This window comes from Phocoena sinus, chromosome 2 (assembly GCF_008692025.1).
Source record: "Phocoena sinus isolate mPhoSin1 chromosome 2, mPhoSin1.pri, whole genome shotgun sequence".
In the NCBI taxonomy this organism is placed as follows: Eukaryota; Metazoa; Chordata; class Mammalia; order Artiodactyla; family Phocoenidae; genus Phocoena; species Phocoena sinus.
Genome location: NC_045764.1, coordinates 78,026,649 through 78,315,006, shown reverse-complemented (window position 1 = coordinate 78,315,006; position 288,358 = coordinate 78,026,649). Strand labels below are relative to the sequence as shown.

General features: G+C 36.6%; 1 protein-coding gene across 8 annotated transcripts; it reads right to left on the bottom strand.

The window, feature by feature from the left end:
* Nucleotides 1-78,515: 78,515 nt before the first annotated feature.
* Nucleotides 78,516-203,521, bottom strand: ZNF280D (zinc finger protein 280D). Of its 8 annotated transcripts, XR_004348283.1 has the most exons (26): nt 203,385-203,499; nt 197,193-197,340; nt 195,877-196,027; nt 182,470-182,685; nt 179,069-179,215; nt 176,621-176,686; nt 176,381-176,520; nt 168,142-168,259; nt 162,936-163,106; nt 162,682-162,791; nt 154,813-155,036; nt 151,752-151,909; nt 150,841-150,941; nt 149,675-149,821; nt 138,240-138,374; nt 136,106-136,413; nt 135,489-135,629; nt 128,475-128,537; nt 122,940-123,058; nt 122,753-122,789; nt 107,222-107,267; nt 89,259-89,314; nt 85,485-86,173; nt 84,138-84,209; nt 81,613-82,744; nt 78,516-79,495 (listed from the first exon to the last, which is right to left on the bottom strand). XR_004348283.1 is itself a non-coding variant. In XM_032621345.1 (22 exons), the coding sequence occupies exons 4-22, from the start codon at nt 179,202-179,204 to the stop codon at nt 85,549-85,551; spliced, it is 2,901 nt and encodes a 966-aa protein (XP_032477236.1). In that variant the 5' UTR covers nt 179,205-179,215; nt 182,470-182,685; nt 195,877-196,027; nt 203,385-203,521; the 3' UTR covers nt 84,232-85,548. The 8 variants fall into 8 exon arrangements, 5 of the variants coding, with proteins under 5 accessions (XP_032477236.1, XP_032477239.1, XP_032477237.1 ...); XR_004348282.1 differs by lacking the exon at nt 78,516-79,495 and having other exon boundaries at nt 80,459-82,710; XM_032621345.1 differs by lacking the exons at nt 78,516-79,495; nt 81,613-82,744; nt 84,138-84,209; nt 197,193-197,340 and having other exon boundaries at nt 84,232-86,173; nt 203,385-203,521.
* Between the last annotated feature and the right edge of the window lie 84,837 nt (nt 203,522-288,358).

Here is a 288,358-nt window from a genome sequence, read left to right as displayed (position 1 = left end):
CTGGAGTTAGCCTGTGGACCATAGTTTGCCCACTCTTGATGTAGGAGACAGATATTAGGTAGGCAATGAGCAAGGTCTCCCATCCTACCCGTCTGTTTTTAAAAATCACTCTCCATTCCCCTTTCCCATCCTGCATTCTAGTTCTTAAACACACCAAGAGAATAGGGATCAGCAAACATGGCATTTCACATTTGGAAGGGGTCCAGCTTCTGGGCTGTTACAAGACTTGGTTTCTAACTCTCTCCTGACACAGGTGTCTGTGATTCTAAGCGAAGTGGAACACAGCTACTTGGTATCTTAGTCATGTCATTTACTCAAGTGCAGGAGGGCCCCACAGCGCCCGAGTCTAGAAGGCACAAGCAAAGTGAAGAAGTGGCTGTCACAAGATGATGAATGGCTGCCCTCTGAAGTTTTGATTTGGATCCTAAGTGACAAAACCGGACCAACCGAGGAAACTTGGTAATTTTCTCTGCTGCAGAGCAGCCACCTGGTTAATATCACTTTGCAACCACCAACACTTGGCAGAGGTTGGAACAGCAGCTATAATTATAAAGAGCAGGGAGGAGACTCTAAAAATCTCTTCTGAGTGGCAAAAATTCTGAAGATCAAGATAATTACAACACTAGCTCATCCTGATTTGCTTGGCTATTTATAGATGAGGAGAAGCTGGTGCACGGAGAGCTTTTTCCTTTTTTTCTTCTTTTCTATTTGCATTAAATCCTGTGTGGCTCCTCTCTGAAATGTGTGCATATGCTGCGTCCATGTGAGATGCCACCACTGGCACTTGTCATAAGAATTAAATCCCTCTCAAGCTTGTTTACAGCTCAGCACTTGTCATACTGCTCCCTTGAGCTTCATGGCTGGTTGGGTTCTTTTTTTCCCCGCCTCTGTGGAAGATTTAATTTCTTTTTTGTTTATGTGTGTACTTACCCTTGCAGGTGCAGGAAAAAAAAAAAAATTGCTGTGCCCAGATGTTTTGAAGCTACAGTAGCATACATACAACTCAGATTAAACAGAAAAATTGCATAAGGCAGACGCTTCAAGTATATTATTCTATAGGGTATTTAATAAACCTATCATGTCTTCTTGACAATAAGACTCTTGACTATAACTTTAGGAACAGAGGAATATTTTAAGGCATCACCAGCTCAATTCATTTATAGATGATTTTACAATGAGATTTGTCGTTTTTGAGTGGGGCGCATTACATTTACCCCATTTTCAACTTAGAAAATATCTTCCTGGAACCAAACAGTCTGGGAATTGGGTGGAAACATTGCCTATCAAGCTGTCTCAGTTCATTACTGGATTAGTTAGACCTCGGGGATCGGAGGCCAGATTTCACCTTAGTTTTGAAACACAGCAAACATAAGCCAAACACAAACAACCCTCTTGCTGCTCGTTGAGCTCTGTACTAATATGCAAAAGCCCTGCCCAAGTTGCAGATGGATAATGCTTCTGTGCCCCTCGGTTTGGATTTTCCTTTCCCCAAGGCGATGGGCTAACCTGCTTTGTACACAGCAACTATCAAACGAGGGAAGGAGTTCAACTCAGAAGAGATAACGCTCAAAATTCTCCAGACTCCACTTCACCAGCCTCCAACAATTGTTTCCCATGACTGCATGGAGGTAGCTCATCCCCTTTGGCAATGAGCATTTTAAATATTCCCTCACAGCCAAAGCCTAGGTGAAGCCCTATATAATAGAGCCAACCCCGCTTTCTGACATCGTCCCCTCGAGGGAGCATCTTACTATTTTTACCTTTCCCGGGGTGGGGGTGGGGGTGGGGGTGTAGAAGAGTTCCCAGCTGACCTGCTTAGGATGTTGGTTTAAAAGAAAACTTCTATCTCCCTTTGCTCATGAAGCTAAAACCCCTCAGTAGAATTAGGAAAAGAGTACTGTAGGCCCTCTGTTCCTTTGTAGGGAAGGAAAGAGGTCGTGTAAAACCGTGAAGTTCTCACATTTTAATTTAAGTGACAGTCTTGGATCCCCAGCTGGCAAAGCCTTTTATAGTCGGTTCCTGGCCCAGCATTCTGCATCTGCAAGATCAGAGCTTATTAGTATCGTCTCTTACTCCCGCCCCCTAACGTTGCCACCAGAGACTGTGAAAGTCTTAGACTATACACACTGCAAGGCAAATGCCTCTTCCTTTACTACCACGGTGCAGTTGTTTGCTCGCCCTGATAGACTTATATTCCCCTATCCATACTGATAATATTAAACACTCTCATCCCAATATCTTCTAGAACCCTCACTTAGGAAATGGAGAATGTAGTAGAAATCTATATCTACTATAATGGGCTGTGTGTCAAAGAAAGAATAGTAGGATCCTGGAAACATCTTTGGTTTCATAGACTATGACAGTGATGCTTCTGCTCCTAGGTCACTGATTGGTTCTGGCAACAAAACCATCATATAATTTACAGTTTTGTCTATTTACGTTTTTTCTCTTTAATTTGTCCAAAGCATCTCATTAAACACCAAGTAGTCTTAAAGCAGGAAGCCTACAGATTCATAACATACGGTGGAACTTTATGAATGAAATCTGTTGTAGTGGTGATGGTTGTTTTGCTAGTGTAAATAATTTATTACATCTTTCGCAGGTAATTTATAATCATAAATATTTTAAACATGTGAACGTTGTACATTGAAGCTGCAATCAACCACCACTGTCCACCACCAGACTATTGGTGACAGGACCACAACCGCACCAGCCAATAAGTGGTTAGATGTGACCAGCTCCTTACTCTCACTGAAATGAATCCAGGTGATGACTTCAGTAGCCCAAAAGGCACCTGCTCCCTCCCTCCCCAAATCTTCACAAACACACATGCATGCACTTGCCAGATCCAAAAATTTATGTAACACATTGAACACTTCTGCTAAGAGTCAGCTATATTGTTTTGAGAAGTGACACAGTGAAGCTACTCTGGTTTTTTTTTGTTTTTTTTTTTTTTGCGGTACGCGGGCCTCTCACCGCCGTGGCCTCTCCCGCTGCGGAGCAACAGGCTCCGGACGCGCAGGCTCAGTGGCCATGGCTCACGGACCCAGCCGCTCCGCGGCATGTGGGATCCTCCCACACCGGGGCACGAACCCGTGTCCCCTGCATCGGCAGGCGGACTCTCAACCACTGCGCCACCAGGGAAGCCCGCTACTCTGTTTTTTAATATGTTTATCAAATTTGTTTGAGCCTGGAGCAAAGCCAGGAGGAAGGGAGTCTCTAGCTGGTCGACTCCATTAGATCACCAGAGTAAAAGAAGCTAGAAAGGAGTCTGGAGACAGAGGGTACTTTTGGGAAGGATGGAGGGGAAGAGGAAGTGGGGGAGACGGACATTCTATATGCACTCTGCTTGCTTCAAAACTTTTGAGAAATGACTGGGCTGGTAGACAACAGGCAAAAGCCAATCTAAGGTCAACTAGAAGCAATCCCCTTATCTCTGAACCCACACGTTTGGAGGGGCTAAAGCTTTTAATGCAATTACTTGTTTCCTCTTTTCTGTACAGTAGTCTCAACCTACCTTTCCAGCTCATCTCCTGCCACTCCAATTCTTACCTAAAACTGGTCACCTCTGTTGAACATTTCATGCAATTCCGTGCCTTCATATCTTGGCTCAGGTTCTTTGGAAAGCTCTTTGCCATCCTCCATTTGAAAACTCCTGCCCATCTTTGGGAACCAAGCTCAAAGGTGCTGTCTGCTGTGACATCGTTCTCAAGCAGATCAGTCAGTCTCTCCACTGTGTTTCCAGTGTATGTCTTACACGTTTATTGTCTTACATTGGGATTCAGTGTTGCCCTCTCATCAAGGTGGAACTCCCAGAAAGGAATGATGGTACTTGCTCACCTCTGCATCCTCAGTGTTTAGCTCACATTAGGCACTTGATATGTGTTTAATGGATGAATGGGGCACTACAATTTTTAAAGAATAATGAAAAGAGTGTGAGGAATTAGCAGGTGAGAAAGTTCCGGATGAGGGTCTAATCAAAACTCCAGCCACATTCTTACAGAAGTTCATCTTTCACTTCCAAACATTTAACTCTCAACACTTCCATCCTTTCCAAATCAGGGCTATAACCAGGATAAGTGTCAAGCCTGAGAAAAACTGAAGAAAAAGTATAGGGATCCTGATAATTTGAAGATGGATTTAAACTTCAGTGAAATACCAACATTGCCTTCTCATGTTATTTCTTTATGCATTTAATAGAGCTCTTACCTCTCAAAACCCGGCTGTGGCTTGATCTTAACATTTTCTTCATACTTGCTTCAACACCTGTTAACCACAACACTGAGGTTGCCGGCCCTGGCTTCACCTTGCTCTCTAGCTGTTGCTACGACGGTGTAACGGCGGCTCTGCAGCTGCTACAATGGCAGCATTGCGGGAACCGGGGCTGGCCTCTGGCCCCTGGGTTACTTTAACAGTCACACAGTTCTAGGTGCATTAGAGGCCTCTTTCCTTCTGGCATTCACAGCCCTTTGCTCATCCTGTCCTTGTAAAGCCCATCACTTCAAGGTAGTAGCTACGCGTATCTATTGCCCTCACTGGACTGCAAATTCTGTGAGGGAAGGATTGTGCCCTACTCATTATCTTTTCTCTGACACTTATCAGGGCCTGGCGTTGGAAGGAAAAAGTGAATAATGAATGAATGATGAATGAATGAATGAGTGAGTGAAAATGTTCTCATTAAAATTCTTTGTTGAAACTTTGTCACTCATCACTCCTATCCGTTATTATTCCTTTTACCAAATGATACTTCTGATTCAGTGTAAGTGGCTGCCTCTTTTCCTTCACCCTGGAAACAAGTAATCTTTCTTGATTATCAACAGCTATGCTGTAATACAAAAATAGAAAAGAAAAATCTAGACATGGTATAAACCTGCTAACAGCTTCCTCTATGAGAGCTATCTTTGTACATCTCTAAATCACATTTAATAATATTTGATTTCCTCACCCTCTCAGGCCAGCTGGACATGGTGTGCCCTGCTTATATAGCTGAGTGCATCTAATTCCATTAGCACCAGTTATAAAGATGCTGCATTTTAAAAATACTACTTATAGGGCTTCCCGGGTGGCGCAGTGGTTGAAAGTCCGCCTGCCGATGCAGGGAAACGCGAGTTTGTGCCCCGGTCCGGGAAGATCCCACATGCCGCGGAGCGGCTGGGCCCGTGAGCCATGGCCGCTGAGCCTGCGCGTCCGGAGCCTGTGCTCCGCAATGGGAGAGGCCACAACAGTGAGAGGCCCGCGTACCGCAAAAAAAAAAAAAAAAAAAAAAACTACTTATAATGTTTTCACTTAAAGAATGGAATGTTTCTGCTTTTGGGGTCTTGAAATGTGTCTCTTTGTTTTTAAAAACTTTTTATTGAAGTATACTTGATGTACAATATTATATATTACAGGTGTACAATATAGTGATTCACAACTTTTAGAGGTTATAATCCATTTATACTTATTATAAAGTATTGGCTCTATTCCCTGTGTTGTACAATATATCCTTGTAGCTTATTTTATACATAATAGTTTGTATGGAGGTGTTTCTTGGGAATCTTTGGGAAATTAGGCAATATGCTGAAACTATTACACCTTCTAGTAAAAAACGATGCCAAACAGATGATTCTTCCCACTTGAATTATGTATCTTGACTCAGCTAAATTTTATATCCATTTTCAAGTCAGAAAGTACTTATGGGTGTGGTGAAATGAGAAATAAGGGCCTGGGCTCAGAGCAGACTGAAGCGGACTGGTCAACTAGGCCACAACTTATCAAACTCCTTTCTCTCCATGTCTATAAAACAAGGATAATAATATTGACTGCACAAGGTCCTTGTGAAAATTGAAAGAAAACCTTGCATGCTTAACAAATTTTGTAATTTGTTAAGTAATTTGTTACGTAGCCAAATTGTGTGAAGGAACATTTTCTCTATTGATGTTAGTACCCTTCCTTCTCTGACCCTCTAGTCTCCACCAGTGCTTCTTTTCCCATCAGGGTGCACTGTAGTGTCAATATACAGATATAACTTCCTGTAGCAGGGGGACATCTGGAGGTGTGTGCTTCATATAGTTATACAGCTGAGACAAACAATTTTAAACTGACAATAAGGCAATTTCACAACGCTTTGATATAAGATTCTGGGAACTTTTGGCGCCTCCCTAGTGATAGTGCCTTTTTTTTCAGTCCAGAGATTTCTCTTCTAGGCTCAGTCTTTGGGATTACTAATCATCCTACTTCACCCACATTCCTTTTCTCGTAACCCTCCAAATCTCAGAGCAGGGTCTTTGCTTCTCCACCAGCCATGCTGGAAGTTGCCTTTGTTCCCACCTCAGCCAAACTCTTCCCTGGGTTTTCCTCAAAGGAAAATGCTACAGTTTCCTAGTCCAGACTCCACTTCTCTGATCTGGGGCCTCCCCAAGGAGCCCATTCCAAGTGCCTTTCCCATCAGCTCTGCCCAAGCAAACACTCCTGTCCTCGGATTTTAAGGCTGTACTACCTGCGTGACGGGGTATTTCTCCAACTTCTCCACTGGGTCATTTTGTTCAGTTCTCTGGACTGTCAGTTATCCTAAAAACACACCTTAGCTCATCACAGTCACTTCCATTCACCATTTTAATCTTAGACTCTTGTGGAAAATCCCTGTCCTGCACAGGGGTAACAGAGTTGACCACAGTCAAAGGCATGTTTACAGCTAAAGAGCACTCTTGACTCTGGAAGTTGTTCCTCATCTTCCTTTACAAAAGTAAAACCAGTTCAGAGTGCATGTTTATGTTTTGTTACATCTATTACTTCCATCTTCAACTAACTAGTTTCCTTTCAACTAATGTCAATTTGGGAGAAAGAAGATTTTTAAACTTAAAATGTTAGTTTTTCTCCTCTTTAAAAAATTTTTATTGTCAAAAATGCAAAAATTACAAATAAACAAAAAGAAAGTACATAAACCAGACCTAACCACTGCCAAATATTTTGTTTTATATATCTTTTGTATCTACTGACATATCTACATCTCTGCTACAAAATCTCCATACAAATTTGTTTTTAAATATCTTTAAGATGGGGAAAATGTCTTGCCTTATGTTCAGCTAAGTTTACTGCATGCTCACCTCTTGTCATAATGATTGCAAGAGGATTCTTTAAATAATGTGATAATGTACGTATAGTGGTTGCTTGACTAATATAATCTCATTCATAATCAAACCAGATTAAGGTTATTTGACTTAATAAAATGGTTTTAATTTTGTTAAAAGTGCAACATCAATGCACTAGATTTGTAGAAATATAAATTCTGCTATTAAGAAGCACTTAACAAAAGTTTCCACTCTTGCTGTTCATAGTGTTTATTTTCATAGCATTTATTCCTAAACTGGCTTATATTCATCAGTGGCTAATGTAGCAGCAAACTGTATTAGTTTAACTATTTCAAGCCTTAGCTTATGAATATACTTACCCTTTTTAAAAACAAAGAGCTTCCCTAAGGAAGTTTCTGTCCCATGTCTTTATTATCTCTTCAAGTGCTCATGCCTTGCTCATGGTCATTTTACTGACAAATACTGATAAGGATTGTCCACACGAGCTTCCTTCACTCCCGTACTCCTGAATCCCCCTTAACCCTGGACGCTCTGGATTCCTCACACACTACTCTACCTACACTGGGCTCCTGTATTTGTTAGGACAGAGGTTCGGCTATTTTAAAGCAGATTGTTTGTTCTTTTTCTATTGAGTTGTATGAGTTCTTTATATATTTTGGTTATTAACCCCTTACTGGATATATAAGTTTCTAATATTTTCTCTTGATTTGTAGATTGCCTTTTCATTTTGTTGATGGTTTCCTTTGCTTTACAGAAGCTTTTAATTTGATGTAATCCAACTTGTTTATTTTTGCTTTTGTTGCCTCTGCTTTTGGTGTCAAATCCAAAAATCACTGCCAAGACCAATGTTAAGGAGCTTATCCCCTATATTTTTTTCTAGATGTTTTATGGCCTCAGGTCTTACATTCAAATCTTTAATCCATTTTGAGTTGATTTTTGTGTATTGTGTACATATGTCCATTTTTAGATATATGATTTGCAAATATTTTCCCCAGACAGTGGTTTGCCTTTTCATTCTTAAGTGGCATCCTTTGAAGGGGAAAACTTTTTAATTTTGGCAAAGGCCAATATATCACTTTTTCATATGAATTGTGCTTTTGGTATCATATATAATAAATCTTTGCCTAACCCAAAGTCACAAAAATTTTTGCCTGTGTATTCTTCTACAAATTTTATGGTTTTAGCTTTTACACTGATGTCTATGACACATTTTGAGCTAGCTGCTGTGTATGGTGTGAGGTAAATAATCATACAAATTGTAAATTTCTTGAAAGATGCATGATGATCCTTCTTATTGATAGATTTTCCCCTCTTAAGTGCTGACTGTCTACCTCCTCGGTGCTCCAAATAAACAAAAAACTGGACACACATGGCAAGTGAAGACATAAAACTCAGGGTATAAAAACTGATTAAAAATCACAGAGCCAGGGAGGAGCTTCAAGATGGCGGAGACGTAAGACGTGGAGATCACCTTCCTCCACACAAATACATCAGAAATACATCTACATGTGGAACAACTCCTACAGAACACCTACTAAACGCTGGCAGAAGACCTCAGACCTCCCAAAAGGCAAGAAACTCCCCCACGTACCTGGGTAGGGCAAAAGAAAAAAGAGAAAACAGAGACAAAAGGATAGGGACGGGACCTGCACCAATGGGAGGGAGCTATGAAGGAGGAAATGTTTCCACACACTAGGAAGGCCCTTCGCGGACGGAGACTGTGGGTGGCGGAGCGGAGAAGCTTCGGAGCCACTGAGGAGAGCGCAGCAACACAGGTGCTGAGGGCAAAGCGGGAGAAGCGGAGAGATTCCCGCACAGAGGATCGGCGCCAACCAGCACTCACCAGCCCAAGAGGCTTGTCTGCTCACCCGCCGGGACGGGTGGGGGATGGAGCTGAGGCTCAAGCTTCGGTCAGATCCCAGGGAGAGGACTGGGGTTGGTGGTGTGAACACAGCCTGAAGGGGGCTAGTGCACCACAGCTAGACGTGAGAGAGTCCCGGAAAAGTCTGGACCTGCCGAAGAGGCAAGAGACTTTTTCTTCCCTCTTTGTTTCCTGGTGCGCGAGGAGAGGAGATTAACAGCGCCGCTTAAAGGAGCTCCAGAGGCGGGCGTGAGCCGTGGCTATCAGCGCGGACCCCAGAGACAGTTATGAGATACTAAGGCTGCTGCTGCCGCCACCAAGAAGCCTGTGTGCAAGCACAGGTCACTCCCCATACCTCCCTTCCGGGGAGCCTGTGCAGCCGGCCACTGCCAGGGTCCCGGGATCCAGGGACAACTTCCCCGGGAGAAAGCACGGCGCGCCTCAGGCTAGTGCAATATCACGCCGGCTGCTGCCGACGCAGGCTCACCCTGCATCCCTACCCCTCCCTCCACCGGCCTGAGTTAGCCAGAGCCCCCGAATCAGCTGCTCCTTTAACCCCGTCCTGTCTGAATGAACAACAGACACCCTCAGGCGACCTACATGCAGCCGTGCGGCCAAATTCAAAGCTGAGCCCCGGGAGCTGTGCGAACAAAGAAGAGGAAGGGAAATCTCTCCCAGCAGCCTCAGGAGCAGCGGATTAAATCTCCACAATCAACTTGATGTACCCTGCATCTGTGGAATACCTGAATAGACAACAATCATCCCAAATTGAGGAGGTGGACTTTGAGAGCAAGATATATTATTTTTTCCCCCGTTCCTCTTTATGTGAGTGTGTATGTGTATGCTTCTGTATGTGATTTTTCTCTGTATAGCTTTGCTTTCACCATTTATCCTAGGGGTCTGTCCATCCATTTTTTTGTTTGTATTTTTACTTTAAAAAATTTCTTTTTCTTAATAATTATTTTTTATTTTAATTATTTTATTTTATATTATCCTCTGTCTTTCTATTTTTTCTCCATTTTATTCTGAGCCGTGTGGATGAAAGGCTCTTGGTGCTGCAGCCAGGAGTCAGTGCTATGCCTCTGAGCTGGGAGAGCCAACTTCAGGACACTGGTCCACAAGAGACCTCCCAGCTCCATGTAATATCAAATGGCGAAAATCTCCCAGAGATCTCCATCTCAACACAAAGACCCAGCTTCACTCAACGACCAGCAAGATACAGTGCTGGACACCCTATGCCAAACAACTAGCAAGACAGGAACACAGCCCCACCCATTAGCAGAGAAGCTGCCTAAAATCATAATAAGGCCACAGACACCCCAAAACACACCACCAGACGTGGACCTGCCCACCAGAAAGACAAGATCTAGCCTGATCCAACAGAGCACAGGCACTAGTCACCTCCACCAGGAAGCCTGCACAACCCACTGAAACAAACTTAGCCACATGGGGACAGACAACAAAAACAATGGGAACTATGAACCTGCAGCCTGCGAAACGGAGACCCCAAACACAGGAAGTTAAGCAAAATGAGAAGACAGGAAAACACACAGCAGATGAAGGAGCAAGGTAAAAACCCACCAGACCTAATAAATGAAGAGGAAATAGGCAGTCTACCTGAAAAAGAATTCAGAATAATGATAGTAAAGATGATCCAAAATCTTGGAAATAGAATAGACAAAATGCAACAAACATTTAACAAGGACCTAAAAGAACTAAAGATGAAACAAGCAACGATGAACAACACAACAAATGAAATTAAAAATACTCTAGATGGGATCAATAGCAGAATAACTGAGGCAGAAGAACGGATAAGTGACCTGGAAGATAAAATAGTGGAAATAACTACTGCAGAGCAAAATAAAGAAAAAAGAATGAAAAGAACTGAGGACAGTCTCAGAGACCTCTGGGACAACATTAAACGCACCAACATTTGAACTATAGGGGTTCCAGAAGAAGAAGAGAAAAGGAAAGGGACTGAGAAAATATTTGAAGAGATTATAGTTGAAAACTTCCCTAATACGGGAAAGGAAATAGTTAATCAAGTCTAGGAAGCACAGAGAGTCCCATACAGGATAAATCCAAGGAAAAACAAGCCAAGACACGTATTAAGCAAACTATCAAAAATTAAATACAAAGTAAACATATTAAAAACAGCAAGGGAAAAACAACAAATAACACACAAGGGAATACCCATAAGGTTAACAGCTGATCTTCCAGAAGAAACTCTGCAAGCCAGAAGGGATTGGCAGGACATATTTGAAGTGATGAAGGAGAAAAACCTACAACCAAGATTACTCTACCCAGCAAGGATCTCATTCAGATTTGATGGAGTAATTAAAACCTTTACAGACAAGCAAAAGCTGAGAGAGTTCAGCACCACCAAAACAGCTTTACAACAAATGCTAAAGGAACTTCTCCAGGCAAGAAACACAAGAGAAGGAAAAGACCTACAATAACAAACCCAAAACAATTAAGAAAATGGGAATAGGAACATACATATGGATAATTACCTTAAATGTAAATGGTTTAAATGCTCCCGCCAAAAGACACAGACTGGCTGAAAGGATACAAAAACAAGACCGGTATATATGCTGTCTACAAGAGACCCACTTCAGACCTAGGGACATACAGACTGCAAGTGAGGGGATAGAAAAAGATATTCCATGCAAATGGAAATCAAAAAAAAATCTGGAGTAGCAATTCTCATATCAGACAAAATAGACTTTAAAATAAAGACTATTACAAGAGACAAAGAAGGACACTACATAATGATCAAGGGATCGATCCAAGAAGATATAACAATTGTAAATATTTATGCACCCAACATAGGAGCACCTCAGTACAAAAGGCAAATACTAACAGCCATAAAAGGGGAAATCGATAGTAACACATTCATAGTAGGGAAATTTAACACACTACTTTCAACAATGTACAGATCATCCAAAATGAAAATAAATAAGGAAACACAAGCTTTAAATGATACATTAAACAAGATGGATTTAACTGATATATTTATAGGACATTCCATCCAAAAACAACAGAATACACATTTTTCTCAAGTGCTCATGGAATATTCTCCAGGATAGATCATATCTTGGGTCACAAATCAAGCCCTGGTAAATTTAAGAAAACTGAAATGGTATCAAGTATCTTTTCGAACCACAAGGCTATGAGACTACATATCAAAAACAGGAAAAGATCTGTAAAAAATACAAACACATTGGAGGCTAAACAATACACTACTTAATAACCAAGTGATCACTGAAGAAATCAAAGAGGAAATCAAAAAATACCTAGAAACAAATAACAATGGAGACATGATGACCCAAAACCTATGGGATGCAGCAAAAGCAATTCTAAGAGAGAAGTTTATAGCAATAAAATCCTACCTTAAGAAACAGGAAACATCTCAAATAAACAACCTAACCTTGCACCTAAAGCAATTAGAGAAAGAAGAACAAAAAAACCCAAAGTTAGCAGAAGGAAAGAAATCATAAAGATCAGATCAGTAATAAATGAAAAAGAAATGAAGGAAACGATAGCAAAGATCAATAAAACTAAAAGCTGGTTCTTTGAGAAGATAAAAAAAATTGATAAACCATTAGCCAGACTCATCAAGAAAAAGGGAGAAGCCTGAAATCAATAGAATTAGAAATGAAAAAGGAGAAGTAACAACTGACACTGCAGAAATACAACGGATCATGAGAGACTACTACAAGCAACTCTATGCCAATAAAATGGACAACCTGGAAGAAATGGACAAATACTTAGAAATGCACAACTGCCAAGACTGAACCAGGAAGAAACAGAAAATATGAACAGACCAATCACAAGCACTGAAATTGAAACTGTGATTAAAAATCTTCCAACGAACAAAAGCCCAGGACCAGATGGTTTCACAGTCGAATTCTAACAAACATTTAGAGAAGGGCTAACACCTATCCTTCTCAAAATCTTCCAAAATATAGCAGAGGGAGGAACACTCCCAAACTCATTCTATGAGGCCACCATCACCCTGATACCAAAACCAGACAAGGATGTCACAAAGAAAGAAAACTACAGGCCAATATCACTGATGAACATAGATGCAAAAATTCTCAACAAAATACTAAGAAAAAGAATCCAACAACATATCAAAAGGATCATACACCATGATCAAGTGGGGTTTATTCCAGGAATGCAAGGATTCTTCAATATATGCAAATCAATCAATGTGATAGACCATATTAACAAATTGAAGGAGAAAAACCTTATGATCATCTCAATCGATGCAGAGAAAACTTCTGACAGAATTCAACACCCATTTATGAGAAAAACCCTGCAGAAAGTAGGCATAGAGGGAACTTTCCTCAACATAATAAAGGCCATATATGACAAACCCACACCCAACATCGTCCTCAATTGTGAAAAACTGATACCATTTCCACGAAGATCAGGAACAAGACAAGGCTGTCCACTCTCACCACTCTTATTCAACATAATTTTGGAAGTTTTGGCCACAGCAATCAGAGAAGAAAAAGAAATAAAAGGAATCCAAATTGGAAAAGAAGAAGTAAAGCTGTAATTGTTTGCAGATGACATGATACTATACATAAAGAATCCGAAAGATGCTACCAGAAAACTACTAGAGCTAATCAATGAATGTGGTAAAGTAGCGGGATACAAAATTAATGCACAGAAATCTCCTGCATTCCTATACACTAATGATGAAAAATATGAAAGTGAAATTAAGAAAACACTCCCATTTACCATTGCAACAAAAAGAATACAATGTCTAGGACAACACCTACCTAAGGAGACAAAAGACATGTATGCAGAAAATTATAAGACACTGATGAAAGAAATTAAAGATGATACAAATAGATGGAGAGATATACCATGTTCTTGGATTGGAAGAATCAACATTGTGAAAATGACTCTACCACCCAAAGCAATCTACAGGTTCAATGCAATCCCTATCAAACTACCACTGGCATTTTTCATAGAACTAGAACAAAAAATTTCACAATTTGTATGGAAACACAAAAGACCCCGAATAGCCAAAGCAATCTTGAGAACGAAAAACAGAGCTGAAGGATTCAGCCTCCCTGATTTTAGACTATACTACAAAGCTACAGTAATCAAGACAGTGTGGTACTGGCAGAAAAATAGATATATTCATCAATGGAACAGGATAGAAAGCCCAGAGATAAACTCACGCACATATAGTCACCTTATCTTTGATAACGGAGGCAAGAATATACAGTAGAGAGAAGACAGCCTCTTCAATAAGTGGTGCTGGGGAAACTGGACAGATACATATAAAAGTATGAAATTAGAACACTCCCTAACACCATACACAAAAATAAGCTCAAAATGGAGTAAAGACTTAAATGTAGGGCAGACACTATCGAACTCTTAGAGGAAAACATAGGCAGAACACTCTATGACATAAATCACAGCAAGATCCTTTTTGACCCACCTCCTAGAGAAATGGAAATAAAAACAAAGATAAACAAATGGGACCTAATGAAACTTAAAAGCTTTTGCACAGCAAAGGCAACCTTAAACAAGACCAAAAGACAACCCTCAGAATGGGAGAAAATATTTGCAAAAGAAGCAACTGACAAAGGATTAATCTCCAAAATTTACAAGCAGGTCATGCAGCTCAATATCAAGATAACAACCCAACCCAAAAATGGGCAGAAGACCTAAATAGAGATTTCTCCAAAGAAGATATACAGATTGCCAAAAAACACATGAAAGAATGCTCAACATCATTAATCATTAGAGAAATGCAAATCAAAACTACAATGAGATATCATCTCACACAGGTCAGAATGGCCATTATCAAAAAATCTAGAAACAATAAATGCCGGAGAGGGAGTTGAGAAAAGGGAACACTCTTGCACTGTTGGTGGGAATGTAAATTGATACAGCCACTATGGAGAACAGTATGGAGGTTCCTTAAAAAACTAAAAATAGAACTATCATACGACCCAGCAATCCCACTACTGGGCATATACACTGAGCAAACCAGAACTCAAAAATAGTCAGGTACCAAAATGTTCATTGCAGCTCTATTTACAATAGCCAGGACATGGAAGCAACCTAAGTGTCCATCGACAGATGAATGGATAAAGAAGATGTGGCACATATGTACAATGGAATATTACTCAGCCATAAAAAGAAACGAAATTGAGTTATTTGTAGTGAGGTGGATGGACCTAGAGTCTGTCATACAGAGTGAAGTAAGTCAGAAAGAGTAAAACAAATACCGTATGCTAACACATATATATGGAATGTAAGAAAAAAAAAAAGGTCATGAAGAACCTAGGGGCAAGACGGGAATAAAGACACAGACCAACTAGGGAATGGAGTTGTGGATATGGGGAGAGGGAAGGGTAAGCTGTGACATAGTGAGAGAGTGGCATGGACATACATACACTACCAAAAGTAAAACAGATAGTGGGAAGCAGCCACACAGCACAGGGAGATCAGCTTGGTGCTTTGTCACCACCTAGAGGGGTGGGATAGGGAGAGTGGGAGGGAGGGAAATGCAAGAGAGAAGAGATATGGGAACATATGTATATGTATAACTGATTCACTTTGTTATAAAGCAGAAACTAACACACCATTTTAAAGCAATTATACTCCAATAAAGATGTTAAAATATATATTAATTCATGACAGATACAACTCTTCAGCTCTATGCAAATTTCACAGAAGAAAAATATGCACATTTTTCATTTTCCTTATCTCGAATTGAAGCTGCACTTGAAAAGGTTAAAAGGGTGCATAATTACACTGTTATTAAATGTCACATGGCCTGATACTGTGTAGGCTAGACTAAGTGGCTTTGTAGCTCAGGGTTAATTATTTGCAACCTGTACGTGGGAGGCACCCAAGGATATTATTACTGAAGTACCAACCCTTCTCCTGACTGCTCTTAGTGTTAGCAAAGCCAGTGAAGTTCTGACATGTCTTTTCTGTTTATTCAGTAGGTATCGTGGTATTTTAGCCATATTCTTGCTTTTCATGGATAATTATATATTTTTGATTTTATATCTCATGTAACATTTTAATAATCCTTTTCATGTGCATAGCTCACTTAAAGTATATAATAGCCAACTTGTTATTAACACTTTTTGGCAGAGAAAAGTTAGTGAGAGCTGAATACTAACAAGCAGAGAAACAAAGCCACCAGGACTCTCAATTATTAATAGAAGTAGAATTTATACCCAAAGACTTTTTGACACAAGATACATGTAGAGAAGGGTCTTATTTCAAAATGGCATGCGATTCTGAGAGCAAAAATGCTCTGAAAATCCCAAGTAAAATGAGGGAAACAAGGGAAAAGAATAATATATATATATATATATATATATATATATATTTAAAATATATTTGGAGAAGTCTGATACTTAACTGCAAGAGACAAACTAATAAAAGTTGTTACACAGTAATTAGAAACCATTGAATTTTTGTCATTTACTTAACTACACTTACATGCTGTAGGCATTAAGTATCTTCAGTAGGATAAGAACAGGAGTGCCGCTTACTATAAAGTATAAGGTAAAGGTTGCCGTTTTACAATCTACAACTTTTTTAGGAGGGTACAAGGGAGCAGCTGAAAAGGAGAAACTGGGCCATTACTGTACAATGAGATACTAGAAATTTTAACACAGCATAAGTATTTCCACTTAGAAACAGCTTTGTGATTGCGGATTTATTGGCCTGGTAATATATATAATTTTAACTCTTCATTGTATCTTAAAACAGAAAACTTATGCTCCAAGTTCCAAAGATATTTTTGTAAACATATTGCTCATGCAGAGAAGCACAACATATTGTAAATTACAAGCATAGCACATTAGGAACATAAATATAAATGATGTATTTTAAATTGATTGAAAAATTAAAAGTAATTTGACAGCATTTTAGAGTTTAGAAGCACTTTGGTAGCATTTGGTGGTCCAAGGATCATTTAAAGTCTGTTAAGATTATGTGTACCAATGCTTTTCTTTTCTTTTGATCAATTTTCCTACAGCAAGAAAAGGTATACAAGATGGTTCCCTTGACCCTAAAGCTATGTTCAAAATTTATATTATAACAGAGGTGTTTTCTTATTAACAAGGCTTTTTAAAGTATCTACTGTCTTTCTGTACCTGCCAAGGGAGAGAGGGCCACTGCCAAGCATTATACATTCTAAATGGTGTGACCGCTGAGAGGCAGCATGCTCTATGTCAGGGAGGTCAGTGGTCTGGGTTGGGGGGTCAAATCTTGGCTCTGTCCCTTATGAACATGTGAGCCTAGGATATTTACTTAATCTCCCTTAGATCCGTTTCATTAGCTTCACTGGGATAACTACACCAAGCTCAGGGAAATGTTATGAGGATTAAACTGGCTATATATATAAATAAGACCTGGCGCCTAATAAGCACTAAATACATGGTAGCTATGTATTAACATTGTTTTTGCTCATCACTCTCTCAGGACTAGGAGATAAAACCTTTGGTGGGAAGAGTGAAGAAATAATGAAAATTTCTTCTGCTCTATTTCTTGCTTGCCCTCTGTCTTCTTTGTATTTCTCTACTGCAGTAAGTATTAGCAAGGGAGAGAGGAGGCTCTGGAATGTTGCGGAGAGCCATAGCCAGACTTTAGGCCTGTCTCAGGATTTCAGAGAAGTGGGTGAATCAGATCATTTTGTTTACTGTCCAGGCCAGCTCACCAGGGTTTTAAAGCAGACAAAGATGGAGTCAGAAGCTTTAGTTAGGAGTGTAGACTATGCATTGGACTGCAGAGTCTTCTGTACTGCATTTCTTAAAGAGTCTGAGAAAAACAATGTGACAAGATGGGTTGCAGGTTCAGAACCCTCAACTTAGACAATACTTGCACCTATTAAATTAGTAAAAGATAATTTTTTTAAATTCTAAAATCGTGTGTGGGTGGGCAAGGGGGATTAAGTACACTCATATGTTTCTGGTAACACTACAAATGAGTAAGCTTTAAGTACAGTAAGTTAAATGAGAGTTAGGGGGAAGAAAACCATAAAACTAATCATATTGGTCAAGACTTCTTTTATATTTAAGCAAAAAAAGCGTTCTTCTATAACTTTGAAGGACTAGAGTTGCTAACATTATTGAAGATTGAGCAGTTGATCATCTGAGGCCTATATCCTACATCTCAAGATCCAAGAGAAAGAGAGGGCTATCTTTCCCTCTGCAACTTGAACACTTACTGGATAGACTTAGGTCACATGCCCTCCCATCAACAAACCAGTCACTTGCCCAGAGGTATACAGGATAATGAGAGACTCACCAGTGAAGGTGGACACCATGAATGACCACACTCTCCAGACTACTCTCCTCCTCATGCATCCCTCAAAGTAAAGATGATGGCCCCAGATGACAGGTATCCTACATAAAATAAAAGTCACCACAATCCAATATTCTAATCATGCCCACTGCTGTGATAATATTATTCCTGAGACCGTATGCCAAGAAGTAAGTTGAAATGGGTTGGGGAAGGTCTGTGTGATTAGTGTGAAAACATATGGTAGCTGTGTATGTTTCAACAGAAAAAAAACAACCTGGAAATGGCCCAAATGTTCAAATGCTGAGGAAAGGTAAAGGTACTTTGGAGTACTGTAATAATAAGCCATCTTATTCAATTCAATTTATTAAAGATTGAGAGTGTACATTGTTCAACAGTTAGATAGTGGACCTAGGGACACATACAGACTAAAAGTGAGGGGATGCAAAAAGATATTCCATACAAATGGAAATCAAAAGAAAAAGGAGAGCAATTCTCATATCACACAAAATAGACTTTAAAACAAAGACTATTACAAGAGACAAAGAAGGACACTACATAATGATCAAGGGATCAATCCAAAAAGAAGATATAACAATTGTAAATACTTATGCACCAAACATAGGAGCACTTCAATACATAAGGCAAATGCCTACAGCTATAAGAGGGGAAATCACAGTAACACAATCAGACTAGGGGACTTTAACACCCCACTTTCACCAATGGACAGATCATCCAAAATAAAAATAAATAAGGAAACACAAGCTTTAAATTATACATTAAACAAGATGGACTTAACTGATATTTATAGGACATTCCATCCAGAAACAACAGAATACACTTTCTTCTCAAGTGCTCATGGAACATTCTCCAGGATAGATCATATCTTTGGTCAAAAATCAAGCCTCTGTAAATTTATGAAAATTGAAATCATATCAAGTATTTTTTCCAACCACAACGCTATGAGACTAGATATCAATTACAGGAAAAAAATCTGTAAAAATACAAACACATGGAGGCTAAACAATACAAGATATCACTGAAGAAATAAAAAAATACCTAGAAACAAATGACAATGAAAACACGACGACCCAAAACCTATGGGATGCAGCAAAAGCAGTTCTAAGAGAAAAGTTTATAGCAATACAATCCTACATCAAGAAGCAAGAAAAATCTCAAATAAACAACCTAACCTTACACTTAGAACAATTAGAGAAAGAAGAACAAAAAAAAACACCAAAGTTAGCAGAAGGAAAGAAATCATAAAGATCAGATCAGTAATAAATGAAAAAGAAATGAAGGAAACGATAGCAAAGATCAATCGCTGGTTCTTTGAGAAAGAAAAGCTGGTTCTTTGAGAAGACAAAGAGAATTGATAAACCATTAGCCAGACTCATCAAGAAAAAAAGGGAGAAGACTCAAATGAATAGAATTAGAAATGGAAAAGGAGAAGTAACAAATGACTCTGAGAAATACAAATGATCATGAGAGATTACTACAAGCAACTACATGCCAATAAAATGGACAAATTCATAGAAAAGCACAACCTTCCGAGACTGAACCAGGAAGAAATAGAAAATATAATTAGACCAATCACAAGCACTGAAATTGAGACTGTGATTAAAAATCTTCCAGCAAACGAAAGCCCAGGACCAAATGGCTTCAGAGTCGAATTGTATCAAACATTAAGAGAAGAGCTAACACCTATCCTTCTCAAACTCTTCCAAAATATAGCAGAGGAACACTCCCAAACTCATTCTATGAGGCCACCATCACCCTGATACCAAAACCAGACAAAGATGTCACAAAGAAAGAAAACTACAGGCCAATATGACGGATAAACATAGGTGCAAAAATCCTGAACAAAATACTAGCAAACAGAATCCAACGGCATATAAAAAGGATCATACACCTTGATCAAGTGGGGTTTATCCCAGGAATGCAAGGATTCTTCAATATACGCAAATCAATCAATGTGATAAACCATATTAACAAACTGAAGGAGAAAAACCATATGATGATCTCAACAGATGCAGAAAAAGCTTTCAACAAAATTCAACACCAATTTATGATAAAAACCATCCAGAAAGTAGGCATAGAGGGAACTTACCTCAACATAATAAAGGCCATATATGACAAACCCACAGCCAACATCTTTCTCAATGGTGAAAAACTGAAACCATATCCTCTAAGATCAGGAACAAGACAAGGTTGTCCATTCTCACCACTATTATTCAACATAGTTTTGGAAGTTTTAGCCACAGCAATCAGAGAAGAAAAAGAAATAAAAGGAATACAAATCAGAAAAGAAGAAGTAAAGCTGTCACTGTAGATGACATGATACCATACATAGAAAATCCTAAAGATGCTACCAGAAAACTACTAGAGCTAGTCAAGAATTTGGTAAAGGAGCAGGATACAAAATTAATGCACAGAAATCTCTTGCATTCTTATACACTAATGATGAAAAATCTGAAAGAGAAATTAAGGAAACACTCCCATTTACCATTGCAACAAAAAGAATAAAATACCTAGGAATAAACCTCCCTAAGGAGACAAAAGACCTACATGCAGAAAACCAAAAGACACTGATGAAAGAAATTAAAGATGATACAAACAGATGGAGAGATATACCATGTTCTTGGGCTGGAAGAATCAATATTGTAAAAATGACTATACTATCCAAAGCAATCTACAGATTCAATGCAATTCCTATCAAATTACCAATGGCATTTTTTACAGAACTAGAACAAAAAATCTTAAAATTTGTTTGGAGACACAAAAGACCCCAAATAGCCAAAACAATCTTGAGAAAGAAAAGCGGAACTGAAGGAATGAGACTCCCTGACTTCAGATTATACCACAAAAGTACAGTAATCAGAGACGTGAGAGCTTCTGGGAAGATGGTGGAAGAGTAAGACGCGATCACCTTCCTCCCCACAGATACACCAGAAATACATCTACACGTGGAACAACTCCTACAGAACACCTACTGAACGCTGACAGAAGACCTCAGACCTCCCAAAAGGCAAGAAACCCCCCACGTACGTGGGTAGGGCAAAACAAAAAAGAATAAACAGAGACAAAAGGATAGGGATGGGGCCGGCACCAGTGGGATGGAGCTGTGAAGGAGGAAAGGTTTCCACACACTAGAAAGTCCCTTCTCGGGCGGAGACTGCGGGTGGCGGAGGGGGAAGCTTCGGAGCTGCGGAGGAGAGCACAGCAACAGGGGTGCGGAGACCAAAGCAGGGAGAGATTCCCGCACAGAGGATCGGTGCCGACCAGCACTCACCAGCCCACGAGGCTTGTGTGCTTACACACCGGGGAGGGAGAGGCTGGGAGTTGAGGCTCGGGATTCATTCGGAGTGCCGGGAGAGGACTGGGGTTGACAGCGTGAACACAGCCTGCAGGGGGTTAGTGCGCCACAGCTAGCCGGGAGGGAGTCCGGGGAAAGTCTGGAGCTGCCGAAGAGGCAAGAGACTTTTTCTTCCCTCTTTGTTTCCCGGTGCGCGAGGAGAGGGGATTAACAGCGCTGCTTAAAGGAGCTCCAGAGATGGGCGCGAGCCGTGGCTGAAAGCACGGACTCCAGAGACGGGCATGAGATGCTAAGGCTGCTGCTGCCACCACCAAGAAGCCTGTGTGCGAGCGCAGGTCACTCACCACACCCCCCTTCTAGGGAGCCTGTGCAGCTCGCCACTGCCACGGTCCCGGGATCCAGGGACAACTTACCTGAGAGAACGCACGGTGTGCCTCAGGCTGGTGTAACGTCACGCCAGCCTCTGCCGCCGTAGGCTCGCCCTGCACTCTGTGCCCCTCCCTCCCCCCGGCCTCAGTGAGCCAGAGCCCCCGAATGAGCTGCTCCTTTAACCGCGTCCTGTCTGAGCGAAGAACAGACGCCCTCCAGCTACCTACACGCAGGCAGCGCCAAATCCAAAGCTGAGCCCCTGGGAGCTGTGAGAACAAAGAAGAGAAAAGGAACTCTCTCCCAGCAGCCTCAGAAGCAGCGGATTAAAGCTCCACAATCAACTTGATGTACTCTGCATCTGTGGAATACATGAATAGACAATGAATCATCCCAAATTGAGAAGGTGGACTTTGAGAGCAAGATTTATGGTTTTTTCCCCTTTTCCTCTTTTTGTGAGTGTGTATGTGTATGCTTCTGTGTGAGATTTTGCCTGTATAGCTTTGCTTCCACCATTTGTCCTAGGGTTCTATCCGTCTGTTTTCTTTTTTGTTTTTAATTTTTTCTTCTTTTTCTTAATAATTATTTTTTATTTTAATAACTTTATTATATTTTATCTTACTTTATTTTACTTTATCTTCTTTCTTTCCTTTTTTCCTTCCTTCCCACCTTCCTTCCTTCCTTCCTCCCTCCCTTCCGCCTGCCCTCCCTCCATTCTTTCTTTCTTTCTTTCTTTCTACTTTTACTAATTCTTTCATACTACTTTTTCTCCCTTTTATTCTGATCCGTGTAGATGAAAGGCTCTTGGTGCTGCAGCCAGGAGTCAGTGCTGTGCCTCGGAGGTGGGAGAGCCAACTTCAGGACACTGGTCCACAACAGACCCCCCAGCTCCACATAATATCAAACAGCAAAAATCTCCCAGAGATCTCCATCTCAACACCAGCACCCAGCTTCACTCAATGACCAGCAAGCTACAGTGCTGGACATCCTATGCCAAACAACTAGCAAGACAGGAACACAACCCCACCCATTAGCAGAGAGGCTGCCTAAAATCATAATAACTCCACAGACACCCCAAAACACACCACCAAACGTGGGCCTGCCCACCAGAAAGACAAAATCCAGCCTCATCCACCAGAACACAGGCACTAGTCCCCTCCACCAGGTAGCTTACACAACCCACTGAACCCACCTTAGGCACTGGGGACAGACAACAAAAACAACGAGAACTACGAACCTGTGGCCTACAAAAAGGAGACCCCAAACACAGTAAGATAAGCAAAATGAGAAGACAGAAAAACAAACAACAGATGAAGGAGCAAGATAAAAACCCACCAGACCTAACAAATGAAGAGGAAATAGGCAGTCTACCTAAAAAAGAATTCAAAATAATGATAGTAAACATGATCAACAATCTTTGAAATAGAATAGACAAAATGCAAGGAATATTTAACAAGGACCTAGAAGAACTAAAGCAGATCAATAGCAGAATAACTGAGGCAAAAGAACGGATAAGTGACCAGGAAGATAAAATAGTGGAAATAACTACTGCAGAGCAAAATAAAGAAATAAGAATGAAAAGAACTGAGGACAGTCTCAGAGACCTCTGGGACAACATTAAACACACCAACATTCGAATTATAGGGGTTCTAGAAGAAGAAGAGAAAAAGAAAGGGACTGAGAAAATATTTGAAGAGATTATAGTTGAAAACTTCCCTAGTATGGGAAAGGAAATAGTCAAGTCCAGGAAGCACAGAGAGTCCCATACAGGATAAATCCAAGGAGAAATATGCCAAGACACATATTAAGCAAACTATCAAAAATTAAATACAAAGAAAACATATTAAAATCAGCAAGGGAAAAACAACAAATAACACACAAGGGATTCCCCATACGGTTAACAGCTGATCTTTCAGCAGAAACTCTGCAAGCCAGAAGAGACTGGCAGGACATATTTAAAGTGATAAAGGAGAAAAACCTGCAACCAAGATTACTCTAGCCAGCAAGGATCTCATTCAGATTTGATGGAGAAATTAAAACCTTTACAGACAAGCAAAAGCTGAGAGAGTTCAGCACCACCAAACCATTTTTACAACAAATGCTAAAAGAATTTCCCTAGGCAAGAAACACAAGAGAAGGAAAAAACCTACAATAACGAACCCAAAACAATTAAGAAAATGGGAATAGGAACATACATATGGATAATTACCTTAAATGTAAATGGTTTAAATGCTCCCACCAAAAGACACAGATTAGCTGAATGGATACAAAAACAAGACCCATATATTTGTTGTGTACAAGAGACCCACTTCAGACCTAGAGACACATACAGACTGAAAGTAAGGAGATGGAAAAAGATATTCCATGCAAATAAAAACCAAAAGAAAGCTGGAGTAGCAATTCTCATATCAGACAAAATAGACTTTAAAATAAAGAATATTAGAAGAGACAAAGGACACTACATAATGAACAATGGATTGATCCAAGAAGAAGATATAACAATTGTATATATTTATGCATCCAACATAGGATTACCTCAGTACATAAGGCAAATACTAACAGCCATAAAAGGGGAAATTGACAGTAACACACTCATAGTAGGGGACTTTAACACCCCACTTTCACCAATGGACAGATCATCCAAAATGAAAATAAATAAGGAAAAACAAGCTTTAAATGATACATTAAACAAAATGGACTTAATTGATATTCATAGGATATTCCATCCAAAAACAACAGAATACAAATTTTTCTCAAGTGCTCATGGAATATTCTCCAGGATAGATCATATCTTGGGTCACAAATCAAGCCTTGGTAAATTTAAGAAAATTGCAATTGTATCAAGTATCTTTTCCAACGACAATGCTGTGAGACTAGATATCAATTACAGGAAAAGATCTGTAAAAAATACAAACACATGGAGGCTAAACAATACACTGCTTAATAACCAAGTGATCACTGAAGAAATCAAAGAGGAAATCAAAAAATACCTAGAAACAAATGACAATGGAGACACGAAGACCCAAAATCTATGGGATGCAGCAAAAGCAGTTCTAAGAGGGAAGATCATAGCAATACAATCCTACTAAGAAACAGGAAACATCTCGAATAAACAACCTAACCTTGCACCTAAAGCAATTAGAGAAAGAAGAACAAAAAAAAAACCCAAAGGTAGCAGAAGGAAAGAAATCATAAAGATCAGAACAGAAATAAATGAAAAAGAAATGAAGGAAACGATAGCAAAGATCAATAAAACTAAAAGCTGGTTCTTTGAGAAGATAAAAAAAATTGATAAACCATTAGCCAGACTCATCAAGAAAAAGGGAGAAGCCTGAAATCAATAGAATTAGAAATGAAAAAGGAGAAGTAACAACTGACACTGCAGAAATACAAAAGATAATGAGAGACTACTGCAAGCAACTCTATGCCAATAAAATGGACAACCTGGAAGAAATGGGAAAATTCTTAGAAATGTACAACCTGCCAAGACTGAATCAGGAAGAAATAGAAAATATGAACAGACCAACAGAAGCACTGAAATTGAAACTGTGATTAAAAATCTTCCGACAAACAAAAGCCCGGGACCAGATGGCTTCACAGGCAAATTCTATCAAACATTTAGGGAAGAGCTAACATCTATCCTTCTCAAACTCTTCCAAAATATAGCAGAGGGAGGAAAACTCCCAAACTCATTCTACGAGGCCACCATCAATCACCTTGATACCAAAACCAGACAAGGATGTCACAAAGAAAGAAAACTACAGGCCAATATCACTGATGAACATAGATGCAAAACTTCTCAACAAAATACTAGCAAACAGAATCCAACAGCACATTAAAAGGATCATACACCATGATCAAGTGGGGTTTATTCCAGAAATGCAAGGATTCTTTAATATACACAAATCAATCAATGTGATAAACCATATTAACAAATTGAAGTAGAAAAACCATATGATCATCTCAATAGATGAAGAGAAAGCTTTTGACAAAATTCAACACCCATTTATGATAAAAACCCTGCAGAATGTAGGCATAGAGGGAACTTACCTCAACATAATAAAGGCCATTTATGACAAACTGACAGCCAACATCGTCCTCAATGTTGAAAAACTGAAACCATTTCCACAAAGATCAGGAACAAGACAAGGTTGCCCACTCTCACCACTATTATTTAACATAATTTTGGAAGTTTTAGCCACAGCAATCAGAGAAGAAAAGGAAATAAAAGGAATCTAAATCGGAAAAGAAGAAGTAAAGCTGTCACTGTTTGCAGATGACATGATACTATACATAGAGAATCCTAAAGATGCTACCAGAAAACTACTAGAGCTAATCAATGAATTTGGTAAAGTAGCAGGATACAAAATTAATGCACAGAAATCTCTGGCATTCCTATACATTAATGGTGAAATATCTGAAAGTGAAATCAAGAAAACACTCCCATTTACCATTGCAACAAAAAGAATAAAATATCTAGGAATAAACCTACGTAAGGAGACAAAAGACCTGTATGCAGAATATTATAAGACACTGATGAAATAAATTAGATACAAAGAGATGGAGAGATATACCACGTTCTTGGATTGGAAGAATCAACATTGTGAAAATGACTCTACTACCCAAAGTAATCTACAGATTCAATGAAATCCCTATCAAACTACCACTGGCATTTTTCACAGAACTAGAACAAAAAATTTCACAATTTGTATGGAAACACAAAAGACCCCAAATAGCCAAAACAATCTTGAGAATGAAAAACGGAGCTGGAGGAATCAGGCTCCCTAACTTCAGACTATACTATAAAGCTACAGTAATCAAGACAGTGTGGTACTGGCACAAAAACAGAAATATAGATCAGTGGCACAGGATAGAAAGCCCAGAGATAAACCCATGCACCTATGGTCACCTAATCTATGACAAAGGAGGCAAGGATATACAATGGAGAAAAGACAGCCTTCAATAAGTTGTGCTGGGAAGACTGGACAGCTACATGTAAAAGAATGAAATTAGAACACTCCCTAACACCATACACAAAAAGAAACTCAAAATGGATTAAAGACCTAAATGTAAGACCGGACACTATAAAACTCTTAGAGGAAAACAGCAAGAACACTTTTTGACATATATCACAGCAAGATCTTTTTTAACTCACCTCCTAGAGTAATGGAAATAAAAACAAAGATAAACAAATGGGACCTAATGAAACTTAAAAGCTTTTGCACAGCAAAGAAAACTATAAACAAGACAAAAAACCCCTCAGAATGGGAGAAAGTGTTTGCAAGTGAATCAATGGACAAAGGATTAATCTCCAAATTATATAAACAGCTCATGCAGCTCAATATTAAAAAAACAAATAATCCAATCCAAAAATGGGCAGAAGACCTAAAGAGACATTTCCACAAAGAAGATATACAGATTGACAACAAACACATGAAAGGATGCTGAACATCACTAATCATTAGAGAAATGCAAATCAAAACTACAATGAGGTATCACCTCACAGCAGTCAGAATGGCCATCATCAAAAAATCTACAAACAATAAATGCTGGAGAGAGTGTGGGGAAAAGGGAACCCTCTTGCACTGTTGTTGGGAATGTAAATTGACACAGTCACTGTGGAGAACAGTATGGAGGTTCTTTAAAGAACTAAAAATACAACTACCGTATGACCCAGCAGTCCCACTACTGGGCATATACCCTGAGAAAAACATAATTCAAAAAGAGTCATGTACCACAATGTTCATTGCAGCACTATTTACAATAACCAGGACATGGAAGCAACCTAAGTGTCCATCAATAGGTGAATGAATAAAGAAGATGTGGCACATATGTACAATGGAATATTACTCAGCCATTAAAAGAAACAAAGTTGAGTTATTTGTAGTGAGGTGGATGGACCTAGATTCTGTCATACAGAGTGAAGTAAGTCAGAAAGAGAAAAACAAATATCATATGCTAACACATATATATGGAGTTTAATAAAAATGTTCTCAAGAACCTAGGGGCAGGGCAGGAATAAAGATGCAGACGTAGAGAATGGACTTGAGGACACGGAAAGGGGCAAGGGTAGGCAGGGACAAAGTGAGGTAGTGGCATGGACTTATATATACTACCAAATGTAAAATAGATAGCTAGTGGGAAGCAGCCGAATTAACACAGGGAGATCAGCTGAGTGCTTTGTGACCTCCTAGAGGGGTGGGATAGGGAGAGTGGGAGGGAGATGCATGAGGGAGGAGGTATGGGGGTATATGTGTATGTATAGCTGATTCACTTTGTTATAAAGCAGAATCTAACACACCATTTTAAAGCAATTATACTCCAATAAAGATGTTTTAAAAACACACAAAACAGGGTTTCCCTGGTGGCGCAGTGGTTGAGAGTCCGCCTGCTGATGCATGGGACACGGGTTCGTGCCCTGATCCGGGAGGATCCCACATGCCACAGAGCGGCTGGGCCCGTGAGCCATGGCCGCTGAGCCTGCGCGTCCGGAGCCTGTGCTCTGCAACGGGAGGGGCCACAACAGTGAGAGGCCCGTGTACCGCAAACACACACACACACACACACACACACACACACAAAACAGATAGTGGGAATACAAGAATGGGTAAGACATGGTCCCTCCTAACCTTTAAATGGTCACTATGTAATGTTATTGATAATAGCACTGGGCATTTTTGAGCACTTACTAGATGCGCAGTGTGTTAAGATCTGCATTTGTACATTCAATCCTCTGAACATTTTGAGATAGGCACTTTTGTTATATCCATTTTATAGATGATGAAATGATTTTAACTTCCCTAATGTTACATGGTTAATAAATGATGAAAATGGGACTCCATCCCAGGCCTCTAACTCCACAGTTCACACGGCAATAGAGATTTTATATAAAATTCTGTAAAAACACAAAGAGAATGACTATTTTTACAGCTTCATTGAATTATATTTTAAAATACAATAAGTTTTATGCACTTAAAAGTGTACAATTTGACAAGCTTTGAAATGCACCTGTAAATTCATCTGATCTCTTTTCTGTCATCGAAGATTAAAGTGCATTTGTAGAATTTTATATTTGTTTGACTCAGCCTAATTATATTAAGATTCATTCATTGTGTTGCATGTACCAAAAGTTCAGTTCTTTTTACTGCTGAGTATTTCATTGTTTGGATATATCACAATATGTTTATCTATTCACCTGTTGAAGGATACTTGAGTTCTCTTCAGTCTTTGGCTATTACAAATAAAGTTTCTCTGAACAGTCTTATACAACTCTTTGTATGGACATAAGCTTTCATTTCTCTTTGGTGAATACCTAGGAATGGAAAGGCTAGATTATATGGTAGGTGTATATTTAACTTTTTAAGTTAAACTTTTTATTTTAAGATAATTGAACATTCAAATGCAGTTGCAAAACATATTGCAAAGGTCCTGAGTACACTCTACCTAGTTTTCCCCCTGTAGTAAATCTTGCAGAACTATACTATAATATCAAAACCAGGATATTGACATTAATAAAGTTAAAATACAGAATGTTTCTGTTACCACAAGGATTCTTCATTTTGTCCTTTTATAGCTACATTCATTTCCCTCCTTAACCAAACATTAATTAATTCTCCATTTCTAGAATTCATTTCAAGAATATTATATAAACAGAATAATACAGTATGTAACCTTTTGAGGTTAGCTTTTTTTACTCAGTATAATTCTCTGGAGATTTATCAAGGCTGTTGCATTTATCAATAGTTCATTTCTTTTTAGTGCTGAGTCATATTCCATGATATGGATTTATCACAATTTGTTTAACCATACACTCACTGAAGTACATCTATGTTGTTTCCAGTTTTTTCCAGGAAAAAGCTGCTATATACACTCATGTATAGATGTTGCTATGAACATACTTCTTAATTTTTCTGGGATAAATGTCTAGGAGTACAATTGCATGGTTATATGGTACTTGCCTGTTCAGTTTATTAAGGCACTACCAAACTGTTTTCCAGAGTGGCTGCACCATGTTACATTCCCACCACAGTGTATGAGTGATCCAGTTTCTTCATGTTGCCAGCACTTGGTGTTATCATTATGTTTTCTTTTAACACATGAAAAGATTCGCAGTATGTCACTAGGAAAATGCAAATTAAAACCACAATAAAATACTACTATAGACCCACTAGAATGGTTAAATTTAAAAGACTGACAATACAAAGTGCTAGTGAGGATATGGAGTAATTAAAATGCTCAAAACATAAAACCACTCTGGAAAACAGTATGGCTGTACCTTATAAGACTAAACATACATCTACCATATAACCCTGTAATCCCTTTCCTGGATATTTACCAATGAAACATGAAAGCATATATCCATGTAATAATTGCTCATGTATATTCATAGAAATTTTATTCATAATGCCTCCAAACTGGGTTCAAATGCCCAAGTTATAAATAGACAAACTGTGGCACATCCATTCAATGGAATAGTATTCAGCAATGAAAAGGAATAAGCTGATACATACAACAACAGTCAAAAGCACTATGATAAATGAAAGAAGCCAGATAAAAAAAGTGATGATATTTTACAAAAGGCAAAACTATATAGGGCCAGAAAGTATATTAATTGTTGCAAAGGCCTAGGGATGAAAAAAAGGGCTTTACTTCAAGGAGGAAGGAGGGAACTTTGGGAATGATGGAAATAGAAATTTTTATAGTAATATATGTGCTTGTCAAAACTCATCAAATCATACACCCTAAAGAATAAAATTGTATGTAATTATATCTCAGTAAATCTGACACAAAATTATGTAGTCAATTTTTGCTATAGCAGTTACAACTAATTTAATTTGCATCCCCACATTATGAGAGCACCTGTACCTCAATATCCTGCTAATGGGGTATTTTTTTTTTTTTTTGCAGTACGTGGGCCTCTCACTGTTGTGGCCTCTTCAGTTGTGGAGCACAGGCTCCGGACGCACAGGCTCAGCGGCCATGGCTCACGGGCCTAGCCACTCCGTGGCATGTGGGATCCTCCCGGACCGGGGCACGAACCCGCATCCCCTGCATCGGCAGGCAGACTCTCAACCACTGCACCACCAGGGAAACCCATAATGGGGTAATGTTAAACAAAGTTTTAAATCTTTGTTAAGCTTATACATTAGAAAATAGTATCCCCTTGCTTTTTTAACTTGCATCTTTTAAAGTATTTGCTCGATGAGCATTTATTTTCACTCAGTATTTTTTATATATGAAATGACTTTTCATATCATTTCCCATGTATCTATTGGTGGTGTTCATCTTTACTTACTGAGTTATAAAAACTCAATGTGGATTTGTGTGTGTGTGTGTGTGTGTGTGTGTGTGTGTGTGTTTGCGGTATGCAGGCCTCTCACTGTTGTGGCCTCTCCCGTTGCGGAGCACAGGCTCCGGACGCGCAGGCTCAGTGGCCATGGCTCACGGGCCCAGCCGCTCCGCGGCATGTGGGATCTTCCCAGACTGGGGCACAGAACCCATGTCCCCTGCATCGGTAGGCGGACTCTCAACCACTGCGCCACCAGGAAAGCCCTCAATGTGGATTTTTAAATGGCACTTTGTAATTTATCTTCAAATTTTTTTGCCAATATGTTGTTTTTAACTTTACTATATAAAGTTTTCATGGAAATGTTACTAATTTTTAAATAGATTTACTTATTCTTTTCCTTTATATGATCCTGGTTTTATATCATACCAAGAAAGGCCATCCATATGCCAAGATTATATATAGCAATCTATGTCTTCTTCTAGTACCTTATGGAGTCATTTTTATCATCAAATTTAGCTTCACGTGGAATATATCTTGGTATAAGTTGTCTGAACATGACTTATTTGAAGAATCTGGCTTTTCTCCACTAATGCCACCTTCGTCATATGACTATTAGACTTCATTTATGGATTCTATTATTCCATTAATCTTTCTAGTCATACATAATATTATTTTTAAGTGTTGATAATATTCACAATCTTGCCCTGAGAAATGAGTGTGCATCTATCTTCTATCCACATCTTATCATGAGAAAGATAAGTAAATGTTCAGCTTAGAATTTTAATAAACTGAATGCAAATTATCAGTCTTTCAGATATACTATGTAATACATATCACTGAGTGTTACGTTTATATTAGATTAAAATAATAACTCTAAAAAGAAAAATGTAATAACAAAGGATACTAGGAAAATTTTAATCTTTTAGCATCAGTGAAATGAACTTAACAGTATTATATTTAGTTACCCTATTTAGACCTCTAACATGACAAAATCATTTTGTAGTTTTATGGTAACCTCCAAGGAATGATTGGTATTATGTTTAGTTCAGCAAACAGTGATTGTCTGATTGCACTGCAGATCTAGTTCATTAGGACTGAGCTAGAATGAGCTGGCACATTTTGAATTAGACTGCAGAAGGGTACAAGTAGTGAATGAACCTTGGCACCATTTCTAGATTGGCATGTGAAAACCCAAAAGACACATTTTGTCCACAGTCATTTCGTCAAATACTGAAGAATTAATAATGCTTCTGTTCTAAATGAGTATGTTAAAATCAGAAGACTGGAGAACTAATCTTTTTTAGTAACAGGGTCAGTAAACATGAATCACCATTTGTCTACAGATCCAGCAGATTATGAGTTTTCCATGGCCTCCCCAGCCTGGGTACAAATGGGGTCATTGTCACAGCAATGACCGCAAGTCCTCATTCTTTCTGTGTCATAATATTTTAGATGAGTTCTTTGTGTAAAACATATAGCTAGATTGTATTTTTTTTTAGATTATATTTTGAAATCGTATTTGACAATCTTTGTGTTTCAAAAGACCAGTTTATTCTATTTTCATTTATCATGATCACTCATATTATTTGGTTTAATTCCTACCATATTGTATTGTGTTTTCTACTTTCCGGGCTTTTTATTTGTTCTTTCTACTTTGCTTACTTACTTTTATGTATTTTTTTTTGATTGATTGAGTTTTCTTTACTCATGTATCCCCCCTCTATGGATGAAAGGGTTATTGATGGTACTTGACTGAAAATCTAAAATTAGTCAATAGTTCTTCCTCCTTAAAATGTAAGGACTCTGATTACAACAAGCACCTACGACCCATGTTAATTTGGATTATTTCTCAGTTTCACCTTCTTTTTTTTTCCAGTCCCATAATAGTGATTCTTCATTTACTTTTTCTTTTTTATATACTCAACTATTAATTTGATTTACCTACATTGTTTTGCTCATATTATTCTTACAGCCCACACTTTACTCTGGTTTAAGTTTCCTAAATTATTTACTCTTATAAATCTTTCTTCAATGATCTGAGTACAATAAACTTATTCTTTGCTTGTTTGGAAGGGGTTTTATTTTTTCTTTATTCTTGAAGATAATTCATCTGGGTATAGATTTATAGACTGAGAGTTATTTTTCCTCAACATTTGAAATTATTATCCTATCATCTTATGACTGTCAATATAACAAGTCTTCAGTCAGTCAGTTGAGGTTTTATTTGCATTATAAATATACTGTCTTTTCCTCTCTGGTGTATTCTAAATTTTTCGTTCTATCTTTGGTATTCTCTACTTTGGTGACAGTGTGTCTACTTCTGCATTTCATTTGATTTATCGAACAGGGGACTTAATGTACCTTCAGTCTGAATATTCATGTCTTTTCTTTTGGTGTGTGTGTCTTTTCTTCAATTCTAGAAAATTTGCAGACATTTTCTCCTCAAATCTTGGTGCAACTCTGTTCTTTCATTGTGGAACTGTTTTGAGACATGTTTGACCTGCTAATTACACTCTTCATGTCTTATAACTTCTTTTGTTTTCTATATTTTTAATCTGTGTTTGTGTAATATCCAGAAATTTATTTTCTATGCCACTAGTTCTCTTTTTCACAATTTAAACATTTACTGAGTTTTAAATTCCAATGACTATAATGACTATATTAATTAATAAAAATATACTTGGTTCTTTTAAATATTTGCCTCTTTTATTTTTTTTTTTTTGCAGTACGCGGACCTCTCACTGTTGTGGTCTCTCCCTTTGCGGAGCACAGGCTCCAGACGCGCAGGCTCAGTGGCCATGGCTTATGGGCCTAGCCGCTCCGTGGCATGTGGGATCTTCCCGGACCAGCACACGAACCCGTGTCCCCTGCATCGGCATGCAGGCTCTCAACCACTGCGCCACCATGGAAGCACTTGCCTCCTTTTTTTTTTTTTCATCACAGTGGCTTGTTCATCAGTGTGATTTCTACTACTTCTTTCATCTCTTTGATCATTTAAACAAATTTGCTTTGTAGACTTTATGAGAATATTCTGTTACCTCAAGTTCTTAGCCTATTAATTCTCTAGTTTGCTGTGTCTGGTGACTCTTCCTCATGCCAGATCATCTCATGCTCATGCTGTCTGTAAATTTTTATTGCTAGCTTAACTTTAATGGGGGTTTGCTTTATATGTGTGAGTTAATGAATTCTGGGGTGTGGAAAGATCTCCATGGAGCAATTTTGTGGTTTCTTTTTTTCCCTGCTGAATGCCCCAAATTATTGTAATAGTTAGGGATAATTTTTAAATTAAGGTCTTACACTATGGGGTAAAATAAATTCAGATCCTCTACATCACACCCACAGTGAGACCACTGATGAAGTGGCCTCAAGGTTTCAATTTCTTAGACTTTGAAGCGCCCCCATGTCACAAAACCAGGCAAATGACCAGCTACTTTGCATCTTTCCAAAACTTCATGGGTGAAGTTTTTCTAGTTTCCTTTTCATAGAAACAAAAAGTGTGATCCCCTTTGGGGGGGGGAATCCTAGTTTTATTCTGGGGGCTTTGTTCCAGTTCTTTATTTGGACTCAAGGCTATAGCCCAAAGTTAGCCAAGTCACTGTAAAAACATTAAAACCCCAATCCCTAATTTAAGCATGATTAGGACTTCCCTTCTTGTGATGATGGACTAGATAATCTGAATCAATCCTCCTGTTAAGACAACTTTAAAAGTGTTAGAATAAAACAATCATATTCTTAAAAGCATCTGAAAAATGTACAAGATATTGAAGAAATATTGGAGCTAGATTCAGAGTAGAGGATAACAATTCAGAGATTTGCTTTTGCCCAGGGAACATTGACTGATTCAGAAAAGGTAGCTGAGAAATATTTCTTTCTCTATCTCAGTTTATTCAGGCCCTCAGTGGATTGGATGAGGACCACCCAAACTGGGGAGGGCAACCTGCTTTACTCAATCTATCCATTAAATGTTAATGTTGTCTAGAAACATCTTCACAGACACACCCAGAAATAACGTTTATCCAAATATCTGGGCATCACAGTCGAGTCAAGGTGACACATAAAATCAACCAATACAATTTGTTCTTACCTGTAGGCAAGGCTGAGAAGCGCTGCTCTGGGTATTGCAAAGAATGAGATTTGAAGTCTGAAGCTTTCTTCAAGGAGTTAACAGTCATCTCAATGGTCAGGTGCTTCTCACAATAAGTAGGAACACAAGTTTAGAGAGCGGTCAGCTATATAGGTCAGCTTGGGATGGAGAAATTAGAGGAAGTGATATTCTAACAAAGGTTTGCTTTATGAAGATCTAGAAACATATTCACTATTTTCCATATCCCCATATAAGAGAAGCAGATTCTAAACACAGGATTTTGATCTATTTAAGCAACGAACTACTTCAAAATTCTAATGCAAGTTTGTTCCACTGAACGAGAAAGATGATTTTAATTTTCTAGCATAATTTGAAAACTTGCCATTCAATTAGTAAATATTTTAAAACTTTTCAGCATGTTCCCTCTTGTATTCTTATAAACCTTTTATGAGTTGGGAAAAAATCAGTGTAGCATTCATGAATAAGCAAGCACAAAGAGTGCATTGGTGCAAATTCAATGCTCATCACTATTTTGTTTTGTTATTTGGTAGCAAGAACAGACTTAACATCTAAACATAATCAGCACTGAATTTGTGATGTTTTATTCTATAGCTCTCAATTTCAAAATACAGAATTTGAATCTGTTTATCCTCTCGTAGTGTATTTGGGCACCAAAGGCAACTGTTGAGTGTGAATCCTGTTTCCTGTTGGCAAAGTGTGGATCTGTTCTCCATTTGATGAAGCATCTTTGTTACAACAACTGGGAAAATGTGCATGAAGAAATGAGAAAACCCAGTGAGGCATTCTTATCTTAATCAAAGGCCAATTTCTGACAACTTTCTGGTTAAAATCAAGCTAAGCTCAGGGCTAACCACCCCTGGCAGGTCAGAAAACAACCTCAGAACAGCTTTAGACCACCTGAGTCCTAAACTCAATTTTCTTATTCTGTATGACTAACTTTGGGAATGTTATCAAAGCTCTCCAAGTCTCTTTTTATTAATTTATACAACAGAAAATGACAATATATACCTCATAGGGTTGTCATAAATATTAAATGACATAACCTATTTAAAATCAATAATACAGCTTTAGAGATGTACTCAATAGGTGCTGGTTCCCATCATCTCTCTTCCAGTTTTCTACCACTTTTCATCTTCCCCAGGTAGAATGTATCTTGGACTTCACTTGTCTAAATCTATAAGTTGGATAATGCCATGTAACAGTATGAGGCCGAGGTTGACCTAAAATGGGAGGAAGAAAATAATCCATGTCAAATTCCAATATTTGATAGAAATGAAACTGGGGGGGTACAGTGATTCCAGATAAATTAGAAGCTCTTGAGAATCACAGTAATGTGAGCATACCAAGATGTCTGTTGTTTGAATTGGATTGTTGCTGTATTTATCAGTCCTAGAGATACTGGAAGAGAGAGAGAGATTTCCTTGATAAATAATTGAAGCTAATTTGCAAATACTCTTAGAGGCTGGAGTCCAACCCCATGAGTGTGTTTAAATTTGACTATTATAACTGCTCCCTGTAGCTTTCTATTGCCATCAGGTTTTCCTGATTTCAGCCTATCCTTCACACATTGGTATTTGAATATTATCTCCTAAAAAAATCAAAAAACAAACAAAAATCTATGCAACAGTTTAAACTTACAATTTTGCTTAACTCCCAAAATTCCATTAAAATTATAGTAAAGGGGTAAAGTGGCAATAAATAGGTATGCCCCTTCCTCATCAAAACCCTATCCTACCTCTCAAAATGTACTTACTGTACAGACTTTTAAAAAATTACGGTAAAGTATATATTACAAAATTTACCACCTTTACCATTTTTAAGTGTACAGTTCAGTAGTGTTATGTATGTTCACCCTGTTGAGTAACCAATCTCCAGAACACATCTCATCTTGCAAAATTGAAACTCTATACCCAGTAAATAATAACTCCTAATTATCTTCTCCCTCCAGTCTCTGGCAACAACCATTCTGCTTTCTGTCTCTTGATTTTGGCTACTCTAAGTAGCTCATACAAGTGGAATCATACAGTATTTGTCTTTTTGTAATCACCTTATTTCTCTTAGCATAATGTCCTCAAGGTTCATCCATGTTGTAGCATGTGCCAGAGTTTCAGTGAGTAATATTCCATTGGATGTGTATACCATATTTTGTTTGTCCATTCACTCATCAATGGACACTTGGTTGCTTCTACCCTTTGGGTATTGTGAATAATGCTGTTATGAACTTGGGTGTACAGATGTCCCTTCCAGACCCTGCCTTCAATTATTTTGGGTATAGGTCTGGATGTGGAATTGCTGGACCATATGGTAATTCTATTTTTAATTTTTTAAGGAAGCACCAAACTGTTTCCCACAGTGGTTGCACCATTTTACATTCCCACCAACAGTCCACAAGTGCTTCAATTTCTCCACAACCTTGTCAATCCTTGCTATTTTTTTTTTTTTTTGGACAGTAGATTTCCCAATGGATGTCAGGTGGTATCTCATTGTGGTTTTGAGTTGCATTTCCCTGATTATTAGTGATGCTGAGCACCTTTTCATGTGCTTCCTGATAATTTTTTATCTTCTTTGAAGAAATGTCTATTCAATTCCTTTGCCCATTTTGAAGTGGGTTTTTTTTGTTGTTGAGTTGTAGGAGTTCTTTATACACTCTTGATATTTATCCTTTATCAGTTATATGATTTGCAAATATTTTCTTCCATTTGGTGGGTTGTCTTTTTACTGTGTTGACAGTGTCTTTTGAGAAACCAAATATCAAAATTGTGAGATAGTCCCATTTGTCTATTTTTTCTTTTGTTGCTTGTGTCTTTGAGGTCATTGATTGATTAATTTTAAACAAGAGAACCAATACTACTCAATGGGAAAAGAAAAGTCACTTCAACAAATGATGCTGGGACAACTTGATATCACACACAAAAGAATGAAGTTGTACCCCTATCTCTCACTACATACAAAAATTAACTCAAAATGGATCAGTATAGGAGCTAAAACTAAAAACTCTTAGAAGAAAATATAGTAAATCTTCAAAACGTTGGATTTGGCAATGGATTCTTAGCTCTCACATCAAAAGCACAGCAAGAAAACAAAAAAATAAAGTGGATTTCATCAAAATATAAAATTTGTGCATCAAAGGACATAATCAAAAAGTGAAAATAAAACATACAGAATAGGTAAGGATATTTACAAATGATATATTGGACAAGGGACAGGATACATAAAAACTCTTACAACTCAACAACAACAAGAAAGACAAACACCCCAATTTTTAAAATGGCAAAGTACTTATATAGACATTTCTCCAAAGAAGATATACAAATGGATAAGAAGTACATGAAAAATGCTCATATCCTTAATTATGAAGGAAATGCAAATCAAAACTACAATGAAGTACCACTTCACATTCACCAGAATGGTGATAATAATAATAAAAACAACAATGGAATATAACAAGTGCTGGTGAGGATGTGGAGAAATTAGAAACTTTGCACATTGTTGGTAATAAAGTAAAATGGTCCAGTCATTGTGGAAAAGAGTTCTGTGGTTCCTCAAAAAGTTGAAAATAGAATTACCATATGACTCCACAATTCCACTCCTAGGTGTGTACCCAAAAGAAATGAAAACACAGTCTTCAACAAGCACATGTATATGCACATTCATAGCAGCACTATTCACAATAGGAAAAAGGTGAAAACACCCCAAATGCCCATCAACAAATGAATGGATAAACAAATTATGATATGTACATACAATGGAATACTATTCAGCAATAAAAAGGAAAGAAGTACTGATACATGCTGTAACATGAATGAAACTCAAAAATGTTATAAAAAGTTAAAGAATCCAGATACAAAAGGTCACATATTATATGATTACATATGTATATTAAATATCTAGAATAGATAAACCCATAGAGATAGAATAGAAATTGATGGAGGATTGGCTAAGATGGTGGAATAGAAAGACCCTGAGCTTGCCTCCTCTCACAGGCAGCCCAAAATCACAACTATTGCAGAATAATCATTGACGAAAAAGATTGGAACCTACTGGAGAAGATTTACAAATAAAGATATAAAGAAGGAACCACAACAAAATGGACAGGAGGGGTAGAGTCGCAATATAATCAAATCCCATACCCCTGGGTGGGCAACTCACAAATGGGATAATAATTACAATTGCAGAGAGTTCTCTCAAAGGAGTCAAAGGTCCAGGCCCCAGGTAGGGCTCCCCATCCCAGGGGTCCTTCATCAGGAAGACAGAATAACATGTTACAAACAAAGGAACAAGATAAAACCCCAGAATAAGAACTAAATGAAGTGGAGATAGGCAATCTACACAAGAAAGAGTTCAGGGTCGTGATTATTAAGATGCTCAAAGAACTCAAGAGAAGAATGGATACACAGAGTCAGAAGTTAGAAGTTTTTAACACAGAGTTAGAAAATATAAAGAACAACCAAACAGAGATAAAGAATACAATAACTGAAATGAAAAATACAGTAGAAGGAATCAGGAGTAGACTAAATGATGCAGAGGAATGGATTGTCAAGCTGGAAAACAGAGTAGTGGAAATCATGGATGCTGAACAGAAAAAAGAAAAAAGAATGAAAAGAAATGAGGACAGTTTAATAGTGAAAGGAAAAAGCTCATCAGGAAAGGCAAACATATAGTAAAGGTAGGAAGTCGTCCATCCACAAAGGTCATAGGAAGGTTAAAATACAAAAGTAGTAAAATCATCTAAATCCACAATAAGCACTTAAGGGGTACACAAAACAAGTAGATGTAAAATATGACATCAAAAACAGTAATCATGAAGGGAGGAAAGTAAAAATGCAGGGTTGTTAAAATGCATTTGAAATTAAGAGATAAGCAATGTTTAAAAATCACATAAATATAGAGATAGATATTGATATATTGCTATATATAAATCTCATGGTAACCACAAAGCAAAAATCTGTAATAGATACAAACATAAAAAAGAATAGGAATCCAAACATAACACTAAAGATAGTCATCAAATCACAAGAGAACAAAAGAAGAAAAAAACACCTTTAAAAACAACCCCAAAACAATTGATAAAATGGCAATAAGAGTATACATATCAATAATTACTTTAAATGTAAATTGACTAAATGCTCCAATCAAAAGACATTGAGTTGCTGAATGGAAAAAAAAAAAAAAAGACCTCTATATATGCTGCCTAAAAGAGACTCACTTCAGATCTAAAGACACACAGAGACTGAAAGTTAGAGGATGAAGAAACATATTCCAGGCAAATGGAAATCAAAAGAAAGCTGGGGTAACAATACTTATATCAGACAAAATAAACTTTAAAATAAAGATGGTGACAAAGAAGGACATTACTTAATGCTCAGGGGATCAATCCAGGAAGAAGATATAACAATTGTAAATATATATGCATTCAAAATAGGAGCACTTAAATATGTAAAGCAAATATTAACAGACATAAAGGGAGAAATTGACAGTAACACAATAATACTAAGGGACATTAACACCCTACTTACATTGATGGACAGATCATCCAAACAGAAAAACAATAAGGAAACACTTCCCTTAAATGACACATTAGACCAGATGAGCTTAATAGATATATATAGAATACTCCATCCGAAAGCAGCAGAATACACATTCTTTTGAAGTGCACATGAAACATTCTCCAGGATAGATCAGATGCTATGCCACAAAACAAGTCTTAGTAAATTTAAGAAAATTGTAATAATATCAAGCATCTTTTCCAACAACAACACAATGAGACTAGAGGTCAATAAAAAGAAAAAAACTGCCAAAAAACTGCAAAAAATAAAAAGAAAAAACTGCAAAAAACACAAACATGTGGAGGCTAACCAATGTGCTATTAAACAACAAATGAATCACTGAAGAAATCAAAGAGGAAATTTTTAAATACCTGGAGACAAAAAAACCAAAAACACAATGATCCAAAATCTAGGGAATGCAGCAAGAGCAGTTCTAAGAGGGAAGTTTATAGCAAAAAAAACTTACCTTAGAAAGCAAGAAAAATCTCAAATAAACAACCTAGCCTTACACCTAAAGGAACCAGAGAAAGAAGAACAAACAAAACCCAAAGTTGTAGAAGGAAAGAAATGACAAAGATTGAGCAGAAATAAATGGAGACAAAAAAAAAAAGAAAAGAAAAGGAAGAAAGAAAAAAAAAAGGTCAATAAAACTAAGAGCTGGTTCTTTGAAAAGAGAAACAAAATTTATCAACATTTAGCCACACTCATCAAATAAAAAAGAGAGAGGGCCTATATTAATAAAATCAGAAATGAAATATAAGTTACAACCAACACCACAGAAATACAAAGGAACATAAGAGACTACTACGAACAGCTATATGCCAATAAAATGGACAACCTAGAAGAAATGGACAAATTCCTAGAAATGTACAATATCGAAGACTGAACCAAAAAAGAAATAGAAAATATAAACAGACCAACTACCAGTAATGATATTGAATCAGTAATAAAACCACTCCCAACAAAAGTTCAGGACCAAATGGCTTCACAGGTGAATTCTATGAAACATTTAAAGAAGAGTTAACACCTAACATCCTCAAACTATTCCCAAAAAGTGCAGAGGAAGGAACACCTCCAAACTCATTCTACAAGGCCAGCATTACACTGATACCAAAACCAGACAAATATATCCCAAAAAAGAAAATTATAGGACAATATCACTGATGAACATAGATGCAAAAATCCTCAACAAAATATTAGCAAACCAAATCCAACAATACATTAAAAGGCTCATACAACATGATCAAGTGGGATTTATCTCAGGGATGCAAGGATTTTTCAGTATCCACAAAGCAATCAATGTGATACACCATGTTAACAAATTGAAGAATAAAAACCATATGATCATCTCAATAGATAAAGAAAAACCTTTTGAAAAAATTTAATATCCATTTAAGATAAAAACTCTCCAGAAAGTGGGCATAGAGGGAACATACCTCAACATAGTAAAGGCCATATATGACAAGCTTGCAGCAAACATCATACTCAATGGTGAAAAGCTGGAAGCATTTTCTCTAAGATAAGGAATAAGACAAGGATGCCCACTCTTGTCACTTTTATTCAACATTGCATTGGAAGTCCTAGCCAAAGCAATAAGAAAGAAAGAAAGAAAAAAAGAAAGAAAGAAAGGAAGGAAGGAAGGAAGAAGAGAGGGAGGGAGGGAGGGAAGGAAGGAAGGAAGGAAGGAAGGAAGGAAGGAAGGGAGAGGGAGGGAGGGAGGGAGGGAGGGAGGGAAGAAGGAAGGAAGGAGGAAAAGGAATCCAAATTGGAAAGGAAGGCCTAAAATTGTCACTGTTTTCAGATGACATGATACTATATATAGAAAATCCTAGACGCCACCAAAAATATACTACAGCTCATCAAAGAATTCAGTAAAGTTGCAGGATGCAAAATTAATATACGAAAATCTGTTTTATGTCTGTACACTAACAACAAACTATCAGAAAGAGAGATTAAGGAAACAATCCAATTTACCATCACATCAAAAAGAATAAAATACCTAGGAGTAAACCTACCTACAGACTTGTACTCAGAAAACTATAAAACACTGATGAAAGAAATTGAAGATGACACAAACAGATGGAAAGATACACTGTGTTCTTGGATTAGAATTAATATTTTTTAAATGACCATACTACCCAAGGCAATCTACAGAGTCAATGCAATCCCTATCAAAATACCAAGGATATTTTTCACAGAACTAGAACAAATAACTTTAAAATTTGTATGGAAACACAAAAGACCCCAAATAGCCAAAACAATCTTGAGAAAGAATAGAGCTGGAGGAATCACATTCCCTGACTTCAGACTACAAAGCTACAGTAAGCAAAATAGCATGGTGGAGGGGGGACCTTGAAGATGGCGGAAGAGTAAGACGCGGAGATCGCCTTCCTCCCCACGGATACACCAGAAATACATCCACACGTGGAACAACTCCTACAGAACTCCTACTGAAGGCTGGCAGAAGACCTCAGACCTCCCAAAAGGCAAGAAACTCCCCACGTAACTGGGTAGGGCAAAAGAAAAAACAGAGACAAAAGAATAAGGACGGCACCTGCACCAGTGGGAGGGAGCTGTGAAGGAGGAAAAGTTTCCACACACTAGGAAGCCCCTCCGCGGGCGGAGACTGCGGGAGGCAGAGGGGGGAGTTTCGGGACCGCGGAGTAGTGCACAGCGACGGGTGCAGAGGGCAAAGCGGGGAGATTCCTGCACAGACGATCGGTGCCGACCAGCACTCACCAACCCGAGAGGCTTGCTGCTCACCCACCGGGGCGGGCGGGGCTGCGAGCTGAGGCTCGGGTTTTGGTTTTGGACGGAGCTCAGGGAGAGGACTGGGGTTGGCGGCTTGAACATAGCCTGAAGCGGTTAGTGCACCACGACTAGACGGGAGGGAGTTCGGGGAAAAGCCTGCACCGGCCGAAGAGGCAAGAGACTTTTTCTTCCCTCTTTGTCTCCTGGTGCGCGAGGAGAGGGGTTTAAGAGCGCTGCTTAAAGGAACTCCAGAGACGGGCGCGAGCCGCGGCTAAAAGCGCGAACCCCAGAGACGGGCGCGAGCCGTGGCTGAGGGCGCGAGCCCCCGAGACGGGCGCGAGCCGCGGCTGAAAGCGCAAACCCCAGAGACGGGCGTGAGCCGCGGCTGAGGGCGCGAGCCCCCGAGATGGGCGCGAGCCGCGGCTGAAAGCGCAAACCCCAGAGACGGGCGCGAGCCGCGGCTAAAACCGCGGACCCCAGAGACGGGCGGGAGACGCTAAGGCTGCTCCTGCCGCCACCGAGGGGCCTGTGTGCGAGCACAGGTCACTCTCCACACCCCTCTTCCGCGGAGCCTGTGCAGCCCGCCACTGCCAGGTTCCCGGGATCCAGGGACAACTTCCCCGGGAGTACGCACGGCGGGTCTCAGGCTGGTGCAACATCACGCCGGCCTCTGCCGCAACGTCACGCCGCCTCTGCCGCCGCAGGCCCGCCCCGCACGCAGTGCCCCTCCTTCCCCCATCCCCCAACCCCCGGCCTGAGTGAGCCGGAGGCCCCGAATCAGCGGCTCCTTTAACCCCGTCCTGTCTGAGCGAAAAAACAGACGCCCTCCAGCGACCTACACGCAGAGGCAGGGCCAAATCCAAAGCTGAGCTCCTGTGAGCTGTGAGAACAAAGAAGAGAAAGGGAAATCTCTCCCAGCAGCCACAGAAGCAGCGGATTAAAGCTCCACAATCAACTTGATATACCCTGCATCTGTGGAATACCTGAATAGACAAGGAATGATCCCAAATTGAAGAGGTGGAATTTAGGAGCGAGATCTATGATTTTTTTCCCTTTTCCTCTTTTTGTGAATGTGTACGTGTATGCTTCTGTGTGAGATCCTGTCTGTATACTCTTGCTTCCACCATTTGTCCTAGGGCTCTATCCGTCCATGACTTCTTTTTAAAAATTCTTTTTCTTAATTAAGTTTAATTGTAATAACTTTATTATACTTTACCTTCGTTCTTTCTTTCTTTCCTTCCTTCCTTCCCTCCTTTAGACAACGAATCACCCCAAATTGAGGAGGTGGTCTCAGGGAGCAGGATTTATGATTTTTCCCCCTTTACCTCTTTTTGTGAAGGTGTATGTGTATGCTTCTGTGTAAGATTTTCTCTGTATAGCTTTGCTTCCAACATTTGTCCTAAGGTTCTATCCGTCCCTTTTTTTTTTTTTTTCTAAATATTTTTTAATTCAATAACTATATTATACTTTATTTTATTTTTACTGTATCATCTTTCTTTCTGTCTTTTTTCCTTCTTTCCCTCCTTCCTTCCTTCCTCCCTCCCTCCCTCCCTCCCTCCTTTCTTTCCTTCTTTGCTTCTTTCTTCCTTCCTTCCTTTCCTCCTTTCCTTCTTTCTTTACTCATACTTCTACTAATTCTCCCTACTTTTTCTCCCTTTTATTCTGAGCTGTGTGGATGAAAGGCTCTTGGTGCTCCAGCCAGGAGTCAGGGCTCTGCCTCTGAGGTAGGAGAGCCAACTTCAGGACACTGGTCAACAAGAGACCTCCCAGCTCCACATAATATTAAACGGTGGAAATCTCCCAGAGACCTCCATCTTAACACCAGCACCCAGCTTCACTCAACGACCAGCAAGCCACAGTGCTGGACAACCTATGCCAAACAACTAGCAAAACAGGAACACAACCCCACCCATTAGCAGAGAGGCTGCCTAAAATCATAATAAGGCCACAGACACCCCAAAACACACCACCAGACGTGAACCTGCCCACTAGAGAGACAAGATCCAGCCTCATCCAGCACAACACAGGCACTAGTCCCCTCCACCAGGAAGCCTACACAACCCACTGAAACAACCTTAGCCACTGGAGACAGACATCAAAAACAACGGGAACTACGAAAGTGCAGCCTGCAAAAAGGAGACCCCAAACACAGTAAGATAAGCAAAATGAGAAGACAGAAAAACACACAGCAGATGAAGGAGCAAGATAAAAACCCACCAGACCTAACAAATGAAGAGGAAATAGGCAATCTACCTGAAAAAGAATTCAGAATAATGATAGTAAGGATGATCCGAAATCTTGGAAGTAGAATGGACAAAATGCAAGAAACAGTTAACAAGGACCTACAAGAACTAAAGATGAAACAAGCAACGATGAACAATGCAATAAATGAAATTAAAATCACTCTAGATAGGATCAATAGCAGAATAACTGAGGCAGAAGAACGGATAAGTGACCTGGAAGATAAAGTAGTGGAAATAACTACTGCAGAGCAGAATAAAGAAAAAAGAATGAAAAGAACTGAGGACAGTCTCAGAGACCTCTGGGACAACATGAAACGCACCAACATTCGAATTATAGGGGTTCCAGAAGAAGAAGAGAAAAAGAAAGGGACTGAGAAAATATTTGAAGAGATTATAGCTGAAAACTTCCCTAATATGGGAAAGGAAATAGTTAATCAAGTCCAGGAAGCACAGAGGGTCCCATACAGGATAAATACAAGGAGAAACACGCCAAGACACATATTAATCAAACTGTCAAAAATTAAATACAAAGAAAGCATATTAAAAGCAGCAAGGGAAAAACAACAAATAACACACAAGGGAATCCCCATAAGGTTAACAGCTGATCTCTCAGCAGAAACCCTACAAGCCAGAAGGGAGTGGCAGGACATACTGAAAGTGATGAAGGAGAATAGCCTGCAACCAAGACTACTCTACCCAGCAAGGATCTCATTCACATTTGATGGAGAAATTAAAACCTTTACAGACAAGCAAAAGCTGAGAGAGTTCAGCACCACCAAACCAGCTTTACAACAAATGCTAAAGGAACTTCTCTAGACATGAAACACAAGAGAAGGAAATGACCTATAGTAGCGAACCCAAAACAATATATAAAATGGAAATAGGAACATACATATCGATAATTACCTTAAATGTAAATGGACTAAATGCTCCCACCAAAAGACACAGATTGGCTGAATGGATACAAAAACAAGACCCGTACATATGCTGTCTACAAGAGACCCACTTCAGAACTAGAGACACATACAGACTGAAAGTAAGGGGATGGAAAAAGATATTCCATGCAAATGGAAACCAAAAGAAAGCTGGAGTAGCAATTCTCATATCAGACAAAATAGACTTTAAAATAAGGACTATTAAAAGGGACAAAGAAGGACACTACATAATGATCAAGGGATCGATCCAAGAAGAAGATATAACAATTGTAAATATTTATGCACCCAACATAGGAGCACCTCAATACATAAGGCAAATACTAACAACCATAAAAGGGGAGATCAACAGTAACACATTCATATTAGGGGACTTTAACACCCCACTTTCACCCATGGACAGATCATCCAAAATGAAAATAAATAAGGAAACACAAGCTTTAAATGATACATTAAACAAGATGGACTTAATTGATATTTATAGGACACTCCATCCAAAAACAACAGAATACACATTTTTCTCAAGTGCTCATGGAACATTCTCCAGGATAGATCATATCTTGGGTCACAAATCAAGCCTTGGTAAATTTAAGAAAACTGAAATTGTATCAAGTATCTTTTCCGACCACAACGCCATGAGACTAGATATCAATTACAGGAAAAGATCTTTAAAAAATACAAACACATGGAGGCTAAACAATACACTACTTAATAATGAAGTGATCACTGAAGAAATCAAAGAGGAAATAAAAAAATACCTAGAAACAAATGACAATGGAGACACAACGACCCAAAACCTATGGGATGCAGCAAAAGCAGTTCTAAGGGGGAAGTTTATAGCAATACAAGCCCACCTTAAGAAGCAGGAAACATCTCGAATAAACAACCTAACCTTGCACCTCAAGCAATTAGAGAAAGAAGAACAAAAAAACCCCAAAGCTAGCAGAAGGAAAGAAATCATAAAAATCAGATCAGAAATAAATGAAAAAGAAATGAAGGAAACAATAGCAAAGATCAATAAAACTAAAAGCTGGTTCTTTGAGAAGATAAACAAAATAGATAAACCACTAGCCAGACTCATCAAGAAAAAAAGGGAGAAGACTCAAATCAATAGAATTAGAAATGAAAAAGGAGAAGTAACAACTGACACTGCAGAAATAAAAAAAATCATGAGAGATTACTACAAGCAACTCTATGCCAATAAAATGGACAATCTGGAAGAAATGGACAAATTCTTAGAAATGCACAACCTGCCAAGACTGAATCAGGAAGAAATAGAAAATATGAACAGACCAATCACAAACACTGAAATTGAAACTGTGATTAAAAACCTTCCAACAAACAAAAGCCCAGGACCAGATGGCTTCACAGGTGAATTCTATCAAACGTTTAGAGAAGAGCTAACACCTATCCTTCTCAAACTCTTCCAAAATATAGCAGAGGGAGGAACACTCCCAAATTCCGTCTACGAAGCCACCATCACCTTGATACCAAAACCAGACAAGGATGTCACAAAGAAAGAAAACTACAGGCCAATATCACTGATGAACATAGATGCAAAAATCCTCAACAAAATACTAGCAAACAGAATCCAACAGCACATTAAAAGGATCATACACCATGATCAAGTGGGGTTTATTCCAGGAATGCAAGGATTCTTCAATATACGCAAATCTATCAATGTGATAAACCATATTAACAAATTGAAGGAGAAAAACCATATGATCATCTCAATAGATGCAGAGAAAGCTTTCGACAAAATTCAACACCCATTTATGATAAAAACCCTCCAGAAAGTAGGCATAGAGGGAACTTTCCTAAACATAATAAAAGCCATATATGACAAGCCCACAGCAAACATCATCCTCAATGGTGAAAAACTGAAAGCATTTCCACTAAGATCAGGAACAAGACAAGGTTGCCCACTCTCACCACTCTTATTCAACATAGTTTTGGAAGTTTTAGCCACAGCAATCAGAGAAGAAAAGGAAATAAAAGGAATCCAAATCGGAAAAGAAGAAGTAAAGCTGTAATTGTTTGCAGATGACATGATACTATACATAGAGAATCCTAAAGATGCTACCAGAAAACTACTAGAGCTAATCAATGAATTTGGTAAAGTAGCAGGATACAAAATTAATGCACAGAAATCTCTGGCATTCCTATATACTAATGATGAAAAATCTGAAAGTGAAATCAAGAAAACACTCCCATTTACCATTGCAACAAAAAGAAAAAAATATCTAGGAATAAACCTACCTAAGGATACGAAAGACCTGTATGCAGAAAATTATAAGACACTGATGAAAGAAATTAAAGATGATACAAATAGATGGAGAGATATACCATGTTCTTGGATGGGAAGAATCAACATTGTGAAAATGACTCTACTACCCAAAGCAATCTACAGATTCAATGCAATCCCTATCAAACTACCACTGGCATTTTTCACAGAACTAGAACAAAAAATTTCGCAATTTGTATGGAAACACAAAAGACCCCGAATAGCCAAAGCAATCTTGAGAACGAAAAAAGGAGCTGGAGGAATAAGGCTCCCTGACTTCAGACTATATTACAAAGCAACAGTAATCAAGACAGTATGGTACTGGCACAAAAACAGAAAGATAGATCAGTGGAACAGGATAGAAAGCCCAGAGATAAACCCACGCACATATGGACACCTTATCTTTGATAAAGGAGGCAGGAATGTACAGTGGAGAAAGGACAGCCTCTTCAATAAATGGTGCTGGGAAAACTGGACAGGTACATGTAAAAGTATGAGATTAGATCACTCCCTAACACCATACACAAAAATAAGCTCAAAATGGATTAAAGACCTAAATGTAAGGCCAGAAACTATCAAACTCTTAGAAGAAAACATAGGAAGAACACTCTATGACATAAATCACAGCAAGATCCTTTCTGACCCACCTCCTAGAGTAATGGAAATAAAAACAAAAATAAACAAATGGGACCTAATGAAACTTCAAAGCTTTTGCACAGCAAAGGAAACCATAACCAAGACCAAAAGACAACCCTCAGAATGGGAGAAAACATTTGCAAATGAAGCAACTGACAAAGGATTAATCTCCAAAATTTACAAGCAGCTCATGCAGCTCAATAACAAAAAAACAAACAACCCCATCCAAAAATGGGCAGAAGACCTAAATAGACATTTCTCCAAAGAAGATATACAGAATGCCAACAAACACATGAAAGAATGCTCAACATCATTAATCATTAGAGAAATGCAAATCAAAACTACAATGAGATATCATCTCACACCAGTCAGAATGGCCATCATCAAAAAATCTAGAAACAATAAATGCTGGAGAGGGTGTGGAGAAAAGGGGACACTCTTGCACTGCTGGTGGGAATGTGAATTGGTTCAGCCACTGTGGAGAACAGTATGGAGGTTCCTTAAAAAACTACAAATAGAATTACCATATGACCCAGCAATCCCACTACTTGGCATATACCCTGAGAAAACCAAAATTCAAAAAGAGTCATGTACCAAAATGTTCATTGCAGCTCTATTTACAATAGCCAGGACATGGAAACAACCTAAGCGCCCATCATCGGATGAATGGATAAAGAAGATGTGGCACATATACACAATGGAATATTACTCAGCCTTAAAAAGAAATGAAATTGAGCTATTTGTAATGAGATGGATAGACCTAGAGTCTGTCATACAGAGTGAAGTAAGTCAGAAAGAAAAAGACAAATACCGTATGCTAACACATATATATGGAATTTAAGGGAAAAAAATGTCATGAAGAACCTAGGGGTAAGATAGGAATAAAGACGCAGACCTACTGGAGAACGGACTTGAGGGTATGGGGAGGGGGAGGGGTGAGTTTTGACAGGGCGAGAGAGAGTCATGGACATATACACACTAACAAACGTAGTAAGGTAGATAGCTGGGGGGAAGCAGCCGCAAGGCACAGGGATATTAGCTCGGTGCTTTGTGACAGCCTGGAAGGGTGGGATGGGGAGAGTGGGAGGGAGGGAGACGCAAGAGGGAAGACATATGGGAACATATGTATATGTATAGCTGATTCACTTTGTTATAAAGCAGAAACTAACACACCATTGTAAAGCAATTATACCCCAATAAAGATGTTTAAAAAAAAAAAAAATAGCATGGTGCTGCCACAAAAACAGACACATAGTTCAGTAGAACAGAATAGAGAGCCCAGAAATAAACCCACATACTTATGGTCAATTAATCTTCAACAAAGGAGGCAAGGATATACAATGGAGAAAAGACAGTCTCTTCAGTAAGTGGTGCTGGGAAAACTGAACAGCTACATGTAAAAGAATGAAATTAGAACATTCACACCATATACATTTTACTACTTTTGTCTTTTAACCTTCCTTCTGGCTTTGCAAGTGGTTGATTTACTAATTTTACTGTATATTTGCCTTTACCAAAGAGATTTTTCCTTTCATAATTTTCATATTTCTAGTTGTAGCCTTTTCCTTTTGCTTAGAGAAGACCCTTTAACATTTCTTGGATAGCTGGTTTCATCGAGCTGAACTCTTTTAGCTATTGCTTGTCTTTAATACTTTTAATCTCTCCTTCAAATCTGAATGATAGCCTTGCTGGGTAGAGTATTCTTGATTGTAGGTTTTTTCCCTTTCATCACTTTAAGTAGAAGTGTAAAAAGATGTGAATGTCCCTAAAAGCGGTGAGCCCTCTTCAGCCACTTTTATTTAAGAATTTGTTTTTTTAGATAGGGGTGTGTGTGTGTGTGTGTGTGTGTGTGTGTGTGTGTGTGGTACACGGGCCTCTCACTGCTGTGGCCTCTCCTGTTGCGGAGCACAGGCTCTGGACGTGCAGGCTCAGCAGCCATGGCTCACGGGCCCAGCCGCTCCGCGGCATGTGGGATCTTCCCAGACCAGGACATGAACCCATGTCCCCTGCATTGGCAGGCGGACTCTTAATCACTGCGCCACCAGGGAAGGCTTTAATTTCGCAGCAAAATTTAGAGGGATGGTAGAGATTTCCCCATATTCTTTCTGCTGAAGAACTTTTTGAAAGCTTCTTTTTAGCATGAAAACTTAGGTTATGTGAAGGAAATTTTGATAAGTAATACTATACTCCTGAAATAATTCTTTTTAGTAGTTATATATGAACATCACAGAATCACTTGATTGAGCCTCATTAACAGTTGTCTGTTGGGATTCTATCTCTGATCTCAAAATAATGACTTTAAATATTTGTATTCAGAGTTTTTAATTGACCTAAACTGGCCACATTTAAACTCCTAATGGTTCCTATATTTATTTACCAGATGAAGCAAAGGATGCAAAAACATTTCCCTGTGAAATGTGTTATCCTCCGGGAGTTTCATCGATTGTCTTTGCCCACCAGCTACAATAAAGCTAATGCATCTACCAACATAAAATAGTGCAGTGGTTTTGTTGAGGTTTATTTACTAGTCTAATGATTATTTCAGTAAACCCAGGGCTCTAAATGACAACCACATAGATAATTGCATTGTAATGTGTTTTCTTTTCACTTTAGTCAGGTTTAATTCTGTATATAGCAGAACTACTGCCTTACAAATGTTGTGGTTGGTGTAATATGAATGAACAACAATTTATTTGTATTATTGTATTTTAAAGTGTTTGAACATATTAGTTCTAATACCATCTATTGTGTACTTTTCAAAGTACTGCTTAATAGTGTTAATAAATATCAACAAGTTATTTATTGCTCATTTGAGAAATTAACATTTATATGTGAGAATGAGCATTATATTTAGTATATATTTTTGTGACTAGAAAGGTAAGATTGTTAGCTCTCTTTTCTGCAAACTTTGAGCTCTGTGATTGCTAATATTTTGAATGGAACTTGATATCTACAAGGGTCACTTAATTGAACTCTTGGTTGTCATGGGATTGGCCATCTAAATTCCAAAGGTTTGTGGCTTGCCTTATTATTCTGTTTGTGTTATCTTTTGATAAATAGAAGATCTTAAGTAAAATTTAGTCAAATTTATCAATCTTCCATTATGGTTAGTGTTTTCTGTATTCTGTTTAAGAAAACTTTCCATACCCCAAAGTCATGAAGTCATTCTTCTACATTATCTCTCAAAGTTTTATCATTTGGTCTTTCACACTTAGATTATAATCCACCTTGAATTGTTTTCATGTATAACGTGAGGTAAGGTCAAATTCATATTTTTCATCCCAATGGGGATTTATTGCTCCTCTGATTTGGAATAGCATCTTTGTCATAAGGGTCCATTATAGCACAACTATAAAGTTATTGCATAGTAAATACAATGATTTGCCATCTAATTTGACAACAAAGTATTCCACACTCCACTGTGCCTTACAAATGTGACATTTAGAGTCTACTTTTACCTGCCTAACTTGTTTTGACATAGTGAGGATGCACTGGTAATAAAAGTAAAATAAAATGTTGCACTTTGGAAGTACACATGACACTTGAAACACGGTTCAGTTATAACTGCATCATTGCAATTTATAGTGGCATCAAACAGCAGTGTGAAGTGATCAGAGTGCTACATACGATCTCTGTTTCAACAACTCAACTCTGTTATTGAGTGTAAAAGCAGCCATTAACAGTATGTAAGCAAATAAGTGAGATTGTTTTCCAATAAAACTTTAAGGTCATGTAAATTTAAATTTCATATAATTTTCATGTATCACAAAACATAATCCTTTTGATTTTTTCCAACCATTAAAAACCATAAAAACTATTCTTAGCTCACAGGCAGTACAAAAACAAGCAGTAAGCCTTATTTGGACATTAGATCATAGTTTGCCAACTCCTAACCTATAAGGTCATTAAAATAGTATTTATTAAAATGTGCTTTGAGGAACTCTACTCCTAGGAAATCTTTCTCAAGAATAAAAAGTCAAATAACATTATAAAAAGCTGCATACTATATTTCTCAGTTGTAGATTCATGCTGTGGATATTTAACCCTCTGAACACTTATGCAATAAAGAAACATCTATCTTTGCCTAATCCAGATGAAACGAACCTTATTTATTTGCCAGAAAACTCTTATTTACACACAACACTCCTATTTGCATGCCGTAGAACAAAGGTGTGGGATATACTTGGAGAAAAGTTGCTATGATCTCACTTATTTTACAAATGAGTGAAATAAAGTAACAAAGTGCTGAGACTAAAAACGTTCTTATTCTTCTAGAAAAGCGTTGACCATTTATTGGCCCTAACAACAGTAACAACCAGAACCAATTAAAAACCCATCCTCATCTATCAATAATAACTTCACACCAGTAATCAGCCAATCAATGACAGCCCCCTCTGAAAGTCAGCCAGTCAACAGCCTCACTCCAGTACACGTGCTACTGAAAGACAGCCAATCAGCAGTAGTATTATTTAAGTAACTATAGTAAATAGCTAAAGGTTAACTAATCCCTGAACACTTCTTTCAAATCTCCAAGCTTATATATAATGAAACAAATATTAAGAGAAAGTTCATAGGAAAGGGTGACTGTGTAGATAAATTCATTAGTTTGAAACAACGAATTTTCCACTAGAATCTACTGTGTTCTATTACCCTTCCAGGTAAAATGCTTGAGGGAAACCAAAGAAGGCTAGTTGAGATAAACTGCCTACTCTCAAATATTGGTGGCTATGCAGTAACAGGTATTTTGAGGAGAAATCACCTTTTCCTCATCCTGAAAACACTTTTAACATTTAAAGTGAAAACAAGTGCTATAGACTGCATATTTGGGTAAAGAAGTTTAATCTCTGGGTCTCACCCTGGATCTTTATCTTTTATTTATTGGCTCTGTATATCTGAAAGTAGCTTTAGAAGCCTAGCTGTTATTCTGGCAATAAAATTTTGGTAGGTGGCTTAACTGCAGCAAATAAAAATGTTCTCACCCTCTGTCCTAGGAGAGGACTGTTTTCTCTGCCCATAGCATCAAGTAACCTCCAGAATCAGATTTTAAACATGTCACAATCTATCACGGACAACTTTGCATTGGCAACCATGCTTCTGAAAGCCAGAACACTCGTCACCAAGCTGATACTTTTATCAAGTCCTTATTGCGTTTCTCAAATTACAAGTTAGTCAATCATTCAGCTCTTTATTGAATGCTTACTATATGCTATGATGCTCTAGGTCACTCAACTTTGGCCAGATACAGATCAACTATAAAGATTTAAAATCATGATGCCTGGGTCCTACTCACAACAATTTCTCTGTCTAGAGCGTAGCTTGAACACTAATTATTTATATATATATATATATATATATTTATTTATTTATTTATTTTTGGCTGTGTTGGGTCTTCGCTGCTGAGCACAGGCTTTCTCTAGTTGCAGCGAGGGGGGGCTACTGTTTGTTGCGGTGCACAGGCTTCTCATTGCAGTGGCTTCTCTTGTTGCAGAGCATGGGCTCTAGGCGCAAGGGCTTCAGTAGTTGTGGCTCACGGGCTTAGTTGCTCCACAGCATGTGGGATCTTCCTGGACCAGGGCTCGAACCCGTGTCCCCTGCACTGGCAGGCAGATTCTTAACCACTGCGCCACCAGGGAAGTCCTGAACACTGAATTTTTTTTCCTTTTTTTAAACATCTTTATTGGAGTATAATTGCTTTACAGTTGTGTGTTAGTTTCTGCTTTATAACAAAGTGAATCAGCTATACATATACATATATCCCCATATCTCCTCCCTCTTGCATCTCCCTCTCACCTTCCCTATCCCACCCCTCTAGGGGGACACAAAGCACCAAGCTGATCTCCCTGTGTTATGCAGCTACTTCCCACTAGCTATCTATTTAACATTTGGCAGTGTATATATGTCCATACAACTCTCTCACTTCGTCCCAGCTTACCTTTACCCCTCCCTGCATCCTCAAGTCCATTCTCTATGTCTGCGTCTTTATTCCTGTCCTGCCCCTAGGTTCTTCAGAATCTGTTTTTTTTTCTTAGATTCCATATATATGTGTTAGCATATGGTATTTGGTTTTCTCTTTCTGACTTACTTCACTCTGTATGACAGACTCTAGGTCCATCCACCTCACTTACAAATAACTCAATTTCATTTCTTTTTATGGCTGAGTAATATTCCATTGTATATATGTGCCACATCTCCTTTATCCATTCATCTGTCGATGGACACTTAGGTTGCTTCCATGTCTTGGCTATTGTAAATAGTGCTGCAGTGAACATTGTGGTACATGCCTCTTTTTGAATTGTGGTTTTCTCAGGGTATACGCCCAGTAGTGGGATTGCTGGGTCATACGGTAGTTCTATTTTTACTTTTTTTTTTTTTTTTTGTGGTACGCGGCCCTCTCACTGCTGTGGCCTCTCCCGTTGCGGAGCACAGGCTCGGGACGCACAGGCTCAGCGGCCATGGCTCATGGGCCCAGCCGTTCTGCAGCATGTGGGATCTTCCCAGACCGGGGCACGAACCCGTGTCCCCTGCATCGGCAGGCGGACTCTCAACCACTGCGCCACCAGGGAAGCCCTATTTTTACTTTTTTAAGGAACCTCCATACTGTTCTCCATAGTGGCTGTATCAATTTACATTCCCACCAACAGTGCAAGAGTGTTCCCTTTTCTTCACACCCTCTCCAGCATTTATTGTTTGTAGATTTTTTGATGATGGCCATTCTGACTAGTGTGAGGTGGTACTTCATAAACAAGAAGAAAAGACAACCCATTGCTCTTTTAGCTTTCATGGGCTTTCCTCCTCTTAGCGCTGGACATGAGGGCAATTATGGTAAGTGTGTTACAGAATGAAGTAAACAAAGCCCCAGCATTATAGATGGAAGATCAAAAGGGAGCCCCAGGAAATTGGGAAGTACTTGGGAGAATAGTTAAAGAGAGAAGCTTTTGATAATTACCTGGTAAGAAAGATTTGACAATTACCTGACAATACTCCTGGTATCACTTCTGATGAATGCACTTATGGTTCTGATCATAAATGACATACCACAGACTGAGAACTGAACTAAGAGAGAGAGACCACTGCCCAGGGCTCAGATTGGCCAGTGAGCAGCATACATATGAGACAGATTTGAATATAAACTGAAGGCTTTGAAAATGGAACTAACATTGAAACTAAAACTTACAGATGGCTGGTTGGAACTTGCAGCCTGAAACCAACCAGGTTCATTGCCTGCTAAAACAAAAATAACAACATTCTCCATAGGACTTAAACAAAACTCAGAGTCTCATAACATAATATTCAAAACATACAGGATACCATCCAGAATTACTCAGCAAATGAAGAACCAGACAGATCTGAACTCACATGAGAAAAAGACAATCAACACATACCAATGCTGATTTTTTAAAGTGAAGTATTGTTGATTTTATTAGTTTCAGGTGTAAAACGTAGTGACTAAATATTTTTATAGATTATACTCCATTTAACGTTATTATTAAACAATGGCTATATTTCCTAGTGCTCTACAATATATCTGTGTTCCTTATCTACTTTATTACCAAAGCTGATTTGACACAGATGTTTCAGTTATCTGACAAAACACTAAAGAAGCTATTATAAGTGTTCCAGCAAGTAAGGGCAACACTCAATGTGAGTGGAAAGATATAAAGTCTCAGCAAAGAAATGAAAGATAAAAAGACAAACCAAATGAGAATTTTACAATTTAAAAATATGACTATATTTTTAAAAATCTCACTCGATGGAACTGAGATGGCAAAAAAAAAGTCAGTTAATTAGCATATAGATCAATAGAAATTACCTTGTCTGAAAACAGAGAGAGAAATATTTCTTAAAAAGTACAGAGCTTGGGACTTCCCTGGTGGTGCAGTGGTTAAGAATCCACCTGCCAATTCAGGGGACACGGATTCGAGCCCTTGTCTGGGAAGATCCCACATGCCATGGAGCAACTAACCCCATGCACCACAACTACTGAGGCCACATGCCACAACTACTGAAGCTCACAAGCCTAGAGCCCATGCTCTGCAACGAGAAGCCACTGCAATGGGAAGCGGGTGCACCACCACCAAGTGTAGCCCCCGCTCGCTGCAACTAGAGAAATCCAGCGCACATCAATGAAGACCCAGCACAGCCAAAAATAAATAAATTAATTAATTAAAAATAAATAAACATTACATTAAAAAGTACATAGCTTAAGGAACCTATGAGGCACTACCAAGAGGTCTAATGTTTGTGTTAACAGAGTTCCAGACAAAGAGAAAGAAATAACAGCTAATACCATTCATTAAAATGACTAGTATCAAAACCCCTGAAAGTATGTTTTGGTGAGGATGTGGAGAAATTGGAACCCTCGTGCATTGCTGATGGTGTTGTAAAATGGTGCAGCCACTGTAGAAAAGTTTGTTAACTTTTCAAAATGTTATATGTAGAATTACAATTCAACTCGGCAATTCCACTCCTAGGTGTACATCCAGAAGAACAGAAAACAAGGACTCAGATACTTGTACTCAAATGTTCAGGGAAGCATTATTCACAGTAGGTACAAAGTGGAAACAACCCTGTTAGGACTCAGCACTATCACTGCTGTGGCCCTGGGTTCAATCCCTGGTTGGGGAACTAAGATCCCACAAGCCACCTGGCTTGGCCAAAAACAAAAAAAAAAACAAAAAAAAACTCCAAAAGACAAAAAAGGAAAGAAAAAGAAAGTGGAAACAACCTAAATGTCCATAAACAGATAAATGAACAAACTGTGATATATACATGCAAGGGAATATTATTCAGTTATAAACAAGAATTATGTTCTGAAATATGCTGTAACATGGAAGAACCTTGAAAACATTATGCTAAGTGAAATAATATAGAAATAAAATAATACAGACACAACAAATATTATATGATTTCACTTATACAAGGCACAGAGACAGAAAGAAGAATAGAAGTTACCAGAGACTAGGGGGAGGAGAAGTGTGGAGTTATGCTGAATGGGCAGAGTTTCTGTTTGAGATAATAAAAAATTCTGGAAATAGATAGCAGTGATGGTTGTACAACATGGTGAATATACTGAATGTCACTGAACTGTACACTTAAAACATTAAAATAGTAAACTTTATGTTATGTATATTTTACCAAAAATTTTTAAAAGGGTTCCCCCTGGCTGAAGACTTCCCAAATTTGGCAAAGGACAGAAACCTACAGATTCAAGAAGTCAGCAAATCCCAAATAGGATAATCCTGAAGAAATTCACACCCAAACATACCACAATCAAATTGCTGAAAACCAAAGAAAATAAGTTGAAAGCAGCCAAAGAAAAACACCACCTTATTATAGAGGAACAGTGAATCAAATGACTACTGATTTCTTACTAGAAACCATGGAGACACAAACAAAATGGTACATTTTTGAAAGTGAAGAAAAAAAACATCTGTCTACCTAAAATGCAATATCCAGTTAAAATATTATTTAGCAGCCAAGGTGAAATAATGGCATACTCAGATGAAGGAAAACTAAGAATCTGTTGCCATTTAGATCTATGCTAAAAAAATTATTAAAGGAAGTTCCTCAGAGGAAAGAGAAATGACACCTAAAGGAGACTTGGTACAACATTAATAAAAGAAGAGCAAAAGAAATGGTAATTTCTAATATAATAAACTATTCTCTCTTTAAGTCTAAAATATATTTGATGTTTAAAATTATAACACTATCTAATGGAGTTTTTAATGAATGTAGATGTAATATACAGGACAATTACAACACAACATAAGGAGGATAAAGGGAAATAGGGTGGTAAGTTTTCTACATTCCACTTTATGAGGTAAAATACTTATCCTAAGTAAAATGTGAAAAGTTAGGTATGCAAACTGTGTAGCTACTCTGGAAAATGGTTTTTTAGATTCTTATAAAGTTGAACATACATTTACAATGTGACCCAGCAATCTTTCTCCTAGGTATTTACCTAAGAGAAATGAAAACTTATGGTCACATAAAAGTATGTACATGAACGTCTATACCAACTCTACTTATAATCACCAAACAAGAAATAACTCATATGTGCTTTAATAGATGAATGCATAACCTTGGTTTATCCATATAATGGATATTCAGCAATAAAAAAGAACAAACTGTTAATATATGGAACAGCTTGTATGAATTTCATACGCATTATACTGACTGAAAGAAGCCAGTCTCAAAAGGTTACATAAGGTATTATTCTATTTATATGACATTCTCAAAAAGACAAAACTGTAGTAACAGAGACTATGTCTGTGGTTGCAATATAGCAAAAAACTGAAGAACTGAAAGGAGTAACATATGAATCAGAGTGAGATTTTAACCAACATTACCCAGTAAGCAATAAAACAAGTAGACAAAATCAATTAGGATGTAAGAGATTTGAATCATAAAAATGAATAAAATTGACCTAGTGGACATATATAAAACATTGTACCCAACAACTGTAGAATATATATACCTTTCAAGTACATATGAAACATTAACCAAAATTGACATTTACTCAACCATGAATACACTTGCAACACATTCCAAAAGTTAATATCATGTAGAGTATATTCTCTGATATACCACTACAATAAACATACTACTACACACCCACTAAAATGGATAAAATTAAAGAGACTGACTATAACAAGTTCTGGTGGCAATTTGGAACAACTGGAACTCTCATATAATGCTGATGAAAATATAAAACAATGTAGCCCCTTTGGAAAAAGAGTATAGCAATTTCCTAAAGAATTAAACATACACTTACTATGTGATTTTGTCATCCCACTCCTAGGTATTTACCAAAGGTAAATGAAAACATGTGTCCATACAAAGACTTGTATACAATGCTCATAGCAGCTTATGATGGCTGAAAACTGAAAACAACCTTTACTCATTTTCTGTGCTGCGTAACAAATTACTATAAATTTAGTGGCTTAAAATAGGTATTTTATTTAATTGATTTTTGAATAGGCAATTCACTAACATAGTTCAAAATGCCAAAGGTATGTAAAAGTATAAAGTGAAAAGTCTTCATCACACCCCAGACCCCCAGGCATCTACTTCCCCTCCCTACTGTACTCCTTGTTTAAAGAGCTTTTACAGAGCTGTTTTGTGCACATAAAAGCAAATCTGTATGTGCCTGTATGTGCATGCATATACGTGTGCATTTATATGTTTATATGAGTGCAAAGAATGGAATGATACACACCAGATTATTATCATTGGTTACTTTGTGTGTGTTGGGTAAGGGGGGGTAAATGAGAAACAAAGAAAATCTATTACATTTTCTTTATACATATTGTATCATTTAACTGGTTGGTATAATTCTACTCAAAAGCTCAGGCTTTTGAGAAACAGACTACCTATTTGATTATCTTTGACAAATTTCTTATTCTTTCTGTGCCTCAGTTTCCTCATTTACAAATGGTACTAATAATTTCTATTTCATAAGATTTGGGGGACAATTATAGCACATAATTGATATAAAGTGCTTTTGGCCTAATGCCTGGCATATAGCAAATGGTTAGTAAATGTTAGCTGTAAAATATAAGCACCTTAAACTAATTTTTAGAAAACAAGAATGATTCAAAAGGATCTAAGTATCCAAATAAAGAAGCTAGAAAGAGGACAACAAAATAAACTTAGAGAAATATGAAAGGGACATTTTAGGTCAAGACTGTGGTAAATTCACACTTTAAACACTCTTCCTGCTCTACATATGTGAATTATAGATTCAATTAACAATAAGAAAAAGCCTGACTCATGCTCAAATACAAAATAAGAATTTCTCTGGGTCATAAGTAGAAGGCAACAAAGTATCAACAGAAAGATGTAGCTAAAGCTATAGCCCTGCAGATTTCTAGGTCCAGGAAGCAGCCAGAAGCCACTGGGAGCGTTTACTACTCTGAGGTGGCAAAATCACTCCATATGTGGCATGGAACCATGGTATGGTTGGGCTCTCTGTGTGAAAATAGTTGGTGATTTCTGCCTGACATAACTGCTTATGTAAACCTGTATAACTTTATTATTGGTAAGAAAAGCAGAGAAAACTGCACAGAGACCCTAGTAAAGCTGCATACCACCTTGGATACAGGGCCAGTGATAGCCCCAAACCGTTCTGGGGCAGGAGTTTTTAGCCATGGAGGCCTAGTTTTGGACTAGGGTCCTGGATGAGTAGAGGGAAGAAACCACAAAATTGCCAAATAGGGAAGGGTGAGCACAGAAAAAAGGAGAGGAGGAGAAAAACTCCCACTGAAAATCTGCAGGTGAAAATTCCAAACCATCTGATGAAAATTAACATTATCAAACAAAGCCAAGAATAGAATTCACTGAAAATAACCCAAAAGTCAGCACAAATATTTTAAAAATCTTCCTAAATGGGTCCATAATCTAGAAAGAAAGAAGGAACACAGGAGAAAACTTATTGAAGGCAGGAATGCAGAAAATTTGAGAATTTGAGTACTGAAGTTGATTTCTGCTTTGAGTCACTTGCTGAACAAGATGAACCTGAGCATCAGTTTTTTCAGCCTTCCCTCTGAAGAAGGAAAAGAAAGTTTATGTCAAATAGGAGACTGTCCTACAAAAATAAGACCACAGAAGTCTACTCTGTAGTGTAAAGGTGAATTAAAAATAACCCCCCCACACTCCCTGAACCACTGGGACTGCAAGAAAAATGATCCGTTTGAGAACTGTGGCATGTTGGGAGTAGGGAAGATTTCCCCTGAGAATTTGTATTCACAAGCTGGCCTTCAAGGAGGTTTGCAGCCTGAATTTGTTATTTCAGTAGTCCATAAAACCTCAAATCATGAATTAAAAGTTGTGATGGACTAGTACTACCATCAGATGCTTGACACAATCTAACCCTCTTTGGAGGAAACTTCATTCATTCCAGGCCTCTAAAAATTACCATGTGAGGAAAATTAACACTTAGATCACAATAAAAATAAAAGCACTAAACATCAAGGACATAAGACCCCATAAGTGAGAATAGCTGAAACAGCAGTGAGCCGAATCAGAGCTGAAAAAACTTCACAGATGAGAATATTCAGACATGAAAATAATTTTGCTTAATATGCTTCAAGGAGTTTGAAAATAATAAGTAAATCACAAGCAGAGTTGAAGAAATACTCAAAGAGAATGTCTACAGTGAAAAATATAATAACTGAAACTTAAAAAATTCAACGGATATAGTTAATGGCAGGTTAGATACAGGGAAAGATATTATTGGAAGAACTGAATGTGTTATGCAGAATGTAGCCCAGAATGAACATGAAAAGAAAACAAAAGGTTAAGAGTAATGAAGTAAAGAGTAAAAAAAGGAAAAGTCTGAGTAAGAAAAGTCTTAGAGTTTTAAAAAGAGAGAATGGAACAGATGCTGAAAATGAACAGACAGTGGCTGAAAAGATTCCAGAAAGTCACCCATGCACAGATTCAAAAACTCTATTAAGAAAGATAATAAACAAAAACCCATACCTAAACATATCATTATGAATCTACAGAGCAAAAAAGACTAAAACACCTTAAAGGTTGCCAGAGAAAAAGGAGCAACAATAGGATGGACAGCTGACTTGTTAGCAACAAACACAGAAGTCAGAAAAAATAAATGGTATTTTAATATGCTGAAAGAAAATTACTCAAATTTACTTAAATTACTCAATTTTTTGATTATATACTCAAAAAATTACTTTCCATAATGAGGATTAAAGTAAAGACATTTCTGATCAGGCAAAAGCTGAGAATCTACAATCTGAAAACTCCCCACTGAAGAGCATAAAGGATGTACTTCAGGCAAAGGAGAGTGAACCCAGATAGAAGTCTGAAATACAAGAAGCAATGAAGAAGAATAAACTAGCAAATATGATGGTAAATCTGAATGAACCTGACTGAAAGGTTAACTTCTGTCATGAGAAATTCCTAGAGGCCTAAAATGAAGGTGGGGTCCTCTAAAGAGAATTAGCTCTGTCAGACATTTGGAGGCACTACTCAAGTGGTTAAAACAAAACAAAGGATTAATGTACATGACAATTCTAGGAGCCTGTATTAGTCAGTGTTATCCAGAGAAACAGAACCAATAGGATATATAGAAAGAGATATATGTAAGAGGAGATTTATTATAGGAATTGGTTCACATGGTATGGAGACCAAGTTCACATGGTATGGAGACCAAGAAGCCCCAGGATCTGCCATATGCAAGCTGGAGGGCCAAGGAAGTCCATGATATAATTCAGTCTGAGTTCCAAGGATTGAGAACTGGGGGGATGATGGTATAGTTCCAATTTGAGTTGGAAATCCTGAGAACCAGGAGTGCCTATGGCAGAAGTCAGGAGAAGATGGATGTCTCATGTTAAGCAGAGAGAGTAAATTCACCCTTCTCTGCCATTCTGCTCTCTTTGAGCTCTGGAGGGATTGTATGATGCCCACCCACACTGGGGAGGGCCATCTGCATTACTCAGCTCACCAATTCAAATGCTAATCTCGGGGACGAGGGGAAGAAGCGGAGATCACCTTCCTCCCCACAGATACACCAGAAATACATCTACACGTGGAACAACTCCTACAGAACACCTACTGAATGCTGGCAGAAGACCTCAGACCACCCAAAAGGCAAGAAAGTCCCCACGTACCTGGGTAGGGCAAAAGAAAAAAGAATAAACAGAGACAAAAGGACAGGGACGGGACCTGCACCAGCGGGAGGGAGCTGTGAAAGAGGAAAGGTTTCCACACACTAGGAAGCCCCTTTCGCGGGCGGAGACTGCGGGTGGCGGAGGAGGGAAGCTTCAGAGCCAGGGAGGAGAGCGCAGCAACAGGGGTGCGGAGAGCAAAGCGGAGAGATTCCCGCACAGAGGATCGGTGCCGACCAGCACTCACCAGACTGAGAGGCTTGTCTGCTAACCTGCCAGGGCAGGCGGAGCTGGGAGCCGAGGCCCAGGCTTCGGTCGGAGCGTAGGGAGAGCACTGGGGCTTGCAGCATGAACACAGCCTGCAGGGGGTTAGTGCACCATGGCTAGCTGGGAGGGAGTCCGGGGAAAAGTCTGGACCTGCTAAAGAGGGAAGAGACTTTTTCTTCCCTCTTTGTTTCCTAGTGCGCGAGGAGAGGGGATTAAGAGTGCTGATTAAAGGAGCTCCAGAGATAGGAGCGAGCCGCGGCTAACAGCATGGACCCCAGAGACACGCATGAGACGCTAAGGCTGCTGCTGCCACCACCAAGAAGCCTGTGTGCAAGCACAGGTCACTATCCACAACCCCCTTCTGGGCAGCCTGTGCAGCCCGCCACTGCCAGGGTCCCGCGATCCAGGGACAACTTACCCGAGAGAATGCACGGTGCACCTCAGGCTGGTGCAACGTCACGCTGGCCTCTGCCGCCGCAGGCTGGCCCTGCACAACGTACCCCTCCCTCCCCACAGCCTGAGTGAGCCAGAGACCCCGAATCAGCGGCTCCTTTAACCCTGTCCTGTCTGAGCGAAGAACAGATGCCCTCCGGCGACCTACACGCAGAGGCGGGGCCAAATAAAAAACTGAGCCCTGGGAGCTGTGAGAACAAAGAAGAGAAAGGGAAATCTCTCCCAGCAGCCTCAGAGCAGGGGATTAAAGCTTCACAATCAACTTGATGTACCCTGCATCTGTGGAATACATGAATAGACAATGAATCATCCCAAATTGAGGAGGTGGACTTTGAGAGCAAGATTTATTATTTTATCCCTTTTTCCTCTTTTTGTGAGTGTGTATGTGTATGCTTCTGTGTGAGATTTTGTCTGTATAGCTTTGCTTCCACCATTTGTCCTAGGGTTCTATCTGTCCATTATTTTTTTTTTTTTTTGCTTTTTCTAAATAATTATTTTTTTATTTTAATAATTTTATTTTATCTTACTTTATTTTATTTCTTTCGTTCCTTCTTTCCCTCCTTCCTCCCTTCTTCCCTCCTTCTTTCTTCTTTCCTTTCTTTCTTTTTCTTTCTTTCTTCCTTCCCTCTCTTTCTTTCTCTTTCTTCCTTTTTCTTTCCTTTCTCTCTCTCTCTCTCTCTCTCTCTTTCTCTCTCTCTTTCTCCTTTTCCTCCCTTTTACTATGAGCCGTGTGGAGTCAGTGCTGTGCCTCTGAGGTGGGAGAGCCAACTTCAGGACACTGGTGCACAAGAGACCTCCCAGCTCCACATAATATCAAACAGTGAAAATCTCCCAGTGATCTCCATCTCAAAACCAGAACCCAGCTTCACTCAACGACCAGCAAACTACAGTGCTGGACAACCTATGCCTAACAACTAGCAAGACAGGAACACAACACTACCCATTAGCAGAGAGGCTGCCTAAAATCATAATAAGTCCACAGACACCCCAAAACACACGACCAGACGTGGACCTGCCCACCAGAAAGACAAGATCCAGCCTCATCCACCAGAACACAGGCACTAGTCCCCCCCACCAGGAAGCCTACACAACCCACTGAACCAAATTTAGCCACTGGGGACAGACATCAAAAACAACGGGAAAGGGCTTCCCTGGTGGCGCAGCGGTTGAGAGTCCGCCTGCCGATGCGGGGGACGTGGGTTGGTGCCCCGGTCCGGGAGGATCCCACATGCCGCGGAGCGGCGGGGCCCGTGAGCCATGGCCGCTGAGCCTGCGCGTCCGGAGCCTGTGCTCCGCGGCGGGAGAGGCCACAACGGTGAGAGGCCCACATACCGCAAAAAAAAAAAAAAAAAAAAAAAACAACGGGAACTACGAACCTGCAGACGACAAAAAGGAGACCCCAAACACAGTAAGATAAGCAAAATGAGAAGACAGAAAAACACACAGCAGATGAAGGAGCAAGATAAAAACCCACCAGACCTAACAATGAAGAGGAACTAGGCAGTTTACCTGAAAAAGAATTCAGAATAATGATAGTAAAGATGATCCAAAATCTTTGAAATAGAATAGACAAAATGCAAGAAACATTTAACAAGGACCTAGAAGAACTAAAGATGAAACAAGCAATGATGAACAACACAATAATTGAAATTAAAAATACTCTAGATGGAATCAATAGCAGAATAACTGAGACAGAAGCACAGATAAGTGACCTGGAAGATAAAATAGTGGAAATAACTACTGCAGAGCAGAATAAAGAAATAAGAATGAAAAGAACTGAGGACAGTCTCAGAGACCTCTGGGACAACAATAAACGCACCAACATTCGAATTATAGGGGTTCCAGAAGAAGAAGAGAAAAAGAAAGGGACTGAGAAAATATTTGAAGAGATTATAGTTGAAAACTTCCCTAATATGGGAAAGGAAATTGTTAATCAAGTCCAGGAAGCACAAAGAGTCCCATACAGGATAAATCCAAGGAAAAATACACCAAGACACATATTAAACTGTCAAAAATTAAATACAAAGAAAACATATTAAAAGCAGCAAGGGAAAAACAGCAAATAACACACAAGAGAATCCCCATAAGGTTAACTGCTGATCTTACAGCAGAAACTCTGCAAGCCAGAAGGGACTGGCAGGACATATTTAAAGTGATGAAGGAGAAAAACCTGCAACCAAGATTACTCTACCCAGCAAGGATCTCATTCAGATTTGATGGAGAAATTAAAACCTTTACAGACAAGCAAAAGCTGAGAGAGAGTACAGCACCACCAAACCAGCTTTACAACAAATGCTAAAGGAACTTCTCTAAGCAAGAAACACAAGAGAAGGAAAAGACCTACAATAACGAACCCAAAACAATTAAGAAAATGGGAATAGGAACATACATATCGATAATTACCTTAAATGTAAATGGATTAAATGCTCTCACCAAAAGACACAGATTGGCTGAATGGATACAAAACAAGACCCATATATATGCTGTCTAAAGAGACCCACTTCAGACCTAGAGACACATACAGACTGAAAGTAAGGGGATGGAAAAAGATATTCCATGCAAATGTAAACCAAAAGAAAGCTGGAGTAGCAATTCTCCTATCAGACAAAATAGACTTTAAAATAAAGACTATTATAAGAGACAAAGAAGGACACTACATAATGATCAAGGGATCGATCCAAAAGAAGATATAACAATTGTAAATATTTATGCACCCAACATAGGAGCACCTCAATACATAAGGCAAATACTAACATCCATAAAAGGGGAAATCGACAGTAACACATTCATAGTAGGGGACTTTAACACCCCACTTTAACCAATGTACAGATCATCCAAAATGAAAATAAATAAGGAAACACAAGCTTTAAATGATACATTAAACAAGATGGATTTAACTGATATATTTATAGGACATTCCATCCAAAAACAACAAAATACACATTTTTCTCAAGTGCTCATGGAACATTCTCCAGGACAGATCATATCTTGGGTCACAAATCAAGCCTCGGTAAATTTAAGAAAATTGAAATTGTATGAAGTATCTTTTCCGACGACAACGCTATGAGACTAGGTATCAATTACAGGAAAAGATCTGTAAAAAGTACAAACACGTGGAGGCTAAACAATACACTACTTAATAACCAAGTGATCACTAAAGAAATCAAAGAGGAAATTAAAAAATACCTAGAAACAAATGACAATGGACACATGATGACCCAAAACCTATGGGATGCAGCAAAAGCAGTTCTAAGAGGGAAGTTTATAGCAATATAATCCTACCTTAAGAAACAGGAAACATCTCGATTAAACAACCTAACCTTGCACCTAAAGCAATTAGAGATAAGAACAAAAAACCCCAAAGTTAGCAGAAGGAAAGAAATCATAAACATCAGATCAGAAACAAATGAGAAGGGAAGAAGGAAATGATGGCAAAGATCAATAAAACTAAAAGCTGGTTCTTTCAGAAGATAAACAAAATTGATAAACCATTAGCCAGACTCATCAAGAAAAACAGGGAGAAGACTCAAATCAAGAGAATTAGAAATGAAAAAGGAGAAGTAACAACTGACACTGCAGAAACACAAAAGATCATGAGAGATTACTAAAAGCAATGCTATGCCAATAAAATGGACAACCTGGAAGAAATGGAGAAATTCTTAGAAATGCACAACCTGCCAAGAATGAATCAGGAAGAAATAGAAAATATGAACAGACCAATCACAAGCAGTGAAATTAAAACTGTGTTTAAAAATCTTCCAACAAACAAAAGCCCAAGACCAGATGGCTTCACAGGCGAATTGTATCAAACATTTAGAGAAGAGCGAACACCTACCTTCTCAAACTCTTCCAAAATATAGCAGAGAGAGGAACACTCCCAAACTTATTCTACGAGGCCACCATCACCCTGACACCAAAACCAGACAAGGATGTCACAAAGAAAGAAAACTACAGCCCAATATCACTGATGAACATAGATGCAAAAATTCTCAACAAAATACTAGCAAACAGAATCCAACAGCACATTAAAAGGATCATACACCATGATCAAGTTGGGTTTATTCCAGGAATGCAAGGATTCTTCAATATACGTAAATCAATCAATGTGATATACCATATTAACAAATTAAGGAGAAAAACCATATAGTCATCTCAATAGATGCAGAGAAAGCTTTTGACAAAATTCAACACCAATTTATGATAAAAACCCTGCAGAAAATAGGCATAGAGGGAACTTACCTCAACATAATAAAGGCCATATATGATAAACCCACAGCCAACATTGTCCTAAATGGTGAAAAACTGAAAGCATTTCCACTAAGATCAGGAAAAATACAAGGTTGCCCACTCTCACCACTCTTATTCAACATAGTTTTGTAAGTTTTAGACACAGCAGAGAAGAAAAGGAAATAAAAGGAATGCAAAAGGGAAAAGAAGAAGTGAAGCTGTCACTGTTTGCAGATGACATGATATTATACAAAGAGAATCCTAAAGATGCTACCAGAAAACTACTAGAGCTAATCAATGAATTTGGTAAAGTAGCGGGATACAAAATTAATGCACAGAAATCTCTGGCATTCCTATACACTAATGATGAAAAATCTGAAAGTGAAATCAAGAAAACACTCCCATTTACCATTGCAACAAAAAGAATAAAATATCTAGGAATAAAATAAAACCTAAGGAGACAAAAGACCTGTATGCAGAAAATTATAAGACACTGAAGAAAGAAATTAAAGATGATACAAATAGATGGAGAGATATATCATGTTCTGGATTGGAAGAATCAACATTGTGAAAATGACTATACTACCCAAAGCAATCTACAGATTCAACGCAATCCCTATCAAACTACCACTGGCATTTTTCACAAAACTAGAACAAAAAAGTTCACAATTTTTATGGAAACACAAAAGACCCCGAATAGCCAAAGCAATCTTGAGAACGAAAAACGGAGCTGGAGGAATCAGGCTCCCTGACTTCAGACTATACTACAAAGCTACAGTAATCAAGATAGTATGGTACTGGCACAGAAACAGAAAGATAGATCAATGGAACAGGATAGAAAGCCCAGAGATAAACCCACACACATATGGTCTCCTTATCTTTGATAAAGGAGGCAGGAGTGTACAGTGGAGAAAGGACAGCCTCTTCAATAAGTGGTGCTGGGAAACTGGACAGGTACATGTAAAAGTATGAGATTAGATCACTCCCTAACACCATACACAAAAATAAGCTCAAAATGGATTAAAGACCTAAATGTAAGGCCAGAAACTATCAAACTCTTAGAGGAAAACATAGGCAGAACACTCTATGACATAAATCACAGCAAGATCTTCTTTGACCCACCTCCAAGAAAAATGGAAATAAAAACAAAAATAAACAAATGGGACCTAATGAAACCTCAAAGTTTTTGCACAGCAAAGGAAACCATAAACAAGACCAAAAGACAACCCTCAGAATGGGAGAAAATATTTGCAAATGAAGCAACTGACAAAGGATTAATCTCCAAAATTTATAAGTAGCTCATGCACCTCAATAAGAAAAAAACAAACAACCCAATCCAAAAATGGGCAGAAGACCTAAATAGACATTTCTCCAAAGAAGGTATACAGATTGCCAACAAACACATGAAAGAATGCTCAACATCATTAATCATTAGAGAAATGTAAATGAAAACTACAATGAGATATCATCTCACACCGGTCAGAATGGTCATAATCAAAAAATCTACAAACAATAAATGCTGGAGAGGGTGTCGAGAAAAGGGAACACTCTTGCACTGCTGGTGGGAATGTGAATTGGTACAGCCACTATGGAGAACAGTATGGAGGTTCCTTAAAAAACTAAAAATAGAACTATCATACGACCCAGCAATCCCACTACTGGGCATATACCCTGAGAAAACCATAATTCAAAAAGAGTCATGTAACAAAATGTTCATTGCAGCTCTATTACAATAGCCCGGAAATGGAAACAACCTAAGTGTCCATAATCAGATGAATGGATAAAGAAGATGTGGCACATATACACAATGGAATATTACTCAGCCATAAAAAGAAATGAAACTGAGCTGTTTGTAATGAGGTGGATGGACCTAGAGTCTGTCATACAGAGTGAAGTAAGTCAGAAAGAGCAAGACAAATACCATATGCTAACACATATATATGGAATTTAAGGGGAAAAAATGTCATGAAGAACCTAGGGGTAAGATGGGAATAAAGACACAGACCTACTAGAGAATGGACTTGAGGATATGGGGAGGGGGAAGGGTAAGCTGTGACAAAGCGAGAGAGTGGCATGGACATATACACACTACCAAACGTAAAATAGATAGCTAGTGGATAGCAGCCGCATAGCACAGGGAGATCAGCTCGGTGCTTTATGATTACCTAGTGGGATGGGATAGGGAAGGTGGGAGGGAGGGAGACGCAAGAGGGAAGAGATATGGGAACATATGTATATGTATAGTGATTCACTTTGTTATAAAGCAGAAACTAACGCACCATTGTAAAGCAATTATACTCCAATAAAGATGTAAAAAAAAAAATATATATATATATATATATAAAGAAACACCAAAAACAAACAAACAAACAAAAAAAACAAATGCTAATCTCTTCTGGAAACACTCTCACAGACACATCCAGAAATAGTGTTTTACCAGCCGTCTGGGCAGCCCTTAGCTCTGTCAACACACAGAATTAACCATCATAGGGCCCAATAAACGTGTATTGAATGAATGAATGAATGAACATTATAATTAGCTCTTTATTAGTTTCTAGCAGAGGCTAAAAACTGGCTGCTTGTCAACCATTTCTGGTTTGCAAAGTTTGTAAACTATTGGCTGACAACACATTGGCCAAGAAAGAACCCCCCAAAACCAAAAAGACAATAACAAAAAACCCCAGGAGATTAAACATCAAGAACTGAGCTTATGTTCCTGGTGGTCATTTGTGGACTGCAACTAACTCACAGCTACCACCTTAGAAGGGGTATGTAGTCTTCCACAGGCAATTGGAATTAAAGTGTTTTTACATCCTTATTTAGGAATAGGTTAAAAATAATTGACTTCATTAATTAGCTAAGGATATATGGTATAATTGGCAAGCAGAGACTACTAGAAGTTTTTATTTCTCTTACCTAACAGGGAAAAAAAGCATGGCACATGTGGTAAGGGACTACAGTTAGGCTTTCTGCATGAAAATAATTGTAACTGCTATTGATTAGAGCCATGATGAAATTTCCTCTTTTGTAGACCCTAGCAGAGGCTTATAACTGAACTGTCAACCTGTTTTTGTTTTGTTTACACATTTTTGGCCAACACTTAAAAATCAAGAGATCTCATATCCCATTCTAAGTCTGCATTTCTGATTGGCAGTAGTGGACTAGAACTGACTGACTAGCAGAGTTTACCGTTAGAAAAGGGTATGTGGTCTCAAGTGGAATTTAAACGTGTTTTTAGTTCCTGTTTGGGGAAAGGGTAAATATAATTAAGTTTAAACTTTAAAAAATTAAGGATATATGGTATAATTCTTGGGTTACCCAATAGAAAGATTTTTTTAAAAAAGAATTTAGAATATATAACTTCCAAAACCAGTAGAATTTAAAAAAAGAGGTGAAAAAGGATACTTCGAAAGAAGACAAGAAATAAGATTAAAAAAATTAAGAAATGGGCTTCCCTGGTGGCGCAGTGGTTGAGAGTCCGCCTGCCAATACAGGGGACATGGGTTCTTACCCCGGTCTGGAAAGATCCCACATGCCGTGGAGCAGCTAGGCCTGTGAGCCATGGCTGCTGAGCCTGCGCGTCCGGAGCCTGTGCTCCACAATGGGAGAGGCCACAACAGTGAGAGGCCTGCATACCGCAAAAATAAAAAAAGAAATGGCAACAGAAATATCTGTTTTCTAGATATAGAAAAATTGATCAGTACCATAAATGCAGTAGACTTAATGCTATAAATAAAAGACAAAGATTATCTGATTGATTTTTAAAATAAATTTATTTATTTAATTCATTTATTTAGGCTGTGTTGGGTCTTCAGTGTTGTGCATGGGCTTTGTCTAGTTGCAGCAAGAGGGGGCTACTCTTGGTTGTGGTGTGCGGGCTTCTCATTGCGGTGGCTTCTCTTTGTTGTGGAGCATGGGCTCTAGGCACGTGGGCTTCAGTATTTGTGGCACGCAGGCTCAGTAGTTGTGGCTTGTGGGCTCTAGAGCACAGGCTCAGTAGGTGTGGCGCACAGGCTTAATTGCTCTGTGGTATGTGGGATCTTCCTGGACCAGGGCTCAAACCTGAGTCCCCTGCATTGGCAGGCAGATTCTTAACCACTGTGCCACCAGGGAAGTCCCTGAATTTTAACAACATAATTTTATACTACAGAAAGTATAAGAGTGGGAAAATAAATATTAAAAACATACGAACCAAAAGAAAGTTTGTATAGCTGTATCAAACAAAATACAGGAACACCTCAGAGTTAGTGCAAGTTCAGTTCAAGATCACTGCAATAAAGTGAGTCACATGAATTTTTTGCTTTCCTAGTGAATATAAAAGTTATGTTTACATTATACCATAGTCTATTAAGTGTGCAATAGCATTATGCCTAAAAAAATGTACATACCTTAATTTAAAAATACTTTATTGCTAAAAAATGCTAACCATCAACTGAGCCTTCAGAGAGGTGTGTAGTAACATCAAAGATCATGGTCACACATCACCATAACAATGTAACAGTAATGAAAAAGTTTGAAATACTGTGAGAATTACCAAAATGTGACACAGAGACATGAAATGAGCAAATGCTGCTGGAAAAATGGTGACAATTTCCTTGATGCAGGGTTACCACAAACCTTCAGTTTGTTAAAAATGCAGTATCTGGGCTTCCCTGGTGGCATAGTGGTTGAGAGTCCGCCTGCCGATGCAGGGGACACGGGTTCATGCCCCAGTCTGGGAGGATCCCACGTGCCGTGGAGCAGCTGAGCCCGCGGGCCATTGCCGCTGAGCCTGCGCGTCCGTAGCCTGTGCTCCGCAACGGGAGAGGCCACAGCGGTGAGAGGCCCACATATCGCAAAAAAAAAAAAAAAAAAAAATGCAGTATCTGTGAAGTGCAATAAAGCAAAGCACAATAAAACAAGCTATGCCTGTACATTTTAAGTATTACTAGAGATATAGAGGGTCACTACATAATAAGGCTCAAGACACCAGGAAAATAAACTAAGCTTGTAGGCATATAATCTCAAAGCAAAAGTTGATAAAATTACAGCTTATATAAAAATCCATTATCAGAGTCAGATTTTAAAATGTTTCTCTCAGTAACTGATAGATGAAGGGAAAAAAAATCAGTAAAGCTATAGATGATTTGAACAACATAGTTAAGTAATTTGATCTCAGGTGTCTACCTTCTGCCCAAAAGACTTCTTTTAGCATTTCTTGTAACGTGGTTCTCCTAGTGGTGAATTTTCAAAGGCTTTGCCTTTGTTTGAAAAGCATTTTTGCTGGGAATACAATTCTAGGTTTACAGGGTTGTTTTTTTTTTTTCCAGTACGTTTAAGGAATTCTGATGTCATCCTTATTTTTGTTCCTCTGTATGTCATTGTCTTTTTTATCTGGTTGCTTAAAATTCTTAAATTTTTTCTCTTTATTACTGATTTTAAGCAATTTGATTATGTTGTCTTTGTGAGTCTTCTTCATGTATCATGTATCATCAAATCCCTTGCAGCTTGTTGAGCTTCTTGGATCTGGGGGTTTAGAGTTTTCAAGTTTAGAAAATATAGGCCTCTTGATGTCCCACGGCTCACTAAATAGTTTCTATTGCTATGTCTTCAAATTCCGTGATCTTTTCTTCTGCTATGTCTGCTCAGCCATTAATTCCATCAGCATAATTTTTATCTCAGACATTGTAGTTTCCATCTCTAAAGCTCAATTTGGGTCTTTTTAACATCCTCTTAACTTTTTGAAGATAGTTATATGATATGTTTTAATATCCTGTCACAATTCTGACATTTGTTTCAGTTCTGGGTCAGTTTTGACTGGCTGTTTTTCTCATTATGGTCATGTTTTCCTGCCTCTTTGTATGCCTGGTAATCTTTAACTGGATGTCAGACACTGTGAGTTTTACCTTTGTGGGTGCTAGGTATTTTTGTATTCCTATATATCTTCTTGAATTTTGTTCTGGGATACAGTACACTTGTATGTAAATTATTTGACCCTTTCAGGTCTTACTTTTGATTTGTTAGTTGGGTAAAGAGCAGTGCTCAGTCTAGGGCTAATTATTCCCATAGTAAGAACTTCCTGAGTTCTCTACCCAGTGCTCCATGAATTATAATTTTTTTTTCATTCTGTCTGGTAGGAATATGCACTGTTTCTGTACCCCCCTAATACTTTCAGATTGTCCTTTCTCTAGCCTTGGGTAGTTGCTGAATACTACAAATCTCTCTGCGCAGCTCTCTCCTCTCTGGGACTTGGCCCTATGAACTCGAACTCCCTGGGTTTCTCCAGACTCTCAGCTCTGTCTCCTCAACCTAGGGAATCTCCCAGTTTTTGTCTCAGTTTCCTTTCCCCGTGTTAAAGCTTGGAAACTCTCAAAGCAGTAAGCTGAGGTAATTATAAGGCTCACCTAATTTGTTTTCTCTCACGGATCACTGTCTTTCATTCCTGATATCACTGTCTTGAAAAAGTTTCATGTTGCTTTGTTTGTTTCAGAGGGGAGAGTTAAATCAAGTCCTTATTACTACAAGTTGGTCAGAAGTGAAAGTTCTAAAACTATTTTTTAAATTATGCAATAAAACAATTTTTAAAAATCCTTAGGGGGACTAATATGAAATTACTGTGCAATAGGATAATAGTAAAAGATAGGAAACGCTGAGATAGATCTAAAAAGGTTAGAAAATTCTAATAGGTCCTCAGGCACAGGCATGAAAAGATTTTCATAATGTTACTAAGTTTATCAGTTAGGATAGGTTAGAATTATGTTATGGTAACCACCCTCAAATCTCAATTACTAAAAGCAAAAAGGTTTATTTCTTACTCATTTTAAAAGTCCATTGCAAATTGGGAAGGTGATTCTTCTCTTCATCACAGTTACTCAAATGACAGAGCAACCACCAACTCAAACGTTGCCAATAAACAAATTAGAGGAAAGACAGGAGTCTAGAGAGTCTCAAATTGGCAATTCAATTCTCCAGCTCAGAAGTGGAGCCCACGATTCATGGGCCAGACCCAGAAAGATGGCACCACCCAACCATAAGGGAAGTGTAATCCTGCTATGTGTCTGGTTCTCTAGAGAGAACTACTGTAAGTACATGGTGAAGAGCCCTAATGACTATCACAGACCACGCTTCTGGTCAGTAGTTATTCAGTGTATCCTCCTTCTTATAGCCAAAACACACTCCTTCTCTTCGAAGGAGAGATAACTCAACAGTACCATTAGATCAATGGCATCAAGCTCAAAGTTCAGTATCTCTTGCTAGTCTCTAAATCAGGGGATAGTATGCACTAGTCACCACTAGATTGGTTATCCTATGAATTAAAAGGCTGTCCTTTACACACACAAGATTGAAACAGAGATAGAAAAACTGTAAATAAACACTCCTATCTTGAAGGAGAAAGATGGGAAACACACAAGCAGTCACTGGTCCAAAACAATTCTCTGCTACAAGGACACTACTCTGGTGGTGCAAAAATTCGTTGATGAGAACCTGACTCTGCTTGCTGGAAGGGGGTCTCTAATCAATTGCCGTCCAAAGCTATTGATCCCACCATCCAGGAGGTCTTTCCTTTTTTCTTTATCCTTCTTGACCACAGAGGTAGACGTTGGGGAATATGTTTTATTTGGGGACCAAGCAACTTTCTCTGTCTGCTACCCAGTGTAGAAAGCTGGGGGCCCAAGGGTCATTTTGAGTTCATCAGTCATAAACTTTTAGTCCAGGCTCATGGTTTGACAGTTCAACTCTCTCAAAATTTTTGCTTTTTATTTATCTGACTGCAGTCAGCAGTGAGCCAATACTCACACCCACAAATTTAAAGGTGTGCTCCCCCCAGCTCCTCTTTACACTTGACTGGGGTACCCTGAGCCCACCAGGCACTGGTAGAAGACTCACGTTTTAGCAACTGTTTCCTAAGCCATTTTATATATCTAAACAAATTACTGGGCATTGGTATTTCCAATTCCTGACAGATATTAATATTTAGGATGTGGGTATGAGAAATGAAAACTTCTGGAAATTCTCAGATATCCCCAAATTACACAGAATTGTCATTCTATATTTTTCATAGCACCATACTTAATATATTTAAAATAGTTATGAGTGACCAAAATAAATACTGAATCATTTTTCTGTGATAGTTATACTAAATGTTCCAGATATTTTCTGTTAAAAAAGACATAATAATAAATGTTTATTAACATGAACCAATGTATTGGGGCAAGATTATATATTTCAATACCATTATATCTACCTGACATAGGTATTTGATAACAGAAAACATTAAATAAAGGAAACGTTAACAAAAATGCCAATAAGTCATTTTTTAAATTGAAAGCACTACAAATATTTGTTTAAAAGTTTTTCTTAAAATGAAATCTATCATACTAAGTGAAGTAAGTCAGACAGAGAAAGACAAATATATGATATCAATCATATGTGGAATCTAATTTTAAAAAATGATACAGATGAACTTATTTACAAAACAGAAACAGACTCACCGATTTTGAAAACAAACCTATGGTTACCAAAGGGGAAATATCGGGGGGAGGGATTAATTAGGAGCTTGGGATTAACATACACACACTACTACTATATATACACACACACACTACTATATATAAAATAGATAACCAACAAGGACCTACTGTAGAGCACAGGGAACTCTACTCAATATTCTATAATAACCTATATAGGTGAAGAATCTGAAAAAAAGAATGAATATATGGAATATGTGGAATATATAACACAACATTGTAAATCAACTATACTTCAATAAAATTTTAAAAAAAGAAATCTAAAAAGACACAACACATTAATTGCCCTATCTGACAGTCTATCTTTATTTTATAACAACTATTCCAGACATAGAAATTCTTCTTTCATTTTTGCGTTGATATTAGTGAAGTTGCTAGGGACTGTCCAAAAACATCTTCAAGTTGGTGTTACGTTACATGTTACTTCATAGAAGCTCTTTTCCTTTTTTAATGATAAAAATATTTTGTCTGCTAGCCCAGATTTTGGTCTTACTGTTGCAATTGATAGTGCCTTTGCTAATTTAGACTTTAGATCAGTTTCTGATCTCATTTCAGAATGTTCCACAACATTTACTTCTTTTCTTTGTATTTATTGTTTAAGTATTTGTAAAGAATAGCACCCTTTGGCAAATAATCATACACTGGGAAGTGCCAATAAATTTATTTGGTAGTTACTTGACCAATGCTACATTTGGATCTCCTCTCAAGAGTAAAAACACCACACAGAATCACAAGTCAAAATTGATAATTTATGGAATTATTTTGCTTCTACAACATGTTATTTTTGGAAGACCATTGATGGGATTTGTATAAAGTATCCTATGAATATAAACCTACTAATTTTTATTTTACTTGCAAGAATGACTCACCATTAGCAGCAGACAGGGGTATGAATACACATTTATAGCATGGCAATAGCTACAAGTATGACTTGAGTGATCAGACTATGACCACTTCTCTTCTGGGGCTCTTATTGTGGTTCCTGGAAATGTTGACTTTACTCTTGGACTCCACCTGTCAGCATTCCCTAGTCTTACTTTTGAGCTTGACCTCAGAGGATTCCTGCAAACCAGTAATGGCTCTAACTTCATTACTTAGCTTTAATTCTCATAGGAAAGTTACAATACTTTTTCCTGTTTCATCGATTTCTTGACTGATTTGTCTTGAAATTCAGAAAAATATGTGTTTCCCAAGAAATGCTGTGAAGGAATTTCCACATAGAAGAAACACTTCAGGGCCTCTCCTTAACCTAATTAATTGGTATGATGGCCATATTCTTAATTTAATTAAGTTTTCTTGCTTAGGCCTTCTCCTTTTACTGGCTGGGGGTGAGAAGTTTAGCCTTTTCCAACCCTGCAAGTATCTGGATTTGTGGACTTTTTCTATTCTCTTTTGTTCCTACTTTCAATCCTACCATTTCTCATCTGAGTCCACTTCTTTCTCAGAGTAAGTTGTCAAATGCAGCCAATATAGTAACCAAAACATGCCATTAACATTTTGTTAGTCAAACTCTTCCAATAGACATACAACTTCATTACGTACACCATTTGTCTTTCAAGTATTACAGTCAAGTTTACCAAATCTCTCACCATAGCAGAATGTGGATCACCTCATGTAGCCTTGCCATCTGCCACCTAAGCCAATGCAATACACTGGTGTAATGTAGCTCAGCTGTGTTTCTTCTAATGGCAGCAATCCACTTTCAGGATTAATTCCTACATCAGTAGGGAGAGACTTAGTTATGCTGTAGAACAAAAATTCTCTAACTGCAGTAGCTTAAAATAAAAATGCTATTTCTCCTTCATGCTATATGTGTATCTAAATAAACAGGAAGGCTCTTTTCATAGTCCCTCAGGAACCAAGACTAATATAGCAATCACCATCTGAATAGTAAAAATGTTACCATGCTTGAGGGAAAAGAGGGTTCTAAAGAGTCTCACATTAACAACTAAATCCTCGAAACCAGAAGTCACTTTCACTCACAACTCACTGGCCAGAAACTAGTCATATGGCCACACACTAGATATATTTGGTGAAGAGCAGGAATGAAAATCTACATTAGGCTAAAAACAACCTGACTCTGAAGAATCAAAGAAAAAAATCTAGATGAATAAACTCTGAACTTCTACAAGTTAATGCTGGACCGGGAAGCTTTCTATAAGTACTATGGTATGATAATTAAAATAAGTATGAGTTTCTATTTTTCAATTTAAAAACTGAATACTCTTCAATCTAATAAATTATACACTTAGAATTTTAGTACAGGTAAATAAAATATGGACCAAAATTTATGAAATAAGAGCTTCACTGCAGTGTCTATAATAGTGAAAATAAAAGAACAGTTATAAAGTTATGATTATACCCATACAAAAATATAGGGCAGGGCTTCCCTGGTGGCGCAGTGGTTGAGAGTCCGCCTGCCGATGCGGGGGACACGGGTTCGTGCCCCGGTCCAGGAGGATCCCACATGCTGTGGAGCGGCTGGGCCCGCGAGCCACGGCCGCTGGGCCTGCGTGTCCGGAGCCTGTGCTCTGCGACGGGAGAGGCCACAGCAGAGAGAGGCCCGCGTACAGCAAAAAAAAAAAAAAAAAAAAAAAAAATATATATATAGGGCAGGGGTTGGCAAACTTTTTCTTCAAGTGCCAGATTGTAAATCCTTGAGACTTACAGACCATATGGCCTCTGTCATGTACAACTGTGCTGTTGTAGTGCAAAAGCTACAACAGACAATATATAAACAAATGACATGGCTGTTTTCTAATAAAATTTTGTTTACAAAAATAGGTAGCCAACTGTGGGTCATAGTTTGCTAACCCGATATAGAGCAGTTAAAAATCAAGTTTTTAAGGCAGTGCATAAATGCTTAAAATATTTTGAAAGCTTAAAACTACAGTTTATAGTTACCAAATTCTCCACAAATGGCAGGTTTTACTTAGTATTTAGGAGGGAAAATTCATCTTAAAAAAGAGATTTAATCGGGTGAGTAATGTAGTCAGTTTTTCTGTTCTGTTTTTGGAAAAGTCAAGTGACCCTAGATGTACCTGAAATATTTCTGTAAACCAAAATCCAAGGTCACTTCTGTGATCAGCAGTTATTCAGGCCATTAACATCTGCAGCTACAGCTTCATTTATAGCTTGGTCCAAAAATCTTCATAATGATGACCCTCTGTGTCATCAAAGAAGACTAAATTATGCATAGTATATTCTTTTAAATAAAAGTGATTTTATAATACTTTTAAAAAGCAATTAAAAGTCACCTTTAGCTAACTGTAAAAGTAATTTCACCTAGGACACCTCATCCCTCCATGATGTTACAGATGCTGCTACAGATGTGTTTAATTCCTTACAAGATGATCCAAGTGAAGTATCTTGGAGTTTATAGATTTTGAGATGAAAATTAAACATTACCATGACTTTAAAAAAATCTATTTGACTATTCATTTTGTGTACATGGATTGGCAGATATGCCTCATTAGTAAACAATATTTTTAAAATAATCATCTCTTTTAATGCTTAGACATAGGTAAATTGTGTTTTATTTTTTAGCTGAAAAAACAAGTCAGTGTTACAGTAATCTAGTAAAAATGAAACACTTGCAATTCTTTTTAGTGCCTATATACATACAAAAGTCCTAATTCACTGAAGTCAGTACAAGTGAGTGATCCTGGACTAACAAGTTTGATGGAACAAAAATGATCATGTCAACCATAGTTTAAAAATGACATTACAGAAGCCTAAAAAAATGTAATGATGTCAAAACATTTATAATTATTATATAAAGTGTATCTTTAAATCACATGCTGTCTTTCCTGTTAATAGAATATTCACTAACCCCTCCTCTTGAGGTAAAATTCCTCAATTCCTATTAGTAAAAGAGATCAGTAGGTCCTCTTCTTTAGGTTAAGAGGTCCTCCATTCCATATGCATATAATCACTGTAGGAATAATAAATAAAACTGTAATTAGTACCATCAATGGAAGGGTTATTAGCAAAAACTGATATATTTTAAAAAGGGACATTCAGTATAAATGCTAGGAACTACAGATGTGGTAGAAAACACTAACTTCAGAATCAGATCAAATTATGTTCAAATCTTGGCTTTGTAACCTTAGACAAGTAATTGCCCAGATATCTTTTTACTTACAGCTGCAACAATGTGACTCATATCTTGTCAGTTCCTTTTAAAAAATGTTTAGAATAGTTCTTTAAAAATTTATAGGGTGAAAAAAATTACAATTTCCTCCCTAAAACATTGGAGAGATACAAAGGGGAAGAAATAACATAAATAAATATGGCATTCAGATTTTCAACGTAAATTAAAAGTGCATCCACAAAATGAATGTTTCTTAACTGCACAAGTAATCAATCGTAATTCTGTTGTTAGGTAACAGGAGACTATAATATAGTAAGGCACCTTGGTAGTTAGTTCTTAGGCAAAGAGTCACTTGAGTGCATCACTGGCTTTCATAGTCAATCAAGAAAGTCTAAGTGCTTGTTGTGTATTAGTTTGTTATGATTTCAAATCCACTTGTTTATGACTTAAGTGAAGTTGTTTTGATCTACAGGTAAATTTGTTTACACTAAGGAAGCTGTGCCAGGATGATGTCATCAACATCTGCTGTTGTTGATAAGTATTCAGCAGCTCAGCCATTAAGGGGTGCCGCTGGGGAGGATAATCAATACGAACATATGGAAGAGCAGCTATCAAGTGATGGACATTTAAACTTTAAATACCAACAATTTGTGAGGACTTACCGAGAGTGTTTAGTCTGGGCAAGGCTACTCTTTTGCTGACTTACATAGCTCTGTGACGATCTTGAGACACTTGCTCCTGCCATGGCCAGGCCACTCTTGGTCCTCAGCAGTGTTAAACTGTGCAGCAGTCTCGGGAAGAGAAGGGACATCTGTTCCTGCCTTGGCAAGGCTACTCCTGGTACGCAATGGTGTAAGTCATGTAATGGTCCCTGGAGTCATAACATTCGGAACAGCCCAGCTTGCTTACCGACACCGGTACTGTCACCCCCTAGCTACGTGCCCCAGCAGCAAGGGACCTACGCTAGCAGCTGATACCCAGCTTTTAGTTGGAAGGACTGACTCTACAGACAACTAATTCCTGGAAAGGTACACCTCAACTAAATTTGGACTTTCTTTCATCTCCTCTTTGCCTAGAACAATAGTGTAATCAATCTATTATTAGTTTGGAGTATGTTATTTCTTTATTAGCTAATTAACAGACATTATCCTGTATGGTATCGGCTTGCAAAATGTTATTTTTATAAATTATAATTCTCACAGTGAACTGCTGTTAAATAAGTTATTGGCAAAGAAAATCTCAGTCCCCGAGCACAATTTGCCTGGACAAAACAGCACTCTAAAGCAGGTGGTGGCAATCTACAGTCCACTGGCCAAATCCAACCAACATTCTGTTTTTGTAAATAAAGTTTTATTGGAACACAAACAGGCTACCATTTACATATTGTCTATAGGTGCTCTTAAGCTATAAGGAAGAGTTGGATAATTGTGACCACACAGTCCACAATTATTCACTACCTGGCTCTACAAAGTTTGTTGACCACTGTGCTAAAGCACTGCTACTCAAAGGTTTGGTTTGCATACCTGAATTGTCTGTTCCTGATCAGAAGTGAGATAAGGAGATTATGTGAAAACAGAAACCAACTATGTTACCAAGTACAATGTTTACTTCAACTATTTTTTTGTTTTCATTGCTAGACTTTTTCAATAAAGGATTTATAGTCTGGTACAGGTTCCTTTTCTCACAGTGGATAGGTATAAACTATTCATTGATCAGGTACTTTCAGTACCACTACTGTAAGTATATAGGGGCAGGAGAAGGAACTACTCAAAGCTCACAAGGGACTACAGTGTCACTTAGAGATTTATTTTGGTACAGTGCTCTAGGTTTTTGAAGCATTAGGTGACAGCCTTGGCAACTAATTGAATGAGATTCAGAAAATGGTCCTTACACAGACATTTTCTTCCCTTTACTCCAAAAGTCTTCTCTGCTATAGATTTATGTTTCAACAAGGTGAAGGATGACAGTTAATAAGTCCCTCTATCCCATCTTTTCTTGGAAGCAGGAAAGATAAAAATATTTGCCCCCACCCTCAAAAATATTCAAGAAGATAAGTCAATAAAATATTTTGTCTATTTAGCCTCTTTAATTTACTGAGCAGATAGAAAACTATAATATTAAATTATAATTCTCTTGAAGTAGAAGAATTTGTAAAGCAAATCAATCCTCTGTAATTATTAGCAGTTCTTCCCCCGTACTTTAAGTCTCAATTTAAAATAAATCATGCATCAATTAAAGAATATGGAATAAAATCTACCACTAACTTTAACATGAAATTTCCTTGAGCAATATACAATTTCTAGAGGCGCCAAAGGTAATCCGACTCAAGCAGCTTTCTGAAAAATAAAATTATTCAGGGACAGATTTTTATTGCAAATATTTACTCAAAAACTACTATATACAGCAGAATTTTAATAGCCATTTTAAACATTTAACATTCAGTGAAACAAAATTTTAAGAATTCAAAGCACATTTTAAGAAGTAAAAATGTAGCATTTTAAATAAAAGTTTGTTAGTACGTCAAAGCAAACTACTGTTACTCATATTACTCATTTCTATATCTATTATTTTCTATATGATAAAAAACTGAAAAAATCAATTTAGCAGCCATCTTATGGATAAATTAGGCTAAATATCCCAAACCAATTTTTTACATCCTGCTTTAGGTCCCATTTGAATTTTCTATTTTACAATTACAGAAAAAGTCACTTAAACATGGCTGAATTCATGCCAGGACATGTTTTCAGTTTACTGCTTTACAATATCTACATTAATCCATACTTTGGTTTGGTTTCCAGACCATTTTTATGGGCCTATTTCTAAAGAAGATCATTAAAACAATATTAAGAGCATAATAGCTACAGGAGTTTCAACAGTGGGTTTCTACTTTATACAACTAGTACATCAAGGGATTTCTGCACAGCTTACACACTGACAAAAAGCACAAATATAAATTTTTATTTTAATAATTTCACTTTCACTGAAAGTTTAATTAAGGTAAGCTTACAGCCTGGCAGGCTAACACTTGTATGGAGGTACACAGATTCAAATATTCTGTTTACATGCTTCTGGCAGTCTGGAATGTAATATTATATCCAAAATTAAGTTTATGTTCATCCAAATTCTCATTAGATCAACGAATTTAGCATTCTAAACATGCTCCATTTACCAGTATCATACTCAAAATGAAACCTTCATTAACAAAGCCAATTGGCCATTATTTTAAATCAATTATTCCCAAAAGGTATGTGGTTTCCAAATCTCTTCCTTTAAGTTAATTGAAAAGGATGTACAGGTAATAAGGACTTTTAGTTTAGAACTGATGGAAATTTCAAAAGCTTTATTAATATAAATAATATTCTAATATTCAATTCATATTGACCACCAGGTTCCATAACCTCGAAAACTGCTAAATGAGACTTTTTCATTGCAAACTTAACTTTCATTAAAATCTTATTCATGTCTTAAAAACTTCTTGGAAATTCATACTAATCATGCTATTAATGATGAATTGATTTAATAACCTAGGCTGAATATACAGGTAAAGTGTATGAATGACCTCCCTCACATTTTTCTATCTCTGCACTCTGCAACAGCACCACTGAGCTCACCTGATAGCACTGTTCCAAATGCTCTTAACGTTGGTACACTAAAACTTAGAATGCCTAATTAATTTCAACTTCTTTCTTTTTCATCTGCCAGGTCTCCTGTTGTCTCTGTTGTGCTAAGGCTATTTTCTCCAGGAACGTCATCTGTTTGATCAGACACTACTTCATCAGTCTTGGCTGAAGGATCACCACTACCTTTCTGAAGAATCTCTGTGGCTTCAAACTCAAGCACTTCTGATGGAGTCAAAGGTTCCAAATGAATACTGCCTTGCTCACTAACATCAGAACTAACAGATTCAGGTTCATCTCTTTTTCTCAAAAACTGATCAATGCTAACATCACCAGATGTTAACTGCAAATCCTTAATATTCTTTGAAGAAAATCTAGCTTCATTGGCATTGCAATCTTCAATCTGATCACGTGCAATGAGGTTTTCTGAACTTTGGCACCTCTTCAACTCTGTTTCCTGACAAATGTGCTCTATTTGTTTTTCCTTTTCCACCTTATCTGCATCAATAATTGAATCATAACTGAAGATATTCTTTGAGCCAGTTTCCTGGTCTTCAAGACAGGTATCATTTTCTTTATCTGAACCTGATACACCTTCTTCACTTTTTGTTGTTGATGAGCCTTCGAATAAATGCACATCACATCCATTTTTTATTTCCTCTGAAGAAGCTTCATCTTGTTTACTGAAAAAATAAAGCTATTTATTATCTATTTCTTTATAATACAATGTATTTGAACACTATTAAAATAAAGACATTCTCTAAAAAAAAAAAATAATAAAAGGCACACTTGCCCACCAAAAAAAAAAAAGAAAATTGAGGTCCCTGGTCTTTGCCATGATGTTACAATTTAGGAGGTGGCCATGTTCTTGGGCAAAAGAGTGAGAAACTCCGTAGTCGCATATTAAAAGGAGTCCTGAGGAGTCTATTCACTGGTTTTGGTTCTGGTTATCATTATTTTTATCTGTTCATACCCTTGCTTATTTTTAGTTAAAATGTAAGTGTGCTTATTAATTCGTAAGAGTCATTTAAATAAGGAATGAATATATGTGGAAAAAACCCTATTTCTCTTTTATGATTTATATGTCCTCTTGGGCTTAGAGTGTTTTCCCTATGCAAAATCAACTAAACATTCACAAACATTTTACTGATTTTTTAACAGCCTAATTTATGAAAACATAAACAAATGCCTAAAAAAATATGTAAATATAAAACATGCATACATATATGCTTATGTGTATACCTGTCTATGTGTTTACTCTTACTCCAGTGTGTTAACAGAAACTATTTAGTGAATATAGTTCCCTATGCTATATAGTAGGACCTTGTTGTTTATCTATTTTATATATAGTAGGGTGTATATGTTAATCCCAAACTCCTAATTTATCCCTCCTCCACCCCCTTTCCCCTTTGGTAACCATAAGGTTTGTCTTCTATGTCTGTGAGTCTTAGAAACACGAGATTTCTAAGAGGCTCTCCAGTCCCTTATGTAGATTAACAATGCTTATTTTAATAAAAAGAAATTTAATGATTACATTTATATTAGTTCTTACATTAATCCACCTGGAATTTAGACTTTTTCCTAATGAACTGCCCAAATATCAAAGCAATGTTATCAGATAGTCATTTATTATTTACTAAATTATATTTAAAAGGCTGTTTCTCTGCTATTTATTTTGTTCTGATGTGTCTTTTGACTATTATAGGCCAATACCACACAGTTTTAACAATTAGAAATTAACATTGTACTTTATTATCTAATAGGTCAAATCACCTACATTCTACTACTCTTCTCCCTAATAGTTTGAAAAAGTAAGATAATTGTACAAGGATGCTCATTAAAGCAATGTTTAAAATAGTGAATACAGAAACAACCTAATATCTAACACAGCTGTGTTTTTTAAATTATGGTATTAATAAGTAGAAAAATATGAATCTTAAACACCACTAGTTTCCAAATCAAATCCAATTTGGATTTTCAACTAAATGCTCATTAACCATAAACTAATTTGGGAAATGACCTATCATGTAAGTTACTAATATATTATTTTCTATCTCAGTAAGTTTTTTTCTTCAAAATCTTCTAAATAGATGCTGCACTTTACTCATCTTGTTATTACTGTGAATTTTATCCATTCTATTTTGTAATCACATGTTACTGGTATACCGGAAACATTCTGAATTTTACACCAAGCTGCCTTAATTAATACTCTGATTAATTTCAATCATTCTTAGCTCATTTTCTTGGATCTTACAGGTCAATTACATCATCTGCAAAAAATTATATTTCCCTCATTTAAATTTGTAAAATTCTTATTTTTGTTCAGATCTTATTGAACTAACTGTAATTTACAGAAAATGTTAAAAAATATGGATGTGACTAGTCTGCTTTTTCTAAATCCTTATTTGAATTTTTGTTAACTTTTCCCAACCAAAATTCTAGGAAAAATGCTAGGTGAAGAAAGGGCTAGATAATTTTTCTTTTCTTTTCTTTTTTTATGTGGACTATTTTTAAAGTCTTTATTGAGTTTGTTACAGTGCTTCTGTTCTATGATTTGTTTTCTTGGCAGTGAGGCATGTAGGATCCTAGCTCCCCCACACACCCCGACCCTGCATTGGAAGGTGAAGTCTCAACCACTGGGCCATCAAGGAAGTCCCAGAGCTAGGTAATTTTTCTAGTGAAGTCTAAGAAACATCTTCAAAAGGTCTTATTCCATAATTTTCTTTTTAGAGGCAACAGATTAATTAATCTCATCAGGTTAACAAGCAGCCTACTATAAAACACACAGCATAAAGATAGAAATGGGGAAAATACTTAATCTAAAAGACAAAATCACCTTTAGCTGGAATAAAGTTCTAATTAGAATGTTGGATTTTCTTTTGCTAAAAAAAAATTGTGAAATCTCGTGTTCTGCAGTGTTCTACTCAAGCATTAAATTTTTATTTTTATTTTTTTTAAAGTTCCCTTTATTATCAATTAGAAGGTCTTTAGGATTCCCTAGCATGTTTTTTTTTTTAATTAATTAATTTATTTATTTTTGCTGTGTTGGGTCTTCGTTTCTGTGGGAGAGCTTTCTCTAATTGTGGCAAGCAGGGGCCACTCTTCATCGCGATGCGCGGGCCTCTCACTATCGCGGCCTCTTTTGTTGCAGAGCACAGGCTCCAGACGCGCAAGCTCAGTAGTTGTGGTTCACGGGCCCAGTTGCTCTGTGGCATGTGGGATCTTCCCGGACCAGGGCTCGAACCTGTGTCCCCTGCATCGGCAGGTGGACTCTCAACCACTGCGCCACCAGGGAAGCCCAAGCATTAAAATTTTAAAAACCAATACCTGAATTTTGAACCTTTAATGTTGAGATCCCACCAAAGAAGTAGCTTTACAGCTTTTTGAAAATACTTTAAAAATAAGATATTAAAATTAACTATTTGCAAGAATCGTCACCACCTTATAACCTGTAGCATCTTGTAACTATTTTCATTTAATAGAGGCAATTAAAATCTGTTAACATTTTACTTACTTGTAAGTACTTTAAAAAAATTTAACAACTTATAAAATGTATTCTACATGTTTAAGATTTCAAAACTAAGGATCTGTAGTTTATTTCTGTTATATTAATATTTCAAAATTTTATTTTAATTAAAAGCTATTACTAAAAGGAACACCATATACAAAATTTAAATAGCCTTTTGCCAATTAACTGAAATATAACACAGCTCAAGTATCATTTTATATACATGAATTTCATGAGATTCAGTTTTTCCTTATATTTACCTTTCAGAATTTGATGTTTCTGTTTCTCCATCAGCCATATTAGGTCTTGCAAGTTCCTGAAATCATTAATAATAATTTTCTTTTATATTCAAAACTAAGCTTAAAGTAAACTACTTTTATTATACTAAACTTTCTAGATAAAAAGAACTTAAGTGTGCTACCTAGTATACTAAAGAAAGAGAAAAAAATTTTCTCAATTTCAAGTATGTATTAAAATAATTCTCATAAGTAAAAGCATGATTTCAAAAATTGCTTTTTAAAAACCTTGTAAGAATTTCAGTGTACCAAAACCTTCTGAATCAAGGACATGAAACAGTTATCCAGTTATAACAATACCTGCTTTCCTTAGATTCTTTCAAATGTGGGCCATAATTATAATTACTTGAATAGAAAACTAGTATAACACAGCTTGAATTTGAATGTGTCATCCACAGTATTTTATACACACATTAAATACAGGTACTTAGATAAAACATTTATGAAATTATGATTTTATATTTGGAGCCATGGTAACCCTTCCATTGTCAAACCAAGTAATATTAAACAATAGATAAATGAAATATTTTTGCTTATTTGAAATGTTTTTTGGTGAGGAAAGAATACACAAAAACCTCAGTAAGCCAGAGGCCAGCCTAACAGTTTATAACAAATTATTGAGCATATATGATGCATGAGGTAGTATGTTAAGAACTTTACATTCACTATCTCATCACTTAATCCTCATATTAGATATTATAAACTCCATTTATACAAATGAGAATAAAGACTGTGGGGGTTAAGTAGAAAACCAAAGGCAATACTACAGTAAGTGGTGAAGTTTCAAATCTAGGTCCAGTTCAGCCACAACAGTGATTGATTCAAATCTGTGAAAGTGATATGGTGTATTAATCACATACATGTAATATTTCCTCACTCTCCAAAAGCCCTGCTAAAACGAGGGCAAAGAAATAAAATATTTTCACTCATAAAGACCAAGAAAACATCAAAGCATACTAACTGTCAAAGAGATTTCAACAAATTTTTAGATGGATAGTGGCTGGAGGAATCGAAATTGACTTCACAGTGTGGAGGAAGTTACAACTAAATGTCTGAGCAGGGACTGCAAGGAAAAGAGAATCAGTTTTCCCAGAGAACATAAGAGATCTGGTATTTGGAGAAATTCAGTATACTATCCAGTACATAAAAGGTAAAAATGAAGCATGCATACTGCTGCTGAGAAATCTAAATGCTCTTTCCCCAACTCACAACAGGTACCTATCCTTTCCTCTACTACTTAGGCCAAAGGTTAACTCTGTGAACTGGAGACAGTCTAGACTTGTGAACACCAGGAATGGCAAAGGGCAGGCATGAGGTACTGAAAGAAAACAGAAAAATTTAGTAGAGGTCCATAAACTGAAAAAGGGACCCACATTTATCTCTCTGCCTGGCTCCCAGAATGCTAGCAGCCAGAGGAACCACTCTTCACCCCACCACCCGCAGGTGGAATCTAGAAGATTCCTCTTTGGAGAAAATTATCAGCCTCAAAGACTTTGAAAGCATCCTCCCTACCAAAGAATCCGTCAGCTCAGCAACTGATTTTCCTATGTTGAAGTCTAAACAATTGCCATGCAGACTGTGCAGGCCGTATAGCACACCAATCCATGAGGCAACCTTCACAATATAATCCATGTCAGCAGTTCTCCAAGTGTGGTTCACAGACACATGGGGCCTCCAAGACACTTTCAGGAGGCATGTGAGGTTAAAATTCTTGGTACTAAAGCAGTGGCGAGTAAAAATGCTGGCATCTTAACTCAAATCAAGGCACTGACATAGAACCAAAACTGTACTAGCAGTCACTGTATTCTCCACCGGCATACACCAAGAGTAAAATTAATTTTATTAAATATCAATCACTGAGTGCATGTCTTTTTAATATTCTGTGTAATGAAATACCAAATATGCATAAAGCACTGCTATGGCGCACTAAAAACACTTGGGTCTGTGACTGAGTTGCAAGCTGAACTTAGCCACATTTTTTTCATGGAACATGATTTTTATTTTAAAGAATAACTGTCAAACTATGAATATTTAGACTTGAGTATTTAGAAGACATTTTCTTCAAAACTGACAAAGTGAGCATGTCACATCAAAGAAAACAACTGACAGTATTTGTTGCCAGTAATAAAATTCAAGGAAAAATTAAATTTTAGGATAACTTGTATCCACTATTCATGAGATTAATGCTAATATTAATGAATGTGATTACCTGATATTATATAATGAAACATGTCAACACTTAGAAGATCTACGTAACTTGTGAACCAATATATTCCAAATGACTAAATGCACATTGTTATAAAATCATGCATGGATAAAAGAGCCAATCAAAATGTAAGCCAGACCAATAGATTTTAATGTAATAGAGTACAAAAAGTTCAGTGATATGGAGTCAGATTCCACATTGCAACAAACCTTTTAAGAAAAAGTTCACTTGTCTACATTTGATGTCATAAAAAAGAATAATCACAATTATCTGAAGAGATTAAAGTACTAGATCAGGCTGGGTATTTTTCTTATATTTCAACCAAAATAACATATCACAACAGATTGAATGGAGAAACATGAGGATCCAGTTTCCTTCTATTTAACTAGACATTAAAGAGATATGCAAAAGCGTACAACAATTTCATTCTTCTAACTAAATTTCTTTTGTTTTGACAAATAGTTATTTTTCAGAAAAATATTTGCCATTTTAAGTAACAGTATTGTAAAAATTTCATACTTTTAATTTCTAGTACTGTAAACATCAATACATTTTGAGAGTACTAAGGGGTATATATAACAGGGTTGTACCCTGTGGAGTGCTGCAGTGCACAACCTGTATGGCTATGCAAGGCAGCCCTGTCCCTGTCCAAACACAGGGTTTTCGATAAACTTTTTAGCGCTTCACTTTTATGGACAGCCAAGGATCACCACACAACTGAAGACATTCTTTACATCAGACAGATCAAAATAAACAAGAGAATAAAGAAAGAGGCTAGGAGACATAAAAGACTTTGCTGGGAACAAAATAAATATGTATAATATATTTAATATCCCTGGAAAGGTATGAAATGTTATGTCCATTAAACAAGAACAAAAAACTATGAAGACAAAACAACTGAAGATCAAATAAAAAGAACAATTCAAAACTAAATATATGGCAACTAAAATAAGCAATTAAATTTAGAAAATCTTTTTTGAAAGGTTGAATGAAAGGACAAAAAGATGGAAGGCAAGAAAGAAAATGCCATACAATCAAAAGAGTTGATGCAGGAAGTGGTGTCAGATCAATAGAAGTTTCAAAAAAAAGAGAGAACAGAGAAAATAAAAGTGAAAATTTACCAAAGAAATAAAACAAGAAAATTTCCCCCAAACAGAAATATCCAGAATTACAAAGCCTTATCAAATTCCTACCATAACGAATGAAAAAAGGATGATGGGTGAACATATGAAATTTCAAAACACCTGAGATAGAGATAATCATTAAAGTTGCCAGAAAGAACAAAATAACATAAACACAAAGAAAGTGGACCAAAAATGGCATCAGACTTAACGAAAACAATACTTTCAAATATGCATAGGAAAAATGTTTTCTATGTACTTCAGCCAAACTATCATTAGAGTAAATACAGTTTTAAATTTACACTAAGTGAAAAAAGAATCAACCTTTCTGTGGAAGTTGTTAGAGGACATGTTTCATCAAAATAAGGAGTAAAACAAGAAAAGAGGAACTCACAGTTCAGGAAACAGGATATCCAACACAAGAAAGTGGCAAAGTAAAATCCTGATACAACAAATTATGCATTAGGCTTAGACAGCAACTAGTTTAAACTAAATCAGATCGGAGAGAAGATCTCCAGGCCCTCCAACAATTTTTTTTTTGATGTGTGTGCACATTTAGAAAAAATACTTCCAAACATTAGACAACACATCACAACATTTTAAAAAACAGCATTAGGTGCACAGAAGACTAAACAAATCAGTAAAAATATATTTTTACCCAGAAAAGTAAAATGAAGTATAGGAAAGAAAATCATAGTACACTTCCTGGCTCAGTATACATAATGGTCTCAAAAACTGTGATGTTAACTATGCTGACATCAGTGCTATGCCAAGCCATATAGAAACAAGAGATAAAATACACATAACATAAAATTTCCCATCTTAACCGTTTTTAAATGTATAGTTCACTGGTATTAAATACATTCACATTGATATGCACTCATTACTACCATCCATCCCCATAACTTTTTTCATCTTGTAAAACTGAAACTCTATACCCATTAAACAATATCTTCTTATTCTCCCCTCCCCACAGCCTCTGGCAACCACCACTATACTCTCTCTTTTATTTTTTTTAAGCACCTCATACAAATGAAATCACATAATATCTGTCTTCTTGTGACTGGCTTATTACACTAGCAAAATGTCCTCAAAATTGATCCATATTGCAGAATCCCCTTCCTTCTTATGGCTGAATATTGCATGGTATGCATATACCACATTTTTCTTATTCTTTCATCTATTGATGGACACTTGGTTTACTTCCATGTTTTAGCTATTGTGAATAATGCTGCTATGAAAATAGGAGTACAAATATCTCTCCAACTCTTTGCTTTCAAGTCTTTGGGGTACAGTATACCCAAAAGAGGAATTGCTGGATCATATAATTTTTTTGAGGAACTGCCATAGTGCTTTCCACAATGGCTGTACCATTTTACATTACCAGCAACAGTGTACAAAGCTTCAATTTCTCCACATCAGCATCAACACCTGTCTTCTGGTTTTGGAGTTTTTTGTGGTTTTGTGCGTGTGTGTGTTTTTATGTGTCTGTGGGTTTTTTGGTTTTTGTTTGTTTTAACAGTAGCCATCCTAATGGGTGTGAGGTGGTATCTCACTGATTTGCATTTCTCTAATATTAGTGATGTTGCACATCTATGGGTTTATTGGCCATTTGTATATCTTCTTTGGAGAAATGCCTGTTCAAGTCCTTTATGCATTTTTGAATTGGGTTGTTTATGTTGTTATTGAGTTTAATGAGTTCTCTATATATCCTGGATATTAATTCCTTATCAGATATATGACTTGCAAATATTTCCTCCCATTCTATGGGTTGCCTTTTTATTCACTGTATATTTGATGCACAAAATTATTAATTTGTACAATTTTTTTCTTTCATTACCTGTGCCTTTGGTGTAATAACCAAAAAATCACTACCAATTTCAATGTCATGAAGTTTTTGTCCTTTGTTTTATTCTAAGAACTTTATTATTTTAGGTCTTACATTTAAGTCCCTTATCAATTTTGAGTCAATGTTTGTGTATAGTGCTGGGTAAGAGTACAACTTAATTCTTTTGCATATGGATATCCAGTTTTCCCAGCATCATTTATTAAAAAGACTGTCCTTTTCCCATTGGTCTTGGCACCCCCATAAAAATTATTTGACCATATATACAAAGGTTTATTTCTGGGCTCTCTATTCTATTCCTTTGGTCTATAGGTCTGTCTTTATCCCAATACCACACTTCTGTTTACTGCAGCTTTGTCATAAATTTTAAAAACAGGACGTTTGAGTGCTGCAGTTTTTTTCTTCTTTTTCAAAGTTGTTTTGGCTATTTGAAGTCTCTTGAGCTTCCATATAAATTTTAGGATGAGTTTTTCTATTTCTGCAAAAAATATCTTTGGGATTTTTGCAGGGATTGCAATAAATCTGTAGATTGTTTTGGGTACTATTGGCATTTTAACAATATTAAGTCTTCCAATCCATGAACATGGGTTGTCTTTCCATTTTTTTTTTTGTCTTCTCAAATCTCTTTCAGTAAAGTTTTATAGTTTCTTTGTAGAAGTCTTTTACCTCTTTGATTAAGCACATTCCTAAGTATTTTATTCTTTTTTATGCTATTAAAGTTGTATTGTTTTGTAATTTTCTTTTCAGATTGTTCATTACTTGTGTATAGAAATACAACTGATTTTTGTGTGCTGACTTTGTGTCCTGCCATTTACTTTGCTGAGTTAATGTAAGTTCTAATAGGGTTTTGTATGAAATCTTTAGGGTTTTCTATATATAAAATGGTATCATCTGCTAACAGAGATAATTTTACTGCTTTTCCAATTTAGATGCCTTTTATTTCTTTTTCTTGACTAATTGCTCTGGCTAAAACTTCCAGTACTATGTTGAAAAGAAGTGGTTAAAGTGGACATCTTGCTTTGTTCTTAATCTTAGAGGAAAATTTTTAGTCTTTTACCATTGAGTATGATGTTTGCTGTGGGTTTTTCTTATATGGCTTTATTATGTTGAAGCAGTTTCCTTCTGTTTCTAGGTTGTTGAGCATTTTTAACATGCAAGGGTGCTGAATTTTGTCAAACACCATATCTGCATCAATTGAGGTGATAATGTGGTTTTTCTTGCTTCCTTTCATTGAGGTGGCTTATTACATTTATCAATTTTCATATATTGAACCATCCTTGCATTCCAGGAGTGAATCCCATTTGTTCATGGTATATAATCCTTTTAATATATTGCTTAATTCTGTTTGCTAGTATTTTGTTGAGGATACTTGCATCAATGTTCACAAAGGATATTTATCTGTAGTTTTCTTTTCTTGTATTGTCTTTGTCTGGCTTTGGTATCAGGGTAATGCTGGCCTCACAGAATGAGTTTAGAAATATTTCTTCCTCTTCAACTTTCGAAAAGTTTGAAAGAAGTGGTATTAGTTCTTATTTAGGTGTTTGTTAGAATTCACTAAAGAAGTCGTCAGGTCAAGGGGTTTTCTTTGTTAAGAGATTTTTGATTACTCATTCAATCTCCTTACTAGTTATGGATCTACTCAGATTTTCTATTTCTTCATGATTTAGTCTTGCTAGGTTTTGAGTTTCTAGCAATTTGTCCATTTCATGTAGGTTATCCAATTTGTTGACACAGAGTTCATAGCACTCTCTTAAGATCATTTTTATTTCTATAGAAATGGTACTAATGTACCCACTTTCATTTCTGATTTTAGTAATTTAAGTCTTCTCTCTTTTTAAGTATTTCTGGCTAAAGGTTTATCAATTTTGTTGACCTTAGCAATGAACCAACTTTTCTCTATTGCTTTCTATTCTCTGTTTCATTTATTCCTGTGCTAATTTTACTTCTTTCCTTCTGCCAGCTTTGGATTTAGTTTCTCCTTCTTTTTCTAGTTCCTTAAGTTATACAGTTAGGTTGCTGCTTTGAGATCTCTCATTTTTTAATATAAGGATTTACAGCCATATATTTCCATTTTAGCATCACTTTCACTGCATTTTAGAAGTTTTGGCATGTTGTATTTTTCTTTTCATTCTTATCTAAGTATTTTCTAATTTCCCTTGTGATTTCTTCTTTGATCCATTGGTTGTTTTAAAGTGTATTGTTTAATTTCTAAAATCTGGTGAATTTTTCATTTTTCCTTTTATTATTTATTTCTAGTTTAATCCTGTGATCAGAGAAGATACTTTGTATGACATCTATCTTTTAAAATCCACTGAGATTTAATTTGCGGCTTACTACATGGTATATCCTGGAAAATATCCCATGTGTACTTGAGAAGAATGTGTAGTCTGTTGTTGCTGGGTAGAGTGTTCTGCGTATGTCTGCAAATCTAGTAGGTTTATTAAGTCTTCTACTTCCTTACTTATATCTAATTATTCTATCAATTATTGTGAGTAGAGTACTGAAGTCCCAACTATTACTGTAGAATTGTTTATTTTTCCCTTCAACCCCGTGAGTTCTTGCTTCATATAAATTGGCAGTCTGTCAGTAGGTGTGTAAATATTCATAATTGTTATATATTCTTGCTGTAGTAAACTTTTTATTAATTTATAATGTCCTTCTTTTTCTCTTGTAAGCTTTTTTGATTGAAAGTCTATTTTGTCTGATATTAGTAAAGCCATCCATACTCTCTTTTGGTTACTATTTGCACGGATTATCTTTTTCATCCTTTCACTTTCAGCTTGTGTCTTTGAATTTCAAGTGAGTCTCTTGTATACAGCATGTAGTTGGATCATGTATTTTTTTATCCATTCTGCCAACCTCTATCCTTTGATTGGAAAGTTTAATACATTAACATTTAGATTAATTACTGATAAGGAGGGACTTATTTTGTCATTGGGCTATTTGTTTTCTATGTATCTTATTACTTTTTTTGGCTCTCATTTCCTTCATTACTGACTTCTTCTCTGTTTAGTTGATTTTTTTGTAGTGAAATGTTTAAAATATTTTCTCATTTCCCCTTGTACATATTCTATATCTATTTTCTTTATGGTTACTTTGAGGATTACATGTAATATCCTAAAGTTATAACCCTCTAATCTGAATTTATACCAGCTAATTTCAATAACATACCAAAACTGTTCCTTTATAGTTCCATCCCCATTCCTTTTGGTTGCTGATGTCAGAAAATTACATCTTTATTCATTGTATACCTAGATATAAACTAAATGCATTAGTCACCTAAATTATGCAGGAAACAAAATTAGAAGTTATAAACCAAAGTTAGAGAAATACTAAATTTTACACTAAAAAATTCTTTTTACTTTAAATGCATTCATCTCTTAAATCATGTAGAAAACAAAAAGTACAGCTACAAATCACTGTTACAAAATACTAGCTTTTATAATTTCCCATGCACTTACCTTTATTGAGATCTTTATTTTGCCACAGAGCTTTGAGTTGTCATGTACTGTCCTTTCATTTCACCATGCAGGACTCCCTTGAGCACTTCTGGCAGGGCCGATCTAGTGGTCAACAACTCTCTCAGTTTTGTTTACGTGAGAATGTCTTAATTTCTAACTTTTGAGTGACAGAATTGCTGGATAGAGGATTCTTGAGTTTTCTTTTTAGCACTTTGAATATACCGACCCACTGCCTGTTGGCTTCCAAAGTTCCTGATGAGAAGTCTGGATAATTTTATTGAGAATCCCTTGTATGTGATGATTCAATTCTCTTTGCTGCTTTCAAGATTCTCCTTACCTTCTGGAAGTTTAATTATAACGTGTCTTAGTGTGGGTCTCTTTGAGTTCATCTTACTTGGACTCCGTTGTGCTTTCTGAATGTTTACATTCATGTATTTCATCAAATTTTGGAAGTCTGCAGTCATTATTTCTTCAAATATTCTCTCTTCCTTCTGGGACTCTCATGATGCAAATGTTGGACTACTTAATGGTGTCCTAAAGCTCCCTTAGGTTCTGTTCACTTTTCTTCAATCTGTTTTCTTTCTGTTCCTCAAACTCAATAATTTCTATTGTCTTATCTTTAAGTTGGCCGATTCTTTCTTCTGTCTGCTCAACTCTGTCTTTGAATCCCTCTAGTGAATTTTTCATCTTCAGTTATTGCACTTTTCATCTCCAGAATTTCTTTTTGGTTTCTTTTAGGTTTTCTATCCCTTTATTTATATTTCCACTTTGTTCACATACTGTTTTCTTGACTTTCTCCACACATTCCTTTTGTTCTCTGGGCATCCTTAAGACAGTTGTTTTAAATTCTTTGTCTAGTATATCTGCCATTATGTCTTTTTCAGGAAAAGTTTATGTTGATATTTTTTTGTTTTGAATGGGCCATACTTGCCTGTCTCTTTGTATACCTTGTGATTTTTTGTTGAACACTGGACAGTTGAGTCGAATAATGTAGTAACTCTGGGAATCAGATTCTTCCCCTTGCCCAGCATTTGCCTGTTTTTTTATTTTTAATTTTTATTGTTGTAGGCTGTCTCTGTTCCCAAATCACCCTGAGGTGTAAACTTAAGGTCTTTGTATGTCTTTTCTGAGCCTCTCCCTGGGCATATGCAATCTCTTTCTAATTTTACCCACATACACAGTTGTTTCTGAATGTCCTAGTCTTTAACATCTGACTCCTGAAAGGGGGAAAAGTGAAAAATGAAGGGAGAAAAAGGGCTGTCCACTTAAATTCCTTGGAAGTCACTTCAGCTGGAGGGGAAGGGGCTTGCAACAATGGGGGAGAGGTGCAACAGTAATGTGCCCACTTCTTTGTCTGCAACTCCTTGATAAGAAGCAGCTATCAGATTCCCAGTATCTGGAGGACAAGGTCTTTTTTGCCCCCTCTGGCTCCCATAAGTTATGTGCAAGCTGCTCCAGGAACATGTGCATGGCTGCCTGCCATATGGCTGCTACAGTGCTAAGGGCTTAAATTGATGGAAATTAACTGCAATTCACTCTCCAAGTCTTCGCCTGGAAGTTGCAAGCCTTCAACAGACTTTAGAGCTTCAAAATAGTTATATCAGATAGATTCAATCTGTGCAATTGCTGCCTAGGTGGGGAGCCAGATTCCTGGTACTTCCTACTGTGCCATCTTCCCACAACTCTCCTCTCTGTATACTTTTTAAAGTTTTTTCCCCCAGAACATTAAAGTAGTTGAAAAATATTGAAAAGTAGATATATTAAACTCACAATAGTAGTTGAAGTTTAAACATTTTATGCCTACCAAAACCAGAATTTATTATCATTTTACTTTTCTGGCTTTAGTGGAAGCAAGCACATCAATAACATTTTCAAAGTCTAATTCTTTTCTTATCTTGTTTCGAATAAGTAAATTGCCATGCTTGGCAATTTCTCTTGACCAAGTGACAATTCTAAATAATTTAAAATTAACTTCAGCTTACTGAAACTTCTTTTGCAGGATGCTACTGTGGCTGGTATTGTTTTAAAATTTTGAACACCACTTTGTTAATCAGTTTTAGAAGACCCAAATATAAGGCTTACATTATATCACAATTTATTAACATTGTATGCTGCTTTAAACAATTCCACATGAAATTTCTATAGAATTTAAATTGTCAAAATATTTAAGAACTGGGTCAGTACCTGCTTTTTGTAAATCAGATGTAATCTATAGAAAATAACTTTTCTCCAGTTTAAAAGTTCAAAATCTGAAGACATTTCATTTAATTTTTCATATACTTGATTCAAATATGAAGTTAGGTCATTTATAACCTAATGTCTACTTGATCAGCACTTTTCCCATAATTATCAATACTCTCACTTAGTGATTCATGCATTTCCAATTTCTTTTTCACTTATTTTCAAATTCAGGAAGAATATTCACATCTCTTGCTCAAGATTTACATTCACTGAACACACTTTCAAAATTACTTTCATTTGTGGTAAGGAAAGGAATAGGATTTTTATTAAGCACAGAGCTTTATATATGGTCATGCTTTCTAACTGTAAAGCTTTATTAAACTTTTGCCACTTTGTTCAAAATACCATCCCATATAGATAATGTGTAAAAATCTGTAATATTCTTGTAACAAGATGCTTTTGATCTCAATATAATGTATTTTGACATTTGATATTATATCTTTTCATATCTGATACACATCTCTAATTTGTGTGCAAAGTATCAAGTATCTTGATTGCATTTAATCTTGATGCCCATCAGGTATCTGTGATTTTAAAGTTGTTTTCAGAATTGACAAGAATATTCCATCTGCTCACTGTATTACCCCAGTCCTAAAATATGTATCCTTTGTACAATACTAAAAAAAAGATGATCATATTTGAATTCACAAATGCAGCATTTTTTGTATTAAATTATGATTATGAGCTGGGCAAGGCACAAATTTGGCATAACTATTTTGGGGGAGAAATACTGGCTTATACACACTTGTATATATGTGCCTTATCTATTCCATTATCATATCCTGGCCAGGACAATTTTCTTACATAAGCATCAACTCTTGCTAACTTACTGATAATGTGATAAGCTAGACCATATCTAGTTTTTTTTTTAAAATAACAGCTTTATCGAGATATAATTAATCCAGTTTTTCATTTTGTTGCAATTAAGTCAAAACTTTCTTCTCTTGCAGTGACATCATTCTTAATGTAAATATACCTAGTGATCATAAACATTAATTCATGATGTACTATATCTGGTTTATAATCAAAAAGTAAGAAAAATTATTTTGCTTCTTTTATTCTTCTTAGTATTTCAGATTTAACATGATTTCCTAATAACATTATAAATTTGCTTTGAATTTTACTACACAAATGAAACATATAATATTTATAATGATTAGCTGTATGATTTTAATGTCCTTAGTTCAACTGAATTTAGAACATTCCAGCATCTGAGCTTCCAATAATTTCTTGTGCTACTTTGAGAAATAAATTATTTTTGCACGAAACATACAATATGTAAAATCACTCACACATATTTTATCACATTCTGTAAAGCATCATCTATTAAACTATCAGTCTAAATATACATTAAAAAATCATCATGATGAAATATGATTTTTTCATTATCACAAATTCTGTTTAAATTTTTCCAATCTTTGAAACCACTTTTTGAGTTGCAAATATTTGATTCTGTTGTAATTTTTGCTAAAAAGAATGCACAGGAAACACAAACTAAAGACAAAGATTCTTTGGAATAAATGAGCCAGTCACAATGAATTAACTCACCACTAGACAATTTTTTAAAAGACCCATCTTTTGAAAATCTTTGCCCACCATGTGAAACACATACTCTACAATCTGCATCTTGTTCTTGGATGGTCCCCTGCTCTATTAAAATCATTTTACTTTATTAGAAACAGGTGACCATGATGAAGAATTAAACATTTAATTCAAATAGCATCTTCTATTTTCTTGCACATGCTTATATTCACTAGCTTCTGAAATTTCTAACATGCCATTATCTTATCTTTTTTGCACAATTCAAAGAAAATTCTTTATTTAACTCTATATTTCATAGTAATTCTATTCTAATAGTGTCAGTGTTAGAGATTTCATTTTAAGTAGCTGGAATATTTTTTTCTACCAAACCTGTTACTGTCCCCTATAATTTTGATCAATTTCTTGATGCAGGCATATTTCTTCTTTTTCTAAACAATGGACCACTTGAGTTTTTAAATGCCATATTTATTTTTAAGAATTTTAGTATAAATTTTAATATATTTATTTTTAATTAATACATTCAGTTAAATATAATAATTAATTTATATGACTTAGTTCATATAATTTATAATATTTAACAGGTCTCCATAAACATTTGTATGAAAAATACAAAAATCAATAATTACAAACAATAGAAAACTACATACCAGGTTTCCAGACCAATGGGGTGAAAAAAAAGTAGTGAAAAATATTTTTTATATAAACAAGTGAGTAACAGTAAATTATCACTGTTTTAAGTGAAGAAAGTATAAAGTTTCCTGGTAAGAAAATACTTTTTCAGAAAATTTTCACATTTCATCAAATTTATTTATGAAAGGTCAAATATATTAATAAATAAAATTTGTATTACTTACCTTAGTACCCTTAACAATATTGTAAAAAAGATCATATAAACATGTATTTTTAATTAAACAAAAGTTTACCTTTTACTTAGCAGTACCATGTGAAGCTACAAACAATGAAAACAACTTGTCACCTTCCCTCATGACTGAACAAGGACCATCAAAAAAGCAGAAGTGAGACCTTGTTGTTCTTGTATCCCCCATGTGCATTGACTCGCAGGGTCATACAAGTGCAAGGCTGGATGCTGTCTTTAATTACAATTTTGAAATTATGTTCATCATGGATTACTCTGCATTAATTTTTATTCTTAAACATATTAAAAGAAAACATTTATCTGATTATTGAATTTTTTGTAGCTCCCTTGAATTTTTTGCCAGAGGTGAGGTCTCACTTGCCTCATTCTAATTCTGGCCCTGGCTGGGATGCTGGGGTTGGGGGGGATAAAGGAAAGTAGGAATGGTGGTCTAGAGAAGCAAATTCTTAATTACTGTAACAGTAAGTCCTAGTTGAAAAAAAGACAAGTAAAAATATGGTTACATTATTTAGAAATATGGAGATAAATAGTTCATCAAATAGCTAAAAGAGTTGAAAATAGCTACCTCTGAAAAGTTGGATGGAAAAGGGTGAGGGAGATGAGTTACTACTTTTATGATAAACTAGCCACACAAATTTTTAACTTTTAATTCGATAAAAATAAAATGTAATTTTACAAAGTCTGAAACTCTCAAGTGTCTGAAAAAGTTACAAAGCAAAAAGCAATAAAAACAGAACAAAAAAGAAAAACAAAAACCTTAGAAATTCTTTATGGATAGCCCCAAGTAGTCTTACAGAAATAGGCTATAGGGTTAATTTGCCATTTCATTAGTGAAATTACAGGGGACCTCTATTTTGTATATTATGTGTATGTTTGAATTGAGAAAAGAATATTTTTAAAAAGAGAGAGAAAAAACACCATAGAGTCACCCTGAGAGGACTCTTGTGTGTACCTACCATACCTGATATGCTTGGAATATGGTAGTTATCTTATTGGATTACAATTCTTTCATGTCTAATTGTCCTACTAGATTTTGACCACCTTGGGGATAGGGAAATAATTTTATTAATCTTTGTTCCCAATATAAAGATTCCTGGAACATGCTATCAAGTGTTTCCTAATAGCCTTGAAGGAAGCAATGAAAGAGAAAGGCATCTGTACCCACCTTCTCTCTCTTAACCCTCTACTTAGTTATAATGAAACTATACTAACCAGACTAGAGGGGAAGAGTTATGGTATATATATATATATATATATATATATATATATATATATAGTTAGGATATAAAAACAGTAAAATGTTGCAGTGTATAGAATATACATGGTAGCAGAACAGAGATTGTTTTAGAAACTCACCATATAATATGAATTCCAAATACAATCTAGCATATGAAAGGAATTAATTTTGAAAGAGGAAATGTAAAACTATACAAATGAAAAAGTGACAACAGGAAAATATTATTGGGGTACAACATTGATTCCACTACAAGCCATCTGATCAAAATCTTGAAGAATAATTCAAGCTATCCACCATCTCACATGTGTACTTAAACACCTGGGTCTATTCGAGGGACTATCCACACCACATATATTTGAAAGAAGTACCACACCAAAACTGTTCTATGTGGTCTTCCATTCAATATGGCTTCCTTTAACTCTGCTTATGGCCTGCTAAATTTTTAGCATAAGCTTTTTTTCTTTTAACAAAAAATAAACTTAAGAAAGTTGGTTTATGTAAGAAAAGGCTGGTTTTACTTGACACAGATGCAACAGGGCAATCAAAGGAAAGTAAGAGTTTGATGATTTATTCAAGTATGAATGCATCAGGAAAGAATCAGTGGATGATGTTATGAAATGATGAATTCGTAACTTTTCTTCATGTCCATGCTTTTATGTATTTGGAAAGAAGAGAGGCAAACCCTGTTGTCCCCAGGGTACATGGGCCAACTGGGTGATGGAAGAAAACATTTCTATTCTCAAGACCCAGAGACACAGAGCCAGCTTGAGAGCCTGAGAACAACAGAGAACATCACAGCAATCCCCACCACCTACCACTGGGCTAGCAAACATCAAATAACAAGCAACAGCTGTAATGCTGGAAGAAAGGTAAGAGTGTAGAGAGAGAGAGACAACCTCTGTGGCTCAGTCTCACGAGGAAAGGCTAAAACAATGATACCGAGAAAAAAACCTCCAGTAATATAACTTCCACCCTAAGCGCAAGGAAATATTACAGGAATTGAACTTGGCAGTATATGGAGGGTAACCATAGTGATAAAAATAACAAAACCCTGGCCTTCCCTGGTGGCGCAGTGGTTGAGACTCCGCATGCCGATGCAGGGGACACGGATTCGTGCCCCGGTCCGGGAAGATCCCACATGCCGCGGTGCGGCTGGACCCGTGAGCCATGGCCGCTGAGCCTGCGCGTCCGGAGCCTGTGCTCCGCAACGGGAGAGGCCACAACAGTGAGAGGCCTGCGTACCGCAAAAAAAAAAAAAAAAAAACAACAACCCAAGTCAACTCACTACTAGGTAGACCAAATCCCACACTAATGGCCTAACATGAGAAAAATCATGCCCATTTTCAGATATAAATACTATTTATCTCAGTCCTACACATAATGTCTTGCTTTCAACCAAACATACACAGAAAAAGCAAAGGAAAAAACCCAAAAGGACACTGTCAGAAGATAAAACAATTAGCAGAACCAGACTTAGACACAACCCAGCTGTTGGAACTATCAGACAGAAAATTTTAAATTACTATGATTAATATGTTAAATGATTTGGTAGAAAAAGGAGGACAACATGCATGATCAGATAGGAATTTTATCAAAGGATCAGAAACTGTAAGAATCAATGCAAATGCTAGGAAAAAAACCCCAAACAAACCACAATCACAGAAATGAAAAATGTTTTTGATGGGTTCAACAGTAGACCTTACACAGCTGAAAAATGAATCTGTAAATAGGTCAATAGATAAAAGTTACCCAAACTGAAACACTAAGAAAAAAAAGTGTGGTGGGAGGCGGGGAGGAGGGGATGGGGAGACTAGAACAGGGCATCTAAGAACAGGGATTAATATCAAATGGTATAACATATGTGAAATTGAAACTCGAGAAGTAGAAGATACAGGACAAGTCAGAGAATACTGATCAGGACAAATGCCAAAAATAAATACGTAAACATATAAATAAACAACTGAGCAAACCAGACTTAGACACATCATGTTCAAACTGATAAGGGCAGCCAAAGAAAATTGACACATTACATACATATATAGAAACAAAGATAAAAATTACAGTAAGACATCACATCAGAAAATATGCATGCCAAGAGACAATAAAATGACTTCTTTAAATGCTGAAAGAAAACAGTTAACCCAGAATTCTATACTCACCAAAAATTACTTTCAAAAATGAAAAATAAAGATTTTTTTGAAGGAAAAAAGCATGGAAGACGTAATCACCAGTAGATATGCAGTATGAGATATTTCAAAGGAACTTGTTTAGGCAAAAGGAATGTGATATTAGAAAGAAACCAAGAGCTACATCAAGAAATGAACACTAGAAATGGAAAAAATGAAGGTGAATACAAAATTTTTTAAGTATTTAATTGCTCTAAAAGATGATTTAAAGTAAAAATGGTAACACTGTATTCTGTCTTTATAACCTAGTTAAAAGTAAAATATATGACAACAGTAGAAACAAAAAGAACACACAAACTATCGATATTGGAAATAAAAGAGAGGATTATCACTGCAGACCCCACAGGCATTAAAAGAATAAGGGAATACAACAAACAACTGTTTACATATAAATTCAACATTGTAGATAAAATGTACCGATTCCTCAAAAACCACAAACACCAAAACTCACTCAAGAATAAACAGATAACCAAAAAATCCTATATCTAGTAAAGACATTTATTTGTAGTTAAAAACATTTCAAACAAATGAAAACTTTCCGTGGGATAAAAGAAAGCCACTTGGGAGAAGGCTGATACTGTCTAGGTTTCACTTATTCACTCTACAAAATAGAAATGCTGAACCTGCCTCACTTCATTATACTCAGAAAGACACAAGTAACATTAAGCAATATTTCAAAAACTGACACCAAGAAAACACATATATAAGCAAAATTATTTCTATACTCATACATTAGACTGCCCAGTAAGTAACATTTATATGATAACCCTGAGTGTTATATTCAGAGTGCCTGTTTAAGATAGCTAAAATGTATTTAATATATATTCAAAATATTTCTATTTTAAAAATTATTTATATCTTTTTGAGTCTTCTAAAAAGATTAATTTTCCAATGTGTCAAATGTTTGATATTTTAATAATTTCATAATTTTTAAGTCATAAATTTATCTCCATTAATTATTAGTTGAACTAAATAACAGGCAAGTGAAATATAATAATCCCTTTGTCAAAATAAAACACTTTACAATTTTACCGAGGGTTAAATATTTTTATATATAATGAAAACAAAAATCTCAAGTTTTTTCTTTCTGATAACATACCAGTAATTGTTAGTGATGTGCACACATTGAGTTGAAGTGTTTTAAAAATCACACGCACAATACTTTCAAATGTGTAAATCTTTAAGAGATATCAAATATAACATAATTTACCTCAGACACGGGTTCTTGTTCCTTAGTGGGAGCTTCATTTTTTAATCTTGAAAACAAAATAAGTATTGAGTATTTAATTTTAAGTTTACAATAAAAAATATGAAACAGTTGTTTTTTGCATGCTTAAAATAATTTAAATGTAAATTTAAATTAATGCACATTTATACTATAATAGTAAATGATCTCTATAAATATTTTAAGGGAAAAATAAAATGCATGAGAATAAACAGTAGATTCAATATATGCTCTAAATAAATGAATACAGATATTTCCTCTTCTCTAAAAACAAGAGCACTTAACAAATGTTCTCTATGTTAAGTACAATTTTTAAAAAAGACATAACACATTAGTATAACTGTTTCAAAAAAGAATTACCCTTTAAAAAATGAAAGCAGGTTATATGCTTAATATGTATAATATGCACCAGTATTTACTACTATAGGACTCAAAAAGTGTGAGAAAATATTTTATCTATTGTAAAGTTCAAATGGTAATGTCATTTCAATATATATTACAATTAACTTACTTTAGAGGTGGTAAAATTACAGATATAACTTAGAATTTTGAAGAATGTATTCTCTTAAAAACCTTCATAAGCATAGCTCAAATATTAACTATAAATTTTTAAACTCTGATTTTTAAAAATACGAATTATAACTTATGACAACATTAACAAAGGTATATGTCATCTATAAAATCTTTTAAAATATAGGGTTGGCCAAAAGGTTCATTCGTCTTTTTCCTTAAGATGGCTCTATTAGCACTTAGTTGTCTTTAACTTCATTCAAAACAATTTTGTTAGATTGTATGTGACAGCTATCATATCAGTGTGCATTTAAAAAAGGACTTATCAAAATTGATGCATTTTTGTGTAGCCATTTTAATATTGAAGATGGAAGAAAAAAGCAACATTTTCAGCTTATTATGCTTTATTATTTCAAGAAAGGTAAAAACACAACTGAAACACAAAAAAGAGATTTGTGCAGTGTATGGAGAAGGTGCTGTGACTGATTAAACATGTCTAAGTGGTTTGCCAAGTTTCATGATGGAGATTTCTCGCTGGATGATGCTCCACGGTCGGGTAGACCAGTTGAAGTTGATAGCGATCAAATCAAGACATTAACTGAGAACAATCAACGTTTTACCACATGGGAAATAGCCGACATACTCAAAATACCAAATCAAGCGCTGAAAATCATTTGTACCAGCTCGGTCATGTTCATCACTTTGATGTTTGCATTCTACATAAGCGAAAAAAACCTTCTTGACCGTATTTCCACGTGCAGTTCGCTACTTAAATGTAAGTTAAACGTTCCGTTTTTAAAACCAATTGTGATGGGCAATGAAAAGTGGATACTGTACAATAACGTGGAACAGAAGAGATCGTGGGGCAAGCGAAATAAACCACCACCAACCACACTAAAGGCCGGTCTTCATTCAAGGAAGGTGACGTTGATATAGTGGGATTGGAAGGGAGTCCTCTGTCATGAGCTCCTTCCGGAAAAACAAACGATTAACTCCAACAAGTACTGCTCCCAATTAGACCAACTGAAAGCAGCACTCGACGAAAAGCGTCCAGAATTCGTCAACAGAAAACGCATAATCTTCCATCAGGATAACTCAAGACTGCATATTTCTTTGATGACCAGGCAAAAACTGTTACAGCTTGGCTGGGAAGTTTTGATTCATCCACCGTATTCACCAGACATTGCACCTTCGGATTTCCATTTATTTAGGTCTTTAACAAAATTCTCTTAATTGAAAACATTTCCATTCCCTGGAAGACTGTAAAAGGCACCTGGAACGGTTCTTTGCTCAAAAAGAAAGCTTTGGGAAGATGGAATTATGAAGTTGCCTGGAAAATGGCCTTAGATAGTGGAACAAAAGGGTGAGTACGCTGTTCAATAAAGTTCTTGGTGAAAATAAAAAATGTGTCTTTTATTTTTGCTTTAAAACCGAAGGCACTTTTTGGTCAACCCAATATGTCAATTTAACATAAAAACTACCTGTGCCAAAGGATCTTTCTTTTAAACTGCTGAGGACTAAATATTATTTGGTGATATTATACATTAAACAATTTTAATCTGCATAAGTAGAGTGACTACCTGATCAGAAATGCCCTTAATAGTTAAGTGATTCATAACTTAATGAAGGCTTAATATCTATACTTAAGGATTAATACATTTAACATAAGCAACAACTGTACTAACTTAAATTTCATGGACAAAAATGAAGACATCTAGTAGGATAGAAATGTCAACCATCCTAAAAGGTAATCTCATGGTTACTCAATGAAATACTGAGTTGGCAAACACCCCTCTTTATCCATTCTCTGAGGGCATATTTAAAAAATTATGTCTATAAATGTTATCTTCCTAGATATTAATAATAACTGTAAAATTACTTATGTCCATTTTAGTTATTACATGAAATTGTAAACAATTTAAAATAGAACATGTCCTTTTTTGTAGAAGTACTATATTGGTAGTGTTTACAATAACTTTCAACTAATTTTGCTAAATAAATTTAAATTAATAAAACTTGCATAAAAATTGACAAAATGCACAAATTATCATTTTTTGGGTTAAAGATTTTGTAAATCTCTCAGGTATTTAATTGTGAACAACAATATTCATAAAGATGAAATAATATCAAGTGTACAGTACAACTTCACTGCTTTAATAATTTATATGGGAAAATAATTGTTTTAAGAAGAACATGTATAAAGTTGTAAGAAAACATGAAAAATTTCTGTTTCTCATTGGAAGAAACAAAAAGTAGATATTAATTAATTTTTATTTCTAAGCATTTAATAATTTTAAACTCAGTCTGAAAAACTGTAAAACATATTGGTTACAAACTAGTTTTAAAATATTTTATAAAAGAATTTTCCTTTTCCGCTTACTGTCGAAAATGTTATCAAAGGTCGACCTTAAATTCTTACAAAAGAAACATTACCATGCTAATCATTTTCACATATAGCTATTCTAATAAATTGATTTTATGCAGCAATTAAAATGAAAGCTATTAAGCATGTGTTACTATCATTGCTGGCATTTCAATTGGGGAAACTGAATTTTCTTAATATCTCTGCAAGGGAGGTTGGTGACAGGTTTTTATTACCCTTCATTTTACTAAGAAACTGGTAGATGAGAACAAAATAAATTATTTAAATAACTACCAAGAAGAGGCTTATGTGCCCTATTTTGTTGTGTGGCTTTAACCATACTGGTATTCTGTTTAAGGGACAGAATTGTAATAACCAGTGAGAATATTTAGAAAAATAAATCTAAAAAAATTTAGAAAAGTACACTACATAAAATTTCATTGAGTTATAAATTCATCATTAAAATGTATACTATGTTTTTGCAACTACAAAAGCATACTTTGACATTAACAAATTTTAATACAACTACTAATATATCATTAACACTTTTGAAAAGAAAAAAATGTTCTTACCTTTAATCTTATTCATTAAAGATGCCTGCTGAAATAGTCATCATTTGTGATACTCAATTGCTTGGTAGAAGACAGTGAAATTTGCTAAGCTCAAAGTTCTGAGCTAATGACCTGCCATTAGATAATTAGACTTTTCACCTGTGAATTCTTGCAATATTTTTTAATAGAAAAATTTTGTATAGCATTTAAAACAAACACTATTTAAGATTTCAATTTAAACAGAAGGATTGACGGTTATGGATTTCAACAACAACCATTAGAGATCAAGACTGCAAATAATTAAATTTTCTTCTGTATGTAAACCTGCTTTCCCTCTAAAGTTCAAAATAAAATAAATGTCCCTACTTGCATTTTTCTGCAGATCACATGACCAATCCAAAGCTACATGTAAAATGAGCATTTTGGTTAAATTACATCATTGCATTCTTTTGAGGTTTCATTCATACTATAAATAAGTGGGGTAGAGGGAAAATGTTCACATTCATTTCAATCAGACCATATTCTTTCCTTCTAATAACACATAAAAGCCAAAAATTTCAATGCTGATTTTCAAAATGTAATCTTTGCGAATACTTATAAGCAAACTAAAAAGCTGAAAAAAGGTTTACAACAAGCCAGTAGTAAAGTCAATCAGTTCTCAAGACCTTCCAGTTACCCATTCCAGATTAAATTTAGGATAGTAATCATTATACTAATAAATAAGAGTAAAACATCTAGTGCACCATTTCTGACCGTTTGTTCTGAGAGGTGTTAACAGGTGTGTGGAAAGGATTGATTCACCTAAACATTTACCAGGTTGCACGTACATTAGGTACTGTGCTAAAAGTTCCAGTCCAAAGACACAGTCCCTCCTGTGAAGGAGTTTACTGTCAAGGAAATGTATTGAAGCAAATGTTTACAGAATTGTGAAGTGCTAAAAAAGAGACATGTATATTGTGGCTATACAAAGGACTGAGCCACTATGGGGGGAAAGGTGCAAGGAGGCAGTGAAGATACTACAGTGAACAAGGTTTTGCAGCAAGAGCAGGAGTTAGCAAAGCAGGGAAAGGAGAGACAAGGTGGAGGAAAAGCAAAGAAATATAAAACACAGCAATGATATGATACTGAGTGGTCTCATATGACTAGCAGGTAGGGAACAAGGGAGAGTACTCGAAGATGCAACTGAAGAGATAGCAAGGGCTACTTTAGGAAAGATCTTGATTGTCACGCTAAAGCGTTTGTGCTAAGAACTTTATTCTAAGGTTAATAAGAAAGTATGATAAGATTTGTGTGTCAGAAAGAAAAAAGGCAGTATCAGAAGAGGATAAGCTCCAGACAAGGAGTCCAGATAAGAGACAGTTAATGACTGATAAAAGAACAACAAAGTGTTTTTCTTTTATCAGAATTATGGGTCCTAGTTTTCGACTCAGAAAAAAAAAATGGTTAGATGCATAAAGTGTCAATGAAAAGGCCACAGAAATTGGGAAGTCATATGGCATCTCAACTACAAAGAGTTCAAAGTTACTTGCAGTGCTAATGCTTGCTTATGCAGCTGTGATCCCTAGGCAGTACAGGAAGTTTCTGCTCAAAAATAGCGGGAAAAACTTTTGATCACTATTTTTCTTACTTCTAAGTCCCAGAAATTTCTATGTCATTGTATTCACATAATTTTTCTATCATGAAATATTGATTTAACATATTAATAATAAATTTTTGTTATTAAAAAGAAGACAGTTAATGACTGTCCCAGGTAAAGCAGTAGGAGTATCAAAGAGGAGGAAGGTTTTAGGAGGTTGATAAAGTAAAACCAACAAAATATAGGTACCAATTGGATAAAGGTAAATAAGGAGAGCAAACATGATCCCCTACATGTCCTCCATTCATATAAAAATACTTACCGCTCAGACCTAGTTTTATATAGCTCATCCTTTGGCACAATTCCAACAAACACTTCTAAACCAATAACCCGCAAATCATCAACCAGAACCCCTACATTTTACTATTTTTCAATCAATCAATTCAAAAATATCATAGTATATTTGACATAGACTTGAGTCCTAAGAGAGTATATTATCCAATTGCCCCTATCTTGTAAATGAGAAAAATCTACAGCCTAAAAATGCTAAAGTAATAAATCCATTAAGCAACAGAACTGGTTCTACTTCAGATTTCCACTGCATTTCTTCACAGCCAAATCCCCTGTTATAAATCAGGCTCCCTTAAATTCATGCCAGGAAAAGTGAAAAACTTAACTGACCTCTCTGCCTCTTGATGTTTTCCACTCTAAAACATGCTATCATTGCCAAATTAATTTTACTAATAGACCGATTTATGTCATTTTTGCTGAAGTGTTCTACTGCTCATATATCACAGAAATACTACTCTAAGATTGGGAGGCTGGATTCTGGTCCCAATGCTACCACTGCATCAGTTGTTGCCTGCTCTCCTGGGGAAACAAAGGGTCTTCACATTGAAGCTCAGGCCCATCCAGCTACTCATACTTTATATAGTAAAATAGGAAAGTACATTTGGAACCACAAGCACAACCAGGGAAGCAATATAGTACTTCTTAGTTTAGCCTCTGAAAACAGACTACCATAATTTAAATTGAGGCTCTTAACAGCTATGTGACCTTGGGCAAATGACTTATCTGTACCTCAGTTGTCTCATCCCTAAAACTGGGACAAGAACAGTGCATATCGCATTAGTTTGTGAGAATTAAATGAGTGGATAAATGTAAAACATTTAGTGTATGTACTCAATAATTGTTAGCTCTTATTACTGCCATGGGTTAGAATCAGGAATCTAATCTTACTGTCTAGAATTTACTTAAGTGTGCCACACAGACTCTTAAAGCTTTTTACCTCAGTATCTTTAATGTTTTGAGATTTTTCTGCCATACCTCCCCCATTCTCAAACAAAATACATTAGGTATTAGTTTTGATTGCTGAGCAATTTACCCTAGTATGAAATAATCTACCCACTTCTGAAGATGTGGGTATAATTTGGTCATCAGGGAAGATAAGAGTAAAAAATCATTCTAAATGGACAGAGGAAAGAACTAGGTAAAGACAAAGAGAAACAAAATATTTATGTGTAAAAATATGAAGCAAAAAATATGACCATAAGTAGAGGCAGAAGATTCTAATGCTAGACTCGGGCTATAATTTTGGTGTTTTGTTTTTTTATTTTGTTGGCAATATTAAATTAAGCCCTGAATACTTAATTTATAATGTATGCGCAAACTACCCTCAGAATCGGGAGACTGAAAAAATGGTAGTAACCTCAGAAACACTGGCAGAAGTTGGTACCATTTGCCCTAAATGAAGGACTACATCAAAGTTTCATTTATCTTTCCCTTTCAATGGGTTTCCCATTACTTCCTGCTTACCAGCTATCAAAGGCCAAAGTCCAAAATGCCAGAAACCACTGTATTTTGATGCACAGTTCCTACTTGCTAACTTACAATTACATACCAGGGGCAAATGTATTGCATCCACTTTGAAAAGGAAAAACTATTTTACACTTACTAAAGATCTGGTTTGAGGCAGTAATGAGACAGTAATGTCCGTGGTAGGATAAGAGAATCTAAGGACATGATCCCCCATTACCTCCAATCCCAGTTACATTTCAAAAGGTTAGAGAAAGAAACAAACCCAAAATAAATTCTGTGTATCTCATAGATGAGATCAGTTTTTTTTTTCTGCTAAACCAAATATATGAATGAAGACACTCTGACCATTTTGAACATTTAAGACTCTAATAACTTGGATTATGACCAGAGTCAATAATTCCTCCAAATAAGTTCAGAACTTCACAGGAAAATAATGGAGTGATTCTTTACATATTCTTCAATGGAAATATAGTAGAAGTAAACATTTTTAACAGAAATATTATTTTCAAATATAAAACATTTTTTAAAGGTTGCCATTCTGCTCTTAAAAGAGCTTACTTTCTGCTTGCATTTATGAAAGCTGATTAATGACTTATTGGTTTAGTTTAGAGTGGTATAATAAAGTGGTATTTCTCTTTGGACCAAGTCCAGATTCTGTTCTGGTGTAGCATTTCACAAAAATCACATAATCTAATATATACATGGTATTAGGGGTTTAACTAATTATGAAATCAGTTTACTGTGTGGCCCTGTGAAGATGTAGATTCAGTGTCTCCATTTCCGACTGCCTATTCTGTAATTACCCTGGTGGCATGAACTATGTCTCATTCATGTTTCCATTTCCAGCACTTGACAAAGAGTCTTGCATACAGAAGGCAGGGAATCAATGTTTGTTGTCAATGAATATGTGGAAGGGTTATCTATATTATACTATGAAAGAGCCATGTAGTTAGCACTGGTGCTAAGTATAAAGTTCAGTAGCCAGAAATACAACAGAGGAATTCACAGCTTCAAGGAGAGTCAGTTTTACATTTTCATTTCTTCCCTAGTACTCTTTAAATTAGGGGAATTTAATAAAATATAAAAGACATTTTTATCTATATAACACATTTTACATCTCTTTTAAATCTTCAAAACAATCATGTAAAGATTATTTACAGAAGAATAAACTGAAGTAACTTGAACATAAAGTGAGAGAGCTGGGTTTTGAACTCTGATATTTTGACTCCAGTCAGTGCCCTTACATTATACTTTGCTTAGAACAAAATTGGAAGTCATTGAGAGAACTAAATCAACTTTTAAAATCACTTCAAACTGTGGCTTTTAGAACATTTGATTCAGTCAATAAATAGACATCTTTCAATAAGTAGACAGGTTTTCCAAGCTTGAGTTATTATGGATTTACTATGGATTCTTATGCTCTGAAGACGGCTAGAGGGAAATACCTATTCTCAACTTTTTGTCAAGAAAACAAACCTTACAAAATTTAAAACTTTACTTCCATTCTATGTAATAATTAATCTATCCAGGTAGATATACAGAAGAAAATGGAGAAAGGGGAAAAAAAGGGAGAAACATGATAGAAAAGAGCAATTCCATGACTGAGTTACAATCTAGTATCTGAGAAAAGCAGATTAAAAAAAAAATCATCTCAAAGGTCTACAAAAGAAAACAGCCACTTTACTAGCACAATTACACATTTTTCATAAGTTTAGTAGTATTAGATAAGTAGCCGACTGGAAATGAATGCCTGGCCATAATTAATAAAAGGTTTTCTTTAAAAAAGAAATTCTGTAAGCTAAAAAAATAAAAGTTTTCCTCCTAAGCAGAGAGGATTATGTACCAGTTTTCAACAAGGGTGTTTGTTGTTTCACAGTCTTTAGATAGGAAAAGTCAGAACTACAATCAAATTCTGACATTTGAGAATTATATGAGGTGCAACTGAACACTGTAATAAAATGACGTCCATCCAGCAGTTTGGAGGAATATACTCCAAGAACTATGAGCCAAAATTACAAATAACCGCAGTACAGTTAGTACAGTTAGTGGATTGCCACTAAAACTCTCAATGATGAGAAGATTCCACTGATATGGAGTTCCCAGGGTCTCCTGTAAGTAGCAGCAGTAATAACAGTACTAACAGCTGGAGCAGCAGCGGGAACAGCAGTAATTAGTAGTAATATTAGCAGCAGCAGCAGCTAGAGCAACAATGGCACCAACAACATTCATTTATTGATTATTTTTTGTCAGGCCAGTGCCAAATAATTTTAATTAATTATTTAAATAATTTGAATTATTTAAATTAATAATTTAACATCCACAGATTATCTCTATTTCTTATAGCCACCCTGCAAAAAATTATTACATACCTTTCACTAATGAGGAAGATAAGGTGAAGTAATTTTCACAAGGCTACAGAGCTGGTTAGATATACAACCAGGATTTAAACCTGGACTGCCTTATTTTAAAGCTGTACTCCTTTCCCAACACTACACTTCACAGAAGTAAGGATAAAGATACTTTTCAGTGTGGAGGATTAAAAACAGTAGATTCCTACATTTCAGTAAATGATATAGAAAAAGAGATCACAGTAGCTTCTCCATGTTTGCAGAGGAACGTATGGTCTTCCAGGTGGACAAATACCAGTGACTAGAGTGAGGCCGTAGAAGGATCTCAAAATCAGAGATGTGGGCTGAAAGATGAGATGAACCACAGTGTGGTCAGTATAAGGCAGTATAATTTAGGGGAAAAAATGATTTATACTATTTTTAAAGACAGAAATTACTAAAATGAACCGAGGATTCATAACTATTCCCTAAAACTACATGTTTATTGAGCTTCAGACACCAAAAATCTAATTTTATGACTAATACATGCTTCAAACAATTAGCTCTTAAGAAAGATTTACTGGGTTAGGAAAAGAAAGTTAACATAAATGATTTGTGAAAATGGTATGAGATGGTTAGAATGAAAAGCAGGCTGAAGATTAGGATAATTCTATCTGAATAAAATGCAGGCAGAAGTAAAATTATGAAAAGTAATGAGTAACAATGATAACTTTACAGTTACATAGTGCTTCCTATGTGACAATCACTTTCTAAGTACTATATACGTATACTAACTCATTTAATTCCCTCTACACTTTAGAACAGGTACTGTTGTTTACATGCATTTTACAAATGAGGAATGAGGCAGAAGTCTGTAACCTACCCAAAGTCACACATGTTCTAGTAAACAGCAGGGTAGGAACTCTAAACTAGGCAATCAACTGCAGAGCCTTCGCTCTTTAACCACTACACCACACTGTACCTTTAAGGGTCTGAGAGGGTTTAAAAAGAAGCTGCTATCAAATCACCTAATCTTAGTATCAAAGAAGTTCTCCTGAAGCTGTTTAAGTAGGAAGTAAAACTCTACTATATAAGAAATTCCTTAACAGACAATAAAAGGCTGAAAATAGTCTCAAGAAAAATAGGTAAGTGGGTAGACTGATAAGCTAAGCATAAGGAGTTAGAGAAGCCAGAAACAGATAATGAGAGATTCTTAAGCTTCTTAGTGTGAAATCATGTAAAGTAACCATACTCTCCAACAAAAATATCTCTTGCTGCTATAATCAGAGGCAGAATAAACTAATAACTGGTCTGTCCCTGTTATGCACTTATTAGATTTTACAAACAATAGTGAGGATATCATTTTTCTGATATAATTTCTAAAAATATGAAAATGTACATTGCTAGCCTCTAGTTACAAACACTATCTTACAAATGATTCATAAACATAAATGAAATGTCTAGGAATCCATCTTAGGCAACAATACACAACTACTTTTTATTTCTTAGCTCATAAAATTTGAAGGATTACTCCAGATCAGTATTCTACACACTATTCCATGGAGATTAAGAAGTGAAAAAGTATTCAAAGAAAAAAATTCTAAGGTCAAATAAATATTCTCTTAGACATTCACAAGTCACATACAGCATGAAAAAGCCCATATCAAAGAATCCATTTAACTTTAACTTGCATTGCCTAAATTTATTTGACCATGGAAACTTTTCCCCCCAACTTATAAATTATGGACATTAGTTGTACAGTACAGAACCTGGGAAAAAATGACCTACTTACCTTCTTTAATAGAAGTATAAGAGAACTACTTTTACAAGAGCCTATGAAAGAGTTAAATGCGCTGAGAAATAATGTGAACATTTAATTTTCTCAAGGTCAAAGAGTCCCTGTTTCTGCTACTGGGAATAGGATATGTGGCATTCTAAATTTATCTTGTCATAAGAACAAATTATGACAATGTAAGTATAACCAATATTGAATAATAGAATCTCAGAAGTCTAGAACAAGTCAGCACTCACACTTTACAAATAGGGTAACTGAGGCTCCAAGAACACTGCCACTCCCCTGGTTTTCTTTCTATACCATCGGCCACTCCTCAGTTTCCTTTGCCAATTCCTTCTCATCTCCCTGACCTTTTATTGTCAGATTCCCCAGAGCTCAGCCCTTTCTCAGTGGACCCTGCCCTTTCTCTCTCTCTACTGTATCCTTTGGTGATCTCATATAGTCCCATGACTTTTTTTCACTAAATTTAAAATTTTGGTATAATTGTATATTCACATGCAGTTATAAGAAATAACACAGAGAGATTCCATATTCCCTTTGTCCAGTTTCCCCAATGATAACATCTTACAATACAAAATAACAGTAAAAAATTATAGCACAAAAGCATAAGCAGGATGTTGACAGTGATACATATACCAACCTTACTCAGTTTTCCCCAGTTTTACTTGTATTTATTCCCATGACATTAAATGATATTTACAGCTTAGAACACCCCCCTAAATTCATACAGGTGAATGCTTATGACATCTCAACTTGCATATCTAACAGATATCACAAAATAAAATATGTCCCAAATCAAAGTCATCATCTTCCCTCTCAAATCTATTACTTCTAGTCTTCCCTATCTCAGTTAATATCAATGCCATCTTTGAGGTTGCTCACACCAATAACTGGAATCATCCTCAAAACTTTCTTTCTTCTACACTTCACATATAAACCATCAACAAATTCAAAACATGTCCCAAATCAAAACTCTTATCACCTAAACTGCTAGCAGCCTAGCCTTAATCCTCACCATCTCATACCTGGATTATTACAATAACCTCCTAATTAATCTCCCTGATTTTGTCCTTGGTCTTCTACAGTTTATTCCGAAGACAGCAGCTATGGTAATACAGACACTCTTCTGTATTTAAAGGTTTTCGTTGACTGTGGTTTTTATTGAGGTATAAAACACTCCTCTATTCAAAATGCTCTAATAGCTACTTATCTCATAGTAAAAGGCGAATTCCTTACAATGGTCCATAACGTCCTACACACATGGCCCACATTACCTTGCAAGCCCCAACTCCTACTATTCTCCCTCTTAATCACTTATTTGTAGCCAGACCAGTCTCCATGCAGTTCTTCTTTCAGGTCTTTACTCAAATGTCACTTCTCTGTGAGACCTTCCCTGACTACCAAATTTTAAATGGCAGCCTCCAAACTCCCACCCAGTACTTCTTATCTTCCTTCCCTATGTTATTTTTCTCCATAGTATTGACCACTATCTAACATACTATATACTTTATTTACTTTATATTGTCTGTCCTTCACCACTAAAATGTTCGTTCTGTGAAGGCAGAGATTTCAGTCCATTTTTCTAGCACTTAGAAGGGTGCCAGGCACAAGGCAGATGTTCAAGAAATATTTGCTGAATAAACAAATGAGGCCCAAAGAGGTGAGGAGTTATGCCAAAATATCATAAAAATAGGGCAAGAATCCAAGTCTCTGTACTTTAGCAGTCATTTTTTCTCAAAATAGCGATGGACTTAAACTGAACCAATCTCATTTTTTTTCCAGTGGTAACCAAAAGCACACATGCATGAAATGGAAATTTCTGATCAGGTGAATAAACTATTTAGAATAACCTGATGGCAAGGAGGGATTAGACTCAAGCTAAAACTCATTAGCACAAAGTTAAAATATGACCAACTGCCTATAATCAACAAGTTTTGTACTAGCTGCCTTAGGTGTTTTATTTAAATTATTTTTTTAAAAAGGAAGTTATAGGTGATAGAACTTTAGGAGTTTAAACTTTAAGAAAATGAACTTGATAATACTATAAAACAGAGTCCTATGGAAGAACACAAAGCAGTAGTCCTACATTGCTATAGCAAGAATACAATTTCTCATATTTTTAAACTATAGCCAAGGTAGAGCAAATATCTATAAATGAAAAAGGAACTTATGTTAAAAATGTAAAGAAGTTGTTTCTGGACAAAATTTTTTAATTAAAAAAAAAAAACTGGGTAGAAAGAGGGTGAATGACAAAACTTCCTAGAGACAGATAAGGAAATAAAGACTAGCATAACACCAAATTCACCTACTGAGAGACAAGCCACTTCCAGAGCTTTTGAAAAATTATTCATTTACCGTAGAAATTAGTTTGGAAATTTAAAACTAATGGGTTCAAATTTTTTGATTATTAATTGCAAGAAGCACATTACATAATAAGTAGTCATCTATACTGGCTTTAAATCTGTTTCAAAGTAAAACTGAGCAAGTTCTGACTTCAGAGTAAAAAAACGTGACTGAGTCATATTTCCAGAGCCTGCCTAACCCTTATGGCAACTAAGATCACAAAAGGTATTTTGCATGTCATTAAAATTCAATAAGGTGGTAGAGTATAAACAGTGACCTTTCAATTGTGCCAGAGGAAAAAAAGCAAGATGCACTAAGTAGATACAGCTCTCAGTGTGCAGGCCAAATAATAGGGCTTCCATGAAACAATAAAGGCAATGCTCCTATTTATATGATTAAATCTACAGCTTTCATATGAAATTCTTTATTAGTAAATAATTCCTGAGGCACTTAAACAACAGAATTTTTATTAAAACAAAATAATAGCATCAAAACTGTTTATTAGAGCTATAGTCAATGTAACTAAAATAAATGTCAACTTTTAAAAATATATATGTGGAAATATGTTTTATATATGATAGAAACAAGTGCATTATTGGCCCTTATATTTTTTTAATGTTACCACTACCCAAAGGAACTATTAATAGCTAAGTAGGTATTATGTATTAGATGTACAAATATGCAACTTTAAAACTTGTTTTACTGTATAAAAAAATAAAACTAAATTTAAAAAAAACCTTGTTTTAAGGTCTCCAAGAATAGGTTTTGTCAATTCTTTACACCTTAGAACTCACAATTATTAAGATAATATTAATAATAATAACCCCAAAATAAGAATGGATATAATCATGTCTAACGGTCTGAACAACAGCCAAATTAAAAAGCTATAAATAAGCAGCTATAGGAAATCTGTAGAGAATTCTAGGGAATATCTTGGAGTTCTTAACAAAACAAAGCAAACACTACACAACAGTTTTAAAGAAAAGAATATAAAAATAGACATCAATACATTTGGAGAACATAAAACCAAGCTATCAAAATTAAACTAAATTTTTTAAAAATAAAAAATCTGATAATTGATGCTGTTAAAAAATTATGAAGTTACTCCTGGGTAATACATTTTAAATAACAGTAAAACTAAGTGAAATTTTGGAACATAATGTAGAGACCTGTTGTTCCAAGGATATGAAAAATAACCATTTCCTAATAACCAGAGCTTTTGTATTCCTTGGATGCATTCGTGCTAGAGGACGATTAAAGGGAAGCAGCCAAAATGACTAAACTTCAACTGGGACACTGAAGCACAGATTTGATTTTCTTGGCCAGAAGTGACCCACAAGCTTAAGATCAAGAGCCAAAGCCCCCAATGGGAAGCTGTGCTCTATTTGGTGGGCCTTGATACCATCTCTGGCTATATCAACATCAGCCTCATGGAAGGCCAGCCATGAGAGAAGGGAGTCTCCCCAAGATCTGATTTCCTGAGACCACAACCTAGAGCAGGTCCCACAGTCAAATTAGTCACATTCCTTGGAAACAGAGAACAGGCATCAGTTGTGTCCATCGAAGGGGGACACTGTCCAGGTGTACCCTGAACATTTTTTGAAATCTCTGGGCTGCTTCTCCATCTGAAAAATAAGAAAAATAGCACAATGACAGACAACGAATGAGGAAAAAGACAATCATCTGGCCTAAAAAACTTAAGACTTATAAGAAATTAAGAAAGCAGACAAGACAGACAAAAAGACAAACAGCCATAGCATTTGGAACATATTATTCTGAAGTCAAGTACAGCAGAGAAAAACACAAATTATTTTAAGCAAAGTAAGAAATGACCATAGCAACAAAAGTTATTTTTGGAGAGAGCCAACTGGAGAAAAAAAAAGTATGTTAAGATATGTCAACCTGACACAAAGATAAGGTGGAATAAGAATCTAGTCCCATTTGAAGCTGAAAAGAGCTGAATAATGAGAGCTAGTGTCATGAACTTGGCTGCTTAACTGCCTTTGTGTAAGAAAACATCTCAGAACTTTGAACTTAGGAAATTCCAACTTGTCTTGCACCAGGTCACGAGCTCCATAGAGCAGGAACCTATTTCAACAAGCAGCTTTAAAAAAAAAAACAAAAAAAAACACAAAATACTTTAATATTTTTCATTTCTGTTAATGATACATTTAAAAATGCAATAGTGCTAAAATCCATCAAAGTAAAATGCACTGAATAAAAATTAAACTTACTCAGAAAGATGTTCAGAAGTTGGGATACAAACAGAAACTGAAATTAGAAGAAAAGTATTATATTTAAAACAGCATATGAAATATGATGAGTGAGAAAAACGATTTAGTAAAGAGCACATACTGCGGCTGACCAATAATACCGGAATAAATATCAAAAATCCAAAGTAAAACAATTTGATATACGTACCTTTCTCTATTACAACTTGACAAGCATGAGTTTCATGTTGACTTAAGTGTGTAGCCATATTATCTAAGCCAGAAACATCAGTTAGGAAATCACAATTAAGGCACACTAGAGTAATGCCCCTATAAAAAACAAAGCAAATAGTATAAAAGAAAATGTTTTTATCTTTTATGAAAATCCACACACCAGTTCAATGAATACTTTTCCGTGATTTGCTTTTTGTGTCATAACTGTCATTTCAATTTTTGTTATATAAACTTGATATAACTGAAATGATTCTCTAGAAAATGTCATAGTCATATTCAAATTATACTACCATTTATTTACAGAAAGTATTTTTGCTTTATAAACTTTTCTCTCTCATACCAGTTACTGAAAGTTAAGAGTCAAGAGACCTACAGTCCAGTCTTGGCTCCACTAACAACATGGGTCACTTTGACAAGTCACAGTCTATTTGTGCCTATGCCCATCTGCAAAACAAGAGTTCAGTATATATAAATGTACAATATATACATTAGTCAGTGTATATTTACTAAGGCTGTCGTTACACATACTGTACTACTAGTGTACTGTATTGTGAATACAATGACGACCAAAAAATACAGTCTGTGCTCTAATGGAACATTTGTCTAGTGTTTTCTAGGTGAGGAAAAAATTAGAAATGTGAAGCCTTTAAAAATAGATCATTGTCGTAGCTGCTATCATTGTATACTATGTGTTAAAGATTTTCCTATATATTATTTAGTTTATTCTCACCACAAGCATCCAAGGTTGGTATTATTCTCCTATAACACTGAATTAATTGAAGTAGCTAATTCACTATTGAAGTCCAAAGTCTGAGTTCCTCAGCATCCCAGTACTCTGAACTGGCCCACTTGCCTGGACCTAAACTACTTGTTCCCTTAACAAAACTTCACTGAGTACTGTAGTTCTTAAATATGTAATGATTATAAATTTTCAAAAAGGTTAGAAAGCAATTCCCATAGTCATCAATACATTTTTTAATTCACAAATAGTTTTTATGCTTATTGGATCAAACTGTGCAGCATTTGCTATTTGAAGTATTTAAACATAATTGGCGTATTATAGTATGTAAAATTGGTCTTAAGACTCTAATTTAAAATGTGTTTAAACTTTTAGCTTTGAGTTTTATTTTAAAATATTAAGCCTGCAAAAATATGTGAATGTTTCAGAGAACTTAGAAAGCCACTGTGTTTAATTTATTATGTTTATTAGAGTTAAGCACTTGGGAGCTTGGGGTCAAGCATCTGAAGAGCTGTTTAAAAGAAAATCAAATATATTAAATGTATAAATGATGTTACATTGTTTAAAGGTAACTGAAGTGTAAATGAGACTTTAAAATAAAAAATTCTAGTCTGTTCAGCTTAAATGAACTTTATCAAACATTATTTAAAGGCCCGCTTGAAAGTGATTTTTAAAAATAAATCTATATATTTATTATGGCTGCGTCAGCTCTTCGTTGCTGCACGTGGGCTTTCTCTAGCTGTGGTGAGTGGGGGTTACTCTTCCTTGCAGTGCGTGGGCTTCTCATTGTGGTGGCTTCTCCTGAGTGGAGCACTGGCTCTAGGCGCGCGGGCTCAATAGTTGTGGCTCGCAGGCTCTAGAGCTCAGGCTCAGTAGTTGTGGCGCATGGGCTTAGTTGCTCCGCGGCATGTGGGATCTTCCTGGACCAGGGCTCAAACCCGTGTCCCCTGCCTTGGCAGGCGGATTCTTAACCACTGCACTATCAGGGAAGTCCCGAAAGTGATTATTAAATGTACTAGATTTCTAAATGGAATATTTTTAAGCTTAAGGAAAGTTAAGATTTAAATACTTAAATTTAATAATTACAGTCTTTTTCTATTAACAAACTGCCCTCAACAGACACTAAAAGTAGTCTCAATGGTAAGTAGCTAAATGCCTATTCCACTCGACATAGTTAATTGGACCAGGGATGGAATGTCTAACTCAAGCCTTCTCTGAACAGGGATTTGTAAGTGGGATATATAATCACATTTCTTGATCTGGGAAAACGTGGGAAGCTAGGAATACTATGTTTGGGTCATCAATAGAGAAAGCTAGTCTACACAGAGAAAGGAGAATGGAACTCATGTCCAGAGAAAATAACAGACAAAATCATCCTGCTTCAGCAGGTCAGACTAGAAAGAAGCCATGTTAGTAACTGATGGCTGTTTCCCTCGTATGTTCTGGCTGTATCTCTTCCTTCTAGGGGTCCATGAGGGTCTTTGGAATCCTGCTAATAAATTATTTTTGCTTAGGTGGAAAAAAAATAGATCATGTAATGTGATCATTGTTATTGTCAGTTTATTAATAAAGCATAAATACATTTCTGAAGTTCATCACATACATTAAAATTTTAAATGTTTTACCAATATACAAATACAAACAAATAACATACCTTAGATTGACTTCTCCCCTAAAGCTCTACTCTAACAGTCTGCTGTATATTTTCCCCTAGATGTCATACTGGCACATAAAAAACTGACCTTCATAAAACTAAAATCATGTACTTCCTTCCCAAATTAACTTATCCTGACTGGCCTCTGAAAATACCCTGACATTTCCTCTGAAAATAAAGCTCAACCTATAGTTATCTCTGTCTCTTCTTCCTTAAACAGTCAGTATGTCAAGCATTTTATATCAACAATTTATTGAGTACTTATTCTGTGCTAGTCTAACAATTTTAGACATACCATCTCATCTAAATCTAAACAACCCATAAAAGGTAGATGCTATAATTTATCACCTTTTTAATAGAGGATGGAGTTAGCTTAGTAATTTACCAAGGACACAGAGCTGGTAAAGATCAAGATCAGGTTTGAAATCAAGCACTTTCATTCCAGAGCCCAGTTTCTTAAAGATGATATAATACTATCTCACCATTCTAACCCAAGTCCTTACTAGATTATTCATAACTACCACAAAAGTCCTAATCAATAGGATTCATGCATCTATAATTCACCCTATTGTTAAAGGTGAGAAGAAATTCAACCTTCCTTCAGTTTCATTCAGTTCTATATAAAACATCAAAGGTTGTCCAGTGCCCTCCAAAATAAGTCCAAACTCCTTAGCCTTATTTTCAACGCTTTTACAATCTGGCTCTAAGCTCAAAACTATTGCCCCCAATTTCAATATTATCACTATAACTTCAATGCTCCATTCATTTACTACTACCATTCCCCCTCTGTACGCCTTCAACTTTTTCATTTCTGCACCTCTATTCATGTTATTCCAACTCAAATGCACCTGTACCTCTTCTATCAGTGTAAACAATACTCATCCTTTAAAGCCAAGTAAACTAACACCTATGTAGATCATTCCAAGTAAAGTAATCTCGCTCCCCTTTGAAAAAACACCAACCATCACTGCACTTATTAAAATCCCTCCTGCTTTATTGTGGTTATTTACATTCACCTCTTATCTCCCACCCAATAAAATGTACATTCTCTGAAGGCTGGTTCCAAGACTTCTTCATTATTACTATTATCTTTACAGGATCTGCTACATTATAGACCTAGTAGATACACAGTAAATAGCTAAAGAACAAATATTCCATTCCAATAAAAGAATAATTACAAAAATTATTGTTCTATACAATTATAAGTTTCTATGTTCCATTCACAGAAATAGGCAAATTTTCAATCTGAGACTTATTCAAGTTGAGAGAAAAACATCCCGGAGGTTTAAAATCATATGATTCATTTAAAAACCAAACACACAACTGAGCTTAACAACAGTGAGGTGAAAATCAAAAATCTCATCTTTTGAATGCAATAAAACTCTTCATTCTTATAAAAATTTTCAGTATAGGCAACCTCTAATATAGCTTAATCTATTTCCTTGAATTCAGTAAACGTTTTAAAATTAGTACTAATATATTTTTAAAACTGAACCAAATTTTTCTCTCCCTGTGAGCTACTGGTCCAACATCATAGATGGGACCTATTGTCCACATAAGTCATTTTCAATGCATACATTAATTTACTCAACAAATATTTACTGGGTGCCTAATCACTATCAATGCCTGGCATAGACAAAAATCCAAACCACACACATTCTAGTGAGAGGACACAGAAAATAAACAAAATATACAGTGAATGAGATGATAAAAGATGATCCAGAGAAAACTGAAGCATAAAAGGGAGATAAAGAGCACTGGGGTAAAGCACAGGAGAAAGGATATAATTTTAAATCAAGTGGTCAAGGAAAGGCTCACTCATCAGAATAAAGACCCAAAGGAGATAAAGGAGCTAATCATACAAAAATCTGGGAAAGAGCAAACTAGTCACAGAGAATAATAAGTACAAAGGTCCTGAGACATAATATCATCCCCTCTTCCATTTTTTCCACTAACCCAAAATATCAAAACAACTATTGGTTAACCTTATCTGTATAGATTAGCTTGGTGCAGCAAACATACTGATATTTCAGGTAGCAAAGGCGACATGAGCAAAAATAAAGAGCAGTGGGGTCTAAAGAATTCAGAAGAATGTGAAAAACATGGTGCTCAGTGAATTCTGAGTTAAGTGTGTGGTAAAACCAAATTCTCAGTGTCTTCAGAAATATTCATCAACAGTTCTTTCTGCACAGTAAGCAAGTTGTACACTTCTCTTAATTTGAAAAGGAAAAAGAATTATACAGACTACATACTAATTTCAAGAATTCTAGTAGTTTAAGAAATTTACTTCAAAACTGAAAAAGTGTTAGTCACTTTACTACATATTTTAGGTATCTTCTTTTAAATCAAATATTGTTGGACAGCCCTATTTTTGTTCTCATTTTACAGTGTAAATACATGAAGACTTAATCTTGACACCATTGGTCACCCCTGAAACAAATTTAGCGAGAGAATATAGACTAATCAGGTACTTTGTAAACCACTCTGGCAGTTCCTCAAAGGCTTGACATAGGGTTACCATATAACCCAGCAATTCTAATCCTTGATATATACTAAAGAAAAATGAAAAGACATGTCCAAACAAAAATGAGTACACAAATGTTCACAACAGCAATATTCGTAACAGATTCAAAGTTAAAATAACCTAAATGGATAAACAAACTATCATATATACATACAATGGAATATTACTCAGCAATAAGAAAAAGAAGCACTGATATATGCTACAATATGGATGAATCTTGAAAACATTATGCTAAATGGAAGACACAAATCACAAAGGATCACATATTTTATCATTCCATTTACATGAAATGTTCAGAATAGGCAAATCTAAATAGACAGAAAGTAGATTAGTGGTTGCTTAGGGATGAAAGGAATTGGAAGGAAATGGAGATAACCACTAACGGGTACAAAGTACCTTTTTAAAGTGATAAAAACGTACTAAAATTAACTGTGGTAACTGCACAATTCTGTGAATATACCAAAAACTATTAATTGTATAATTTAAATGTGTGAATTGCATGGTATATGAACTGTATCTCAATAAAAATGTTATATACAAAAGATTTAAGTCATAATTTTTCAATAGAAAAAAATTTAAAAGATCAACTAGTTACCTGAGATCTTCTGAATACTTCTTAAAGATACAAAACCTTTTACTTGGACGATTACTATGAAAGCTGGGAGAGACAAAACAGATTTTATTAATTTTACTATACAGTAAGTCATATTAATTTATTAGCTATATATCAAGTCTATACTTAAATCTCTAGTTTTGAATAAAATATTATGATATAAATAATATAATGTTCATCATCCCTGTTTCAGCATTTTAGCTTACATTCTTACTTATCTATTTTCTAGTGAAATGTATTTCACTAAGCATATTCTTATACAATCAGCACCTCACCCTCACATAAAAAAAGGAAATACTCAAGAGTTTAAAAAAGTAAAGCATGTCAAATTATTTTCTTCAACTGTTAAGAGTTGAAAACAATTTAAAAGTTTTGCTAATAACATTTTTGCTATAATATGAATGGTTACCAATAAGAATCATTTTAAAAATCCTTTACCAACTTAACATGTTTGTGTTGAGGAAGGGGAGTAGATTCCAAATTATCCTGGAAGTTAACAGTAGTCGAGCTAAATGCCACTGTTGGCATTTGTAAAATGGATTTGTAAAATCAAACATTTAGAATTCTTTGCAATTACTAGTAGAGGTTTTTTTAAAAAAAACAAATTAAAGCAGAACTCTTGAGCTAAAACAATGCTTCCCCTAAGCACAGAACAGAAAACCCCTAACCAAGCTTTGTAGCTGATGCTGATAGCTTTTACACACCCTTTTAAATCTGATAAGGAAAGCTTTCCTATACTAGAAAACCAGGATCAGCTTAGCACAGTACTACTTAGCACAGATAAAAGTGGAGTCATAGACTAGTAACATGAGCATCATCTGGGAGCTTATTTAGAAATGCAAAGTCTTGTGACCACCCCCCTCCCACATAGCTACTGAATTAATCTCTGGCAGTGGGGCCCAGGAATCTGTTTTAACAAACTTTTTCAGTAATTCTTATGCAAGCTAAAGTTTGAGGAGCAGCAGCTTGCAATGACAGACCTAAAGTAGCCAACACACCAAATCAATTCTAAGTCTCAGATACAAGGCAACCATCACCAGCAGAGCATGTATGTATGGGAAAAGAAATACTCTGACCAGTTATAATCCCCAGAGAACATTCTCAGAAGATTTTTAATAGTTATTTCTTCAATCTGGGGATAACTACTACTAAAGAGTTTATAAATTCAGCATAACATGACAAAAATAATTGAATGTTTTTTTTAGGAAGAAACCATCAAGAGGTTGGGAACCACTGAAATAATATGCAAAAATTTGTGCACATAACTCTGTTTCCTCAGAGTGTGTCCCAGATTTTATCTGATTCCCAAATAATGTGAACCAAGTAAATTATTTTTTTTAATGAGATTTAAAAGTAACTTTTAAAAGCTCTTTCTTCCTTCTCAACAGACTGTTTCGGTTTATTTGGTAAGAGGAGAGGAAAAAATTACGTTTTAGGGTCTTTTGATGGCTTCCATTTCTGTCTATAACTTGCACCTTATTAAAATGTTGGTACTTTTAAAATTTTAGTTGTCTGAATCCAGCTTCAATTTAGAGTTCCCTACCTATAAAAAAAGACTTATACTGTCATTTTATTTATATTTATTACACAAATTCCATTCTTCTAGTTTTGTGTATTATAGGAATGGAAAAGTGGATCTGTAGCTCACCAACAGAGGGAAAAAAAACTACCTTTCTTCTTCCTAATAGACCTGTGTAAAGTTAATAACAATAGGGAAATAATCTAATAAAGGAAAAAAAAAAGGTTAAGATTTTTATTACGATACAGTAAAACATAACATTAAAATCTAGGTTTTGAAAAGGCACTTAGACTATATATACATAACTATCAAAACTCATTAAGCTATTCTCTAAAAATAGATGAATTTTACTGTATATAAATTATACCTCAATTAAGACTAGAGGCAAAAAAAACTCCCTTTGACCATCTTGCTTTGATACAAGTAAAAAGTTTACCTCTGAAAAAATACAAAAGTATGCAACAGTATTGACAGTATGCCTACTATTAAGACACCAAACTGGAGGTTGATGATACAATAAAGCAGGTTGTTTGCCTTAGAGTTCATGGTCCAGGGTTTGGGGGGGGAAGGTTGTCAAAAAGCATCTGGCACAGAATAAATGCCTAATAAACATTTGATAAACAAGTGAATATATATTCATTATCACAGGATAAACATCAACAGTGACACACACACAGTTTTGTGGTTGCATGAGGGAAAGCTGCAGGTAAATGGAGAAGTCAGCACAATTAGTAGTACATTTCAGTTAGGAAGGTCCATATACTGACTTACTCCAGGCAAAGCAAAGAAAACAAGAGTTGAAGGCTCTTGGAAAAGTAGTTAGGAATTAGATATTAAAAGGTCTTACATTCTCCAGAAAATTTGAACTTCATCCTATTAATATTAGGAAGGTAAAGGATTTTAGGCCAAAAAATATCCTGACCAGATATTAGTAACAAAAGAAAGGAAGAAATGGAAAAGGGCCGAAGGGGTGGGTTGTGGACAGAAGAGCATTTATGATGCCATCACAATAATCTTAACTGTTTTTCTAATAACTATTATTTAGTGCCAATATATCTATATAAAAAATATAATGAACTAAAACATATCCTATAAAAATTAATTCAGGAATCTGTCTTATTATTATATAGGAACAAATTGTTATACCAGCTTTCTTTTTCCTTGGAAAAATTTTAAATCATCCTTCAAAGCCTAAATGAAATGTCATTTATACAATACCTTCTCATTTCTTGTTTAAAGAATTCATCGTTACCTTCTCTGGGCTCTCACAGTCATTTATCACATTAAGCTAGGTAAATATATCTCTCCTACTAAATTGTGAAAATTAAAGGCAAGGACTTTACGATACTGAATAATGACAATTTAGAAATAATACCTAAAATTACTTGAATATCTCCTAAGTGCAAATCATTTTATTAAGCACTTTAAGTACATTTCCTCTGATAATCACAGTAACTTTCTCCTCAAGAAAAGGAAAATGGGAATCAGTTAAGTAATTTGCCCAAAGTCACACACGTAATAAATAAATGGTGAAGCTTTGTTTCAAATCCAGATTTGTCAGATTCTTCACCACCAGCTTACCACACTTCTTAGCAAACAGTAAGCTCTGCTACAAAAAGAGATATTAGGTACTTATGGCTGTTACCTTAATTCTATTACATGTAGAGAAAAAAGCCTTTCTTATACATAATGTTGAAGAATAATAGCAATATTACACAGTAATGCATTTTCATTTTTTCAGGTGACTTCTACTGCTACCTAAAAGCTATAAGCAAACTGGGTGCAATAATTTAAACACCCAAACCCAAATAATGCTACTTCTTTAAAAAAATCACTTAAAAATTATATGTTTAATGATGCTCTTCTTTGTAAGAGTCTTATTCCAAAAATGCTCCAACTGCATAAGATTTTTTAAAATCCTCTTTTGAGATTTTATTTAGAGGCTTTCTTTTATAATTACAATAATGACTCTCACTTGCTGTTTGTAATGTGCTAGGTGACATGGTAAATACAAAGAGCCCCTTCTTCTCAAGGAGATAATACAGATACAAACAAAAATAACGAAAGGCAGAACAGATGAATGGCACACAACTCAAAGCAAGGAATGAACCCTGTGAGTGGTTGTGGTGATCAGACACTTCAAAGAAGGTAAAGTGAAAGGAAGGACAGGGGTATTCCAGGGACTAACAAAGAATAAGGAAAAGCCACTTGTCAAAAATGAGTATGGGAGAAAGTTTATTCTGGAGAAGAGCAGTCTGAGACTGGAGGGGAAAAGACCAATTGAGAGTTCAGAGGTAGTATGGGATAGGGATTTAAGGGACTCATCCTCTGGAGAAAATGAAGTTTCTGTACATATAAAACTCAAGCCTGTAACAAGAATTCATACTGGGAAGAAGCAGTGGTTGGGCCATTCAATGGGAGATACCTAAGGCAGTGAGTGAGGCAAGGGTACATATGAAGTAGAGAAAAAGGAAAAGTGATTTACCAAACCCTAAGAGTGGCAGTGGAAGCTTTCAGTTCCACATGAGGCTAACCATGAATAAGATTGTGTGTCCTGACAATGAAGTGCAGGGTTGGGGCTCACTGGGAATTGGGATAAGGGTAGAAGGGAGTTGGGCTAACTGGGAATGTTTTAGAATAAAATGGATGTGGAGGTTTTATAGGACAAATGAGAAGTCTATGATAAATGGGAAAGGGAAGAGTAGAATGACCCTTGGCTTAGGAAAACACAAAATATTTTCCAATTTGATCCCCTATAAACTAAGGGCAGAATTAAGGCCGTATTTGGGGAGCCATACATTAGTCAAAGAACAAGAGACATTCAACACAGAAGTACACTTGGGAAAGGATGGCCGGGGCCTGGTTTAGAGGAAATGGATTATAGGTGTAGTCCACTGTAGTAGGTGGGAGGCAGAAAGGCATAATGCAGAAGGTGTTGTCTCAGGAAGCCATGATGCACAGTGGCAGATCAAGGGAACTTCACAAGCTTAAGATCCTTGCAACAGTGAATTTTTTTCCAGCTGGTATTCCACATTCACACAAATGATGCCCTGAAAGAGTATTGGATGGTAGTAAAGTGAATTCTGGAAAGATGATAATGTTTGGTTTATTTAGGTTCTTTTTAGATGCCAATGAGTCAAAGGTAAAAACAAAACGAAACACGAAATAATTAGAAATTATGAGATTAGTTAGATCTCAGGAAAACTAAGGAATGAAACTGGAAGATTCAAATTTGAAAGGTAAAAGTGACAGTGGTTACATTACGAAGAAAGGAAATGTAAGGAGGCGAGAAGAGCTGAAGGAAGGCAATGAATAGGAGTAGGCAAAAAGGAAGAAGAAAAATAGTGGTAACGGTTAAACACAAGCTGAGGAGAACAGTTTCAAAAGTGAGTGACAATAATGACTCTAAAGAAGTCATAGAGTAGTAAGAGTGAAAAAAAGTGAATAAATACGGGGATCGGTACTTGACAGATAATCTTTAAAGGGGCAGTGTTAGTTGGTACGTGAGGATGATACTCAAATTAAAAGGTAAAGAAATGAATCATGAATATGCTAGTAACAAATACTTTTTACAAATGTTCATGGTAATAAGAAGACAAGAGATAAGGAAAGTAGGGAGTAAGGACAAGTCTCCCTCATCTTACAAAAAATACCTGAAATCATCTGTAAGCAGAAGGAACCTGGTAGATAGAAGATGAAGTTGCAAATTAACTGAATTAAGTTGTGGAAGAACTAGAGGAGATAAGGGGCAGGATTAACTTTGGAGTAGAACATGTTTGATTTCTGAGATTAATGCCTGGATAAATGTAACAGGAAAAAAATTTGAGGCTGAAAAGATTAATTAAAAGGATGACCTCCAACTGTGTATTTGTAGGCCATGTTAATAACTAAGAGAATCCGAAATAAAATCTTTAGAGTACCAAAAAAATGTTTAATCAGATACTGTAGGTAAGAATAAAGAAGTATTTAAAAATAAAAAGATAGGGCCCAATTCAAGTTAAAGATCATGAGTCAGAGTTGACTGAATCAAGCACTATTTGGGGGTCTAGAATTGAGGATAAAGTTCAGAAGAAGATGGTCAAGTCTTTGGCCTTTATGCCAGGTAAGCATGACTAAATGTGTAAAGGATTCTAGAACAAAAACAAAGCAGCAATCAAGACAGATGACCCTGAGGGTGAGGATGACTATAGTTAGATAGGTGCTGCTGGACTGGAAAAAGAACTCAAAGCCCAGAAAGTCATTGGGAAATACGAATTCAAAAGAAATGAACAGTATATCTGACAAGATTAAAATAGTACTGTGGTAAGAAAGCGGGTACAAGTCTAAAGGTGATGTAAAGCACTGGCACTAAAGAAGTCAAGTTACCATAATGTCAGGCTAGTCATCAAGGGGGTTAAAAAACTGTGAGAGAGGTGCCGGAGCCATCAAGAAACGTGGGAGAGTCCTTGAAAGGAGTACCTGATAATGACCAGAAAGTAACACAGAGGTCATGTTTTGATCTGTAAGAAAATCACTTTTATTAATCATATTCTAACTTTTGAAAAAACGGAACCTCACTTTGAATAATCAACCTAACTGGCTTATATCTGAACAACTTTTGACTATTTTTTTAAATTTTATTTATTTATTTTTTAAATGTTTTATTCTCATAATCTTTCACTATTTTTTTTCTTTTTTTTTTTTTTTTTTTGCCACGCCACGTGGCATGTGGGATCTTAGTTCCCTGACCAGGGATGGAACCCACACTCCCTGCACTGGAAGCACAGAGTCTTAACCACTGGACTGCCAGGGAACTCCCAATTTTTGACTATTTAAAAAAAAATAAAAATCCATCCTGAAGGATGCCCCAACTAATGAGATACAAATGAAGATAACATAGGCTATGAAGGCGCTCTCTGCATTGAATACTCTAATTATCTAAGTTGAATGAATTAAAGAAAAATAATTCCAACAATGGCATCATGACTGAAATAGTCTCTCATTTCACTGAATGAATGCAAGGAGACATGGCTTGATGGATGGATGGACAGACAGATGCATTACAGAGAAAGAGAGAGAGAGAAACAGACTCAATGAAGTGTCTAACATCACTGAAAACCCTGGAATCTCTCAAAGTGACTGCTTTGAAGAGAATAACACTCATGAGATTACATGTATTTGTTTCATAAATATACTTAAAACATTTACTTTTCTGTCTTTGGAAGTAACCATGTTTGAAAGTTCTATAGGAAAAAAAAATTCCCATAGAAAAACTATTTTCCCTATCAAACCTATCCTAATTTCATTAGTCTAACTGTTCTTAAAATTCGAGTTTCCAGGAACTTCATGAATTACTATGCCGAAAAATAGTGCCAGGAATCATCTTAGAAGTTTTCTTAGAAGAGAAAAACTGACTTCTAATAGGATAACTGTTTTCCAAAACAAACTTGCTGAACTGTAATTTTAATTGGTAATTATAGATGTTTAACTCATCTTACCTCATCATATGATTCACATAGGCTTTGCTACAGCTAGTGTTGTATCTGCAAAAACTACAGTGGACATATGTAGGAAAATGGTTTGCAAAATCTTTTATTTCAGAACAACACTCAATGCACTTGTGAACTCCCCGACGACACCTTATAGAGATATAAAGAAAATGATAAAAATATATTTTAAAACAAAAATAATAAGGGACCACCTTATTAATGTTCTGTTAATTAAAGCTAAGGTGTTTAAATTAACATCTTCAAACAGAGACTTATTATTTGAAAAATCTGCTATGGAACAGCAGCTAGAATAAGTATAAAAAATCTAATATCAGCTAATGTTTCTTACTGGAAAAAAAGGATTAATCAATTGGTTAAATTAACCAATTCAAACATCACAAGATATAAGCACAACATAAAACACCAGTGTAATAAATGAATATTATAGAAAAACAGTAATTCAAGTACTGTTCAACTGTTGTAAAAAATATTTTTTATTATTTGCTTGGCCTTAAGTGACAGTGTATAAATGTACAAGAGAGTTGTGTAATAGGGTAAATTTATATTAAATAAAGTTTTTATACTTAAGATTAAATTAGTATTGTGTATCAAGAATAAAAGATTACCTTAAATTCCTCAATGCTGTATTGACTTTACTTTTTTTATTGCTACTAGCCAATGTGCTTTGTTTCTTTTGCATATTAGATATTTTTGATTTGTATTTAGATTTACTTCCATTAGGCTTACTTGCATTAGGTTTACTTGCAATGGATTTAGTTATATTAGGTTTACTTGTGTTAGATTTTGTGGGATTTTTAGCAGTTATATTTTTAGTCCTTGGAGGTGAGAGCTGAAGGGTAGAAGTGCTTGCACTAATGGTAGGTGTAGTTGAAGATCCTGATTGAAGAGGGCCAACTGAAGCTCGAATAGTAACCTACAAAAATGAAGATAATATTTGCTTTAGAAAATTAATCACTGCATTACTGTTAAAATATCACTGCATAACGAAAAGTTAAACATCAAGTTTTTGGAAAGGGCAAGTATAAACTGTAACTGGTAAGTCTTCCATTTATTCTAAATGTTCATATCAATTAAATGAAATTAAACTTGATATTTACTCACTTGTAATCTTACATTTTTGTACTGATATCAGTTATATGTTAAGAGTTATTAATGGATAATTAGGAGTTAAAGCAAATTATATGAATATTAAAAGAGCACATTCCATAGCTATTTCTATGCTCTGATATAACTAAAAATTCACAAACACAGAGGTCAAAATTTAAATCTCAAAGCCTAGAAAGGACTGTGTTACCCTTCGACAACTATAAAACAAAGAGATCTACAGTAAATGTGACTTCTTTCCAGGGGCTCATTGGGCAGGATTTATGTTTACAAAGGTTATGTGAGGGGTTATATCAATTCACTATACTGCAGGGTGAGTTTAATAATACTTAGAATTTCCTTAAAGGAAGCTAATAACAAGACTTAACATTTGGTATTAAGAAATTATATTTGCTGGTTGACAATGAAAAACACAACTGCTCCAACTTTCTCATTAATCATTTTACTATACACCCCCCCCACAGCCTATGAGGAAGTACCATGAAAAACATGTGCTTTAGTATCATACAAAGGCATTGGACTAGGAATCAAAAGACCTGAGGTTAAAGCTAATACGACTCCTTTCTAGCCATGTGACCTTGAATCAGTAACATCCTCTCTAAGCTTCTTTATCTATAATAAGGGACAATACTTCCCTCATCTACCTCACTGGCTTACTATATGGATTAAATAATAGAATATATGAATAAACATAACAAAAGCCTAATTCTAAGGTGCTATAAAAACATTTAGTATCATTATTATTATTATTATTATTATTATTATTATTAAGGGAAAATATGAGAGAGGACTGCACTGCTTACATTAGTGTTCTGCATGTCTAGTCCCAGCATGGAATGAATGGATTGCAGGGAAGGATGCTGGATAGCTTCTCTTGCTCTAGGTCTTCAGAGCATGGCTTTATATTGTTTTAGTTAATTCAAATAACAGACATACCCACATTCAAAGGTAAGAACCCAAAGCCAAATATAAATGTTTTGGGGATTATTTCACTTTGGATTATCCATGCCTCTGTTTCCCTCCACTGGAGCAAATATTCAAGAGCTGACTGTGTATAAAGAAGTCAGAAAAAACAGAGGTATATAAGGCAAAAAGGGAAAAGTAAATTACAATCATCAGTATGCAGTCAGACATGTGTTTGCTCACTTAAAACATAATGCTATCCAGCAGCAGAACTTGCTTCTCTGAGAGTAGACTCAGTAATAACAATTTCAATAAACATCTAAGAACCTACAGCATTCAAGGCACTATACCAGATGCTGAGGACACAAAGATAAATAAAACATGATTCCTGATCTCAAGCATCTTACAGTTTAACAGATAAAAATGACATATACACTGCCAACTGGAATAGCTCCAAAATAGCCTATGTAACATTGACATAACCCATTAACCCTGGAACAGTTAATCTAGCTATACTTTTTACAAAGGAATACCACTCTAGAGTTGCACACACTACTGACCAAAAAGCAATGGTTAGAAGTTTTATTCCTAAACATAGGAATGGTAAAACCTAAAATTAAAGTCTTAATTAAATCAGAAAGCATTTTTAAAGTATTCTATTCAATAAATAAAACCAGGCAGGAGTTGTCTATTATCATACAAAATGTTAAAATACAGCATATTTGAACTCACTTTTGTTCCTGGAGGCAATCCTTCTAGTTGTTTAGGTTTTATAAATGTCCGATGATGCTGAGTCTTGTGATCCATTTTCTCTTTGCATGTTAAAAACTGTAGTCTGCATTTTGTACAACGATGTATTCCTTTTTTCTGTTTAGAAAACAGAAAAAGTGAAGAAAAATAATTTCTACAACCACAAATATTGTGTCCTGAAACTGCTCTGATTTAATTTTAATGATACTAATTTTAAAACTAGTATTTTACATCTCCTAACATATATAATAGCAAAATATTGTTTTATTTTTTAAAACATTCTTTGCATTAGTATTTAGGTTTCAAAAATGTCTGTTACTATCCAGAAATTGAACATGAAAGTTGCATCAATAGATTCTAATTAAAGTTCTCTCAATAGTGCTATGAAAACTCTTTTTTTTTTTTTTTTTGCGGTACGTGGGCCTCCCACTGCCGTGGCCTCTCCCGCCGCGGAGCACAGGCTCCGTACGCGCAGGCTCAGCGGCCATGGCTCACGGGCCCAGCCGCTCCGCGGCACGTGGGATACTCCAGGACCAGGGCACGAACCCGCGTCCCCCGCATCCGCAGGCGGACTCTCAACCACTGCGCCACCAGGGATGAAAGCTCTTTTACTTATAATTTTAAAGTACTTAGACACATGATACTGTGAAAATGAACTATACTACATTTTTATCCTATAAAAGAGTAAATTCTTTTTAATTTTTGCTATTTCTAGTTGGTTGACAAGTTGGAAAAATAAATTCAAATAGCCAACCACAGATTTCAGAGAAAGCTGTTATAGCAATGGTTGTATAAAGCAGTGTTGTCTAATAAAACTTTCTTCAATGATGAAAACGTTCTAGAGCTGTACTACCCAATACAGTATCAACTAGACATATCTGGTTAATGAGCACCTGAAATGTGCCAAGTGCAACTGAGCAAACAAATTTTAAATTTTATTTAATTTTAATTAATTTAAGGTTAAATAGCCACATACAACTACTGGCTACAACATTGCACAGTGTGGATATGGAAGCATAAATAAAAACAACTATTCCCAATCCACTTACTGGCTGAGACCCCTTGACTAAGTCCTTCCTCAAACTTAATCCTGTTATTATTCCACAGATGGCAAACAGGACCCAAGAAAAATCCAAATCACTTTCCCATAGCTATTCAGTGACAACTGCCAGACACCTAATCCAGTGTTCTTTCTACTATACAATATCAACTACAATATTGATATTTATGCTTTTATTAATTTAAAAATTATATATGTATATGCAAACATATATATAAACTGAAACAACATATAAATACAAAAGAATGTTTTCTCTAAAGCTACGATCTGCCAGATACATCACTATTTCCATTTAAATACAATCAATCATTTATAAAATTCGAACAGATAATACACTGGGAAGTACCTAGCACAGTACTGGCACACAGCAGGCATTTCATAAATAAAAGTTCTTTTCAAAGTTCAAAGCAATATATAAATATAATATGTTTGTATTGTATTTTAGGTGCATCTTAAGACTATTTTAGAAGTGTGATGCATTCTTGGAGGTACAGGCAACTTAAATTCACTCATATTTGCTCAAAGAAGAGGAAGAAAAAGAGAAAACGTGGGCAAGAAACAGATACCAAGTCAAGAGGACAGAAAAAAAGTTCTCCAGAATCCAGTATCCAGTACCCAGAAATCTTTTCTCTATCTATAATCCCTCCCAAGGTTACCTTTTCATTTCACCGCTTTAAGTATCATCTATCCAACTACCTACTTGATATCACTACTTGATGTCTAATATGCATCTCAAACCAACATGGACAAAACTGAATTCTGGATTTCTTCCCTACCTCCCTGCCCCCCAAAATATGTTCTTTCCTCAGTCTTCACCATATAACAATATATGAAAATTCCACTCTTGCAGCTGCTTAGGACAAAAAACTTGGTCACTCTCTCTCACATCCCATATCCAACCCATTAATAAAAGGTGTCAGCTCTACCTTCAAAAACTGTCATAATATTTCCACTTATTACCTTCAACCACTGCTACAATACTTGTCCAAGACACTCAACTTGACTAATAATAACCTCCTATGTTCTCCCTTTCATGTTCTTTCTTCCCTATGGTCTATTCTCTTCACAGCTGCCAACGATCTTAAAACATGGCAGATCTTTCACATGCCTAAAATGCTGATGGTTTTCCAAAGTCCTGATTCTGGTTTACAAGACTCTATATGAATTGGCCTGCATTCTATTGCTACAACCTTATTTATTTCCTACTACTTTTCCTCTTATTACTTTACTCTGCTCCAGCCACAACTGGCCTCTGTGATGTTCTTTGAGTGCTCCAGGTACACACTCACTTCACTCCCGATATAATGTTACTTCTCCCAGATTTCCTCACAGCTTACTCCTTTATTTCCTTCAGAGAGGCCCGTTTTTGGCCACTATATACACAAGACAAGGCCACTATATATACATGACATTGCTCTAATAATGTCATCTCAAATACAAGTTTTTGCTCAGCTGTAAGTTTCCAGTCTTTTGTAAATAATCATACAAATTGTAAATTTCTTGAAGGATGCATGATGATCCTTCTTATTGATAGATTTTCCCCTCTTAACTGCTAGCTGTCTACCTCCTAGGTGCTCCAAATACACAAAAAAGAAAACTGGACACGCATGTCAAGTGAAGACATAAAACTCAGGGTATAAAAACTGATTAAAAATCACACAGACAGGGAGGAGCTTCAAGATGGCGGACGAGTAAGACGTGGAGATCACCTTCCTCCCCACAAATACATCAGAAATACATCTACATGTGGAACAACTCCTACAAAACACCTACTGAACGCTGGCAGAAGACCTCAGACCTCCCAAAAGGCAAGAAACTCCCCACGTACCTGGGTAGGGCAAAAGAAAAAAGAAAAAACACAGACAAAAGAATAGGGACAGGACCTGCACCAGTGGGAGGGAGCTGCGAAGGAGGAAATGTTTCCACACACTAGGAAGCCCCTTTGCGGGTGGAGACTGCGGGTGGAGGAGTGGGGGGAAGCTTCGGAGCCACGGAGGAGAGTGCAGTAACGGGGGTGTGGAGGGCAAAGTGGAAAGATTCCCCCACAGAGGATCGGTGCCAACCAGCACGCACCAGCCTGAGAGGCTTGTCTGCTCACCCGCCAGGACGGGCGAGGGCTGGGAGCTGAGGCTCCGGCTTCGGTTGGACCCCAGGGAGAGGACAGGGGTTGGCTGCGTGAACACAGCCTGAAGGGGCTAGTGCGTCACAGCCAGCTGGGAGGGAGTTTGGGGAAAAGTCGGGACCTGCCTAAGAGGCAAGAGACTTTTTCTTGCCTCTTTGTTTCCTGGATCGCCAGGAGAGGGGATTAAGAGGGCCGCTTAAAGGAGCTCCAGAGACGAGCGCAAGCGGCGGCTATCAGCGCGGACCCCAGAGACGGGCATGAGACGCTAAGGCTGCTGCTGCCGCCACCAAGAAGCCTGTGTGTAATCACAGGTCACTCTCCACACCTCCCTCCTGGGAGCCTGTGCAGACCGCCAATTATAGGATCCCATGACCCAGAGACAACCTCCCCGGGAGAACGCACGGCACGCCTCAGGCTGGTGCAACGTCACACTGGCCTCTACCGCCGCAGGCCCGCCCCGAACTCCGTAACCCTCGCTCGCCCCGGCCTGAGTGAGCCAGAGCCCCCGAATCAGCTGCTCCTTTAACCCTGTCCTGTCTGAGCAAAGAACACACGCCCACAGGCGACCTACACGCAGAGGCGGCGCCAAATCCAAAGCTGAAGCCCAGCAGCTGTGCAAACAAGAGAAAGGGAAATCTCACCCAGCAGCCTCAGGAGCAGCAGATTAAAACGCCACCATCAACTTGACGTACCCTGCATCTGTGGAATACCTAAATAGACAAGGAATCATCCCAAATTGAGGAGGTGGACTTCGGGAGCAACGATATACTTTTTTTCCCTTTTTCTCTTTTTGTGAGTCTGTATGTATATGCTTCTGTGTGTGATTTTGTCTATATAGCTTTGCTTTAACCATTTGTCCTAGGGTTCTGTCTGTACGTTTTGTTTGTTTGTTTTTGTTTTTTAGTATAATTTTCAGTGCTTGTCATCAGTGGATTTGTTTTTTGGTTTGGTTGTTCTTTCTTCCTTTCTTTTTTAATTACTTTCAAAAATGTTTTTAATAATTACTTTTTGCTTTTATTTTAATAACTTTTTATTTTATCTTTTTCTTTCTTTCTTTCCTTTTTTCTCCCTTTTATTCTGAGCCATGTGGATGACAGGCTCTTGGTGCTCCAGCCAGGTGTCAGGGCTGTGCCTCTGAGGTGGGGGAGAGCCAAGGTCCAACAGAGACCTCCCAGCTCCACATAATATCAAAAGGCGAATATCTGCCAGAGATCTCCAACTCAACGCCAAGACACAGCTCCACTCAACGACCAGCAAGCTACAGTGCTGGACACCATATGCCAAACAACTAGCAAGACAGGAACACAACAACACCCATTAGCAGAGAGGCTGCCTAAAATCATATAAGGTCACAGACACCCCCAAAACACACCACCAGACGTGGACCTGCCCACCAGAAAGACAAGATCTAGCCTCATCCACCAGAACACAGGCACTAGTCCCCTCCACCAGGAAGCCTACACAACCCACTGAACCAACCTTAGCCACTGGGGGCAGACACCAGAAACAACAGGAACTATGAACCTGCAGCCTGTGAAAAGGAGACCCAAAACACTGTAAGTTAAGCAAAATGAGAAGACAAAGAAACACACAGCACATGAAAGAGCAAGGTAAAAGTCCACCAGACCTAACAAATGAAGAGGAAATAGGCAGTCTACCTGAAAAAGAATTCAGAATAATGATAGTAAAGATGATCCAAAATCTTGGAAACAGAATGCAGAAAATACAAAAAACGTTTAACATGGACCTAGAAGAACTAAAGAGCAAACAAACAACCATGAACACCACAATAAATGAAATTTAAAATTCTCTAGAATGGATCAATAGCAGAATAACTGAGGCACAAGAAAGGATAAATGACCTGGAATATAAAATAGTGGAAATAACTACTGCAGAGCAGAATAAAGAAAAAAGAATGAAAAGAATTGAGGACAGTCTCAAAGACCTCTGGGACAATATTAAATGCACCAACATTCGAATTATAGGGGTCCCAGTAGAAGAAGAGAAAAAGAAAGAGACTGACAAAATACTTGAAGAGATTGTAGTTGCAAACTTCCCTAATATGGGTAAGGAAATAGTTAATCAAGTCCAGGAAGCACAGAGAGTCCCATACAGGGTAAATCCAAGAGGAAACACGCCAAGATACATATTAATCAAATTGACAAAAATTAAATACAAAGAAAAAATACTAAAAGCAGCAAAGGAAAAACAACAAATAACATACAAGGGAATCCCAATAAGGTTAACAGCTGATCTTTCAGCAGAAATTCTGCAAGCCAGAAGGGAGTGGCAGGACATATTTAAACTGATGAAAGGGAAAAACTTACAACCAAGATTACTCTGTCCAGCAAGGATCTCATTCAGATTTGACAGAGAAACTGAAACCTTTACAGACAAGTAAAAGCTAAGAGAATTCAGCACAACTGAACTAGCTGTACAACAAATGCTAAAGGAACTTCCCTAGGGAGGAAACACAAGAGAAGGAAAAGGCCTACAATAACGAACCCAAAACAGTTAAGAAAATGGTAACAGGAACATACATATCAATAATTACCTTAAATGTAAATGGACAAAATGCTCCCACCAAAAGACACAGATTGGCTGAATGGATACAAAAACAAGACCCGTACATATGCTGTCTACAAGAGACCCACCTGAGACCTAGGGACACATGGAGACTGAAAGTGAGAGGATGGAAAAAGATATTCCATGCAAATGGAAATCAAAAGAAAGCTGGAGTAGTAATTCTCATATCAGACAATATAGACTTTAAAACAAGGATTATTACAAGAGACAAAGAAGGACACTACATAATGATCAAGGGATCAATCCAAGAAGAAGATATAACAATTGTAAATATTTATGCACCCAATACAGAAGCACCTCAATACATAAGACAAATGCTAACAGCCATAAAAGGGGAAATCGACAGTAACACAATCATAGTAGGGGACTTTAACACCCCACTTTCACCAATGTACAGATCGTCCAGAATGAAAATAAATAAGGAAACACAGCTTTAAATGATACATTAAACAAGATGGACTTCACTGATATTTATAGGACATTCCATCCAAAATCAACAGAATACACTTTCTTCTCAAGTGCTCATGGAACATTCTCCAGGATGGATCATATCTTGGGTCACAAGTCAAGCCTTGGTAAATATAAGAAAATTGAAATTGTGTCAAGTATCTGACCACAACGCTATGAGACTAGGTATCAATTACAGGAAAAAATCTGTAAAAAATACAAACACATGGAGGCTAAACAATACACTACTTAATAACCAAGAAGTCACTGAAGAAACCAAAGAGGAAATCAAACAATACGTAGAAATAAATGACAAAGAAAACACGATGACCCAAAATCTATAGGATGCAGCAAAAGCAGTTCCAAGAGGGAAGTTGATAGCAGTACAATCTTACCTTAAGAAACAAGAAACTCTCAAATAAACAACCCAACCTTACACCTAAAGCAATTAGAGAAAGAAGGACAAAAAAACCCCAAAGTTACCAGAAGGAAAGAAATCATAAAGATCAGATCAGAAATAAATGAAAAAGAAATGAAGGAAACGATAGCAAAGATCAATAAAAGTAAAAGCTGGTTCTTTGAGAAGATAAACAAAATTGATAAACCATTAGCCAGACTCATCAAGAAAAAAAGGGAGAAGACTCAAATCAACAGAACTAAAAATGAAAGAGAGGAAGTAACAACTGACACTGCAGAAATACAAAGGATCATGAGAGATTATTACAAGCAACTCTTTGACAATAAAATGGACAACCTGGAAAAAATGGACAAATTCTTAGAAATGCACAACCTTCTGAGACTGAACCAGGAAGGAATAGAAAATATGAACAGACCAATCACAAGCACTGAAATTGAAACTGTGATTAAAAATCTTCCAACAAACAAAAGCCCAGGACCAGATGGTTTCACAGGCGAATTCTATCAAACATTTAGAGAAGAGCTAACACCTATCCTTCCCAAACTCTTCCAAAATACAGCAGAGGGAGGAACTCTCCCAAATTCATTCTACGAGGCCACCATCACCCTGATACCAAAACCAGACAAAGATGTCACAAAAAAAGAAAACTACAGACCAATATCACTGATGAACATACATGCAAAAATCCTCAACAGAATACTAGCAAACAGAATCCAACAGCACATTAAAAGGATCATACACCATGATCAAGCGGGGTTTATCCCAGGAATGCAAGGATTCTTCAATATACGCAAATCAATCAATGTGATATACCATATTAACAAATTAAAGGAGGAAAACCATATGATCATCTCAATAGATGCAGAGAAAGCTTTTGACAAAATTCAACACCAATTTATGATAAAAACCCTGCAGAAAGAAGGCATAGAGGGAACTTTCCTCAACATAATAAAGGCCATATATGACAAACCCACAGCCAACCTCGTACTCAATGGTGAAAAACTGAAACCATTTCTACGAAGATCAGGAACAAGACAAGGTTGCCCACTCTCACCACTATTATTCAACATAGTTTTGGAAGTCTTAGCCACAGCAATCAGAGAAGAAAAAGAAATAAAAGGAATCCAAATCGGAAAAGAAGAAGTAAAGCTGTCACTGTTTGCAGATGACATGATACTATACATAAAGAATCCTAAACATGCCACCAGAAAACTACTAGTGCTAATCAATGAATTTGGTAAAGTAACAGGATACAAAATTAATGCACAGAAATCTCTTGCATTCTTATATACTAATGATGAAAAATCTGAAAATGAAATTAAGAAAACACTCCCATTTACCATTGCAACAAAAAGAATAAAATACCTAGCAATAAACCTACCTAAGGAGACAAAAGACCTGTATGCAGAAAATTATAAGACAATGTTGAAAGAAATTAAAGATGATACAAATAGATGGAGAGATTATACCACGTTCTTGGATTGGAAGAATCAACATTGTGAAAATGACTGTATTACCGAAAGCAATCTACAGATTCAATGCAATCCCTATAAAACTACCACTGGCATTTTTCACAGAACTAGAACAAAAAATTTCACAATCTGTATGGAAACACAAAAGACCCTGAATAGCCAAAGCAATCTTGAGAAAGAAAAACAGAGCTGGAGGAATCAGGCTCCCAGACTTCAGACTATACTACAAAGCTACGTTAATCAAGACAGTATGGTACTGGCAGAAAAACAGAAATACATATCAATGGAACAGGATAGAAAGCCCAGAGATAAACCCACACACCTATGCTCACCTTATCTTTGATAAAGGAGACAAGAATATACAATGGAGAAAAGACAGCCTCTTCAATAAGTGGTGCTGGGAAAACTGGACAGCTACATGTAAAAGAATGAAATTAGAACACTCCCTAATACCACACACAAAAATAAACTCAAAATGGATTAAAGACCTAAATGCAATGCCAGACACTATCAAACTCTTAGAGGAAAACATAGGCAGAACACTCTATGACATCAATCACAGCAAGATCCTTTTGATCCACCTCCTAGAGAAATGGAAATAAAAACAAAAATAAACAAGTGGGACCTAATGAAACTTAAAAGCTTTGGAACTTATTCGAAAGGCAAAGGAAACCATAAAGAAGATGAAAAGACAACCCTCAGAATGGGAGAAAATATTTGCAAAAGAAGCAACTGACAAAGGATTAATATCCAAAATTTACAAGCATCTCATGCAGCTCAATATCAAAAAAAGAAACAACCCAATCCAAAAATGGGCAGAAGACCTAAAGAGGCATTTCTCCAAAGATGATATACAGATTGCCAACAAACACATGAAAGGATGCTCAACATCATTAATCATTAGAGAAATGCAAATTAAAACTACAATGAGATATCATCTCACACCAGTCACAATGGCCATCATCAAAAAATCTGCAAACAATAAATGCTGGAGAGAGTGTGGAGAAAAGGGAACCCTCTTGCACTGTTGGTGGGAATGTAAATTGATACAGCCACTATGGAGAACAGTATGGAGGTTCCTTAAAAAACTACAAATAGAACTACCGTATGACCCAGGAATCCCACTACTGGGCATATACCCTGAGAAAACCATAATTCAACAAGAGTCATGTACCACAATGTTCATTGCAACTCTATTTACAGTAGCCAGGACATGGAATCAACCTAAGTGTCCATCGACAGATGAACGGATAAAGAAGATGTGGCACATATATACAATGGAATGTTACTCAGCGATAAAAAGAAACGAAATTGAGTTATCTGTAGTGAGGTGGATGGACCTAGAGTCTGTCATACAGAGTGAAGTAAGTCAGAAAGAGAAAAACAAATACCGTATGCTAACACATATATATATGAAATCTAACAAAAAAAAAAAAAACAATGGTCATGAAGAACCTAGGGGCAAGAAGGGAATAACTACTGAGACCTACTAGAGAATGGACTTGAGGACACGGGGAGGAGGAAGGGTAAGCTGGGACAAAGTGAGAGAGTGGTAGTGTATGTATGGACATATATACACTACCAAATATAAAATAGATAGCTAGTGGGAAGTAGTCACATAGCATAGGGAGATCAGCTCGGTGCTTTGTGACCAGCTACAAGGGTGGGATAGCGAGGGTGGGAGGGAGGGAGATGCAAGAGGGAAGAGATATGAGGATATATGTATATGTATAACTGATTCACTTTGTTATAAAACGGAAACTAACACACCATTGTAAAGCAATTATACTCCAATAAAAACGTTAAAAAAATCATATAGCCCATACAGTTGGCCCACACATCTCCTTCATAATTATCATTCTTCCTACATCTATATCTCACTCTGAAGCTCAATATAGCATATGGGGAAAATGATGTTAAATCCCCATAATGAAATAAAACTACTGTTTTATACTTTATTCTCCCTTTGAAAATTAAAAGCCAAAGAAGAAATACAGAGTATCAAGAATAGTGTTTCTCAAACTCTGTTCTGCAAGAAATGTTAATAGGTATTGAGCAAATAAAGGGTTCAATAGCCAAGTAAGTCTGGGGAATACATATAATATCATTACTTAGAGATTTACAATGTTCATTAGCGTATTAAAATTTCTGAAGAACCCTGTTGTGAAAAAGAAACAATGATTTAATTTTGTAAATCTAGGCCTTTACCAAATTCATTTACCAGTAGCAATTGGTGAGGGGGGGGCGGGAACATGTATTAACAACTGATGGAAAATTGCCGGGGAAACCCAGAATCGAAAGATCTTGCCAGAACTCCTCAAGGATAGGTAGCAACCCAGTCACAACATAGGTGATCCCAAATTTATTTGGAAATTCTACTTTTATGATCTTTCCCAATGAAGAACCACAAGCCGATTTCATGATTATCTAATGACTAGAATGGAAAGCAAAGTGAGCACCAATGCTGAATAAACCGACATGCCGGTTTAATCAATAACAAGAAAATGTAATGAGCTAATTAGTGAGGTGGCAAAACTTGATTACATGATCATACTGAATAAATCCACTGACTTATGGTTTTGCCAAAGGCGCTGTTATTGTTCTTTCAAGCACTTAAGAACAGGATCAGTGTTGCATTAAACTTTTCAGCCCAAAGGATGACTTAACTGCTTCAGGAAAAGAACCAGTAAGTATAATACCAGAGTTCAAGAGATGGGTATAAGCACTAATACTGGGTCCCAAAAATTACGTAGCAGGACTAAATACAGTTATTTGCCAGAGTTCATATATCAAGCAATAAGTGTCACTACTGCTTCCTCTATCCCTGGCAGCTATAAAAGACCACTCCTGGTCAATGACGCCAACATGTCTTATAATATGGGAGCTAAAAGTGGGAATAAAGTTTGAAGAGAAAGAGGAAAACACGATTATGAGTCATCAATCTTCTTTATCAGTTCAAACTCATCTTTTTCCCTGCTCCTGATAATTACCTTTCCCAGAAGGTAATTCTTAGCCTCGAAATATCCAATCTTTTGGATATTCTTCCACTCATCTTCTCTTTTTTCCTTCAATCCAAGGTTTCCTATTTCTAGCTATCTTTCAGAATTTTCATGTAGGAACCACATCATCACCAGAAAGGAAGCAAGGAAAAGAAGTGGAAGTTTCACAGGTAATTCAGCATAAATTGCAAATTAATCATGTCATTTGGAACAATGCTGCTTCCCTTGCAGAACAAATCTAACCAATGTTCTAAGTCATAATCTATCTTTTCTCTAAAACAACATTAAAGGAATAAAAACTGGCAAATCTCACCTGATGCTTCATGTAATGATGCATATAGGGTGTTGCAATTTTAATAACTTTGAGGCAAAACGGACATAGCAAGTTCTTAGTGTTTTCATGGGATGTTCTAAAATGAGTTTCTACATCAGAAAATGATGATGATCTATAATTGCAAACCTACAAAAAAAAGAGATTTAGTTTAACTTGAAAACTTATAATGCTATCCAATTTCAAAGTAAGAATGATAGGTCACTTGTTCAGAAGAATATTTTGTACTATTAATTCAGCTCTGATGCCTACACAACCAAGAATTCCATTAATGCAAACATCGAAAGATAATCTTTGAGACAGAAGCGTCATTACCTTTCAAAGCTTAAGGATACTTCCCAAAATATAACTAGATTCCCTTATTTTTATCGGATATTTTTATCTGTCACCCCCAATCTTGACTTGAGTTTTCAAACTCTGACACCTCTGGTACTATAAAGTACTTCTGCTATATAAAATAGCATCTTCCTTTAGATTATAAATGGCCTCCAGGCTACGGAAGTGACAATTTATTTTTATCTTACTTTCTCATTCCTCCAAATTCTGGAAAAATACTAGTCCCAAAGCATTTGATAGGGTTCTTTGAAGTAAAAGCATTTTATACTTCCCTTGTATGCCTACATTCTTCCCTACAGGGTAAGATAAGTTCATGTTTGTCTTTCTGCCACAGGGCTTTTCTTTGTCTAGTACAGGAGTGGGCAAACAATGGCCTATGGGCCAATTCCAACTGTCTGCTGACCCTACATAACAATGTATGAGTTATGCCAAGAGACTTCCTACTAATAAATTATTTACAGAAGATACTTTAATTTTAGCAACCAATTTTATCGAAATGGTTAGAAAAATAAAATATATTTCATGACGTGAAAATTATATGAAATTCAAATTTCAGTGTCCATAAATAAAGTTATATTGAAACACAGTCATACCCATTCATCCACTTATTGTCTATGGCTGCCTGTGTGCTACAATGGCAGAGTTGATTAGTTGCAACGGAGACCTATGATCCTCAAAGCCTGAATACTATCTTGCCCTTTATATAAAAAATTTGCTGATGCCTGGCCTAATAGGTTTAAATCTTGTAACCAGAACAAGAGATAACAAACAAACAAAACAAACACGATGTATACAATAAAATATGTGTATACCTGGCAAATATATGGCATTTCACCAGGTTTATGATTGTCCTTCATATGTTGTAAAAGAATATGCTCTGTTTCAAATGATAATTCACATATTTTGCAAATGGCTGAAAGTGGGGGAAAAAAGACATTACACCATTTTAAGATATATATATATGTACACATAAGTATTCAATCATTATGTTGTACACCTGAAACTAATACAATATTATATGTAAATTACACTTCAATTTTCTTAAAAAGTTTCCTATAGAGGCAAATAAACAAAATCAGATATATACATATATAATTCATTTTGTACATCTATATCAACAACAACAATAATAACAGTAGTAGTATTGGTGGTGGTGGTAGTGGTGAACAGTTCCATAGTTGTTAACTGTGTGCCATGCACAGTTCTAAGGACTTTACTTACATTAACTCACTCAGTTCCCATCAAAACATTATGAAGCAGGTATTTTTATTATCCCCATTATTCAACTATTAAGTGACCTGTCTGAGATCACATTAAGATCACATATTAAGAGGCAGAGCTTGGATGTGAACCCAAGCTGTCTTGCTCCAAAATCTGTGATTTTAACTACCGTTCTATTTACTTTTCTTATTCAAGTTTAAAAGAAGGGCACTGATTTCATATTTGAAAACTATTATCTGAGGCTTCTAATTTAGTCCCCCACGTGTAATGCACAGGTTATTTACCATAGTGAATTATTTGTAAGAGAGAATTTAATTTCAGTAACTAATTTTATTTAAAAGTTTATATAAGTTAAAAATTAACTTTTTCAACTTTACTCTCAAAGTCATCTTCTTATTCTTATTTTTCTAACACACTTGTTCAGAGTTCAGTAACAAACTTTTCTCAGAGTTTACATTGTTAAAATCAAAATACTCAATACTTAAATGAAATTGTAACTTACTAGAAAATTCATGGGGTGTGTGTGTACTTTCAATGTGACACTGCAGTTGAAATGGTGTGGGAAACTGACGGTAGCAGTGCTGGCAGGTGGTGTGGTTTTCCCAGCTTTCACTGCTCTGCTTCTCAAGTTCCAAATGATGTTTCATGTGGTTCATAAACCTATAAATGATTGTCAACAGGTGCAAAAATTCAGATTTAAAAACAAAAATCTCACAAATAAGTACTTGAATCTAAATCTTAAAATTAGAGATATGATTACTGAAAATAAAATCTCAAAAGTCTTAAAGTCCTCTAGAAAAGTGTGCACTTTAAATAATCACTTTTATTAGTAACTAAGTCAACATCTTTTCATCCTTGTTTTAAAATAAATAGTTATTATGAATTTGAAATATCACTAATTGGCTCTCTTGATCATTTCAGATTATTAAAATTTTTTTAAAGATAAAACAGCAGGTTTCTTCTCCATACAAGAAATACTACTTACATTTTTAAATAAAATACTGAAAGGAAGGAAACTCTACCACCAAAAGCAGCTACAGAGTCATGAGAGAAATCTCTTAAGCTATGAAGATATACATTAAATTCTAGCTGCTTAAAAGACAAATTACTGGTATTTTTACTTGTGTCTTGGTTTCTAAATGCATGTAATAGCAATTTTAATGCCTACAATTACAAGAACCTTTTGTCTTATTTAATGATACTGGTTTACTGTTAGCAAAGACTGTTCATTTTAACTTGCAGACTGTGCCCTTTGTAGGCAATGTCCATTTTTCAGTTTTACATTCTGCTATTTCAGCTTCCCTAAAAAGGCTTCTTATGAGCAGGAACTATGACCTTCCACAACAGAGAGTGCAATATAAATGGGAATGCCTATTTAAAAGAGCTTACTGAAGCTTTTTGCTGAATTTGAAAGTAAAGTTATTCAATCAAAATAACAATTTTTAGATGGGGTCAACTATTAACAATTACTCACTTTGAGTCACTACAGGAAATAATGTTGAAATTAAGTGATAATATCATCAATCTGGATAGCAATCATCATAAAGGTTATAACATTTATTTTTTTTCACACTTCACACAACGCTACCCTTTAGTACAGGTTATGGTACACTTTGAAATATCTTTTAGACTTCCTTTGGTTTTTACACCAGCTCTACAAACACCTATAGGAAATCCTAGTCTTGGCTAAATATTTAGGTATAGAGAAAATGTCATGAGCCATTAAACGCTCAGCTTACGACTTTCAGCAATTAAAATGTATCTAAATAAAATAATTTCTTAACTAGCAAGCTTTCTCTCAATTATTACATGGGCCCCCATCAGGAGCTCATACTACTTAAACCAACAGATGGAAATGAGGGAAACAAAAAAAGCAAACATCTTGCAAGGATATTCACAGAATAAAATAAACCTGTTTTGGGTGACACTCAATGTAGGGAAAAAAACACCATACGTTGACAGGGCAGAGAACAGAAATCTACAGCTATCAGCTTCTTACCATTCTCTACAAATATCAATTTACCCTCCCAGTTTTTACTATCAAGGTAAAATATTACTTAGCATATTGAACTTCTTTGGTTATAAATTGTTTTCTATTAAGGTTACATTTACTAAACAATCAGTATTTCAAAAAAAGCTCAATTCCTGGATGTTACCAGGTGCTGCTTGCTTAAAATTTCTAGATATTAGGACACTCTAGAAATATGTAACTAGTATTCTGAAACAATAACAAAAAAAAGAAAATTTTTACTTTCATATGTTTAATATTAATGTGTTAATCTCAAAGGAAAATAAAAAAACTACTGCTGAAATAAATTCTAATATCATATATATATAACATTTAAGAATAACAAAGAACTAAGCAGGGGAGCCATATTTCTATGCACTTTACTATATTAACATGATTTTTCTGGTGTATTTTACTATTAAAATGGTAAAAATGTGAAAATAGGGGAAGGAGTTCTATTGTTTCAGTGTTATACCTCAAAGTACAATATTCCTTCTGTTAAGCTACTGGGACCATTAGCTATTGATGGCTGTTAAAACTTGATGGAAGGAGATAAATGTGAAAACTTGTATGAAATAATATATGTAAAAGAATTTTTAAAACTATAAAGCACTACCATAAAAAAATTATTATTATAGGAGTTTATCGCAGTGTATTTCAGAGTTTTTCTATATGCTTCTTCTTGGACCCAAGAACTCACAGGAAAATAAAATAAATGCTGGGTCTAGAAGTAAATTATAGGTACCTAAGAATGCTAATTACAAATAATAGTCACCAAGGGTAAATATAAAAAGTTATGCATATGTATGTTTGTACACACACACGTGCCTCAACTGATGGAAGTACACTGACATCTGCAACTTACTTTCAAATGCATAAAAAAACCCAGATAGTTTGAAGGAAGGATGAATAGCTATATGATGAAGCAAGTACAGTTAAATGTTAATGATAGAATCAAGATGATAAGTATACAAGTGTCCATTACAAAATATTTTTAAATTTGTTGAATGTTGAAAATCTTTATAATAAAATGATGGTAAAAAACCTTACCAAATATAAATGTCAAGCTATGTAACCAATAAAAATATCAATCAATATGTCTTCTCATTTTATTCTTGTAACTAACTCTTTTATGGGATTTGAGCATTAAACAAGATTAGTATATAAGAGGTCAAACTGGACAAAACATAAATAAGTGGTTCTTCTTGTGGTGTGAAAAAAAAAATTCAAAAGCAGCTAAATATGAAAATTATCTCATGAAAATTCCTAGATCACTGATAATATAGGTAAAAGAAGTTAATTTTGTTTTATTTGAAATAAAGTTTGTCCTTTCTTAAGTTATTTTAAAGAAATACAACTAACTGGATCCAAGAGTCAACTCTAAAATATAAGAAAAGACAAAAGTTTTTTAACAAGAGAATATGTCTTTGTTCTTAGTGCAAAGTGTTAAAATCTCTTATCTAGAATAACATTTAAAAATGCAAGATAAAGATACAACATTTATATCTGTAGCATTCCAATTTTCAAGTAGAAATAAAAATAAGTGCTAACATACCTGATATTATTTTTAAGAATTTTCAAGCAACTGAAGCATTTAAAGGTTGTGTAAGTCTTCTGTTCTTCCTGGACATCTCCTTCATGTTTTCCATAATAAAAGTCATTAACTAACATGATCAGTTTTCCTTTTTCTGAATCAACAGTCTTACTTTTATTTGCTGTACTTGAAAATTCTGTTTTAGCCAGTCCCAAAAAGTTATTTATCATGTCTGGACAACAGTACTGAAAGAGAAAAAACAGAAGTCTTATTTATCTCTTAAAACAATTAGAAACCAAAATACGGTTCTTTGTTTACAACTAAGGTCAGACCATGTAAAACTATGCTTGGCGATATATCTGGAAAAATATTCACCAAAAGCTTGTGGTGCATATACATACTCTCAAAATCTCAAACAATAAACATCTATTATCTTAATTTAAAAAAATTTTTTTAAAGAAAGAAAAGAAAAACCGTAAAACCAGGACTCGACTATTGATCTAATAGTCTTTTCCTTATAATTTGTCTTTTCAGATGTAAATATTTAACAACACTTAAATTAAAACTAAACATTGTTCATATCCATGCCATGACAGAGTATAGAATGGAAATGTAGTTTTACATGCCATAATGTATATGTTTAACTATATATATACTACATATCATAATATCTGGTTGGAACTGGATATCGAGCACAGCTAACCTGCCATTCCTTAGACTCAAGGTGCTAAAAAATGCATAGGGAAAAAATAAAGAACCATCGGTCATGTCTTGAAAGCTTCAACAGTTACATCTTGAAATCTAGAATGCTTATATATTTGATGGGGAAATTTAGTTCCTCATTTGGAAAATCAAGATGTCATATAAACTGGTTCCAATATGAAATACTTTCATACATGAACTTTTTTTTCCAACAAGATAATTAACTTATTGTACATAATTTTCAGTTTTAGAATTTCTCTAAGGCAGTTTTACTCAGAGGGCTATCCAAGGAAGACCTGCATTAGAAAAACCAGAAGCGCTTGTCAAAATGCTAATTCCTGGGCCTACTTCAGACCAATAAGCCACAAAGTCTAGAGGTAGAGCCCAGAAATCTATATTTTTTAACAAGGCACCTACATAATTCTTTTACAACATAAACCAACTGACTTAAACTCTTCCTAAACATGTTAGCTCATAAATTAGTAGCATCATAAGAAAGTCTGAAAATCTAAACACAACTTTATTCCATTTCTAAGAATAACAAAATCCACTTCCTCTCCTGCCATACTGAAATGTTACATTATTGGTGAAACTTTCTGTGTCACATGAGAAGCTGGACTTTTGATGCAAGACAGACCTATAATATTTCCTTCGATTGCACTTATTTTGTTCACTTGTCAATTCTGAAACCTACAGAGGAAAAGAACACACATAAAAAAATCTGAAATAGATCCAAAAGAGAGGAGAAAAAAATACTAAATAAAATGAACTGACAAAAAAGTGACATAATTTATGCTTAGGAGTTAAGGTTGCACCCATAAGCTTAATTAGGATAAGGGTATTAATTCTCTAAGACAACATGACCCTCTGTAGTCTACCACTCTGAATAAACACAATTGAAATGAAACCACAATAAAAAGAGGGAAATGAGAAAGGTTTTGCTACCTATGTTTCTAGATTCTTCTTGAGACACATAATATTTAAGAGCTCAAACTTAAGAAAGTCACACTGGGGTTTCCCTGGTGGCGCAGTGGTTAAGAATCCGCCTGCCAATGCAGGGGACATGGGTTCGAGCCCTGGTCTGGGAAGATTCCACATGCCACGGAGCAACTAAGCCCATGCACCACAACTAGTGAGCCTGCAATCTAGAGCCTGCGAGCCACAACTACTGAAGCCCGTGCACCTAGAGCCGTGCTCTGCAACAGAAGAAGCCACTGCAATGAGAAGCCCACGCACTGCAACAAGAGTAGCCCCCACTCGCTGCAACTAGAGAAAGCCTGCTTGCAGCAACGAAGACCCAACACAGCCAAAAATAAATAAATAAAATTTATTTTAAAAAAAAAAAAAAAGTCGCACTGTTACAAAGGACTTTAGAAAGCTAAAGTCTAAAAATGTTGTTTTTGACTTTAAGGACAAATGGAGAAAAGGATGAGTCAGAGTAAACTCACCAACACTATTAGAAAAATGATTTAATATATGTCTTACTACAAATGATGTGTATCAGTAACATCATTTTGATAGACAAAATTCCTCATCTTATCTGCAGTTTTACTATAGGGATGATCTCAAACATCAATTGGAAAAAATTATAATGCACAAAATGACGTAATACAGAATAGTCTCACTAATTAGAAATGTGGAAAATCTTATATACTCAAACATTAAATCTGGCTTTCAGACTGTAGGAGTTACTCTGAGTCATATTTGAGAATTGATTCTCTTCTGAAATCTATAAAATAATCTATGTAATCTACAGTAGAGTGTGCTGCAAGGTTTATATTCTCCAGAAATGTCTAATTTAGTATATCTATAAACGTTTGTTACCCGAAATACTCATAAATGCATTATAGACGATAAATTGTTTGCTGTTCTTCCAGTTTCTTTTTTGTTCTACAGAAAAGCAAGATAGGACCAGATTTTAAAAATAAACATGCAAGTCTCATTCACAATATCCTTTAAACAATGTTTCATATTCCTATAAAATAGCTGAATGATAAACCACTGACAACCAAGAATGGATGAGGTGCACTGAAGAAGGTTGGGGGATTTAGTAATTGAGAAGACAGTATCTTACAGAAAATATCCAAAAGACAAGAAAGTAAGTTAAGAAATGAGAACTAGGCTTAGATTTAAAGTTTTATGGTAAGACAGAACAAGTGATGGATGGCACGGCTGAGCTATGGCCCAACACTAACTGGTCACCTTTTATTCAGCCCTAGTACCCTTTTGGTTCTAGCCCTTCACTGTAACCCCAGGTTCATCCCTTATTTCCTGGGTTAGTCATTCTGCAAATATTAAACACTTTAATGCCATATACTATAATTTGACAAACAGTAGATAACATCTAAACACCATTCTAATCTTTACTCCTTCCAATAGATATACCATGTTCTGTTGCTTTGTTAGTACCTAAAAATTTAGATGGGATTTCCAGAGCAAAGAAGGGGTACCATTTTTAAATAGGAAAAAAAAACTTCCCATATGGTCATCCTACATAAGTCAACATTTTTCCCTTCTCCTTGTGAGATACATCCAAAAAACCACAACAACCAAATTCCAAAAATTTAATTTTCATTAAAACTCAAAGTCAGAATCCACAGACTCCACAACATATGAAAGCACTACCAAAAGCAGCCAGATCAGGCAGAAGACAGACAGCTGGAAGCAGACCAGAGAAGTCAAAAGAACTCAATGTTAACAGACCTTAGAAAGTGTCAGGAAAACATATATTCTAAGGTTGAAATACACATCATGAAGTGCAAATCTATGTTCTTTGTTTGCAAAACCAAGTGTAGGAGCTGGAGCAAGAAGGATGGCAGAAATTCCTCAAACCTCATTCAGTACAGAGAAACAGAAAAGGAATGCTACATATAAAATCAGACACACAAGTTACACTTACAGGAAGAAGTTGTATAAATCAGCTAATAGGCTGTGAGATTATCCTGGCAACCTATGCTTCCCAAAAGGAGCTTTGTACAAAACAACTAACCCAAGAAAATCTAACTTGTTCAATATGATAGGAACTTACATCTAAACAAAAATACTTTAAGATAAACTGAGGAAGTGTAAAATTCTCAAAAAAACACCTTAGAGCAGATGCAGATGAAAACAGGGGCCAAAATTTTTGCCATAAATTTAAAAAAACTTAATGAAGCAACTGTGTCTATTTGGAAAACCAAAAAGCAAGAAGAGATGGCAAGACAAAAAGAAGACATAAAGAGTGGCAAAATCAAGAGTAAAAGTAGAGAAAAAAAATAAAACCAGATAGCTAAACACAAATTAGAAAAGTACACTGGTGAACAGATGTTGGAAAATAAAATAAATGAGAAAAGCTTAGTAAATTAAAAGAAAGAGGGAAGGGGAGAGGAGGGGAGAGGAGAGGAGAGAAGAAGGAAGAGAGAAAGAATTAAAAGGATTAGGAAGAAAATCACAAATATGCCAGACAAAGGACATTGAACAAATGAACAAATGAGTACTGGACAACACCCAGCCCCCCAAATAACAAAACAATTGTATGGAATTTAAAGATACAAATCAAGAAAACTGCACTAAAATAAAGGAAGACACAAATTTACAAGCTGAAAGAACACGCTGTATGTCAGAGAAGATTGATCCAAAATTCTCAACACGAAGTCACTGTAGAATTATCAGTCTTTCAAAATAAAGAATCCTCTGGACAGCCAGGCAAAAAGAGCAAATCATTTATAAAGGGCAAAATAATTCAAACATCCCAAATTCTTAACAACAACATTAGATATTGTAAAACAAAAGCTGTAACACCAACAAGATCCTCAAAGTGGGATCAAACTTTGTATCTGGCCAAACTGTGTTTCATGAATGGACTATAGTCAAACTGTTTTGAACATGAAGGAACTCAAAGAATACTGTTCTCAGGCCCTTCCTCAGGAATTATTATGGGATGAACTTTAGTCAAACAAGAGATAACCAAAGGAACCATAACAAAAAGACTGGTGATGAGCACTGAATATATTTACTGTGGAAAAGGATTAAAACAAATACGGAAATAAGGTTAAGAAAACTGAATGAAAATGTCATATGCCCTGACAATGGAAAAATGATACAACCAACAAATAAAAACTAAAAGGAGGTAAAAGGACAATAAATATGAGGTCAAGAGAGTTCATAGATTGCTTCACATATGGTAGCAGTACATCAAGGAATATAATTTAGAGCTACCAAATAAAGAAGTGCAGGTATGAGCATTTTCAATAGTACAAAGAAATAGTACACTCAGAAAGATAATATTGACTAAAATCAGTAGGAGAGGAGAAGGTAAGGATGGGGTTAAGAATAGGAAATTTAATGCTACTTTAATCAATTTTAATAGCAGAGAATAGCCAAAGGAATAGAAGACTACTGGAATTATATTAACATTAAAATTAAAAGGATAAAAAGGAAAACAAAAATACAACTTCCCTAAAAACCCAAATTACATACATGTAAAGCAACAACATAGTGAAAGAAAGAAAGAGAGAGAGAGAGAGAGAGAGAGGAAGAAAAGAGTTAGCAAAAAATTGTGACAGAACCAAGATCAAATAAACCTATCACATCTATGAAAATAAGTAAATTTAACTCAACTACTGAAACAAAAAAGATTTTCATTATAGGATCACAACTTTCTGCTTAAAGCAAGAGGCATACTTAAAACAAAGCCACTCAAAGGGGTTGAAAATAAAAGGATAAACAAAATACACTAGGCAAATAGAAACCAGAAGAAAACAAGGGGTGAGCCTAAAAGTCATTAAACTTTAAAACAAAAAAGGACATTTTATAAAAATGCTAAAGGATGCATTCACAATACAGTTACAAAAGAGATTCATCTGTATCACAAACAATAGCAACAATCTTAAAACAGAATTGCAATAAAGCAAAAAAATATATTGGTGGTGAAAGATGTGGATTGAGATGTGCTATTTCTCAATCCATGACAGAGCAAGTAAACAAAAAAATGAGTTAAGTTATAGAAATCTAAATAATGTAATTAATAAGCTAGATCTGGTTGATAAATATCAAATTCCCTAAAAAGAAATAATGTACCTATCTTCAAGTTAAATATCCCATACACTTGTCAAAAGGGGAATAATAATAAGTATTTGGGAGAACTTGAGCTTTTTACCATTAAGTTTGAATACCAGTTATGCCAATTAACTGGCTATAAAACTGAGAAAAATGTCTATCTCAAAGAATTTTCTAAGGATTAAATGAAATAATGTATTTAAAGCTTAGTAGTCTCACATGGTCTCAGGTAAGTACATTGTTGTTATTATTGTAGCATATTTGAATTATGTTTTAGGTATTCTTCATTGAAAGAAAACATTATTTCTGTGGTACAGTCATCTACTTATCTATAATAAAAGCAAAAAAATCATTTACAAATAATATAAAAATCTTATTTTTTTCAAAATAGAAATTATTATTGTAAATTATAATTTATGTATGAAATGCATCATCTAGAACATAAAGTCTCCATAATTTTACACTTCCCTGTCCGAAATCTGGTGACTATTCTCTAAGATTTCTTTATGATATAAAGGAATATAATAAGTTATTCATAATACATTCAACTTAGTTCAATAATATGTCTTAGAGCTATCTTCCCATATCATCATTCTAAAGATTCCATCCTTTTTAAAAACGCTGAATAGTGTTTTATTATATGAATATTATATGAAGTTGTGATTGTTTCTAATATGAGTAATCACAAACAATGCTATAATATGTTTTGGAAGTAAAGCTACATTTTGGAAAATGATTGCCAGTCGCACCAGATACAGTATATATAATGTGCTACAGCTTGTACACAAAACAGAAAAGAAGAGCACTTGTGTTCACCTGTTTATGCAGAAAGAAGACCAGAGAGGATAGAAAACAAACTAATAAAAATTATTTTCTTTGAGAGTCATACTGGGAACCAGGTAAATAAGAGACAGGGATAAGAGTTTTTACTTGTATGCCTTTGTAAACTTTTCAATTTTGAATCATATGACTATTACCTATTCAAATAACTAAAGATAACTAAAGAATTTAACCCTTTCTTTTTTCCCTAGGTCCAAAATGCAAAACATGAAAAAACATCAGGTTATCTCATCAAAATATTACATAAATAGGAAAACTGAAAGCACTTGTACAGGTTAATTCTCATATAAGAACAAACCACAAAGTGCAATTATCAGGGAGTACTTGCGAGCTAGAAGTAGTCACAGACCAAATAGTTTTGTATTTAAATAAAGAGACTATATTTAAAATTAAAAAGTTCCTTTATTTTTTTCTACTTTTTTTGTAAAATACTGAATTTCAAAAAAGATTTGTCAATCCCTGAAACAGTGAACAATCCCTGAAATTTTTCCTTAGATAGTTCTTTACCATTGCATCCTTCTCCTTCCTTCTTTTCTCCATATGATCTACACTGCCTTTTTTCTTGTCTCTTTCCCCCTTCCTTGCATTTATACCGGGCACAGAAGAGGAATACAGGCTATCTTTCCATAGACACAGCAGGGTACTGTAATATCTACCAAAATATTTTAAGTGAAGTGTTACCTAAACCTCCTATTTCATTTGTACTTTGAAAATTTCTTAAAATCTAATTTCAGGAGCTTCTTATACCAATAATAAGCTCAAATTAATTTATAACAATTACACAAACTATATTCTGGACTAAGTTAAAACAATTATTTCATATAAAATCCTCTATCATTTGGAGCTTATGCCTGAGTGCTGAAATTAAAGTAAAACTAAGATTTTCATTGTGTAACATGACATGCACATGTTAGTATGAACAAAAAAGATAACTAAAGGAACTGTTAACTTATATGAAATATTAAACACATAATAAAATGCCTATTTTTAAGAAGTTTCAAGTATGCATAAGCTAGTAAATAAGATATTCTAAACAATGCATTATTTTCATTTAAAATTAGAATACAATTATAATGTATATACATTATAATGTATATGAACAATTTTTTTAATTTGATGATTCAGAAGAAATTTTAAAATCTTATATAAAGACAATCATTATGAATATAAACTTTTACCTAACATATGTAAATACCAATATGAGAATATTTCTTATCTAAATATCTGAACAAATCATTATTTACTGCAAATCAATCAATATTTTTAGGGATTTGCAAACCTTTTTAAAATTAAATTTTGAAAAAGTTTTACCTTCATGTGATTTTTCAAAGGATCCAAAAGATTGAAATGAATATTGCACTTTGGACAAGCTCTTGGAAAAGGTGTTCCATTTTTAGATTGATTTGATGAGATATTTGTACCTAAAATAAATTCAAAATATATATGATTCAAAATTCATCACTTTTTAACCTTCAATAACCATTATTGATAGTCTGTATTACAATTTCTATAATTCATATATAAATACTATAATTTCTTTTTTATATGCTACATTTCATATTTACCTTTTGACGGCATAGCCTGGGGAGATGTCGCTGAAAGAGATTTAACTGAAGAAAATACAGCTGAGGAATTTGTTCCAGAAACACCTTCACTGGGTTTAGACTTTTTTGGATTAACACTGTTTACTTCAGAAGTAGAAGGACGTTTTGATAAAAATGAAGTTTCATTCATACCTATAATGATTTAAATAGTGAGAAAATATTTTTAAAGACTTTAGAACATTGCTTACAACTAAGTAAAAATACTTTGGAGTGAAATTAAATGTAATATAATTGAATTATCACATCATACAAATAACAATAAATAATGACAAAAATTGATGTGATCAAAAGTTAGGGGATATAAAGAAACTGTATAAATATCTATTACATACTATATATATTCAAATTATTCATAAAATACCTTTCTATGTAAGGCAATACTAAATATAATTTCAAATAAAGAAATATATAAACAGCTATTATGAAAGAAGGCAGAGCAAGCAAAAACACAAAAAAAATTAAAGCACAAAGAATATGCCAGGGTTCCCACAAATGAATTAACTTTAGATGCTTAAGTGCATGAGTTTGTTTTTAAAAAAAAAAAAACCCAAAAATTTAGAGAGACACTTTAGAAGCTTTTTATTTAATGACTTAAAATGTCTAATGAAAAGTTAGCTTTGTCCACCTAAGAAAGAGGTGGTCTACTGATGGCTTTAGGTTATATTACCCATTTATTCCTACATACAAAGTGGAAACTACTAATCTTGAACGATAAAACCTCATTCATTCATGTGAAAGGGTTCATAATAGAAAGAGTTAGTATTATACTATGGTTTTCAAATTATCTTCCCCAGAGCTTAATGGGCTCCTCTTAGGGAATACCCTGGGTGTGTTTGACAGAGAAACTCTGCTTTTATATTTTACTTATTAGACTTTTGCATAAAATTTTGTTTTTACAGGAATTTCATTCCTAAATGAAGTCTTAGTTTGAAAACTATAACCTTTTTGCTAAAGGATTTTAGCCTTATTCAGAGCCATAGCAAGGGAAATGGGGATATTTAGGCTATAACTAGGCTGGGTAACAAGGATTTTAAAACTGCACATCATATTCTAATGCTCCCAACTGTACACTAAAAGTATAAGCAGTAAATACACTAGAAATATTCCAGGCTTTTAAACCAGACAGGATAAGTTCAAATCCAGGCTCTGTCACTGATAGCTATGTTTTCTTGGCTTATTTAATTAACTTCCCTGAGCCTCACTTTGTTCTGTTATAATACCTTATTTTACACAGCGCTTTTTTTTTTAACATCTTTATTGGAGTATAATTGCTTTACAATGGTGTGTTAGTTTCTGTTTTACAACAAAATGAATCAGTTATATATATATACACATATGTTCCCATATCTCCTCCCTCTTTCGTCTGCCTCCCTCCCACCCTCCTATCCCTCCCACCCCTCCAGGCAGTTACAAAGCACGGAGCTGATCTCCCTGTGCTATGCGGCTGCTTCCCACTAGCTATCTACCTTACGTTTGGTAGTGTATATATGTCCATGCCTCTCTCTCGCTTTGTCACAGCTTACCCTACCCCCTCCCCATATCCTCAAGTCCATTCTCTAGTAGGTCTGTGTCTTTAACACAGAACTTTTAAGATCAAATAAGATACTGTATTTAAAACACCGAATACAATATTTGGTACAAAGAAGGCAATCAATAATAAATGAAAGCTATTATCATTACTAAAAAAATTTCATATCTTAACTTACTTTTAAAAGCAACCAACACAACATCTAGTACATAGAAAGCATTCAATAATAAAAAACAGCTATTATCTTTACTAATAAAATATTTTATATCTTAACTTACTTCAGAGGGGAAAAAATTATTGTAATAGATTCACCTGTCCGCTTTTTAATAAGGAGAAATATGCCCGGAAAATAAGAGTATTACAATAGTTGGCTCCTCTGTTTCATCCTTTGAGATAACATAAAAATGATTTTCTTTTTCTATCTTCAAAGCATGTGATTACTGACGGCTATACTATGGGAACGCGGGAAACATTCTGTGTAATCACAGTAGCATTCTTGTGAGATGCTGAGGTTAGCTGAAAAGCTAATGAGTGCTGGTATTTTGGATTAATATTCTGATTATATAACAGCCTAGACAGTACATCGGACTTTTATTATAAGTATTTTTTTAACATAAGAAATAAAATTACTCTGAATTTAAGAGTTTTAAATTCTGACCCTTTAACATCTCTATTGTCTTTGGCTTGTATTGTTTCCCACACTCAACACCTCTATCTTGGCCAGTAAAAATCCTATTCTCATTCAAGATCAAACTCAAACCCAGTTCTCTCCAAATATCCATGATCACTTGAACTTGATCAGTTAATGCTATTGAACATATTGCACCTGTTACCATTCATAACAAATATTTGTTGTAGAGTCCTTTAAAGCTTATAATGCATTTCACGTTTTATTTATCTTATTTGGGCTTCAGAAAGCCCTAATTGAAATAGAGCAAGAATTAAAATTATATCTACAAATGGCTGATTGAAGGTCTGGAGAATGAATGCATTAAATAAGAAAAATAAAATCTCTATTTTAATAGTATGAGAAAACTGAAATGTAAAGACATGCTAAAGGCTACAAAAATCTTAAGAATAGCAGTTCAAATCTACAGGCTAAAGTCTCTCTGCAGAAAAAAACTTAGAAGGAGAGCAGGAGTCACTGTTCTTAGCCCCAAGAAGTTTCAAGAACTCAGACTTTTTCTATAAATAAAGTTCATGTGTTTTGTAAAACCAGACTTAAGACAATTATTTTTTCTCCTTGTTTCTTTTGGTTCTTACCTATTTTACTAACTAGTTTTTTACAAATTTGTAGGTGATACCCGAAGAAGTGAATATCAACTAAATATTATCTAAGTGGAAAAACATTTTAGGTACTGATATTACTATTAAAAAAATCAGGAAGCATTTGGTAAATTTTCCACACTAATTTACTAGTGAAAAATCTAAAAATTCCCCCAAATCTCAATTTAGTCAAATATCTGAAATATATCAAAATTGCTAGTATACAAAGCATAACTGCCTGTACAAGGAATTTTCAATTAGATAAAATTCTTTCATAACACACTAATTTATTTTTGGTTAATGAAGAACCTTGTTAATAGTATATAATAAAAGTAACTTCTTCAATAGGGAAATTTCATTACTCCTTCAACAGGCATTTACTGAGTAATGACTACAGACAAATTTAGTGCAGCCACTTTATAACAGCACTCTGTAATCATATTTTATACCTAAATCGTTTATTGAATAGAAACACACTAACCTAATTGAGAATTTAACTATAACCATACACTTTTCCATACTAGTGGTCATAGAACATAATAAATATTCCTTTTAACAGAGTATTTAGGATATCAGAGGACTTCTCTAACTTATAGATATTATTTTAAGATTTTTCTCAAAAACAGAAATATAGATCAATGGAACAGGATAGAAAGCCCAGAACTAAACCCACGCACCTATTGTCAATTAATCTATGACAAAGGAGGCAAGAATATACAATGGAGAAAAGACAGACTCTTCAATAAGTGGTGCTGGGAAAACCGGACAGCTACATGTAAAAGAATGAAATTAGAACATTCTCTAACATCACACAGAAAAATAAGCTCAAAATGGATCAAAGACCTAAATGTAAGGCCAGACACTATAAAACTCTTAGAGGAAAACAGGAAGAACACTCTTTGACATAAATTGCAGCAATATCCTTTTTGATCCACCTCCTAGAGTAATGAAAATAAAAACCAAAACAATGGGACCTAATTAAATTTGAAACGTTCTGCACAGCAAAGGAAACCATAAACAAAATGAAAAGACAACCCACAGAATGGGAGAAAATATTTGCAAACTAAGCAACGAACAAGGGATTAATTGCCAAAATATACAAACAACTCACGCAGCTCTATGTCAAAAAAACCAAACAACCCAATCAAAAAATGGGCAGAAGATCTAAATAGATATTTCTCCAAAGAAGACATACAGATGGCTAAAAAGCACATGAAAAGATCCTCAACATCACTAATTATCAGAGAAATGCAAATCAAAACTACAATGAGGTATCACCCACACCGGTCAGAATGGCCATCATCAAAAAGTTTACAAACAATGAACGCTGGAGAGGGTGTGGAGAAAAGGGAAGACTCCTACACTGTTGATGGGAATGTAAATTGGTATAACCATTATGGAGAACAGTATGGAGGTTCCTTAAAAAAATAAAAAAAGAGTTACCATATGATCCAGCAATCCCACTCCTAGGCATATATCTGGAGAAAACCATACTTCGAAAAGATACATGCACCCCAATGTTCACTGCAGCTCTATTTACAATAGCCAAGACATGAAAGCAACCTAAATGTCCATCAACAGAGGAATGGATAAAGAAGATGTGGTACATATATACGATGGAATATTACTCAGCCATTAAAAGAATAAAATAATGCCATTTGCAGCAACATGGATGGACCTAGAGATTATCATACTAAGTGAAGTAAGTCAGACAAAAACAAATATCATATGATATCATTCATATGTGGAATCTAATTTCAAAAAATGATACAAATGAACTTATTTACAAAACAGAAACAGACTTACAGATATTGAAAACAAACTTATGGTTACCAAAAGGGAAACGTGGTGGGGAGGGATAAATCAGGATCTTGGGATGAACACACACACTATTATATATCAGATAGATAACCAACAAGGACCTACTGTATAGCACAGGAAACTCTACTCAGTATTCTGTGATAACCTATATGAGAAAAGAATCTAAAAAAGAATGAATATATGTATATGTATAACATCACTTTGTTGTACACCTGAAACTACCACAACATTATAAATCAACTCTGCTCCAATAAAATTAAAATAACAAAATAAAAATAAAGATTTTTTCAGGCCATGTTTAATGCCAAGTGCGAACAAGGTCAAAGTTGGTTAGCCTACTTAATTAACAGGAAGAAATAAAATATTCTATTAGTAAATAAGATTTCATTTAAAACTACCTAAAAAGGCATTCGAGAACTACTGGCGCCATTACACCTTACAATATGTGAAAAACTTAACTTGAAGGCATGGACTTCAAAACAGAAAGTCAATTCCATATGCATATTCATCAAGTTTCTTTTTCTAATTTTTTGAAAAAGTGCTGAAACCAACCTGCTATAGAAAGTGTTGGTCCTCCTTGGTAAAGTGGTAATCCTGTATCCTGGGTCAAGTCAAACAGTAACTCTGAAGAATTATTAGAAACAACTCGTGATGACTTCGTTACATAACCCTGTTAAAATATTTCAAAGGAAGAACATTACATATATTCAACATAATTATAATTATTTTGTTTCATAAGCTTTTATAAAGGTAAATTTAACTGTATGCCAATATTATAAGGATAACCTTCGATGACTCCATTACTAATAAGTTATAAAACACAAAGGCAATTATTACTATTATGCCAAAATTATTATCTACTAAAACTGAAAGCAAGCTATTACTTAGAGCTGGCTTGTTCCTGACTAGTCAATTAAAATGGGGGGAAAATTCTAGCCTGATTTTTTTTCAAGGTAAAAGAAACATACAAACCCATTTTAAATCAGTAAGACTGATACACCTCAGAGAGTCACTAAAAATGCAGGATTCCTATCAAAGAGCAAATAATAGAACTTACCAAAATCTTTGGGTAAAAGCAAGGAAAAAATATGTAAATATTCTGACATACGTACAATTTTAGAAGTTTCTATACCTCTATAAACCCCACAGATAAAAGTATCAGGGCAAACATACTGGGAATTAATCTGCAGTATGGTGCATCAGGGTTAAGGATGAACATATCACATGATATGAGTTTTGGGATCGTCTTTACTGGCAAAATTTATAAGCCAAGTCTAAGAAAGAAAACTAATGGGTCCCCCCTCTTCCCAGCACCCTACGGAAAGCCATGCTGGGCCAGGCAATCTCCCACCTCTTAGGGCAAATACAAAACTGCTAGGTCAGCAGGGTGAACAAACAAGAAAGCTAGGCACACAGGGTTTAGAATGGAAGCTGTTTATAGGACTGATCTGGGACACCTGCTCCATTCCTGAAGTGCTTGGAGCTCAAGGAAAGTTTCAGCCCTTCCATCAGGAGAAAGTGTGGTCCCAGTTAATAGGAAGATATCAAGAATGAAATGTATGAAATGAATCATAATATAGTCAAATATAAGATAGTATAAATTTATACGTTAGCACACACATATATTAATATAAATAATCATAAAATGTGGTCAATATAATTTAGGGATATATATGTATTCCAAAACTATTAAATATACTGATAACACATACACAAAAATAGAATCCAATTCTATTTATAAAAGACCATCATTGTACAGAGTGAGCTCTCATTAGAGTGATTTTGGACCATTCTATGAGTCATAATATATAACAAGCAAAAGCTCTAAGATTTAACAAGACTTAAAGATCAAAAGGGAAAAAGTCACTTTAAGAGAAAAATTGGCAAAGGGCATAACCTGAGGCACTTCAAAAGCAAAAAACAAATGACCAATACATACAAAAAACTTTTTTCCCAACTTACTAGTCAAAGAAATGCAAGTAAAGACAATGGCAGTTACATAACACAAAATAATTGCCACTTCTCTTGAAAGTATCAAGGTCATAATAGACAAAGAGTAAGTAACTGTAGAAAAATATGAGGAGACTAAGAAGAAATAACAAACTGTTAAGGTGTGATCCTAAATAGGATGCTGGGAATGAAAAATGACATTAATGGAAAAACTGGTAAAATTCAAATAAGGTCTGCAGTTTAGTTTTTTTTGTGGTACGCGGGCCTCTCACTGTTGTGGCCTCTCCCATTGTGGAGCACAGGCTCCAGACGCACAGGTCCAGCGGCCATGGCTCACGGGCCCAGCCGCTCCGCGGCATGTGGGATCTTCCCGGACCGGGGCACAAACCCATGTCCCCTGCATCAGCAAGCAGGCTCTCAACCACTGTGCCACCAGGGAAGCCCTGCAGTTTAGTTTTGATAAGTAAAACGTCAGCATTAGGGATATTGTATTATATTTCCTGTAAGTCTAAAATTAGTTTGAAATAAAATTAAAATTTATCAATTAAAAAATAATAACATATACTACTGGCAAAATAGAAGCTATATTTAGGTATAACTTTTCCACATGAAAATTGTGGCAGCAGCTATCACAGGCTTTATATTAGTTCACATCCTTTCATCCAACGATTCCACTTTAAAAATTTATAGTAAGGAAATGAAACTGTTTACTGGAGAATTATTTTTAACAGCAAAAAATTAAAATCTTTATGTCCAACAATGGAAAAATGGTTAAATAAATTAAAAGATTACCATGCAGCCACTAATATGTTTTTGAGAAATATCCAGTGACACATTCCTAGTAGAATGTTCAGTGAAAAAAGAGAAATACGCATCTGTGTATATAGTTTGGTTCTGACTGATATAATCTACACTGTTTGAAGGGGGGAAAAAATCAAAATACAGTATGTACACTTCTCTCTTCCTAAACTTTCCCAACAAAATACATATTATTTCAAAATACAAACGGGAAGGTTTTGCTTATTTTGTGCTTATAAATTAAGGGACAAATAAGTTTTAAGAATTTTGGTTTACTACTAACTTTTCTATTGACATGAGTTTGTCCATGGGAAGTTATAGAAACAAAATATGGGTGAAGGGAGTCAAAGTGAATAAGCTTCCAGTTATAAAATAAATAAATTATGGGGATGTGAAGTTCAGCATGGTGACTAAAGTTAATAATGCTGTACTGCATATGTGAAAGTTACTAAGAGAGATCTTAAAATTTCTCATCACAAGAAAAAAATTCTGTAACGACGTATGGTGACAGACTTTAACTAGACTTACTGTGGTGATCATTTCACAATATATATAAATATTGAATCATTATGCTGTACATCTGAAACAAATATGCTGTATGTCAACTACACCTCAATAAAAATTTTTTTCTTAATTTAAAAAAGACATAAGCCTTCCTCACCACACCCTGCACGCATTGCAGATCTGTGACTAAATAAATGATTGTTGCTGTTTTAAAAAAATAGAAGTTGTTATGGAAATGGGTATCGAAGTAACCCAAGCCACTCAAAGAATTTGAAGCCTAACAGATATTTGCATTTGAGCCTTAACGTGCAACATTTAAAAAAAAAAAAATCTGTGATGCCATCTAACTTAATTGTAACCAAGCACAATCTTGCTTCAAGATATTTTCTTCAAATATTTACACTTAAAAAAATGGATAATATTCACCTACATTTTCTAAAACAGTTCTTTAACAGAAGTACAAAGTTAATAAACACTTTCCTAGGAAATAACTCTGGCTAATGTAAGCACCACAGTTTCAGAGAGCAGGCACACATTATTCAACAATACCTGGTAGACTTCCCGAGTGCTGCAGTGGATGAGAATCCACCTGCCAATGCAGGGGACATGGGTTCGATCCCTGGTCTGGGAATACCCCACATGTTGTCGAAGCAACTAAGCCCATGCGCCACAACTACTGAGCCTGCCCTCTAGAGCCCACGAGCCACAACTACTGAGTCTGCGTGCTGCAATCACTGAAGCCTGTGTGCCTAGAGCCCGTGCTCCACAACCAGAGAAGCCACCACAAGGAGAAGCCTGCGCACCTCAACAAAGAGTAGCCCCCACTCGCCACAACTACAGAAAGCCTGTGCGCAGCAGGGAAGACCCAGGGCAGCCAAAAATAAGTTTTAAAAACAACAAAAAAAACAGTAACTGGTTAAAATAATTATCCAACATGGAATTTTTAAAGTCTCCTAAAACTGTTCAGAAAGATATCAAACACAACAGTAAGGGTATAATGGGTGCTAGACTGGGATCCAGAAAATCCGCACATTTATTTAGCTACAAAACCTTGGGCAAGTCACTTCTGAACTTGAAGTTATTCACCCTTCACACCTAAAACACAAGCCACAGTCATATTTTAAATATACTTGCACTTCACGGTTCACTGCATGTACTAAATCAAGTAGTTGTCACAAAGACCTTATACCCCATTTTATAAGTAGGTAAACTAAGGTTAGGTGTGGTTATGCAAGGTTCCCAATACAGCCCCACTTATTATTGATGGAGCTGTAATTAGAAGTTGGGTCTAATTACAAAGCCTATGCCCTTAAGCTATATCACACTGACTTTTTAAATGATAACAGTATATCCCCACTACCTGAAACAGATTTGAAAGAGACACTGAAGTATAGAGATGTTACATGAAAAAGTAAATATACACATACATACAAAACATGACATAAAATGAAAAACTATAATTAAAAGCAGTGGCTTCCAAAATTCACAGTAAATAATTTCCTTACATAGCGTCCTCAATTCATTCCAGAATATATGTCATTCTTATCTGTGCACATTAGAATTACCTGGAGAGCTTTTTAAAATGTATTACTTCCAAGACCCATCCACCCAGACCAACTGACAAAATTTCGCCTTTTAAAAACTCCCCAAGATCTGGAACTATCAATTGAGGTGTTTTGATTTAAAAACTATGCCCACAGAAGTAAAACATTTTGAGTTCGAAAAAGCTCTAGTTTCTAACTTTTATAATACCAAAGATATCACCCCTCACTTTATTTTTTTTCTCCCTGGGTCCAATGTTGGAAAGATTTTTATCTATCAAACTGAATTAAATAATAAAGTTTCTTTTTCCGGTTTTCTATCCTTTCAAATGCCAAACAGCTTACAATACGCATGAGAAACCTACCAAGTTAATTTGATTCCACTAATAACAAAGAATCTTTACATTTTGGGTAGCTTACCATCTTAGGATCCAAGATTGAGAATCAGCAGTCTGGGTAAAATTATCTCTCATTTTAGAAATGAAGAAAATGAGGCTCAGAGAGGTTTTGCCAATGCTTTAGTTAAGAACAAGGCAGAATCAGCATTGAAGTCTCTTGCTTCAATCTTAAGTCATTTAAACTACTAGTCCAGGGCTCATATCAATATTATTATTTCAGAATGCTAAAACTACAGAAAAGATTTGGGGGGGCGTAGTATTTGCCCAAAGATACTCTTATTTTTTATGATATATGACCTCTTCAAAATATAAGTGGGGGCAGAGTTTATTTAGCCATAGATTTTTCTTTTCATGTAAATAAAATTAAATTTAATAAGTCTTCTATGAAAGATACACCTCAAATATCAATTTTTAGTGGTAACAAATATGTAGATTACCTTATAGTAATATGATATAAAGGGAAGGAAAAATGGATTAGTCATACCAAAAATATCTGGATTCAATTCTGGTTTTGAAATTGAATATTTGCAAGAAAATTTATAGGTGCTTTGGTAGTTGTTTCACTTATTATAAAAAGAACAAACATTTTAGGGGAAATTTACTATTTCTGTAAGGCCAATGCCAAATAGCTTATGAAGCATGAAATCATCCAGAGTTAATTCAATTCCAGTAGCAAAGAATCTTTACATTTTGGGTAACTTTTTGTTTTAGTACTCTAACTCCTTGGTTTCAGAACCCCTCTACACATTGAAAAATTACTGAGGACCCAAAAGAATTTTTATTTAGATAGGTTATATCTACTGATATTTACCATATTAGAGATTAAAACAGAGAAATTTTTTAAATATTTATTAATTTCATTTTAAACAATAATAAATCCATTACAGATTAACATAAATAACATTTTGTAAAAAATGGCTTGTCTAGCAAACACAAAAAAATCAGTGAAAATAGTGGCACTGTTTTACATTTCTGCAAATCTCTTTAATGTCTAGATTAATCAAAAACTGCTATACTCTCATACCTGCTTTGGCTTTCATTCTGTTAAAATATGTTGTTCCGGTTGAAGAATATAATCTGGCTTCATAAAAATTAATAGTTGAAAAAGGGAATATTTTAATAGCAAATTAGAATAAATGGGGTTATATTTCTTTGATACAATACCAAAACTCAACAGTTGGTATTTTCTTTTTTTTTTCTTTTTTTTTTTGCGGTACACGGGCCTCTCACTGTTGTGGCCTCTCCTGTTGTGGACGCGCAGGCTCAGCGGCCATGGCTCACAGTCCCAGCCGCTCTGCGGCATGTGGGATCTTCCCGGACCGGGGCATGAACCCGTGTCCCCTGCATCAGCAGGTGGACTCTCAACCACTGCGCCACCAGGGAAGCCCGACAGCTGGTATTCTCTTAAAGGTTTGTTGCAATGTGGAATCTCACTCCTTATCACTGACTTTTTTGAACTTTGTTACATTAAAATCTATTAGCCTTATCTTGCACTTTGAATGAATCTTATCCATGCATGATTTTATGACATCATACATTAGTTATTTAGAAAATATTGGTTTCTTTGAATTACGCACATCTTCCAAATGTTGAAAAATTACACAATATCAAAAAATCATATTTATTAATACCGCCACCCACCAGAAAAGATTTTACGTACTGGGAAGCTGTCAAGATCATGATGGCAGGTTCAAGTTGTTCAAAATTTTAACTTTGCTTGATAGCTCAAATTTCATCGGTGGCAAGAAATACCACCAGTTGTTTTCCTTGAAGTGGCAGGTGCACTTTGTTCAATTTTGAGGAACTGTCTACCAAACAGCAAAGACTGAAGAACTCGTGTGTGGCAGACAGACTTTAAAGTAGCTTCCATGATCCCCACGCCCTGGTATTCATGTCCTGTGTGATTCCCTCTCTTGGAGTGTGCACAAGACACATGACTTGTTTCTGACAGAATATAGCAAAAGTGACAGAATGTACATGATTTTTTTATGTGATTACATTACATAAGGCTGAAATGCCATCCTGCTAAGGATTCCCTCTTCCTTGTGTGCTTCAAGGAAGTAAGAAGCCATGTTGGAAAGACCCACCTGGCAAGGAGCCAGCCAAAAGCCACTAAAATTCTGAGACTCTCAATCTGACAACCCTTAAGGAACCGAATGGTACCAATAAGCATGAGAACTTGGAAGCAGATACTTCCTGAGTTGAGAGCTTCAGATGAGACTGCAAGCTCAGAGCCCACACCTTGAATGAAGCCTTTAGGGACTATGAAGATATGACCTGACTCCTGACCCACAAAATCTGTGAGATAATAAAAGTAGGTGTTTTTAAACCATTAAGTTAATAGTAGTATAAACCATGGTTTGTCAGTCATCCTTTCAAGTTAAAAATGGTCTTCTGGGTAGTTTAGCTCACAATTTAATCACACTAGTGCTTTTCCTCAAGATAATCATACCTCAGACACAGTAATACTTTATGCACACCACCCATTTCATCACACAAAATATTTTAAAAGACACATGTATCCAAGGGTAGAGAGTTAATAAAATTAATAACGTTTTAATTCTTCATCAAGGGAACTGAGTATGACTGGAATAATTTTTATTGTGAGTGCAGGGTGGTGACTAATACAAAAACTCCTACTCATACTAAGGAACCAGCAGTTTACCCACCACTACTTTTGCATCATCAGTGCAAATGTCAACACAGTGAAAAAAGCAAATAGTGTCTTTGTGTTATTGTGACAATACTGTTGTTCCAAAACCTGTAAAAGAGTCTTACAGGAACCCCAGGGGACTGAAGACTACACTTTGAAAACTTTCACACTAAGGCAATGCTTCCATTTTTTTTAGAAGTATACATTTACGTACAATACACATGCATGTATATACAAATACAAATAAACTATGGATTAGTCTGGATTGAAATCCCAGATCTATCATTTGCCAGCTGTGTGACCCTGAGTGAATTATTTAAATTATTAAATTTAATATTTAATTATTTAAATTCACTGTGAGCCTCAGTTTCCTCAACTATAAAACAGAGAAAAATAATAGTGCCTACTTCATAGGAACATTTAAGAATTAAATGAGATTAATTCATGTACAGCATTTAGCACAAAGCCTTGCACATATTAACAACTCAGTAAATATTAACTATTAGTTTTTGTTAAGAGTTATTTAAACTAACTAAACTATGACGGTATGTTTTCAGAATAAAAAGCTCCAGTAGCCTCTTAGCAATTTTCCCAATTAAAAACTAAGAACATTTGGCCCAATTTACAATCTGAAATAGTTTGCCATTATGCAATATTCATTACTGATTATACTTTTATTCATGTTTTGATAGCACAGTTTTCAATACTGTACCTATTTAATTTAAGCATATTACCTAATTTAAAAACAGGCTGAGTAGTTTGTTACTGCAATTATTATTTGGGTACCAGTTGAGCTATCATAGAGAACGTGACATTTTCTGATGCTGATTATGATTCCATTAGATGATTACCCATGGTAGTACAGAATTTTAACTAGGCATTGTTGATACTGATAAATAATATCCAATGTATCCCTCAGCTGGCTGTGTAGTTTCAGAAACACTTACAGGTTTAGACAAAGGCTGAACAATAACAGAACTATCTGAAGATCTAGATTCAGGATGAAAATTTACTGGCGAGGCAGGCACTGGATTTGATGTTGGGTTCGTGTAGTGTTGACTTGTAGGCTTGAATGCAGCAGTAATACCTGTATTTTAAAATTATACAACACATTGAATATATTTCTATATAATCAATGATGTCAAAATACTTCACTTTAAAACAAAAATAGTACAATAATACTGTACCTCGGCTGAGCGCACCATTCTTTATTCCCCTTGAATATGAGCTGGGGTTTACTCTATTCAAAATATCTATAAAAGATTACATTTATTTTAAAATTCATTGTTTGAATGACATATATATTAAGATAATAGAAATCATACACTGAAAACAAACAGATTCCTAGAAGGAGAATACAAGTTAATGCTGACTTATGAATATAGGTAATTTTAAACGTATATATCTTTATCTACTAAAGAAATAAGATTATGCATCTTAATTATCTTATAAAATAAGAACAATCTTTCTAACTGTAATTCAAAATCCAAAAGCCAGAAGTTAAAGATTGATAAATATGACTACATATAAGTCAAACCTTCTGCATGGCAAAGAAATAGTCATATAATTGGCAAAAATTTTCTAAAAATATATTCATATATAACTATAATTGAAGTATATATCTTTCTTTGAGTGATGAAAGGGCTATACACACACTCAAGTTCCTATTACTCAAAATCAAACCCTGTCTAACATCCATATCCAATTCACACCCTTATAAGCCCTAAAGTATCATTATAAGGGATCTCACTGGATTATCTGCACCATTACTGAGTCCTGAAAGGGAAACTATCAGAGAATACAGACTGCAATGAACATACAGTTTACCAGAATACCTTACAACTTAAGGGTCTTCAAATGTATCACTATACCAGAAGTCAGAGCATAATATGACTTTCAGGATCAGTTTAAAGTTCCTAATTGCAGTTTAAAGTTCCTAATTACAGGTTTTTCAGTAATCAAACTAAAATTTAGAAGAGTAAGGATTGCCTGAAATTGTTGGTTAGAAAAAGGTAAAAGCACAAACACCATACCTCATATAAATTTCCTTTTTTCCCCTCGTAGTAGAAAGGAACCAGCTCCCATAAAATAATTCTATAAAGTAAAGGGCCATATAAAAGTAGGACTGTTTTCTGAAAATGGCAATGCAGTGCTCTATACCTAAGTACTAGAGATGTCTTAAAGGAGAAAAATCTGCTCAAGCAACTTGACCCCATTTTCATTCAGAAATTCAAGATTAAGTATTTACTCAAACCATCAAAGAACTACTGCTAAAGTCCTTTTGGTGTTTGTATTCTACAAAAGTTTGTACCTTCCTTTCTGGCAACTGTATATAAACATTTAGCTCATACTCCGTATGTTAAAATATTTTATGGCTTATACATAAACAGCAATAAAATCATTTAAATTGTGCATCTTAAGAGTACACAAAAGAAATTCTTCCTGGTCAATCCCCTTCTGACAGAATTATTTTAAAACTAATATATGTTATTCCAGTCGAATACTGTTAACAGTCATCTACAATCAATATAAATTCAACTTAAATCTTAATTGTCATCTTTTCAATAAGAGAACTTGAGTAACAATTTTGCAATATGCTAATATTCCAGTATAAAATAATCACAGTGGCAGGAAACAGTAATTAAGAGAATATATAATTATGTTCCACTATCATCAACAAGCATGCCATCACGCCTAGTTCAATTTATAATCGAAGTGGCACTCCACTTAGAACCTCTAGGAGTTATTATCAATCTGCCACAAAAAAATGCTACTGAGAATTCAATTGGTTAAGCTATTCTTCCTCTAATAAAACTGACTAAAAATGCCATTCCAAGTTTAGAGGCAACAGAAGGAAGAGCCAGGCCTTCAGAAAATTTTAAAGTAGTCTCTTAATTACACTTCTATGCACTAACTTGGTAAGAAAACACTAGTATGCTGGTTACATTCTTTGGTAAATTCTCCTGACTTAAACAAGCAAATAAACATGTAAATGCAATGGGAAGGGATCTATTTTCTCTTTCTCTCCTGAAATGTGTACATTATTTCTCTGTACTTCTATACATTTCTGAGTGGACGTTTTAACAAGTGTCGTTTGTCTTTAACATTGTAACAATGTCAAATCGAGTTACTCTAACTGAAATCATTCACTGCCTATATATTCTGTAGCTATGTATAGATGACACTGCAATGAGGCAGCTGCTTAGATGTAAGAACCCCTACCTGAGACTAACCCAAATTTATTTAGTGTATTCTGACATTTTAAGCAAAATATTCTAAACTCTTCTGTTTCTCAGTTTAAAAGAGGAAAAAAAAAAAGAAAATGAACAAAAATATAAATAGGTTTACCTGGCTCCACTAAAAATTATGATTTCTAACATGAAAAGACCTCCAGTGTCACCAGCTAATCTTAGTCCGTTTCTTTTTCTCACATCTGATATTTCAACCTCTTACCTCCTTCCTTAAGTCCCCAATCAAAACCCTGACTCTGAAATTCTTACTGACCTCCCACCCAATCTGTCATCCCTAACTCCCTACAGAGGAACAAGAACTTAATACCTATAAAACAGTTCACAAGTTTTTCTATTAGAAACAGTATCTTACAAAACTGGGCTTCACTAAAAGTAAATGCTCACTTGAAATTGCTGGTTTTGAACTTGATATCTCTCCAACAAAGATCGGCTCATCATCATCATCATCATCAACCTCTTTTACTTTCTTCTGCCATGGTTCCAACTCTTCTTCTTCACATTCCATAAAGAGTTCTGCCATTTTTGATGTATCTAATTTTCAAAAGGAGAGAAGCAAACCTTATTTTCAAAAAGAAAAATAAATACATTTTTTGTAATACATAGATCTACTTTAATAATCCTAATAGCAATTTCTGAATTGATATTTATAGTTAATACATGGTAGCAACAATGAGAAACCCAGAGCTCACTCTCTAAGATATAAACTAGTAAGATTTAGATAAAGAGATGATAGATAGGTAGACAGATAGATAGACAGATGGATGATGGTTGATAGTAGTTCTTTACAGTGGACAGAAAATTTGGGAACAAAGTCAGTTTCAGTTATATGCCTAGAATATGATTGTATCTACAAAAAAAAGATTGCACCTAACCATTATCCAAAAAAAAAAAAAATGTACTAACAAAAGGCAGATAAACTAAGAATAAGAGGCAACAGGTGGGAGATATAACAGAAAAACTGAATCAAATTCAGGAATGCCAGGTACACAGCAAAGCAGGGATGAGGTGCTAGGCTAAAATAAAAGAACAAAGTGAGGCTTATTCCAATCCGGGAAAATTAGACATTTCCCACCTGAAGAAACAGACCAAAGAACATACAGTAAATATCACCACCCTAGAAGTTCTGACCAAGCACAGACCTCCTAGGAAGCATTTTAGTGCCTCAGTAATAGACAACCAATTAGCACCAGAAATTTTCGGAAAACCTCGTCTTTCAGACCAAAATCAATAAAACAGATAAAGAGTCGTAAGGAAAAGAGATAATGCAAAAAGCAAGACAAATACTAGAAAAAATATAACTAGCATTTTTAGAGATATGAGACAAAAAAGGATGTTATAAAAAGTAATGTTCAAAAAAAAAAAAAAAAAAAAGTAATGTTCAGAAACAAAAATAGAACTAAAAATACGATAGCCAAATTTTTAAATTCAGTTAAAAAAACCAAAATGTCCTCAAAGATGGAACTATGAGAGAAAAAAAAATTTATATATACATACATACGTACACACACACAAGTATATATATAAACAAAACAGAGAATACAAGGTTGTTAGAAAATCAATTTCAAAAGTACAACACTCACCTAATAAAATTTATAGAAAGAGAACAGAGAAAAAGCAGGAGGTAAGTTATCAAAGAAATAATGTAAGAAAATTTCCTAGATCAGAAGACAAAAATCTCTTGGTTGAAAGATCCCACTAATACTCAGTACAACAATCAAGAAAAAAGTTATACCAAGACATATAATTACCAAATTTCAGAACAAAAAAGATAAAGAGAATATCCTCAGATCTGTAGGGGTTGGGGGGCAGAAACAGATCATATAGAAAAGATCAAGAGCAATAAGAACAGAAACTAAAAGACAGTAAAGTAATACTTATAAAATTCTTACCAGAATTATTTTTCAATTTAGAATTCAAACTTTTCATCAAGTGTGAGAGTAAGGACCAGCAACATCACACAAGATTTACTTCCCAGGCACCCTTTCTCAGGAAGCTACTATACAATCCACCAAAACATGAGACTCAGTCAAGAAAGAGGAAGACACAGGATGAAGAAAACATGGCATTCACCACAATACAAAGTCCCAGAACAACAGAAGTTCAGTAGGCCTAGAGAACAACCAGTCCAGACTAATTCAGGAGAACAGTACCTTCAGGAGTAATGTCTCTAGGAGGCCAAAGAAAAGATGATTAAAGTATAAACTTTTAGACTACCTGACAAATTTTACAGTATAAAAACCTGAATTGAGAGGCTCTTGAGAGTGTGAGAAGATTTAGCTATAGACTTCAATACAAGTTAGCAAATTAAAAAACATGAAAAGTATTAATTGCTGGGTACACCAGAAGAAAGAAAAAAAAATAAAAAGAAATGTATCCTCTCATATGCTATTCTATATACAATGGCATATTAATAGCATATTACCATGCTTGTCAGTGAACAGTATTTATATGGTCATCATAATGAAAATATCAAATATGGATTTGATTTTTTATGTTAGGAGATACTTAGAGGGAAGGAAGGCGTAGCTGTAAGAAAGCATAAATCCTCATGATAAACATCATTAGAAAATGATTAAAACTGACTATGCAATAGACAGCACACATATATATGTGCATAAGCACTCTTCAAGAAACTGAGGTTAAACCCCTTAAAGCCTTTTTAGGTTGTCTGATTTTTTAAAACTATGTATATCTATATTACTTTAAGCTGAGGTGGAGGAGAAAAAGGAAGAGTAAGAGGAGGGGAGGAGGGAAAAAAGAGAAACAGTACTGAAGGTCTAAACTAAAGTAACAGCAATGGAGATGGATACAAGTGATGCTTAACTAGATATATAAAGAGGGTATATATAGCTATATACCATACATATATATATGAATGGGACAGTGTGTGGGCGCTAATTCACTATGACCAGTTTCCTTAAAGGAAGAGCAGATCAGGGGACTTCCCTGGTGGTCCAGTGGGTAAGACTCTGCACTCCCAATGCAGGGGGGCCAGGTTTGATCCCTGGTCAGGGAACTAGATCCCACATGTATGCCACAACTAAGAAGTCCATATGCTGCAACTAAGATCCCATGTGCCTCAACTAAGACCTGGCACAGACAAAATTAATTAATTATTTTAAAAAAAGAAAGAAGAATAACAGATCAGGACACAGATACACGTATTAAGGAAAGACCCTCTGAAGACACAGGAAGCAGATGACCACCTATAAGCCAAGGAGAGAGGCCTGGAACAGATCCTTCCCTCACGACCCTCAAAAGGAACTAACCCTACCAACACCTTGATCTTAGACTTCTAGGCTCCAGAACTGCGAGCAAATAAACTTCTGTCATTTAAGCCATCTAGTCTATGATACTTTGTCATGGCAGCCCTACCAAACTCATGCAGAAGACAAAGATCTTCCTTACTCTTTTTAGCATGGTACTGCCATTGTCAATATATACAGGATATATTGTTGAGAAAAAAATTTTTGAAGATACATAACAGCTTTACAATTTTTTTAGAAATAATTAATTTTTGTCTATGCGTAAAAGAAACATACGTGACTATGCATACCAAACTAATAATAGTAGCGATCACCAGGCACAGAGAGAAATCATTTCATTTCTACTTTACTCATATTTTAATTCACATTATTTGTTTTTATGTGAGCATTTGCTACCTTAACAATTTTAAGTGTTTTTGTTTTTAAGAAAATGTGCCTACCTCTCAGCCTTTCTCCTGATGCAAAGTTATTGGTACAAAAGCCACATACACTAGTATCAGTAGTGGCAGCAACACTTACTTTTTGGCTGAAAAGGGTTGTCGCCAATCAAGTTGAAGAGCTGACTTTCTGTAAATTGTCATTTAAGTACTGACACAAGATATCAGTCAATTTTATGAGTCACTTTAAGTAAAGCCAAATACTGAAATGTGAAACTTGGGGTTTAGAAATTCTTGGATCTAATTTTGATCATCATGTGACTCCACACAAGGCAGCAAGTTATATCTCTTTTCCTTCCTATAAAATAAAGATACCTAGTATTAAAGTGGATTTCATTAAATTAAATATACACATACTTAATCATTTTTCCTGTAAAAAGCTCAATTTTTAAATTTGATAAGTTTAACATAAACATTTAACTCACTCTACATAATTGGTTCTTTCTTGAATGAACCCAAATTTAATAAGTAAAATGGTGATTCTATTAAGCTCTTAATATTTGAAGAAGTCTGAAATTATTAAATTACAAATAGTTTTTTAAAAGCATGCTTGTGTAAAAATGAATAATTGCCTCATAATGTACTATTTTAATAAATCTGAATTTTTCAGATGCTAAGTGACATTAATCTTTAACTGTTACCTATTCTTCACATTCCATAATACAACATAATCTTAAATAAGTTTTAGTTTATCTTTCTCTGGGTTTTTTAATCAATGAAACTTAAAAGGAAAAAATTAATTGGATATAGTACTTCATCATAGATTAATTCATTCAAAAAATAACTATTCAAACTAATCATACTCATTGCTTTCTGTATGTAAGGTAATGTACAAAGTTCTAGGGAAAAAACAAAGATAAATAAGTCACAGTATTTGCCTTCAAAAATTTATAATATAATATGTTTATAATTCAAAACAAATGCTTTTAGAATAAACATATAAAAATTTGAATTGGGGCTTCCCTGGTGGCGCAGGGGTTAAGAATCCGCCTGCCAATGCAGGGGACATGGGTTCGAGCCCTGGTCTGGGAAGATCCCACATACCGCGGAGCAAATAAGCTCGTGCACCACAACTAGTGATGCCCGCGTGCCTAGAGCCCGTGCTCCGCAACAATAGAAGCCACCACGAGAAGCCCACGCACAACCAAGAGTAGCCCCCGTTCGGTGCCACTAGAGAAAGCCCGCACGCAGCAACAAAGACCCAACTTGGCCATAAATAAATAAAATCTATTTTTAAAAAATTGAATTGCCTTATTTAAAACAAGAATTTGCTTTCTGGATTCCCACACATACAATAGCAAAAATTTTTTTAAATATACAAAATTTTTTAAAACTGCTTTACTTATAAAGGATAAAAAGTAAAAAATTAGATGACACACACCTAAAATATTAAGATACACAGCTAATACAATCTTCACATTCCTCTTTATGCTCAGGCTGACAAAAGCTAGTTTTCCTGCTTTTTAATTTCTAAGTTATTTGGATTGAATTAGTCCACAGGAAAAAAAATTATTATTTTAACCTCAGAAGTTATTGCTACAAATGTTTAAATTACTATTACAAGAGACTCTAGTGAATATTGTGTTCAACTAAATTCACCAAGTTATGAGGTCTCTTTAACTCAATTATTTGAATAGTTGTAGCTTGCCCCTAAACTAACATCAGTACCTAAGCAGATACATGACAATTCTTGCTCAACATTAAGGACCTCCTAGTACCAAGAATACAGAATATTCTCTAAGAGCCTTAATTACACAGCTTATGAGACTCACATATAACATTTTTGTTAAGTGATCATATAAATATCATTTAGCAAAACTTTAAAATTAGTACTCAATTTACAAATATTCAATTAATAAATGACCTGTCCATATGAACAAGATATCCACTGCCTATGACTATAAAGATGACTTTAAGATAACCTACTTCAGAAGCCTGAGGATCACAGTAGCTACTTAGGAACCTCAACTGACACACTAGCAAACACACTAAAAAGCTGGCAATTAGGGCTTCCCTGGTGGCGCAGTGGTTGGGAGTCCGCCTGCCGATGCAGGGGACGCGGGTTCGTGCCCCGGTCTGGGAGGATCCCGCATGCCGCGGAGCGGCTGGGCCCGTGAGCCATGGCCGCTGAGCCTGCGCGTCCGGAGCCTGTCCTCCGCAACGGGAGAGGCCACAGCAGTGAGAGGCCCGCGTAACGCATAAAAAAAAAAAAAAAAAAAAAAAAAAAAAAAAAAAAAAAGCTGGCAATTAGAACTGTAATTCAGCCAAAAGCTGCACTGTGTAATACAGTAGCCACTAGCCACAGGTGACTATTTAAGTTTAATTAAAACTAAATAAAATTTAAAACTCAGTTTCACTAACCACATTGTAAATGTTCAAAGTCACATGTGGCTGGTGGCTACTGCCTTTGACAGTGCAGCTACAGAACATTTCTACTGGACAATGCTGGTCTAAAGAGTCACTGCCTTATTTCATTCTGGTTAATAAACACACACTTTAATGGATTCCTTTGGCATGTCAGCCACTGGAACATGCCAAAACTATCACAGTCAAAATCTCTCAAGTCACCACTTCAGAATTTTAGTGGTAAGGCATGGAATTCTATGAAGGTTAAATCAGCTGCCAGTGAAGTGAAATATCCAACAAAGGTATGCAGTGGGGATCTCAAAGCTCCAAAAGGTTTCAACAGCTTCTGCAGCTCAGAGGTGGTTCCAAAACAGCCAGAAAAAGAGAATACACTACACTTCAGCTACTGACACAGGTAGAAATTATATGACCATGTTTAATATGATTGTTTCTAAATGAATTCCAAGTAAATGACTTACAAGACTTTTTTATATTATAATTCTTTGACTTTTGGAGACTGCTCACATAAAAAATTATAATTTCTACTTTATTATTTTTTGTTTCAGATTTTATATATCTAAAATTAAACTATATCTTAAGGATTTTTTCCTACAAAAAATTTAAGTCAAAGGAAATGTGGGGTCTAAATTTTAAACTGTTTGAAAATTTTACTTTTAGCCATTGATAGATACCACCTGATGCAATGTCACTGTGTTAAATAATAAAGGTAATGCATTTAGTCCTATACACTCTCTGGTAAGGGGGAAATTAAGCCATTCCACAATCCACAGCTGTAGAGTCTACACATAAAAAGAGTACTAGGCTAGAAGCCAGAAGAACCAAGTGCCCCAGCACTGGCACAACTTTCAGTCAAGTTACCTTACAATTCTGGGTCTCAGCTCTTAGTTCAGGTGTATTATCTCTAAGGTTTAATTCAGCTTTTTATACTTTAATGTATACTTTAAACATTTATTAACCATAAACAGTAAAATTTGGTGAAGAATAATAGGTTCAAACTCTGACTCAACTACTTATTAACTGTATGACCTTGGCCAAGTTAGTTAATCTCTGTGCTTTGCCTACACATACACACACACACACACACACACACACACACACACATATATGCATATATATGCGTATATATATATATATATATAAAAAACTTAATTCACAGAGTTATAATGGAGATTAAATGATAATATACATAAAGCACATAGCTCAATGCCTGGCACACAGAAATCACTGAATAAATCTTAACCACTTTTAACTCTGGGCTAAATCCCATTTTAAAGAACTCTAAAAACAGATCACAATTTCATTATTATACTGAAATTTATAAGCTAGCTATCAGCTGAGCATTTAGAAATCATTTTGTCATACAGGATCTTCATTACAGTAGATCCCTCATAATAAAAGTTTAGCTTTATAAATAAACCTTCTGGAATGTGGCTGTCTAATCTATCCTGCGATATTTTCATCTTTTAAAAAAGCATTTATAAACTACTTAAAACACTCAGTAACATATAAAATGTTAAACCCTCATATGCACATAACACACACCTATAATTTATCAACACTTAAATTATACACTCTACTAATCTTATAGAATAAAATAAGTATCTAATTCAAAATTACCAACATATAAAAATTAACATTTGGATAAAGTGTCTTATACCATTTCCATTTTTAAAAAAGCACTTTCATTATATATGCATCCCCATAATTTAATTCTAAAAAAATCATTTTTAAAAATGAGTAGGTGGTAAATAGAATACAAAAGTGAATGTGAAGAATAAGGTAAATGGTTAAGTTCTCCATCTAACCAGACCCCAAAAGTTAGAGTTATTCGAAAAAATAATCCAAGAAATCACATTATGAAGTTAATCTTTGGGGGTTTTTTTCATCATAAAAAATGACGTTGGGGCTTCCCTGGTGGCGCAATGGTTGAGAGTGCGCCTGCCGATGCAGGGCACGCAGGTTCATGCCCCGGGATCCGGGAAGATCCCACATGCCGCGGAGCGGCTGGGCCCGTGAGCCACGGCCGCTGAGCCTACGCGTCCGGAGCCTGTGCAACAGGAGAGGCCACAACAGTGAGAGGCCCGCGTAACGCAAAAAAAAAAAATTATGTTTTAATTGGGGGTTACATTACTAACCAAGAAGTTGACAACAACAAAACCAGATATGATTAACTTAACATAAAAGGGAAAATGTGAGAGGACGTCCCTGGCGGTCCAGTGGTTAAGACTTCGCCTTCCAATGCAGGGGGTGTGGGTTCAACCCCTGGTCGGGGAGCTAAGATCCCACATGTCTTGGGGCCAAAAAAACCAAAAACATAAAACAAAAGAAGCATTGTAACAAATTCAATAAAGACTTTTAAAAATGGTCCACATCAAAAAAAAATAAAGGGAAAATGTGAAACAGAAATTAATATAATCATTTCAAACGGTGAAAATTTATATTCAAAATAACACATAAAGTTCAACTAACATAAATTTAGTCTAAGATTAACATGCTAGCTATAAGAAACATTAAACCTTTAACAATTTTGCTTATATACTTAGAAGAGTTCTTCAGAGGAATGCTTTGGATGACACAGGGTCATGGAACATTGTTCAAAAAAGTCTGATTTATCACTTTTCTCCTCTTACAAATTTCACAAGAAATCAGGCATTCAAATCATCCCACTGACTTAAAGCTTTGGTTTATGTTCTATTTCATTTTATAAATAATTCTTTAGTCTTTGTCATTAACGTCATACTGAAATGGAGGTCTATAATTTTAGAATTCTAATCCCAAATGAATAGAGCTCTAAGGATTTGAAGTGGGTTCTTAACTATGAGTAACAATCTAATATTTCCAACCCTGGTTTTATGATCTCTCAAGAATTTCCACTATCTCAAGGAGATACTAAAAATTAATTTTAATTTAATGTTCATTATCTTAAAAGCATACAGTCTTTTGAAGAAGAGTCATGTTTAAAATTCCAGTTTTTTATCACTTAGTATCCATCACCTACTGATTCCATCATAGAAATTAATTTTAACAGGATTAGAAAAGCAGAGAATGATCATGTCTACTTTGACATTCTAAGACAAGTCACGCAAATAGAAACCTTAAATCATAAGATAAACCTGTATATAATTGAAAGAGAGACCCACAAAAATTTGATTTCATAAAATTCAGGTATTTAAATTTGAAATTTTATAAATAACTTATAATTGTTATTTAAAAACATTAAGCAAATGAAATTTTAAATCAGTATTTCCTCCTTTTATGGCTTTTTATTGTTAGAAAACTAAACATCTATCTTTTTCAGAATCAGTCTAGTTGTTACTGTCAAAAACCACAGACTTATTCTTGAAAATTGCACATTCTAACCACACAAAATGTACAACTAAAAACATCTGATCACTAGCAGCTAAAATACTGCAGACAAAATACTGGGGAATTACAGAAACTCTACAAGATATTTCATCAAATCTCACCCAATTTCTGAAAGACTCTAATTTTTATTTGAAGTACAACATTGCCTTCTGGAAATGGTCACTTCAAGAAAGGGAGAAAACAACCTTAAAAAGGGAGAGTATGGATATACATAGTTTTATTTTTTAAATAAACCAAAAATTTCAAATATCATTTTAAAAAAAGATGATTGGGCTTCCCTGGTAGCACAGTGGTTGAGAGTCCGCCTGCCGATGCAGGGGACATGGGTTCGTGCCCCGGTCCGGGAAGATCCCACATGCCGCGGAGCGGCTGGGCCCGTGAGCCATGGCCGCTGAGCCCACGCGTCCGGAGCCTGTGCTCCGCAACGGGAGAGGCCACAACAGTGAAAGGCCCGCGTACCGCAAAAAAAAAAAAAAAAAAAAAAAAAAAGATTCATTCAGGAATCTTAAGAGAAAGACGCAAACAGAGAAGGGGAAGGGTTGGGAGTCAGCCTTGAAAGAAGTGGCCTATAATGAGATCAGAACAAGGATAGGGAAAATCCAGGTCTTGAAAGAGATTGCCCTAGCTACTTCCAAGAATAAGACTTAAAAAGCAATTAGGCCAGCTTCTCCTGTCCACCTCCCAATTTACAGAAAAAACTTCATTCTCTGAAGGTAGGTAATCAAAGAATTAACACTTTAATTCTCTGAAATTAGAAGAAATCCAGAATTCCTTAAAGCCTATAGGAGATCAACATATGCCACTTCAGCAATTAAGAAGCAGGAAACACAGAAAGAGCTCTCTGCCCTCCTCCTATCTGTCTAAAAGCAGGACATACATTTCCGATTGTGAAGGTCTTTCCCTTTCCCTCTCCCATTCCAGGAGGAGGAAAAACTACCATTATCACTGGAGACAGAAAGTCGGCATCAAGATGGGGCTGCACAAACAAACCTTACTAAAATAGCCCTAATCTTCCATTAGTTTCCCCCATATATGTACATTCCCTCAATTTACCACTCCTAGAAGCCCAAACCTCTTTTCCTTTGACCTGCCACTCTCCCGAAATTTACCATCTTTTAAAAAAATGGTATATAAGCCCCCATGTCTAACCACCTCTTTAGTCTTCATTTTTTTTCGATGAACACCTCCATTAACGTAAAAGTTAAAATATTAACATCAAATAAAATTTGTACACCTTTTCTCCTATTAATCTGTCTTTCATCAACTTAATTTGCAGATCCCAGGCACTTAACCTAAGAGGCTAAAGGAAAAGGGTTCTTTTACCTCCACTACAAGTGAAAACCAATTCTCCAAGTTAGTGAGCTCAGATTTTTGAAAGACAATAAAAATACTTCATAATATAAATAATTAAAAGTTTTAAAAATAATACACTTAACCATTTTCTATCTAACGCAAGGCACAATCCTCAAAGAAAAAAGTCACTACCTCAAGAAACTATCTGGTAGGGGGATTATGATAAATATATAAATATCATACGAAACAGGGCATGGTAGCTGCAATAATAAAAATTGGAACATCCAACGACAGATGAATGGATAAAGATGTGATACATATATACAATGGAATATTACTCAGCCACAAAAAGGAAAGAAACTAGGTCATTTGTAGAGATGTGGATGGTCTGTCATACAGAGTGAAGTAAGTCAGAAAGAGAAAAACAAATACTGTACATTAATGCATATAGGTGGAATCTAGAAAAATGGTACAGATGAACCTATTTCCAGGGCAGGAATAGAAACGCAGATGTAGAGAATGCACATGTGGACACAGAGGGGGAAGGGGGGGGATGAACTGGGAGATTAGGATTGACATATATACACTACCATGTGTAAAACAGATAGCTAGTGGGAACCTGCCATATAGCAGAGGGAGCTCAGCTCGGTGCTCTGTGATGACCTGGATGGGTGGGATGGCGTGTGGAGGGAAGTCCAAGAGGGAGGGGATATATGTATACATATAGCTGATTCACTTCATTGTACAGCAGAAACTAACACAACATTGTAAAGCAATTATACTCCAAAAAAAATAACAAAAATAAAAATTGGAAATGCTATAGCAGAGGTTCATGACAAGGTGCTGAGGAAACCACAGAAATAAGAACTGTGCAAAATTCTGTGCACACATACATTTTCTGGGGCATCAAACTGTTATAAGGTTTATGAACCAAAAAGGCTAAGAATCTCTAGGTCAGGGGTTGAAAAAAAGTAATCACATCTAGCTGGAGGATTTGGAAATGCCCCACCATGGGAGAAACATACCCATTAATCTCTAAAGGAAAGATGTTTTCATTAGTGTTTTTTTTAAAGTAAAAATGCTCATTAAAAGGGGACTCAAACATACAGAAGTGTGTAGAGTAAAAAGTATGAATCCTTATTCCTTCCCCTGCCCTACCCCCAGTCCCACACATCAGAGTTTGCTATGTGATGCAGTGGATAATAATACTGATTGAAGATACAGATACGGTTATGGTTCAGGAATAAGAAAGGCATTCCAATGTCTTATATATCTTAACAAAGGGCAATATTCACAGCAATAATTTGGATAAAGACCATACTGTGTACAGATTACATTTATAGATGAGTAAATAGCATAATGCATGTTAAATAACAAATGAGACTTTCAAAAGATCTCAACAAAGTAGGATGAATGGTAAAATCTAGCATAAAATTAGTTTTGTATTTGCTCAAAAACCAAAATTTACAAAAAATATAAATTGAAGATATACTATTTATCAGTTTTAGTTACCAGGGAGGCAGTAAGTCCAAAGTTCATTCATTTAAAAAGTACATTTAGGGACTTCCCTGGCAGTCTAGTGGTTAAGACTTCGCCTTGCAATGCAGGGGGTGAGGGTTCAATCCCTGGTCAGGGAGCTAGGATCTCACATGCCTCAGGGCCAAAAAACCAAAACATAAAACAGAAGCAATATCATAACAAATTCAATAAAGACTTTAAAAGTGGTTCACATCAAAAAAAAAGTACATTTATTAATAAACATGCACTATGTGCCAGACATCGTGCCAGGCAGGAATACAATGACAGTCAAAAATTAAGACACAGGTCTTGCACTCATGAACCTTACAGTCTAGAGACAGAGACAAACACTCATACAAACAGATTAAACTGACAATATGTGCTATGAAGGCCATGGACAAGGAATTTTAAAACTCAGAGTAAGGAAGTTAGGTCTAGTTAGCATAATCAAAACTGGCTGCCCTAAGGAAGCAATGATTAATTGTTATTTGAAGAATGAGTTAGAGTTAACTAGGCAAACAGGAGAGGGAAGAAAGCATTCCATGCAAAAGCAGCAGCATGTGCAAAAGATCTATGGCACAGCAAATATAAGAAACTGAAAAGAAACCAGTGTGACTGGAAAAGAGAGCAAGATGGTATACAATGGGAGGTAAGATAGGAGTCAAACAACGCTGCACTTTGAAGACCATGTTAAGGAATTCTGTCCTTACCTGAAGAGCAACTGGAAAGCCACTGAGGGGATTTTAAGCAGGAACTGATACAATCAGACTTGTGATACAGTGTCAAAATAGAAGAATTTGAGTCTAAAGTCAAAGAGATGATGGTTTTATTCTATTCTGTCGGATTCAATCCCCACTTGGAATACTGTGTATTGGCTATGACTCCTTCAACTTTTAAGTAACAGAAAGAAAACCCAACTTAAACTGGCTTATGCAAAAGAGAATTTATTGGCTCATTTACAGCATTCGCTGTAGGCACATTTTAAACAATGATACGTAAACCTGGTTTTTCTCTCTCCATCCCTAGGCTTCACTTCCTCTATTCTGATTCTATCCTCAGAAAGGGTCCTCCCATTGTGAATGACTACAGTAGCTCAACTTAACACCTTCCAACATTCAAGACCAGGACAATGATAAAAGGACCAGCTCTGACTGGAGTTGACTGGCTTGGCTAAAGTCATATGCCCTTCCCTAAACCAATCACTATTGATCCTCCTGGTACCAGACACCCAAAAGGGGCGGGGGGGGGGGCGGGTACAACACACCAACCACAAGATAAATACTGGAGGGGATGGTTCCCCACAGGAAAATCAAGATCAAGACATATGTTACCAAGGTAAGGGAGATAAGGGTGAATGGATGTTGGGTAGTAAAAACAACAGATGCCCACTACAAAGAATTAAAATTAAAGCTTTGTCTAGGTCAAAGGACTAATATATCTAACCTAGGAAAAACATGAGACCGTGAGGCAGGGGTGGTAGAAGTGAAAGCTGTTTACAGATATTTTAAAGTTTGTCATAAGAAAAAAGGCAAGAGGGTGACTTGTTCCTTGTGGCTCAAGTGATCATAACGATAACAACACTGCTAATATTTACTTGTTTTGAGTAAACTAGAGAATTTCATTCCTAGTTTGAGCTTCAATACAACTACTTAATTCATTACATACTATTATAAGTTATAATAAGTTATTATTTATAATAACAATTATTACCATTTGCTAATTAATTAAATACATGCATCCAATGCATTTCATCCAATCCCCAAAAAACTCTATGAGGCAGACACCATTAGTGTCCCTGCTTTACAGCTGTGGAAACTGAATTATAGAGATTAAGCACCTTACCCAAAGTAACAAAACTAAGTGGCAGAACAAGGATTCAAACCCAGGCACTTTGAAGGCCAGAGATTTCAGCCACATATTATTTGCCTCCACCAGGAACAAGATCAAAATAACAGGGAGGCAGATTTCATATAAGAACAAAACAATCAGCAGTTAAAATATCAGGAAATGAGATAAACTTGAGATGTGACAGATCACCAAAGAAAAATATGAAAAGTTCAAACATTATGCAATTGAAAATGGTCACTTTCAAGATCCCCAAGGATCCTTCCAACCCTAATATTGTAGACATATTCATCTAGTATTTGTAAATTTTTTGCCTAGACTGAAAGAAAAGGGGGATTTGTCATATTTCAGTAAAAAAACTACCCTAATTGAGAATGCTGAATTATGAAAGTTCATTTTGGAATTAGAAATTAAGAATTTTAGTAATCTACCTACTATACCCCAAGATTTTCTAGAAACTCTCAAGTACAACGTAAAGAATGAAACAACACTGAGAATGAAATTCTTGAGTTTATTCGAAGCAAGTAAATTCCTGAAAAAAAAAATAACAGTTGATAATCTTTTTTTTTTTTTGGCCACCCACGTGGCATGCAGGATCCTAGTTCTTTCTCCCTGACCAGGGACTGAACCTAGGCCCCCCCACAGAGGAAGCGTGGAGTCCTAACCACTGAATCGCCAGGGAAATCCCCAATAATTTTAAATAAACAATATAAATTGCATTTTAATAAGTAAGCCTGTTTGATGGCTTAACTCAGAACTCCCAACAATATCAAGATCTATTTAACAGATACTGATTCAGAGCAAACATCTCAAGTATCAAATCATCATGACAAACCAACTTTTTAGAATTTTAACATTTTTGTTAACACAAAAAATGTTAATGTAATATTAATAAGTAGAAAGCCTGTGCTTGAGCAGACTACTTAAATCTACAAAGCAATCCAAATCAGCACAATCATTAAAAGTTCCTATGTACTGATAAAAGCAACCCTTCTTTACAACAAGGTATGGGGAATCTCTCTTTGCACCATCTCCACTTGGTCCAAGTATTCTAAAACCTCCTGCTGATCCTGATCCAGGCTACAGCAGTTACCACCACCCACTCTGTCAGTCAAAACTGAGCTGAGCCCAGCAGGACAGCTACATTTTCTACCACACAGTATTCTGCTGAAGGTATCCATCTTAAGATCCCAATAATCTTTCCAACAGCCAAATCAAATAACCCTTTCTTCCATTTTCATTTTCCTTATCTTGCATCAATTTTAACCCAATTTCTTTTTTTTTTTTAAACCTTTTATTTATTTATGAGGGTATTTATTTTTGTCCATGCCACACAGCATGCAGGATCTTAGTTTCCCGATCAGGGATCGAACCCACGCCCCCTGCAGTGGAAGCACAGTCTTAACCACTGACCCCCAGGGAAGTCCTAACCCAATTTCTTGAGACATGCTCCTCAGTAATTTTCTCTATGCCAATAGACTGGTTCTCTATCCATCTCCTCCTTTTTAACTCTTTACAGATTCTTCATATTCTCTTCCTTCTTAAACAATGTAAAATCAGGTTCTATAAAGTTTAGACCTTAGCCCTACACAAATTGTTTCCTAAAAGACAAATCTAATAAACTTCATAGTCTTAGCTATCAGTCCTCAATAGCAGCCTATAAAATCATCAAATATCAACTTCCAACCCTAACTTCTTAACTATGTTTCAGTCCTTCATCTCTTAACTGCTGAAAACTGCTATATGGATACTTAAACTCACCTCAAATTCAGTATTTCCAAAACTGAACATTAACTTTCCCTCAAAAATTAGTTCTACAGCATTATTCATAATAGCCAAAAAGTAGAAACAAGCTAAATGTTTATCAACTGACTGATGAATGGACAGACAAAATGTGATACATCCATACAAGGGAATTAAAAAAAGATGAGGTACTGATATATGTGACAACATGATGAACCCTGAAAACATTATGCAAAGTGAAAGAAGTCAGTCATGTTATGCTTCCATTTACATAAAATGCCCAGAATAAGCAAATCCATAGAGCAGAAAGCAGATCAGTGGTTGTCAGGGGCTGGGGGAGAGGGAAGAAGCGGGGAGAGACTGCTTAATGGGTAAGGGTTTGAGAAACTGAGAATATTCTGGGATTAGATAGCATTGGTGATTGCACAACATTGTGAATATACTAAATGCCACTGAATTGTACACTTTAGTCAAGAATGGTAAATTTTATGTTAGATTAATCTTACCCCGATTTTTAACAATTAGTTCTACTTTTGCCTTTCTCTTTTTCCTCAAATGAAACTGTCACCCTTTTGCAGTTTTTTTTCAATGTTTCCCTCTTTCATTCATCCTATCAATTCCCCAGTCCTATAGTCTTCCTTCAAAATATTTCCCACAACCAACCTTGCCTTTCCATTCATAAGTACTTGTTTAGGCCCTTAAACCTCACACCTATAGCACCAGATTTACTTTATAAGATTCACTTTACACTGTCTCTCAGCATCCGGATCTATCTGCTTTCATCCATTCAATATAGAACCACCAAATTAACAATTTCCTAAAATTAATGCTTTTATTGTGTCACTTATCAATTCCAAACTCTTCAATAACTCTCCACCAACGCATGCAGAGCTTGGTTATACTAGTACCAGAAGCTTCCAGAATGCAGTGAGGCAGAGAATAGACCAAATGCTCTAGGAGCTGGCACTTCCACCAGAGGTTGTGCTGCCAGGCCTGCACTGTCTAACCCAAAGAGAAGAGAACACAATTCTGAGCTAGAAACGCTGAAGGTGAAGTGAGGGAAGACCACAGTATCACACCTTACAAAATGAATACGCAGTGTCTGGCACCCAGTATTACAATGAATGAAATGAACTTTTTCTGAAACTCAATTTCCTCATCTATAAAGGATAATACCACCCATCTCCAAATACTATTTATTTTGAGGAGGAAATATAACCATGAAATACTTTATAGTCACTAAAACACTACAATAAAAGAAATGAAAAATTAGAAAGATATCTTGTGTTATAACTTCTCAAAAAAACACAAATACTAACAATGTAGTGTCAAAAGTAGTGTCAATTTTCTTATTTACCTTTTGCTATTCAATACAGTTGGGAGATATATTATTTATTTTTCCTCATGGAATTTAACAAAGCCACTTCCATGGTGCGTTTTGTTCCATGAGGACCTTTCTATCAGCAGTCAGCAATCCTGTATAGTTCAAAGTCAGATAATCTTAAACCCTGAATAGGAAAAGCAAAATGAGTGAGTGAGTAAACAAAGGAGACAGGGATTAGGATATACCTAAAATCCCCAGACCTCTCCCAAACCCTCCAAGTTTTGCTTCTCAAACTTGCCAAAGGTTAAGAACAAATACCCACAAAATAAGGAACACATGGGTAGAGCCTAGAAGCAAGGAGCAAATTATTTCATAGACTAATGATCTTTGCTTTGGTTAATATCCCTCAACTGAAGGGCATTCAGGCAGCTGTCATGCTGAAGAAATCAAACCTGGCAAAAAAAAAAGAGTGTAGTTGATTAACTTCTAAGGATGAAGCCTACAAACCCAACCTGAGAAATTCAAGAAATATATATTAATTTACTTAAAAGTGACTGTAACAAACCCATTGCATATTAACACAAATACTTTTATAAAAAATAGCTGTATTTTCCAAAACAAAAATTTAGAGGAGTGGCATTGTTTTCCATCTCTACAATCTCATTAATTTTAATATCTGTGTTCATAAAGACAGCTGGATTCTCTTATCTGCTTCTGTATTCAATTTGTTACACCATCCTGTTCTGTTGAAGTGAGGAAAATCCAGCTTCATAAGATACGTACGTGGTAAAGGGAGGGCCTTGTAGAACCCTTACTCCATTAGAGATGGAGTGCAAAAGGGTGAAAAAAACCTATCATAGTAGTAGGAGGAAAGCAGTGCTGGAAAGCAGTGGAACTCTGCACCTTATTGTCCAAACTAACCATTAACCTTCAGCACGTCATCAGAGTCCATAGATTCAGTTTTTAATTTTCTTTCCTTAGCAGTTCTAGTTTTAAAAATTGACATTTTATGACTTTGTTTCCTAGAGATCTTCAAACAACAAAGGGAAAAGTAACTTATTACTTTAAAATAGAATAAAACTCATTCTATCTTACAATTACTAGGTGAGCCCATAGACTCCTTTTATAAATCTAAGATACATTATGGGATATTAGTGATTTTATTCTTCCTACACCTCAAAATATTTTGCTAATTCCATCATCCTAGGTGTTATTTCACCACTGAGCATCAATTTTTCCCAACTATGCTTTAAAAAAACTAAAATAATACGAAAACAGAAGAATGTTTTAATTGCCTAGAAGGATAATGCGAGAGTGAAATAAATCATCATTAATACATTATCCTTCACCTTTCTTTTCTTGAGTTTTCCTATTGTTTTGCACAAAATACTGCATCAGCTTCCCAAAAGGTATAGAAGACTCAAGGCATTATCTTTGTAGTCTGTGTCAGGAAGTAAAAACTTTACTTCTACCCTTTTAGGTTGCAGAATCTGGGACCTGTGAATTAAATTAACAGACAAATCAACAGGAGAAAAAGCACAAAATTTTTATTAATATTTACATACACTGGAGTTCACAGAAAAGAAGTAAAACTCAAAGAAGCAGTTAGACTCAGGGTGTATATACCATTTTAACAAAGGAAAGGGAATTGGGGCTTTGAGAGACAATAAATCCTGCAGAAGAAACTAGGAAATGCGTTGCAGAACTAATGGAAGATAAGTGTTATTTTAGTTGGGTCTGTTTATGCAAACTCATCTATCAACTCTCCATCTTAGGTGATAAGAGTCACTCTTCCTTTCCTGGTGCAGTAAGGTAAGAACCTTCACAAAAAGAAATGTATGCAAAAAAAAAAAAAAAAAAAAAAAAAAAAAAAAAAAAGAAATGTATGCCCTGCTTTTAGACAGTTAATTTTAGGTGGGGTGGGGTGGGGATGGGAAGAGGGCTCTTCCTGCATCTGTTGGTTCTCAATTGCCTTCTGCTCAAAATAATCCTTATGTCAAAGTGGCATATTTTAGGGTGGCAGATCCTTTCATCTGCTTTAGTTTTCACTACTGTTATGAACTCAGAACTTTTTATTTTCTGTTCATAATGGACAGAAGAAAACTAACAGAGGAGACATTTCAGAATTATTAGATGAAACTAAAGATAAATGCAAAGGTAGATAGCAAGCACTTCTGACTGTAATAATGACAGTGAACTTTGGGAAATCTCAGACTAAGTGTAATTAGACTAAGTCCCTAGATAGATTTTCTCAAACTCAATAATCAACGAGTGAACAATATATTTCTAAAAACTAAAAGGAAATACAGTATTCTCATTCAGCAGGAAGAACTTCATCATGCCATGTTTTTACAAAAATGCAGGACCATGCTATTTTGCTAAAAGGACATGTGACAGTATTCTTTCATCCTTCACGTTTGTGGGCTAAAATTTAACTTGATACAGTTCATAAGTGGAGAAGTGTTGAATGCAGGTGTATACAATGGTGACTAGAAGGAAATAGATGATGCAGAAATTTTAATTCATTGGATTGATTATTCTAATTGGTGTCTAGAAATCTAAAACTGAAAATACCTTGCCATTATGAAGCAAAGATAGCCATCTTCCTTTCAACAAAAATTTAAACCATACAAGTTTTCAAAAAATCCTTCAAATGTTGCATCTGATGATGCACACTGCAAAAAGAAGATCCAGAAGGAATGATAAGCAAGAACCTACTGGGGAAGTATCTGAAATCTCAAATCACTATGTTCCAGGTTCACGTATGACAGTTGATGAGTTACTCAATATGCAGACAATGTTGCCCATTTCAGGCAAGCTTCAATCCTGAAAAATATAGACTAAAAATCTGGGCAACATGCGACAGTGTAACACTGTAAGCTTGAAAAATGCATATCTACACAGTGATTCAGAAAAGGGGTGAGAGCAGAACCAAGATTATTACAAGAATTGACAAAAGAATTTGAAAATTCTGTCAGAAATACAACTTGTGACAAATTTTTATAAGTTTAGAATTGGCTTAGTATTATCTAGTGAGAGATTTTCCTCAGTTGGCAATATCAGGAAGAACAAGGTTGAGCTTCTGTGAATTTTCACAAAGGGGAAGGAAGAGAAGCCAACTGCACATAATCTGGTTTTCAAACATATTTGATGATTCTTACTGTCCTAAGAAAAACTAGTACTCTTCTCAGCTCAATGCATTCTCAAGCATCAGTTAGTTGTTTTTTGTTTGTTTTTTTCGGTACGCGGGCCTCTCACTGTCGCGGCCTCTCCCGTTGCGGAGCACAGGCTCCAGACGCGCAGGCTCAGCGGCCATGGCTCACGGGTCCAGCCGCTCCGCGGCATGTGGGATCCTCCCGGACCGGGGCACAGAACCCGTGTCCCCTGCATCGGCAGGCGGACTCTCAACCACTGCGCCACCAGGAAAGCTCATCAGTTAGTTTTTTAAAATCCTGCATAAGTTAACCTGGAGAGAGTTGTATTGTATAAAAAGACTAAAGGAGGGACAGACACTGATTAAGAAAGCTAGAACCTATCCAGTTGATTGCTGAACACCACAGGGGTTAGGAGCACCAAGCCCCGTGCAGTTGAAAATCAGTGTGTAATAGTTGGCCCCTCTGTATGCATGGTTCGGCATCCATGGATTCAACCCAACTGCTGATCGTATAGTACTGTAGCACTTTTATTGAAAAAGAAAATCCACGTGGACCTGCACAGTTCAAAATCATGTTGTTCAAGGGTCGACTGTACTTGCAAAATAATGACTTGAAGATGATGGCCTATGAGTGATATTATGATCAGTGTATGGGGAAAGTTTCAATTACAAAACTGTAAGTTACCAAGAAGAACATTCCTCATGCAACTAGGAGAAGCACTTGCAGGAACTATAAGAGAATTCTGTCTTACCCTCTAGCTACAATATTCTTGTGCACAAGTGTAAGAGGGAAGAATAAAGGAAGATGCTCTTTGTGAGGGTAAAAAACTAAAAAAAAAAAACAAAAAATTGTGGGCTACAATTATAGTATTTGCCAAGAGCATTCAAATGTGATGCATATTAATTGTAGGGGTAGTATTTAATTAGATGCATGAAATATATTTTTTTGTTTCTTATTTTTCTAAGTATATACAAAAATATTTGCTATGTTTGAATTCTTATTAAAAGCTCTAATAAGTTGTTTTACATTACCCCTTTATTCTTCTGTTAATTATATAAAATTATATAAAATATATAAAAACATTTTAAGTATAATTTAAAATGTTTAAAAAATAAAAGTTCCTTTTGATCTAGAAGATAAAGAGTGGTATCTATTTTTCCTGTTACATTGAGAATTAAAAGAATCCTTAAAACAAAACTGCTCTGCAAAAATCAATAAAAATCCCAAACACACATTTTTGAAAAAAGTTACCAAGTAAATCAAATCATTATATATTTTTAAAACAACTTGACTGAAAAATCAAATATTTTTGAGTCCTCTGAAGCAGGAAAAAATAAACTATTCAGGACTATATATTTAATTAGTATGTCAAAAATATTTCTTATCATTCAAAAGTTACTTTTGAGATAACAAAATATATTGTCAATAATCTCCAATTTCCTGTCATCTAAAACTATCATTTACTTTCTATTTAAAATTGTTATTCCGCATAGGTACATCCCCTGCCCAATTAGTAAAGAAAAAGAAATCTTGGTATGGTTCTAAATGTTCTCTTCAATAAAGAAAACAGTGTGGGAGAGAAGGGTACAAAATTATTTATTCCTTTCCTTTGACCTCCTCTCCCTTACTAAGAAAGCCAATGCTGGGTAGTAAAACATTGGACTGAAGAAGCAGGACTGGACGAGATAGCCTAACTGGAAAGAATGAGTTGAAGTGGGGATGCTGAGGTTTGTAGTCCTCCAAAACCAAACTACCCCAGAACTTTCTTTTTCTCACAGCTCACTACGCCTACAAGGGTCTTGAGCAAACTTTCAAAAGAGGCAAAGTCTGATATCTACTTTCTGTCTCCTCTCCCCTAGCCACTGTAGGCTCTGATGTCAACTAGAGCAGCAATTCCAAGTTTCCTAAACTAGATAAGTTAGTTCTATCCTTCAAAACTGCTCCCCTCCTTCATCCCCAAACACCCATTTCTAGACAGTTGCTCCCAACTATGTTATCAGATTACTGCAGTAAAACTCTTACCAAATACTAATGCCAAAATATCACCCCATAGACTATCTGCTAATTGCAAAGGGAAATACTTACAATGGAAAGATAGTCTGTCACCATCTTATCCAAGAGATCAAATTTAGGATTACCAACAGGATAACCCCACTTTACGTGCCTTCTGATGTTGTATAATGAGCAGTACACTGCATGACTTGTGAAGTATTCTTGCCAAAAATATTTAACCTGATCTACTCAAGCCTTTAGACCTAGGTTCAAGTTTAAAGGAAGTATAGGGGATACAGGGTACAGTTAAACCCCATGAGGAAGAAACTGTCAGTAAAATACAGAATGTAGGTTATTCTACAAGCCTACTGGCTTGGTCTCTTCAAAAGGTCAATGTCATTAAAAAAAAAGAGAAAACTACACTAAATTAAAAGAAACTAACACAAATGTAATGCATGATTGTTCCAAAATAAATGACTAAAAAGAACATTTGGGGGACAACAAGGAACATGTGAAGAACATGTGAATACATACTACATACATGCATTAGATTATCAGGGATTATGTAGGGATTATTCTTAACTTTAAGTGTGATTATCCTATTGCAGTTACATAGAAAATTGACCTTAATCTTATGATATTACATACTGAGACACACACAGCACTTCGGTGTGAACTGTCGTGATGTATGAAATATGTTTTGAAAATGTTCACCAAAAACAACCGTGAGATAGGTGGATAAAGCAAATGTGGCAAAACAGTAACAACCGTAAAAACTAGGTGGTGGGTATGAGAGCTCAACCCGGCTATTCAACTTTTCAATGTCTGGGGGAAAAAATAACATGAAAACTTAAATAACAAGAAGTTAAAAAGCTAAGAAATGAACTCTTAAAAATAAAAATGTGAAGGAAGGGGCAACTTAATAGTGCTTCTTAAATTTTGTAGGTGAGCCTCCTTTGCTCTTTTCCTCAATCACTTCATTCTCACAAAAAATAAAACATAGTGAATGGAGCACTGAATGAGGAATCAGAAGACCTAAGGTTCTAGAAGAGGCTCTATCACTTCCTAGCCATGACTTCATTACAGACCTCTCACCCTGAGCTCTCTTTCCTAACCTTCAAAATCAGTTCTAGCAGCAAAGACCACTGTAAAAGGGGTTAGGAAATACGTATCAGCCGGTAACAATGACCCATACAAATGCAAGATACAATTCGAATCGTACTTGAACGATGTTTTAAAACATCGAGAGCACACAGCCCCAACTTAATTCTCTAAGCAAACCAGTGCCTTCTCTAAGCAAACCAGGCACTGTAAGTTTCTGCTTAGAGACAGCCTGAGTTGGCACAGTAATCTCCCAAAGCAGGACACCTCACAATTGCAGAGAGCTGGCTTTTGTACTTTAAATCGCTCCTCTAATGCTTCTATTTTATGTTTAATGCCGCTAAAAAACGTCAAATTCTTAAAACACAGTTCAAACCTGAAAACAATAAATAAATCAGGTTTAAGTCCACAGAATTTTTTTTTAAACTAACAATTCTTGGCAAACAAAGAGAACCCCCTGGAACGAAGGTCTCCCGTGCTTGTAGAAGTGGGTTCACTTTGACGTTTCTCCTCTCTAGCCGATCGCTCCATAAAAGCGTTAACACTTGAGATAAGTTGGGAGGAACTCCGTCCATCTCTAGAGCCGGATAAAACCTCAGAATGAGATCATTCTTTCCGTCTCACGAAGTGAAACCTGCAAGCTCAGTTAGGGAACTGTGTTATCAAGTCCACGTTTCTCCTCAGGGCCCCTCTCCTACAGACAATAACGGGACGTGTAGGGCACAGCGGGGAAGTCATTTGACAAGAAGGAGGGTGTGAGCAGGTACTGCCTGGTCACCCGGGCGGGGGAACCTGGGCCCTAGGGTCCCCGAGCCTCAAAGTTCGGCACCCCCTGTGGTCTCTGCCTACGACTCACGAGACTCGGGGCGAGAGCTGGAGCGAGCAGAGCACGGGTCCCCGCCAAACAGCGGCACAAAATGTACGTTAGACCAAGGGAGAAGCCTCCGGAAAGAAAAGCCCAAACCAGGCCAGGGGCAAACAGGCCCTGGGGGGCGAGGCGGGGCGGGGAAACGGCGTCGTCCGCGGCCTGCGCGGCCCCGGCCTGCCGCACCGAGCTAGCTGCCGCGTCGCGCCGCGATCCCTCCCCCGCCAGGGCCGGCGCAAGATGGCGGTCCGGCCGCCGCCGCGCAGCCGGTCCCCTCCCCCGCGCCCTGGGCGCTCGCGGCGACCCGCGCCGGCCTCGACACCCCCAGCCCGGCGCCCCCGGAGTGAGGCGGCGCAGGCCACGCGGGAGGGCCTCTGCCTGCTGCAGCGCGGGGCGGGCGGGGGCGGGCGGGGGCGGGGGGCGCTTACCGTGAGCGGAGCGGATCGGCCTGACTGGGGCCCTGAGGAGGAGGAGAAAGAGGAGGAGGAAAAGGAGGAGCACGAAAAACTACACAGCGGCGACGGCGGTGGCTCCCATTGCGGAGCAGGCGGCCGAGCCGTGGGCGGGGTGGGGGGGCTCTCGAGGAGCCGGCGCGCTGCCTCATGGGTAGGCTCCGGGTCAGCCTCCGCGCGTCCGGACTCCCTTTCTTCTCGCCGACGCGGAAGGCGGGCACGGGCATGTGCGCCGCGTTGCGGGTCCTCGAAGGCCCCGGGGCCCAGCTATGCGCAGGCAGCGGCCGAAGGTCAGGCACTAGGTCAGGGCTGGAGCGGCCGTGGGTGCGTACTGCTTCCCGGCCAGCAATCCTGAAACCTGGGCTCCATCGAATCTGAAGGCGTGGAAACACGAGTTCCGGGGCCTCCCTGTGTGTAACAGCTAGTTCTCTGCAGGCTTGGAAAGTAAGAAGGTCTAGGAAGAGAGGCGCCATTAAAAAGAAACACCTGGGGCTTCCTTGGTGGCGCAGTGGTTAAGAATCCGCCTGCTAGTGCAGGACACACGGGTTCAATCCTTGGTCAGGGAAGAGCCCACTTTGCCGCAGAGCAACTAAGCCCGTGCGCCACAGCTACTGAGCCTGTGCTCTAGAGCCCGTGAGCCACAACTACTGAAGCCCATGGGCCTAGAACCCGTGCTGTGCAAGGAGAGAAGCCATCGCAATGAGAAGACCATGCACTGCAATGAAGAGTAGACACCGCTCACTGCAGCTAGAGAAAGCCCGCGGGCAGCAACGAAGACCCAGCACAGCCAAAAATAAATTAATTTAAAAAAGAAAAAAAAGAAACACTGTGCCTGAGCGGCAAAGACCACACACCAGATGAGAAAAAGAAGTGGAGAAGGTTCTTTTAATAATTGGCTGCCTTTGCCAAATTTGTTTCAAACTTGAGATTTTGCTTCTGTCTCCTTCAATTCCTAACTGCCATATGGATGCCTGTAATAACTAAAAAAACGAAAACAAAAGATAAGTGCATTTACAAGAACACCTGTTAAGATACTGCTTGCACAAATACTTGCAAAACATTGTACTCTGATCTGTAAGGAAAGTTTCCTCTCCCAGTTGTACTCACAAGATGGATGTCAGTACTGGTCCAGCTCTCAAGAGTGACCTGGATTTGAAATCTTGCCTTGTTAGATCCTTAATACACACCAATCACTGTGCTCACCATTCAATCACTGGATCGTACTAATTCATCCTGCCTATTTGAAATCAGTTTCTTCTTTCTCAACCAATCTGTCCCCAGCTTTTCTCTGGCATTTATCATTACAATTGTCTCCTTATTGATTACCACTCCCAGACCAGTCTTTCCCGAAGACCACTTGAATTAGCCCTAGAAACCTGGAATGGCTACAGATGACCATGACCTACTCTTCTCCCAGCTGGGCCAGGGATAGTCCACTCAGCTTTCCTTTTCTTGTAGGCACTGCAAATAAGTTTCACAGGAAAAGAGAATAGTCAAAACAGCAAACATGGAAAGTAAAAGTTCAAAAATCTTGGAGCATTCTTAAGTCATATTTCAAGTATTTCCAATATAGTTCCTAATGGTTAGCAAGGGGTGTTACAGCATGAAAGTGAACTTAAAATTTCACTCTGTATTCTACAGACTGGTCCTCAGTTTGCAGAGACAGAAAGTTAATGTTGTTAGCCTCCAGAGCTAATTTTTTTTGGGGGGGGAGGAATTTTTTTTTAATTCAAACAGAAAGTCACAAAAATTATAATCATCCTCATCAGTTCACTCAGTCCTATGTAACCAGAACTAATTTAAATCCAGTGGGATGATTCATGCCAACCAGACTTACCAGAGACTGATATATAAACCAAATTCTTCATAACTGCCAAGACGACCAGAAAACTGTGTACACATTTTTACTCAAAAGGAACATTTACATGAGAAGCCAAATTTTAAAGGATATCTGGTGAGTATGAAATCAACAAATTGAATGATTTATTTCACTACTTCATTCTCAAAACTCCTCCCTTGGATCTGTAACACAACTGTCTTGGTTCTCTTGACACTATCCATACTTTCCCTTCATTTTTAAGTGCTTCCTCTGACTTGTTATATTTTCTGCCCCTTTACATTCTGTATGGGCTAAGTATCCTCACAGTACTCATTCATATCTGAGGAGGAGGAGAAAGAGGAGGAGGAAAAGTCATTTCCCAGTTCTATTCCACAACTCTGTTGTGTTCACCCAAATTCGAGTGGAATAATCATCACCACAATCCCAACTCCAAGAATAGTACAACTCGCCTAAAACTGTAGTACAGCTAGCCTCACCTCCCTTTGAACCATTTATTGTTTCATAAACCAATCAGAGTGAAGACCAGGATTTTTGTTTGATTGTGAGCAAAAGAGAAGTTCATTCTTTCTCTGGATGATATGGCATTAGAATGTGAATACTGGAAAAACTACAACCTTCCTTGTGTGTGTGCTAATGTGGAGGAGGAAGGGCTGGGCGAATCAATCACAGGAAAAGGAAGTCAATCCCTGAGAGCATTGTAAACCTCCAAATCAAACCCAACCTGAACCCCATTCTGCTGCTAGACTTCTCTGTTATATGAGCCAATAAATTCCCTTTTCTGTTTAAGCCTAAGGGGTCCAAAATAAGCCACTGTAGCATAAAAATTATTTTTAGCCAAAGGCATTTTTAAAAAAATATTTAGTTGGCTGCACCAGGTCTTAGCTGCGGTACACAGGATCTTCGTTGCAGCATGCAGGATCTTTTAGTTGCGCCATGCAGGCTCTTAGTTGCGACATGCAGGACCTAGTTCCCTGACCAGGGATCAGACCCGGGCCCCCTGCAGTGGGAGCACAGAGTCTTAACCACTGGACCACCAGGGAAGTCCCTAGCCAAAGGTATTTGAGTTCCTGAAATTCCTTATCTGCCTAAAAGCAGAGTCTTCCAAAAGAATTCAAGTGTCATAAATCTCCCAGGGAGCAACTAGGGAAGAGTGACTTATGGCTAGAGACTATGAGATTTGTCACCACACCTAAACAGACATTGTCACAAACTATCATATCTCCCACCTATTCTCTTAAGGGCCCATTTATCTTTCCTAAAAGTCATTGCTTTTCCCATAAATGCCCTCTCTCCCGAGCCCCCCTTCTAAGAAGTTATTTGTTTTCACATAAATGCCTTTCTCCTCTTCCCCTTCATCTATTAAAAGTATATAAGCCCCAAATCCTAACTACCCCTTTGAGTCACATTTCTTTGTGAACTCCCATACATGATATGTGATTAAAATCTCTCTTTTCTCTTGCTAAACTGTCTTTTGTCAGTTTAATTTGCAGGTACCCCAAAACTAAATATAAGAGGGTAGAGAGAAAGCTTTTCCTCCCTGAAAAAGCCAATATTAGTTTGGTTTTCTCTTATCTGCAACTGAAAGCATCCTAACTGGTAGAGACAATGATAAATATTCACCATCTTATCTCCCTCTGTATACCCAGGAAATCCACATTTCCTAGCTCCCTTACTTCTACATCAGGCTGTGTGACTATTTCTGGCCAGTGGAACATAGAAGCAGTGATTGCCTAATCTAAACCTGACCCTTAAAACCTCCAGTGATTTATAGTTCCTTTTTGTTTTTTGCACATCAGTCAGACAGATACAGAAAACTCTGAGGAGCTAAGGAATGGCAGAAATATTAGATGGAAGGACCCTGGGTCTCTTAATAATTCCACAGACACTGATCCTCACTGTACTGATTAGAGCAAAACATAAATCTTTATTGGGTTAAGACACTAGGATTTTAGGGTTGTTTGTTACAATAGTAACAATCACCTACTTGGATTAATAATAGAAATGGTGGACAACTATAACAAAAAATCTAAAATATGTGGCATTAGCTTAGCATAGCAGTCATGTAGGAATTAAGAAATGTAGTAGGCTGGATAACTGTAGATTCATATCAGGCAGTGGCTAAACTGTTGCCCATAATACATTAGAAAGCAGATCAGAACAAGTACATAATTTGTAGCTCTATGGGAAGAGTTCAGAAAGCAATATTAATAGTGGATGTTGGTGATTTTTTATGTGATTAACAGGGTATTACCAGAAAGAGATTAGCATAGAAGAGAATTAACCAATTTACAAACAGAACTGAAACGGAATAGAGTCCAGCATTTGGGGGTCTTGCAGGGTTTGAAAACACAATACTTCTACATAAAAGGCTTTGAGCTAGGAAGCCCCAGTAGGAGTTGAAGAAAATGACTCAGCCTTTAGGAAAGATCAGATTACACATGTTTATTTCAGATAGCGCCTATTGTTTCAGATAGCCTCAGTAGCAGCCGTTATTTTTTGTCTCCAGCTTCACTGTGGTGTAATTGACAAAATTATATATACTTAAAATGTACAATGAGATGATTTGATATACATATCAAATGATATGAAATGATTACCACAATCAGGTTAATTAACACACCCATCACCTCACGTAGTTTGTGTGTGTGTGTGTGTGTAGTGAGAAAGCTTAAAATCTACTCTTAGAAAATTTCAAGTACGCATTATGTATGTATGTATTATGTATGTATTATGCTGTACATTAGATCTCCAAAACGTACTCATCTTAAAATTGTACCCTTTAACCAGCATGTCTCCAGAGTAGAAGCAATTAAATCGAGAGAAAGAGAGATCTAATCAAGAAAGTAGAGAAATACGGCAGCTTTTAGAACTATGTCTCCAGAGGGAATATTTTGGTACTTCAACCATGACTCCTGGATATTTATCCACCTTTTTTTGAGTGCCCCCTTTGCCTGAAGTTTCAATGTACTTTTACTTCCAGCAGCCAAGACCTGCAGCTCTTTTTCAGAGGACTATGCTCAGGCTATTGGAGCCACTTTGCCTGCCTACACAGAGACTCGAAGTACCTGGGAAATTAGCCCGGTAAATAGGGCGAGCTCTTAACCAAGGACTGATAAATGCAGGAGTGTGAAAGCCCTAACTCCCCTGTCTTGGGTGGGAGGCATCATTTACACTCCAGAATTCCCCTGTAGGAACAGGCTGAAGCTACCTCTGTAGCTTTTTATCTAAAGTTGTATCCTTGCTTATGTGCATGTTAAGCTATTACCCCAGATCCAAAGCCACCCTTCTTAACTCAGCTTTGTAATGCTGGGGGCTGGGAATCTGCAAACCAGTTTTGTTCTTTGCCAGCTGCTCCCTGTTATGTTCTGCCAACAGAGGACACTTGAAGGAGACTGAAAGGCTGGAAGAGGAAAAGGGCTTTGCTCCTTCCTGTTTACTTCTATTTGTTTTATGTTCCTGTCATGATGTATCCAGCAACTTTTCATTAGTCCCAGCAGCAACAGTTCATTCCAGTAGCAGAGGCTGAATCCAGTTTACAGTTTTCCTAATGCTTGCAGAACTAGTCTCATTGCACCCCCATAGAGATATCAATACCAGCCACCATCACCCCCTCCTCAAAGGCCTGGGTGCCAGTTCTATGGTACCTCTCCTCCAAGCTCAGATATTCTGGCACCAGCTGAGCAGTGCCCCTTTCTCAGAGGTCTGAGTTTCAGCTCCGTGGGGCCAATCCTTCAGGCTTCTAAGAGTTTGTTATGAACTGCATATATATGTCTCCTCAAAATTCCTATGTCAAATCCCTAATCCCCAGTGTGATGGTATTTGGAGATAGGGCCTTTGGAAGGTGCCTCTCTCCTCTTCTTCCTCCCCTTCCTCTCTCTTCTCTTTCTCTCTCTCCCTCTCCCTCTCGCTATCTCTCAATACAGCAAGAAGGGAGCTGTCTACAAGCCAGGAGGCAAGTCCTCACCATACCAGATCTGCCACACCTTGGTCTTCGATTTCCCAGCCTCCAGATCTGTGAGAAATAAATGTTTGTTGTTTAAGCCACCCAGTCTGTGGTACTTTTGTAATAGCAAGCCCAACTGACTAAAACGGTGTTAGTCATTCAACCATCTTCTCTTTGTTCCCTCAGCCCTAGAGGTGGTCACTGCTTCCTGTAGTTGCTACTTCCACGATATTTAATGTTCTCTTTTTGCCTTTAACAAATCTTTATTTTAAATTCTCTTTGCTAAAATAACTAGTATGCTTCTGTCTCCTAACTGAATCCTGAGTGATACACTTGACTTCCTCTTCTCCCTTGTTCTGCTGTTCCTATTGCTATGCAATGTTCTAAATAAGTCATTGTTCACAAATCCTCTTCTCAGGATCTGTTTCTGGGGAGCTCAGTCTAAAACAGACTAAGAAAGAATTTCAGGTGTTAATGGCATATTGAACTGAGTGGAAACAAATGGATCACAACACAACTACATTTTTGGAGGAAATTGTATTGCCAAAGTAACCATGCCCCTAATCTGAAATTATTTTTAATTGATTAAGCTATAAAACCATCTTTGGTTGACCCCCAGGCTCTTCAAATATGAAAACTATGCCATCTCCAAGGAGAGCAAACTCTCATTCAGATATGGCCATGGAAGATTACAGACAAGGAAAACTTCCCAAGGGTAGAGCCAGAGGAAATGGAGAAAGTCTGTAATGATTAATTTTATGTGTCAGCTTGACTGGGCTAAGGGATGCCCAGATAACTGGTAAAACATTATTTCTGGGTGTGTCTGTGAGGGTGTTTCCAGATGAGATTAGCATTTGAATCAGTAGCCTGAATAAAGAACATTGCCTTCACCAATGTGGGTAGGTGTCAACCAGTCTCTTGAGGGTTGAATAGAGTAAGAAAGGCAGAGGAAGGGCGAATTTGCCCTGTCTGCTTGAACTGGGATGCCCACCTTTTCCTGCCCTCAGATATCAGCCGTGGGCCTTTGGACTCAAACCAGGACTTACACCATTAGGTCTCCTGGTTCTCAGCTTTTAGACTGGGACTGAATTATATCACCAGCTTTTCTGGTTCTCTAGCTGTGTATACAGATATATAGATATTATACATAGAAATTTATTAGATAGATAGATTGATAGATAAATAGATAATCTCCTATTGCTTCTGTTTGGAGACCCTGACTAATACAGAATCTCCCCAAAGGAAGAATTAGAGCTTAATCACCTAATCAAGGAAATTTCTTCACCCCTGGAATAGAGGGCCTTCAAAATGATTTGTAACCAGGATTTCAGAATTGCTATGGAGCAGTGACTGCTTTGTCTCTCATTCTTCTCCTTTCCTAACAAGGGTGTCTTTTGCAGTTATCCTTCATTTCAATATATATATTGTATATTGGGTATAAGTCTGGTGAGAGAAGTATATATTTTTTTTCTTAGTTTATAGGTCACCAGACCATGAGATGTCATATCTACATCTGATGGAGAGATCTAGGATTTTAAGCTACATGCAATGACTTGATGAGACTTTGGATTATATATTTTGGAGATGGGTCAGTATGACAGAGGGAGAAAAAAATGGATATTTGGGACCAGAAGGGTGGATTGAATTAGAGACCATCACTTCATTTCTTCCTTTGAACATTTCCAATTTCCCTTACATTCACGTGGCAGCATATGGCTAGTTCAGGCCAGTGGAATGTCATCAGAAGCAATTTACACCAATGCTACTGAGGGTGTAGTTCAGAGACCAGTGTTGTTCTATGACTAGTTTGTTTCTCATCCATAACAAGGTAAGTACAGCAAATGAAAGTGTTTAGAAACCTTTATAGAAATTTTACATTCTTACAACATTTTTATTGTCTTTTACAAAAGTAATAGTCTGCAGTAGATTGGAAAGTTTTTTAAGAAGTCGTCCTTTGCTATAGATAGTTTGAATAGCTGTATTCTAACATCACTTCTAGCCCAGTCTCCAAAATCACTTAATACCTTCTAAGATCATTTTGTTCTTCAGTTGGTACAGAGGATCCACGAGAGTATTTTGAATCCCTGGAAGACTGCACTGGGTATAACTAACCTGGAATTTCTGAATGACTGTTGGAAGAGAAACACCTCCCCCACCAAACACATCGATCTACACTAGACCATGAGACCATGAGGTGAGTAAAAAATAGACCTTAATATGTTAAGTCACTGAAATTTGGGGGTTATTTGTTTGAGTAGCTAGTGTGAGTTATCCAACTACATTGTTACTGAATTTTCCTAGGACAGCGACTTTTATTTCTATACCCCTGATTCCTGAATTTATATCTTCAAAGCATCAGAGCCATATATCTTATCACATACTTGACAATTCCATTTAGATGTCTGACAGGGACCAAAAAAGTCAACATTTCTAAAACTTCATCCACTATGCTCCCTCTCTTTTTCCTTATCTATTCCGTTGTGTTGAACCATATCACAATCCCTCCAATTTTCCAACCCTGAAACCTAGGAGTAGCCCTCAGCTTCCCCTTCTCCTTCTCTAGTGCCCACCATAACCAATAAACCCATTACCAAGATCTAAGATTCTTTACCTTCTTTACCTTCCAACCCTTTCCCCATTCTTTTTTTTAATATCTATTTATTATTTTTTTTTAATTTATTTTTGGCTGCATTGGTCTTCCTTGCTGCACACAGGCTTTCTCCAGTGGTGGTGAGCAGGGGCTACTCTCTGTTGTGGTGAGCAGGCTTCTCTTGTTGCTGAGCATGGGCTCTAGGTGTGTGGGCTTCAGTAGTTGTGGCACATGGGCTCAGTAGTTGTGGCTTGTAGGCTCTAGAGCACAGGTTCAGTAGTTGTGGCGCATGGGCTTAGTTGCTTTGCGGCATGTGAGATCTTCCTGGACCAAGGATCGAACCTGTGTCCCCCGCACTGGCAGGCAGATTCTAAACCACTGTGCCACCAGGAAGTCCCCCTTTCCCTATTCTTGATTTCTAGTTCCTCTGCTCTATCTCATTTGAGTGAAAAAATCTTCTATTTTATACTTCCAAATTAATTCCTTCCAGTGTCATTAAGACACCTCTCTAAAAAGCAAATCTAAGTATGTAACTTCCATGCTTTAAAAATACATCGATTTTTTTATACAGTTCTTAAGAAAAAATTGTGCTCCTTAACATGATGGGCTAGATACTATGGATTGGCTACTTGAATCACCATCCTACTCTCCTTCTATTTGGAGATGATGGAAAGCTACAAACTACAATATATTCCCCATATAGCCCTGCTGCTAGAGTGCTAGGTATAGTAGGTTCTGCCAAATCTGGTTCTACCTCTGAAAATGAGGTAGAAGCTATCTTCTCTTATTGTAACTTCTCCTGGCAAGTAAGGTTATGAAGAGGTGACTGTTAGAGGCAATTGCAGTAGCTAAGTTCTAGTATCTATTCACCAGCCCCACAGACATGAGAGGCAATTGAGGCAACATCAATGGTGGCAGCAGCAGCTTCCAGAACCCTGGATCTCAGCTTTTAAATCATAGCAGCCCCTTGACTTCTATGCCTTCAGCCCTTCTCCTAATATGGCATTTTCCCCTATTAAATACTTTTCTGTCTGAAATACCTAAAGTAGTTTCTATTTCCTGCACCACAACCTGATGAATTAACATGATGTACGGAGGCTTTTTATGATTTTTCTCCATTTTCTCTCATCAACCTGATCTCACTGCCACTTCATCCACATCCATCCCTATACATTGTAGTTGAGCCATGTTGAACTGCTTGCAGATTCTCAAATATACCATGTTTTCCTTATTCATGTTACTCTTCTTCAACTTTCTAGCTCCTATTTATTCTTTAAGATTTAACTTGAACCTTACCTGTTCTGGGAAACCTTCCCTGATATCTCTGCCCTCATCTGCTAGCTTGTAATCAAAACTTCTCGTCCTTTTTTTGCTACATAGCATCTGAGTCCCCTACTTATGTTTGAGATACTCCCCATTCTTATGTGACAGCAGCTGCTAACTTCAAAGAAACTAAATATGCTAGCTACTTGCTTTCCCATCTCCCTTGTGCATGTGATCTAGGATCTGCCAATCAAACACCTCTACCCCAGATTATGAATTAGAAGCTGATGGCACAAAAAAACAGAACTCTGCTTTTGGGGGCAGAACTCTGACAATGTGTAGCAGTAGGGAAGGCACCTAAAACCAGTTCTAGAGGCAATAGTGCCAGTAATCATAGCAATAGTGGTATAGGCACTTTGAGCTGGAGTGTCTGTACTAGTTCCTTTCCAGTCTAGTTCTGTGTGGTTTAGAAAGTTGTTCTGGATGCATAGTCTCTGAGACTGTTTTTTTGGCTGTGTTGGGTCTTCGTTTCTGTGCACGGGGTTTCTCTAGTTGCGGCGAGCAGGGGCCACTCTTCATCGTGGTGTGCGGGCCTCTCACTATCGCGGCCTCTCTTGTTGCGGAGCACAGGCTCAGTAGTTGTGGCTCACGGGCCCAGTTGCTCCGTGACATGTGGGATCTTCCCAGACCAGGGCTCTAACCCATGTCCCCTGCATTGGCAGGCAGATTCTCAACCACTGCGCCACCAGGGAAGCCCTGAGACTGGTTTTTAAGCCTTCCAGGAGACTTTATGTACTAACCAATAAATTCCTTTTCTGTTTAAATAAGTCAGAGTCTTTCTATTGTTTACAGCCAAGAACTTTGGTTGATATAATACCCTCTCTGCTCTCTCCCACTGCACTTTGTATTTGTGAGTTTGTTCAGCAAATATTTCCTCCTGTATACTCCAAGTAAATTGTCCTGCTCTACTGGTGTTGGGCTTGATCATATGTTTTCCTTTGGCCGATGGGATGTCAGCATTTGCAATTCAAACAGAGGCTTGCAATATGCTTCAGTGTTTGAGCTTGCTCTCCTGTGCTCCAATAATGAGAAGAGCATGTCCCAGGTTGCTGGTGATTATTCAGCCTGGGGCCCAGAGTGAGACACATGGAGCAGATCACATACCTTAAGCAGCCACTGGTCCAAAGACAAGGGACACATGGAGCTGCCCTGTACCCAGTCTTCATTGGAGAGCTCAGACCCTGGAGCCATCCCACAGAACTATGAGCAAGGGAATAAGCTTGCTATTTTAAGTCACTGGACTCTGTTTATTTTCTTTTTTCCTTTTAATTTTTTAATTAAGGTATAATTGACATATAACCATATATTAGCTCAAGTATACAACGTAATGTTTTGATATTTGTATATATTGTGAAATGATCACCACAATAAATCCAGTTAACATCTGTCCATACATAGTTACAAATTTTTTTTCTTGTGATGAAATCTTTCAAGATTTACTCTCTTAGGAGCTTTCAGATATGTATTAATAAGTATAGTGGCCATGCTGTACATTACATCACATGGCTTATTTATTTTATAACTGGAAGCTTCTATCTTTAGACTCCCTTCACGCATTTCTCCCACTCCCACCGGCTGGCAACCACCAGTCTGTTCTATCTATGAGCTTGGTTTGTAGTTTTTGGTTTGTTTGCTTTTTTAGATTCCACAAATAAGTGAGATCATACAGTATTTGTCTTTCTCTCTGTGACTTATTTCACTTAGCATAATGCCCACAAGGACCATCCATATAGTTACATATGGTGAGATCTCATCCTTTTTTATGGCTGAACAATATTCTTGTGTGTGTATGTATATATATATATATATATATATATATATATATGATATATATTCTTTATCCATTCGTTCATCAGTGGACACTTAGGTTGTTTCCATAGCTTGGTTATAATAAATAATGCTGCAGTGAACATGGGGGTGCAGCTCTCTCTTCAAGACAGTGAAATCATTTCTTTCAAATATATATACCCAGAAGTGGAATTGCTGGATCACATGATATAACAGGAATAAGGTGATATCTCGTTGTTTTGATTTGCATTTCCCTAGTGATCAGTGATGCTGAGTTTCTTTTCATGTACCTGTTGGCCTTCTGTATTTCTTCTTTGGAAAAATGTCTATACAGATCCTCTGGCCATTTTTAAATTGGATTGTTTGGTTTTTTGCTTTTGAGTTGTTTGAGTTCTTTATATATTTTGGGTAGTAACCCCTTATCAGATATACGATTTGCAAATATTTCCTCCATTCTAAGTCACTGCATTCTTTTTTTTTTTGTGGTACGTGGGCCTCTCACTGCTGGGGCCTCTCCCGTTGCGGAGCACAGGCTCCGGACGCGCAGGCCCAGCAGCCATGGCCCACGGGCCCAGCCGCTCCGCGGCATGTGGGATCCTCCCGGACCGGGGCATGAACCCGTGTCCCCTGCATCGGCAGGCGGACTCTCAATCACTGCGCCACCAGGGAAGCCCCTAAGTCACTGCATTCTTATGCAGCATTCCATCTATAGCTGACTAACATAGTATGTAATTATTAATAGCTATAGTAATAATCAGCCTATATTGTAATTATTAGTTTACTTGTCTGTTGCCCTTCACTGGACTGGAAGCTTATTGAGAGTGAAGACTGTGTATTATTGGCTTTTACATTTCCAGTGATTATTACAAAACCTATACCAAGTGTCAATGAATGTTTGATGAATTAATAAACAAATAAATGAATGAATGGCAAGCATTCTAAAACACTGCAATTTGGAAGTCTTTTACCACTATAGAAGGCTTGTAGAACAACACTTCTTTATTAAAGAATTTTCTTCTTCAGTCAAAATATAGTAAAATTGATTTTATTAAAGCTGGATTGAATTATTGCATGGCAGTACAACAATTCTTTCCCACGAGTACTCTCTTTTTATCTTACTTAGGGTTTTGGATGCTCCTCAACACAGGACCAGCTCATAATAAATATGTTCAGTGAATATCATTTCAATTCATTCTTTCTAAAACTCCTTAGTTATAGATTTATACACAAACTCTTCTACTGCTTCTATAGATAGTTGGTTACTTATATTATATATGGGTTCTACTAGTTTTATTTTCAAATGTTAAATTAATTTCCATGTTTTCAAATTTCGGCTTATTTGGTCGTATCTCACCATCACCCCCATGCACCAAATACCTAAACCATAGTTGAAATATAATAAAAAACTGTTAAATTAATTTGACATTTATTTTATTAATAGTTCCCCGAGTAAAATTTTGATTCAATCATCTTGACTAGGGGGCATTTTGGTACAGACTAAAATAGAAATGCATATACTTGTTTTATTTTGACAAAATATACAAAATGATTTTTCTCATATAATTACTGATGTCATCAGTTGGAATAAAGATCAGGAATGGGATGAGGCTCAGAGATGAAGTGAGTATAAGGAATGAGGTGTAAACAACAAAAGTGAGTTTATATTTTGTCACGACCATGACCATTTTGATGAGTCTGTAACAACTGCATCAAAGTGGTCATGTCAATAAACAGAGTTCAAAACTATGCATATGTCCTGTCTCTGTGACTAAGTTTAAGCCCTAAAGCAGTGATAGGGTACTGGATATAAATAGACAGATGTATTTCTCTAATTACTATAAGTGATAATATTTCTAAGTGATAGCAGGTGGATGTATGTAGTATAATCCATAAATCTGTTGACTGAGTACACATGAACAGCATTTACTAATCAAATAAAGACATAACACATTTTATCCAAAACATTCAATAATATGCATAATCATAGTTATGCATCATAATGAAAGATAAATGACAAAGAGTTCACAAAAATTATATTCAGTGTTTTTCCATTTTATTGAGATATAATTGACATGTGGCATGGTATAAGTTAAGGTGTAAAACATAATGATTTTAGGTTAAGTATCACCACAATAAGTTTAGTTAACATCCATTACCTGACATAGTTACATTTTTTTCTTGTAATAAGAATGTTTAAGATCTACTCTCTTAGCAGCTTCTAATATACAATACATATTGTTAATTATAGGCACAATGTACATCACTGTATATTACATCCCCAGAACTTATAACTAGAAGTTTGTACCTTTTGACCACCTTCATCCATTCCCCCCACTTAAAGTAATTAGATAAATATATCTATCTATTTATATCCAGTACCCTACCACTGCTTTAGGGCTTAAACTTACCAACTGTCAACCACGAATATATCTTCTGTTTCTTTGAGTTTGGAGTTTTTAATGTTTTACATATAAGTGGGATCATACAGTGTTTGTCTTTCTATGACTTATTTAACTTGGTGTAATGCCCTCAAGTTTCATCCATGTTGTCACAAATGGCAGGATTTCCTTCTATTTGTGGCTGAATTCTATTTCATTCTACATATATACCACATTTTCTTTATCCATTCATCCAACAGTGGACAATTTGATTGCTTCTGTGTCTTGTCTATTGTAAATAGTGATACAATGAATGTGGAGGTGCAGATATGTCTTCAAAACAGTGATATCATTTCTTTCAAATATATATCCAAAAAATATATATATATATATATATATATATATCCATCCACAAATGGAATTGCTGGATAATATGGTAGTTCTATTTTTAACTTTTTTGAGGAAACGCCATACTGTTTTCCATAGTAGCTGCACCAAATGACATTCTCATCAACAGTGGGCAAGGGTTTTCTTTTCTCCATATCCTCAGTAGCACTTTTTATCTGTATTTTTGATAATAGCCAGCCTTACAGGTGTGAGGTGATATCCCATTGTGGTTTTGATTTGCATTTCCTTGATTATTAGTGATGTTGAACACCTTTTCATTTGTCCATTTGAATATCTTCTTTGGAAAAATATCTATTCAGATCCTTTGCCCATTTTCTAATTGGATTATTTGTTGTGTTTTGTCTTTTTGTTTTTTGTGGGTTTTTTTTTTTTGCTATTGAGTCGTATAGGTTCCTTATGTATTTTAAATATTAACCCTTTATTAGATATGTGGTTTACAAATATTTTCTCCCACTCTATAGTTTGCCTTTTCATTTTCCTCATTTCTTTTGCTGAGCAGAAGCTTTTTAGTTTGATGTTGTTCCACTTATTTTTTTGGCATTTATCACTTATGCTTTAGGTGTCATATCAAATAAATCATTGTGACAACGAATGTCCAGGAGATTTTACCCTATGTTTTCTTCTATGAGTTCTATGGTTTCCAATCTTACATTTAAGTGTTTAATCCATTTTGAGGTTTTTTTTTTTTTTTTGTGGTACGTGGGCCTCTCACTGTTGTGGCCTCTCCTGTTGCGGAGCACAGTCTCTGGATGCGCAGGCTCAGTGGCCATGGCTCACAGGCTCCGCGGCACATGGGATCCTCCCAGACCAGGGCACGAACCTGTGTCCCCGGCATCGGCAGGCGGGCTCTCAACCACTGTGCCACCAGGGAAGCACTTGAGTTAATTTTTATGAGTGCTGTTAATAGGGGTCTAATTTTAATTCAATTGTGAATATCCAGTTTACCCAGCACTATTTACTGAAGAAACTATCTTTGCTCCATTGAGTATTCTTGGCTCCCTTGTCAAATATTAATTGTCCAAATATACACGGGTTTATTTCTGGCTCTCAATTCTGTTCTATTAGTTTATGTGTCTGTTTTATGCCAATACCAATCTCTTTAGATTGCTATAGTTTTGTAATGTAGTTTGAAATCAGAAAGGATGATGTCTCCAGCTTTGTTCTTCTTTCTCAAGATTGTTTGTGCTATTCAGGGTCTTTTGTGATTCCAAGTGAATCTTAGGAGTTTTTCTATCTGTGAAAAATGCCACTGATCTTGATAGGGACTGCATTGAATCTGTAGATGACAGTTTAACAATATTAATTCTTCCAGTCCATGAACATAAGATATCTTTTCATTTATTTGTATCTTCTTCAATCTCTTTCATCGGTGTCTTACAGTTTTCAGTGTACAGATCTTTCATTTCCTTGGTTAAATTTATTCCTGAGTTTTGGTGTGTTTTTTTTAAGATTTATTTTATTATTTATTTATTTAATTTATTGTTGGCAGTGTTGGGTCTTAGTTGCAGCATGCAGAATCTACGTTGAGGCATGTGAGATGTTTCGTTGCAGAGTGCAGGCTCGTCATTCTCTCTAGTTGTGGCGTGCAGGCTCCAGGGCGTGTGGGCTCTGTAGTTGTGGCGTGCAGGTCCCAGAGCACATGGGTTCTGTAGTTTGCAGCATGCAGGCTCTCTAGTTGAGGCGCACAAGCTCAGTAGTTGTGGCGTGCAGGCTTAGTTGCCTGGCAGCATGTGGGATCTTAGTTCCCTGACCAGCGATTGAATCCGCATCCCCTGCATTGTAAGGTGGATTCTTTACCACTGGACTACCAGTGAAGTCCCTATTTTATTGTTTTTGATGCTATTGTAAGTGTGATTATTTTCTTTTTTCAGATAATTCATTGTTAGTGTATAGAAATGCTAACTTTTGTATGTTGATTTTGTATCCTTCAACTTTACTGAATTCATTGATTAGATCTAATAGTTTTACATGGAGTCTTTAGGATTTTCTATATATAAAACTAAGTCATGGGGCTTCCCTGGTGGCACAGTTGTTGAGAGTCCACCTGCCGATGCAAGGGACATGGATTTGTGCCCCAGTCCGGGAAGATCCCACATGCCGTGGAGTGGCTGGGCCCATAAGCCATAGCCATTGAGCCTGTGCATCTGGAGCCTGTGCTCCATAACGGGAGAGGGCACAACAGTGAGAGGCCCACATACCACAAAAAAAAAAACTAAGTCATGTGCAAACAGAGATAATTTTACTTCTTTTTTTCCAATTCAGATGCCTTTTATCTCTTTTTATTGGATGACTGCTCTGGCTACAACTACTATTACTATGTTGAATAGATGTGGTGAGCGTGGGCACACTTGTCTTGTTCCTGATCTTACAGGAAAAGCTTTTAGTCTTTCACCTTTGAGTATAATGTGAGCTGTGGGCCTAATTTGTTTATAGTTTTTATCATGAATAGATGTTAAATTCTGTCAAATGCTTTTTCTGCCTCTGTTGAGATGATCATATGATTTTCATCTTCGTTTTATGAATGTGGTATATCACATTTATTGATTTGCATATGTTGAACCATCCTAGCATCCCAGGAATGAATCTCATTTGATCATAGTGTATGATCATTTTAATGTGCTGTTGAATTCAGTTTGCTAGTATATTGTTCAGAATTTTTGCATCTGTATTCATCATTGTTATTGTCCTGTAGTTTTCTTTTCTTGCAGTTTTCTTATCTGGCTTTGGTATCAGGGTAGTTCTAGCCTCGTGAAATGAGTCTGAGAGTATTCCTACCTCATTACTTTTTTGGAAGAGTTTGAGTATTGGCATTAATTCTTCTTTAAATGTTCGGTAAAATTCAACAGTGAACGCACCTGGTCCTGGACTTTTTTTGTTGGGAGATTTTTGATTACTGATTTAGTCCCTTTACTCTCTCTTAGTCTGTTCAGATTTTCTGTTTCCTCATGATTCAGGCTTGGTAGGTTGTATATTTCTAGGAATTTATCCATTTCTTCTAGGTCGTCTAACTTGTTGGCATACAATTGTTCATAGTAGTTTCTTATGATCCTTTGTGTTGTGGTATCAGTTGTAATGTCTCTTCCATCATTTATAACTTTATTTTTGGGTCTTCTCTCTTTTTTTCTCGGTTAGTCTAACTAAAGATTTGCCAATTTTGTTTATCTTTTTAAAGAACCAACTCTTAGTTTTGCTAAGCTTTTCTATTGTTTTCCTGTTCTTGCTTTCATTTATTTCTGCTCTAATCTTCCTTAGTTCCTTCCTCCTACTAACTTTGGGCTTAGTTTGTTCTTTTTTTAGTTTCTTGAGGTGTAAAGTTAGGGTATTTATTTGAGGTCTTTCTTTTTCTTTCACTTATCACTATAAACTTCTTTCCTCTTAGAACCGCTTTTGATGCATCCCATAAGTTTCAGTATGTTGTGTTTCCATTATCATTTGTCTCAAGATTTATTTATTTATTTATTTATTTTTTGCAGTACACGGGCCTCTCACTGTCGTGGCCTCTCCCGTTGTGGGGCACAGGCTCCGGACGCGCAGGCTCAGTGGCCAAGGCTCACGGGCCTAGCCGCTCTGCAGCATGTGGGATCTTCCCGGACTGGGGCACGAACCTGTGTCCTCTGCATCGGCAGGCAGACTCTCAACCACTGCGCCACCAGGGAAGCCCAAGATATTTTTTTTATTTCCCTTTTTATTTCTTCTTTGATCCATTGGTTGTTCAGGAGTGTGCTATTAATTTTTATGTATTTGTGAATGCTCCAGCTTTCCTCCTATTATTCATTTATAGTTTCATACCATTGTAGTATAATTTCAAACTTCTTAAAATTGCTAAATCTTGCTTTGTGGCCTAACATGATATATCCTGTAGAATGATCTGTGTGCATTTGAGAAGAATGTATTCTGCTGCTGCTGGATGGAATGTTTATTTGTCTGTTAGGTCCATTTGGTCTATAGTGTTGTTCAAATCCACTGTTTCCTTATCTATTCTCTGTCTGATCTATCCAGTATTAAAGTCCTCAATTATTATTATATTGTTGTTTATTTCTCCTTTTAGTTCTGTTAGTACTGCCTTTATATATTTAGCTGCCCTGATGTTGGGTGCAAAAATATTTAGATAGTTAATGTAATTTAATGCTTTAGACGTTAATTAATTAATGTTTTGAATTGTATGTAAGCAATGCTTTGTTTCAAAAAAGAAAGTATATAAAGATACAAGCAATACGGCAAAATCAAATAAGTTAAAAATTAAAAAATGAGTTAAACAGGAGGAAGGTTAGACAAGTTTCATATTATCCTAATGCAAAAAGCAAACAACTTTCTTGGGAAAGCAAAACTGCTTGAATTCAAACCAGAAAATAATTTTCTTTCTATATATGGTATGCCTTAATCCAGGAGTAGATTTCAGGGTATCCAAAGAAATGCATGAATTACACATTCTTAAGGTAGTCCTTCTAAGCGTTTCTTTAATCTGAGCTTTTGAAAAATAGTGAACAGCTCTGAATTTAAGACTAACCCCCTGAGAGTAGAATACAGCTATTCATTGTCACTAATTAAGTAGAGAGCCTTATATTTTAATAATCAGCAGAGCTGGGGGTAGCATTGATGTTTTCTGTCTATATAGGAAGTGACTCCACCTAGTACTTGTAGTTGAACCAAAGAAATAAAGTACTACAAATGAGAATGAGATTGTCTTTAGAAACTCATTTGTGTCCCCGCTAAACTACAGACAAATGGATAACTGATGTTCTAGAGTTACACACCATAAAGCATGGCAGCAATAATTTTTGGTCTGGAAAATGGTAAATGCCACCACCACACATTGCCATTAAAATATTTTTATACTGAAACATCCATAGAGCATCAAGATGTAAGTACTGTTACTTTCTTATTATGGAGTAGCCCCCTGACACTTGCCTGCAGTTTGAATGTAATATTGGTCCAAGATGGCTAGAGCTGCAGTTTATCAAGTATGAAAGTGGCATTTTAAATGATATATCTGGTAAGCAACACATAAGGGAAGCTTCTAATTTTCATAGCACAGAGGAAGCAGTATTTTAAAAATGGAATAGCCCATGTTGCAAACATTTGAGAGCTATAGTGAGATGGCCAAGTCATTTGAAGTGAGGTTCTTCATCAGTTCTGGAACAACCTTGGTCATTATTTCTTCAAGTATTGCCTCTGTTCCATTCTATTCTTCTCCTTTTGGAGCTCTGATTAAACGAATCATAAATCTCCTGGTCATGTTTCCTAACTTCTGTATTTCCCATCTTTTTTGTCTATCTATGCTGCATTCTGCATAATTTCTAAAATATCTTCTAATTTGACATTATATTTATCCACTCATTTTGAAATTTCACATATTGTATTCATCTCTGTATAATATTATTTTTCAAATCTGATCAGTCACTCTTCAGAATATTCAGATATTTTCAATTTGATTTTTATTTCTTTAAATACAATAAGCCAGGTTTTAAAAAGAACCTCTGTCTCATAATTCCAATATCTGCTGTAGTTTATTTCTGTAGTTTTTCTAATAGGATCTTTTCCGTGTGTGTGTGTGTGTGTGCGTGCGTGTGTGTGTGTGTTTTACTGTGCACTGCTATTGTCCCTCAAGTATTATTTGCAAGGAGTCTTCAAGGTCTAGGATGAATGTACCTTCTTTCAGAGAGGATTTTCTTCTACCATTTCAGGGCCAAATTATCCAAGTTCATGGCTCCACGTTCCCTGGACCATCCAAATCCAGGTCTAAATTTCTTGGGGAGTGTGAGCCCACAGCCACAATCTCTCATGGAGGAGTTTTTCCCCTGTTCTATTTACATGTGTTCTTCTTGGTGCCAGAGCAATATTCCCTTCGGTCCCTTGGGTATATGAGAGGGTAGATATATTTCACATTTTCTTTTACTCTGAGGGTGACACTGCTTCAGTGGGGAAGGGGTCTTCTGTGGGGCTCCCCACCTTGGCCAGGCCCTGGGTGTTGACTTCTGATTCCTCCATGAATGGAACTGCTAAAAGCAAAACCCAAATCTGCCCAGATCAATAAGTTCCTTCAGAACAGAAGCAGCTTTGGTGCATCAGTGCTCTGCTTACCTCTCTAGATTCTCTTGTTTTCTTAGATTTTGGCTCGCAATTTCCTCACTACCTTGACAGCTTTGCACTGATTTTAAGGAAAAAAAAATTATATTTTCCCCAATATTTTTAGGTTCTTTGTGGAAGGATTGAGAATAGAAAGAAAATATATAGCTTTAAAAGGAGGAAAGGTTTTCTTTTCTTCTAATGCCTGTGTCTGGTTTTGGTAACAGGTACCACTGGCCCCACAGAGCTGAGAAGTATTCCGACCTCTTCACCTTTTTGGAAGAGTTTATGTTGAATTGGTATTATTTTCTTCCTTAAATGTTTGGTAGAATTCACCGGGGAAGCTATTTGTGCCTGCATTTTTCTTTGTGGGAAAGTTTTTAATTAAAAATTCAATTTCTTTAATAGATATACATGTATTTAGGTTGTCTGTTTCTTCTTGGATGAGCTTTGACAGTCTGACTTTCAAGGAATCCATCCATTTCACCTAAGTTGTCAGATTTATTGGCATAAAGTTGCTCATAATATTCTTTTCATCCTCTTAACGTCTGAAGACTGTATTAATGCTTCTTCTCTCATCCCAGGTATTGTTAATTTGTGTCTTCTCTCTTTTTCTTTTTCTAATCAGTCTGGCTAGAGCCTTGTTAATTCTTTTTTTAATTTTCCCAAAGAGCCAAGTTTTCATGGATTTCTTCTGTTGTTTGTGTCTTCTATTTCTTCGATTTCCACTCTGGCCTGTATTATTTCCTTTCTTCTGCTTATTTTGAGTTTGACTTTGCCTTTTCCCAGTTTCTTATATTGAAAGCTGAGGTCACTGTATTGAGACCTTTCTTATTTTTTAACATAAGCATTTAGTGCTATAAATTTCTAAGTATAGAATTAGTTGCATCTGACAAATTTGATTTGTGTTTTCATTTTCATTCAGTTCAAAATGCTTTCCTTCAGTTCAAATCCCTCTTGACTTCTCCTTTGACACATACGTTGTTTAGGAGTGTGACATTTAGTTTCCAAATATTTGAGGGTTTCCCAAACAGCTTTTTGATATTGAGTTCAATTTTTTGGTTTGTTTTATAAATTAACAGAAAAAACTTTATTTTTTTTATTTTTGGTGCCGAAACCCGGGAACGAAAAAACTTTATTTTTTAGAACAGTTTTAGGTTTTGAGAAAAATTGGGCAGGAAGTACAGTTCCCATATATTCCTTCTCCCCACCACCCCAGTTTCCCCTGTTATTAACACCTTGCATTAATGTGGCGCATTTGTTGCAGTCGTCTCCAGTTTATATTAGGATTCATTCTGTGTTGTACAGTTCTGAGTTTTGGACAAATGCATAATGTTATGCATTTACCATTGTAGTATCATACAGTAATTTCACTGCCTGAAAAACCCCCTGTGCCCCACATATTCATCCCTCCCTTCCCCAAACCCTTGGCAACCAATGATCTTTTTATTGCCTCTATAGCTTTCCCTTTTCCAGAATGTCATATAGTTAGAATTGTAGAGTATGTAGGCTTTTCAGGCTGGATTGTTTCTCTTAGTAATATGCATTTGAGGTTCCTCCATGTCTTTTCGTGGCTTGACAGCTCATTTCTTTTTATCACTGAATAATTTCCATTGTCTGGATGTACCACAGTTTGTTTACTCATTCACAGACTGAAGGACATTTGGTTGCTTCTAGTTTTCGGCAACTATGATTAAAGGTGCTACAAACGTTCATGTTCAGGCTTTTGTGTGGAGAAGTTTTTAAACCATTCAGGTAAATACCTAGGACACTAATGGTTTGATTCACTTGTCCAAGGTCATATAGTTAGGGGGTAACAAAGCTAGAATTTAAACTCAAACAATATGATCCAGAGTCTATATCCTTAACCATTATACTAAACTGCCTTTCAACATGTGATACGAGTCAGGTAAACACAGTAAGGGAAGATTTCACAGATGATGCAATGTGAGTCCAAGCTTAGAAGAGGACTAAGAGTTGGACAAATAGAATTGAGAAGAAATTTTCAATGTGGGGTATGGTGAAATGCTGCTTGGAAAAGTACAGTGTGGAATATTGGCGATGGTGTACAACAATGTGAATTGCTTAATGCCACTGAACTGTCAATTTAAAAATAGTTAAAATGGTAAATTTTGTGTTATGTGTATTTTACTGAAATTTTTAAAAAGTATGGTGTACATGTTGATTCATGAGTGTGGGGATAAATTAATCTGACTGAAGTTAAAGTTTTATTGGGGGAATAAAGGCAACAAAGTTGTATATGTTAATTTAGAACAAAATAAGTATGAACTTTTAATTGTAGTAGAAGGTCCTCGGCAATCAATGAAAATTTTGGAAGATGGAATAGACATGATATCTGCAACTTCAAAGGGTTAAGCTGTGCTATATGAGTCATTTACTGAAATGGGGCAAGGCTAGAGGCAAGAGAACCAACTCAACTCAGCCCAGGCGTGTTCATGTGTGCATTATCTCATTTACTGCAATAAAAGTTTTATAAGGTGGGTATTATTGTTCCTGTGCTATAGTCAAGGAAGCTCAGATTTATTCATGTTCGTAGTACTAGTATATGCTAAAAGTACAGTAATTTGAAACCAGCTCTCTTAACTTCAAATCTGGTGGGATGCATAGATAGCAGAAATAACACAGACTTGGGAATCACACAGACCTTCGTTGGAATCCTGGCTCTGTCTTACTGGCTATGTGGCTTTAGGAAGATTAGCTTGTCTGAGCCTCAATTTTATCATCTGTGAAAATGTGATAAAAATATTTATCTCCTAAGGATTAAATTCTATGTATATACATAAGCCCAGTACATAGCACCCAAGAAGTGATCAATAATTCCTCATTCACTTGCTTCCTCCTCAGTTTCTGATGTGTATCTGATATTTATTTGCAGCATATATGTGAATCATTAAATTATTTATTGATTGTCTAATGGTATTTAAAACTTTTTATTTGTAAATTTAGGTTTTCTCACATTGAAACATGGTATATTTTCATACATTAATCTCTTTCCAAATAGTAGAAAAGCACATTTTACTAATTAAAGGCACAAAATTCTAAAGAAAAATTATGAACATGGTTTGGAAACTCATGTACATATTTATTTAATGCCATTTCATATCTTTAAGAAGGCTTTTGGAAACTTATTTAGAAAGCTGAAAAGTCCTTGAATACCAAGTGATTTAACAGGAATTTTTTAATGAGTTATGTGTAAATGAATCAAAAACACATGAATTCTATTTCCTGTAAATAACACATGGTTTTGAAAACTGAAAATGTACTTGAAAAGGTATCCTGTGCACAATTAAATTAAAACTCTTATAAGATAATGTTCCCCTGAATGAGGCAAGCCCCATTAAGATACTACAGTATTATCACTTGAAGTTCTCTCTGTCCAGAAAGAAAGTATTGACAATAGCATATCTTACATGTTTGATTTTGTTGAAATAAAATTACTTTAGGTTGGTGTCCAAGGCTATATCTGATGAGATTAATTTCCAATTTCATAATGGGTGGAATTAATCCTTTTCTTCTGGTACAAGAGAGAGAGCAGTTGTTTCCATCTGCATGATTTGTTTGTATGGGAGCAACTCTAGGATCTCGGACATGAGAAGAGTGGGTGTGGGAGTGAGTGAAGGAGTGTTGGCAGAATGTGGCACCACAATTTCCCAAGTACAATAAGTTATGTTGTCAGAAAGGCAGGAAGACTAAACAGCTAAAGTTTCATCAGAATATTACAACCTTTCACTAACAATACCAAGTAATAAGAGCGTCTCCAAATATTTCAGTTACATTGTGCCTATAACTTCTTGTCTCTATCTCCTTTTCTAAGAAGGAGATAGCTACCACATTTGAGATCCAGATGAGGCAATCATAACTTTTACATTACTGTTCTTCTGGCTGAAATCATCCAATTCCTTCTTTTAGTTTTCAGAAAAGTTTCCACTCATTTGAAGTAGTGGACATTGTCTTTATTATAAGTTTCAGTCTTCCTCTCCGCTAAGATGGTGAAGCTGACTACATTTGGTTCGTTACAGAATGAAAAAAAAACGAAGATAAAATTGCTTTTAGAATAAAGCATATGTTTCTAAATGCAGTTAAATGGACACTAATATATGACCAAATGGACACTGATTAAAAGGACCAGAAGCACTGGCAGAGGATAGACAATGGAATAGAATTCAGAGTTCAGAGATAAATCCTCACATTTACAGTCAATTGATTTTCAACAAGTGTGCCAAGACAATTCAATGAGGAAGGAAGACTTTTCAAAAAACGATGCTGGGACAACTAGATAGCTACATGCAAAAAAATAGAGTTGGACCCCTACCGTATACCATGTACAAAATTTAACTCAAAACAGATCAAAGACATAAACGGATCAAAGATCAGCTTGAATGAATCAAAGCTCAACTGCACCTGGTCACCCAAGAGCTCTGATGGAGATGTACAATAAGATTCATGTTGTTTTCATGCCTGCTAACACAATATCCATTCTTCAGCCCATGGAACAAGGAGTAATTTCAACTTTTGAGCCTTATTCTTTAAGAAATACATTTTGTAAGGCTATTGCTTCCACAGATAGTGATTCCTCTGGTGCATCTGGGCAAAGTAAATTGAAAACCTTCTGGAAAGGATTCACCATTCTAGATGCCGTTAAGAACATTCATGACTCATGGGAAAAGGTTTAAATATCAAAATACACAGGAGTTTGGAAGAAGTTGATTCCAACCCTCTTGGATGACTTTGAGGGGTTCAAGACTTCAGTGGAGGAAGTAACTGCAGATGTGGTAGAAACAGAAAGAGAACTAGAATTAGAAGTGGAGCCTGAAGATGTGACTGAATTGCTGCGATCTTATGAGACAACTTGAATGGATGAGGAGTTGCTTCTTATGGATGAGCAAAGCAAGTGGTTTCTTAAGATGGAAACTACTCCAGGTGAAGAAGCTGTGAAGACTGTTGAAATGACAAGATAAGATTTAGAATTTACATAAACTCAGTTAATAAAGCAATGGCAGGGTTTGAAAGAGCTGACCCCAATTTGAAAGAAGTTCTACTGTGGGTAAATGCTATCAAATAGCACTACATGCAAGAGAGGAACTGTTCATGAGAAGATGAGTCAACTGACGCAACAAACTTCATTGTTGTCTTATTCTAAGAAATTGCCACTGCCACCCCAGCCTTCAGCAATACCACCAGCCTGATCAGTGAGCAGCCATCAACGCTGACATAAGACCGTCTGCCAGCAAAGAGATTACAACTTGCTAAAGGTTCAGATGATTGTTAGCAATTTTTAGCAATAAAGTATTTTTAAATTAAGGTTTGTACATTGTTTTTTTAGATGTAATACTATTGCACACTTATAGTATACTGTAAAGGTAATTTTTTTATTGAAGTATAGTTGATTTACAATCTTGTGTTAGTTTCTGGTGTAAAGCAAAGTGATTCAGTTATACATATATATACATATGCTTTTTCATATTGCTTTCCATTATGGTTTATTACAAGGTATTGAATATAGTTCCCTGTGCTATAGAGTAGAACCTTGTGGCTTATCTATCTTATATATAGTAGTTTGTATCTGCTAATCCCAAATTCCTAATTTATCCCTCTTTTATAGGCACTAGGAAACCAAAAAATTTCGTGTGACTTGCCTTATTGCAGTATTTGCTTTATTGCAGTGGTCTGGAACCAAACCCACAATATCTCCAAGGTATGCCTGTATATTCATACAATGCAATATTATTTGTCAATAAAAAGAAATGAAGTACTGATATATGGACAAACCTTGAAAAGAAATAGAAACGATTAGCGATATTTACCCTTAAAATATTTCTAGATACACCTAAACTGCTATTGTGCGTGTTGTTTCAGGATAAAGGGATGAAAGAAGTGTAGGTGGTCTGTAAAGTTCTGACTATAACTGTCTTTTCTCTTTTTTGTATTTCTTTATGTATTTATCAGTGCACTGTTTAGAATACAAAACTAATTTTAACATTAATTATGTAATACGTTAATTCATCTGACATATACTTTGCCTAGCATATGCCAGGCACTGTTTTTGGTGCTGGAGATACAGAATTGAACAGGACAAATCCACTGTTGCCAGCTTACATACTAGTGAGGGGAACAGAGTAGGGTTGGCAGGAAGGAAGTCCTCTTCAAAGAAGTGATATTTGAACAGAGACCCAAATAACATAAAAGTCTGGAGGAAGAGAACATAAGGTAGAGGGTGGAGATATAAAGGCCCTGGGCTGGGAGGAAGTTTAGTATATTAGAGCAACTTGAGAATGCAAGTTGTTAAAACAGATTGCTGGCTCCACACAGAGTGTCTGATTCAGTAAGCCAGGGATGGGGCCCAAGAATTGGCATTTCTAGCAAGTTCCCAAGTGATGCTCGTCTTCTCGTTGCAGTGGCTTCTCTTGTTGTGGAGCACAGGTTCAAGGCGCACAGGCTTCAGTAGTTGTGGCACGCGGGCTTAAGAGTGCAGGTTCAGTAGCTGTGGCACATGGGCTTATTTGCTCCGCGGCATGCGGGATCTTCCCCGACCAGGGATTGAACCTGTGTCCCCTGCATTGGCAGGCAGATTCTTAACCACTGCCCCACCAAGGAGGTCCCAGGAAATATTTTTCTTTAAGCAATAAGCCATGGTATTGTTTGGTCTCTTTGTTACAGTAGCCTAGTCTTACCCTAACAGCAGGAGAAGTTAAGAGTGGAAGCAAGGGGAAGACTTAAGAGACTATTGTAATAGCCCAGTCAAGAGATGATGGTGGCTTGAATCAGGGTATAAGTCAGCTGGGGCTGTTTGCTGTCACACCCATTCCTCTCCCTTCCTTTCCTCTGCTGGCTGGTCTCTGCTTTCTGCACTTTCCAGACTCCCTGTCAACTGGCTTCTGGCTGGCTTTAGGCACTGTTTGGAGATGGGAGGGGAGGAACAGGGGAAGCCAGGTCATGTCTTTCTTTCCCTCTCTCTCTGTCTCTCTCTTTCTCTCGATCTCTCAATCTCTGCCACAGGCAGCATTTCTAGTAAGGATGGAATGGCTCCAGCTCCTGCCATATGGTATCACCATGGATCCAGCTTCTTCTGCGTGACCATGACCTCTTCTCCTTTTGGCCTGCCAGCCTAGAAACAGCAGCAGCTTCCTACAGTAGTTAATCTCTGGGTTGCCCCACCATCCTCTTTGGCTTATCACTTCTTACATCACTTGTGTAACCAGTTCCCTGCATTAAATCCCCTCTCTTTTAAATGATTTTCTGCATGGGTGACCCTGGCCTGACACAGGGGGAGGTGGTGGATTAGTGAGAAGTGTTGGAATCAGGGCATATTTTGAGGTAGAAATGACAGGATTGATGAGGGATTGGATTTGGGGTATGAGAGAAGAGTTTAAAAATCAAAACAGAACATTTCCGTGCAACCTCTTCACTAAATTGCTTCTCAGTCTCAGAAAAAGTACACCATCATATATCCAATCTCAAAACAAAAATCTAGGCCTCAGATTCATTGGATTCTTCCCCCGAGTCATCATAAAGTTTCATTCCAGCTTTTGTGACATGTGGGGACTTGCCTGGAATTATAGGGTATATACCTCATCATACCTAATAAAAAAACTTAGACTGGAAATGGAGCCAAATGCTAATTTCAGAAATTCCAATGAAATTTGCTAATACTGTGCTTTGAGAAAGAAACCAGATTCTGTATCTAGATTAGACAGCTTGTCCCCTGGACCATTGCCAAGACAGTTTCAGGGAGTGTAGGGAAGTACAACAACCCAGGTTTTGCTACATCTGTTGGGAAGCCATAGCATTTTTAGATAGGCTAAAGCATGGGAGCTAAAGCATACTTGAGAGATCCTAGGAAAGTGGAAAGTGATCACCAGTTACAAGGGCTGAGACTCAGAAAGCTTCTATTTCCTTTTATTTGAGACTACTGAGGATAAAGACAATCTCTGGGAAGGACAAAGAATTGTCTATTAGCTGTGTGACCTAGGATAATGTTAACCTCTCTGAGCTTCAGTTTGCTAATCTATCAAAAACAGGGAAACCATTACCTATCTTGAAAGACTGTTGTATTAAATCATATGATAGGCCTTAGAACATGGCACATAGCGTGTGTTCATATTCCTTCTCTTCTCTTCCCTTCTACCTCTCCCATGTGGGTAGCACTGTAGTGTAGATTAACTATAATTATCTGTAACTTAGCTTACTCTCAGTTAATAACTGTTGATCTTCAATAAGTGGTGCTGCGAAAAACTGGACAGCCACATGCAAAAGAATGAATCTGGACCATTACCTTACACCATACACAAAAATTAACTCAAGCAGATTAAAGACTTGAATATAAGACCTGAAAACATAAGACTTCTAGAAAAGAGCAGAAAGCTCCTTGACACTACGCTTGGCAGGATTTTTGGGTTTGACAGAAAAGCAAAGGCAAACCCCCCCCCCAAAAAAAACCCCACAAAACTCAGCAAGTGGGACTACATCAAACTAAAAAGCTTCTGCACAGCAAAGGAAACCACCAACAAAATGAAAAGGCAACCAACAAAGTGGGAGAAAATATTTGCAAAGTGTATGTCTGACACAGGGTTAATATCTAAAATATATAAGAACTCATACAATTCTATAGCAGAAAAACAAACAATCTGATTAAAAAATGGGCAGAAGATCTGAATAGACGTTTTCCCAAAGAAGATATATGGATGGCACAGGTACATGAAAAGATGCTCAACATCAATAATTATCAGGGAAATGCAAGTGAGATATCACGGTGATATCATCTCACACCTGTTAGAATGGCTATGATCAAAAAGATGAGAAATAACAAGTGTTGGAGATGGTATAGAGAAAAGGGAATCCTTGTGCACTGTTGGTGGGAATGTAAATTGGTGCAGCCACTATGAAAAATAGTATGGAGGTTCCTCAAAAAATTAAAAATAGAACTACCGTATGATCCAGCAATTCCACTTCTGGGTATTTATCTGAAGAAAATTAAAATACTGATTTGAAAAGATCTAAGCACCCCCATGTTCATTGCGGCATTATTTACAATAGCAAGACATGTAAACAACCTAAGTATACATCAACAGGTGAACGGATTTTAAAAATGTAGTATGTATACACATTTGGAATACTTGTCAGCCATAAAAAAAGAAAGAAATCCTGCCATTTGCAACAATATGGATGGACCTTGAGGGCCTTATGCTGAGTGAAGTTAAGTCAGACAGAGAACAACAAATACTAAATGATCTCACTTATATGTGGAATCTAAAATGAAAAACAAAAAAAAACAAAAAAATGAGCTCATGGATACAGAGAACAGATTGGTGGTTGCCTGAGGTGTGGGGCGGGGTGGGAGGTGGGAGAAATGGGTGAAGGGGGAAGATACAAATTTCCAGTTATAAAATGAATAAGTTATGGGAATGTAATGTACTGCGTTATAATTACAGTTAATAGTACCGTATTGCATATTTGAAGGTAGTGAGGAGAGTGGATCTTGAAAGTTCTCATCACAAGGAAAAAATTTCATAACTATGTTATGATGACAGATATTAACTGGACTTATTGTGGTGATCATTTTGCATTATATACAAGTATCAAATCATTATGTTATACATCTGAAATTGACACAATATTTTATCAGTTATAAAAAATTTAAGTAAACAATTCAATGAACTTTAGTGTATTCAACAGAGCAGTGCAGCCATCACCACAATAAATTTTAGAACATTTTCATTGCCCCAAAAAGAAACCTTGTATCCTTTAGCAGTCACTCCCATCCTGCTCCCCACTGTTCAGCCTTAGGTAAACATTAATCTACCTTCTATCTCTATGAATTTGCAGATTCTGAAATTCTATATAAATGGAAGCATACAATATGTGGTCACTTGTGACTGGCTTCTTTCACTTAGCATAAGACTTTCAAGGTTCTTCCAAGTTGTAGTATATATCAGTACTTCATTTCTTTTTATTGCCAAATGACATTCCATCGTGTGGCTATTCCACATTTTATTTATCCATTCCATCAGCTGACGGACATTTGGGTTTTTTCCATTTTTTTGCTATTATCATTTCTCTTTTTCTTGAAATTAGTACTACAATGGAATGACTAAAGGACAGGCAAGAAGAAAAAAAGTATTGAATCCTGGAAAATTTCTCAATTAGGTGAATGATGACTGAATAAAAGAATTCTCAGAACACAACATTCAGTATGGACATGATTCCTATTAACTGATCATTTCCAAAACCATCACTATTAATTAAATGCCTTTCAAAATATCTTCTTATGGCAAGTATTTGTGTCTAAGTGCTTCTGTTTATGGGACAAGAAACTGAAATGGCTGTCTTGGCAGTATAACCACAGTTGTATAAGCCAAGGGATTAAGAGTACTTTTGAGAAGAAGTAACAATGTGTTCTCCATGGCTATGGAAATGATGGTAAATTTATACATAATGTATGGATGATCATATTATACCCTTATGAGAATGTCAATCAAAACTGCATTTCTGTCAGGAGATAGTTTCCAATTCACAAAATGTATATTTTTTACATTAGAATCCTTGCTGTCCACATTTCCCTGTCAACATATTTTTAAAAATCCATTTCTAAAAATGAAAGGATTGATAATTCTGACATTGAGCAACAACCCTCTATGCCAGCCAGCCTGGTACAGGAAAGTTTAAATCTAATCCTCACATCACTCTGTATATAACATAAATGCAGTTGATATTGCAAAATCCTAAGGTGGTACTCTTTTTAATTACACTTAAACTAGCTGGTATGGCCAGTACTGCTTCAGAGGATATAAAAAGAATAGCAGCTAAGCTTGCATAGAGCAGAGGTATGCTCTAGAAAGAACAAAAAAGTCAACGGACTTAGTGTGGAATGCAAGGCTTAAAAATTCCATAAGTTCAGGAAGGAAAGCAAGAGTTTACTTATAGGCATTTAGAAAGATTTTGCCTTCTCACCAGGAAGTGCTCACATACTAAACTTTAGGTTTGTTTGCCTACAGGTATGTTTATATAATTTTAACTATTAATAAAACGTGAGTAACAACTTGCGTTCTTTTTACACAAGGCCAGCTAGATCTTTTTACACAAGTGGGCAATGTTTATCTTGGTGTTCAATGTTTATCTTGGGTGTTCCTTAATTTCCATTTCCTCTGTTTCCTTTCCCAGTGTTCCTTCCTCGAGAAACAATATTTTTAAAAATGTGATTTACACAAAGATGTTAATGACAACTTACTTATTTCCAAAGAAATATAGGCATTTAAAAGGAGGCCACAGTAACACAAAGGAATAAATTACTACTGATGAAATTTCCCTGTGCATATAGATCAGAGGTATACTTCAGGGCCTTCCTGAATCCACATTTTTTTCCCACAGTAAAGCAGGCCCTGCAATAGACCCATAGACATAAAAAATTGACTTGCAGAACTGCATAATGAGTATGTTTAGCTGAAGGAAGGGGAATTCTTAGATCACAATCTCAATATCAGTCAAGAACAACTGTTTTCCTTTAAATCTGAAACTTATGAGAATGATTAGGTGATAGAAAAGACATTAATGGTTCTGATCATAGAATCAGAAGACATAAAGATGTTGCGTGCAACATACACAGGTAGAAATTAACAACTTCAGACCTCCTTCTGTGAGTGGCGCTTCTGGTTCTGCCTTTTCATCATAATGCTCTCAATTGCAACTGTCAGCTGGGTTTCTTTGGTTCAAATATCCATAATAATACCTGAAAGGGTTCTCTAACTTGGAGGTTCACAAAAATAATAAAGCATTTAATTGAGAATGACTTATCCTAAACTATGGAAGAAGAATTGGATACAGATTTTCAGTTTGAGCATAGTGGAATAAAATTGGCATTTCCTCCTTCCCCTCTAGGAAATCACACGAAAGAAGAATGAGAAAGAGAAATACAAGCTAGGATGCATGTGAAATCCTAAGCCACAAATAGATAGAAGGGCTGCCAAAAGCAGTGAAGATCAAACAGGATGTGGGAGGAAGCAGAAAGGGATGCCTGTGAATGCAAATCCCTGAGAGAGCGGGCGCTGCCCCAAGATGAGGAGCATGCCCAAGATAAAGAACTAAAATCCTCATGCGTCCTAACTGGGACAAGCTGTGTGGAATAGTGACAGGAGTTTGATTCTGAGAAGCAGGGCTAACAGGACTGAACAAGGACTCATATGATGAGCCATATTTTAAAAAACAGCCTGTTGGTGAGGCAGAGGATTAGAAAAAGATTCTGAATGCTATGAGTCTTACAAACTGCCTATTTCTGTTGGCCAGGGAGAGGTTAACAGTTAAATGGACTCTCACACTTAACTGAGGGCTCTGGGGAGAATGCTGCTAGCCTTGGACACAGCTTTAGCATCCCTAACACATGAATCATTTGGAAATAGCTGGTCAAGGAGAAGCCCACTTAAACCAACATGAGAAATCAAAACTAAACCATCCAGGATCTATATAAAAGTATTACAAGAAAAGAGGAGAAAAAGAATAAGAAGAAATGCAGATGAACACTGATCAAAGCAGTATATTCATGAAACAGATGAAAAATTTGACCAAGTGTTTGCCACGGATATAAACAGTTAATGGAGCAATTTATCTATAAAACAAGAACCCAAATATACATACAATATATTTAAGAGCCTTAAAAAGGAAGGGAAAGAAAATCAATTATGCCAAAAGCTGGTTCTTTGAAAATATCAATAAAATTGATAATCCCCTAGCCAGGCTAAGAAAAAGGGAGAGGACACAAATTACTAATTTCAGAAATAAAAGAGGGGACATCACTACAGATCCCATGGACATTAAGGGATAATAAAGGAAGAATTTGAATAACTCTATGCCTACAAATTTGATAACCCAAATGCAATGGACCAATTTCTTGAAAGACACAATCTGCAAACATTCATACAAGAAGAAATAGATGATCTGAATTGGCCTATATTTATTAAAGAAATTGAATGAATAATTAATAACCTTCCAAATCAGAAAGCACCAGGCCCAGACAGGGTAACTCGTGAAATATATCAAACATTTAAGCAAGATATTATGCCACTTCTCTACAATCTCTTTCAGAAGATAGAAGCAGGGGGAATACTTCCTCATTCTATGAGGCCAGCATTACCCTAATCAAAACCAGTCCCAGACGTTACAAGAAAACTATAAACCAATATCTCTTATGAATACAGAGCAAAAATCTTCAACAAAATATTAGCAAATAAATCCAAATATCTATAAAAAATATTATACACCATGACCAAGTGGGATTTATCCCAGGTATGCAAGGCAGGTACAGCTTTTGAAAGTTAATTAATATAACATCATATGAACAGGCTAAAAAAGAAAAAGCACAGGATCATATCAATAGATACAGAAAAAGCATTTGACAAAATCAAAGAAAAACTCAGGAAGAGAAGAATAGAGTGGAAGGGAACTGCCTCAATATGATAAAGAATAACTACCAAAAAACCTACAGCTAACATACTTAATGGTAAGAAACTAGAAGTTTTCCTGCTAAGATCAGGAACAAGGATGTCCCTTCTTACCACCTATTTTCAACACCATACTAGAAGTCCTAGTTAAGGCAGTAAGACGAGAAAAAAAAGTGTACAGATTGGAAAGGAAGAAATAAAATTATCTTTGTTTGCAGGTGACGTGATTGTCTATGTAGAAAATTCAAAAGAATCAATAAGAAACTTCTGGAACTAAGGAACAATTACAACAAGGTTGTAGGATACAAGATTAATATACAAAAGTCAGTTGCTTTCCTATATACTAGCAATGAATAAATGGAATTTGAAATTAAAAACACAATACCATTTACATTAGCACTCCAAAAAAACAAAATAGTTAAGTACAAATCTAATAAAATAGGTACAAGATCTATCTGAGGCAAACTATGAAAAACTAAATAAATAGAGAAATAGTCCATGTTCAATACTGAGGAAGACTCAATACTGTCAAGATATCAAGTTCTTCACAACTTCATCTATGATCCAATGAAATCCCAATCAAAATCCCAGAAAGTTATTTTTTGGATATAGAAAAACTGATTCTAGTGTTTATACGGAGAGACTAAGGACTCAGAATAGTCAACACAATATTGAAGGAGAAGAACAAAGTTGGAACACTGAAACTACCAGATTTCAAGTATTACTATAAGGCTACAGTAATCAAGACAGTGTGGTAATGGCGAAAGAATCAACAAATATATGAATGGAACAGAAAGAGAGCCCAGAAGTAAACACACATAAATATAGTCAACTGGGGGAGTTCCCTGGTGGCCTAGTGGTTAGGATTCTGGGCTTTCACTGCTCTGGCCCAGGTTCAATCCCTGGTCAGGGAACCGAGATTCCACAAGCTGTGTGGCCATAAAACAAAAACACAACAAAATATAGTCAACTGATCTTTGACATAAGGAACAAAGACAATACAATGGAGAAAAATAGTCTTTTCAACAAACAATGTTGGGATAACTGGACATCCGCATGCAAAACCATGAATCTAGACAAAGAAATTACATTACATTAATTACATTAAATTACATTAATTCAAAATGAATCATATACCTAGATGTAAAATGCAAAACTATGAAATGTATGTAAAAGTAGAAGATAATACAGGAGCAAACCTAGTTGACTTTGGGCAGGATGGTAGCTTTTTAGATATAACACCAAAGGCACAATCTATGAAAGAAATAATCGGTAAGCTGAATTTCATTAAAATTTAAAACTGCTCTGTGAAAGACAACATCAAGAGTGAGAAGACAAGCCACAGACTGAGAGAAAAATATTTGCAAAAGACATATATGATAAAGGACTGTTATACAAAATATACAAAAGGCTCTTAAAACTCAAAAATAAGAAGATAACCTGATTTTAAAACGTGCCAAAGACCTTAACAGACACATCGCCAAAGAAGATATACAGATGACAAATAAGCATATGAAAAGATTCTCCACATCATATGTCATCAGGGAATGGAAATTAAAACAACAATGAGATACCACTACAAACCTATTAGAATGGTTAAAATCCAGAACACTGACAATACCAAGTGTTAGCAAGGATGTGGAGCAACATTTATTACTGATGGGAAAACAAAATGGTACAACTACTTTGGAAGACAGTTTGGCAGTTTCTTATAAAGCTAAATATACTCTTACCATACAATCCAGCAATTACGTTCCTTGGCATTTACCCAAATGCGGTGAAAACTTATGTCCATACAAAATCCTGCGCAAGGATGTTTATAACAGCTTTATTAATAATTGCTAGAACTTGGAAGCAACCAAGATGTATCTCAGTAGGTGAATGTTGAAATAAACTGTAGTACATCCAGACAATGGAATATTATTCAGCGCTAAAAAGAAATGAGCTATTAAGCCATAAAAGGACACAGACTTCCCTGGTGGCACAGTGGTTAAGAATCTGCCTGCCAATGCAGGGGACAGGGGTTGGAGCCCTGGTCCGGGAAGATCCTACATGCCACAGAACAACTAAGCCGGTGTGCCACAACTACTGAGCCTTCACTCTAGAGCCTGCAAGCCACAACTACTGAGCCCGTGTACCACAACTATTGAAGCCCACACACCTAGAGCCCATGCTCCACAACAAGAGAAGCCATTGCAATGAGAAGCACCGCAACGTATACTTCATGCCCCGCAACGAAGAGTAGACCCCGCTCGCCGCAACTAGAGAAAGCCCACGTGCAGCAACAAAGACCCAACGCAGCCAATAAATAAATAAATAAGGACATGGAGGAAACTTAAATACATATTATTAAGTGAAATGCATATTATTAAGTGAGAGAAGCCAACTGAAAGACTACATATTGTATAATTCCAAGTATATGACATTCTGGAAAATGGAGACAGTAAAAAATCTGTGATTGTCAGGGGTTGGGGCAGGGAGAGGATGAATAAGCAGAGCACAGAAGTTTTTAGGGCAGTGAAAATACTCTGTATGATACCATAATGATGGATACATGTTATTTTACAGTTGTCCAAACCCATAGAATGTACAACACCAAGAATGAACCCAGATGTAAACGAGTGACTACGATGTGTCAGTGTAGGTTCATCAGTTGTAACAAATGCACCACTGGTGGGGGATGTTGATAATGGGGGAGGCTATGCATGTGTGGAGGCAGGGAGTGTATGGGAAATCTCTGTACCTCCTTTTTAACTTTGCTATGAACTGAAAACTGCTCTGAAAAAGAAAAAGTCTTAAAAAAAGAAAGGAAGAGATTCTGACATATGCTACAACATGGATGAACCTTGAAGATAGTATGCTAAACAAAATAAGGCAGTCACAGAAAGACAAATATTGCATAATTCCACTTATGTGAGGTACCTAGAGTAGTCAAATTCATAGAGATGGAAAGTAGAATGGTGGTTGTCAGGGGCTGGGGGAGGGGGTTAGGAATGAGGAGTTAGTATTTAACGAGTACAGAGTTTCAGTTGTGGAAGACAAAAAAGTTCTGGAGATGGATGGTGTAGATGGTGCACAACAATAGGAATGTACATAATGCCACAGAACCATTCACTTAAAAGCAGTTAAAATGGTAAATATTATGTATATTTTACCACATTATTATTATTTTTTTAATAAAGAGCAAAAGGCAGAGATACAAGATTCAGGAGGACAGAGACAACAAAATGAATGAAACACGAGTTGGAAGATCTCTAGGGGGAACAGTGGCTTTAAAAATATCAGAAATGGAGTAAAAATGGTAAGTAGACCAGGAGAGACCAGATACTGATGAGAATGCAAAAAGGAACATAGAGGTTAGATAGAGAGAGCAAGCAAAATGAATGAAAATAAATACAATTTAAAATGATTAGAGATACAATGATATCTAGAGAAGACAGGCAAGTGAGATACAACATACACTTACCTAATATCCCTACATAATGGATCAGAACAAATATTTGAAATATTACTGAAGAAATGTTCATTTTGAAGGAGTATGTCAGGTCTCAGAAAAAAAAACTGACACATTATCGTCAACACAGGTATATCCTGATACAACTGATGAACTGTGAAGATAAAGAAATAATCCTTTGGACAACCAGGCAGAAATAATGAGTCATCTACAAAGGGTAAAGACAAAACAGACTGAATCAGACTTCTCCACAACAATATCCAATTCCAGAAGACTGGAGAAATGCCTCTAAAATTATCAAGGAAAGAAATCGTGACCCAAGAAATTTATATCATCCAAGTTGTTATTCAAATATAAAGACAAAAAATAATATTTAATATTCATTAATCCTGTGGAAATGTTGGGAAAATATTTGCAATTCAAATCACAAATTGCTGTTTTTTAATCTATAAAGAATCTTACTTTTTAAACAACTATAAACACAAGAACTATATGCTAACAATTTTAAAGACTTAGACCACATGGAAAGTTTCTTGAAAAATATATGTGTACCATATGAGATGTGGCTGAAGAAGAAATTAAAGTTTGAATAGTCCTGCAAATATTAAATATATTAAAGCAGTTGTTTAAAATCTTCCCACAAAGAAGAGATTAGATAATATGAGTAGTTAGAAAGATATATTTTTCTGTCAATCAGGAGAAAGGTCAGGGCTAACACACGTCCGTATGTTACTAGAGAACATGTAAAATAGAAAAATAACTATGAAAATAATTGTAAAAGCATTAAAACAAATCATGAGGTATATATTAACAAAAGCTATTGCTGTTCTGAAAGGCTCAGTTGGCAATTTGCCCAGCCTGGGCTGCTTGCATGCTGATGTGTTAAAGAGCTGTCCTTTGGGGCAGAGGTTGCTCCATCAGACCAATCATAAACCACTCCTTCACACTTCTGCCAGGAAGGAGGACCCCTTAGTAAGTAGCACTATAGAAATGAATGAATTATGATATAGAAAATAAGGAAATGGAGTGGAAAGGAGATGTTTGCAAAGTTTTGGGTGTGTGAAAGTACTATTCCCAAAGATTTCTAGGTATTTTTGGTTTATAAGAAAGGTAAAGGTATCCCATTTTTCTATTTCGAGTATGTATTACATTTATTTTCAAAGCTCATCCCCATCTTTATTTTCAGTAGGGCTCAATCATTTATTAGGCATCATTTTTAGGATACAGGATGAAGTTTAGTGGCTGAACTAGGTGCATAAACAAAGGGGGCTCAAGCCTCTTCCTACATGTAAATATCTCTTCGTCCGGTAGCACCATTGCAAAAAGTAACCTCATTGAACCACTTGAACAAATCTCAAAAGGAACTTCAACCACTCACCTGGACACAAGCTGGAGGCTCACTTGTCCAAACTGCATGTTCCTCAACTAAATATATTCTCTCATTATGGACAGCAACTCCAGATCCATTTTGCCCTAAAGTAAAGAGAATTGAATAAAAAGAGAAGAAAAAGAAAACCCTATAGATAAATCAACAGATAAATGGGCAAAGAATTTGAACAGTTTACATAAAAGGAAATATAAATGGCTCTAAAACTTATAAGAAAAGATGTTTAATCTCATAATGAGAAAGGCAAAATAAAATTAAACTGAAACATCATGGTTAACCCCACAAATTGGAAAAGATCACAAAGCTTGGTAACACTGTATTAATGAGAGTGTGTTAAAGAGGCATTTTCATATACTGCTGATAGGAACATAAATTAGTACAACCTCTATGTAGGGTAATTTAGCAATATTCATCAAAATTACAAACACATATACTCTTAGAATCAATAATTCTACCTCTAGAAATTTATCCTATAGATTACTTACATATGTACAAAAAACTTACAACTCATTACATCAATGTAGAGTTGATTAAATAAATTATGAGGCATCCATTCAATGGAATACTATGCTGCTGAAGAAAGACGGGTAAAATTATTACTGATACAGAATTCATTCCAAGATATAGTTTAGTGAAAAAAATAAGCTTCAGAGTATATGGAAAATTATCATTTGCATAAAAACTGTGTGTACATTTGCACATATATGCATTGAAGCATATATAAGATACTGGTAATATTAGTTACCTCTGAGGAGGGGAATTAAGTTACTGGATAAGAGTTAAATAGAACTTATTATTGTCTACTCTTGTACTTTTGGAATTTTAAAACGTGAATGCACTAACTAGAAAGAAAAAGAGAGGGTATAAACAATGTGTGTTTCTGTTGTTTACAACTATTATCTTTTCTGGGGAATTTGTGAATACTCTTAGCCAGGAGTGGCTAAGGGAAGTGTCCTGGGCCACTCTCTCCTTTTACTAACCCAGTTTTGGGTTATTTACCACCTTCTTCTGAGTCTCTCCCTATCTAAATTCCCATGATAGCCTAAGTCAGAGAGAGTTTCTGTGCATCAAGGCTTTTAAGATTTCAAATAATTCTTTTGCTTAGTCACATGCAAACGCTCAAAAATTCATACTTTATACAGAAGTCTTCATAAAGTTCTAACTATATCTGCTTTTTAATTGCGTTTAACTTAAGGAGGTTTCTTTCTATTTGTTTCAGTCTTCCAAATTAGCAATACTTCCCTTCTCTGGGATAATCCATGTTTTAATTTTTTTATAGCAATGAGACAAAAATTCAGGACTCTAAACAAACAGAAACTGGTTATTAATATGCCTTTTTATTTTCTATCAAATCCAGTGTCCAAACAATAATTATATTTATACATACACTTTTCAGCTTTTTGCTGAAAGGTGGAAAACTTCAATTGTCCAAGCACTCTAGGCTCTGAGTTTCTGTGGCTTGCTCATGACTGAAAGTAGACTGTAGAGGGGGTATCAAAAACCTACAGGTAATCCCTGTAGGATATTTCTAGGCTATTGCTCTAGCAAATTGGAGGGATATTCTGACCCCTTACATTTTAAAAAATGTAATCTTTCATGAGGTAGAGATTGTAGCCTTCTAATGAAATTTACTTAAAATCTCCTGATGCCCTGTTAAGCCTCCACCAATGGCAAAGTCTCATTAGACCTGCCCATGCTAAAGCCTATTTGATATTAAAACAAAAGAAAAGGTCTCTGCCTAAGTAGATTAGGGAGACAAAATCAAGCAGTCCAGACTTCTAAACAAGGGGACTTTAAACATGGAATTTGCATATATTATTCATTCTCTCTCCATTCAAACAAGCAGATATTGCTCAGTGAACTGTGGCCTATGCTTAAAAACAATGGTTTTTAATATCCCTCTTTCCATGGCTGCCACCAGAAAAATTCCTGGCTCCACTGGGGATTTTCAGAGTAACACCCTCTCAACACTCTCCTTTCTCTAAAATGCCACTTGGAACTTTGTAAGTGGAATGGTTTCTTTGCCTCTATATGGCAAGTTTCCACTCAGTACAATCCATATCCGCTTCTCTGCTTGGCATTTTCCCTCTCATCTTAGCTTCTGGTTAAAAGAGTAACTTCCAGGTCAAATTTAATTTAATAAAGTATTAAACACTGTAAAGAAGTCATGGAATCACTTGTTGCCAATGGGGAGGGTGTTGGGGGGAGGAAAGGACTGGGAGTGTGGGATTAGCAGATGTAAACTATTATATATAGGATGGATAAAAACAAGGTCCTATTGTATAGCACAGGGAATGATATGCAATATCCTGTGATTAAACCATAATGGAAAAGAATATTAAACAATAAAAAAGAATCGGGGCTTCCCTGGTGGCACAGTGGTTAAGAATCTGCCTGCCAATGCAGGGGACACAGGTTCGAGCCCTGGTCCTGGAAGATCCCACATGCCGTGGAGCAACTAAGCCCATGCACCACAACTACTGAGCCTGTGCTCTAGAGCCCGCGAGCCACAACTACTGAGCCCACACACCTAGAGCCCGTGCTCCACAACAACAGAAGCCACCAGGATGAGAAGCCCGCGCACCGCAACAAAGCGTAGCCCCTGCTCGCCACAACTAGAGAAAGCCTGCACGCAGCAACAAAGACCAAACACAGCCAAAAAAATAAAATAAAATAAAATAAGGGCTTCCCTGGTGGCGCAGTGGTTGGGAGTCTGCCTGCTGATGCAGGGGACGCGGGTTCGTGCCCCGGTCTGGGAGGATCCAACGTGCCGCGGAGCGGCTGGGCCCGTGGGCCATGGCCGCTGGGCCTGCGCATCCGGAGCCTGTGCTCCGCAGCGGGAGAGGCCGCAGCGGAGAGAGGCCCGCATACTGCAAATAAATAAATTAATTAAATAAAATAAAATAAAATTGAAGAAAAAGAATGTCTCTATGTGTATAACTGAGTCACTTTGCTGTACAGCAGAGACTGGCACAACATTGTAAATCAACTCTACTTCAATTTAAAAATATAAAATTTTTTTAAAACGTAAAGAAGTCATGGGATCTATGTTGTACCCTGTGTAACACTATTAAGCACCCTCTATTCCACTTGGCTATAGCTACCTTGAGTTTTGTGATTAAAATGTTCTAAGTGTCCTCATGTTCTATAATGTGATCATCTGCTCTTTGAGTCATATCATTTTCCACCTTGATTTAGTGCCTTTGTCCCTCCATGTCCATGTCTGCATTTTGTTTATGAGTGGGTGGTGTTCCTCTCATCCCTGGATGAACACTTAGGAGGGTCTCATTACCATTCTGACCACTCTAAGGTACTACAATGAATAGTGTCATTTTAAACATAAATGTGGTCTCGATTCAGAAATTAGAATATCCTTATTCAGAAATAATCACAACTCTTAACTTCACTTAGTGTCCATACCTGCTTTTCTTAAACTGGAAAAAGAAGTATTTTAATAGCCTTTTCAGATAATTGTGGATATTCTTTGATACTATGCCAAAACTTGATAATTAATAGTTTCTTTTTTTTAAAACATCTTTATTGGAGTATAATTGCTTTACAATGGTGTGTTAATTTCTGCTGTATAACAAAGTGAGTCAGCTATACGTATACATATAGCTCCGTATCCCCTCCCTCTTACGTCTCACTCCCACCCTCCCTATCCCACCTCTATAGGTGGTCACAAAGCACCGAGCTGATCTCCCTGTGCTATGCTGCTGCTTCCCACTAGCTATCTGTTTTACATTTGGTAGTGTATATATGTCCATGCCACTCTCTCACTTTGTCCCAGCTTACCCTTCCCCCTCCCCATATCCTCAAGTCCATTCTCTATGTCTGCATCTTTATTCCTGTCCTGCCCCTAGGTTCTTCAGAATCTTTTTTTTTCCTTCGATTCCATATATATGTGTTAGCATATGGTATTTGTTTTTCTCTTTCTGACTTACTTCCACTCTGTACAACAAACTCTAGGTCCATCCACCTCACTACAAATAACTCAATTTCATTTCTTTTTATGGCTGAATAATATTCCATTGTACATATGTGCCACATCTTCTTTATCCATTCATCTGTTGATGGACACTTAGGTTGCTTCAATGTCCTGGCTATTGTAAATACTGCTGCAATGAATACTGTGGTACATGACTCTTTCTGAATTATGGTTTTCTCAGGGTATGTGCCCAGTAATGGGATTGCTGGGTCATACAGTAGTTCTATTTTTAGTTTTTTAAGGAACCTCCATACTGTTCTCCATAGTGGCTGTATCAATTTACATTCCCACCAACAGTGCAAGAGGGTTCCCTTTTCTTCACACCCTCTCCAGCATTTACTGTTTGTAGATATTTTGATGATGGCCATTCTGACTGCTGTGAGGTGATATCTCATTGTCGTTTTTTGGGTTGTTATTTTTTTTGCTGTACGCGGGCCTCTCACTGTTGTGGCCTCTCCCATTGCGGAGCACAGGCTCCAGACGCGCAGGCTCAGTGGCCATGGCTCACGGGCCCAGCCGCTCAGCGGCACGTGGGATCTTCCCGGACCGGGGCACGAACCCGTGTCCCCTGCATCGGCAGGCGGACTCTCAACCACTGCGCCACCAGGTAAGCCCCTCATTATAGTTTTGATTTGCATTTCCATGATGATTAGTCATGTTGAGATCCTTTCATGTGTTTCTTAACAATCTGTATATCTTCTTGGAAGAAATGTCTATTTAGGTCTTCTGCTCATTTTTGGATTGGGTTGTTTCTTTTTTTGATATTGAACTGCATGAGCTGCGTGTATATTTTGGAGATTAATCCTTTGTCAGTTGCTTCATTTGTAAATATTTTCTCCCATTCTGAGGGTTGTCTTTTTGTCTTGTTTATGGTTTCCTTTGCTGACAAAAGCTGTTAAGTTTCATTAGGTCCCATTTGTTTATTTTTGTTTTTATTTCCATTTCTCTAGGAGGTGGGTCAAAAAGGATTTTGCTGTGATATATGTCATAGAGTGTTCTGCCTGTGTTTTCCTCTAAGAGTTTTATAGTGTCTGGTCTTACATTTAGGTCTTTAATCCATTTTGAGTTTATTTTTATGTATGGTGTTAAGGAGTGTTCTAATTTCATTCTTTTAGATGTAGCTGTCCAGTTTTCCCAGCACCACTTATTGAAGAGGCTGTCTTTTCTCCATTGTATATTCTCGCCTCCTTTATCAAAGATAAAGTGACCATATGTATGGGGAGTTATCCCCGGACTTTCTATCCTGTTCCATTGATCTATATTTCTGTTTTGGTGCCAGTACCATACTGTCTTGATTACTGTACCTAGAAGTATAGCGTGAAGTCAGGGATCCTGATTCCTCCAGCTCCATTTTTCTTTCTCAAGATGGCTTTGGCTATTCAGGGTCCTTTGTGTTTCCATACACTTTGGGAAATTTTTTGTTCTAATTCTATGAAGAATGCCATTGGTAGTTTGATAGGGATTGCATTGAATGTGTAGTTTCCTTTGCGGAGTACAGTCATTTTCAAAATATTGATTCTTTCAATCCAAGAACATGGTATATTTTTCCATCTGTTTATGTCATCTTTGATTTCTTTCATCAGTGTTTTATAGTTTTCTGAGTACAAGTCTTTTGCCTCCTTAGGTAGGTTTATTCATACGCATTTTATTCTTTTTGTTGCAGTGGTAAATGGGAGTGTTTCCTTAATTTCTCTTTCTGTTTTTTCATTGTTAGTGCGTAGCAATGCCAGAGATTTATGCGCATTAATTTTGTATCCTGCAAACTTACCAAATTCACTGATTAGTTCAAGTAGTTTTCTGGTAGCATCTTTATGATTCTCCATGTATAGTATCATGTCATCTGCAAACAGTGACAGTTTCACTTCTTCTTTTCCTGTTTGGATTCCTTTTATTTATTTATTTATTCCCTTTTATTTTTTATTTTTTCCTCTCTGACTGCTGTGGCTAAAACTTCCAAAACTATGTTGAATAATAGTGGTAAACTATAATCTCTTAAAATATTTTCTCAGTCCCTTTCTTTTTCTCTTCTTCTGGGACCCCTATAATTCAAATGTTGGTGCGTTTAATGTTGTTTCAGAGGTCTCTGAGACTGTCCTCAATTCTTTTCATTCCTTTTCCTTTATTCTGCTCTGCAGTATTTATTTCCACTATTTCATCTTCCAGGTCACTTATCCGTTCTTCTGCCTCAGTTATTCTGCTATTCATTCCTTCTAGAGAATTCTTTATTTCATTAATTGTGCTGTTCATCATTGTTTGTTTGCTCTTTTCTTCTTCTAGGTCCTTGTTAAACATTCCTTGTATTTTCTCCAGTCTTTTTTTTTTGGTGGGGGTGGGGACACAGGCTTAGTTGCTCTGTGGCATGTGGGATCTTCCTGGGAACCTGTGTCCCCTGCATTGGCAGGCATATTCTTTTTTTTTTTTTAACTTTTGAATTTTATTTTTTTATACAGCAGGTTCTTATTAGTTATCCATTTTATACACATTAGTGTATGTCAATCCCAGTCTCCCAATTCACCACACCACCACCCTCCCTGCCACTTTCCTCCATTGGTGTCCATACGTTTGTTCTCTACATCTGTGGCTCTATTTCTGCCCTGCAAACCAGTTCATCTGTACCATTCTTCTAGATTCCATATATATGCGTTTATATACAATATTTGTTTTTCTCTTTCTGACTTACTTCACTCTGTATGACAGGCTCTAGATCCATCCATGTCTCTATAAATGACTCAATTTTGTTCCTTTTTATGGCTGACAAATATTCCATTGTATATATGTACCACATCTTCTTTATCTATTCATCTGTCGATGGACATTTAGGATGTTTCCATGTCCTGGCTTTTGTAAATAGTGCTGCAATGAACATTGGGGTGCATGTGTCTTTTTGAATTATGGTTTTCCCTGGGTATAGGCCAGGCAGTGGTATTGCTGGGTCATATGGAAATACTATTTTTACTTTTTTAAGGAACCTCCATACTGTTGTTCTCCATAGTGGCTGTATCAATTTACATTCCCACCAACAGTGCAAGAGGGTTCCCTTCTCTCCACAACCCCTCCAGCATTTGTTGTGTGTAGATTTTCTGATGATGCCCATTGTACTGGTGTGAGGTGATACCTCATTGTAGTTTTGATTTGCATTTCTCTAATAATTAGTGATGTTGAACAGTTTTTCATGTGCTTCTTGGCCATCTGTATGTCTTCTTTGGAGAAAAGTCTATTTAGGTCTTCTGCCCATTTTTGGATTGGGTTGTTTGTTTTTTTAATATTGAGCTGCATGAGCTGTTTATATATTTTGGAGATTAATCCTTTGTCCATTGATTTGTTTGCAAATATTTTCTCCCATTCTGAGGGTTGTCTTTTTATCTTGTTTGTAGTTTCCTTTCCTTTGCAAAAGCTTTGAAGTTTCATTAGGTCCCATTTGTTTATTTTTGTGTTTTTTTCCATTACTCTAGGAGGTGGATCAAAAAAGATCTTGCTGTGATTGATGTCAAAGAGTGTTCTTCCTATGTTTTCCTCTAAGAGTTTTATAGTGTCTGGTCTTACGTTTAGGTCTTAAATCCATTTTGAGTTTATTTTTTGTATAGTGTTAAGGAGTGTTCTAATTTCATTCTTGTACATGTAGCTGTCCAGTTTTCCCAGCACCACTTATTGAACAGGCTGTCTTTTCTCCACTGTATATTCTTGCCTCCTTTATCAAAGATAAGGTGACCATATGTGTGTGGGTTTATCTCTGGGCTTTCTATCCTGTTCCATTGATCTATATTGCTGTTTTTGTGCCAGTACCATATTGTCTTGATTACTGTAGCTTTGCAGTATAATCTGAAGTCAGGGAGTCTGATTCCTCCAGCTCTGTTTTTTTCCCTCAAGACTCCTCTGGCTATTTGGGGTCTTTTTTGTCTCCATACAAATTTTAAGATTTTTTGTTCTGTAAAAAATGCCATTGGTAATTTGATAGGGATTGCATTGAATCTGTAGATTGCTTTGGGTAGTATAGTCATCTTCCCAAGGTTGATTCTTCCAATCCAAGAACATGGTATATCTCTCCAACTATTCATATCATCTTTAATTTCTTTCATCAGTGTCTTATGGTTTTATGCATACAGGTCTTTTGTCTCCCTAGGTAGGTTTGTTCCTAGGTATTTTGTTCTTTTTGTTGCAATGGTAAATGGGAGTGTTTCCTTAATTTCTCTTGCAGATTTTTCATCATTAGTGTATAGGAATGCAAGAGATTTCTGTGCATTAATTTTGTATCCTGAAACTTTACCAAATTCATTGATTAACTCTAGTAGTTTTCTGGTGGCATGTTTAGGATTTTCTAAGTATAGTATCATGTCATCTGCAAACACTGACAGTTTTACTTCTTCTTTTCCAATCTGTATTCATTTTATTTCTTTTTCTTCTCTGATTGCCATGACTAGGACTTCAAAACTATGCTGAATAATAGTGTTGAGAGTGGACATCCTTGTCTTATTCCCGATCTTAGAGGAAATGCTTTCAGTTTTTCACCATTGAGAATGATGTTTGCTTTGGGTTTGTCATATATGGCCTTTATTATGTTGAGGTAGGTTCCCTCTATGCCCACTTTCTGGAGAGTTTTTATCATAAATCAGTGTTGAAGGCCTCATAGAATGAGTTTGGGAGTGTTCCTTCCTCTGAAAGTTTTTGGAAGAGTTTGAGAAGGATGGGTGTTAGCTCTTCTCTAAATGTTTGATAGAATTCACCTGCGAAGCCATCTGGTCCTGGACTTTTGTTTGTTGGAAGATTTTTAATCACAGTTTCAATTTCAGTGCTTGTGATTGGTCTGTTCATATTTTCTATTTCTTCCTGGTTCAGTCTTGGAAGGTGATACCTTTCTAAGAATTTGTCCATTTCTTCCATATTTTCCATTTTATTTTCATAGAGTTGCTTGTAGTAGTCTCTTAGGATGCTTTGTATTTCTGCAGTGTCTGTTGTAACTTCTCCTTTTTCATTTCTAATTTTATTGATTTGAGTCCTCTCCCTCTTTTTCTTGATGAGTCTGGCTAATGGTTTATCAATATTGTTTATCTTCTCAAGGAACCATCTTTTAGTTTTATTGATCTTTGCTGTTGTTTTCTTTGTTTCTATTTCATTTATTTCTGCTCTGATCTTTATGATTTCTTTCCTTCTGCTAACTTTGGGTTTTGTTTGTTCTTCTTTCTCTAGTTCCTTTAGGTGTAAGGTTAGATTGTTTATTTGTGTTGTTAGTTGCTACTTGACGTAGGCTTGTATTGCTATAAACTTCCCTCTTAGAACTGCTTTTGCTGCATCTCATAAGTTTTGGATCGTCATGTGTTCATTGTAATTTGTCTCTAGGTATTTTTTTTTTTTTTTTTTTTTTTTTTTTTTTTTTTTTGCGGTACGCGGGCCTCTTACTGTTGTTGTGGCCTCTCCTGTTGCGGGGCACAGGCTCCAGGCACGCAGGCTCAGCGACCATGGCTCACGGGCCCAGCCGCTCCACGGCATGTGGGATCTTCCCAGACTGGGGCACGAACCCATGTCCCCTGCATAGGCAGGCGGATTCTCAACCACTGCGCCACCAGGGAAGCCCTCTAGGTATTTTTTGATTTCTTCTTTGATTTCTTCAGTGATCTCTTGGTTATTTAGTAATATATGCAACCTCCATGTGTTTGTGTTTTTTATGTTTTTTCCCTGTAATTGATTTCTAATCTCATAGCATTATGGTCAGAAAATATGCTTGATATGATTTCAATTTTCTTAAATCTACTGAGGCTTGATTTGTGATCCAAGATATGATCTATCCTGGAGAATGTTCCGTGCACACTTGAAAAGAAAGAGTAATCTGCTGTTTTTGGATGGAATGCTCTATAAATATCAATTAAATCTATCTGGTCTATTGTGTCATTTAAAGCTTGTGTTTCCTTTTTAATTTTTTGTTTGGATGATCTGTCCATTGGTGTAAGTGAAGTGTTAAAGTCCCCCACTGTTACTATGTTACTGTCTATTTCCTCTATTATAGCTGTAAGCATTTGCCTTATGTATTGAGGTGCTATGTCCAAGATTTTGGATCATCTTTACTATCATTACCCTGAATTCTGTTTTAGGTAGACTGCCTATTTCCTCTTCACTTTTTTGGTCCCGTGGGTTTTTACCTTGCTCCTTCATCTGCTGTGTATTTCTCTGTCTTCTCATTTTGCTTATCTTACTGTGTTTGGGGTCTCCTTTTCACAGGCTGCAGGTTCATAGTTCCCGTTGTTTTTGGTGTCTGCCTCCAGTGGGTAAGGTTGGTTCAGTGGGTTGTGTAGGCTTCCTGGTGGAGGGGAGTGGTGCCTGTGTTCTGGTGGATGAGGCTGGATCTTGTCTCTCTGGTGAGTAGGACCACGTCCAGTGGTGTGTTTTGGGGGTGTCTGTGAACTTATTATGATTTTATTCAGGCTCTCTGTTAATGGGTGGGGTTATGTTCCCGTCTTGCTAGTTGTTTGGCATGGGGTGTCCAACACTGAAGCTTGCTGGTCATTGAGTGGAGCTGGGTCTTAGCGTTGAGACGGAGATCTCTGGGTGAGCTCTCGCTGATTGATATTATGAGGGACCGGGAGGCCTCTGGTGGACCAATGTCCTGAACTCGGCTCTCCCACCTCAGAGGCTCAGGACTCCCACCTGGCTGGAGCACCAAGACCCTGTCAGCCACACAGCCAGGTTCATGGGGAGTTTCTTGCCTTTTGGGAAGTCTGAGGTCTTCTGTCAGTGTTCAGTGGGTGTTCTGTAGTTGTTCCACATGTAGATGTATTTTTGATGTATTTGCGGGGAGAAAGGTGACCTCCATGTCTTACTCCTCCACCGTCTTGAAGGTCCTCCTGACAATTAATAGCTTCTTAAATGTTAGTTACAGTATGGAATCTGAAACCATACAAGTGAACATTCATAGTGTTACATTAGAGTCCATTATGCCTGTTTTTAGTTTTATTTTATTTTATGTTATCCGTTTATTTTTGGCCATGCCCCATGGCCTGCAAGATCTTTGTTCCCCAACTAGGTATTGAACCTGGGCCTTGGCAGTGAAAGCACCGAGTCCTAACCACTGGACTGCCAGGGAATTTCCCCAATGGATATTTTTTAAAATCATGCATTAATCATTTGGAGAATATTAGTTCACTGAATGATATAGATTTTCCAAATATTGACATATTATACGATATCAAAAATCACATCAGTTACCATCATCACAAATCTCATCAGGAAAACCTTTAAATATGTTGAAGCTATCAAGTTTATGGTGGTAAATACAACTCTTCTAAAGTTCTACTTTTTGGTTGAAAGCTCAAATTTTATTATTGGCAACAAATATTTTCAGTTGTTTTCCTTGAAATGACAATCTTGCTTCATTCATTTGAGAAAACGTTCACCAAAAATGCAAGTCTGACTAATCATAGTTGTCCATTTATCAGTTGTTTCAAGTAAAAATGCTTCATGGGAAAAAAACCTGCTAATTCAGCCCCCAACTCAAATAATTGCCTAAGTGCTTTCCCTCAAAACAGAACAGCATCTAGAAGTGGACAGCTCTCCCCATGAAATCTTTATTCTTTTTGCCTTTTCACTACTTGCTTTTTTTCTCCATTAATGCACAGGAAGACAATGGTCCTTATCTCTGGCAACTTAATCTACTGCTAAGGCCATAGATACACAACGAAAGTCCCTAGATTGTCTTGCTAAGGTGGCTTTTAGATAATAGAATTGCTTTAGATTACTAACTGGCTGAACAAGGAGGAGTGTGTCCCATAGCAAATTCCCTCTGTTGTACCTGGATCAACACCTCTGGTATTGTAGCAAATACAAGAAATTAACAAGATACTTGGCTAAAACCAACTGGTGCTCCTTCAGGTACTTTCTTTGATTTATTTGATTCCAACCAGTTTGTTTCATGGGGACCCTAGCTAAGGAGTATACTTCAGTCTCTTTGTATTATTCTCCTAATAGTTATCATTGTAGTCTCCCTGGTGCACTATATTCCTTCAAAGTTCTTAAATGCATGTTCACAGCCATCAGCAGTACATCAGATGGTCTCACTGCACTTGGAGAAACAGAAACGAGATGAACACCTAAAATAATTCTTCCACATATCTGATATCATAACATGAGTTTCACAATGAGACAACAGCTGCTTAACTTTGATGGTGCTTGAGAGTGGTGCTAATACTAAATTTATGGTCCATCTCTCATGTATAAGAGGATGACCAAAAGGGGGAAATTGTTTAATTAGTTAAACATGGAGGCCATTGGACTGAAGTGGCTCTAATGCCATGGCAGCCTCTGTAAGCAAACCAAAATCTAAGCCTGTAAATGCCTCAGGGCTACAAAATCAAAACACTAAGGGCAGCCAATCACAAACAGCCAACTAGGCTTTAAGCTAAGCCAATCAATAATTTCCTTTACTTTGCTTCTGCTTTTTCTCTATAAAAAGTCCTTTCCTGAGCTCCTGACAGTGGAGCATTCCTAACCACTTCCAGTTTGGTGCTGCCCAATTTCATTTGATTTTCCCTCAAATAAACTTTTAAAATTTAAAAAAAAAAAAAGGAAGCCCAGAGGGGAGGAGGAGCCCCATACTGAGGGGGGTGAGCTGAGGGGAATGAGGCAATTATGCATATCCATATTCAGAAATAATCACAATTCTTAATTTCATTTAATGTCTATACCTGCTTTTAATACAAGGTCCAATATACACATGCTGAATTAATTTCCTGTTGCTGCAATAACAAAGTATCACAACTTAGTGGTTTAAAACAACACAGATTTCTTATCTTACAGTTCAGTAGGTCAGAAGTCTGACATAGGTCTCAATGTGCTAAAATAAAAGTATTGGCAGGGCTATGTTCCTTTCTGGAGGCCCAGAAAAGAATCGAGTTCCTTGCATTCTTCATTTTCTAGAGGATAACTTCATTCCTTAACCCATAACCCCTTCCCTCATCCTCAAAACCAATAATATCAATTTCCCTCACCATTCTACCATCATCACATGCTTTCTCTCTGACCACAGCTGAGAAATGTTCTCCAATTTTAAGGACTCATGATTAGATTGGGCCCACCTTAATAATCCAGAGTAGTTCCCCGTCTCAAGGTTTGTAGCCTAGTCACATCTGCAAAGTCCCCACATCACGTGTTCAAGCCAGCATCATCTCTTACCTGTATCTCACCTGGATTATTATTATATAAATATATTATATTATAACTGGTCTCCATTGTTCTACTCTTTCCCACTATAGATAATTATCCTCACAGCAAGATAAAAAGTTTTGTTTTGCACATTTTAAGTTTGATATTCTTGTTATACAATCAAGAGGATTTCAAATAGTTTTCTGGTATATATATGAATCTTCAATTCTGGAGTTCAGAATTGGAGTTTTGATTGGAGATATGAATTTAGGACACATCACTGTATACATGGCATTTAAAATCACAGGGCTGGAAGAGATCACCAAAGGAGTAGAGCTACAAAAGAGGCTGAGAACTGAGTCCTAGGGTATTTTAACAAGGAAAAAAATCATCAAAGACTACTAGTCTATCAATGAAAGTGAGGAAAACTAGGAGCTTGTGGCTTTCTGGAAGAAAGTATTTTAGGAAGAATCAAGTAATCCTCTATGTCAAATGCTGTTGAGAAGTTGAACAGTATGAAAACTGAATATGAGCATTGTCAATGGATTTGGCAAGATGGAAGTAGTGATTTCAACAAGAGCAGTTTCAGAGAAGTAGGTACAAAAGCCTGATTGCAGTGTGTGGCAGCTCTGGAAATGTGTCACTTAGATCTCTGGCTGCAGGGAGCATAGCTGACTGACAGCCCCAGCTGCAGTCCCGGTAAATCCATCACTGGATTTGTGCTCAAACCAAGCTTTCTGCTGGCAACCCCTAGCCAGTGATTGAACCTGGAGAGGTGTTAGTGCAGGTCCATTCCTGTGAGAGACAGGATTCTTCTAATAGGTAACTTAAGTTTAAGGACTTCCCATTAGCCTCACCAAAACTTTCTTAGAATTGAGCTGCAGTCTGAGGTTCTTCCTAATCCTCCTTCCATCCCCTCTCCTTTCTGATGTAGGCATCAGACCTATATAACTGTCTAACGGCTCTTCCCAACTACTTCGGCTCTCTCCCTTTATCGTTCACAGACATTTCTCCCAATAAATCTCTTACCCATCTGATCCCATTTGGGTATCTACTTGTCAGAGTACTTTAACACAGAGTAGGTTAAATAAAAAATAGGAGGAAACAAACACTATAAAGAGGAGCAGAAAAATTACACCTGGTGAGGGAACATGAGGTCTAGGTTTGCTGTTGTTGTGATGTTGTGTAGATATGAGCTATTACATGTTTGCATGTTGACCAGAATTATCCCATAGAGAAGGAAAAACTAATGATGTAGGAGACAGAAGATAATTCTAGAAACAAAGTGCTTAAGTAGACAAACAGGTTCGGGATCCAGTACACAAAGAGAGAGGTCACCAGCTCCAGCATCTTTTCCTCTGTATCTCCCTGTTGGGTTATACCCCACAGGCCTACAAGACTTGTGGCTGTTCAGCCTCAAGACCAAATAAAGAGCCTGGAGACAATGACAGAGACATCAATGGTTTTTTTGGATAGGAGGATCTTACACATCCAAGAAAAAGGTCCTGGAGTGATACCCCACTGTGTACAACAGACAGCACCCAGGACGTGGCAACAGTCTTCACAAGTTGGGGGAGAAGGAGGCAACAATTTATAGGGGGAATTGATATTAGGTTGGCTCATCAGTTACCAGGGAAACCAGCAGCTGGGCCGAGGGCAAGCATGTAGGCAGTTACTGATTAAGCCCTATGATTAAGAGGATTGGATAATCATGTGAGTGAAGCAGGGACTGGTCAAGCAGGGGATGTACAGAGAGCAAGAGAACAGCCATTTTAAATGGCCTGACCAGTCACTCCCCCATAGTTCATCCAGCTCTTCAAAGCCAGAAATACACCTTCCAGGGTAGAAGTAGTTTGTAATGTTCTTTAACACACATTATCTCATTTGATCCTCACAACTATACATGAATTGGCAGGCATTAGCATCATATGTATAAAAGGTAAGAAAACTAAAATTCAAAGAGCTTAAGTGAATTTCCAGGGTTTCTATGATTGGGAAAGAATAGACCTGAGAGTTAAAACTTTGTCTTCTGATTCCAAGTCTAGTATTCATTTTATTACTACACCCTGCTGCCTCTAAGAAAACACGAGAGGTTGGATGGAGGGTATAAAGAACAGGGTGGGCAGGGGATAATTATACCAGAGTTGAAAGTCAGTGTAGGGGAGAATTGGAGCTCATATTCAGGAGCCCAGACCTACTGAGTAAACACATCCATCAGCAAATGTGAAATAGAATGGGAGTCCTTCTGACTGACAGATCATTCTGAAGATATGAGCCAGCAAATACAAAATCCAAGTGTGTAGCAACAAGACAGATGCCGGGATACTGCAGACCAGAACAAGAAGGCTCAAAGCTGAGAGCAGGAAGGAATAGTTGGGAGAATTTCTGACGCCCTAGAGCAGTGCTTCAGGCATTTTTATAGGGTGCCACACTTAGGCCGTAGATTGGAAGGGAATCATTAAGGATTCTGAGTTAGCAGGGATGTAGGCGTGTTAGAATTCAAAGATAACTGAATTCAAAGTTTTCTGTCATGGGAGACCATATGGATGCACTCAAGAATACTAAGAGAGAAGCGGGGGGATTGAGGGAAGGTTGTGATAGAGGCAGATGACTAATTCCTCCTGATATACTGATGATGTTTGGGATGGGGGAAGATTCCTCTCTGATCTGAGGGGAAATATTTGATTAGTTTAATGAAGAGGTAAAACTGGTATCATGTCTTTAAGTCCTTAGTCATGGGAAGGATGGAAAAGAGGAGGCTTAGGTAGGCCCTGGGTATCAGGAAGGAACAGGTCTTTTATTTTTTCCTGAATTCCTTGATCACAATGGTGAATAATACAACTTTCCTGACTTGTTAAAACTTTAGAATGCTTAATTTTCATGTTCTTGTCCAAAACATCATCTTTTTTTGCAAAAATTATATCTGCTTTTTCCATTATAGGGACAGAAATAACAATAGTTCCCACTTCACATTACACAGCCTTCCTGTACATAAAACCCAGTCAGTTCTACCAACCCATCTCTCCCTATCTTTCTCCCCCTCTCCTCCTCTTTTCCTCTCCTCCTCTCATTCCCTTCCTCTGCCTCTGTCTCTGTCTCTCTCCTATAAGCATTCTCTAGAATGTAAGGTTTGACCTTATAGTTTTTTTCATAAACTCTATCTTCCTTATGAAGGGAGGATCAGTCATTAAGGATGAATAGTGGAGAAAGAGAGTCAAGAAATCTCAAGATCCACCATAAAAGACCAAAACCACAATGAGAGTTACAGACAGGAAACAACTGAGAGGAAGCTGAGTAATGCAACCTAGAAGTCCATACCTTTGGCTGGAGTTCCATTGGCACTCCATCTTTCAGAACCCTGGGATGCATGATGGATGACTAAGAGAGAAGAAGTAAATGGAATATGTGTGCAAATAAGTATCCTTTAGTTCAGATTGTTCACTGACCATTTAAATATTTTCTCTCTCCCAGATCTGGTCTCTGATCCTCAAATATAATTGAAGTCCTCCTACTCTTAAACAGAAATAAATCTTCTCATCATATAGGCAATCCCTACATTTTACACTCTATATTTTGCTACTGCATTCATCTTAGGCTTTTTATACTATAGATTTTTATGCAGTTTACACCCATTGTCTTAATTTGTTCAATACTGAATTAATCATTTTCCATTCAGCCCTCCTGTGCTCTGGACTAAGTGCCTTCATAGATTATGAACTACACAAGGGAAGAGTATTATTTCTCTCTGTGATCTGTCACAGGGGAGGAGCCCCCAAAAATGTTGCATAGATACATGGATGAGTGGATGAATGGCTGGATTACTCTCCCCTTATCCTCCATTCTCCACCTATTAATGCCTTACCTCAAATGCTCCCTCTTTCACGAAACCCCTCTTGAGTTTATCCTCCAGATATTTGCCCTCATTTATTTGAATCCTTAAAGACTTTGTCTCATTTATCTTTATATCTCCTGTTGTACCTAATACAGAATTTAGATGAGCAATAAATATTTTTGAATGTAACTTAATCTAGAGTAATTTTTTAACATCTTTATTGGGGTATAATTGCTTTACAATGGTGTGTTAGTTTCTGCTTTATAACAAAGTGAATCAGTTACACATATACATATGTTCCCATATGTCTTCCCTCTTGCGTCTCCCTCCCTCCCACTCTCCCTATCCCACCCCTCCAGGCTGTCACAAAGCACCGAGCTAATATCCCTGTGCCATGCAATCTAGAGTAATTTGATTCTCATAATACCCTTGCAAGATAGGTAGAACTGGTATTATTGACCTCATTTTATGGACTAAGAAACTGAGGTTTAGAGAAATTAATGATGATCACCTAACTGGCCCAAGAGCTGGCCATGAGGAGAGCACAGAGTGGGAGAGGAGAACCAGTGTCTACCAGCATCATTTCCTGGCTCAGTATGCCTTAAGCAGATCTGCTTTCAAACAGCCTTTAAAAGGAACGTGCTGGGTCATAAAAACAAAAAACTTCTGCATGTAGGAAGAGGATAAGGTCTTTAACGATATTCTCCTGCTTTGATCTTTCCTTTAGTGGGGCATATGTCATATTTTCCTTTTAACCAGCATACATCCATCACCATACACCATCTTACCCAGATGTCTTATGTGTCTAGAATCTGTTCTTATGCTTTAATGTCACCATTCCCACCTAGTCAAGGCCCCCTCTGTAGTGGGGAGTATACAATTGCTGTAGTTCTTTAATTGCCCCTTTCACCATATGGATCCCTCCAACTTCCAGTTAATTTTCCACATCAATGCTAATAAACCTTTCAAAAATGTCATCGTTTACATACCTGCCAACACCACCCCACAATATTTTTTAATGGCTGTCCTCTGATTTCAGAATAGGATCAAATTCTTCAGCCTGAAATTCTATCTGCTCACAGCCTCATCACCAACCTCATTTCCAACCTTTCCTTGTACTATTCCTCAAAGGAGCCTTGCGTTCTTTAAGCTCAGTGTTCTCTCCCCTCTTAGTCAATTCTGCTATTTAAAAATGTCTTCTCCTTTCTTTACCTTTTATCTAAATGCTGCACTATCTTCAAAGCACAGCTCAAAGGCTACCTTCACTCTGAAGTTTTACCATGTACATCATCCTTTGGTAATCACTCTTCCCTTGAATTCCCTTTAGCACTATTCATATGCTACCTGACTATCTTTTAAGGTACATATACTCACTGACCCCAAATAAATCTTCAATCATCCCAAACTGAAGCTGTATAGCCATTAAACAGTAACTAACTCCCCACTCCCCCCAGCCACTGTTTTAAAAAAATCTCCTCTTGTGATTATACTGTGCACTATGATTAAGAAACGCTGATTTACAGGTTAGTCCATCCATCCTCAGCTCTAGCCCCATGTTACCACTGAGGCTTAGAAATCATTGTTGACCGCACTGTGCCACAGGTGGTGGCATTCTGTGGTATCTTGTTAGCAAGCTTTCCTAAATTTTTCATTGGGGCAGTTGACTGTGTACATGGCTCCTTTCTGTTCAAGTTTCTGGTGTTACCCAGATCTGTGTGACTCTTAGAGTTCACAGCACTAAGGGACTCAAGCTCTGTTTTCCAGCTCACTCTCTGAGTCTTCTCCCCTGTTTCTCAGGGTTTGGTCCCCAACCTGTTTAGGTTTGCTTTTTTCAAAAAAAATTCTGGAATGTCCTGGATTTGCATCTTCATAATCACCCTCTCCAGTACGTTCCTGCCTGAAGAGGAGGATGAAGCTTTTTCTTTGTGGTAGTCATTCTACATCATTCATTGCCCACAAGGTGTCAAGTGACCATTATGTTAAAGAAACGAGTATGAACCTGGGCATTTTAGAAGGCACTAATTATTGATAGCGGGAAAAGGTGATGAACAAATCTTAAGCTTTCTATTTCAGGATAATGAACTGATTCTTAACTTTTTTAGCTGCTAAAATATCTAGAATGTATGATTTATTCATTGCTCTTCTATCATAACATAGAACTTGATGAGAATGAGGAGAAATAGAGAGGGGTTAAATAGACTTATTTAAAATTTTGAAGTTATAATGTTGAAGTTGTAAGCCTACTTTCACTCATGTTTGAAATTAAGGCAACAACATATGTCAAGGAAGAGTAAAGAACAAAAAGTAAGGTGCAATTATTTAGACTTTTTATCATTCACTTACCTACTGAGCACCTGCTACCATACTAGATACAGAGAGAAGTTCAAAAATGAAAATGCATGGTCCTGAGGACCTTCAAGATGGCGAAGGAGTAAGATGTGGAGATCACCCTCCTTCCCACAAATACATCAGAAATACATCTACATGTGGAACAACTCCTACAGAACACCTACTGAACGCTGGCAGAAGACCTCAGACTACCCAAAAGGCAAGAAACTCCCCACGTACCTGGGTAGGGCAAAAGAAAAAACAGAGACAAAAGAATAGGGACAAGACCTGCACATCAGAGAGGGAACTGTGAAGGAGGAAAAGTTTCCACACATTAGAAGCCCCTTCGCGGGCAGAGGCTGCGGGTAGCGGAGGGGAAAAGCTTCGGAGCCGCAGTCGAGAGCACAGCAACAGGGCTGCGGAGGGCAAAGCGGAGAGATTTCCGCACAGAGGATCGGTGCTGACCAGCACTCAGCAGCCCGAGAGGCTTGTCTGCTCACCCGCCGGGACGGGCGGGGCTGGGAGCTGAGGCTTGAGCTTTGGAGGTCAGATGCCAGGGAAAGGACTGGGGTTGGCTGCATGAACACAGCCTGAAGGGGGCTGGTGCACCACAGCTAGCCGGGAGGGAGTCCCGGGAAAAGTTTGGACCTGCCTAAGAGGCAAGAGACCATCGTTTCGGGGTGCATGAAGAGAGGGGATTCAGAGCACTGCCTAAACGAGCTCCAGAGACAGGCGTGAGCGCAGCTATCAGCACGGATATCAGAGACAGGCACGAAACGCTAACACTGCTGCTGCAGCCACCAAGAAGCCTGTGTGCAAGAATAGGTCACTATCCACACCTCCCCGCCCGGGAGACTGTGCAGCCCGCCACTGCCAGGGTCCTGTGATCCAGGGACAACTCCCCCGGGAGAACACACGGCACACCTCAGCCTGTTGCAACGTCATGCCGGCCTCTGCCGCCACAGGCTCACCCCGCATTCCATATCCCTCCCTCCCCTCAGCCTCAGTGAGTCAGCGCCCCCGAATCAGCTGCTCCTTTAACCCCCTCCTGTCTGGGTGAAGAACAGACACCAGAGAGCGACCTACATGCACAGGCGGGGCCAAATCCAAAGCTGAACCCCAGGAGCTGTGCGAACAAAGAGAAAGAGAAATCTCTCCCAGCAGCCTCAGGAGCAGCGGATTAAATCTCCACAATCAACCTGACGTACCCTGCATCTGTGGAATGCAGTGAATTGACAATGAATCATCCCAACACTGATGCGGTGGACTTTCAGAGCAACTGTAGACTTGGGGTTTGCTGCCTGCATCTAATTTGATTCTAGTTTTATGTTTATCTTAGTTTAGTATTTAGAGCTTATTATCATTGGTAGATTTGTTTATTGATTTGGTTGCTCTCTTCCTTTTTTTTAATATATATATATTTTTCCTTTTACTCTGTTTGTGAGTGTGTATGTGTATGCTTCTTTGTGTGATTTAGTCTGCATAGGTTTGCTTTTACCATTTGCCCTAGTGTTCTGTCTGTCTGGTTTTTTACTAAAGATTTTAGGGCTTGTTATCATTGGTGGATTTGTTTATTGGTTTGGTTGCTCACTTCTTTTATTTTTTAAATTACTTTAAAATTTTTTTACTTTAATATTTTTTTAATTTTTAATTTTAATAACTTTATTTTTTTCTTTCTTTCTTTCTTTTTTTCTTTTCTCCCTTTTCTTCTCAGCCATGCGGCTGACAGGGTCTTGGAGCTCTGGCTGGGTGTCAGGCCTGAGCCTCTGAGGTGGCAGAGCCAAGTTCAGGACATTGGTCCACCAGAGACCTCCTGGCCCCTCATAATATCAATCAATGACACCTCTCCCAGAGATGTCCATCTCAACGCTAAGACACAGCTCCATTCAACAACCAGCAAGATGCAGTGCTGGACACGCCATGCCAAACAACTAGCAAGACAGGAACACAACCCCACCCATTAACAGAGAGGCTGAATAAAATCATAATAAGTTCACAGACACCCCAAAACACACCACCAGACATGGCCCTGCCCACCAGAAAGACAAGACCCAGCTTCATCCACCAGAACACAGGCACCATTCCCCTCCACCAGGAAGCCTACACAACCCACTGAACCAACCTTACCCACTGGAGGCAGACACCAAAACCAATGGGAACTATGAACCTGCAGCCTGTGAAAAGGAGACCCCAAACACAATAAGATAAGCAAAATGAGAAGACAGAGAAATACACAGCAGATGAAGGAGCAAGGCAAAAACCCATCAGACCAAACAAATGAAGAGGAAACAGGCAGTCTACCTGAAAAAGAATTCAGAGTAATGATAGTAGAGATGATCCAAAATCTTGGAAATAGAATGGAGAAAGTAGAAGAAACGTTTCAAAAGAACCTAGAAGAAGTAAAGAGCAAACAAACAATGATGAACAACACAACAAATGAAATTAAGAACTCTGTAAGGGCTCAATAGCAGAACAACTGAGGCAGAAGAATGGATAAGTGACCTGGAAGATAAAATAAGTGGAAATAACTTCCGCAGAGCAGAATAAAGAAAAAAGAATGAAAAGAATTGAGGACAGTCTCAGAGACCTCTTGGACAACATTAAATGACCAAGATTCCAATTAAAGGTGTCCCAGAAGAAGAAGAGAAAGAGAAAGGGACTGAGAAAATATTTGAAGATATTATAGTTGAAAACTTCCCTAATATGGGTAAGGAAATAGTCAATCAATTCCAGGAAGTGCAGAGAGTCCCATACAGGATAAATCCAAGGAGAAACACGCCAAGACACATATTAATCAAACTATAAAAAATTAAATACAGACATAAAATATTGAAAGCAGCGAGGGAAAAGCAACAACTAACATACAAGGGAATCCCCATAAGGTTAACAGCTGATCTTTCAGAAGAAACTCTGCAAGCCAAAAGACTGTGGCAGGACATACTTAAAGCAATGAAAGAGAAAAACCTACAACCAAGATTACTCTACCCAGCAAAGATCTCATTCAGATTTTTTTTTATTCAGATTTGATAGAGAAATTTAAACCTTTACAGACAAGCAAAAGCTAAGAGAATTCAACACCACCAAACCAGCTTTACAAAAAATGCTAAAGGAACTTCTCTAAGCAGGAAACACAAGAGAAGGAAAAGACCTACAATAACAAACCCAAAACAATTAAGAAAATGGTAATAGGAACATATATACCAATAATTACCTTAAATGTAAATAGATTTACAATCTATCTACAATCAAAAGACATAGACTGGCTGAATGGATACAGAAACAAGACCCTTATATATGCTGTCTATAAGAGACCCACTTCAGACCTAGGGACACATACAGACTGAAAGTGAGGGGATGGAAAAAGATACTCCATGCAAATGGAAATCAAAAGATAGCTGGAGTAGCAATACTCGTATCAGATGAAATAGACTTTAAAATAAAGACTATTACAAGAGACAAGGAAGGACACTACATAATGATCAAGGGATCATTTCAAGAAGATATAACAATTGTAAATATTTATGCACCCAACATATGAGCACCTCAATCCATAAGGCAAATGTTAACAGCCATAAAGGAGAAATCAACAGTAACATAATCATAGGAGGGGAATTTAACACCCCACTTTCAGCAATGCGCAGATGATCCAAAATGAAAATAAATAAAGAGGAAAAAGAATGAAATAATGCCATTTGCAGCAACATGGATGGACCGGGAGATTTTCGTACGAAGTGTAATAACTGACTCCCTCTTGAGAAAGCACTGGAATCACAACTAACTGCTGAACAATCATCGACAGGAAGACACTAGAACTCACCATAAAAGATACCCCACATCCAAAGACAAAGGAGAAGCCACAGTGAGATGGTAGGAGGGGCGCAATCACAATAAAATCAAATCCCATAACTGCTGGGTGGGTGACTCACAAACTGAAGAACACTTATACCGCATAAGTCCACCCACTGGAGTGAGGGTTCTGAGCCCCATGTCAGGCTTCTCAACCTGGGGGTCTGGCAATGGGAGGAGAAATTCCTAGAGAATCAGACTTTGAAGGCTAGTGGGATTTGATTGCAGCACTTTGACAGGACTCGGGGAAACAGACACTCCACTCTTGGAGGACACTCACAAAGTAGTGTGTGCATTGGGATGCAGGGGAAGGAGCAGTGACCCCGTAGGAGACTGAACCAGATCTACCTGCTAGTGTTGGAGGGTCTCCTGCAGAGGCAGGGTGTGGCTGTGTCTCACCATGAGAACAAGGACACTGGCAGCAGAAGTTCTGGGAAGTACTCCTTGGTGTGAGCCCTCCCAGAGTCCGCCATTAGCCCCACCAAAGAGTCCGGGTAGGCTCCAGTGTTGGGTTGCCTCAGGCCAAAAAACCAACAGGGAGGGAAGCCAGCCCTGCCCATCAGCAGACAAGCGGATTAAAGTTTTACTGAGCTCTGCCTACCAGAGGAACAGCCAGCTCTACCCACAACCAGTCCCTCCCGTTAGGAAACTTGCACAAGTCTCTTAGACAGACTCATCCACCAGAGGGCAGACAGCAGAAGCAAGAAGAACTACAATCCTGCAGCCTGTGGAACAAAAACCACATTCACAGAAAGATAGACGAAATGAAAAGGCAGAGGGCTATGTAACAGATGAAGGAACAAGATAAAACCCCAGAAAAACAACTAAATGAAGTGGAGATAGGCAACCTCCCAGAAAAAGAATTCAGAATAATGATAGTGAAAATGATCCAGGACCTTGGAAAAAGAATGGAGGAAAAGATCAAGAAGATGCAAGAAATGTTTAACAAAGACCTAGAAGAATTAAAGAACAAAGAAACAGAGATGAACAATACAATAACTGAAAGAAAAATACACTAGAAAAATCAATAGCAGAATAACTGAGGCAGAAGAACGGATAAGTGACCTGGAAGACAGAATGATGGAATTCACTGCTGTGGCACAGAGTAAAGAAAAAAGAATGAAAAGAAATGAAGACAGCCTAAGAGACCTCTGGGACAACATTAAATGCAACAACATTTGCATTACAGGGGTCCCAGAAGGAGAAGAGAGAGAGAAAGGACCCGAGAAAATATTTGAAGAGATTATACTCGAAAACGTCCCTAACATGCGAAAGGAAATAGCCACCCAACTCCAGGAAGTGCAAAGAGTCCCATACAGGATAAACCCAAGAAGAAACATGCCAAGACACATAGTAATCTAACTGGCAAAAATTAAAGACAAAGAAAAATTATTGAAAGCAGCAAGGGAAAAATGACAAATAACACACAAGGGAACTCCCATAAGGTTAACAGCTGATTCCTCACCAGAAACTCTACAAGCCAGAAGGGAGTGGCATGACATATTTAAAGTGATGAAAGGGAAGGATCTACAGCCAAGATTACTCTACCCAGCGTGGATCTCATTCAGATTCGACAGAGAATTCAAAAGCTTTACAGACAAGCAAAAGGTAAGAGAATTCAGCACCACCAAACCAGCTCTACAACAAATGCTAAAGGAACTTCTCTAAGGGGGGAACACAAGAGAAGAAAAGGACGTACAAAAAGAAACCCAAAACAATTAAGAAAATGGTAATAGGAACATATATATCGATAATTACCTTAAATGTAAATAGATTTACAATCTATTTACAGTCAAAAGATATAGACTGGCTGAATGGATACAGAAACAAGACCCATATATATGCTGTCTATAAGAGACCCACTTCAGACCTAGGGACACACACAGACTGAAAGTGAGGGGATGGAAAAAGATATTCCATGCAAATAGAGATCAAAAGATAGCTGGAGTAGCAATACTCATATCAGATGAAATAGATTTTAAATAAAGACTATTACAAGAGACAAGGAAGGACACTACATAATGATCAAGGGATCAATCCAATAAGAAGATATATCAATTGTAAATATATATGCACACATATAGGAGCACCTCAATACATAAGGCAACTGTTAACACCTGTAAAAGAGGAAATCAACAGTAACACAATAAGTGTGGGACTTTAACACCTCACTTACACCAATGGACAGATGATCCAAACAGAAAATTAATAAGGAAACACAAGCTTTCAATGACACAATAGACCAGATAGATTTAATTGATATTTATAGGACATTCCATCCAAAAATAGCATATTACACTTTCTTCTCAAGTGCACATGGAACATTCTCCAGGATAGATCACGTCTTCAGTCACAATCAAGCCTCAGTAAATTTAGGAAAATTGGAATCATATCAAGCATCTTTTCTGACCACAACACTATGAGATTAGAAATCAATTACAGGGAAAAAAAACATAAAAAACACAAACACATGGTGGCTAAATAATACATTACTAAATAACAAAGATATCACTGAAGAAATCAAAGAGGAAATCAGAAAATACCTAGAGACAAATGACAATGAAAACACGACGATCCAAAAGCTATGGGATGCAGCAAAAGCAGTTCTAAGATGGAATTTTATAGCAATACAATCCTACATCAAGAAACAACAAACCTCTCAAATAAACAATCTAACCTTACACCTAAGGGAACCAGAGAAAGAAGAACAAACAAAACCCAAAGCTAGTAGAAGGAAAGAAATCATAAAGATCATAGCAGAAATAAATGAAACAGAAACAAAGAAGACAACAGCAAAGATCAATAAAACGAAAAGCTGGTTCTTTGAGAAGATAAACAATATTGATAAACCATTAGCCAGACTCATCAAGAAAAAGAGGGAGAGGACTCAAATCAATAAAATAAGAAATGAAAACGGAGAAGTTACAACAGACACCGCAGAAATACAAAGCATCCTAAGAGACTACTACAAGCAACTCTATGCCAACAAAATGGAAAACCTGGAAGAAATGGACAAATTCTTAAAAAGGTATCACCTTCCAAGACTGAACCAGGAAGAAATAGACAATATGAACAGACCAATCACAAGTAATGAAATTGAAACTGTGATTAAAAATCTTCCAACAAACAAAAGTCCAGGACCAGATGGCTTCACAGGTGAATTCTATCAAACATTTAGAGAAGAGCTAACACCCGTCCTTCTCAAACTCTTCCAAAAAATTGCAGAGGAAGGAACACTCCCAAACTCATACTATGAGGCCACCATCACCCTGATACCAAAACGAGACAAAGATACTACAAAAAAAGAAAATTATGGACCAATATCACTGATTAATATAGATGCAAAAATTCTCAACAAAACACTAGCAAACAGGATCCAACAAAACATTAAAAGGATCATACACCATGATCAAGTGGGATTTATCCCAGGGATGCAAGGATTCTTCAATATAAGTAAATGAATCAATGTGATATACCATATTAACAAATTGAAGAAGAAAAACCATATGATCATCTCAATAGATGCAAAAAGGCTTTGACAAAATTCAACACTATGATAAAAACTCTCCAGAAAGTATGCATAGAGGGAACCTACCTCAACATAATAAAGGCCATATATGACAAACTCACAGCAAACATCATTCTCAATGGTGAAAAACTGAAAGCATTTCCTCTAAGATCAGGAACAAGACAAGGATGTCCACTCTCACCACTATTACCCAACATAGTTTTGGAGGTCCTAGCCACAGCAATCAGAGAAGAAAAAGAAATAAAAGGAATACTATTTGGAAAAGCAGAAGTAAAACTGTCACTGTTTGCAGATGACATGATACTATACATAGAGAATCCTAAATATGCCACCAGAAAACTACTAGTTAATTAATGAATTGTGTAAAGTTTCAGGATACAAAATCAATGCACAGAAATCTCTTGCATTCCTTTACACAAATGATGAAAAATCTGCAAGAGAAATTAAGGTAACACTCCCATTTACCATTGCAACAGAAAGAGTAATATACCTAGGAATAAACCTACCTAAGGAGACAAAAGAACTGTATGCAGAAAACTATAAGACACTGATGAAAGAAATTAAAGATGATACAAACAGATGAAGAGATATACCATGTTCTTGGATTGGAAGAATCAACATTGTGAAAATGACTATACTACCCAAAGCAATCTACAGATGCAATGCAATCCCTATCAAATTACCAATGGCATTTTTTACAGAACTAGAATTAAAAAAACGTAAAATTTGTACGGAGACACAAAAACCCCGAATAGCCAAAGCGGTCTTGAGGGAAAAAAACGGAGCTGGAGGAATCAGACTCCCTGACTTCAGACTATACTACAAAGCTATAGCATTCAAGACAGTATGGTACTGGCACAAAAACAGAAATACAGATAAATGGAACAGGATAGAAAGCCCAGAGATAAACCCCCTCACATATGGTTACCTTATCTTTGATGAAGGAGGCAAGGATACACAATGGAGAAAAGACAGCCTCTTCAATAAGTGGTGCTGGGAAAACTGGACAGCTACATGTAAAAGAATGAAATTAGAACACTGCATAACACCATACACAAAAATAAACTGAAAATGGATTAGAGACCTAAATGTAAGTCCAGACACTATAAATCTCTTAGAGGAAAACATAGGAAGAACACTCTTTGACAAAAATCACAGCAAGATCCTTTTTGATCTGCCTCCTAAAGAAAGGGAAATAAAAACAAAAATAAACAAATGGAACCTAATGAAACTTAAAAGCTTTTGCACAGCAAAGGAAACCATAAACAAGACGAAAAGACAACCCTCAGAATGGGAGAAAATATTGGCAAAGGAAGTAACTGACAAAGGATTAATCTCCAAAATAGACAAACTCATGCAGCTCAATATCAAAAAAAAACACAACCCAATCCAAAAATGGGCAGGAGACCTAAATAGACATTTCTCCAAAGAAAATATACACATCGCCAACAAACACATAAAAGGATGATCAACATCACTAATCATTAGAGAAATGCAAATCAAAACTACAATGAAGTATCACCTCACACCGGTCAGAATGGCCATCATCAAAAAGTCTACAAACAATGAATGCTGGAGAGGGTGTGAAGAAAAGGGAACCCTCTTGCACTGTTGGTGGGAATGTAAATTGATACAGCCACTATGGAGAACAGTATGGAGGTTCCTTAAAAACTAAGAATAGAACTACCATATGACACAGCAATCCCACTACTGGGCATATACCCTGAGAAAACCATAATTCAAAAAGAGTCATGTACCACAATGTTCATTGCAGCTCTATTTACAACAGCCAGGACATGGAAGCAAAGTAAATGTCCATCAACTGATGAATGGATAAAGAAGATGTGGGGCTTCCCTGGTGGCACAGTGGTTGAGAGTCCACCTGCCAATGCAGGGGACACGGGTTCGCGCCCTGGTCTGGGAAGATCCCACATGCGGCTGGGACCGTGAGCCATGGCCGCTGAGCCTGCGCGTCTGGAGCCTGTGCTCCACAACGGGAGAGGCCACAACAGTGAGAGGCCCGCGTACCACAAAAATAAATAAATAAATAAAGAAGATGTGGCACATATATACAATGGAATGTTACTCAGCCATAAAAAGAAACAAATTTGAGTTATCTGTAGTGAGGTGGATGGACCTAGAGACTGTCATACAGGGCGAAGTAAGTCAGAAAGAGAAAAACAAATACCGTGTGCTAACACAGATATATGGAATCTAAAAAAAAAAAAAAGGCTCTGAAGAACCTAGGTGCAGGATAGGAATGAAGACGCAGATGTAGAGAATGGACTTGAAGTCACGGGGAGGGGAAGTGTAAGCTGCGATGAAGTGAGAGAGTGGCATGGACATATATACACTGCCAAATGTATAACAGATAGCTAGTGGGAAGCAGCAGCATAGCACAGGGAGATCAGCTTGGTGCTTTGTGACCACCTAGAGGGGTGGGATAGGGAGGGTGGGAGAGAGGGAGACTCAAGAGGGAAGAGATATGGGAACATATGTATATGTATAACTGATTCACTTTGTTATAAAGCAGAAACTAACACACCATTGTAAAGCAATTATACTCCCATAAAGATGTTTAAAAAAAAGAAAAGATAAGAAAATGCATGGTCCTACCCTCTAGGAGCTTACAATATAATACTGGAAAGACAAAATGAACGGTTTACAAAGTAAAATTATTAGCAAAAATAAAGAGTGATATGCATAGGGTATAGTGAGAGTAAAGAGAAAAAGAAAGATCCATTCCAATTGTGTAAAATCAGGAAAGACTTGATGGCAGAAATAAAATTTGAGCAACGTTTCTGATGGCAGGTACAATTTTAGTATGTCAATGTTGTAGAAATATCTGTCCAGTTTTCTGGAATAGTATTAACAAAAGGATAGAGTCTGGCTGGAACACAGTTTCCTCAGTGGAATAGCTAGAGAGAAGCACAGATTAGGGGCTTTTCTTACTAGACTATGGGGAACCATTAATCTTTCTATCCAGGTGAGTGTCATAATTAGAGTTGTGTTTCAGATACATGAATTTGACCACAATGTGTTGGTTGAATTGGAATAGGGAAGATTATAGGTAGGCATAAAGCAATACTAGATTGCCTTCTAAAGTTTACATTCTCACTCTTACATAAGTGGCAGCTTGACAGAGTGGAAAAAGCACTGGATTTTAAGTCAGAAGGCATTCTCTGACTATGTCTCTTACTAGCTGTGACTTTGGCATGTTAGTTAATATCTGTATCCTCAGTTTCTTTTCCTGATAAGTGGAATTAATGCCTGTCTTTTAGAATTGCTTTGGTAAATGAGATACGCCTCAGAACACAATGCCTTGTACAAAGTAAGTGCTCAATGAATGGTTGGTTTCCCTCCTTTTCTACAGAATTCATATTTGAAAGGTGTTTATTTCTATGACTGTCTTTTAATACAGCTTGAGTTAGTGAACACCCACATAGTTCATTTCAGTATTTTAGATGATGCCAAAGTCTGTGACACAGAAGGCAAGATTACATGACATTTACACTTGGGAGAATACGTTTACAATCAGGAAATGAACAGGTCTTTGGGTTCTCCAGTCTGAGTGTGTTCAACATTCATTTAACAAATATTTATTGAGCCCCTACATGGGTCTGTGACTGTGCAAGAAGATAACAAAAGTAGATACAACTTAGTCCTGCTCTGGAGAAGTTCCAAGTCAAATATCAGAGATATATCAATACACAGATAATTTACGAGTTTATGATAAGTGCTAGGAGAACTTTATACAAAGTGTTACGGGAGCACAAAAGCATATGTAACTAGCTGAGTTTGCGGTGGTCATGGAAAGCTTCACAAGGAAGTAATCCTTTTAGATAAGTCGGAGTGTTCATCTGCTACACAGGTGAAGAAAGACCATAACTGGCAGGGGAAATAGTGTGTAAAAATATGAAGAAGGGAGGGATTGCATTTGACAGCCTTTAACTGAAAACAAAAATAACAGAGGTTTAAACAAATTTGGGCTTTATTTTTCATATATACGAGGAAACCTAGAGGTTCAAGGATGTCAGGTCCTAGGTCTTTGAGATTCTTTTGGTCTATACTCCAAAAGAAGCTGAGAAATAAATGTTTTCCTTTATTTATTTATTTTACCTTTTTTAAGTTGGGCACAAAATTACCCGCAACAAAATCAAAATTCTGTTAAAAAGCAAGAAAGTGAAGATGATATTTGGTGTAGGCAACTAACAGCACTGCTCTAGCATTTTTAGGGGATTTTTAGGGGATTGCAAATAGTCAGTGTGGCAGGATGATGGAATTTCAGAGTGATAGATGAGGCTGGAGAGGCAAGCAGATGAGGCAAGGGAAGATCTAAAAGTTTATTTGTGCAATTTTTTCATGAGAAGTCCAAGGTTCCATTGATGGGATATCAGGAAGATTTGCTTAGTTACAGCCACAGCCATAGGAATGAAAAGTTCTTCATTCCCATCACATTTTGGCCAATTGATCAGAAACCTCCCAAGTTCTTGAAATGTAGCCAAGGGCAGGGTTCCCGCAGGAAATACTGGTTGTTTTGTATAGGCTGCAATGACCTGTTTTTAATCTCATGCCTTGTTAAATGATAAAAGTCACCACAGCCAACAATATTTCTTTTTTCTTTTGTCCCTCTATTCCTTTCTTCTTTTTGCCTTGAATTTACACCAGTGTGTGGCCCAGTGACTTCATTTCTTCTTCTTAATGAGTTTTCAGCAAGATTCCAAACCCGTGACTGAAAGCCAGGCATGTTATTTCTAGGTTCCAAAGTTTCTGAGACTTAATTTTTAAAAATATTTTTCAAGTTTCCGTTGTTCTGTCACATCGTTGCAACTCCTCTTCCTCTTCCCCTGAAGCTTTCCACAGTTCTCTGTAAGAAACTCCTTTAGCACACTCCCCTTCTCCCTCCTGACTTCTTCCCTTCCTGCACACTCCTATCCTCTCTTGCAGAAGGAAAGGTCAGGGAAGCGTTTAGTTACCTGTAGAGTTAAGTGCTTTCTAGTTCCTGACTAAATCCCTCCTACCACCAAATTACACCTATATCCAGCCTATATCCAAACCTATATCCAACATAATGTTTTGATGATTCTTTTTTTCATCTCAAAAGCAATACCTTTTTCTTATAAAAAACTTGAAAAATACAGACCAACCAGAAAAGAAATGGGACTCATCCATAATCCCACCATACAAAAATACCCACTATTAACACTTTGGTATATGCTCTTTCCTTTTAATCTTTCTGTTATGCAAATAGATTGTGTACATTTTTTGATGATATCATTCTGTATATATTGCCTTGTAACCTGCTTTTATAGTTAAAAATGCACCATAATTGCTTTCTTTTTCAGTGATTCTTAAAATTTTGAATTTAATATTATTTAAATTACACATATATGCGTGCATATGTATAGATATGTATACATATACATTATAGTTTGAAAATCAAACACTATGACATAATGAAAAATAGCAGCAGGTCCCTGCTCCACTCTGCCCCATCCTCCATGTTCATCCCTCAGGGTCAGACACTTGCAACTGTCTTAATTGTTTCTCTTAGAATAGATCTCTGTATTTCTAAATAATAATAATCATAACCTTTATGATTATTTCTGGGTTTTAAATTTCAGACACTGAAAATGTCTACTATAATGGAAGACAAGGACTTAGAACTCATAAACTCTTCCCTGAATGCACATAGGTATTTCCTCTCCTCTTGGAGTTATGTAACAGTTTGTACTAAATCATCCTTTAGTGTTTACACTAAAATGACATCAATACTGTGAATGTACTTAATGCCACTAACTGTACACTTCTCATGGTTAAAATTGTACATTTTATGTTACATATATTTTATCACAAGTTTAAAAAAAATAGCTGCACAAAATAAATGACATCAACATTGTTCAGTTAGTCATTTAATACACTCTGCTACATTTCTAGTACAACTTTTATTTTTCCTAGAGTCGGTAATTGTCTTATGGATTTTTTCCCCTTATTTGCTTAGTTTTTATGGAACTGATCCCAAACTTTCCAACAGAACTATAAAGCCTAAATCAGTACAGCTAAATACATCAGTTCCTTTTGTATGTGTGTGATAACACCCCTTTTGGAATCCTCCATAATCCTGCTCTTATCTGAACTGGAAACAACCTTTGGGACTTCCCTGGTGATGCAGTGGATAGGACTCCACACTCCCAGTGCAGGGGTTCCAGGTTCGATCCCCAGTCAGGGAACTAGATCCCACATGCATGCTGCAACTAAGAGTTCACATGCCACAACTAAGGAGCCCTGGAGCCGCAACTAAGGAGCCTACATGCTGCAGCTAAGAAGCCAGCGAGCTGCAGATAAGGAGCTCACCTGCCGCGACTAAGACCCGGTGCGACCAAATAAATAAATATATAAACATCAAAAAAAAAGAAACAACCTTTGTTTCCGTCTCTTGTTTCCTGAACCCCAACAATTTTTCTTGCTTTATTGCCTTATTGATGAAGCATATACTTGGGTAACTTCCGGGAAAACTCTATATGGAAGGTAAATTTTTTGTGCTCATGAATGGCTGAAAATGTCTATTATAAACTACCCTCACTTGATTGGTAGTTTGGCCAAGTATAGAACTTTACATTGCAAATAATTTTCACTCAGAATTTTGCAGGCCTTACTCCACAGTTTTTTAGTTTCCAGGACTGCTGTTGATACATCTGCCATTCTGATTAACTGAAAAATTTCCATGTTATCTGGTTTGTTTGTGTGGTTTTTTTTCTCTTTAAGATTCTCTCTTCATGCCTGGGGATTTGAAATTCCACAGTGGAATGCCTTGGTATGGATCACTTTTCATTCAGTGTCTGGGTCACTTATGTTCTTTATGCTCTTTCAGTTTGGAAATTTGTTTCCTTTTGTTCTGGGAAATTTTGTTTTTCTGTGATCACTTCTGTCCTCCACTTTTGTTTTTGTTTTTTCTTTTTGGAGCTTAAATTGCTCAGATATTGGCTCTTTTGGATTGATAATTTTATCTTGTCTTTTCTTTCCTCTTTTCCATGTCTTATTGGTTTCTGGGAGATTTCCTCAACTTTACCTTCTAACTCTTCTATTGAATTTTTCCATGACTATTATCCATGAAAGTTTCATTTTATTTCATTCCTTTCCTTCCTTCTTTCCTTCCTTTTTTTATAAAAGAAAATTCTTTTGTGTATCATGGAAGCTAAAGCTATTAATGATTTAAAAAAATTTTTTTTTCTTCTCCAGTTACTGTTTCTGTGTTTTGTTTTTTTTTCTAGTTCCTTTGTTTGTTTTGGTCTCTTTGTTGGAAGCATTCCTCAATTGTCTAGTAATCTTTTCTGTTCATATTGAAAGAATCACTAAAAAACGGATTTAATTAGAAGCTCTGTGTGCCTAAGTGAAGCTTGCTGACTGATGAGTTCTCTGCTGTAGAAGGAATAGGACCCCAAATCTAATTGCAAGTACTTTCTCTTAGAATGATCAATTTTGCTAGAGGAGAGTACTCCGTTCTCTTATTTAGGGATGTAGGTCTGACCACCAGTCTAGAATGTAGCCTTACACATACTTACATATAGACATTTTTTTTCACAAATGAGATCATATCACACATGTTTTCTGAAATTTGTTTTTCATCTAACATTATTATCTAAGACATCTTCCCATGACTGTGTGCATAGGAATATAAAATGGATACCTAGAATTTCATAGTATATATGACCCTTAATTTACTTAAACAGTTTCTAATTGATAAGCATTTGAGTATTTTTTTCCCTATAAGAACACTGCAATTGTAGGTGTATCTTTCTGTACTTGTGCAAGAATATTTGTATAATAAATTTCTAGAAGTCAAATGGTTGGGTCAAAGAGTGTGCATATTTAAAATTTTTACCAATGCTTTCAAAATTACTCTCCAAGAAAGCTGTACCAATTCACACTACCACCAGTGGTGTGTAAGAGTGCCTGCTTATGGGCTTCCCTGGTGACGCAGGGGACACAAGTTCGAGCCCTGGTCTGGGAGGATCCCACATGCCGCAGAGCAACTGGGCCCATGAGCCACAACTACTGAGCCTGTGCGTCTGGAGCCTGTGCTCCGCAACAGGAGAGGCCGCGATAGTGAGGGGCCCATGCACCGTGATGAAGAGTGGACCCTGCTAGCTGCAACTAGAGAAAGCCCTAGCACAGAAACGAAGACCCAACACAGCAAAAATAAATTAATTAATTAATAAACTCCTACCCCTAACATCTGAAAAAAAAAAAAAGTTTCTGCTTAATTATATTCTTGAAAATTCTAGGTATTAAACTTTCTCAACTTCGCTATTTTGACAGGATTTTGTGAGGTGCATCTAGTTCTCGCTATAAAATACATTTCTTTAATTATTAGTGAGGTTGAACAACTTTCTACTATTTTTATTAGCCATTTGCATCTTAGTATAAACATTTTCTTTGAATTCACTGCACATTTTTCTATTGGGTGATTAATCTTTCTCTTATTGTTCAATTTTTCTGTATGTTAAAGAAATTAGGCTTGGGCTTCCCTGGTGGCGCAGTGGTTGAGAATCTGCCTGCTAATGCAGGGGACAGGGGTTCGAGCCCTGATCTGGGAGGATCCCACATGCTGCGGAGCAGCTAGGCCCGTGAGCCACAACTACTGAGCCTGCGCATCTGGAGCCTGTGCTCCTCAACAAGAGAGGCCACGATAGTGAGAGGCCCACACACCGTGATGAAGAGTGGCCCCCACTTGCCACAACTAGAGAAAGCCCTCGCACAGAAACAAAGGCCCAACACAGCAAAAATAAATTAATTAATTAATAAAAGAAGCTCTGCCCCTTCCTAGCTGTGTCCTCAGGTAAAATTGCTAAAAAAAAAAAAAAAAAGAAATTAGGCTTGTAACCACTATTTACTCTATTTTACTTTTTTTTCACTTTCTTTCTTCCTAGGTTTATTTTTTCCTAATGGAAAATTTATATATATATTTAATATATTTATACTATATATTTTTATATATGTTTCATCAAGTGTTTCATGATAGTTTTCATTATATGGAGGCACTATAATTTATTTAAACAGTCCTCTATTATTAGAATTTTATGTTGTTTCCCATTTCCTGAAGGCCACATCCTCTTGTTTTGTCCTGGGCTCCCTGAGAACTGAAGAATAGGTGAGTTTCTTCTCCACAGAGCCTCTTCATAAATATGTAAAAAATTTTCTTCTCTAGTTTAAATAATCATAATGACTTTAACCACATTTCATTTCATTTTTTAGGTTCATTTTTGTTACTCTACTCTCAAATCCTCCCTCCCATTTCACATGTGCATTAAAATGCCAGTGCCCAAACTTGGCATGATACTTTAAGGTTGTGACCAATTCTAAGTTTAGCAGAGGGATACTTTCCTAACTCTTAGATGTCACAGACCTATTAATATATTTCACTATCATAGTTAGCTTTATAAAAACAGCCACACTATACTGCTGACTCATTCGCAGCTGGTGGTCCCAGTCTATCGAATTCATAAAACTAGAAAAAATGTCTCATGTGTTAGATGAAAGAAAAAAAGATTCAAAAAGAGCCTGGAATGTTGGAACACTGGGCCAAAAGATGAAACTTATCAGGAAGAAATGAAAAGCTTTGCATTGAATTTAAAACTGAAAAAACCCACCTGAGAACAGGATAAGGATAATTTCACTTAACACCTAAACACTGAAACATTTTCATTTACTGTAAACTTACTACATATCAGCAAAAATGTAAAACAGCTGCCAACAAATTTAATGTATTTTTGACAGGAAAAAAAAAATTGTCTGACTGTTCACAGTCTCTCCCCTCCCTCCTTCAGCCAAGGAAAGTTCTTGTTTGGCAAGGTCAGTTCCTGAGCCTTTTCAAGAGACTGGGGGCTTGGGTATGAGGAAAAGATTTGATTGTTCTATTGGAAAATTTGGAAAGTTGCACAAGAAAAAAGTCAGATGCTAAAGACGAGGGGAGGCACTAGAAAGGCAAAAGGCAGTTAAGTGCTGGATAGAAGAGAGGGTTTGGGAGTTTATAAAAGAGAAAAGAAAAATAAATTGGATTAGCTGCAGTGCTGTGGCAAGGGAGGCTTTTTAGATGAAGAAAGAGATGTTAAAGGAAGTGTTGTCATGTGTTATGAATATTGTGTCATTTTGTGTGTGTTCTAAGAAACTTTAATAAAATTTAAACATTTTTTCTCAACTATTTTTGGATGTCTGACATGTGTATCTTTGGATGGAACTCTGAGCTGAGAAGCTGCCAGGAATATCTGAACTGTATACAGGTTACAAAATCTTATGTGACATCAACAGAACTACAGTGTTCACCATGACAAAGATGTCAATCATGTCATTTGGCCACACCTGTATTATCTTCAGCCCTGGGTACCACATTTTTACAAGGTAAAAATGGTTTTACTGGTTTGCTAGTAAAACCAGCAAATGGTTTTACTGGTTTGCTAGGGCTGCCATAGTAAAGTACCACAGTCTGAGCGGCGTAAACAACAGAAATTTATTTTCTCACAATTCTGTAGGCTAGAAGTTAGAGATCAAGGTGTTGACAAGTTTCTTTTGCTCTGAGGCATCTCTCCCTGGTTTGTACACTGCCATTTTCTCCCAGTGTCTTCGCATGGCCCTCCTGTTATGCGTAACTGTTTTCTAATCTCCTCTTTTTTTTTTTTTTGGTGCGCGGGCCTCTCACTGCCGTGGCCTCTCCCGTTGCGGAGCACAGGCTCCGGACGCACAGGCTCAGCGGCCATGGCTCACGGGCCCAGCCGCTCCGCGGCATGTGGGATCTTCCCGGACTGGAACACGAACCTGTGTCCCCTGCATCGGCAGGCGGACTCTCAACCACTGTGCCACCAGGGAAGCCCCTGATCTCCTCTTTTTCTATGGACGCCAGTCTTACTGGATTAGGGCCCACCACAATCACCTCATTTAAATTTAATTACCATTGTAAAGACCTTGTCTCCAAATAGTCATATTCTGAGGTACTAGGGGTTAGGATTTTAACATACAAATTTTAAGGGTATACGATTTAGACCATAACACAAGGCTACTGACAAATTCAATCTTTACTTTCATTTTGAGATCCCTTTGAATTTTTTCTTTTTTTTTTAAGTTAATTAATTAATTAGATCCCTTTGAATTTTATCTCTGGTCTTTTGGGACTCTAACCCAAATTCTTATAATCTGTAGACAACCAGAATAGTTTCAATTTTTCCACTAAATTATTAATGCACATAATTTCTATTCCACTCAAAAGTATTTACATTCTGTACTTTGTTAGGTATGTGCAAAATGGTATTATATAAATTGGTCCTTTGGAGATGAAATACATATACACATGAAGAGAAAAATTTCCTTTTCTGCAAAATGAGCAAGTGGACTAGATAATCTGTATGGTCTCTTCCAGTCCTAAAAATCATACAATTCTAGTTCAAGGACAATGAAAGTATGCTGTTAAATATAATTTTTAAATATTGGATATGTGTTATGAAGAAAAGGCAGAGATCAAGTTAGGAACTGTGGAAGTTTTTCTCAAAATTTGAGTGGACAATCTAAAATATCTTGAAGGAAAGTCCTTCAGGTCCAATTGCCAACCTAGCGTTAAGCCTTCAGAATCATAATAACTCATACTGACGGCAATTCAGGCACCTAGTTTCATATTGTTTCTCTAACCAGCATTTTCTTTCAGAGCTGTATATGTTTCAAAACTGACCCAGGAGCGTTGACCATGTACATTCATGCCCTGTTGTACATTTCATGTCTCTTCACAGCTACTGGAAAAATGCAGCATATTTCCCATTTCCTTTACTATTAGATCTTATAGTTTGTAGAAATAGTAACATTTAATTAGTATTAACTGATTGTCCATGTATTTAGGCAGAGAAGAATAGATAGTAAACTCTGCAGTACACAGTTAAATAGGTTTGACAGTATTTTACACATTATATTTATTCATATTTCCCAAGCTCATGTGGAAATCTATTCATACTTTTCAACAAACTGGGATTACACAGAAGATCTGCCAAACCTTAAAATTAGTTTTTTAAAATACCTTGTACAAGTCAGAAAATATGTCTCATCTCTTTGAAGGTTGAAGACAGGCTAATATTTTACTTTTCCTTTAAAAAAAAATGATAAGGACCAACTATCAGGCAAAAGTTGTGAAAATGTAGCAGTAATTCTAGGAGGTTGCTTTCTACAGTGAATTATTACACTTTGAAAGACTTTCATACAGTACCGAGGCTCACTTCTGACATCAAGCTAAAATCACTTTAGCATTAATAATTTTTATTTTTTATAAATTTATTTATTTTTTTGTTTGTTTTTGGCTGCGTTGGGTCTTTGTTGCTGAACACAGGCTTTCCTTTTAGTTGCAGCGAGCAGCAGCTACCCTTTGTTGCGGTGCGGAGGCCTCTCATTGTGGTGGCTTCTCTTGTTGCAGAGCACGGACTCTAGATGTGTGGGCTTCAGTAGTTGTGGCTCGTGGGCTCAGTAGTTGTGGCTTGCGGGCTCTAGAGCGCAGGCTCAGTAGTTGTGGCACACAGACTTCGTTGCTCTGCAGCATGTGGGATCTTCCCAGACCAGGGCTCGAACCCGTGTCCCCTGCATTGGCAGGCGGATTCTTAACCACTGTGCCACCAGGGAAGCCTGCATTAATAATTTTTAAATGAAACATTTTCTGAGGGTGGAAAAGAGCCATATTGGATTTTATCTGGTTATTAAATTTAAAAAGTGCCTTGGATCAAGAAAGTAGATACTGTGCTCAGCATTATTAACATATTCTATTTAGAAAAATGAGACTGTTATTCATATGAAAACAGATTTTGGTCTAGATAAAGTTAAATGCCTTCACAGGTTTCAAACATGTATACATGAAATTATAAAAATTAATTATAGTTCAAGCAAGGACTTGACTGCTCTTCTGCTATAAAGGGAATATTTATCTATTATTGTAAAGCAAACTGTCCCAGAACTTCATGGCTTAAAATAAAGACTTGGCAAACTTTTTCTGTAAAGGGCCAAATTGTAGATATTTTTAGACTTTGTGGGCCATATAAACTCTGTCACAACTATTCAAGTTGGCTGTTGTAGCACAAAAGCAGACATAAACAATATGTAAACAAAGGGGTGTGGATATATTCCAACATAACTTTATTTATAAAAAGGGACAGTGAGCCAAGTTTGGCCCATAGGCTATAATTCATCTCTTGGTTTATTAAAGGCTCAAAATTCTATGGGTTGACATTTTCGGCAGGGCTCTTTGGCGATGACTTGTCTCTGCTCTCCATGGTTGGTTGGGTTGATGCATATGTTTCTAATCAGTTGGCAAGTTGACTGGGGGGCAGAATGGTCTCACTCACATGTCTGACTAAGGGCCTCATTTGCCTCTACATGACCTCTGTAGTAGGTTAGCTTGGGGTTTCTCACATGGCAGCTAGATTCCAGAGGGGCAAAAGCAGAAGCTTCAAGTCCTCTTTGAGAACTCAGCTAGGAAGTCACACAATGCCATGTCTCCGTATTCTACTGGTCAAATTCTCAAGACTGGCCCAGATTCAAGGTGTGTGGAAATAGACTCTACCTCTTGATGGGAAAAGCTGCAAAGAATTTGTGGCCATTTAAAATTCACCACAGGGAGTAAATTCTGTTAAGTAGAAGAACTGCAATATTGTACACATGAAATATATAAGGTTATAAACCAATGTTACCTCAAAAAAAATAAATTAAAAAAAAAAGAGTGAGAGGGCAGACAGCAGAAGCAAGAACTACAATCCTGCAGCCTGTGGAACAAAAACCACATTCACAGAAAGATAGACAAGATGAAAAGGCAGAGGGCTATGTACCAGATGAAGGAACACGATAAAATTCCAGAAAATCAACTAAATGAAGTGGAGATAGGCAACCGTCCAGACTAAGAATTCAGAATAATGATAGTGAAGATGATACAAGACCTTGGAAAAAGAATGGAGGCAAAGATCAAGAGGATGCAAGAAATGTTTAACAAAGACCTAGAAGAATTAAAGAACAAACAAACAGAGATGAACAATACAATAACTGAAAGGAAAAATACACTAGAAGGAATCAATAGCAGAATAACTGAGGCAGAAGAATGGATAAGTGACCTGGAAGACAGAATGGTGGAATTCACTGCTGCAGAACAGAATAAAGAAAAGAGAATGAAAAGAAATGAAGACAGCCTAAGAGACCTTTGGGACAACATTAAACGCAACAACATTTGCATTATAGGGGTCCCAGAAGGAGAAGAGAGAGAGAAAGGACCCAAGAAAATATTTGAAGAGATTACAGTCAAAAACTACCCTAACATGGTAAAGGAAATAGTCACCCAACTGCAGGAAGCACAGAGAGTCCTATACAGGATAAACCCAAGGAGAAACATGCAAAGACACATACTAAGCAAATTGGCAAAAATTAAAGACAAAGAAAAATTATTAAAAGCAGCAAGGGAAAAACGACAAATAACATACAAGCGAACTCCCATAAGGATAACAGCTGATTTCTCAGCAGAAACTCTACAAGCCAGAAGGGAATGGCATGATATACTTAGAGTGATGAAAGGGAAGAACCTACAACCAAGATTACTCTACCTGGCAGAGATCTCATTCAGATTCGATGGAGAAATCAAAAGCTTTACAGACAAGCAAAAGGTAAGAGAATTCAGGACCACCAAACCAGCTCTACAACAAATGCTGAAGGAACTTCTCTAAGGGGGAAACACAAGAGAAGAAAAGGACCTACAAAAACAAACCCAAAACAATTAAGAAAATGGTCATAGGAACATACATATCGATAATTACCCTAAACGTGAATGGATTAAATGCTCCAACCAAAAGACACAGGCTTGCTTAACAGATACAAAAACAAGGGCCAAATATATGCTGTCTAAAAGAGACCCACTTCAGGCCTATGGACATGTTCAGACTGAGAGTGATGGGATGGAAAGAGATATTCCATGCAAATGGAAATCAAAAGACAGCTGGAGAAGCAATACTCATATCAGATAAAATAGACTTTAAAATAAAGAATGGAGCTCCCTGGTGGTGCAGTGGTTGAGAGTCCACCTGCCGATGCAGGGGACACAGGGTCGTGCCCCGTTCCGGGAAGATCCCACATGCTGCGGGGTGGCTGGGCCCGTGAGCCATGGCCGCTGAGCCTGCGCATCCGGAGTCTGTGCTCCACAACGGGAGAGGCCACATCAGTGAGAGGCTCGCGTATTGCAAAAAAATAAAAAAATAAAGAATGTTACAAGAGACAAGGAAGGACACTACATAATGATCAGGGGATCAGTCAAGAAGAAGATATAACAATTATAAATACATATGCACCCAACATAGGAGCACCTCAATACATAAGGCAACTGCCAACAGCTAAAAAAGAGGAAATCGACAATAACACAATAATAGTGGGGGACTTTAACACCTCACTTACACCAATGGACAGATCATGCAAAGTAAAAATAAATAAGGAAACAGAAGCTTTAAATGACACAATAGACCAGATAGATTTAATTGATATTTATAGGACATCCCATCCAAAAACAGCAGATTACACTTTCTTCTCAAGTGCACATGGAACATTCTTCAGGATACATCACATCTTCGGTCACAAATCAAGCCTCAGTAAATTTAAGAAAACTGAAATCATATCAAGCATATTTTCTGACCACAATGCTATGAGATTAGAAATGACTTACAGGGAAAAAAATGTAAAAAACACAAACACGTGGAGGCTAAACACTACGTTACTAAATAACCAAGAGATTACTGAAGAAATCAAAGAGGAAATCAAAAAATACCTAGAGACAAATGACAATGAAAACACGACGATCCAAAACCTATGTGATGCAGCAAAAGCAGTTCTAAGAGGGAAGTATATAGCTATACAAGCCTACCTCAAGAAACAAGAAAAATATCAAATAAACAATCTAACCTTACACCTAAAGGAACTAGAGAAAGAAGAACAAACAACACCCAAAGTTAGAAGAAGGAAAGAAATCATAAAGATCAGAGCAGAAATAAATGAAATAGAAACAAAGAAAACAATAGCAAAGATCAATAAAACTAAAAGATGGTTCCTTGAGAAGATAAAGATAACTAGATAATTTTGATAAATTTGATAAACAATTAGCAAGACTCATGAAGAAAAAGAGGGAGAGGACTCAAATCAATAAAATAAGAAATGAAAACGGAGAAGTTACAACAGACACCGCAGAAATACAAAGCATCCTAAGAGACTACTACAAGCAACTCTATGCCAACAAAATGGAAAACCTGGAAGAAATGGACAACTTCTTAGAAAGCTATCACCTTCCAAGACTGAACCACGAAGAAATAGAAAATATGAACAGACAAATCACAAGTAATGAAATTGAAACTGTGATTAAAAATCTTCCAACAAACAAAAGTCCAGGACCAGATGGCTTCACACGTGAATTCTACCAAACATTTAGAGAAGAGTTAACACCCATCCTTCTCAAATTCTTCCAAAAAATTGCAGAGGAAGGAACACTCCCAAACTCATTCTATGAGGCCACCATCACCCTGATACCAAAACCAGACAAAGATACTACAAAAAAAAGAAAATTATGGACCAATATCACTGATGAATATAGATGCAAAAATCCTCAACAAAATACCAGCAAACAGAATCCAACAAGACACTAAAAGGATCATACACCATGATCAAGTGGGATTTATCGCAGGGACGCAGGGATTCTTCAGTATACACAAATCAATCAGTGTGATACACCATATTAACAAATTGAAAAATAAAAAGCATATGATCATCTCAATAGATGCAGAAAAAGCTTTTGACAAAATTCAACACCCATTTATGATAAAAACTCTCCAGAAAGTGGGCACAGCAGGAACCTACCTCAACATAATAAAGGCCATATATGACAAACCCATAGCAAACATCATTCTCAATGGTGAAAAACTGAAAGCATTTCCCCTAAGATAAGGAACAAGACAAGGATGTCCACTCTCACCACTATCGTTCAGCATTGTTTTGAAAGTCCTAGTCCTAGTCCTGGCAATCAGAGAAGAAAAAGAAATAAAAGGAATGCTAATTGGAAAAGAAAAAGTAAAACTCTCACTGTTTGCAGATGAAATGATACTATACTTAGAAAATCCTAAAGATGCCACCAGAAAACTACTAGAGCTAATCAATGAATTTGGTAAAGTTGCAGGATACAAAATTAATGCAGAGAAATCTCTTGCATTCCTATACACTAATGATGAAAAATCTGCAAGAGAAATTAAGGAAACACTTCCATTTACCACTGCAACAAAATGAATAAAATATCTAGGAATAAACCTACCTAGGGAGACAAAAGAACTGTATGCAGAAAACCATAAGACACTGATGAAAGAAATTAAAAATAATACCAACAGATGGAGAGATATACCATGTTCTTGGATTGGAAGAATCAATATTGTGAAAATGACTATATTACCCAAAGCAACCTACAGATTGAATGCAATCCCTATCAAATTACCAATGGCATTTTTTTATGGAACTAGAACAAAAAAATCTTAAAATTTGTATGGAGACACAAAAGACCCCAAATAGCCAAAGCGGTCTTGAGGGAAAAAATCAGAGCTGGAGGAATCAGACTCCCTGACTTCAGACTATACTACAAAGCTACAGTAAGCAAGACAATATGGTACTGGCACAAAAACAGAAACATTGATCAATGGAACAAGATAGAAAGCCCAAAGATTAACCCACGTTCCTATGGTCAACTAATCTATGACAAAGGAGGCAAGGATATATAATGGAGAAAAGACAGTCTCTTCAATAAGTGGTGCTGGGAAAACTGGACAGCTACATGTAAAAGAATGAAATTAGAATACTCCCTAACACCATACACAAAAATAAACTCAAAATGGATTAGAGACCTAAATGTAAGACTAGACACTATAAAACTCTTAGAGGAAAACATAGGAAGAACACTCTTTGACATAAATCACAGCAAGATCTTTTTTGATCCACCGCCTAGAGTAATGGAAATAAAAACCAAAATAAACAAATGGGACCTAGTGAAACTTCAAAGCTTTTGCACAGCAAAGGAAACCATAAATAAGACGAAAAGACAACCCTCAGAATGGGAGAAAATATTTGCAAACGAATCAACGGACAAAGGATTAATCTCCAAAATATATAAACAGCTCATGCAGCTCAATATTAAAAAAACAAACAACCCAATCCAAAAATGGGCAGAAGACCTAAATAGACATTTCTCCAATGAAGACATACAGATGGCCAAGAAGCACATGAAAAGCTGCTCAACATCACTAATTATTAGAGAAATGCAAATCAAAACTATAATGAGGTTATCACCTCACACCATTTAGAATGGGCATCATCAGAAAATCTACAAACAACAAATGCTGGAGAGGGTGTGGAGAAAAGGGAACCCTCTTGCACTGTTGGTGGGAATGTAAATTGATACAGTCACTATGGAGAACAGTATGGAGGTTCCTTAAAAAACTAAAAATAGAATTACCATATGATCCAGCAATCCCACTACTGGGCATATACCTTGAGAAAACCATAATTCAAAAAGACACATGCACCCCAATGTTCATTTCAGCACTATTTACAATAGCCAGGTCATGGAAGCAACTTAAATGCCCATCAACAGATGAATGGATAAAGAAGATGTGGTACATATATACAATGGAATATTACTCAGCCATAAAAACGAACAAAATTGGGTCATTTGTTGAGACGTGGATGGATCTAGAGACTGTCATACAGAGTGAAGTAAGTCAGAAAGAGAAAAACAAATATCATATATTAACGCATGTATGTGGAACCTAGAAAAAATGGTACCGATGAACTGGTTTGCAGGGCAGAAATAGAGACACAGATGTAGAGAACAAATGTATGGACAACAAGGGGGGAAAGCAGCGGTGGGTGGGGGTGGGGGTGTGATGAATTGGGCGATTGGGATTGACATGTATACACTGATGTGTATAAAATTGATGAGTAATAAGAACCTGCTGTATAAAAAAATAAATAAAATTAAATCTAAAAAAAAGAGTGCTATCAATTCTTACAAAACTTTACCAGCTGCTTTTTTATCTTGAAATATCTGTCAGAATCTCATGTATTGTGGTCACAATTCTCCCTGTAAATTATATAGCCACAACTTAAGCAAGAAATAGGAATTCAGGGACTTCCCTGGTGGCGCAGTGCTTAAGAATCCGCCTGCCAATGCAGGGGGCACAGGTTCAAGCCCTGGTCCAGGAAGATCCCACATGCCATGGAACAACTAAGCCCGTGTCCCACAACTACGGAGCCTGCGCTCTAGAGCCCGCGAGCCACAACTACTGAGCCTACGTGCCACAACTACTGAAGCCTGCACAGCTAGAGCCCATGCTCCGCAAAAAGAGAAGCCACCACAATGAGAAGCCCATGCACCGCTACAAAGTGTAGCCCCCTCTCACTGCAACTAGAGAAAGCCTGGGCACAGCAATGAAGACCCAACACATCAAAAATTAAATTAATTAATTTTAAAAAAAGAATTCATCAAAATTCCCATTCAAAATATTTTAAAATTTTTGTGAAAAAGAAGCAGCCATGAAAGTAAAAGAGATCTATTAAAGTCTCAGAATCAAATTATCTCATTTTTATTTCTAATAGGGTAT

Coding starts and splice junctions, on each gene's coding strand:
- ZNF280D (XM_032621345.1), bottom strand. CDS start 179,204: ATGGCAGAACTCTTTATGGAATGTGAAGAAGAAGAGTTGGAACCATGG. Junction 151,910..154,812: donor ATTCTTAAAAATAATATCAG/GTATGTTAGCAC, acceptor AATCATTTATAG/GTTTATGAACCACATGAAAC. Junction 122,790..122,939: donor TCAAGTTGTAATAGAGAAAG/GTACGTATATCA, acceptor TTCTAATTTCAG/TTTCTGTTTGTATCCCAACT.